Source organism: Hippopotamus amphibius, chromosome 12, assembly GCF_030028045.1.
Source record: "Hippopotamus amphibius kiboko isolate mHipAmp2 chromosome 12, mHipAmp2.hap2, whole genome shotgun sequence".
Classification (NCBI taxonomy): Eukaryota; Metazoa; Chordata; class Mammalia; order Artiodactyla; family Hippopotamidae; genus Hippopotamus; species Hippopotamus amphibius.
In genome coordinates, this window is record NC_080197.1 from 16,162,243 (window position 1) to 16,450,600 (window position 288,358).

Sequence of the window (288,358 nt, forward strand, 5' to 3'; positions counted from 1 at the left end):
CCCCATCACTCTCATTACTGCCTGAACCATCGCTCACTACCACCTGAACCATCCCCCCACCCCCACCCTGTCTGTGGAAAAATGGTCTTCTATAAAACTGGTCCCTGGTGCCAAAAAGTTTGGGGATTGCTGATGTAGAGAATATTGGAGCCCTCCTGCTCCATCCAATCCCCTTCCTTTGGATGGCTGGTTCAACTATAGGCCAGAAGCTGGGACCAGAACACAGAATGGAGAGGAGGGTGCAGAGCAGTGGGAATGAGATGCTTTAGAGAGCTTTCGTGTCTTGACTTCTAAGCATACACATACCCTTCCTATAATGAGGGAGTATCCCACCAGGTCAGTCTTGTGAGTGGGAGGCTGAGGCCACATCCCCCGCAGAAGTTGGAAAGTCCACATGCCTGCTCGCTCCCCCTGCTGTCTCTGCAGCCACCACGTGTGCGGGAGTGCTTGTTCTAAGAACGCAGGCACAAACACCATCATGGATGTGAAGACTGGTGATTGTAAGAAACAGACACAGAGAAAGGAAGGAATGAGGACTTCTTCCAGCAGCCAATGGCTGCAGCATCTCACTTCCAGGGAGAGAAGTGGAAGGGGTGTCCAAGGCTTTGGCAGTGTTGGCTGGACAAGATGTGACATCATTCTGCCTGGAGGCAGTGGTGGGGCGCTCTAGTGCGATTCAGAAGCAAGCAACTCTGGGACAAGTATTATTGAAGAGTTAGTGTCTTAGTGGCTAAAAACACTCAGCTACAGACTAGGGAAGACCAAGTACCATCTAGTGTGGAAAAGCTGGGAGGATAACCTGGGATTAAAATAGGGGTAGAAAAATGATTCAGGTACATTAAAAGTGACCTTGTGAAAGAAACTACTGCTAATAGAGGAACTGATAGAAGAGGTGTCTTGCTGTCTAGTCTGATAAGAGAAGGCACTTTCCCAGGGACATTTCCGTGGTGACTAGGGAGTGTGGCCTTCTGTTTCAGCAGTGGCAACATTTGTGCTGTTCTCCTTGTAACTGCCGATGTGAAAAGTCTCTGGAGTTTCATGGAGAGTGTGTGGGGGGTATTTGGCATTTGTTGACTGCCCACTACATTTTGGTACCTCTCTTTTGAGTTCATATTTGAGTCTTGATGGACATTCTGGCTTCCCATTGCAGAAACTGAACAAATCAAAGGGTCACTTTCTTTCACTCTAATACCTAGGGCTGCGCTAAGATGCTTGGCATGTGATGTGATGCTCCCACCTGACACTTAGATCTCCACTGAGTGACCCAAAGCAGCAAAGACCAAGGGGCAGCCTTTCCCAGGGCAATGCAGTATTGTCATCCACCGCAGCACCCAATCAGGGACATTGGTGGGCATGGTGAGTGTCCAGGACCACGGCATATGTGTCCACATCACGCAGTTGTTGAGCTGTTGTTGGCTGTGATCACGCTGCCTGGACACTCATTCTCACAATGCCCTGAGCCTGAATCCTCATAATTCCATGAGCCCCGTTTTGCAGACTGCATTCTCAGAGGAGCAGGAGCTGAGACAGAGTTAGGAGCACAAGTGTCATGGCAAAGTAACACCTGTGAAAGGGAAGGAGCAGAGAAGCAGAACTAAGTACCAGGAGCATCACTGTGTTCACCTGACCTCATCCCTGCCAGCCCATTGGAGAAGCTCTGGAGCAAGGATTTTCCATTAGAGGGGTCCCCCTTAGGCAGAAAAGGAGAGACCTTTGAGCCACAACCTTACTCCGTCCCTGGCCAGGGGTCCCCTGGGTATAGTGTGATCTCAGCTCAAGTACCAGGTAGTGTCTGAGAAACACTTGCTGTCCGTGATCAGCTAACACACTCCTCGCAGCTGGTTGGCGAGTTGCTTCTTAAAGGGGGTCTGAGCTGCACATCTCCTTCTGCTGTGGGGATTCACATCTCCATACACATCCAGAAGCAGCTCTGGTGGGCTCTCTTCCTGCAGGAAATTATAGAGGATGAAGGTCAGTGGGGCAAACTACAGCCCCAGCCCCTGCAATTGGTGTCAGGATTATAGCTGCTCGTCACCATCACCCTCCTTGTCACCCTGCTCTAGTCTCCTCATCCTTAGCTACCACCAATGCTACTCTCTGTGGCTTACCTGGTGGTGTGACCCAAACCCTCACACCCTTCTCAGGCCACGATGGTGGCACTTGTGCATTGATGGTCACATAGGGAAGGTGCTACCAAGGTACTGTGCTTTTCCTCTGTGAGTCTTCTCTGTTCTCCTCTAGTTCTGCCTGTCCTGTCCTCTCTGAGATGCAGTTCAAGTTTAGGAAAAATTATTTCTGACTGGTTTGGTAGATCAGCTACTTACAGGGTCTGTACTCTAAATCTCATGAAGTTTGTTTGCAGCTCTACTTAGTGAGACTGAAACATTATTCACCATGAGCCTTGAAAATAACATCTCGATTGTATCTCAGGGAAGATCGAAAGTCACCCAAACAGCAACCATGTGGATGTTACCCAGCCACCTCATCTCTCTCTCAGCCTCTTTGTCCTCAGGACCTTGGGGCCAGGACAGCAAGCAAAAGGGTGAGAAAAGAAGCTGATCTGCAAAGTAGCCTCAAGATCTTTCTTTTTCTCATGCCATGGTGATTTCCACCATTACATTTTCTTATATTTAGTTCTGCTTCCTTCCTTTTTTATCTAGGTTAAGTGGCTTATGGTTTCACTATTTTGTAATTTTCTTAAATAGGATTTTGATGTATTAATTAGATCTACTGTTTTCCTATTCTTGATTTTAGAAATTTTGTGATTTTTCTCTTTATCATTATTTTCCTTTAGTTGTCCTTTGGTTTACCCTGTTCTTTTTCAGTTCTTTATGTTAAATTCCAGATTTTTTTCAATATTTCATTTTTATTATTCATATATATGAATGTTATTCAGCCATACAAAAAAATAAGAAATCTTGCCATTTGTGACAATAGATGGATCTTGAGGACACTATGCTTTGAAATAAGTCAGAGAAAGACAAATACTATATGCACTCCCACGTTTATTGCAGCATTTGTCACAATAGCCAAGGTATGGAAACAACCAAAGTGCCCATAACAGATGAATGGATAAAGAAGATGTGTATATGTAAATACATGTATATAATGGAATATTATCCAGCCATGAAAAAGAAGGAAAGCCTGCCCTTTACAACAACATGGATGGACCTTGAACACATTATGCTAAGTGAGAAAAGTCAGACAGAGAAAGATGGGAATTGTATGATATCACTTATGTATGGAATCTAAACTCATATAAACAGAGAGCAAAATGGTTACTAGAGTATGGGTGGGATAAGAGAGACGCTATTTAAGGGTACAAACTTGTAAAGAGTAGTAAAAAAGTCCTAAAGATCTAATGTACAATAGAGTGAATATATCCAAAAATATTGGATTATAATCATGAAACTTGCTAAGAGACTAGAACTTAATTATTCCATCCACTAAAAAAATAATATAATTATGTAACATGATGGAGGTGCTAATTATCACTACAATGGCAATCATATTTCAATATGTGTATATCAAGTTAATGTGACACACCTTAAATTCACACAATGTTGTAGGTCAAGTATATTTCAATTTTGCAAATTAAAACTACAATGAGGTACCACCTCACACCAGTCAAAATGGCCACCATTAAAAATTCTGCAAATAATAAATGTTGGAGAGGGTGTGGAGAAAAGGTAATCCTCTTACACTGTTGGTGGGAATGTAAATTGGTGCAGCCACTGTGGAAAACAGTATGGGGGTTCTAAAAATAGAGCTGCCATATGATCCAGCAATCCCAGTCCTGGCATATACCCAGGCAAAAGTGTAATTTGAAAAGATACATGCACCCCTATGTTCATAGCAGCACTATTTACAATAGCCAAGACATGGAAACACCTAAATGTCCATCGACAGATCAATGAACAAAAGAAGATGTGGTATATATATGCACAGTGGAATACTACTCAGCCATAAAAAAGAATGAAAAATGCCATTTGCAGCAACATGGACGGAGATTATTGTACTAAGCAAAGGAAGTCAAAAAGAGAAAGAAAAATACCATATGGTATCACTTGTATGTGGGATCTAAAATATGACACAAACGAACATATCTATGAAACAGAAACAGACTCAGACATAGAGAACAGACTTGTGGTTGCCAAGGGGGAAGGAGGTGAGGGAGAGATGGATTGGGAGCTTGGGATTAGCAGATGCAAGCTATTATATATAGGATGGATAAAAAACAAGGTCCTATTGTATAGCACAGGGAATTATATTCAATATCCTGTGACAAACCATAATGGAGAAGAATATGAAAAAGAATATACAGATGTATAACTGAGTCACTTTGCTGTACAGCAGAAATTAACACAATATTGTAAATCATCTATACTTCAATAATTTTTTAAATAGATAAATGATATTTCAGTTTAAAATAAATAAAATAAATTTAAAAGGAAGAGCTGTGACAAAGCAATTAAACTAATCAAAACAGCCCAATAGAAAAGGGACAAGTGCATGAAAAGGCAGTACACAGAGGGAAAAAAAGTAACACCTGAATCGACATGAAAGGTGTAGCATCTCATTGATCATAAAACACCAGTTCAAAAAGCATTCTGTTTCCATTGTATTTTACTGAAACATATTCAGTTCGCTAAAAACTTTGGATAATTCATTCCCTTCTCTGGGCCTCAGTTCTATCAACTATAAACTGAGGGGGCTGGAGAGATTGTCTCCAAGGGCTCCATCAGTCCTTTCCACAATGAAAGTGGCTGAAAGATTCTACCAGAGACATTTTTCTGAATATTGAGGGATAAAAGAAAACACAGGGAGTTGAGACCATTGAAAAGGAAGAATAAGTGAATGCTGAAGACCCCATTAGAATAATTACCTTGACATTGAGAATAGCTACCTTGACAGATTTGTAGAGGATCAACTCGGTCAAATTGCTTCCATCTGCACCATCTTCCCCAATTAAGTGCACTTTTCCATTGACACATTTCTTTGCACTATTCCATTGCTCAAGAATATTGATCTCCTCTTAGGGACCACCCTTCAAGATCTAAATAGTATGAAACCATCAATGTGACCTTAACAAGAAGTTAGCTCTACATCTTGGTTTTGGACCCAGCATTGCTGGGGAGCGCTCTGTGACTTTGGGAAGCCCTTCATCTTCCTCTCTGGTCCTGGGCTTTTTCATGTTTAATGTAAAGAAGTGGTTCATAATAATCTCAGAGTATACTGTCCATTCTAATTAGATGGAAGGCTGTGTGATCAGGGAACTTGCCAAGAGCTGATAAACAGTGGGTGCACGTTTTTGCCTCCTGGGACTGGCAGCCCTGAGAAGGAAGACACATATGCCCAATGGGAAGAGAGTGTCCTTGTTCCTGTTCTAGTTAGGGCATAAGAAGTACTTAGAGTTTTCTGTAACCTTTGCAGCGACTGCTCAGTTGTTCTGCTCCCGGGACTGACCACGAAAACTCAGAGACGGGCAGAGGGCTCCCAACCTCAGAGGGAGCTCAGTGGATGCTGTATCCGGCAGGTGGAAGTAGGGAGAAGGAATATGAATCCTCCCACTGGCCCTGAAAGTTTGATGTCTTTTCTTCTCACCAAGCTACTGTGAGTAGCTCAAAGGGCTCTCTGTGTGTGTGTGTCTGTGTGTGTGACCTTAATAGTGCCTGGAAGTCACAAATTGACTTTCTTACCCCAACTTCCTCCCCAGAGTTACTCACATGGTCAGATATGCCTGTATTAGGTTCTAGGTCCTTTGGAGTTTTAGTGCAAATAGCTCAAAAACCTCCACGTGCTCTGGCCTTCTCTTTTACAGATGGTGTTAGTGGGGTTCAGAGAGTGTGTGGAACTTCTCTGAGTCTAAGTGGATCAGAACAGAGTTCTGGGTGATGACACAGTATTGCCTACTTCTGAAATCCAGAAGGGAATCAGAGAATAGCAGGTACCTGGAAGGAATGTGAGGCTGGATGTCTGAATGGGGTTGAAAAGACTCTCTTTCCTGCCCAAGTACAGCCTCCCAGGTGGGCAGAACCTGGTCCAAATGGGGACATAGACCAATGGATACTTGGTCCAAAGTCATGTCTCCCAAAGTGGGCTCCTTATCATGCTGTGAACCCCTTATTTCTTTGAATTAATAACTCCCCTTGACACTATAAATAATTTAAAAATACTAGTGGGCTCCAGGTACCAGGATACAAATGTTCAGGCATCAGTTGGAATCAGAGAAATTTACATTTGCAACAATTTGATCAAATCAGCCAGTTCCATAGGAAGGTAATGAACACTGGTCTAGGAGACAGGGAACCAGATCTTGGTGGCCCTGATTTGCTGAGTGAAATTGTAAAAGGCATTTCTTCCTAAATTTCTCCCTATACAATTGATATAAAACAAAAGCAGAAAGTACATCCACCCACAGACTTTTCGTTGTCCCTAATCCCTTACTCAGATTGTTTTGTTAATCTGGTGCCAGAATCACCAAAGGAGGCTGTGCAGCAGCAAAACTATTGTATCCTTGAAAGTTGCTACAAAAGTAGAGATTTAATGTTCTCATCACAACAACAGCAAAAACAAAATGGTAACTACGTGAGGTGAAGGGTTTGTTAACTATTCTTATTGTGATAAATATTTTGCAGTATGTACGTGTATCAAATCACCACATTGTACACCTTAAACTTACACAATGTTATATGTCAATTTTATCTCAATAAATCTAGGGGGATAAAAAGACAAAATCAAGGAGTAAATATTGCTGTCTTCACCATACAGAATCTTTACATTCTGGAGCACATTAATTGTTTATTCAAGACTTTTTTATGTGCTACGTGAACACTTGTTTAGATTTTATTTCTTTTTTAAAGTTCTGCCTGTCTCTTGTTACATTTATTTATCGAGTAATTTAATTGTGTTGATATTACAAGTGGGAATTTTTTCCATTCCATTTTCTGATTATTACTAGCTTACAATAAAAAAGAAGATCTATCTATACCCCTATATTCATAGCAGCACTATTTACAATAGCCAACACATGAAAACAACCTAAATCTCCACTGACGGATGAATGGATAAAGAAGATGCGGTACATATACACAATGGAATACCACTCAGCCATAAAAAAGAATGAAATAATGCCATTTGCAGCAACACAGATGCAACTAGAGATTATCATACTAAGTGAAGTAAGTCAGAAAGGGAAAGACAAATACTGTATAATATCACTTATATGTGGAATCTAAAATATGACACAAATGAACTTATCTATGAAATAGAAACAGACTCACAGACATAGAGAACAGACTGGTGGTTGTCAAGGGGAGGTGGGGGAGGGATGCACTGGGAGTTTGGGATTGGCAGATGCAAACTATTATGTATAGAATGGATAACAACAAGGTCCTGCTGTGTAGCACAGGGAACTATATTCAATATCCTGTGATAAACCATGATGGAAAAGAATATGAAAGAGAATGTATGTATATGTATAACTGAGTCACTTTGCTATACAACAGAAATGAACACAACACTGCAAATCAACTATATTACATTAAAATAAATTAAAAAAAATAGGACTTATCATCACTTACTGTGTGTCTTTGGGTGATTAAGTGAAGCTTTCATGGCTTCAAACTTTTAACAAAATTAAAGACGTGTAGACTACCCACCTGAGAGAGTTCTAATGAGAAATAAGTGATGATACATATAACACACTTAGTACAGGATCTGGAACAGAGAAAACACCAAAACACAGAAACTATTCTCAACACCAATGGTGTAGTATGTGTTTGTCAGGCCAGAAATTTAGGCACTGCTCTCGCCTGTGCACCAAGATGCATCCATCCAGTCCATCCTCTGGGGAATGAGAGAGAAACCTTGGCTTGTAGGCTCCTGGGAGGGGCCAAGGGACACCTGGCTCTCTGTTCTCTCACCCCCAACAAAGCCTCTGCCCCCCACCTCCACTCTAGCAGGGGAGCAGTGTTTCAGGGCCAGAATGTCAGGGCTGAACTATTTGTTATTATATTTCCAGAACAATTTCATCCAACTCCTCTTAGATTGAGCAGACAACTGCGGCTCCAAGAGGGAAAGAGATTTGTCTGAGGTCATCCAACAAGTGGGCAGGAGGCTGGCGCTAGAACTCAGGTCTCCTGACTCCCAAGTCTCTGCTCTGCCCACCTCACTCCAATGCTCCTCCCCCTGTGGCTTTGACCTTCCCAGAGAACTTCATTGCACAAGGACAATGGGGCAGGTGAGCCAACAGCAGACCCACAAGACCATCCAAGCTTGCCCAACATACGCCCTTCTGCTGTTTTCACTCCTTGAGTCTGCTCTACCCCAGCTTGTATATCTCCAGAGAACATTATTCAGCAGTCACAAGAAAGAATCAAGCACTTGATGTGTCTTGCCTCCTCATTCACATCTTAAAGTAGAAAGCTGGGAGAGGATATTGCTTAACCCAAAGGAATTATGTGTTATTGGAAGCATCTCAGGCATGAACAAGTGAAATGCATCATGAGCAGGGATTTCCCAGCATCTATCTGTCTTTCCATGTCTTCTTGGGAGGATATAGATCCCTGGGAAAAATGAAAGGAAAGGAAGGAGGGGGATATAGATATAGCCGCAAGAGTTGGTCACACTGGCAAGGCTGATCATAGCCAAGTCAGAAGTGGGGGTCAGTTGGGAAGGTTTGAGGTTTTATTTCCCTCATCCAAGACCAAAGGCAAAACGTCTAGCTTTCAATTTCCCAGTGAAATGGAGGCTGCAGTTCTTGACTTGGTTATTGGATTTCTACAGTGAACCCTAGGAATGGGCCTTTTGTACCTGTCCCCACTCTCCTTCACACACCAGTAACACCTGCCATGGGTCCCTCTCCACTTGCCACTAGGGACAGGAAGTCCCAACTCCACACCCATCCACCCATCTCTCCAGAGCTTCCAGGAGCCCAGAAGTCATAGGAGCCAGAAACAAGTGGAGCTGAAAGTGGTGTTTTATTGGAAAGTCCATGAGAGAGGCAGCCCAGCTTTGGGCATTCTGGATGAGAGGAAGAATGGGCAGTGTGGGAGAGGGAAGTGCTACAGGCAGCGGGGTCATCATCCCTGGGGACCTCACAGGTGCAGCAAGAACAGACTCCACCTGGTAAGAGAAAAGAGAATCAGAGATGTGATTCAGCAGGTCAAAGACTCAGAGGCAGTGGGAGGCAGGACCAAGTCCATGTGTCATCCCTCTCAGGACAAGACCCCTCAGTCTCTCCCTCACCTCCCCATGTCCTCTCCCTCATCAGCCTAGGCTTGCTCTCCACCACTTGGCCTTTCTGTGCCTTCACGGGTCACCTCTCCCTCCACCCAATTCTCACCTCATGGGAATTTCAAACAGATCTTCCCGCAAGAGGCCGGACAGCAATTCTTGTTCCTTGGGCACTGAGCATCTCTCAAACACCGTTTTGGGGGATTTAATGTGGAGCACTCAATCCAAATCTTGGGGCAGGCACCTTCCGCAGCAAGGAATGGGACTTTGACTGGATCTTGTCCTTTGACTGGATCTTGACCTTTGACTGGATATTGTCCTTTGACTGGATCTTGACCTTTGACTGGATCTTGTCCTTTGACTGGATCTTGACCTTTGACTGGATCTTGACCTTTGACTGGATCTTGTCCTTTGACTGGATCTTGACCTTTGACTGGATCTTGTCCTTTGACTGGATCTTGTCCTTTGACTGGATCTTGACCTTTGACTGGATCTTGTCCTTTGACTGGATATTGTCCTTTGACTGGATCTTGACCTTTGACTGGATCTTGTCCTTTGAACAGAACATTGCCCTTTTTAGTGCCTTGACCTTTAGGATGAGGAAGAAATATCCCCACATTTAGACTGGTGTGTGTGCTTCAACTATCTAGTCTTTCCTCCAGGTCCAGCCACTGTTCACTGCAGTGTCCCTCAAACTGTGACTTGAGATAGGGGAGGGTCACCAGGGCTAGCTGGGGTCTGTGCTCTTGGAAGGCTGGGACCAGGGTTCCCTCCAGTGTGCATTTCTTCCCCTCACCCTCCATTCCACGTCCTAGGGCCCTCATGAGCATATGCCAGACTGGAGTGACTTTCAGAGGTGATAAGATCACCTTGGCATCTTCGAGGAAACTCAAAGGAAGGGAAAGGAGCTGTGAGTCACATGCCAGGGGACCCAAGCTCCATTCTGGCTCTGGAGGTTGTCTTGACAACCCCTCACCCCTCCCTAGGTCTCAATGTCCTCCTTTGTACAATAGGGGTCTTCACTCTACATGATTTCTGAGGCCCTGTTTGTCCTTAACCTCCTCTTCAAGGACTGATGACTCAGGTGCTTTTACGGGGCAAACAGACAGGGGATAGACCCCACACCCAGGACCTAGATTCCTGGGTCTCCTCACTTCATTGCACATTCTGTCCAAGTATCAACACTTGAGGCCAACAACACTCCTTCCACAAACAACAGTGATCTCACTCCTGAGGTGGAAAGCATGTGGAGTCTAGTAGGCAACTTCCTACTTCTCTGGATACACTGGAAACATACTGTCCAGGCTGAAGAGTGGGCTCCAGCCCTGCCTGCTGCTCTGGAAGTGCCCCCTGTCAGGACCCAGGCTGCCCCCAACATCCTCTCCTCAACCCAACCCAGCCCCAACCAGGCCACTTGTCCGCTCACCTCTTACAACAGTTGCCTGTGCCACCAGCGTCCCAAGGACGAGAAGTACCACCACCGGGATCAAGAAGCTTTTGGACTTCATGTTGTCAGGAAGGTGAATGGCTAAGAGCTGAGGCCAAGCCTAGTTTTATGCAGCTCCGGCTTGGCCTGGCACCAAGGGTGAGTCTGTGGTTTCACAAGGGACAAGACCTAAACTGTCTTATTCTACCGGGAAATATCCACCCACATTCTGGGAGGGACCTTGGGCCTCTCCCCAAGGATTATTCACAGGGAGAAATGGCAGTTGCTGTTACATTATCTCTAATAGTTACCTCACTTTCTTACAAAGAAGCAGGGCTGGATGGCCCTTGGGCACCATCACAACCAAATTCTTCATACTTAGAATAGAAAGAAGAGAGAGGAACCACCCATGGTCACTTAACAAGTCAATGGTAGGTCTGGTGTTCAGTTTTCATAGCCAAGGTGTTCCCCAATTACTCCCTTTTCTTGCAAGCCCCACCTAGACTCATCCTAACAGTTTACCCCTCCCAACATCAAGCTGGGCTTTTCTTTCATTCTCCCCTGACCCCAAGAAAAACTCTCAAAGGCAAGTTTGCCTTGAACGTCTAATGACTAATCAGTATACTTTTCCATTTCACAAGTAGTCTCTGAACTGCCCCAAGAAAGTAATAGGGAAGGTGGAATTCGACATCTGAAATGGCATGATGCCCTTGAAATCACAATCAGAAGAGAGAAAACACCTATAAAATAAAAGAAAATAGAAATCATCTATAAGGTGGACACCCACTGTGCATACATCTAACATGGCTTTTTCCTTCTTAGAACAGCACCCTGTTTCCTCTGAAGAACACTTGTTTCTTTATACCATCAACCTAGGAATCTAATGGGGACTGTTGATCATGAAAGCTTGACACCAGTCACAGGAGGGGTGTGTGTGTGTGTGTGTGTGTGTGTATCTCAGGTCTATTCATATTTTATTTGAATGGACACTAAGGGGAAGGGGGAAGTCCCTCCTTTTGGTAAAGGTGGTAGAGATGAGCCTGGGAACTCCAGAAGCTATGGTTCCAGTCTGGAAGGAGGTTAACTGTTGGAGAAAAATGAACCTAGTTCACTTAGAAAAGCAGAGAAATCATGGTGAGAGAGGATTCAGAAGGCACCAGCCAGCTCTTCATTCCTTTTTATCTTGAGAGCAGCTCTTCCGACACCCTTCCCGTAGTTTGGTTATGACCCAATAAGTTGGCTTTCTGCCTAAGCTAGTCTGAGAAGGTATTTTGTCATTGTTACCAAAGTTCAGAGGAATAAAAATGAATCCCAGAAGTTCGGTGTTGTCAGGTACAGAATCTGAAGTATGGAAACAACAGTTGAGTTCTGGGTGAGATAGGGATGAAAGCAAACATTATATTATAGTCAACCAGTTGTTTAAACCATCACCCTTTGCCTCTTTGGGCTCAGACCACATGCCCACCAATGCTGAAACACTCAGGAGATATAAACAAACGTCAGAATGTTGGAGTCTGCAGGCTACTTAAAAAAAAAAAAGCTCATTGCAAAATAAACTATACAAACAAAAAATGTGTGTAGAACATACCTATATTCTTTAAAGAATTAAAGCATTAAAATTGCAGCCTGTACTCACCTGCTAGGTATAAAAGGAGACTATTTCCTGTATGTATACCCTACTGACCTTTACTCCTCTCCAATTTCTTCTCTCTCCATTCTCTACAGAGGTAACCACTTCCCTGGATTTTCTAATTTTCTGTTAATTCAAGCATCTTGCCCATTTCTAATTGGGTTGTCTTTTTTCTTGTTGATTTGTAGAGAAAAGAAACTCCCACACATTACTAATGAGAGTATAAACTCATGCAACCTATTTGAAAATAAATTTGGCATCAGCTAGTAAAATTGAACATGAGCAAACTCTTTTAGATTTTTATCAATCTGATGGGGGAGAAGTGATACATTGCTGAAGTTTTTAGTTAGCATTTCTCTATCATGAATTACTTCAAGCATTTTTTTAATATTTTAAAAGCCACATATTTCTTTTTTAAAATTTATTTATTTATTTATTTATTTATTTATTTATTGGCTGTGTTGGGTCTTCATTGCTGCACACCGGCCCCCTCTAGTTGCAGTGAGCAGGGGATACTCTTCGCTGTGGTGCTCAGGCTTCTCATTGCAGTGGCTTCTCCTGCTGCAGAGCACAGGCTCTAGGCTCATGGGCTTCAATAGTTATGGCATGTGGGCTCAATAGTTGTGGCTCGTGGGCTCCAGAGCACAAGCTCAGTAGTTGTGGCACACAGGCTTAGTTGCTCCGAGGCATGTGGGATCTTCCTGGCCTAGGGATTGAACCCGTGTCCCCTGCATTGGCAGGTGGACCCTCAACCAGGGTCCCCACCAGGGAAGTCCCCACTTATATTTCTTATCTGAAAACTTGATTTCTTTTGCTCATTTTCCTATATATTCATTAGCCTTTTTCTGCTCAATTTCTAAGCACTCTTTATGTATTATAGAGAAAGGTCCCTTGTCTGCGATACAGTTTGTAAATAAAAATTTTAACTCATTCTTAGACCCGCTTAAAACAGCTCAGAGTGGCACCCTTTCCTCCTCTCATTTAGATATTGCATCCTGTTGTTTGGCTATTTCTGCTCTGGACCTCTGCATTCCTGCTTCATAATATCTTTAAACTGGTGAAATTGGTTCATTAATTTTTTTTCAATTCATGTGCCAAAAAAATCTAAATGATACAAAAAAGATCAGAGAAAAAAATAACATTCTAAACTGAAACTGATACACAAAAAAGTAGAAAATCTGAATAATACTGTAACCATCCTAGAGATGGAAACAACAGTTAACAATTATTTGACCAAAAAAAAGCATTAGGATCAGATTTCTTCATAAGCATATTTTATAAGGCAATCAAAGAGCAACTAATTCTAGTATGACATAAATAGAAAATAAGAAACAATTTCAAGCACATTTTATGAAGTAAACATAATCTTGATACCAGAACTTAACAAGAATTTATGTCAATTATATCTCAGTAAAGCTGTTTAAAAATAAAAATAAAATTATCAACAAAGATTCTATGAAAAAGGAAGATTCTAACCCAATCTCACTCACAGAACATAGATTCATGAACATGAAAATCCTAAATGTCACTTACCAACTGAATGTGGTAATATGCAAAAAGGACAATACTCTGTGACTAATTTTAATTTACCTGAGCTATCAAAGGTGGTTTAATGCTGGAAACTCAATTTACGTAATTCACCACACCAACAGATTAAAAAAAATATAAGCTTAGATACACAGCAGCATACAATAAATTTTGAAACACAGTTGCAATATAGAAATAGCAAATTAGGAAATGAAGAATGATTCTTTTAAAGTGATAAAAACTACCCCATAGCAAACATCATACATAAATGTGAAAAGTTTCAACCTCTCCTTATAAAATCAGGAACTATCCCCAATTCTGCTCAATATTATTCTGGATACTCTATTCTATAATGTCAGACAAGTAGAAGAAATAAAAGGTGCAAGTATTGGAAAGAAAAAACAAGACTGTCATTATTCAAAGATGATGCAATTGTGTTCATAAAACTCCAAACAAATCTACAGATAAATTGTTGGAATCAATGAGAGTTTATCATGACAGATACATACATACAAAGGAAATATACAAAAAAATCAATGGTACTCTATATATCAACAACACAAATCAGTATATGAAATTCTAATGATTTATATAATCATATAAAATATGAAGAGCTTATAAATACATGTAATAAATTTTGTGCAGAGAAAATTATAAAACTTTAGTGAGAGACATTTTTTAGTACCCCAAATCAGAAAGGTATACCATGTTCATGGATTGGAAGACTCAATATGATAAGCATGTAAATTTTCTTCAAACTGATTCTTAGTTTCAATGCAATCAAACCCCCAGAAAGGTTTTTGTAAAAGTAAACCAAAAAAAAAAAAAAATTGGCAATATAATTCTAAAATGCATACAAAAAATGCAAAAGGCAAGATAGCCAAGATACTCTTGAAGAAGAATTATGTAATAAGACTTGATATAGAAGATATCAAGGTTTACTTTAAAGCTGTAATAATTATGACAAAGCGGTATTACAACAATGATAGATAGATATGCAATGAAACAGAATAGAGAGTCCCAAAACATATGATTGCACATAATGAGAGTATGTTTTAACTTGGCTATAGAAACAACTGTTGCTATGGTTATATCAAGAAGGCTGCACATCATAATATTAACATACGTTCCCTGAGTGGTTGATCGGAGGATACAGATTGAGAAGGTAGGATAGAAGAAAGGAGAAGGCAAATAAAAATAAATAAATATTGCTTTACAAAAAAACTCATCATGTCTATTACATTTATAAATCACTGGGTCTCTGTTTACTGACTTCTAGTGATGTGCATGAAATCTTATCAACAGCAAAAAAAGTTGGAGAGTAATATATGTGTTTTGAAAATATTTCAGTGGAATATAGAACTCCTGTGTATGACAATATTCATGTATGAAAAAGGAAAAGGATTTGAAGGTATACACACTGCTGTGAACATCGTTTACACGTTGATGATGGGAGCGGAAAGAGGATAAGCATGAGTAGCTTTTCCTTTATGCATACTAGTTTCTAATTTCTTTACTTGTCACAACTGTCAACAAAAGTTCAGTTAACAATCAAGTGAAGAAGAAAAAAGGGAATTTTATTTGAGCCAAACTGAGGATTGTAATCAGGAAGAAAGACTCTCAGAAAGTTCTGAGAAACTGTTTCACCAGGTGGAGGCTGAAGACACAGTCATATACATTTTTGAGACAAAGGATCATACCTCAAAATGACACACTGACACTTTACACAAAGTTCACCAAGGATACACAGTCCAGATAAGCATGTACAAAGAGAGCAGCAAGTCCATGACCCCCCTCAGAGTTGGGAAAGAATGCTATTCTTTTAAGAAATTAGTTTGCTAGTGTCCGAAGAAAGGGGAAAAATTATCTTTATGGTCAAGCAGACACTTCCATCTTTGAGGAGGTCTGGTTAATGTGTAATATAGATACACACTGCACATTAGGGAGGGAGGGAACAGGCCCAAACGGATACAGAGAGAGAACTCTATGTTTAATTTTTTCTTGTCCTTCCTGAAAATATGAATTTTATTTTATCACAGCAAAAATCACTACTATTATGACTTGAACATATCAAATAAAGAAAATTAAAATTCATAATAAATTAGAATAAAGAACTCAAGTAATCATGTGAGTGGAGAAAGGGTAATTAAGAGTTGTATCTAAAGAAATTATTATATACATGTAATCAGGTTTGTTTTTTTTTCTAGTTTATTTTATTTATCTATTTTGGCTGCTACCGGACTTTGTTGTGGCACACAGGATCTTCACTGTGCATGCGGGCTTCTTAGTTGCGGCATGTGGACTCAGTTGCAGCATGTGGACTCTTACTTACAGCATGTGTAATCTAGTTCCCATACCAGGGGTCGAACCTGGGCCCCCTGCATTGGGAGTGCAGAGTCCTACCTACTGGACCACCAGGGAAGTCCCTATATACATGTAATCATTAATGCAAGTGTTAAGAAGAGATGCTTAAAATATGTGTCATAATGCAAAAATATAATAGTGTGTGATTCAGATGCAGTCAAAAGAAATCACTCTAGATAATTCAAGCAGAAAAAGATTTTCAGCTATTGTGTGAGCACATTTCACTGTAAGAACCCGAATCACACGTGAAATCCTGGATATGAAAGAGTCTGGGAAAAGATAGGCATTTGATTTACAACCCCTGCAGGAAGGCATTCTGGGAGCAGTTGAAATGTTTGCTGATGAAGACACTGCACGGTACCTGCCATATCCCTACCAGTATTCACCTCCCAGAAGGCAAAGTGCCCATCTTAAGCAGGAGTTGAAGTGAGCAGGTCTGAGAACAAGAAAGGTAGGACACAATTGCTGGGCGATATAAAAAAAACAGAAAATGCATCGGGGAAAAGAATATGGAGTATTTATGAGAGAGGTTATTACCGTGAAATGTTGGAGTAATGTCTCTTCATGGCCATGGCTGAGGGCGGAAGCCCTCCTATTACAAACTTAAGAATCAAAGAAGAGTACTTAAGAATCAAAAAGTCCATACGTGTGTTAAGGAAACTGCCCATTATTGTAGCAACAGAGGAGGGAGCCCTTGAGCTAAGAAACTAAGGAAACTATTATAACCTCCAACCCTTCCCACTCCAGTAAGATACTCCTTTCAATAGCTGGTCCATGAAAATCTACTGATTTTAAAATAAGAAAGAAATCTGGAAATCACATAGACCATACAAAAATACTCCTTTTTAAAAAAAACAGAAATGAGTAGCAAAGCTTAAAAGCATTTAAAGCAGGATTTTTTTAAAATCCTCAACACAATGTCACCACAAGGTGAGAAGAATTGATATTCTAAAATAAATGTTTAAAATTAGTAAAGCAAATTAAAGGTATGAGGAACCATCATAAAGGAGAAATACAGAAACTCAAAGAAGAGATGGTAAGATGACAGGGAGATGTGAAATGGAATCTGACAGAGAGTAGAGAAATTGAAGAAAAGGACACAAACATTTCATAAATAAGGGCTAAGTAAAGTAAGGGAGAAAAGGGAAAACATAATAAAAGTAAAGAACATGAAATAAAAATAAACAAGTAGCTTAAAAATACAGAGAGAGTCTTAAAAATTAAAAACTCAGTGGTGTGCACCACAACTACTGAAACTGCGCTCTAGAGCCCCTGAGCCACAACTACTGAGCCTGTGTGCTGCAACTACTGAAGCCCAGGCACCTAGAACCTGTGCTCCACAACAAGAGAAGCCACCGCAATGAAAAGCCCACTCACTGCAATGAAGAGTTGCCCCTGCTCGCCACAAATAGAGAAAGCCTGCACAATGAATACCCAACACAGCTAAAAAAAAAAAAAGTTAGTGGCGATCCACGAAGAAGAAAACCAAAACAACAAAATAGAAAAATTATTTAAAGCTGTAATTGAGGAAGATATTTCTGAAATAAAAGATTTGAGTCTACATATTGAAAGTTTACATTGTGGTAAACATAAGATGAATGCAAGTAAAATTTTTGGACTTTCAAGATAAAAATAGAAGGCTTCAGGAAACCACCGCCCCCCAAAAAAATCTAAGAAAATCAGATTGCACGACAGCAATACCCAATGCCAGAGAACTGGGAAGCAAACTTAGATACTCAAGGAAAGAAAGGGCACGCTGAGGATTTTTGTACAACTAATTTGTCCTGGACGTAGAAGGCTACGAGAATATATTTCTAAAAGTGCAAGAACTTAAGGACTGTTGTTTCTAAGAGCTTTCCTGAAGAGTTTGTAAGGGACAAGGTTTATCCAATCAAGAAACACTTGCGAGAATTAGTAACATGATTGCTGTTGTGTACTGAACATTTAACAGTGGAACTAAGCCTAAAATGAAGGAATAACTAGTAAATAGTATGTAAATATTATCTTCTGTGAAAATGTAGAAATAGGAATACTTCCACTAAATAGGAGGATGAGGGTGAGTGAAAGTGGATCAAAGAGTAAGTTGGCTGATTGCTTTAGATATAATGGCTTCAAGTCAAAGAATATTTAAAACACACAAGCTTCAACAAAATTAAAAACTTTTGTGCATCAAAGGACACTATCAGGATAGTGAGATCACCTGCAGAGAGAGAGAAAATATTTGCAAATCAGGTATCTGATAAGGGCCTAGGATCCAGACTATATAAAGAACTCTTCCGATTCAACATTAAAAAGATGAACAACCCCAATTTAAAAATGGGCAAAGAACTTGAATAGTTGTTTCTCTGAAGAAGATATACAAGAGGCCAGTGAGCACAGGAAAAGATGTTCAACATCATTAGTCATCAGGGAGATGCAAATCAAAATCCCAACAAGATACCACTTCATACCCAATAGTGTGACTATAATTTAAAAAACTTAATGAAAAGTGACAAGTGTTGACAAGGAGGTGAAGAAATTGGAACCCTTATACGTTGCTGGTGAGAAGGTAAAATGGTGCAGCCTCTGTGGAAAACAGCTTGACAGTTCCTCCAAGAGGTCAGGCTAGAATTACCAGAAGACTCAGCGATTCCACTCCCAGATACACACCTAAAAAATTGAAAACAGGAAGTTCTGGTCCACGACTGAGACATAGGAGGCTCCTGAACTCAACTCCACCCATGGTTACACAAAGCCTAGAGCATCACACAAAGAAATTCTCCTGAAAGAAATCCAGAAATGAGCTGAGCCAATGCTACATATTGGGCAAGCAAGAAGATACCCCCATTGAAAAGTGTCTTGGCACACCCTCAAGCCACTAAGAGCAAAGAAGGCAACCTGGACGACTGCAAAGTTTCAGGAGAGAACCAAGAGCTTGGGAGGGTGGGACGGCAAGCTTCCTCTCCTACACAAGGCCACGCCGCCAAGACTGGGAGATACGGCTGTTTTATCCGATGCTCAGAAACCAGTACAGATAGCTGAGGAAAATGAAGTCTCCACACTGGGTCTCTCACATCTGGAAATCCCTTCCCCACATCCGCAGGCAGCTCCCTACCGGGCACACCCACTTTCACCACAATCTCCAGCTCTGACCACCAACCCTCAGCTCTGCTTGTCCTGCCATCTCACCAGGACTCCTAGTGCCTAATTATGTTCCAGAAATATCAGGAAGTTTTGCTGCAGCAGTTTACTGGGAGGTCCCTGCATCTCCTCTGTTTGAGTCTGAGATCCAGTCTCCACTGGCAGGCACTGTGTCCCCCTACATGACACAGTAACCTCTTCTTGTGGTCTCTTTTGAGAAATAAATGATGAGGCAATATACCCTGAGTCTCTGACATGTTAGAATAATTTAGTGGCATGAATAGTCTCCTCTAGACATTTGCAGTAGGGCAGACTTGGAGGGGTGGCAGGAACCTACAGTGGAAAAGGGAGTTTCCTAGACAGACCCCAGTGACCCCATGGCTCTGCTGTCCATGCACTGGTCTCGCTGCCCTGTTCCAAGGGAGCACCAAGGAAGTCCAAGGGCCCAGGAGTAGACACTTTGAGTGACTTCCAGAACACTGGCTTGGAAGTCAGTCTCAGCTTTGCCCCCAACTTGCTGGGTGACCTCAGGAAAATAGCTCTCCCTCTCTGAGCTTCCGTTTTGGGTTTTGATTTTTATTGAACTTGAGGGGCTCAAATGCAAAGGGCCATACTAGCCCTGACATTATGGGGTTCTGAATACATCAACTCTCCTACCAAGAATAAAATTAACTCCTCTTGAAAAAAATTCGTAAAAAGAAATTATACCTGAATAAAGTTGACTTTTTAAAATTTAACTTTTGGGGGGATTGAATCAAATACAGTATGCGCATTATCTCATTTAACCCTATTAACAACCCTGAAGATGGCATTTACTATTTTCCCAGCTCTGCAAACATATCGTTGAAACTTACAGAGGTTAATAATTACCAAATTTCTCTTAGTAAATAAGTAAGGGTAATTCATATGGTTAAATACTAGCAATAACTAGTTAGAAAATATAAGAGTAGAAAAAGTTCCTAGTGAGCCTTATCAAAATACATAAAATACCTACAAATAAATGCATCTAGAAATGTACAGAAATTTTCTGAAAAAACCTACAAAACTTTATTAAATGACATTTAAAAAGGTATGGATAAATAGATTGTTTGAAATTTTCCATAATGAAAAAAAAAAGATTCTAAAAAGATATGCTCTTCCCCAAACGGGAAGCCTCGACAAGGTCAAGAGGTCCATTTTGGCCAACATCATTTATACCTTAAACATAATCAAAATCAAAACCCAGTGAGTTTTCCAACCTCTAATGAAGTAATTGATCATCCATGGCTTCTAAAATCATTTGGTGAAAGTTTGACTGGGACTGGATATTCACAGGGTCCAAGCCTTCACCCCACAGTTTATTTGCAGTTTGTAAGTAGGAAAGCACCATTTTACAAAGGGAGTATGAGGGGACATCACCCAAAACGCATTAATCTATCTTCATTGCACTAAAAATGTTCCTCCTGAGATGCTGCAATACAAACACACAGCGTCACTGTGATGTGTTCTTGTCAAAATATTGAACTTGAACCTCAACAAACCTCATCTACGGGAAATACGAAGGATAGAGAAGTAAGCTGAAAGATATCACAGGGAAGTAACGTGGAATACTCTAAAGAACAATTCATCTGTTTTGTTCAACAAATAAATAGCATGGAGTAGGAGGAGGAGGACGGGAAGGAAGAGAAATATGAGTTGGAAGGAATGTTCCAGATTAAAAGAAACAAGAGACATACAACCAACTCGACGTGTGCGACTTGTTTGGATTCCATTCGAACAAACCAAGTGTACCAAGTCCTTTTTGAGATGGTGAGAAAAATAGATTAGTAGATGATGTTGAGAAAATACTGTTAATTGTGTTACATATGACAACCGTATTGTGATTATGTGAGAAAATGTCCTTATTTCTTTGAGATGTTAACTGAAGTATTGAAGGGTAAAATGGGAGATGCAGTGGAATTACTTTAAAATACTTCAGCCAGAAAAGGGATGGGCTACACATGAAGGAAGTGTTGTCAAATGCTAATTAATTGCTGAGACTTATGAGATGAATAGGTTCCAGGAATGTAATGTACAACGTGATGACTAGCTGTCAATACTGTATTGTACACCATATGATATCACTTACATGTGGAATCTAAAATATGACACAAACGAACATATCTACGAAATAGAAACAGACCCACAGACATAGAGAACAGATTTGTGGTTGCTAAGGGGGGGGAGGGGGAGGGAGGGAAGGATTGGGAGTTTGGGGTTAGCAGATGCAAACTATTACATACAGGATGGATAAACAAGGTCCTACTGTATAGCACAGGGAACTATATTCAATATCCTGTGATAAACCATAATGGAAAAGAAGATGAAAAAGAATTTATATACATGTATAACTGAGTCACTTTGCTGTACAGCAGAAATGAACACAACATTGTAAATCAACTATACTTCAATAAAATTTTTTAAAATACTGTATTGTATACTTCAAGGTTGCTAAGAGAGTAGAGCTTTTTTTTCTTCTTGCTAGATTATGTTCACTGTTTTTTTTCTTCTGGTTCTATTGAGATAATTGACACACAGCACCTTCTGTAAGTTCAAGAGGTGTACAGCCTAATGATTTGACTAACATAATCATGAAATGATTACCAAAATAAGTTCAGTTAACATTCATCATCCCAGATACAAAAAAAAAAAAAAAGGAAAAACATTTAATGTTCTCCCATAACAATAACAACCACAGATGGTAGTTGTGTGAGTTGCAGACTGTGTTAACTGTTGGTGGGAATGTATAATAAATTGGTGCAGCCACTATGGAAAGCAGCATGGAGGATCCTCAAAAAACTAAAAATAGAGTTGCCATATGATCTAAAAATCCCACTCCAGATAAAACTCTAATTTGAAAAGATACATGCACCCCTATGTTCATAGCAGCACTATTCACAATAGCCAAGACATGGAAGCAACCTAAATGTTTATCAACAGATGAATAAAGAAGATGTGGTACATACAAGGGTGAGTCAGAAATTATGCTCACTCTGGCTGTAGAATTTATTTTAATTAACTTTTAGAAAAGACAAATACATAATTTTTTGACCTAATCTCTTTGCTTTTCAATACACTTTGTCCATCTGTCAACAAACTTTCGTATTCCCTCATTAAAAAATGTTTTAGGTTGAGCTGCGAACCACAAATGCACCACTGTCTTTACTTCTTCATCAGAAGTGAATCTGGTTCCTTCTTGATGGCTAACACTTGTGCAACCTTCCTTGAACTTCTCTATCCATTCACACACGCTTCTTCGCGACAAAACACTTTCTCCATACTGCGCACAAAGTTCAATAAATCATGGCACCAGGTACACCCTCAGACCACAAAAAACAAAGCATTGCACGCCGCTCTTCTTTTGTGCAATCACAAGAGCATCCATTTTTGCTCTCACTGAAGTTACAAATGAACTGATGTAACACATTCACACCTGCACAGCAGTGACTGGGAAGACAGTGAACTTGAATGGAAAGCGCTGATAAGACAGTGTGGCCAACAGAAGTTTGAATATAACCAGAGTGCAGATAATTTTTGACACTTCCATATGTACAATAGAATACTACTCAGCCATGAAAACAATGAAATAATGCCATTTGCAGCAACATGGATGGCCCTAGAGACTATCTAAATCAGACAAAGACAAATACCATATGATATCACTTATATGTGGAATCTAAAATGACACAAATGAAGTTATCTATGAAACAGATTCACAGACATAGAGAACAGACTTGTGGTTGTCAAGGAGGGGGTGGGGGAGGGATGGATTGGGAGTTTGGGATTAGCAGATGCAAACTATTATATTGATATATAGGATGGATAAACAACAAGGTCCTACTACATAGCACAGGGAACTATATTCAATATCTTGTGATAAATCATAATGGACAAGAATATGAAAAAGAATGTATACTTATGTATAAATCGAATCACTGCTGTACAGCAGAAACACAACATCGTAAATCAACTATACTTGAATAAAATAATTTCTTTAAAAAAGAATGTGTTACTAACCTTATTACAGTGGTATGTAATATATATGTATACCACATCATCACATTGTGTACCTTAAACTTATACAATATTATATGTCAATTAATATCTCAGCAAAGCTGGGGAAAATGTTGATTGTTGAATCTGGCTGATGGGTATACAGGGGCTCAGAAAAGTATCTACTTTGTATGTGTGTGTGTGTGTGTGTGTTTAAAAATTTTTATGATAAAATGTTTAACAAAAAACAATGAATTTATTTTTGAAAAGTAAAAGAGTGATTGTTAGGTCCATTTGGAAGAACGAAAAACTTGTGACATGGACAATTGAAAATGTAGATTTTTGTTTAAATTTATTTATTGATTGATTGATTGATTGGCTGCATTGGGCCTATATTGCTGCACGTGGGCTTTGTTTAGTGGCAAGAGCAGGCTGCAGTGCTTGGGCTTCTCAGTGCAGTAGCTTCTCTTGTTGCAGAACATGGGCTCTACGTGTGTGGGTTTCAGTAGTCGTGGCTCATGGGCTCAGTAGTTGTGGTTCCCAGGCTCTAGAGTGCAGACTCAGTAGTTGTGGCACATGGGCCTAATTGCTCTGCGGCATGTGGGATATTCCTGGACTAGGGATCAAACCCGTGTCCCCTGCATTGGCAGGCGGATTCTTAACCGCACTGCGCTACAAGAGAAGTCTGAAAATGTTGATTAATGAAGGGTAATGGGCACCACCGGTCACTAAAATGTATTGTGAAGCTACAGTTACCAAAGCAATGATGGCACAAGAATAAACAGTCAATGAAGAAGAACAGAAACCCCAGACACAGCCCATGTTACATATAAAACTTGAGTTTTTATAAAGTTCTGATTTCCAATCAATGGCAAAAGTCTGAATTAGTCACTAAATGATACTAGGACAATTGATTAATAACTTAGAAAAAAAGGTATTTCCCTATCTCATATCGATGCCAAAATAGATTTCAGATGAATTAAAGAATTAACATGTTTTTCAAAATCCACAGAAGAAATGTAAGTAAATATAGTAAACATGCATCTGACATCAGAGTCAAAAAGACTCTTTTCAGCATAAAAACCTTTGTTCTTCTCTCTTTGGAGAAAACACAAATGAAAAGACTGATCTGACTACCCCCAAATTTAAAACTTTGGTACAAAGCAAAAAACAAGAAAACAAATAATTGCGGGATAGGATTAAAATAAGCATTTATCAAGCTCATCTCATTCAATCCTCAGAACCGTCCTATAAAATGCATATTATTATCTCTATTTCATAGAAGAGTAAACTGAGGTTTAAAACAGTTAAGTAACGTGTCCAAAGTCACATGGCTAGCACCTGGTGGCACTAGGATTCAAAAGTGGGTCTGCCTGAGAAGCAGACTCACCGACATAAAGAACAAATTAGTGGTTACCAGTGGGCTGGGGGTACAAACTACTGGGTGTAAGACAGGCTACAAGGATGTGTTGTACAACATGGGGAATACAGTCAATATTTTGTAATAACTGTAAATGGACTATAATCTTTAAAAATAGTATAAAGATGTTTAAAGACACTAAAAATAAATAAATTTAAAAAGTAGGTCTGCCTGACTCCAGTTTACATCCACTAACCACTTTACCATACTGCCTCTTATGTATTGACAAGCTAGTAGTATCCTTAATATAGAAACAGTTCTTAAAACTCAATAATAAAATAAAAGTACCCCCAATAAAAATGGGCAAAATACAAAATCAGGTAATTCACACAAGAGGAAATGCAACCGGTCAGTGTGAACATATAAAGAAATGCTCTTTGTCACCAATATTCAGAGAAAGGGGAATTAAAATGAGACACCGTTTCCCATAGGCAGAGATTTTATTTACTTTTTAAATAGCCTGTATTTGGTGAGTATGTCTGTTAAGGATCTTTGGTTGAGAGCAACAGCAACTGAATTTTAGACTGCTCTCTTTGGAGCACTGCCTTCTCTATTCAGGATTTGAGTGGAGGCGTGGGCAGGTTAGAGGTCATGGAAGAGTCCAGGGCCTCTAACCTGGGTCAAATGCCCTCATCTGGGATAGGGAAATTACCTGGTTGATTGGCAGCCAACCAGAATTATAGGAGTTGGGGGGCAACGACTCCACCAAAGGAAGGGATGTGGGCAAACAAAAACAAGAGACATCTACTGCAGAGTGGGTGCAGGCTCTCCTACACGCATTTCCTCCCTTTCTGAAATATAATCTGACCGTATATTCAGAGACGGAAAGCAAACATGCCCTTTGACCTAGCATTTCTTTTTTTGTTGTTTTTTGTCGTTGTTGTTTTTATTGAAGTATAATTGACATAAAACATATTACTTTCCGGTGTACCACATAATGATTCAATATTTGTATATGTTGTGAGATTGATCACCACCAAAAGTCCCGTTAACATCTGTTACCATACACAGTTACAAAATTTTTTTCTTGTGATAAGATCTTTTAAAATCTGCTCTCTTAGTAGCCTTCAAATATGCAAATACAGTATTATTAATAGTCACCATGCTGTGTACATTACATTCCCAGTTACATTTATTTTATAACTGGTCATTTGTACTTTGACAAATTTACCGTAAGAAAATAGTCAGAGATGTGACTCAAAATTGTATATACAAAGACTGTTTCACAGCTTTATTTATGAAAGTTAAAAAATGGAAACCTATGTGTTTCACAATAGGGAACTAATTATATATGTTTTGGCATATCAATCTTACAAAATACCATATAACCATTAGAAACGATGATATTGGAGGACACTTCATGACACAGGAAAATATCTACAAAATAATCTTAATTGAAAAAGTATTTCTTCAATATACATGTATATTTTGTAATCAGGAAGGAAAATTAGCCTCATAAAATTCTCCTAAATAAAGCTGCCATTCCAAAAGTCACATCAGATCATGGACTACAGGGCCTCTCTTTTCCTGAGAGCTTGGAAGACAGCATGAGGGATTCAGCTTAAACCCCAGGAAGAACTTCCTGACTGTGAGGGTTGTCCTGGACCGGAATATGCTCTTCCTTTCTTAGGGTCAGATGAGGTGCTGCCTCACTTCTGAGGAACAGGATGGGGATCACAGAGAGGCGATGACAGATGACCCAGCCTAGTTAGCAATTAACTTTGTGTCCTGAGCCAGTCCTCTCCCATCTACAGCCTACAGTTTCCTCATCTTTCAAATGGGAGGGTGTGGGGGATGATCTTGATCTCCTCCAGTCCTGGTAAGTTACCAAGGTTCAGTGGGGTTTCTGCTTGGGGCCCCTTAGGACTCTGAGCCCTACTTGTCTCTCTTCTACCAAATGCAGGAGCCAGATGATGTGAAATCTAAGGTGGGGGCCTTGGCCGAGATGATTTTTTGCTCAGGATCCCTTAGGGCCAGGAAAGGGGTCCCAGAGGCCACCTCCAATTGCTGTGACCAGCGACTGCAGCCAAACCTAAACACTTGCTCCATCCACCCCCGACAGCTCAGCCAGCCCCAGACAGAGGGCAGTTCTACCAGATGCCACTGGAGGTGACCTTACCAAAGGTGGGGGGTTCTCTCTCTCTCCCACCCACAGGAGCCCAAGAGGAGAGGCCAGGACTGGCCTCACTCACGGTGCCAGCCTGGGCCAGCCTTCTCCAGTAGAGGGCGCTGACCCTAACTCAAATGCTTCCTAGGCACCTGGAACGCTGTAAACCCCTCCTGGTCATTCAAAGCTGACTTCTATCCTCTGCCTAAGCCACGGCTGGTGCTTCAACGTCTTAGAGAACCAGGAAAGGGAGCATCTGACTCAACAACCCTCACCCACTATACAGATGAGGTCCAAATAGGAACAACACTTATCCAAATCAAAGCCCAAGTCGGTGATACAGGCAAGACCGGGTTCTAGCCCCTGACTCCCAGGGTCTGTTCCCAGCCGTCATCAGTTCTTGCACAAGCACCCTTGCACAGAGGCTCTTGGGCAGGGGGTGGGGCCAGGATGAGGCAGACACATGCCACTCCATCCACCCCCTCTCCTTCCTCCCCTGACTCAGTGGCTCTAGCCTCCCTGAGGCTGCAAGTGTTAATTTAGGGGCCTCCTGGTTCCACCTTATTAGGTATTGGCAACAGGAACATGAGGGCCCAGAGCTGCCTCCTCCTGGTGGCCCTCCTGGCTTTTGGGAGCCAGCTGCCTGCTGCCTTGGGCAGGAGGAAGGGAGGTGAGTATGGGTAGGTTCCTCTGCTCCAGGGACAGAGGTGGTTTCTACCCCTTGGGGAGAATAAGGGTTTGGGGGGAAGGCAAGCAATGCAGTGTGTGTGTGTGTGTGTGTGTGTGTGTGTGTGTGTGTGTGTGTGTGTGTGTGTGTGTGTGTGCCTGCTTCTTAGTGCTTCTGGCAGCTTGCCTTTTGTCTGTACATCTTCATGCCTGTGAGCCTTCCTGCATATGTAGCTGTAAATGTTTTCCTGCCAGTTTCCCTGTGGTTATCCATGCGTCTACACAGCTGAGTGTAGGATTGTGTTTACACACATGTGTCTGTCTCTATGCACATGTGTAGCTTTGTGCCTGCTTATCTGTGTGATCAGCCTCTGCACATGTATACTTAGGAATGACTGCATGCATGTGTGTCTGAGCCTGTGTGCCTGTCCACATGCGAACATGTGTCTGCCTGTGGCTCTGGGGAGGTGAGGAAACATACTGTCGGTTCCTGCTCTTTGGTTGTCTCCATGGAGATGTCTGGACCTGTGGGTTCACAAGACAGAGAGATGACCCTTTCTGTCACCTTCTGCGGCCAGGATGGCCTGGTCTGCTCCCTGCCCATCTTGCTTCTGTCCTTCTCCAGCCTCCTCTGTCCCCTAGCCTAATCTGTGGAAGGGACTGCCGAGCTGAGTAGGGGCGTAGTCTCTGGGATTTGGGATCTGTCGGGAGGAAGCTCTACCCCTACCTCTCTTCTCCTCCACCTCCTCCAAAAGGCTGGGTCTGACCTGTTAACAGGTGTGGGAGGCAGGGGCGGCTTGGGTCGTTAGTTAGGTGCCTCCCCACCCGGGTGATGCCTCCACCTCCAACCCTTCTGGGGCTGTAACACTCTGACCTACATACACCTGAGCAGCCCTGGCCCTGCCTTGGGGAGAGGAGAGAGTAATGGGGACAGGTCCCCTCCTCCACAAGGGCCCTGGGGAGCAGTTCTCTGCATCCTCTCTGCCCTTCGAGTCTAACTTTTGCCTTCCTCAGAGCTGTGAGCTGGTTTGGGGAGGAGGTGCTCAGAGCCCCCCAGGCTGATACGGGAAGGATGCTGGCAGGTTCCAAGGCCAGACCCATGCTGGCTATGATTCATGTGCCATCACCACATTCCTCCTCATTGCTATGTTGTGAGGTTGAGACTATTTTTATCCCCATTTTGCAGATAAAGAAACTGAGGTTCAGTGGGAAACCACTTGCCCAAGCCCAAGGACATGACTCTGAGTTAGTGTCACAGGTGGCGCTTGGGTGCAGGTCTTTGGAATCAGGCAGATTCACCATCCCAACTTAATCTTTGGAAAGTGAGGTCACGTGCCTCTCTCCCACAAGTAAACAATGTCTTGAGGAATAAGGTCCTGGCTTCCAGTAAGTGCAGCCTAAGTGAACACTTCAGGAGAGCTTCTGAGGGCACTGGGAGAGGACAGGATACCCAGCTCAGCTGCACAGAGACGAGAGCTGGTGCCCACAAAACCTGAGCCCAAGCAGAAGCTGTGTCACGGCCAAGTGGGATACACTGGTCTCCCCCTAATTCACACATCCCCATTCTCCCCTGATTCTCTCCCACGAGACATCTGCCTGGAACTCAGTAGAATTTCAGACAATGGAGAGAGACATGGTGTTGTCTGGGAAAGCCCAGACACTGCTGTTTAAAACACATCTCCCCCTGCCCTCCCACCCCCACCCCCTCTAACATCTGGGCGTCTCTGACGTAAAGAGCCTGCATGGTGCCTGGTAAATAGTAAGTGCCCGACAAATGTTTTCAGTGGTTACATGAACAGATCTGTGTCTGTGTAGCTCTGGGCATATGATCATATGTCTATGACTGGGTATGCACGTATATGTCTCTCTGTTCACAACCACACATATGCTATATACTCATATAAATATGACTGTGCATGTCCTAGTGTATGTATGTGTATATTTATGTGTGTAGACATGTGTTCATAATCTCTTATTTGACTATGTGTATATGTTCCAGGTTTTATGTCCCAGTTCATTATATACATATGCAACTGTTAACTATTTTGTGATGGTCTGGATATATATATATGTATACATACATATGTATGTGTATAGGTCAAACCATATGAAATTGCTGCTTCTGTAGATCAAAAAAGCTGAATATCAGCAATTTCATATGGTTAAGCCCACAGCTAATTGTGTGTGTGACCATCTAAGAGGGTTTGCATACTTGACCGTGTATGTGTATCTATGTCTGTGTGCACAGGTATCTATGTAACTGTGTCTGGCTATGAGTCTTTCATTCTCTGAGTCTTCATGTTCATGAGACATCCCTGTACTATATGGCTGTCAGTGCGTGTATATGACTGTGTCTCTATGCATACACCTGTGAGTGGGGAGCCTGGATTTGGAAGGAAGGTTAGGAAAGGCAGATGAAGACTTGAGTGTGATGTACCAGGCCAAAACAGGCCCTGCAAAGAGAAGTGACTTGGAGTTGATTAGGAGCTGCCAAGTGGAAAGAGTGTAGACGATGAGACCAGAGAGATGCACTGGGGCCAGACCAGGCAGGGCCTTGTTGGCCCAGGTAGAGATTTTGAACCTTTTTTTTTCTTCTGTCTTTTATGTCATCTGAGTCTCAAACCAGCCCTGGGAGGGAGTCCAGCTTCCCATTTCACAGACAGAAAACTGAGGCTTGGCGTAAAAGAAAAAAAGAAAAAAAAAAACCCAAGCAATTTGCCAGCCATTTACAACAACATGGTTGGACCTTGAGGGCATTGTATTAAGTGAAATGAGTCAGACAGAGAAAGACAAATACTGTATGATTTCATCTAAAAAACAAAACGAGGGACTTCCCTGGAGGTCCAGTGGTTAAGACCACACTTCCACTGCAGGGGGTGCGGATTCCATCCCTGGTCAGGAACTAGGATCCCGCATGCCACGCGGTGCAGCCAAAAAGAAAAAAAAAAAAAAAAAAAAAAGCAAAACAAAACAAATCAAGCTCATAGATACAGAAAACAGCCGGTGGTTGCCAACGGTGGAGTGTGGCGGTAGGAGTGAAATGGGTGAAGGGGGTCAAAAGGTACAAACTTCCAGATGCAAAATAAATAAGTCACAAAGATATAATGTACGGCATGGTGGCCATAGTTAATAATGCTATACTGCATATCTGAAAGTTGCTAAAAGAGTTGATCTTAAAAGTGCTCATCACAAGAGGAAAAATTGTAACTATATATGGTGACTGACGTTAATGAGACACTGCGGTGATCATTTCACAGTATATACAATTATTAAATCATTATGTTGTGCACCTGAAACTAATATAATGTTACATGTCAATTAGACCTCAATAGAAACATTAAATAAAAAAATCAATACAAGCAAGTTCATTCAAAAAAAAAATATTGCCAATGGACAGGCAAGAAGTAAGGAGTGGAGAATTTAGATTGTGTGATTCCTCAGGAGAGCACTTAGACCTAATTCTGAACTGCTTCCGGCTGCAACATTTGGGGGGTTCTCTTACAGAGAAATCTGGGGCCTGCCCACCAGATGACAGGCCCTGCCTATCAGTGCCTGACCAGTGTACGGATGACAGCCAGTGTCCCTTAATGAAAAAGTGCTGCCCCCAAGCTTGCTTCCGCCAGTGCGTCCGTAAGGTCGCAGGTAAGAGACCCTCTCTACTTCGCTGACCGCCAAGCCCCAAGCCCCAGGGCCAGGGTACAGGCAGGACTCACCCAGCCCCTGTGTTGCAGTTAAGATGGGCAGCTGCCCCAAGGACCCATTGCGCTGCCGTAGCCCTGTACAGCACCTGTGCTCCAAGGACTCAGACTGCTGGGGCCGCAAACGGTGCTGCCTCGGTGCCTGCGGCCGGGACTGCAGAAACCCTGTCTGAGGTATGGCTGTGTGTGCCCAGGGTGAGTCCTTTCCCTCTCTGAGCCCCAGTCCTAAGAGATCGCCCAGTTCAACAAGCTTAACAGGAGCCTTCCCAGAAGGTTGGGCTTCCTGTGGCCAGAACTGGGGAAGCGGATGGGGTGGGAGGGGTCCTGCTAGGATTATGGATGAACTGGGCATCCTTGTTCTCTTACTGAACTTGCTGCATCACCTGGGCCACAACCCTAAATGCTCTGAGCTTCCGATTGCCCTTGGGAAGGAGGATGCGGAGTCCTGCCTCAGTGGCTGGGCTGATGGGGTCTGAATGGCAGATCAAGTCCAGAACCCAGAGCTTTATTAAGGGAAGGGGTTAACCCTTTCCTTCTCTCTCCTCAGGCTAATTCTGGTTTCAGATCCATAGCTCTGAACCTCAGGATGGGATTCCCTGCAGGAAGATACAATGATGGGCGTCCTGGGACCCAGCCACCCAGACAGCACTCTCTGCCAGTGGCAATTCCAACCTTCTGATAAACACTGTTCTAGGAGAATTTTCCAAACATCAATCTATTCACATACCCGTTTCACAGTGTTCGCCACACCTGCAGAATAGCATCATGATATTTTGTGTATTGCCTGTACTCATTTACCTAATGTTTTTCTTTTAATGGACTCACTTTTGTATAAAAATAAACTTATTTCAAAAGAAAGGCTGGACATCACCACTCTAAATGGGATAAGCAGGATCATTTGTCGCAAAGAATGTACTTGTGAAAGCAGATGCAATGCAAACAGCCAGGTTCCATTAAAGTAAATCATGTCAGCTTAAAAGACGTTAAATAATAGTATTAAATTCTGGCTAGATATTGCCACCTGCCAGGAGTGTGAGCCTGAAGCCTGCTCTCTGCCTCTGTTGTGATAAAGGAAGATTAACGAGGGTTAATGAGATGTTAAAGACACAGGTCTGTAATCTGAGACTTTCTTCCTGCTGTAATTGGAAAGATTGAAAAGAACTTTCTCAATCCAAAAGTCAGTGTTGTATGATGTTGCATCCAGGCACACCCTAAGATCACTTCTAATTGCTCCACATTTTGGGAAATGTGGCCTGAACAGTTGGGATGTCATTATTTATGGGTGGGTCTGTCTCCATTACTGGAGGATACCTCACTGGCCTCTATTTCTTGAGGGCCTGGTCCGTAATCAGCACTTAATGAATGGGTGTGTCGATGAGAGAATCACAGCCATCCCAAGGAAAATCGTGGACCCAGATAGCTGGATTCCTGACTCTCTCTCTCTTCCCCAGGACTCACCTTGGGGTGGGGAAGGAGGCAGGCAGATTCCTCCCTGCTTTAACTGCTGGGTCTCCATTTGTGTCCTGATAGAATCTGGGGCTGGCAGTCAACCGTGGGGGGTGAAGTTGGGGATCCTGGGTCTTCTTTCCTTGTTCCCTTGACCTTGCAGTGTGGTCACAGGTAAGTCACTGCTCTGGGCTTTGGCTGACCCTGTCGGAAGATGCAAGAATTCTATTTCCTCACGGCCATGGTCCTTCTCACAGGATTCAAAATGGCGGAACTGTTGACTCAAAAGCCTCAAATGCTGATTATATGGGTACAAGGTGAGGCCCGGGAATGGAGGGCATGGAGGACAATCAGGGAGTCACTGATGGCCTGTGAGCTTGGGTATTTCCCTTCCTCTTTCTGAGCCTCAGTTTCCCCATCTATAATCTCAGGTGGTTAACACAGAGAATGTGGTACATTGTATTGTTTGCCCGCAATCTCCCCATTCCCTCCCCAACCTGACCCTGGCTTTTGTGGAGGAAAGTATACATCCCCGGCCCAGTGATTTGACACTTGGTCCTGGAACTTGCTTTGGCGAATGGGAGATGGGTACAAGTGACACTGTGCCAGTTTTGAGGTGAGGCATCAGGCTTCTTGGTATTTCCACCCTTTGCCATGAGAAGAGCTTGCCCAGAAGCCACTGGTCTCAGGATGAAGGATACCTGGGGTGCGTGGGGAAGGCTAGGCGTGAATTTGAGGTGTCCCAGCCAATCCTCAAACTTGTGAGAGGGAAATAAGTATTTGTGATAGGAAGTCAGTGAGATTTGGGGGTTGTTCCTCACAGATTTATTGCACTAAAAGCTTGCTTAATTCAGATAATGATTATTATTCTGTAGTGAACGCCTACTCTGTGCTTCGCACTTTAAAACATCATATCATCCATCCTATAACCCCAAGAAAGGTAGGCACTGTTATTCCCATTTGGCAATGAAGGAGCAGAGGCTTTGAGCTAAGGGGCAAAACAGCCAGAATTAAACCATATCATGTTCCTCCTTAGATACTGAAAAAATCAACCACAGTTAAAATCACGGCGCACTTACTCACTACCAGATGTCATTTTAATTACTTTACCTGTATAATCTCATTAAATCCTCACAGCTTTACTATGTAGGTGTTATCATTTTTGCCCATTTCATGTATGAGGAAACTGAGGCACAAAGAGGTTAATTTGGCCAAGTCTGTACAGCTTAAAATTAATAGAGCTGGGATTCAACCCCAAGAAGTCTGACGCCAAAGTTTACAACCTTACTGACCACAATAATTACATTCTGTCTTCGAAAATTCCTTCCAGCTCTAAACACTCAGTTTCCACATCTGAAAAATGGGAATTACAAAACCCAAGACCCAAGAAGGGTGAGTGACCAGTCATTCTAGGCGCTTGGAGCCTGAGTCTGATGGTGTGCAGCTCATTGCCCGGGGTTCCTCTCTTGAAAGGCATCAGGAGGAAGAGACTTCCACACGAGCCAGTTAGGATCTGGCTGCCAAGGGCCCCATGTCCTGAGGCTCTGTGTTCTGAGCTAGTTTCCTGGAACAACTGCAGGTGGCAGGTCACAGGTCATGGCTTCTCTGGCTACAGGTGACAGCAACTACACAGACCATTGTAGTGTCACCTGTGCAGCTTCCTGGCTAACTGACTACTGTTCCATAAGTTCTGTGCTTTGGTCTCTGTGGTGTCAGCTCTGTCCTCAGTTACCAAATCAAGCTCATCCAGCTCCATCTCTATTGCCTGTCTCTAGTGCCCTTCTGGAAAGTCTGGTGGGAGGCTGGCACCTGTATCCAAGAGTCTGGGCCTTCAGTCTCCAATTTTGTTTTCCTCTCTCCCTCCTCCACTAAATTCTGAGCCCTTAATACAGGCTCTAGGCTGTGCCTTCACAGAGCTCCACAATGGAGGATGAGGCAGAGCCCTAGCTAGAGAGTTTATGTTATGCATCGGACTGGAGGAACCCAGGAGACCATAGGAGGCCAGGAGGGGCGTAACTCAGCCTTGAGATCAGAGAAGACTTCCTGAAGGAGGTGGGAGCCAAGCCAAGACCTTGAGTTTTAGTAGGAATTCACCAAGTATGACACCAACAGCAATGTCCCCAGTTAGATACATCTGCCCACCCGCAGGTTACCAGGGTGCTGGTGACAGTCTATATTTTGACCTGGATGGCTGTCACACAGATGCATAGATTTGTAAAGAAATCATTCAGCTGTAACATAAGACTTATGCACTTTACTCTAAGAACATTATACATCAATTTACTAAAGTAAATTAAAATTTTAAAAATTTGTTTCCTCCCTAGGAGGTCTCTGTTTCCTCATTGGTAAAATGAGGGAATCAGACAAGAGCATCTTCCTGATCTAACTTCTTATTTTGAGGGAAGATCTGAAGTGGCATAGCCCAAAGATCCATTGTCCAGTATGGTAGCCATCAGCCACATGTGGCTACTACACATGTGAAATGTGATTAATCCAAATGAGGATTTACTGTAGGTGGATATAGTAGGCAGAATCCCAAGATGATTCCCAGTGACCTCACCCCTATATCATCTCCTCTTTGAGTGTAGGTAAAAGGGAGATTATCCTGGGTGGGCCCAGCCTAAGCAGGTGAGTCCTTTAAAAGCAGAACATCTTCTCTGGCTACTCACACAGCACTTTGGTTTGCCTGGAAGAATGCAAACATCCATGTTGGGATTGCCTGTGGGGCCATGTGGCAAGGGACCACAGGCAGCCTTTAGGAGCTGAGAGTCATCCCAGCAGACAGCAAGCAGGAAAAGAGGGACATGAGTCCTACCATCACAAGGAAATGAATTCCACCAGCTGTGAGCTGGAAGAGAATCCCAAACCTCAGAGGAGAACCACAACCCTGGCTGACACCTTAACTTCAACCTAGTAAGACCCTGAGTAGAGAATATAGCTATGCCATGTCCAGACCTCTGACTCACAGAAACTATGAGATGATAAATTTTGTATTGCTTTAAGTTGCTACATTTGTGGTAATTTGTTACACAGCAATAAAAAACAAATTCCCTGGATTTTGAAGACTTAGCACAAAAATGAAAATGTAAAATATCTCGTTAACAATTTTTATTGATTCCATGTTGAAATTATAACATTTTGGTTAAATAAAATACATTATTAAGACTGTCACCCATTTCTTTCTTCTGTTTTTAAATGTTGCTATAAGAAATTTTTAAATTCTTATATGTGGCTTACATTACATCTACTGGACAGTGATAGCCTAGAGGACTAAGAAGTTGACCATATGACCTTGAGCAAGCCACCTTACCTCTCAAAGCCTTACATTTCTTAACTGTGAGATTGGAAGAATAACAACAATAGCACCTACGCCACAGATATATTTGCAGTTTAAGAGATGAGGTCTATAGAACACTGGGCCCAAGTTAAGAGCTCAATAAATAAATCATTATTATTAATAACAATTAATATTTGTAAAGTAGGAATCCTTTCCTACATCCAGGTTCTAATCTTCAGGACCCTCTCCCCAAACAGGCACACAGTAGGTGTTTAATAAGTGCTTGTGGGTTACACAACCTTGACAAAGCTCTTTGGCACGGTTCTCTCTTATCCTCACCACCACCAATCAGGAGTCTGTGGGCAGGTGACGACATCGAACTTCAGGAACAAAATGATCTGTTTCAGGCTTGGTCTATTTCAAGATTTCCCTGCGGAAATCTTGGAAGATGTGAGTTCCAGTCCCAGGTCCGCAACTCCTAGCTAAGTGCCCTGAGTGAGTGACCGGGCCTCATCTGTGAAATGGGGAACAGAAGACCCTGTCTCTGTTTGAGTCAGAAATAACTTAGATAAGTCACCTGAAGCCTAGTGCCTGGCCCATATTAAGGACTCTATTAAGGTAACTATTATTATTGTTGCTGTTCCCTTGTCAGAGAAGCTCCTGCCAAAATCCCTCTCTAGAGGGACACCTGCCCCCTAAATTACCTCTCATCCCCTGGCCCCTGATCTGGGGGGATGCCCTGGCTTGGCCCAGTCTCCAGACAGCCCGCTCTCCCCAACCGAGTTAGGAATAGAAACCACCGCCGCCGGCGGCCCGCGGCCTCCCTCCCTCCCCAGGCAGCGATCGATGCGGCCTCAGCCACCCCGGACGGAGGAGGACGAGGAGAGATGGGGCAGCGGGGCCTCCGGCAGCAGAGGCTCAGCGGGACCGCCGGGCTGACACATCCCGGGCTCGGCCAGCGGCTCCCCCGCCTGGACGCTTTCGGAGACCATGCAGCTGTCGAGCGCCCAGAAGGGGCCGCGACAGGTAAGCGACTTCCCTGGGAGGTTGGCTCGGTCCGGGAAGGGGCGGGGGCTGCGAGAATGGGAGGCCAGGCTGTCCCAGGTTCCCGTGTCCTTGTCCCCACTATGAGACCCCCCTCCCCCCACCAAGTAGGGAGCAGTGTAGGGTTGGCCACCCTTTGGGTTGTCCTGTTTGCACATTTGTACAGTGGGGTTCGAAAACCTCCCTGTCAGGGTAGGTGGAGGGGTTAAGCCCAGCAAAGCGTATCTGCAGCCCAGGGAAGTGACCACACATAGTAGGTGCTCAAAATAACTGTGTGGAGAGAGTCTTGAATCAAAAAGCCTAGTTTCCAAGCTCAGCTGTGCCTGTGGGCTAGCTGGGTCATTTGGAGCAAATCACTTAATCTTTCTTACTGATACTCGGATTCTAGGTGGGGAAGGTTTGTTAATCATTCCATTTCCTAGAGCAGGGAGGTGAGTTCCAGAAAAAAGAGAAAGGGATTTTACCCACAATCCTGCACCTAATGTGTGATGGAACTAGATTAGAAATTCCATCCTTTGACGCCAAGTCCAGGTTGCGGGGCAGGTGTGGCGCTGCATCACATAGGTATTTATTGTGCACAAATTATGTGCCAGAGACTGTGCTGCCAATGAACAGTTTACCTCCTTTAATCCTCAAAACTTCTCATGGAAAGTATGATGTTCCCCAGTTTACAGATGAGGAATCCGAAGCTCAGAGGGGCATGATTCTGCTCCAGGTCAACAGTTATTAAGCGGCAGACTCAGAATTTGAACCCAAGTCTGATGAGGGAAGTGCAAGGGGTTGACATTTATCGAGCACCTACTGTGTTCTGGGGCTTTGCACACAGACTCACAATAACCCTTCCCCGGAAGTGCTGTTATCCCCATTCTATAGATGAGGGAGCTAAAACCCAGAGCTGGAGGAGACTGGCCAGAGGTCACACAAGTGACAGAGCTAAGGATGAAATCCTGACCCCCCTTAAACACCAAGCCCAGGGTAAGTGAAGGGCACCCTGCCTGCTCCCTGCCAGGCACTGAGCCAGCTGCTTGATACACACTCAGTGCCCTGTCCACCCTGGGAAGCTGGCATTACTGAACCTACAGTGCAGATGAGATTTCTGTGGGTCAGGAGGTGAGTCGCTGGCCCTCAATTCCAGCAGAGCTTGGAGACAGTAAGCAGTGGAAAGATCTAACATTTCCTGAGCATCCACTAAGGCCGAGACTTCCATAACCTACCTTAATCCTCCAGCCTTGCTTGGGAGCAGGGGCTATTGTCTGCGTTGTGAATTGTGCATCGTGCCAGAAACTGAGACCTGGAGAAAAGCATCTTCCTCAAGGCTCCAGATGCATGAAGGGTGGCGATGAACCCAGGTTTGCCTGCCTCCAGGAGACAGTAAAGCAGGTGGATGATTTACTATACCTCTTCTGGGAGCCAGGCCTTCTAAAGGCATTAGGTCATTTAATCTTTTTAACCACACTTGGAGATGGATATTTTTATCTCCATTTGACAGAAGCTCAGAGAGGTGACATGCGTTTCTGTGGGCACACAAGAGTGCCAAAATTCAACCTGACTTGACTCTACAAATGCTTTAAATAGTCTAAGCCAATGGCTCTCAATCTTGAACGTGCATCAGAATTGCCCTCCAAGCTTGTTGAAACACAGACTGCTGGACCCCATCCCCTGAGTTTCGGATTCAGGAAATCCAGAGCAGGCTGAGAATACCCTCTATTTCTGACAAATTCCCAGGTGATGGTCAAGCTGCTAGTCCAGGGAACACACCTTAGGACTTCTGGTCTAAACTGATTCTCCCAACGACTCTAGATACTAAGCATTAGTGTAAAGGGGGAAACTGAGGTTCAAGGGGCTGGCTTGTTCGGGATCCCACAGGAAGCCTCTGGTATGCGGAAATCCAAGTTTGGGCAAGGAGACGTCCTGTGTGAGCAACCACCGGGTACCAGGACATCCTGCCATTCAGTAGCTTTCATAATCCTCCAAGGTACATCTCTGCATTCACTTTATGTAACTGAAGCAGGGGCGGGGCCGGGAGTTCTCAGTGTTTTGGCTAAGGACCCCCCAGTCGAGGAGTGAGGGATATTCAAACCCAAGCCTGACTCTTGAGACCAGAGGGCACTTGACCCTGTGCGACGACGGCATACCAGACATACCAGACGCTTCACTTAGAGCTTCCAACACCCCCGGCTGGTGGATGGAGAAGGGAGGGGGGTTACACCTGGTCCTCGTGGAACAGAGGTCCGGGGACACCCCCTTTAGCGTGCCCCTCCCATGTCCGCAGGTCTATGCGCCGAAGCCATGGTGAGCGAGTCCCCGGGGCCCAGCGCCGGGGTCTCCTGGCGGCGAAGGGACGAGGCGCTGTGCGTGAACGTGGGCGGCGTGAGGCGGCGGCTGAGCGCGCGCGCCGTGGCGCGTTTCCCAGGCACCCGGCTGGGCCGCCTGCAGGCCGCGGCGTCGGAGGAGCAGGCGAGGCGCCTGTGTGACGACTACGACGCAGCAGCACGCGAGTTCTACTTCGATCGGCACCCGGGCTTCTTCCTGAGCCTGCTGCACTTCTACCGCACCGGCCGCCTGCACGTGCTCGACGAGCTGTGCGTCTTCGCCTTCGGCCAGGAGGCGGACTACTGGGGCCTGGGCGAGAGCGCACTGGCCACGTGCTGCCGCGCGCGATACCTGGAGCGGCGCGTGGCGCGGCCGCGCGCCTGGGACGAGGACAGCGACACGCCGAGCAGCGTGGACCCGTGCCCCGACGAGATCTCCGACGTGCAGCGCGAGCTGGCGCGCTACGGAGCGGCTCGGTGCGGCCGCCTGCGCCGCCGCCTCTGGCTCACCATGGAGAACCCGGGCTACTCGCTGCCCAGCAAGCTCTTTAGCTGCGTCTCCATCGGCGTGGTGCTCGCCTCCATCGCTGCCATGTGCATCCACAGCCTGCCCGAGTACCAGGCCCGCGAGGCGGCGGCCGCCGTGGCAGCGGTGGCTGCGGGCCGCAGCGCGGAAGGCATGCGCGACGACCCTGTGCTGCGACGCCTCGAGTACTTCTGCATCGCCTGGTTTAGCTTCGAGGTGTCGTCGCGCCTCTTGCTAGCGCCCAGCACGCGCAACTTCTTCTGCCACCCGCTCAACCTCATCGACATCGTGTCGGTGCTGCCCTTCTATCTCACGCTGCTGGCCGGTGCGGCACTCCGAGACCAGGGCGGAGCGAGTGGCGAGGATCTGGGTGACCTGGGCAAGGTGGTGCAGGTGTTCCGTCTCATGCGCATCTTCCGTGTGCTCAAGTTGGCGCGCCACTCCACTGGTCTGCGCTCGCTGGGTGCAACGCTCAAGGTAGGGTTATGGGTTTCGGGGAGGCGGATGTAACCATGGGACAGGTTAGCAGGGGAACTTCCAATCGTACCTTCCCAATTTCCACGTAAGAAAGGTTGTTCTGTTATCTGTTTCCCAGGTGAGAAATGGAAAAGCGAGGCAGAGCTTTGCTTGTCTTCCTTTCCCAAACCAACCACAACAAAAACAACAACAAACAAAACAAAAGCAAACAAAAAACCCACACCAAACAACAACAAAAACAAGACAAAGGTTACTTTGGATCTGTCAAACATCAAAAAAATTTGCAAAGCAGGATGCTAACTGGCTTCTCTGCTGAGCCTTCTTGCTGGCATTATCAGGTAGCACGGGTGTCATAGATCACCCTTCATAGGCTCAGTCTAGCAATAGCCCCAGAGCTAACACTTACTGAATGCTAACTCTGTGCCAATTTCATATCCATTATCGATTTCATCCCCAGGACAGCTTCCTCAGGAAGATGCTATTATTTATTCCCTTCCCATAGATGAAGAAGCTGAGGTCGGAGGGTTGACTTTTTAAAGCCTGATTGCAACGTATTGAGCACCTGCCCTGTGTCAGGCCCTGCGCTGGGGGTGAATCACTGCCCTGGAAAGCTTACCCTCAAGGGGGTGAAATTAGCCTGATTTGGGGAGGGAGGAAATGTGAACAGCTTGGAGGAAGGCCTGGAGAGGGAAAAGGATGATGCTGGGAGGGGGACATGGAGGGAAGGGCATGCCCACTAAGGAGGTTGGAGAGGCGAGCGGGGCAGGGTACTGAAGGGCCATGAACTGTTGGCCTGTGATTTTGGACTTTATCCCGTGGGAACAGGGGATCCTGGGAGAGGTTTAAGCAGAGGCAAGTATTTTTGTGATTGATTCACAGATGTGGAAAACTGAGACTGCACGAGGTGGCAGGACTTGTCAGAGGTTCCTCAGCGAGTAAGTGGTACAGCCCAGAGAAGAACGCAGCTGGTTCTGACCCTAGCACCTCTTTCTCCTGAAGCTCAGTGCAGCCCTGTTAAGAATCCCTAAAAGGAAAAAAGCCAAAAAAAAAAAAAAAAAGAATCCCTAAAAGGTGCTGAAACATCCCTTCCACCCATGGCGTAGGAAAGCCTTTTTCTTGCCCTCACAGCTGGGTAGCCAGGATGCTGGGGGCAGGCAGGATGACCTGGGCAGAATGCTAGGCAGGTACAGGGAATTCCATTAGCCGGACCCCCTGAACTCAGCATCTCTCCAGGGAAGATCTGCCCCAGAACTCTGCCTTGCCTCCACCGTGCAGAGAGGCAGAGCCTGATGCTGCTAGCTTTTTCTGCAAGGAAGGAGAAGAGTATTGATCGAAGCTGCCGGAACCAAGACATGGTGTAAGACTCCGTATGAGAGTCTTGCTGCTCAAAGCCAGGCCCCTGGCCAGCAGCAGCTTACTTTTTTTTTTTCTTTTAATATTTATTTATTTATTTGGTTGCGCTGGGTCTTAGTCGCAGCCTGCCAGCTCCTTAGTTGCGGCATGCCAATTCTTAGTTGCAGCACGCCTGTGGGAATGTTCCCTGACCAGGGATCGAACCCAGGCCCCCTGCTTTGGGAGTGCTGAGTCTTAACCACCGCGCCACCAGGGAAGTCAGCAGCAGCTTTCTTATCATCTGGGCATTTGCAAAATCTCTGGCCCTACCCCAGACCTACTAGGTTGGTTCCCCCTAGATGATTTCCCTGCACCTTACAGTTTGGCAGGCCCTGTTCCAGACTAGGGGTTCGCAGCTTCGGCACTGTTGACACTTGGGGCCAGATAATTCCCTGTTGGGTTGGTGGCTGCTGTCCTGTGCATGGTAGGGTGATTAGCAGCATTCCTGGCCTTTACCCACGAGATGCCAGTAGCACGCCTCTCCCAGTTGTGACGACCAAAAATGTCTCCAGACATTGCCACATGTCCCTTGGGGGGCAGAACTACCCTATTTGAAAATCAGTGTCATAAGGGTTGGCCTCAGGGGCAGAACAAATATATGTACCCATAGGCAAGTGCATTCAGTGCGTGGTCCAGGGAACGTGTATATCCTCTCAGCTTCCTTCAGAGGCAGAAAATATTTTTGTGCTTATTAGAGATGGGAGAGACCATGAAACCAACTCTGCATTATGGAATATAAACTGTGGTTCTCTCTTGGCTCTGCAATCATGTAAAAGTCACCAGCTTTCCATTAACTGGCTGGTGCCACCAGTGGCCCCTGCATTAGAAGAAACAGCCATGGTTTAGCAGGCAGGCATTTGGACAACAGAAATCAGGCCTGTGTCCAATCTCAGGGAGATTTGCTGGCTAATGTAGTTGAAAGATCTTAGTGTGCAGGCAGAGCACCTGGGTGTTGGCAGCAGCTCCACCTTGCTGTGTGACTTTGGACCTGCCCCTTATACTCTCTGGGCCTCAGTTTCCCCATATGCCCAATACCGGGTCTAGAAGCTGAGCCCGTTGTGACTTGGCTTCCTGTATTCTCTTCCAGCACAGTTACCGTGAGGTGGGCATCTTGCTGCTGTATCTGGCTGTGGGGGTGTCCGTGTTCTCCGGCGTGGCCTACACAGCTGAGAAGGAGGAGGACGTGGGCTTTGACACCATCCCCGCCTGCTGGTGGTGGGGCACGGTGAGCATGACCACCGTGGGCTACGGGGACGTGGTGCCGGTGACAGTGGCTGGCAAGCTGGCAGCATCGGGCTGCATCCTCGGGGGCATCCTGGTGGTGGCACTCCCCATCACCATCATCTTCAACAAATTCTCCCACTTCTACCAACGCCAGAGGGCTCTGGAGGCTGCCGTGCGCAACAGCGACCACTGGGAGTTTGAGGACTTGCTGAGCAGCGTAGATGGGGTTTCGGAGGCATCTCTGGAGACCTCCCAAGAGACCTCCCAGGAGGGAAGGTCTGAAGACCTGGAGGCCCAGGCCTCTGATGGGCCTCCAGACTCTCAGGGTTATTAAAACCAGGGCTCCATGCCCCGCTTCCCACACCCCTTCAGTGAGCTGAAACAGAGCAGAGATTCCTTCCCTCCTTAAATTCTTCCTGGTGGCATGACCTCTCAGGATCACTCACTGTGGCTTCAGAAATGACACCCACCTGGAGGCTGGGTCCTTTCCTCCAAAGACACAGGGCAGCATAGTGTTACCCTAGATTCTGTGAGCCTGGGGAGCAACCCCAGAGACCTTTATAAACAAACCTCCCAGCCACCCATGACACAGGCATGAGCCAAAGAGGGAAAGTCAGGAGGATGCTAACAATTCCTGAGTACCTCCTATCTGTTAGCCATGTCACACTGGCCCTATGTTGGAGGATGAGAATCATCCCCATTTCACAGATGAGGAAAATGAGGCTCAGAGAGGCACAATGACTTGCCCAAATGTCGCACAGCTAGAAGTGATGGAGCCAAGGTTGAAATCCTGGCTCGTTGGTCTGCCAAGGCCAATGTTCCTTCCGCTGATTTTTCTTCTACGCTCACAAAGTTTGCATGTGGTTGTAGGGGGTTCATGGAACCCCCAGAGTTGGTTCATAGGGTTAGAGCCTTCTGTTAGAGCTAAGGAAAGGACCAGAAAGGGGATGCAGATGTAGGATCCCTGGACCTCATCTGTGGTTCTTTTCCAGGAACTTTCAACAGAATCAGCTCTCAAAGATGAGGTCTGGGAGGAAGGAGTAGGGGGCTGCCTCCTTAGTCGATGGGAAAGACTTGCTAAGCAATAGTCCTGAGCTTCCTCCCAGGGCTGGCTTAAGATGCAGAAAACCTGAAGGGGCCCTGGCCTGAGGCCTGAGGTCTAGACCCAGCTATGCTAGGACCTACTCCATCTCCACATTTCAGCCCATCTCTCAGATAGTCACGATCTGTACCCCAGAGGGAGATGAAGGCCTAACGGAGCAGGGGTGATATTGATTTAAAGCCAGCTCAGCTCTGAAGTGTTGGTGGCAAGGAGCTGCCATGCATGGATACCTGTCCCCGCTTCCCTGTATTCACCACCCCCCCTTCCCGGACTTGACTTTGGCAGTTCCCTTCTGCCCATGACACAGTGACCATCTGGGCAAATGCTTGAGCCTCCTGTCCCTTTTGGCCACGTCCAGCCCTCTCATCCTTGCTGGGGCCACATCTCTTATACTCACCTGCTGAATCATCTCTCTACTTGCTGAGGAAGTTGAGAGGGAAGGGTTCCCACAGCCCTTCCCACATACTGCGGCTGGGACACCCATCACAATACCGTCATTGCCGGACTGTGGCTCTGCCTGTCCCACCACACTGAGCTCCAAGATGGAAGGCGCTGTCCGGTTGAACCTGGCTTGGTGCAGAGCAGGTATTTAGTAAATGTTGACTGGATCAACCAATTCACACAGTCTGCTGTGTGCCGAGTGCTGGGAAGAAAGAGGAGATAGAGGGCTTGTCTTCAAGAGGGTGGAGGCAAAACCAAAAAGGAGGTCCTTTGAGTTTTGCCTCCCTCCTCCTTGCTTTTTGAGGATTTAAAAATGATTTCCAAAAAAAAAAAAAAAGATTTCCTTGTAGATTCTTTACTCATTCATTCAACAAATATCTTTTAGAAGAGGCATAAGCTGGGGCTTCACGTGTGGCCTGCAGATGTGTTTTGTTTGGCTGAACAGTATTTTTAGTGTATTTTTTTAAATTCGAATGCCTTTGGGCAAGGCACAGGCTCTCCAGATCCCCATAGCATTCCGCCCCCATCACCCACCTCCTCATACACACAGACACCACTGTGTTAGCTCCGCCACTTCTCAGATTTCCTTTACCCACCTGGCCTCAAATTTATTAACAGCTTACTAGGTTCCAGAGATACAGTTGGGGAACGAAATATACCTATACTCGTGAAGCATACAGACTAGTGGCAGAGATGGATTTTAATCCAATAATCACATAAATATGTAATAGCTTTATGAAGTAAAGGAAACTATAAGCATATAATGGAGCAGGGACCATTAACCAAGAAGGTCAGAGAAGACTTTCCTGAGCAGGTGACGGTCCCATCACAGGGATAAATACCTAATTAGGCAATGAGGATGCCTGGAAGCCGTGTTTCAAGCAGAGGGAACAGCATGTGCAAAGGCCTTGTGTCATACACAGGGCCTGGTACAAAGTAGGCCCCCACATGCAGATGGACTCTGAGTCTCCAGATTGGAGCAGAGACTGGAGCCAAGCCAAGGGGCTGCCTATGAATTCACCACACACACACTGCACCTCCCACACACTCACCTCATGATGTCTAGGCCCAGCTCTGCCCAGGTCAGGGCACAGAGACCAGAAGGGCTGCATGCACCACCCTTGTGGTCTTGCTGGGCATACCAAGGAGCCAGATAGTTTTCAGACTTTGAGTCCCTAGAGGTGGTCTGGGGAAAGCTCAGGGGAGAATTATCTGACCTACATCCATCATGAGGTGTGCGGACCTGGCAGGAAAACAACTCCCTCCCACTCCCATGTATCAGTGAAAACCATTATGCAAATAAAGAGGCTGGGCCCAGGGACCTGTTTCTGCCTGTGTGAAGCTGGCTGCCTGGCGTGCTTTCTGGGTGATTGGGGATAGTGGGTGACACGTGGAGTGACTTCAAATCTGCATTCTCTGGTGCTAGCCTTGGATTAGGCACGAGTTGTAAGTGATAGGAATGCAGCTGGTTACTAACTTGATCAAAAAGGGTAATTCATTTGAATAAGTAATTGACATGATGAACAAATATTACAATTAGGATTCTTTGTTTGCAAGCAACAGAAACTCACTTCCTTAAGAAAACCTATTGGAAGGTGTATTAGTTTCCTGTGGCTGCTGTCGCAAATTACCACAAACTTGATAAAACGAACTTGAAACAACAGAGATTTATTCTATCACAGTTCTGGGGGCTGAAAATCCGAAGTCAGGGCTTCCCTGGTGGCGCAGTGGTTAAGAATCCGCCTGCCAATGCAGGGGACATGGGTTCCATCCCCGGTCCAGGAAGATCTCACATGCCACGGAGCAACTAGGCCTGTGTGTCACAGCTACTGAGCCTGAGCTCTAGAGCCTGAGAGCCACAACTGTTGAGCCTACATGTCACAATTACTGAAGCCCGCGTGCCTAGAGCCCATGCTCCACAACAAGAGAAGCCACTGCACTGAGAAGCCTGTGCACTGCAACAATGAGTAGCCCCCACTCTCTGCAACTAGAGAAAACCCATGCGCAGCAATGAAGACCCAACACAGCCAATAATAATTTAAAAAATCCAAAATCAAAGTGTGAGCAGGGCCACATTCCCTCCAGAGGCTCCAGGTAGAATCCTCTCCTTGCCTCTTCTAGCTTCCAGTGGCTGCCAGCATTCCTGGGCGTGTGGCTGCATCACTCCCGTCTCTGCCTTTGTCATCACATTGCCTTCTCCTCTGTGTGTGTCAAATCTCCCAGTGCCTCTTTCTTATAAGGAGACTTGTGATGGCATTTAAGGCCCACTGGGATAATCCAGGATGATCTCATCTCAAGAGCCAAATAAGGTAACATTTATGGGTTCCAGAGATTAGGATGTGGACATATCTTTGGGACCACCATTCATCCCACAACAGAAAGGTATTGGTGAAGTTCACCCAATCAAAGGAAAAGTTGACCTGTCAGGCCTCAGGAAATAAGGAATGAGGGGAGCTCTAGGACCTCAGTAGCAGGACCCATAAACCTTCTGTTGAGGATACTGCCATTCAAATGATCCCTCTCCAATCACTTTCCTTCCCTATATCATCCTGCTCACAGCCCCAATCCCAGGAGAGAGGTTGATTTGCCTAGCTTGAGTCATATGCCTCTCACTTGATGGGGATGGAAGGCAGGGTACCTGGGTAAACATCTACAATAAACCACTTGGGATGGAAGAAAGGTAGTTACCCAAAGAAAAGGCCATGTGATGTCACCAAAATAAAGGGGAAGGATGATAATAGGCTAAAATAGCAGGTGCCAATTACATTCCAACCCCTGGCTGCCCAGCACACTGTATGCTCACACCTTCCTCCCATGCACACAATTTTATAAATGTTTCTAACATAAGGAAACTGTCTTGTATATAATCAAAAATACACGTTTTGCTCTTCAGACCCTATTAGTGTGATTTAATCAGCATAGTGGATCAGTTTGATGTTGTATAGAACAGGGACAATCAGGGAATCAAAGTCTTTCTGCTACAGAGCTGGAGAACTGAGGGATCCCTGAGTTGGATAGGAAAGGAAAACTGTTATTCCTTCCAGCTAATAGCAAAATGCTTCCAGTGGTTTCTGTTTCTTGGAATAGAGAATGAAACCAGTAGATGCACATTAGCTCCAGGGACTGCAGTTAGGAGCAGGTATCTAACACAGCAGCTGAAATGGGAATTGCCGCCTTAAAATAATCCACTGTTATTTTCTAAGACCCATCTAATTTTGCACCAGCCAAATTAGGGAAACTCATGGTGTTTTTGTTTTGTTGTTTTTAATCTTTATTTATTTATTGGCTTCATCAAGTATACTAGTTGTGGCATGCAGGATCTTTTGTTGCCGTGAGAGGGCTTCTCTCTAGTTGTGGCGCACGGGCTTAGTTGCCCCACAGCATGTGGGATCTTAGTTCCCCAACTAGGGCTCGGACAGGCGTCCCCTGCATTGCTAGATGCATTCCTAACCACTGGACCACCAGGGAAGTCCCACTCATGGCGTTTTGATGGGAGTCATCACCCTGTGGGAGCTTTGGTGAAAATACTAATCTCTGCAGCCTCCCCAAAGATGTGGTATCTCTGTTGAGTTGTCTATTTTGAAACAGTCACTCAACTGAATTCTATTGGCCTTTTCTATTATAATGGGCTCCATGGGTCAGGGAGCCAATGTAGGGATCTTTTCCAGCTGTCACTCAGAAACTGAAGATATAGGATAGATTTGGGATCTCACTAGACTTCCAGTGACAATGGACCAAGGTCAAAACACGATTTTTCCATGGTTGGTGGACCTACAGTGGTCCTCCAGGACCCAAGAAATTGGTATTAGCTCAAAGTCTTCATCACAGGTTCCCTGAAAGGTTTGAGTATTTCCCTTTCTTCAGCACCCAGTTACCCTGGTAAAAGGCCACAAGTCCTTTTGTAAGAGAAATGTACACTTTCCAACTATGCAGTAGTATGACAGAGTCTTTCCTCCAGACAAGTAGTGTATCCTTCATTCAAAGGAATTTAGATCAATAAAAGAACACAAGCCCGGGTGTTAGGTGGTGATCTGTAACTATCATGGTGACTTGTCAGGGCTTTTTTTTCTTTTCTTTCTTTTTCTTTTCTTTTTTTTTTTTGCATAGGCTGGAGAATCTCTTTTGTTTCTGTTTTGCTCTATTTTGTTTCTTATGCTTTGTTGGTTATGCAAATCAAGTAAGACTTTAGTGGTCACCTTCGATGTCACTTTTCAGGGCCCTCCGGCAGGAGATCTTGCCTCATTCAGAGCCTACCAAATATGATGATGACCGTTCCCAGTTAATTTCTGACAGTTAAATGCCAACACCTGGCCTCCCACACCTCTGCATTCTTTCTTCTTTCTGAGATCAGAAACCTCATTTCAAATTGCAGCTCCTCCACCCAGCGCTCCTGGTCCACACTTTCCTCAAGCAAGGGTAAAGAGTTCTCAGTTTACCAAGGGCCATAGAGGTATTTATGGGAAGCAGTAGATCCAATCCAGCATCCCTACCTTCAGAAATCTTTGAATCCTTTCCTCTACATGATGTGAAGGGACTTGGGATCTTTAAATTCCATTTCACGTGGGCCAGCCTTTGGTCCAAGTTTGCATCAGCCCATCCTTCATTAGAACCCAGCCGGCTCCTGGAATTAACACAGAGGATACTGAATCCCTGGTATGCGCATCCATGTCAAGGAGATCAGCGTGGTCCAGAACTGCATTCCCCTTCCTTCATCGACCACTGCAAAAATCCATTCCTACAAGTATGCCTCAAATTTCTGATGGCATCAATTAACAAATTTCTGCAGTTCTCTATGGATCCAAGATTCTCGTCTACTCAGAGTCTCTTTTTCACCCTCTAGGCCAAAACTGATCCTCACCTTCCAGCTAAGCAGCCTCGAAGGGTGGGGCAGGCAGGAAATTGGGAGATTTCTCCAGTAAGGAAGGGTGGGGGCTGCCTCTACACCCCCCCGCCCCCGGCCCCAGTCTTGTAGATTGCCTTGGATTTCTCTCAAATAGCCATTCCACTGCTCATAATCCCGCTCTTCCCATCAGTGCCTAACTTCATAAATGTGCAGCAGGGCTGTGAATTCCGCAACCTGCAGAATCAACGGCCAATTTTGGTTTTTGGAGATCTCAGCCCGACTGCAAGTTGGAAGAGGTTCTTTCACTGTGGCCATAGAAATGCTCTACATGTCATTCTGTGCCCCTCCCCACCATTATGTTTGGACTTGCTTTGTTGACTTTCCCTTTACATTATTCTGTACGGTTAGAAATAAAGCATTTTACCCCACAGCCTGGGCATTCCTCGCCTCCTTAACATTGAAGTGTGACAAATAATAAATTGGTAAGGATGTGGAGAAAAGGGAACTTCATACACTGTCAGTGGGAATGTAAATTGGTGCAGCCGCTATGGAAAACAGTATGGAGGTTCCTTAAAAAACTAAAAATAGAGTTAACATATGATCCTTCCATCCCACTCCTGGGCATATATCCAGAGAAAAGTATAATTCAAATACGTACATGCACCCCAATGTTCACAGCAACACTACAATAGCTAAGATATGGAAACAAGCAAAATGTCCATTGACAGATGAGTGAAAAAAGAAGATGTGGTATATTTACACAATGGAATACTACTCAGCCATAAAAAAAAAAAGAATGAAATAATGTCATTTGTAGCACCATGGATGGACCTAGATAGAGATTATCCCGGCGGGAGTGGGGGGATAGACAATATAGGGGTAGGGGATTAAGAGGTACAAACTATTAGGTATAAAATAAGCTACAAAAATATATTGTACACCACAGGGAACATAGCCAAAATTTTCTAATAACTATAAATAGAGCATAACTTTTAAAAACTGTGAATCACTATATTGTACACCTGTCACATATAATATTGTACAGCCACTATACTTCAATAAAAACAAACCAAAAAAAAAAAAAAAAAACCCAACAGCATCAACAAAAACAGGAAAAACAATTGAAGTGTGACAGAAGCTACCCCTTCTCTGAAAGCCAGATCCTCGGTGGTCAAACAACAACAAATAACACAGGAAATCGCCCTTTAGTGTTGCGTCCCATAGTCTGCTGGTGTCCCAGGCTGGAACACAAGCAGCCACCTCGTTGTGTTTTGCCCTATGACAGCCCAATGGTGGAGGTATGTTGCTGTAACTCCACCCTAATTCCAACTTCTGTATCAGTTAGGAGTCTTTGGTTGCAAACAATAGAATCAAACTTTAGAAAACATAAGGAAAAAATGATTGCATCTGATAGGTAGTGGATAGGATCAAAGTAAAATTAAACCACCAGGCTCTGAGAATGATAGGAATGAGGGCCAGACAGGGATCAAGGTCATTAGAACCCATGAATTGCGTCTTCAGGGCACTGCATTTAAAATGACTTAGTGACACCTGTTTCTGTTTTATGTGTCACTCTGCTCAAGCTAAAATTCACTGATGATTGAATAAAACTGTACTGATTTGGGTCACATGCTGATCACATGGCTGGGGATGAAGGAACCACCACTGACGGTCTCTCAGCACACAGATGATGGAGTCGTAGTTCCCTGAAGAAAAGGTAGGGTGTTTTCATTAAAACGAGGGAAAGGGATCCAGGGTGAGCAAAACCCAACAAATATCTATTACAATCTCACTCATCACTGGTGAGTGATGGTAGCTAGGTGACTCAGCTTCAACAATAACAGAATCTAGGGACGAGAGGGAGAGAGACCCAGAGACAGAGAGCGAGACTGATTTCTGCATCCTGGGGCAGACAACAGAGTTACCACCATCTCCCAATTAATTCCACCTCTTGTAGCACCCCCATCAGAGAACTCCTTTCAAAAGTTCCAGTTTGAAAAATGTGTTAGAAGAACTCTGATTGGCCCAGGTACAGGTGACATAACTGGATCACTCAACTGCTGCAAAGAGTTGGGTCTGTGAGGATGGGGCAGCCACCATGTGACCCCTGGGCTGGTGTGGGAGTCGGGCATTTTCCAGAAGGGAAGGGAGTGCTGGACAGATCCCCTGGGTATCACTTGCTGTTGTGCTCTCTGGGGCTTCAGTTCCATTTTCTGTAAAATGGAGAGATGATGTTCTGAGATGCTCAGGAATAACTGCAAAGTACTCGGGACAGCTCCGTGGCCAGGGCTCTGGGATGGGACGTCTGTGATGCTACCTCCTTGTTTGCAGTGACCTGGGTGGGGGGGACTTCCCGAGTAAGTGAGACATAATGTTCCTAAGGGATAATCAGATTCAAGCTCTGCCCCGTGCCCAGCCCTATATTACAGATCAGAAAACAAAGACCCAGAGAGTTCCACGGTCACATCTGAGTTCATTTGTGTGCAGAAGAGCTTTTTAGCTCAAATAAGGGCAAAGCAGGATGTCCGTACTGGAAAAGGGAGGTGGAAGGGAAGTTGGTTGACTCGTAAGGTACTTTTTGAGGCTCCCAAGAGTGAAGATGACCTATCAACTAATAATAACCACCCTTCACACGTCTGTGGCACACTATAGTTTACAGAGTGATTTCACATCTCTTATCGCATCTGTTTTTCACAACAACCCTGCAAGACGACAGCAACAATAATAACATAGTACAATCATTACTGAACAGATTCAGGAAAATGTAGCTCATAGTCAGTCAAAACGTAGTGATTAAAAACAAAAAGCCATGAATCAAGGATTCAAACTCGAACTTCCTAATACTGGACTGTTCTCACTTGGTATCACACCCCACTGTCATCACTTTGTCTGGCAAACAACTCCCCGACACCACTGAACGAAGTGACTTTGAAATATGGGTTCTGTTATTAATTTCTTCCTTCCTCGGGCTCTGGACATGGCCCTTAGGTACTGGCTGGGACAGTCCTTGATGACTACCAGTCCTATTTTAGGCCAGCCAGGACCTATGCCTGAGTATGAAAAGAATTCCCCAGAAAGTTTAGTAAGTTGAGAAGCTAACCTCATATGGCAGGAGCCTTTGAGTTGAAAGGGACAGTGTCTTTCAGAATCATGGCTGCTAGAAACGAGGAGAAGGAAAAGGGCAGATGTTCACTGGCGCTTGACTTTGTTCCAGAGGACTGGGTTCAGAACTCTCAGGAAACCCATGCATTCAGGAGGAGGGGCTGTGCACACCTTACTCTTGGAGAGAGACCTGGGTTCAGCTATTGGCCCTGCCACTTACCAGTTGCATGACCTTGAATGGGACCTGTTGATTGCCAAGAAGCCCATCTCAGGGCCAACCTCCAACCTCCAAACTCCAACGGGCTGGTACCCAAAGCCCTTGCCCACCTTCTCCTCCCTTCTTGGATTTATAAGGAAACTTTCAGTTGAAGTGACAGAAACCCAACAAGGTGGCTTAAGTACAGGGCAATCCGATGGTTCAGCTGAGGTTACCAGCTCTTCTCTCTCTGGTCTGCTTTTCTGTGTTGACATCATTCTCAGGTGGGGAGGTGTGAAAATTATTTGAATATGATGGGAGACTATGAGTGTTACCATGTGATGCAGGAGAAGGAATACGGCCTCTGAGGCCAGAAAGACTTGGACTCAAATCTCTGTTAGTAGGAGCAGTGTGATCTTGGTTGGATTTCTTTGCCTCTCTGAGGCTGTTTCTTCACTTGCCTTCATCTCAGTGTTAATATCATGTACAAGTGAGATAATATATGTGAAAATGCCTGGTACAATAAATGTTATATATTAACCCCCCAAAAATGCATAGAGAGGAAGGAGAGGTTGGCAGGCCCCATCAAATTCTTGTTCTCTGTGGTAAAGCAACTCTGAGCAGAGGTGTTGGGAAAGGCAGTAGTTTGCACGTCCAGAGATCACAAACCAGACTCGCTCTTATACGTGGGGCCCCAGCTGGGGTCTCAGAATGAACAGTGGGGTCGAGAAACCCAAATTTGAGTCCAGACTCAATATGGCAAAATCTGGGGCCTCAGTTGCAACATTCGTCAAAGCAGGATGCTGGCTGAGACAGATGCTGAGGGCTAAGAGTAGCTACATCATACACTTGCATGGGGCTGGGTAGTGTCCTTCTGATGGCCCTCCATCTCATCAGAATTAACACCCAAACCCTATCCCACAGACCACATGGCCCTGCATGCTCTTGTCTCACCTCTCTGACCTCACCACCACCTACTCTCTCCCTCATACACCCTGTTCCAGGCATGGTGGCCATCCTTCCAGCAAGTCAAACTTTCATTCTTGCCTCAGGGCTTTGTTCTTGCAGCTCCCTTAGCTTGGAATGTGTATTGTCCATGTCTTCTGCCCGGCTGGCTCCTTCTTGTCATTCGTTTTAAAGGTCATCTTTTCAGAGGTCTGCCTAGATCTCTAGCTCTGTATAGAGCTGCCTCTCTCTATGCTGCGTCCACACACACACACACACATACACAGCTCTCAACCTTATTACTCTGCTTTATCTTCCTTATGGCATTTCATCATTCTTTGAAATCATCATGTTTGTTTACATGGTACAGCAGCAAGTCTAAACGGATCTTGGTGTGTTGTCCTGAACTAGTGACTCAAGTATTTCTGCTGCTGCTGATGTAATTTTCTGAAATGAAGACTAACTCTTGGTAAATTTAAAAAAAAAAAAAAAGAATTTGCAAGTGTCTGTCCATTCTACATTGCTTATTCTGGGAAAATGAATAGTAAAAGCTTGTATGAAGTACTTTGTATTCAGATATAAATAAGGTTTGGCTTAGCACCAGGGGTTTATAAATGAGTTTCTCACCAACATACATGTCCAGTGGGACATTTTGCACGTGGTGCTGAATGCAGGACAGTTTTTTGTTGTGCAGGACTGTCCTGGAACACCTGGCAGGACCTCTAGCATCCCTGCCTCTGGCCATGAAATGCTGATAGGTCCCTGTTATCTTTTTTTTTCCTTTTTTAAAATTAATTAATTAATTTAATTGGCTGTGTTGGGTCTTCGTTTCTGCACACGGGCTTTCTCTAGTCGCTGCGAGCGGGGTCTGCTCTTCATTGTGGTGCACAGGCTCTGCATTGCGGTGCCCTCTCTTGTTGTGGAGCACGGGCCCTAGGTGTGTGGGCTTCAATAGTTGCGGCACATGGGCTCAATAGTTGTGGCTCATGGGCTCTAGAGCACAGGCTCAATAGTTGTGGCGCACGGGCTTAGCTGCTCCGTGGCATGTGGCATCTTCCCAGGGCAGGGCTCGAACCTGTGTCCCCTGCATTGGCAGGTGGATTCTTTACCACTGCACCACCTAGGAAGTCCCCTTGTTTTCTTTGTTACAACAAAACACTCTCACACATTTCAAAATGCTTCCTGGTGGGCAGTACTGCACACTGTGAGAATCTCCCATCTAGAGGAAGGGTTTAGTACTATATACCTCAGGGTCTGTGAGAAAAAAGTGAAATAACCTAAAATGCTCTGTATTGTGTCTGGCATATATAAGTGCTTAGTAGACATGAGTTTACTTCCTCTCTCCTTCCCTTATTCTGGCCATACGTTCTCAGTCTGACCAAGAGGGATCATCTACCATCAACCCTGGCAACAGGAAGGAAGGTATGCTGAAAATTTCAGGGAGCGAGTGAGTAAATTAGGCAACAAGAAACAGACATCACCCCCACTCCCAGAAAAGCTGGCAGAATAGCATGACAATTATTTATACACACAGACTGTGGAACTATTATGTGAAATACTGTAGTGCAATTTGACTCAAGAGACCTATACTTAGTTTTCAGTGTAACTCTTCTCCCTCCCAGCTGTGCAGTAAACTTTTAAGCCTAAGAGAACCAGGCTCAGCTAGGGAATTGTTTCTGGACAAGGATGGGCGGGACCCAGATGATCCCCTCTGAATGCTGGGCGGTGCCTGGCTTGGCTTCCTCAATGACAGGCAGGGATGAAGGATGCCAAGGTGATCCTGAGTCCAGACTCCCACACCACACCCTTTGTATAGGCTGGTCCCTCTGCCCAGGATGCCTCCTCTCCCTCACTTCCCACCCCTTCTCTCCCTGATCATCTCTTCCTCATTTTTAAAGTTCAGGATGTATTACCTCCTCCAGAAAAGCTTCCTCCCTCCTGTGTCCACAGGCTGTGTACTTCCTTCTACCATAGTATTTCCAATGTTGTGTGCTTGTGGGTTGGACCGACACTCCGAGTGGCCTGCAAGAGCTGTGTCTGGTTCATCTTTAAATCCCTGACAACTAGCTCAGTACCTGGCACACAAAAGTTCACTGCCTATGCCACCTACCTCTGTCCTGGCTTTGGATTCCAGAATAAACACACCACAGAGTCGATGTCATGAAGGTTCACAATACCATCATCCAGGCTATAGATGGAGGATCTTGTTTTTAAAAAGAGGACAGTCTCTGGTCCAAATGACAGTTTATTTAAAACAAAGGTGACAAGGTAGAGGGAGGAGGAAGGAGGGAGAACAACAATTCTAACATAAAAGCACATAGGAAGCAACTCAATTTTTTTTTAAAAAAGGCAATGGAGGAAGCTATGTCTCATACATATACAAACTGCTGACCTCGACTGATTATTTACACCCAAACTTCATAAAATAGCATTTCAAGTCAGCACTTAAGCCAGTGTTATTAGTTTTTGTTACAAAAAAGTTAAAGCTACAAACTTCACATTTTTAAGTTGTACGTCTGCAACAGCATTTAAGCTTTTTTTTTTTTTTGCCCAAGTTGGTCTGAGTGCAAGCTGGTGGAAGAGATTTTTTTTTTCAAACACAAAAAGAACATAGGTTCCAAATACAATGACTATAATCCTGATGAAAAAACAGACATAGTGCTTAAGAAAGGATGGGGTGAGAGGATGTGGACTGGGCAGGAACGATTTTCCAGTAAAAAAGGAGCTGCAATCTTTAGAGGCAACATGGTATGCTAGATAGGGCACTGGAATAAGGATCAGAAGACCTGGATTTCAATTCTGGCTCTGCCGTATTCTAGCTACATGACCTTGAGCAACAGACTTTACCTCTCTGAGCCTCAGTTTCCTTATGTGTAAAATGAGGACAATAATATCTATATCTCCCAGAGCCATTACATTTTCACAGATAAAGGGCTATTCAGATTATCTACTTCTTCTTGAGTGAGCTATGGTATTTTATATCTTTCAAGAAATTTGTCCATTTTATTTGAGTCACTGAATTTATTAGCATAAAGTTGTTCATTAAAACTGCCTTTTAATATCTGTAGGATCTGTAAGGATGTCACCTCTCTCATTCCTGATATTGGTAAGCACGACTGAATTTTAAACAGTATAATACATTTCTGGCAGCAAGTGCTAAATGAATTTTTCCTGGATCAGAATCTATAGTCTCAAGGAGTCAAGGCTATAGTTCTTAAGTTGCTTCAGAGTACAGGGTCTGTCTGTGTGTCCATCTATCTATCTATTTATCCATCCATCCATCCATCAAGCCAAACATTCATCCACCAATCCATCTGTCCATCCAATTGGTGGTTGAGAGAAGGGACAAGGAAAAAGAAAAATAGAAATTTGCTTCAAAATTACTGATAAGGAAGCAAAAAAGATACCCCTGGAGAATCTGAGATTTTTAAAAGACACAGTTAGGTCTGGGTCATTGTTTCTTAGGAGAGAACAAGTGAGAGGCCCAGAGTCCCCTGGAACCTTAAACACAAACGCTCAAGCAATGACTGACACTCAGGGCTCAACAGAAGCTAGCTGACCTATCTTGAATTTAGTATTCAAGGAAAAAAATGACTAGGATTTGCTTCTCTGCCTTCCTGTCACAGGAAAACAAACACACCTTGTCAGGAAATCTATCTCATCCAAAATAAATTGACTTTTGGCCAAAGGGCTCTGTCTAGCTAGACTGGAGAGCAATGTACTTTGTTGGACCAGCATGCTGGATGCACACATGCTTGAAACAAAATAAACCTCCGATCAAGATTCATCACCCAAGAATATTTATGGGGAAAAAAAACGAATCTTCTTTTACTTGGCTCTAGCTTAGGAAGGGAGAAAATGGGCATTCCTCTCCTGTCTGGCCAAGTGCAAAATCCTTTCAAAAAAAAAAAAAGAGAGAGAGAGAGAAAGGAGACAGAGGCAGGACTATTAATTAGCACAGCAGATGGTGTAGGGAAATTCATGCTCTATACTTTGGTTTTTAAAACTCACTTGACTGTTAGACTTGACTACTAATTCAGTGCTTTCCCAACCTAAGAATACCAGCTAAAGTTTTTCAGTCTGTGCGAGAAAAGTGGTCATTTCATTTTTAAGAAGACTTGTTGGATAAACAAGGTACTACTATATTCAATATCCTGCGATAAACCATAATGGAAAAGAGGATGAAAAAGAACAGATGTATATGTATAAGTGAATCACTTTGCTGTACAGCAGAAATTAACAGAACATTGTAAATCAACTATACTTGAATAAAAAAAAAAGATGACTTGTGACTTTCCTTTTCCCTGTAAATACTGGTCCCACACGGTGATGCCTATGAATCCTGATTCTACCACTTACTAGCTGTACCACCTTGGGAAAGAACTTTTTTCTCTCTAAACCTGTTTCTTCATCTATGAAATGGAGATAAAGTCCTTAATTCACAGAGTTATTGGGAAGTTTGGAACTGACATAAAGAGCCTGCCTACCCAAATCCCCCTTCTCTGCCTTGTCATCCCACCAGAGAGCTTCCAGGGCTGCGGGCAGATCCACTGGCCTCAAAGGTTCCAGGAATCATCTGGGTTCTAGAGTGGCCACGAGCCCTAGGAATCTGCATTTAAAGTTTCCAGGGCTTCCCTGGTGGCACAGTGGTTAAGAATCTGCCTGCCAATGCAAGGAACATGGGTTTGAGCCCTGGTCCAGGAAGATCCCACATGCTGCGGAGCTACTAAGCCCGTGTGCCACAACTATTGAGCCTGCTCTCTAGAGCCCAAGAGCCACAACTACTGAGCCCGAGTGCCACAACTACTGAAGCCCATGCGCCTAGAGCCCGTGCCCTGCAGCAAGAGAAGCCATTGCAATGAGAAGTCCATGCACTGCAATGACGAGTAGCCCCCCAAATCAACTGATTTGCAAGGCAGAAATATAGACAGAGATGTAGAGAACAAACATATGGACATCAAATGGGAAAAGCAAGGAGGGCTGGGGGGGGGGGGGAATGAATTGGGAAATTGGGATACCAAATTGTACACTCTAAATATATGCAGTTAATTGTAAAAAATAAAAAAATAAAAGGTAAAAAAAAAAAAAAAGAGGCTGCCTACTTAGCTCAGTGCCTGGCATATAATAAGTGGTCATGATTGCCAGCTGCCATTTATTATTGCAGCAGATCCTCAAGTTGTCCTCTGTTCTCTGTATCTGCCCCAAAGCTGCTTAATTGGCCAAGCCTTGCAGACCAAAAACAGCCTCTTGCATTTTAAAAAACTTGCTGTAATTGCAAAGAAGAGAATCCAGCCACAGAAGAGGAACACTGCCTGACTCTCCACTGATTCCCAGGATGGGGCAGTAAAAGCAATTACGGAATCAAATTACAGTATCCTTAGGTGCAACCCAGTCATAGCTCCCCTATCCGAGGGGAAGAGGTACTAGAAAATAAAAAGACAGTTGCCTTTCCCAACTGTCTGCTCTTGGCTGTGTGACTAAGTGACATGTGGCCTTGAGCCAACACTGCAGAGGGATGGCTCGGTGCTGTCTGCTGCAAAGCCCTCTGATCTGCTTTAGGCCCTACATCTGCCTGCGTGATGCTTGTCTGCTAACTGGGAGATGCCTCGGAGCTCACGGAATGGCTGAAACTGAACGCTCTGGCTCCCCTTGGGGAACTTTTCACAGCTAGTCATCTACTGAAGTGACAACGCAAGACCAAGTTTCCATTAGCAGGATTCCCTGAAACAACTTCACCAAAACTGACACAAGTGTCTTCCCTCTGAGAAGGGGCTGCTCAGTTCAGTGAAGCAGGAGTGAGGAGCCGCAAGGTCCAATCCCAGCCCTTTCTTTAATTTGCTTTGTGATTTGGGCCATGTCACTTCTCGTCTCTAAGCCTCTGTCAGACCAGATGGTGTCTATGGTCCCTTCCAGCTCTGGCATTCTATGAGTCTGGGTTGAGTCTCCTGGAGAACAAATCTTAGTCTGCTATTCATTTACCCTTTCCAGAGCCCATAGCAGTAAAATGAAAAAGAAAACAGTCACATGTTTGAATGTGGATCTCCAAAGCAATGCCCTCTACCCCTGTCTGTAAGGAATGTGGAGCAAATTGCCATATGTGTAATCTTCACATGGACAACGAGAACTTGGAAAACCTTTTCCCTTTTGCGGACTAAACACAGCCCCACTTTGCTAGGTGTTCCTGGCAGGCCTGTCCCCTCGCTGGATCGCATCTCCTCTTAAGGCACTGGGCAGTGTCTGTGCTGTGACTTCTAGGCAGTTGGGAGAGTGGAGATGGATGAAAGGCGTTGAAACCGCAAAGGCCAATCTTGCAAGGAGGGCACCAGGCTTCTCCTGGGACCCAGAAAGTAAACACAAACGCTCAAGGCTTTCCCTTAGACATCCCCAATAGCTCCAGAAGCCAGGGATGGCCTGCACAAGGCTGAAAGCGTGGTGAAGGCATTGGCCCCAACCTCATCTGTCGACGCAGCCCTGCAAAAGGGTGGGGTTGGCTCCAGGGGGTGGAGTGCCCCCAGCAGCCTCCTGGTGTCCTCTGCCCTTGTGTCCCACAGTACCATAATCTTACATAAAAGAGGCAACTGTTTAAAACTGTACCTGTACAGAGATGCCACCACACCACGTGGGGTATCTAGTTATAATTTATATATATATGCATATTTATATATTTTTAAAAAGTCTTCCAGAAAGAACCACTGAAAGCTACTGGGAGAAGAAAAACAAAAGACAATGGGACACATTCCCAGCTCTCACTCAGCTAGGAGTCTCTGTTTCTGGGGTTGAAAACTCTGAGTTTCAAAGTGCCCACATGAATCCTGTGAAATGATATACCTGCCCAGTTTAAATACACACAGCAGGGCGGCCCGCTGACCGGCACGGCAGCCCTGGCCACTGGCGCATGTTCCTGAGTTCACAGAGGGGCTCTGGAGAGGTGATGGAGGCGAGCTGCAGGGGCGAGCAAGCCAGAGTTCACCACCAGCCTGGGGCCGAGGGGGGCCCCCCCGGCTGGGCCTCCCTCAGAAGTTTTGCTGCCTCCGCTTCTTGGCCTCAATGGCATCCAGGATGGGCTGCCGCTTCGACTGGTACTTCTGCCGGATCTCTTCAATCTCCTGCTCCATCATGGGGTCCAGGGCCAAGAGCCTCTTCTGAAGGTCCTCCACTGTCCAACTCTTCAGCTACAAGAGAGGTGGAAAGTATAGTCACAACAACGCCCGGATCAGTGGCTTTTTGAGACAACATACCTCGGGAAGAGTTCTTTTCATGTTTTTCGGCCGCGCCACGTGGCTTGTGGGATCTTAGTTCCCTGACCAGGGATTGAACCCGCGCCCCTGGCAGTGAACGTGTGGGGTTCTAACCACTGGACCACCAGGGAATTCCCCTGGGAAGAGTTCTAAGTGCTAAGCTCTTTGATTTATTGTTTCTTAACCAGGAACTTAATGAATAAGACGTTCATCTCCCCTCTTCTAAATTAATGACATTGGATTCACTGTTAGGGCACTAAAATAACAACTTCATATATGCAGTATAATGGTTCCTTCCTAGTTCTCATCCTACCCGTGAGATGGGCATCTGCGTGGTGGCCACGTCTCCCCTGGGACACTACACCAGGGAGGACGGATGCTCACCAAGGATCAGATGCTCTCCCCCCACCCGTCTCCCCACATCCCAATGTCTCGGCAACTGTCATCCTAGTCACTGCCAGCACTTATTGGCGGCACCACTCTAAGTAAGCACTTCCTATGGATCATCTACATAAGCGTCTTGGGAATACAGACACAACCCTCTGTGTGGGCTGGGGGGATGGGGGTGGCTGGAGAAGCCCTGAAACTTCTAAGATGAAGTTTCCATCATGCAGAGAGAAAAAAGAGGACCTGATAGCTGAATTAATAATAAAGGCGAGCACTTACACGGTGCTTTCCACACATCAGACACCAAGTGCCTGACATACATCATACATTGATTCATGTAATCCTCACGACAGTCCTGCGATTTGAGAATATCATCATCCTTATGTTACAGATGAACAAGCCAAGGAAGAGGGTGACTCAGTGACTTGCCTCATGTCTCGCAGCTAAGAAGTGGCAGAGTCAAGATTCAGACCCAGGGACTTCCCTGGCAGTCTAGTGGTTGGGACTCCGCGCTTCCACTCTAGGGGGTGCAGGTTCGATCCCTGGTTGGGGAACTAAGATCCCACATGCCTCACAGTGCAGGGTGGGTGGGGGTGGGGACTTCGAGCCCAGAGTCCCTGCTCTTAACCAGTGTTGAAGGCAGGCGGACTCGCAAAGGCATGGGTTTGGGAACCAACTCACCCTGTGTTGGAAACATGGTTCTGCCTCTGTGGATTCTGTGAGACTCAGGCCAGTGACCGATCTCTCCAGGGCTTCCTCGTCTACGGAAGTGGGACCACAGGGCCTCATGGTGTTTATTATAAGAATTAAATGAGGCCGTGGCTTCAGGTTGTTGGCACAGCGCACGGTGCCCTGTGTGCTTCAAGGTGGCAATGTGTGTGACAGCCTCTCTCTCGGCTACAGCCCAGGGGGGCACCGTCCTCCACCTGTGTCTGCAGCTGTCGGGCAAGTGGCCTCGGGGCCCTTGCCTTATGTGTGGAGTGTTCACTGCATCCGAGTGAGGCCAGGCCAGGCAGGCAGGGGTGGGAATGAATACCGGCATTCTCTACAGCAGGTGGTGAGAAATCCTGTGAGCTCACGGCCAGTGTAACAGGCACAGTGTTTCAGGAACTCAAAAGGCTCACTCAAGTATCACAGGAGATTTACAGAATCATCAGCTCCCTCAGCCCCTTCCCGAGGCCTCACCAGGGAAGGGGTGTCGAAAGGCGGGTGAAGGAACCTCTTTCTGTTCCCTCACTTTAGAAGGCGGGGTGTGAAGCGCTGCAATGGCCTCCCCAGAAATGGCTTAGTGACCTGTCACCACAGGAATGTCCCTTGGCCCGCTTCAGGGAGGTGGTCTGAGAAGTGAGAAAAGCCTCACATTTCAAGACGAAAGGTTCTTTGTAACGTGAGGATGGAAAGACTTGAGAGGGTGGGGAAACGCTGGAAAGTCGGGCTGAAAAAATCCATCTTGCCTTCCAGCCTGTGTGGTTTTACACCATCTTGGAGGCTGGTGTTCTTGGCCCAGGGACACCCCAGAGGGTGACGCTTGCCTAGTCTTTAGCTTTTTCGATTCCTCACCAAAGAGAGAACACCCCAAACTTAATACGGAATGTTACTGGTAGTTAAGGACAGATCCTAACTCTGTGCTGGCTGTGTAACCTTAGACAAATAACTTGACTTCTTTGAGCCTCACTTTTCTCCTCTAGAAAACAGATAATACCAGTCCCTCCACCCTCGGGCTGAAATGAGAATTAGACGAGTTCATAACAGGTGTGGTGCTCGTGGTGCAGGACTTCATGTCGCATGTATCTGGTGAATAGTAAGCACATGCCAGAAATGGTAGCCATCACTGCTGCTATTAATAACTGTTGTTGCTGCTATTAATGTTATTATTAATGTTAATATTATTGGGAAGTCTCTAATTAATCTCCCATCAACAAGCTGTTCCTGTAACCTCTGATCCAAACCAGAGTCAAACGAGTGAAAAAGAAAATATTCTACTGTATTTTGGGTTAACAACGCCTACGGGCTGGCACTTTCCCACAATGCCCGTTAATGTCTTTATAGTTTAACAAAATAGTTTTCACCCATCCATTTATCAAATAGTCACTGAATACCTACTATGGGCCAGGCACTGTCCAAGGCACAAAGGATCCTTCAGTGAAAAGAAAAACAAAAGAATTCCCCAAATCATTGCCCTTACAAAGCTTACATTTTAGTGAGGTAAGACAGACATATGACAATTAACACAGTAAATCAGTAAATGACTCTCAGAAGGTGCTATGAGGGACTTCCCTAGTGGCTCAAGTGGTTAAGAATCTGCCTGCCAATGCAGGGGACACGGGTTCGATCTCTGGTCCAGGAAGATCCCACATGCTGTGGAGCAACGAAGCCCATGCGCCCTAGAGCCCACATGCCACAACTACCGAGCCCATGCACTGCAACTACTGAAGCCCACACACTCTAGGGCCTGTGCTCTGCAACTAGAGAAGCCACTGCACTGAGAAGCCTGTGCACCACAACGAAGAACAGCCCTGGCTCACCGCAACTAGAGAAAGCCTACAAGCAGCAAAGAAGACCCAACACATTAAAAAATAATTTTTTAAAAAAATTTAAAAAATTAAAAAAAAAAGGTGATATGAAAAAGAAAAGAAAAAAATACAATGAAGGAAGGCGAGCTGGGAATTGGGACGGGAGGCTTGCTTCTGATCCATTCATTCAGATAAAGACATGAAAGTTGGTGGAACTGCACTGGCGTGCCAACTTGTCCTGCCACTTCAGGCAGGCCCCTCCTCCCCCCAGGCCTCAGTTTCCCCACTCGTAAGAGAGGGCTGCCTTGATGGTCTCAAAGGTCTCTTGAAACTCAGTGGTTCTCAAAGTATGCGCCATGGGTCACCTGCATCAGAATCACTTGTTGAAAATACAGACTCCTGAGCCCCCAGCCAGAGCTACTTGATCAGCCTCCCTGGGGAGGGAGGTGCAGGACTTCAGATGCCAAAGAAGCTATTCAGGTGTTTCTTATAAGCCCTCAATTTGATAGGTGTGGTCTTACATCTTCCTTCTTGTTTTCCTGGTAGTGAAATTCTCACAAAGTAATTGCTGCCTGTCTCTGGTCAAGGCTTCTTCTAGGTCTCCAATTTCTATGCAGCTCTTTTGCCCTTGATTCTAATCTGGGGGCAACAACAAGCACCCTGGCTTTATCTCAGCCACCTTCAGACTAATTTACTTGCCCCAAGGCCCTTGGGGCTTAAGTTACACCTGACCTATTAGAACACAGCCAGCCAGTCACACCATCCAGATATGGATTTTTCTGAAAACAAGCTCAGAGAATGGTTTTGTGGCGCCGAGTGTAGCATTTCACCTTCCTGGTCCTTGGTGGCATAAATAAATTTCAAATGGATATTCTGCAGTAAAATAGCTGTGGTTCTACAGTTTTGCTGCAGCCAGCAGCCTGATGGAGTAAATGCTCACACCGGACACATAGGTAGTTGAGCGGTTTTCACTAGCTAAAAGGAATATCACCATTTAGTATCTCATCTAAACCCTAGGCTTTAACCATCCTCTCTACACTGTGACTCCCACAATTCTATCTCTAGACCAGAATTCTCCTCTTAACTCCAGACTCACACACCCTGATCAGATCCTACTGGCTATCTCAGTCTCTTAACACATCCAACCTAAAACTCTTGAGTCGCACCCTCCTTCATCCCCAAACCTCTTCTCCTTACCCCCCCGCTTCCCCATCTCAGGAATGGTACCCCCATCCTCCCAGGTGCTCAAAATCATCCCAGATCCTCCCCTTTCTGTCACCACTCGCTTGCCCACATCCACACCTTCGATCTAATCACTGAAATACTGGTATAATTCAAATCCAACCACTTTTTTCATCTCTGCCTGCAACCCCTCAATTCAGGCCCAGCATCAAACAATTAAAAATACCGAGATGAGCCACCCTTATGTTACCTACCGCACTTAGAATAAAATCCGACAACTCACCAGGGGCTACAATGGCCCTTCATCTCTGGCCCATCGTCCTCTCCAACTTCATTACCTACCATTGCTCAGGACCCTCCAGAAGCTTTATTTCAGATCATCAGACTGGCCACACTTTTCTGGCCTTAAGGGCTATGTAGTCAACGATCCTTCTGCCTTGACTCCACCTCTTCCTTATCCTTTAGGCCTTAGCTCAGATGTGAACTCCTCAGAGAACCTGAGTGAGCCCTCTCTTACTGTCTTACCTAGAAAGGCAGCTGGAGGAGCGGCTGGGTTTAGGGGGAGAGAAGTGGTTCTGGGTCAGATTGCCCTGGTTCCCCGGGAGCCTTGCCCTTGGGAGCTGGATGGTCCCAGGCAAGTCTGTAACACGTGCCTCACTTGCCTACTTTTTCAGTGGAGGACAACAGTATTTCCCCTACAAGGGAAGCTGTGAGGCTCAGAGGTGTTGGTAAAGTATAGACCATTGTGTTTGGTGCGCAGAAAGAAACTGCGTAAGTGGAAGCTGCCACCTTAAATCCTTCTTTGGAAAACGGAGGAAATATGTGAGTAATACAAATAGTAGCTGCTGTTGCTCTAAGAACTGAGCTTGATGAGCTCACAGTGTGGTGCAGGACACACATCCCACTCACGGAGGCGTCTCTAGTGAACTCTGTGTGAGAAACCCCGAATCCGATAGACCTGGCTTTTCTTCTGGGCCAGGCGACAGCAAAGTCCTCAGATTCCCGGCATTAGGACGGATCCAGAAGGCTGACGGGAAGTGAGTTCTTCTCAAATGGCCTTAGCAACCCTGAGATTCTGAATGACAACGTGGTGTCAACGTCAGTTGCACAAGTGGCCTAGAGAACAACCAAGAAGAACCTGCTGGTGTTTCATCACAAGTGACAAGTCACAGAATTACACTGACAATGAGCCCGTCTTGAATCAGCAGAGTCAGGCAAAACACATCAGAATGTACAGCGGAGTTTCATCCTGCCTTGGCAACGAGGCCCATGGTGAACCAACAATCCAAGGGACAGGATTTAGACCTATTTCAAAGTCTTGCTCCGCTGCTGCTAGAAACTCTCACCTCAGAAGTCTACCGTGAGAATGGTGTCATGATATGTCCCCTAAAATAATTTCAAACACATCATCCCTTCGGGACAGGTAAGTCAGGCTGATGCCCTGTCACAGGTGATGTATTACCGCAGCCAAGAACGAGGAAAGAACACACCTTTGGAATTTAGCAAGATGATTAGGAAGCTTGATCAAAGCTAAAAGTCAGATGAAGCTACCAGCGTGCTGCCCCATACCTTTCACACCCACCACTAGAAGGTTAGCAAAACTGCAACACAGAAAACATATAAAGGTCAGGCTAAAGGCATCTAAGACACTGATTGAGTTCCACCAAAGATATGTTCCCTTTCTTCATGTGACCTTGTCTCTTCCTACGGGTGGATTCAAGACTGGGGAGAGGTGACTCCAGTAAGATAAGATTCTCAGGTGATGCAGTCACCTTTCAGCAGATGAATGAGAAGATAGCCAAGCAGAAAAGCAAGGGCGCTGACATCCAAATCACAGCTGGTGTGGATTAAGTAAGCACTAGACCATTCGATTTCAAAAGATCTTGCTCCTTAAGCAAGCCTTGTGAGAATTTTAATGAGAGATTTCCTCTGATTCAAATCATGGTTCATGCCCAACCATACTTCCATCAGTCCCTTAAAAAATCTTCTTCATGATTCTCCCATAAGGAAGAAAAGTGGCAAAACTGTTATCAGTGAATTATTACTCCAATCCCACTCTGAGTTTATGATGACTTCAAATCAATACACGTTAACGGTTACCAGAATTCCAACCAAAGAAAACATGACTGCACGTGTATAAAATATTTACCAAGATGACTGGAATGAAATGCAGACTTTAAGCCTGGGTAAAAACAAACGCATCTGGCTCCAAGCAGGGATGGTGATATATTGACAAGAGCTCCTACGGGAGTCACAAGATTGGCCTCAGACAACCTGAGGGCTGCATCCAGAGTGCCCCCCACCCAAAGAGGGCTCAGTAAGAATCGTGTGTGTGTGTGTGTGTTTGTGTGTGTGTGTGTGTGTGTGTGTGTGAAGGATGTAATTTGATAAATGGTAGAAACAAAAAGACAAAAAGCAAAATGTTTTGTTTACATAATGGGGTTTTACTATAATATAAAGTATAGGGAATTCCCTGGAGGTCCAGTAGTTAGGACTCCGAGCTTTTACTGCCAAGGGTGCAGGTGGAAGGGAGGGGGAAGGAAGGAAGGAAGGAAGGAAGGAAGGAAGGAAGGAAGGAAGCATGGAAGGAAGGAAGGAAGGAAGGAAGGAAGGAAAGGATAGTACTTGCATTCTCTTAGGTATTTGTGATTTACTGAAAGTCATCCTTAAATTTCCATGACAAAATGAGTTTTTGAAGCAGTATTTTTACGTGCTTAGAATTTATTCCAGCTCTTTTCTGGCATGAACTTTCACAACTTACTCTGAAAATCACAGTGCACCTGCTTTTTGTTGTTGTTTTGGTTTGGTTTGGTTCTGTGAATTTTATAATAGCTATTGGCCAAAGGTAGTCAAGCTTTGACCAAACCCAGATTTTTCCCAACCATCATGATTCTGGCTTTCCACAGCAAGAACCCAAAAAGAAATTTCATACCTCCGATACAAAAGAAAAGTGGATCTCAAGAGGGACTGCACTGCTAGTATTTAAACATTATATCTTTACTTATAAAGATGCAGTGAGTAGTGGCTCTGTGTCAAACACTTGTGCTTGGCCTGGACTGCGCAGGGGTACAGATGATAGAGGGGGGTGGCCCAGTAAGGGTGTGTATGGGACAAAAAGTGTATGGCAGGGTCCCTTCACGTGAGAAGTACAAATAAACGAGGTAGATGAGTCATGACACCAAGCTACAATCTGAGGCATTACTAAGTGCCCAATGATTGCTAATTAGAGCTACTTTTTATTGAGTGCTGTATACTAGGCATTGTGCTCAGCACTTTACATGCATCATCTTATGCAATCCTCGGAATAGTCCACAAAATAAGTAGTAGTATCCATTTTACAGGGGTGGAAGCTGAGACTAAGAGGGATACAGGAATTTTTCCCCTGACCCCAGAGCCAGTAAATGCAAGTGGTCAGGTTAGGATACAAGCCCTTGCATGTCTGAGTGCAAAGCCAAGCCAACTCTGTGTCAAGGCAACATGTACTACAGTTGAGAGAAGGAAGAATCCCTGTGGTCAGAGTCTCTGAGAGAAAGATCTTGCCTTTTTATACACTTACAGTGCAAAGAAGGGGCACTCATTCTAATTTAGGGAAAAGTCTGAATTACAGAATTTTCAAAAATGAAATGCAAATCTTGTTATTTCAAGTAACTACCACATCTGAGGTACAGGGAGCTAATAAAATTAGGCTAAGTAATTTTAACCTAAATCCTTAAGTAAATGAAAGGATTTATGAGTTCATTTATCAATATCACTAACAGCTACTCAAAATTCCTTTGGGTACCATAGGTTTTCACATCTCCATGCTTCTGCAGAACAGAATTCTCTCTGTCTTCGGTTTAGGAAATGCCCATTCGACCCTGCGGCCCAGCTCAAGCTCCAGCTCCTCTCTCTCCCCGACTCCCTTTTCCTTTTCCTAAAGTGGGAGGTATTTAAGAGCAGGAACATCTAATATGTTTTCAGAGACTTGGGACAGCAGAAAAGAGTTCTCAATGAATATTTAATAAAGAAATAGATCCTTCAATCTTGAAGCCTTTGCTTGAAAATGATACTGACTTTTTATTGGGTTCCTTCAATTACTACTAAGACACTGAGCTTTTCGGAAGCTATGAAAATATGTAATCAATAAATATGCCTAAGAGTATAATACAAGTGCGTTAAATAAGGTTATGTCAATTACTCCAAACTGACTCATGCATGCCAATATCAAAATGACCAGCTCATCCAGTGTAATGACTGCAATAAGGTTACAAGGGACAATGGACAGAAAAATTCTCCTGATGACTGCTCTTTAAGAAAAATTCTACTTTAAGAGTGCTATGGTGAGGGGGGAGTGGGATGAATTGGGAGATTGGGATTGACATATATACACTAATATGTATAAAATAGATAAGTAATAAGAAAAAAATACCAAACTGTACACTTTAAATATATGTCAATTCTATCTCAATAAAACTCTTTGAAGTTTAAAAAAAAAATCCAAGAGTGGCTCTAAATTGGTTTATAGATTTCACACTTGAGGAAGCCAAACTATGAGAGGAAGACTTTCAGGAAGTTAGCAAACACACAGCCTCCTAGAATAATTAAATGTCCTACAATAATCATCAATGTCTAAAGGAGGCAGAATATGGGAACAGAGCTGAATATGTCACTGCTGATATCTGAAAGCACTAAAGGGAGACAAGAACAGGATTGTCACTCTTGCGGGGATATTAATCTTTCAGAGGATATGAAAACCTAAAACACCAACTGCACCAAGCTGCTGTTTTAATGCAGCTGAATAATTTAGGAAAAGAGCTAGCTAATCACACAAGAATCCCTATAAGTTGTGCCTTTGGACACTTTCTTGGGCTGGAAATTTCCAAGATGACAAAAAGTCCAGGCTATTTTCTCTCTTAACCAAATAAAAGGAGCCCAAAGAATCCCAAGCAAAATCTGAAGGCTGAAATACAAATTAATCTCACTTTATTTAATAAAGGTAGTCTTAAAAGGTATCTTCAGACATAAATAGGAAATAATCCAAATACTCTAAAAGAACAAAATGTTTACATGAAAACTAGTCAAGAAGGAAAGTGAAAGCTCTCCGAGTAAGCCACTAGCGGGCCTGATTTTTTTTTTTTTTTTACAATTTGGGCTTTCTTAAAGTGGGAAAAGTTGTAAGTGAACAGCACTCAATTTCTGGAAAGCATATAAAACCTCTATAAGCCTTACTGCTGGGCACTCCCATGTAATGAAGGGTCAGAGATTTATAACCTAAATACCCCAAAAGAAATACCCTCTCAGTATCCTTTGAGAAAAAAAGAATTCTGCAGTACCTGCAAGTAAGTTCTATCTGCAAGGCATGTCAGCATCTTTCTGCAATGGCCATCAAGTTTTGGGACCTAAATTCCTTGCAGTGTCAAAAAGAAAAAATTAGGTCTAGATAGAAAGGGGGTGTGTGTGTGTAAGAGAGAGAGACTTATTCTGCCCAAACCACCAATCTGCTAAATAGGGATTTTTACCATTTTTATTTTCTTTTCCTGATTTAAGACGTCTTTAAAAAGTCATCTTTTTAGAGAAAACAAATCAGAAAAATAAAAGCATTAATATGTATGTGTCCTAGATACTTTGAGACAGTCCTTTATTCTTTTCAACCAACGTTTAATCAGTATGGATAATCAAATGTGATTTAATTTATGCCATGGTAATACTTTACAAATGTGTATAAATTCACAAACCAGAAACCATTCTTTGTAAAGACCATGTGTCCTAGTTTTTTGGTTCAGAAACAATGATCACCATATTCCTAGCCGTAAGCTCGTCCAAGCTCTAAGTTAAAAACCCTTAGCTTCTCTGGCATGAAACTGTTCTTTAAAATCTGTATCCTAAATGTTTTCTATAGTGAGCAGCATCATAAAGAAACAAACTGTCTTTAACCTGGTGTCTGGCATAAAATTTGGAATCTATAATGACAGGGAGAGGGGAAAACGGTGATAATACCATGATGTATACGGTAATATAAGAAGGTGTATTTCATGACTGAGATGATGTTTATATGTGTTGATAAATATATTCTTTAAGTTCTAGCTTTCTTAAACCTTTTCCCCTGTGAAATGTCTGGCTGTTCATAGCACAAGTATATCTGAGTGTTAATAGCACAAGTATATGGGTAGTACTACTTTTGACTTGAGAGTATTTCTTTTAAAAAAGAACAGGGAGAGAGTATCAGTTACCAATGTACTGCCTCTCAGCTCCGAATGCATCTTTCTCTGCGATAAACAAATGCTTTCTCCTTTGAAGTGTGTGTGATGTCAAGCTTCCTCAGGAGAGGCTGGAGGGACAGTGCAGGGAGAAAGCGGCTTCCCTGAATGTCCAGCACTGGCGCCAACAGTGGGGATGTGAGGACAGTTGGTAGAGTAGGGCCCAGCCACAGCCCAGAACCTGGTTCCTGTGTGACCTTGCAGCCTCAGCCTGGCCATAATCTTTCAGCAGCCCTGTCAATGTGGATACTAGAGTTCCTACACAGCTTGCGGCACAGGTCTCCCGACCCACTGGCACCCAGACCCCCCAGTGCACGTCCATGGCACTGGCTGCCGCTCTCCTGCTCCCTGTCTGCCCTCCGGAGGGCCGTTGATGGTCTGCCCAGAGCCTCTGGGCCAGCCCGGGTCTGTCTGGCCAAACTAGCAAACTCCTCTGCTAGACCATGGGCTGAACCCCACCTTCTCTACTGAGGTCTGAACCCCTTCCTAGGGACACTTCCTTAGCCCTAGGGAACCACAGAGTTTCTCTATATCTTACAGTTCCTCTTTTATCATAGGTAACAACTCCTGGTATTAAACCTCCTCTGTTTAACCTACTATGTGGCTTCTATCTCCTGACTGGACCCAGACTACTACAGGGAGGCAGGGCGCCTCCTTTAGCCATACAATCTAAGCTACTCAGCGGTCAAAAGAACAGCTCTGGGTGCGTGCCACAACACGGATGGATAGCAAACTGGGACACTAAATGAAAGGCTCCACATCAGAGGACTATACAGTGAATGACTCCATCCACAAGCACCACAGAAAAGACAAAACTATCAGAACACAAAACAGGACATGAGGGAACTCTTGGGGGCAATGGAAATGTTCTAGAACCTGATTACGGTTGTGTTTACACAGCTGTACACATCTGTCACAACTCAGCAAACTACACACTAATTTAATAAGCCAATTTTATGGTATATAAATTTAACCTCAATAAACTTGACTTTATAAAGCAAAAAACTACCTATAAAAAATTGTGGAAGGTAGTTTAAGTAATATTTAAAGGAATTTTATAGACTTACATGCACAGATTAGAAAAGAGAAGGGATTTAAAATTAAGTTTACCCAATTAGAGAAGAAAAAAATCCAGAATACACCCAAAGAAAGCAGATAAAGGGAATATAAATTTATGAATTCAAAAGCTAATGCTCAATGGCTAGGATCAATGAAACCAAAAGCTGAAAATCTTTCAAATGACTAAAAACAAACAAACAAACAAACAAACCAGAAAACTTCTGATATGTTTGATCAAGAAAAAAAAGATGGGCTTCCTAGGTGGCGCAGTGCTTAAGAATCCGCCTGCCAATGCAGGGGACACGGGTTCGATCCCTGCCCCAGGGAGATCCCACATGCTGTGGAGCAACTAAGCCCGTGTGCCACAACTATTGAGCCTGTGCTCTAGAGCCCGTAAGCCACAACTATTGAGCCTGTGTGCTGCAGCTACTGAAGCCCACGCGCCTAGAGCCCGTGCTCCAAAGCAAGAGAAGCCACGGCAATGAGGGGCCTGCGCACCACAACGAAGAGTAGCCCCCCACTCACCGCAACTAAAGAAAGCCTGCGCACAGCAACAAAGACCCAACACAGCCAATAAAATAAGTTAATTAATTAATTAATTTAAAAAAAGAAAAGAAAAAAAAAGAAGAAACAAACCACTAGGAATGAAAACCAAGCTGGAACTACAGATTCTAAAAATTTTTAAATCCAAAACTTGATGCCAAAAAAATTTAAAAACTTATATGTAATCAAGATTTCTAGGGGGAAAAAACCCTAGATTTACTTGGAAGAAAACCCAAAAGACTATGGACTAAGAAATCTGGACCACCAGGATAAAGGAAAAAAGTGTATACCTAAATAAGAGAGCCACAGAGGATGAAGCAATCTTTGAAAATAGAGACACAACCATGACATTCCTGAGCCGAGCTGCTTCCCCAATAAGCAGGGGAAAAAAAGAGTTAACCCAACTACCAGTCCTCCCAACAAGGCAGGCTACTGATATAACTCCTGAAACTTCTTCCTGTGGAAGAAGGGAAATCTCCAGGGGCCAGAACCATTGTTATAATACTAATTCTACCTTCTTATAATACTAAAATTGCTATTCCTGGTAAATCAAGAAAGCATACAGAAAGATAGGACAGAACGATAAGCAGAAGCCCTCCTGCAGTTGCCTCTGTGAGAGGGTAGGATTCAAGGAACTTGTAAGCATAACGATTATAGTAATAATTACAATAATATGTCAGCATTTTAAAAACATTTATTAACCATTACTAGCTGGTCACTACATCAAGTACTTTTTGTGTATTATTTCATTTGATCTTCATTAACTCTTACAGCTATAACTGTTAACCTGATTCTATAGATGGAGATTTGAGGTCTGCAGAATGACATACTCTGCCTGAGGTTACACAGTCAGCAAGGTGCAGAGACCAAAACTGACTGGCTTTCTCCATCTGTAAAATGGAAAAGCCAGATAAACCCAACTAACCTTCTGGAAAGTTTCTGTGAGGAATAATCAAAAGAAACATGAGGACAGAAGTTCCCTGAGGACAACTTTTGGCTGAAATCAAAAAGCACAGTATCTTCAGGCAGACCTTTTAAAGCAACAGTATATATATTATTTCCCCCCCCTTCTCAGAAATGACCAGAAGTAGTCAAGAAAATGCTGGATGATGCCTCTTTTTGGAGACATAGCAGGACTGAAACACACACCCTTTAAGGCCCCTGTCCATTCTGAAAGCCCAGCACTCTCTGACTGACACAGTGTCAGGCAAGCTTACTGAGAGAGACAATGACTTCTAGGAACTCAAGACATGGGCCATTTGTCACCTGTGCCTCCAGTGAAGCCAGGTGGAAGTGATCTTGGGGATAGCCCTTCCTAGGGCCTGAGATGTCAAGATACTGTTCGCAGGTCTTAGGATCTGTTTCTGCCCTTCTGTTCTTTTTTTTTTTTTTTTTTTTTGAATGTTTATTTATCTATTTGGCTGTGCCAGGTCTTAGTTGCGGCATGCGAGATCTTTAGTTGCAGCATGTGGTATCTAGTTCCCTGACCAGGGATCAAACCCAGGCCCCCTGCATTGGGAGCAGGGAGTCTTAATCACTGGACAACCAGGGGAGTCCCTCTGCTCTTCTGTTCTAAGCCATCTAGATCTAAATTATTTCTTACTCCTATTCACCTGGCTGCTACCCAAATTCATGAAACCCATGGTCTGGACTCCGCTCTTTGGTTCACCACGTGGTTGAGATAAAAACCATCCTACACTGTAACAGCAGAGAACAACCAGCCATGAACAATGAACTTGAAAACAGGAGGCTGCCAAGCAGCCACGGATCCGGCCGTCTCAGAACCAAACAAACGCAATGAAAACCAGCGTCAAACTCACAAAGGCTGGTATCTTTCTAAGTAGCCTTCTGGGGTCACGAGCTGCGGCACTGAAGCCTTGCTCTTGGTGCTGTTTCAATAACCGAGTTAAAAACCAAGCTTCCCTCAGCTGCACGATTCCCCAGCAGAATGAGGCTGCTGTGGCTTGAGACAAAGACGACATTCATTTGCTGTGTGGTTTCTCAGAAAGCGTACCTAAACAGCAGGCTGCCCTGGCAATTTTGGATACATATTTCTTTTTCCAACTGCTGTTCTTGGCTGGTTTTCTGACAGTAAAAAGTACAAGATCTCGTTATATTCCCAAGTACAAATGAATTCAGCCTTAACATACTTTAAGCCCGACTTTATAGGAAAAATAAGAAATCTGAAACAAGAATAGTATACCTTGTCAGGAGCAATTTAGGACAGTCTTCTCACCAGGAACTGCTCGGCGTGGTTACCCCAGTAAAGACCATTAATGTGCAACTGGTGTTTATCCTGGCTGGCTCCTGGGCACCTACGAGGCACTGTAGGGTCGGAGACCAGAGTACTTACTAATCATGGTCTCCATTCACCTTTCTTCCAGTACAGGATTATGAAAAGAAACTTATCAAAGAAAGGTTAACAAGCAAATAAGCATGGATTTAGTCCAGGACAGAAAGATGGTGGCCAGAGACAGAGAGAGTAGCATCTGAGATTTAAGACCCTGGGTTCATTCACACGCGCCACAGACAAAACACCACCAGCAACAGCAAACATGAGGCCTTAACTCCTAAACCTCTCACTGACAAGAAGAAAAAGCCTGACTTAATAAGTTCAAATGATCTCAAAGCAACCTAACTCCAACCAAAAAAAGCTCCCAATACTAAATAAAAGGAGAATGAGGAAGTCAATCAAAATAACATGATGTGATGGACTATTACATAACCATCAGAATAATTTTACAAGTGTTTCTAATGATATGAGAAAATATGTTAAGTGAAAAAAATCAAGATGCCATATTATATACACAGAATGATCTCAGCTATGTACAACAGTATGTAAGTATAAGAAATCTGGAAACAAATACATTAAAATGTGAACTGTGATTATTGCTGGGGGTGGTGGAACCACAGAAGAAATTTTCTTCTCTAAGCTTTTCAACTTCTGAAATTTTATACAATAGGCATGTATTCTTTTTACAACTAAAAGGCGAGAAAATAGCATAGCAGCATCCTAGAAGAACAAACCAACACTAAAAAAGAAGACAAGAAATAACATTTATTAAGTGCTTGCTACAGGCCAGGCACCGCCCTTAGTGCTTTGTGTGCATTAGCACATTTGGTTTTCACAACAGCCCTGTGAGATGGGTGTGACTTTTATCCATATTTGATAGATAAGGAAATTGAAGGTTAGCCAGGTAGCCAGGTAGAGAAGATGGGACATGAAGCCTTACAAGATGGTGGTTTTAACCAAGACCTATGCTGCCTCTGACCACAGCAGCAGAATCTGCCTTTCTGCGGGCAAGCTGGACTTAAAAACAAGCATCAATGATAAAATCTTTAAAAGACACTACCATAATTTTAGGAAAATATGACTACAAAAGAGGAAACTGCCAACAACCTAAGATACTCAAGTAAGTTTGCAGATTAGAAGAATTAAAAGCATTTCTAATTAAAGCTTTAAAGAGAACCGATGTGAAAGAATGAATCATCATTGCAGGTGAAAATATACCTTTACTCAAATTCAACCCACAGCTAAATTCTACAATACAAGAGAAAGCTGGGAATCACTGCCAAAGAAAGACCTCAGATATCTATTCATCAAACTTCCAAGAAAAAAATGAAAGCATTTTAAAGTTACAATTACTAGGACTTAGAGAGGGTCTGAATTTGCCCCTCAAATATAAAGTCCCAAAGCGCTGACCATTGGAGGCTAGAGCATAGAAACTTAGGAGAAAAAGAAAAAGCTTTGTATTTGATGCCAAATTATATAACCTGCAACCAGCCTAAGAGGACCCCCTGACTCCTTTTTCAGTCCAGCACTAAAGGCCTTCTGGTCAGAAATAATCAATTTTGCTTGGCAAAAAAGGCATCAAGACATAGAAGTGCTTTGGATCAAATTCTATGGAATCAGCCTATTTGAGATGCATTAAAGTTAATGCCAAAACCAATATGATGCTCTGTTCACAGCTCCTTTCTAGAGGTTTTAAAAGCAGAAAAATATTTAAACTCAGAGTTTGAAGTGGAAACTTGCTATCTATAAAAACAAGCCACTTTAAAATATTAGAAGCCATCAAGATTTGATAATTCCAAATTCACCATGTATATTAAAAATCATTGGTTGGAAGTAAAATTGGCTAGCTGTTTAATGCTGGAATCCAAAAAACTTCTAAACACAGCATTAAATTCCAGAAACCACAAAAGATTTTGCTAAGTCAAATACATAAAATTAAAAATACCTTAACAGTTAGACATCTTATATAAAGTTTTTAAAAACTAGGAAATATCTTTATCATATATGTCTAAAGGTTCATAATCTCATTTGATATAGGAAGAACTCTTTGAAGTCAATAAGGAAAATAAGAATTCCACTGACAATTAGATAAATAACACAAACTGACAATTCAGACACCAAAACAATAGGGGAATTTGACCATCCGTATCACAATCTCAAGCTTATAAAGTTTGACCCAAGCGTTCTACTTGCAGGAATTAACTCTAAGGACATACGTATCGTGCAAAGATGTTCATTAAAACAATGTTTAATATTAAAAAGCCAGAAGCCACCTAAAGGTCCATGATTTGGGGACTGCTAAATCAGAGGTCATAAACACAGCTGTTTTTAGGGGCTGGCACAGGCAAGGAAAATGAGCTCAATGGGCTGGTTTTAATACAGGGAAACAGCGAGTGGTGTGATCCGTGGTGAACTGGAGAGCTCAGACCCTTTACAGGAATTCAGATTGTAAAAATTATGTGTGCCACGGCCAAACTGGTTCTCTCTCCCCCAGTCCCCACGGCTCCTCAGGGTAGATGTATAATCTTTTTAAATGAATTTTTAAAACATTTTAATAAAAATTTTAAAGGTTCTACTCCATTTACAGTTACACAGGGTGTGTACTGCAGCCTGGTCTCTCTGTGACCCACCTAGGAGGATCCCCTCACTGTGAACATGGGATGCTCACCTATCCTGTCACACTGGAGGAGCTACAAGAGTTCAGTGATACAGAATCACTGGCTCCCAGGTTCGGACAAACTCTTAAAGGTCATCTAGGCTACAGTCATTCCACCTTGTTGAATAGGCCCAGGTACAGAGAAGGGGAAGGCAGGAATGGGTGGAAGGTCAGTAGTCAGGGAATAAGGCTCTCCTGTGGGATTTTCATTTTCCATAAGAACAAAACTGAGATGGGAGGAGAGGTCGTGCGAATGAAAAAAGGTGAAATCCTCCAAATCACATACCTTCTATGTAACTGTACATAAAACTCCACATACTGACCCAATACCAGGAACTCAAGCACGATTTCTGAAAATTCTCGAATACTGTGCAGAGTTCACAGTACCACTGTTAAACGTTCCTTCAGCAATAAACCTCTGGACAGCTGTTGCCCTCATTACCCAAGCTGGCACAGAGAAGGGTTGCCACAGATAATGTGACAGATGATATATGGTATTTCTATCACGAGATCTTAATTCATGCCAGGGACTGGTTTAAATTCATCCCAGAATGGTTGTAGTTTATAATTACAGTCTCAGCAGCATGTCAAAAGCAGAAAATGTCCACCTGGATCTGGAACGGAACATTTCTTCCCAGTGAAAATAACTTTACGCTTGGTCCTGCCATATCTGGGAATAAGAATACTTCGGAGAGAACAGCCAGTTCCTTGATAGACTTCATTTAAAAAAAAATAAATTTATTTATTTATTGGCTGTGTGGGGTCTTCATTGCTGTGCTCGGGCTTTTTTCCTCTAGTTGTGGTGAGCAGGGGCCACTCTTTGTTGCAGTGCATGGGCTTCTCAGTGTGATGGCTTCTCTTGTTTCTCTAGGTGCATGGGCTTCAGTAGTTGTGGCACATGAGCTCAGCAGTTGTGGCTTGCAGGCTCTAGGGCACAGGCTCAGTACTTGTGGCGCATGGGCTTAGTTGCTCTGTGGCTTGTGGGATCTTCCCGGACCACGGATTGAACCCGTGTCCTCTACATTGGCAGGCGGATTCTTAACCACTGTGCCACCAGGGACGTCCGATTTATTTTATTTTAAACACTGCTCCCTCAAGATTTTTTAAACTCCCAAATATACACATCAAATGGAGAACAGATTAGTGGTTGCCACGTGTTAGGAAATAGGGTGAGGAGGGTGCACCTATAAAAGCCAACAAGAGGGACCCTTGTGGTGACGGAACTGCTCTTTCATCCCAATGGATGATCGTCTCTCATGTGGATGGATGAATGTTGATATCCTGGTTGTGAAACTGCTGTGATTTTCCAAGATGTTACTACTGGGGCAACTGGGTATAGAGTACACAGGATGTCTCTGTATTATTTCTTACAACTACATGTGAGTCCACAGTTATCTCAAAACAAAAAGTCTAGTTTTTAAAAAAGAAATATAAATAAGGCTTTTAAAGGGATACATCCATGTCTGAAATCCCAGAATAGTCTACTATGATTCTGATAAATAAAAGGCAAACGGAAGTGATTGGTGGGTCTATAAAGTAGATCTGAGTTGGCTCTTCCTGCAGCAGCTGGCCACCTTCTGATCCGGTGTGTGCAACTCAAACTCAGCCATACAAGCAGGTGTACTCGACAGGTGATGGCTCCCAGATACGGTTTTCTGTTGGTCTGTCTGGGTCTCTATCTCACTTTCTCTCTTTCTCTTTCTCTCTCCCCCAGCCCTCTCTCTCCCATCCAGATTAAAACTGTTTTGAAAAAGAACACAGATGTGAGAACTTTCCAGGTCCCACAGCTTCCAAGCAGGCACAGAAGGGAAGCAACTCATCAAAGAAAACACACAAGGTCTGTAGGAGTCACAAAGTTTGATATTTAAGCCCCAAGGACAAGAAAGTCTCAACAAAATTAAGCTCATTTCAGGTGTAAATAAACACTTCAAAGCAAACACCATTTACCCAGGAGGCGGGAACCGCAGCAGCAGGGCCCTGGGCAGAGCTGTGAAATGAGTCGGGGGCGTGCCTCCTGCCTCTGGTCTGGGGCAACCCGCCTTGTTATCCTTAACCCTTTTCCTCCGGTAGTTCATCTCTCCCGCCTCAGTCTTACACACGAATATAAAGTTTGCTGAAGCCTACTATGCGCCAGGCACTCTGTGAAACACTTTAAAAGCCTTTCCTTATTTAATCTTCTCAACAGCCCCGAGGTAAATATGATTAGTATCTTCCTTCTAGGTTACGGGACTTGCCTAGAGTTACAGATCTCATCCACAGTGAAGCCAGGACTGAATTCAGGTGTGTCTGGCTCTCGGTCAGTATGTTATCCCAACTCTCGTGTTCATTTTGGTCTCTGGGGTGTCCAGGGCGCCTCCCCGCATTGTAAAAGGACGGGGGGAAAAACCTTCCATATACTGAGCATCTTTTATGTGCTTTACACAGGGCTCTTTCTTTCTGGCTCAAATAACGCTTTGACAGGTACACGTTATCTCCATTTTAAAGATTAGCGAACAAAGGCTGAGAGAATCTGAGGGCTCTTGAAGACTTTTTCATCTCATTTTTACGTAGCAGATGAAGAAACGAGAGCCCCAGAAAGATCAGCTGGCTTGTTACTGTCAGAGCCGAGACCTGATTGCCAGCCCGCTGCTCTCTTTAATGGTATCTAAGCTCTCGCTCTGAAAGGAACCAACATATTAATAATAGAGGGGAAATGCCAGGCACTTTGCTAGATGCTTTACATTCTTCATCCAACTCTGATCTAGGGGATCCCCAACACTGCTGTTCTAATCGATGTTTCCTGCTGACATGTACCACAGAAGGGGAACAAAACTTAAACTTCACATCTATCAATTTTACAAGGTGATTAACACACTCCTATACACACAGATGAATGGATATTAAAGAAAGAAAATATGGAAAGATTTGGAAAGTTTGTCACAGAAGGCACAATGGGTTCAAACAACGTAATCAAAGGACACATTCTGAGCACCTGTGTGCCACTGCGATTGACCAAGTGCCGGGCAACTCAGAGAAAGACAGTTCAGCCCCTGAATCAGATGATCGCTCACCATCAGCATGTGTGTGACACTTCTCACCACAGAGGCATATTATTCAGAGAAAAACAATGGTCTTGACATCAGAAAAACGGAACGCCTAACTTCATCACCCACGAATCATGTGTGGGGGGCGGGAGGGGGTGTGGAGTGGACACACACAAGGCGGAGTCTCTGAGCCTCTCTGTCAATGAGTGGCAACAGCTAGCGTCTTCTGCACCAGGAGGCTGGGAGAGGTGAATGGGACAAGATTTCTGCAGGGACCCAGCACACAATTAGCACCCGGTAACTGCTATTTTCATTAGTTCTTCTCAAATTCTACAACTTGAAGAGAGCAAGTGTCCCTGCCAGTAAAATTTAAAGTAAGACAAATGGGGAAACAGGGAGGTATTAGTCAGAGGGTACCGAGTTGAGGTATACAAGGTAAGTCTTAGAGATCTACCATGCCGCATGATGCCCACGGCAAACAATCCTGTGTCGTATATGCTTAAAACTTTGCCAACTTTGCCAAGAGGGTAGGTCTTACGTTGTGTTCTTATCACACACAAAAAGTAATAGTAATAAAATAAATACAGAAGGTGGGAGGGGAAAAAAAAGACAAGATAACGAGCAACCAATACGAAGATTACTGGAGTGGGAGGTACAAACTATTGGGTGTAAGACAGGCTACAAGGATGTACTTACTGTATGCAACAGGGAATACAGCCAATATTTTCTAATAACTGCAAATGGAGTAGAACCTTTAAAAATTGTATAAAAATTTTTTAATTAATTTAAAAATATTACTAAAAATATTCAATGTCTACCACTAAGGTAAGAAAAGTAAACTTACAGGAAAGCTAATACTGAATAAATAACAGGGTATGAGGGAGGAAAATTTCAGGAATAAGTGCCTGAATGAGACTGATATGCACTTCGTGACAGAGATATCACCAGAGGGCATATCAAGTGTTTGCTGCAGCCATAAAGATTCCTCTACAATTGATACCTTTGTCTTCACAGAGGTTATATTTAGTTGAAACTTAAAAGTGTTCTTAAAATAACAATGCCTCTTTATATTGAGCATACTTCCTGAACAACAGCACAATTACTGTAAAACCCACAAAATAAATAATAAAGAACACCGAAAGAAGGTAAAAATTACATTTTTCCAACAAGGGGAATTAGTTATGTAAATAATTGATGAAATGCAAAGCCTGTCAATCTATATTGTGTTCGGAATAAGCACGAAAAAGATCATTCAGGTCAATAATAAATACTCTTCTAATATTACAAAACTCCCTGAAATTCCCAATAAACCTGAAACCGTTCTTTCTGGTCACTAGAACCCCCATCATGTATTATTTGAACAAGGATTCTTTCACCTGCTTTGTAAAGTTAAATAAGTACCTAGTATGTCACTAGAGCTCACAATCAGCTTGTTTTGTTTTTTCCTATGAGAAAATACCCAAGAGTTAACACAGTCAGGAAGCAACCTGGGGATCTGAGTTCTAGACTGGATGCTGGCAGTAAGTAGGAAGGTTGCCGTTAGCGTCTGGATTTCAGATCCTCAAACTATAAAAGGGATGAAAAACTTTGTCTTGCCCCCCTCACAGGTACCAAGTTAAAAAGGAAAATATGAATGTACCTTTAACTATATTAAATGTTGTATTAACCAAATGTGATGATAATATTACTGTCATCAGCAAATAGATGGATTCCAGAAGTCTGGACCTAACTGCTCCTTTGGCCTTGCCTCTGGATTATCTGCTCTTGTTCAAAGATCTAATTTTTTTTACAAAGGTAAAATAAAAAGTAAAATAATAATAAAGTAAGCAATAATACTAATACACAATGAACCAAAAGCGAACATAAACAGCCTTACAATTCTCTGCTAACAGAATTTGAGCACAGTTCTGAAAATAGACTTGGTTCAAATAACTCCAACCGATGTTTCATTTGATCCTGCCTCTAACCCTGGTGGAAAAGCAGGACAGGTGGAATTACACTTGATTTTTACAGACTGCAAACCTGAAACACAAACTTGAAAAAGGAAAGTCACTCATCCCAGCTCCCAGCTAAAGCCAAGGCCGCCCTTCAACCCTCTTCTGATATAATTTGATGTTCATTTTACTGGTCTATGTTACAAGATACCCCTATTTTCAAGGAAACTCACTTCACACAATGTCCAAGTTCCAGGCTGATAAAGTAAGGTTATCATTAATTTTACACAACTGGCAACCTCTCTGTATCACAAGATCATTTCACCCAGGAGGCTGGGCATACAAGAAGTGAGAGAGTGGCATCTAATGGTGAAAAGTATGTGCTGCAGTGGAAGTAGTCTGAGGGCTTTAAGATTTGAAAACTATCAGTAATGTTAACAGTTTACGAAATGAGGGGTGGGTACAAAGAAAAACCAGATGGAACAGAGAAGTAAGGGAAAGCAAACAAGCATTGAGAAGTTCTAAAAATGTTCCCCATGATCACTCTGGGTAATCAGTTTCCAGCTGGTAATAGTTCTGATTCCTTTCTTTTACAGCAGTTTTAAATCAATCTCTCTGGGAGTAGGTTTTCTTTGGAAATGTATCTCTGGTTTTATAATGAAAGTCAGTGGCAAATCACTGGGGAAAGGTTACTGAAATGTACTTCAAGAACGAGGTGTCAAGAAAGGAAGGGAGAAGGGAGGGAAGGAGAAGGAAGTTAACATTTAAAAGAAATGCCTATTATCTTAGAAGAGAGGGGGTGGGACGAGGAAAGAAACAGGTGAGGGAAATTAAGAGGTACAAACTTCCACGTGCAAGATAAATGAGTCACAGGTATGAAATGCAGAGTGTGGGGAATTAATCAATTCCTATATGATATCTTTGTATGGTGACATATCATAACTAGACTTACGGTGGAGAGCATTTTGAAACGTACAGAAATGCCAAATCTCTATGTAACAGGAACTGAGTATTGCAGGTCAATTATACTTCAAAAACAAACACACAAATTCATAGAAAAAGAGATCAGATATGTGGTGGGATGGGGGAATGGATGAAGGCAGTCAAAAGATACAAACTTCCAGTTATAAGAAAAATAAGCACTGGGGATGTAATGTACAACATGATAAATATAATTAACACAGCTGTACGTTATATATGAAAGTGGTTAAGAGAGTAAATCCTGAGAGTTTAACACAAAGAAATTTTTGCTATTTATTTGTGTATCTATTTGAGATAACGGATGTTCACCAAACTTACTGTGATAATAATCTCATGATGTATGTAAGTCAAATCATTATACTGCACACCTTGAATTTACAGTGCTAAGTCAATTATATCTCAATAAAACTAGGGAGAGAAAGAAAAAAAAATAAAAGAAATGCCTATTATCTTGAAGGCACTTTATATGCATTACCACACTTGATTCCCACTCACACACAAAATCTATCCGATAGGTAGTAGTATTATCTCCACCTTACAGCGAGGAAACTGAGACATAGAAGAAACTGGCCCCAAACTACTCAGTAAATGGTAAAGTTAGGATTAGAAACCTGAAAGTCTGTAGTGATCTAAACCACCCAGGCATACATACCACCTCAAGCAAAATAGTAGTCACCTAATACACATAGGCATAATCTATTTTCTTAGAAATAAACCCAATTGCAACCTTATAAGACCCTTTAAATGCATGTGAAATCTAACATTTTCCTGTCCCAAAACTTGGACGTAGAGAACAATCAATACACACAATGGGTTGTGTCTTTACGATACGATAAATTACCATCGACCAGTCTTCTCCTTGCTGAGTCATCTTCTCAATACCTCCTCTTCCTTACAATGTCAGCTCAAAAAGCTCAGAAACATCAGCATCGAACTCCAATAGTGAGATGAAGAAAAAAAAAAGAGACACGCCTGCCATTCAGGATTATTGGTACTTGGAGTGAACATGTCGTCAAACACAGAAGATGCTCAATTCTGTTGTGTTTCGCTTGAGTGATGAGCATTGGGATTTTTAAGTAAATGTGGCCACATTTGGGGAAGGAAATGGTATAAGTACTGCATCTTGGGGAATGAGAAAAGTCCTCCATCATCTTTTTTCTTTCAAAGGTACTAGGCTACAAAAGCAAATACTACGTTCAAAATTCTAATAGAGATTCTGTCTTTGGATGGGGGTGAGAAAACTGGCATAAATCTTTTCCCTGTCTTCTCAACATTTCATGTCCCAGGAATACAGATACTGGCCTGTGGAGAGTCCATGTGAGAAAAAAAACGGGAGGGGAAGCAAAGAAGAAAGACTGAAGAAAGGCTCTGACAGCTCAAAGGAAGAAGAGGGAAAAAAGATAGGTCTAGGTAAGTGAGACTACAATTCAATGTCATGGCTGTGGATTCAGAAGTGAGGAAAATAATGTACACTCTCCTCAACTGAAAATGGAAAAACTCTGCTTTCTAGATTAATAACTAATTTACATTTTTAAATATTGGGAAGCTTCTGGCTGATGAAGAGTAAATAATACTAAACCTAAAGTTGTTTTTATTTCTTCTCTGACTTAAAATTTAGCAAAATTAAAGTAACTGACTCAAATCTGGCTTCATTTTTAACTAGATTCAAACTTAAGAAATTTCAGGTTCTGATTACAGCTATTAGGAATCCCAGCCCTCCAGGGATTCCTTTGGTTCTTAATGCCAACCTGGCAACATTCTGATGCCTGGAGCATCTAACAATGTTTGCCGGGACATTGATTACACACTCTCCTGTGACACAGGTGTTATGACTAAATTAGAGCCTAATTAGTTTAAATAACCAGCACCAGACTGTAGCAGAGATAGCACTGAACCAATCTACTCATTGCTAATAAAACAAAAGACAACATACCTACAAAAAAAAAAAGCAAAAAAAAAAGCTATAGAGACAAAGTATGTAACTTGCTTCTCAAAACTGAAAGGTTAAATTAAAGCTACCTTAAAAAACAGAGGTAGCGATCACAAAATGTTTGATCTCTGTTTATGAATAGGTTTATGACGTGATCAACTTTATTTTTTTATTATTTTTAAAAAATTTTTATTTATTTTTGGCTGTGTTGGGTCTTCGTTGCTGCACAGGCTTTCTCTAGTTGCAGTGAGTAGCGGCTACTCCTTGTTGCGGCGCAAGGGCTTCTCATTTTGGTGGCTTCTCTTGTTGCGGAGCACAGGCTCTAGGCACGCAAGCTTCAGTAGTTGCAGCATGTGGGCTCAGTAGTTGCGGCTCTCAGGCTCTAGAGCGTGCGGGCTTCAGTAGTTGTGGCACATGGGCTTAGATGCTCCACAGCATGTGGGATCTTCCTAGACCAGGGATCGAACCCGTGTCCCCTGCACTGACAGGCTGATTCTTAACCACTGTGCCACTAGGGAATTCCACGATCAACTTTAAAACCACTACCAACAACCTAAATGTCTATCAACAGAGGACTGGCTGAATAAACTATGGTACATCTTCACAATACTAAGCAACAGGGAAAAAGAAATGAGGACTATCCCTATATACTGCTGTGGAGTGATTCCTACGACACACAGTTAAGTGAAAACAGAAATGCAGATTAAAGTATGTACAGCACACTTCTTATCTAAGAATGGGAGTACAAAAATACACGTATTTGTATAGAGTTGGCCCTCCATGGATCATCCACAGTTGGCTGAATCCACGGATCCGGAAGTCATAGGTACAGAGGGCTGACTATGGGACTTCAGCATCCTTGGATTTTGCCATGTGTAGTAGCTCCTGAAACTAATCCCCCACAGATGCTGAGGGATGACTGTATGTATATAACCAAAATGAAACAACAACAAAAAAAGAGGAAATAAAGTAGAGAGGATAGGGACAGAAGCCAAATCTGTTTTGTAGTTTGACTTCAGAACCAATTCGTTTGTATAATTATAAAGTGGAACAACAAAAAGCAATATCTAAAATCAAAAAGCAAATGAGAAAATAGCATGAGATGATTGGGGAAAACAATACTGACAAGGTATTTTATGGCATTAAAGAATTATTATTAATTTTTAAAGGTATGATGATGGTATTATGGTTATGTTTTTTTAAAGGGATCTTTACTCTTTTATAGATATGCATGGAAATATTTAGAAATAAAATATGCCTGGGATTTGCTTCAGAATAACCATGCAGTAGGGGTGGTGAACAGTAGAAGAGGAGCATTAGATAAAATAAGAATAGCCATGAGTTGATGATTGTTATAGCTGAGTGATGGGAAATTCATTAGATTCTATCTTACTAATGGAGGCAGGGATATTAGAGGGTATGCACTTTTTTAAAACTCATCTTGAAACAAATGAACACTAAATTCAAAGACAATATTTGGAGTTTCTTTTGTTTCTATAAAATGGCAGGTAAAGTTCAAATTAAGATGCTTCCTTAAGAGTATTAACTTAAACATGAGTAAATAAAACATTTCTGCCACCATATTAATCATGAGTTTAAATTATAAATAAGGTAGCAATAATTCTAATCTCCCACCAAATGTCTGATTTCTAAAGTGTATAGCCAAAAGCAAAAAGTGCAATCCAATGAAAAACAAATGAGTAATTGACTATGTCCTGACAATTCAGTAAAGCTTCTTTATAAAAATCCAAAGAAATCTCTACTTAACAATCCTATCTGGAGCCCTGATCTAGGAAAGAATGGTTACGATAAAGTCTCATAAAATCATAGGCTGTTTTCACCTTCCAGGGAAAAACTCACGGCTAAAATGTATCCTTCCCTACCGCAAAAAGCCATCTGAAGGGTTTATAACTATGCATGCAATCCAAACAATCAATCTTGTTCAGGTTCTGTTACTTTTATCAAATTAATTTTGAATTAACAGTTTGATGGTTTTATGTCCTGACAGACCCATCATCACACAATTTCAGAAGGATGTTAGCTCAGTTCTTTGTGCTGCATTAGGATTCCATTTTTAATTTTTCTGATACATCAAGAAAAAATCTAAAAGGGTACTAAATGTTTCCAGAAAAAAATAAGGGCACACTGGGCACTAATTTACTTCACCTGAAGGGCTCACTGTCGCTCCCCCAGCCCTTTCCTCACATACCCACATCCCCTATGTTCCAAACACAATTACTTAGGACTTCCTGGCTGTTCCAAACCCCTTCAAGCCTCCACACACACACTTCTCTGGCTCTGTGTCTACAATATCCTTTCCCTCCTTCTCTAACTCGAGAATTCCTATTCAGCTTTCAAAATACACTTCAAATGAGACTTCTTGATGCCTTCCCTGGGGTTTTTTTTCCCTAAAGTTCTTGCTGCCTCTTCTGGGTTCCTACTGCAGGTTTTTATATGTACTTTATGGACAGAATTTACCAGAAGAGCCTAGAGAGGGGCCATAAAGTGTAGGTGGTTAAGAGGCTAGGCTCTGGAGCCAAATCCCTGCTGTGCCACGTACTATCTGTGTAACTTTACTCACTTACTCCCTTTAAACCTCAGTGTTCTCATCCATAAAACTGCAATAATATTGCCTACCTCCTGGGATGGCTATGAGGACTGAGCTAATATACCTCAAGGACCTTAGACCAATGCCTGGCACACAGTAAGTTCTCAATAAATGTAAGCTATTATTAGCACAAGGTATCAAAACTGATTATCTTTTCTGCTACACTATGTATTGATACCTTCTTAGCGTAGTGACTATATTTGTTGAATTAATTCAGAGACTGCGTCTGAATTTAATTGAAAAGTAGGTACTTGGGAATTCCCTGGTGGTCCAACAGTTAGGTCTTGGCACTTTCACTGCCAGGGCCTGGGTTCGATCCCTAGTTGGGGAACTAAGATCCTGTAGGTCATAAGGCATGGCCAAATAAAAATAAATAAATAAAATGTTAAAAAAAAAAAGTACGTACTAACTATAAGCTAGGAAATTGCTAGGTGTTAGGAATATGAGCAAAAATCGCAGCCAAAGATCTTACGGTCTTGGCTATTTACACATAGAGAACTTCAATGAATAGAGACTGAATTAATAAATGGGGGCAACGGACTTCCCTGGCAGTCCAGGGGTTAAGACTCTGCACTTTCACTGCAGGGGATGCGGGTTCAATCCCTGCTCGGGGATCGAAAATCCCGTATGCCTCCTGGTCCCGCATGCAGTCAAAAAAAAAAAAAAAAAAAAGTGGGGGCCAGCTACTACCAACGCTTTTCAAAGAATAAGTCATAAGAAATCTCAAAACAACTTCATTTGAATAAACAGGAAACTTACTCCAAAACCTTATATACCAAGAGCTGATAATCAAACAATCCTTGCGCAGGTAATAAGACTGAAGAGCACTGTGGTTCACCTAGGTCTGCAGAAGCTCTGGCTAATTCCATTTAGAGTAAAACCAGTAAAACCCAAGTAGAATTTTAAAACACATATCTCACTCTTCTTTTAAATTTAAATAATATGTTAATATAGTAATACATTCTCACTATAAAAACAGTTAAAACTGAAGTTCTTCTCCTCAAAGGTAGTGACTCTCATCAAGTAGTTTTACATCCTATCTTTATCTCTGCAGTTGCATGTGTGCATAACAGAAACACGTAGCATGGTTTGTGGTTTTTAAAAAATTTACACAAATGGTATCACACTGTTTGCATTATTCTGCACTTTATCATTATTATATAATAAATTCTTATATATATATACAGGTATGTTTCTCAGCTCTATCCCTCTGTACCACGAACCTATGTTTTCTGCTGGCAATATTGCAATGCTTTCATTGTTGTGGTTCTGTACACATAAATCCAACCTCATTGCCTTCTTTTTCAAAAGTATCTTGAATATTTTTAAGCAATTACATTTCCATGTAGAAAGTAACTATGGTATAATGTTTAAATAACTAGTTATCTAGGTTTTTAAATATAATGATATGAAATTATAAACAATAATATTGTCTTCCCATTCTTACGTTCTTCTCTCCGTAGTAACATTCTCTCCCCTTTCCTTTACTACAGTTTTTGGTATCTTGTTCCTTTTTAATTTGATCAAATCTGCCAAATGTCAGTTCCTTTCAAAGAACCAACTTTTGGCTTTACCAACCCAACTTTTTTGTTTGTTTTCTACGTCATTAAATTGAGCTTTTATCTTTATTTTGTCTAATTTACAATCTTTCTGCATTCTAAAAAGAAAGTACACTTAAGGCTATAAATCTTCCTCTGAGCACCATTTTTGCTTCACTCCACAGGTTTACATGACAGTGATCTAGATTTTGTAGGGTTCTTATAATTCATTTCTCAACAGTTTATAATTTGTTTTGATTTTATCTTTAAAGCAAGAATTATTTAGAGATATACTTTTACATTTCCAAGTGGAATAAAGTGGCTTCGACTACTTTATTCTTGTTAATTTCCAATTTTATTGTATTATAGTCAGTGAATGTGGCCTGGATGATCTCTGTACTGAGATTTTTTTGAACACTTTAAAACATAGTCAAATTTTGTGAATATTCCACATGTGTTTTAAAAGTTTCTTGAATATTTGAAAAGTGTTCCTATTTTCTGTTTTATCAACCTTGTTAAATGTGTTAGTCTTGGTTTCTTGTCTAACTGAAATCTCAAATTTTGAGAGCAGAACATGTAAGCCATCAACTATGACTGCAGTTTTCTCATTGCTCCTGGTATTTCTATCAGTTTTGGATAAATATATATGCCTTGTGTAGGTTCATGACTTTCGTCCTCTGGATCAAGCACACCTTTTAGCAATTTAAAATATACCCCTTTCCTGGGTAATATTCCTTTGCCTTGGAGTCTATCTTATCTGATATTAATATTGTTTCACCTACTTTCTTTTAGGAGTATTTGCCTAGAGTATCTTTTTCCATTCCTTTGTTTTAAACTTTTCAGTGATATTTGATTTTAGCTATATCTCTTATAAACAGTATTTAGCTGAATTTTGACTGTTATTATCGTCTCCATCATTCAACAGGTGATTTTAATGCACTCACGTGTATTGTGATTACTGGTGTGTTTACGATGGACTGCTACCCTGCCATTCTGCTCCTTACACAGACTCACCTTGCTCTGCTTCAGACGTTGTAATTCTTCCCTCCACCTTCCTGTGCCTGGCTTCCCCTCTTTGTTCAGGTCTTGCTGAATGTCCTCTGCAAGGCCTTCTCTCACACTATCTCTTACTGTGCCTTTTTTTTCATAGCCACGATTACCTTAACTGGTATGTTACCTGACAATGTCTGTTTCCCTCACCACAGTCAACTCCAGGAGAGCCTAGGTCTTGTCTGGCTTGTTCACTCTCTTGGTACTAAGCTTTCTTAGACAAAAATATTACAGTATGAAAAAAAAAAAAAAAAAAAAATATTACAGTATGTTTTTGGAAGATCCAAGAGCCAAACTGGGTTTAAGTTGACAGCTTTTTGTGGCTTTACGATGGCAAAATGTGAGGGTTTGAATTCTCATAAAAGCAACATTCACTTCCAAAAATGCATCTGTTTATAGACTATGAAATACTAATATTAGAGAATATTGCATTTTCAAGCATTTTAACTTACACTTTAACTACTACATGTCTCAGAAATTAAAGGAAATCTTTGTTGCTTTTTCAACTTGGCAAATAAGGCAATTCAATTTTAGAAATGCAACAAGATGAAAATATGAAGTTTTTTGTCAGTATCAAGTTCTGCCACTGTTGATTGATTTAATTACTTCTCATTTGCCATTTTGGGCAAAAAATTTCATTTCAAAATAGCAATTGCCTTCACAGGAAGAAAGAGAATATCTTCTTTATAACCAAATACTGCCTGCTGGGAAATCAGAAAATCTTTCTCTAAGAGACCGTTGCGGGGAACCGGGCAGCTAGTCTGACACACATCCTTCTTTAAGCTTAATGAGGTTACTCAGAACACTTTCTTTACTCAACAGATAGCTCTTTCTTTGCCAGATGTCATTTTCAAATGTACATTTTCCTGATTTTAGGTACTGCTTTGGTACCTCCAATAAGACTATAGGAGACTCAAAAGGGGAGTAAAAAGGAAATTTTAAAGTCATGCAATGTTAATAAAATATGAATACATGTGGTTTCTGAATTTCTATAGTACTTAAGAGGAAAGAAAGAAGAAATTTACATGAATTTAGCAGGTTAGGATCATGCACAAGGTAGGTTAAAACACAGATTACTGGGCACTGTCACCAGAGATTCTGATTTAGTGTGTCTTGGATGGGGCCTGAGAAGCTGCATTCCCAACAGGTTTCCAGGTGATGCTGTCACCTCTGGCCTGGGAACCACACTTTGGGAAACACTATCTGAGACTGTTCTTTTAAATGCTTGATTTGGGATGAAGGTGATACAGCAAGAATATCAAGACATTAAAAAACAGTTTTCCTCTGTTCTTTGGAACTTCTGGGGATAGTAGCTCATGTGTACTCCACCTGACTTCTTTCATTGCTTAGTTTGAAATTCTCTTAAAAGAGAATTTTAAAATAAATTCTCTCAAAATTTTGAAGGTAAAATTAGAACAAAATTTTATACGTCAGGATGGGTTGGTTCAGGCACAATGTGGACATATACAAATCCAAATGATTTATTTAATTAATTTATTTTTTAAGCTCTTTATTGGAGTATAATTGCTTTACACTCTTGTACCAGTTTTTGAAGTACACCAAAGTGAATCAGCTGTATTTATACATATATCCCCATATCCCCTCCCTCCCACAACTCCCTGCCACCCTCCCTGTCCTGGCCCTCTAAGGCGTCACCCATCATCGAGTTGATCTCCCTTTGTTATACTGCAACTTCCTACTAGCTATTTATTTTACAGTTGGTAGTGTATATATGTCTATGCTACTCTCTCATTTCGTCCCAGCTTCCCCTTCGATGCCCCCTCAACCTGTGTCCTCCAGTCCATTCTCTGCATCTGCATCCTTATTCTTGCCCTGTTACTGGGTTCATCAGTACCATTTTTTAGATTCCGAGTATATGAGTTAGCATACGGTATTTGTTTTTCTCTTTCTGGCTTACTTCGCTCTGTATGACAGTCTCTAGGTCTATCCACCTCATTACATATAGCTCAATTTCATTCCTTTTTATGGCTGAGTAATGCAGAATTGATTTATAAACATTTAAAGGAGACTATCCCTCTCTCTCCCTCTCCTTTTCTCCTTCCCTTCCCCACCAATCTCCCCTTCCTGCTCCACGCTTTCTGCAACACTTACCACTATCTGACACACTAAATATTTTACTTCCTTATTTTCCTTCTCCTAAAATGAAACCTCCATGAGGAATGAGTTTTTGACTGTTCTGTTCACTAATATATCCCTAGAAAAGTGTCAAGCACATACTGGCATTCAAAGAGCTAATAAATAAATGAGTGAACAAATAGATGATAATAGAAGATGACAAATAAGTAAGTGAATAAACAAACAGATGATAAAACAAATGAACCTGGGTCCTAACATGGGTTCAGGGACCAACTGGTTAAATAACCTCAGGTGAGTTATTCTGGTCCTCGAAAGATCTCTATCATTAGCTTGTATAAACCATGACATTCCTGCTACCTTACAAAAGCAGAAACTATGTTGTGGGAGAATGACATCATTTCCTCTAGGCCAGTCAGTAGGATAGGAGAAAGCCAGGACTAGAAAGTCTCCCCAAACCTAAACATAATGCCCAAACTAAACTCTTATAAACAACAACAGAATTATGACAGAATTTAAGAATGTAAAAATTAAATATTCCTAAAGAGAAAATTCTTTTCTAGAAAAGGAATGCAGACTCCTTAGCTTATTTTTTTTCCACATTTTTTTACTGCCTCTACTCATTAAATCTCGGTGAACATTAACAAGCGTCTGTGGTTGAGAGAAAATGTTCCACAGCAGAAAAAGGAAATACACACCCAGTTTTTTATATGAAACTTTGGAAGGATTTAATATTTATCCTCAGACAAAATTATGAATAATCCTCTCAGAGAGTATGAAATTAGGATAATGGTTAGCTAAACAACAGACACTACAAAAGAGCACTAACTGCCCTCCGGTCTAATTCTTAAATATAAAATCACAATCCAGATAAACTATGAAAGACAGTGCATCTTCACTGGATGACTAAATATTTCTTTTACCATTAACAATTTCAAACTCGACAAAAGTAAAAATGGCAAGTGAATAAATAATTATTAAAGCAAAAAAGATACCACTAATTGGGGGCCCTCAGAACAGCTCAAATGTCATAGTCAAAAGGTTGTCTCAGACTCCTGAGGCCCTCAAGCCCAGGAGCTGCCACCAGGGGCATTTAGAGGAGGTGTGAGCTGTACAAGAAAATGCTCAAGCACTTTGCACTTTCAGGGAAATGACAAAATTGGATGTGTGATATTTCAAACAACTTTCCCTGGCAGACATGACCATCTGCTTCCAAGTCTACTTACGAACTCGTAGTCTCCATCCTGTGGAACTTTCCAATCTGAAGAGTTCTGCAGTGGGCCAGGGACACTCTTGCCAAAGCTGTTGATATTCTCCTTTTCTTTTTGTTCAAAGTATTCAAGGAAAGATGGTCTTGCAGGCTGCATGGTCTCATCCCTTCCTGAAAACCAAGAAAAATAAAAGGTGAAATACAGCATCTCAGGTTTCAGATAAGTTTGGTAAATGGATCTGTCTCCAGAGGGGCTGCTGTCACGGAATCAGTGGCTTTTTATTAGATAAGGAGTCCTTCAAGATTCCAGTGAAACCTATAGGAAAATGCACAGATACTCATGGAAAATACTCTTCATAGAATTTCAGAGGATTCATCTCCCCCACCCAGGGCCCCTTTTTCTAAATGGGAAGACTTGGTGATGCAATGACTCAGAGTCAGCTGCAACTAATACTTTTTGGATCTCCTATAGCAAAGAGTTCCTATAATATCTAGACTGAAAGCAGAGAAGCAAGCCAAAATATTCATTAATCATCTACATATATAATATGCCCCACAGGCACTAGAGTCAGGAAGGGAGGATGATACCATAGTGATTGATTTTCCATGGCAATCTCATGATCTAATTTGACTAACAAGAAAAATAGGCATGAAAAGAAAATCTAAGTAAATCACAATCCACTCCATGAAATACTACATAATTTTCAAAACACTATTTACAAATGGTTTATGATAAAGTTAAGGAGAAAAAATAAGATACAATATTACATATATGGTACAATCTCAATTCTGTAAAATCATATACACAGGAGAGAAAAAAAAAAGATTAGAACTGATTGTGAGAGTTACATGTGCCCAGGAGAGAAGAGAAATCCACCCAGTAAGATGGGTGGTCAGGGAAAATTGTTAGAAGGGCTTAGGTTAGCAGTCACATAGCAGGGCAGCTACACAGCAGAGCAGAATCAGTAGTTATGTAACAGCAGCTGCCATATGAGAGCAGAATACAGCGCTTACTAGATAGAACTAATAACAATCGCAGGAAGAATAACTTAACCTGGCATGACTTAAAAATCTAGTTAGCTGAATTTACCTATTTCATAATAGTCTAATACTGGAAGTACAGAATTTTCAGTACTTTGCATGAACATGTGAATTTATACTGCCTTTCCCCCAAGTAACCAGAAAAAAACCCCAGAAGGTTCAGAGCCTTAAGAAGTGAACGGGTAGGGGTTCAGAAGATAAAGAACAGCAAGCGTTTCTCTCCAAGCATCCTTGTTCCACACAATCTTGTCTCCTGACATCTGCCTAGTCCCAGTTTCGAGCCAGCACCCTGACTGCCTCCCAGATGTTTTTTATCTTACGCACCATCACCACTGCCAAGTTCAACAGCAGCCAATCCCACATTTGCCCACTTCCAGATGCTGCCAATAGCTTACTTCACTGTTGCTCCCTCATTTATTAGGGATTAAACACAATATTGGCTAGGACCCGTCAACGATTATGTGCTGAATGTCTGTTTTGTTTTGTCTGTTCTAGGTACGATGTAAAGTGCTTTTCATGCTTATTTTGTTTACTTTGAAGTTAAATTTAAGTTATTTCCTGATACAGTTCTGAAGGAACTGCAACAAAATAAAACTTGTAAAAATGGGGTTGTTTGGATTTCCTGACAAGTTCAGATGTGAAGTCCTTTTGATCAGTGCCTTCCTCTGGGACCACCAGAGGAGAAGGTTGGCTCAGAGACAACTCCGCAGTAAGCCTACCCATAAGTCTACACATAAAAAGAGGTGTTTAGAGGGCCTCCTTGAGCCAAGCAACTGTGACAGTGCTATGGATGGCTGAAATATGCAGTATGCAGTGTACTTTTATACAAAATATCCTGGGACTTCCCTGGCAGTCCAGTGGTTAAGACTCCGTGCTCCCAATGCAGGGGGCGCGGGTTTGATTGCTGGTTGGGGAACTAAGACCCCAGGGACCTAAGATACCGTATGGCACGGCCAAAAATAAATAAATAAACAAATAAAATTTAAATTTAAAAAAATCCTGACTAGATACTAGATTCAGACCAGCTGAAGAGAGAAGACAGTCTAGAAACTAAGTAGAAAGCCCAAATGGATACCCAAACAACTGGACAGCTGTTTAGAAAAAGATTAAACTGTATCCACACCTCATACCTTCAACCAGGAAAACACCAAATGGATAAGAGCTCTAATTGTAAAAATGGAAACCATAAGTACTAGAAGAAAACATGTGTGAATGCAATGCATTTAAAACCTGAATGAGGAAAAAGACTTTTTAATACATCGTGACAAAAACCCAGATGCAAAAAAAAAAAAAAAAAAAGTTTTCTTTGTTTGAAAAAAATATCACAAATTTCAAAAAATTAATAAGCACACATACACTATAAGCCAAGATGAAAGACCAATGATGAACTGGAAGAAAATATTTGCAACAAATAACCATAAAGGTTTCAAAAGAATTTTCTTTTTTAAACAAATTTTAGAGTTCTTTATATCTGAGGAAGACAAGTTCCCAAATATATAAAGAATTCTGAAAACCAAGGAAGAGAAGACCCTTAAAAAGGTAGAAAAATTGGCTAAAGATAGCATACATAAAGATATCCAATTAGTCCTTAAACATGAAAAAAATGCGTAGGTTCACTCATAAGAGAAATTCAAATCAAAATTACTTAGAGATGCAATTTCTTACATTTGAGATTGGCAAAAGCCAAAAGCTTGACAATACCCTATCTCCTGGTAAGGCTGTGGCAACACGGGCACTCTCTTACGCTGCTGAGTTGGGATGCAAAGTGGTACAAGCCCTACGAAGGGGATCTGGCAATATTTAAATATCAAAATATGAAACTGAAGAAGGTATAAAAAATGCTAGTGTGCTGTATTTAAACCGAGGTATTAACATGAACTCATGATTTATTAAAAAAAATTTTTGCTGAGCTTTTTTCATTAAAAGGTCTTGAAGCAATGGCCACCCCATTAGCAATGAGCACATCTAGCACTCAGATATTGGTTTCCCCACTACAAGGAACTAAGACTTCTTAAGAGAAATAGCTGATTACAGGTCTAGGACTGGAAACGTACAAAGTGAGTCTGGAACATCTTTATCTGTCAAAAAAAAAAAAAGTACAAAAACTGATATAGACATGTCAACAGGACATAGACACCACCTTGAGGGGCTTCCACTGGTAAATTCTGGGACACTTTGAGTATCAAAAAAAAAAAAAAAGGCATTGAATAAAAAGAATCCATGAGCTCAGAGTAATAATCTAAAAGTGAAGGGGGTTATGAGAGAAGGGAACAGCCCTTCTTTAGAAAAATCACCACCTGACAACTGTATTGTGGTAACAAAAGAGGCCACAGCTGACTCTCTGCATCTGCAGGTTATGCATCTGTGGGATTCAACCAACCTGGATTCGAAAATATTAAACAACAAAAAAAAATCCACAAAGTTCTAAAAAGCAGAACTGGAATTTGCTCCAAGCCAGCAACTATTTACATATTATTTACATTATATTTACAACTATTTACATAACATTTACATTGTATTAGGTATTATAAGTAATCTAGAGGTGATTTAAAGTATACAGGAAGATATGCGAAGGTTACATGCAAATACTAGGCTGCTTTATATAAGGGGCTTGAGCATCTGCAAACATCTGCAGATTTTGGTACCTGTGAGGCGTCTGGAAACAATCCCCTGCCTATATACCAAGGCACAGCTGTATCCTCTTTCTTAGGAAATACACACAAAACAAAATATCTCCTTTCTTAGAAAATACACACAATATTTGAAGGTAAGTCGCATATACCATGCACCTATCTCGCCTCATTACTTCTGTTATGTCAAATCTGTTTACCCAGCCTTCCTACATGCACACAGAAATGACTGAAATGAGTTCATCAATAAAAATGGGAAATCCTAGAGAGAAATAACAGGTAATTTAAATATGTTCTGTTGTGGAACTGTTACAAAAGCCATAAAGACATAATTTCAAAAAATCATATCCAATAATAAACATTGTATAATTGGTACAATATACATCTATGATGCCTCAGTAATTCCTTTCAGTTGCAATACAGGGGGATTTTAGAAACTCAAGTCTTTCAACCAGAGATGAAACACCAATGATAACATTTCTATAGTCTAATTCTAAACTATGTCATAAAGATCAAAGAAACATCTCTTAAGCTAGAGCAGAATTGTGTATCTAATTTCTATCATTGTTCAGATGAGAAAATGAGAACATATGCTTTCTACATATTTGAATTTTTCTATTTGATGACAATAGCCCTTTGCAACTCACTTAAAGATCTCTAATATTGTTGGAGTTAAAATACTAAATATTATTCTTTGACCCTTTCAGCAACTAAGGGTCACAAATAAGAAACTCTAAACGCTAACATGCCTTTCCTTTCATCTTCTGATATCAATATCAGGGACCTGATCATACCTAACATTTATTAGAAATCAAGGTTCCCAAAACTACAGTGAATTTTGTAATAAGAGAAGTTTTAATCTAATCACAGGGACTTCCCTGGTGGTCCAGTGATTAAGAATCCACCTTCCAACGCAAGGGTGGCTGTTCGATCCTTGGTCGGGGAACTAAGATCCCACATGTGGTGGGGCAACTAAGCCCATGTGTGCAACTACTGAGCCCGCATGCTCTGGAGCCCACATGCCACAACTAGAGAAGCCTGCAGTGCCACAACAAAGAGCCCGTGCACCACAACTAAGACCTGACACAGCCAAATAAATAAATATTCTTTTTAAAAATCTAATCACGTATTCAGGTATAAGCCAGGAGTAAAATGGACACACATATAGGAAACTTAATTACAGTGAAATGATTAAACAGTTACACGTACAGGATTACAAAATAGCTAAAGTGGATTCTGGAGACAGCACAATACACTACAAAAATCCCTATCCTGGGGTTCAAAGATCTAGATTCTGGTCCTGACTATATGATCTTGATTAAATCATAAGTTCCAATCTGAAAAAGAAGCCAGGGACCATATTATTTCTAGTGTCCCATTGCAGCTGTGAATGTTTCATAATACTATCACTTGCCAGTGACTTATGACAACATATTTCTGCCTAGTTACTAATAACCATTCAAAAGGAGTTCTTAGTCCAGAGGGATGATGACACTTGATCACTTCTAATCTAAAATATGCCACAAATTAGATGTGTGTGTGGACATAAACCAAAGACGAAACTGAAAAATAGTTAGGGCTCAACAAATATTTGTGACAAGACTGTCTCTGATTCTTTGAGTTTCATTTTGTTGTTGTTAGTGGTGTTTTGGGAGCTTTTTAAAAATAGATGGGAAAGGTGACTAAATTCTTCTTGGCCCAAACTGTCATAAAAATATCATCAAGAGATGCAGGTTACAAAAACCTTTTATGTAACTATAGCTGAAGAAATCAATGAATCTACTGGTAGGGAAAGACACCTCAACTGGCAAGAAATAATATGCATTCAAAAATAGGTGTATTTTTGATCCCTGTATTTAGTGATTCCAGAAATTAACTGCCTACATCACAATGATTCTTTCCTTGTATGTGAGGGTGCTTCACTAATGTACTTAGTTTATATGGAGGAAAGAGCACATCCATTGTGACCAACATTTTCTTAATAACACTGTAATTAAATCTGAGCACCTGTTTTCAGTTTGACTTTACAGACTGATGTTAATTCTCAGCAAACAGACCTGCATTACTATCATAATTAGCAACTAAGATAGCATGTTTGCAAAAATGGCCTCTATAATTCCCTCCTAGTAGCCTCGGTATCCTCTCCCTTTACTAGTGTCCTCCCACAATGACTAGGCCTGGCTGTGTGACTTGCTGTGGCCACTGCAATAGCAAATGTATTGCAAGCAGGGACCTGAAAAGTGCTTGCACATCCTACTACCGTGTAAATAAACCTAGTGAGCCTGCTAGATGGGCGGAAATACTATGGGGAGGGAGGCTTGGACCAGGTGGTCTTAGCTGAAGCCTTCAGAAGTAAGCCAGACCCAGAAGACCACTAAGTTTTGGTGTGGTTTGTTACACAGCAAAAACTAACTGATACAGTATCTGAGATCCATCTCAATCTCTCTCCATCACACCCACAGACATACCAATCTATATTTACAAAAAGAGTTCTAGTCTTTAGGAACTCAGGTTTCAAAATCAACTAACATTGACTGAATACTTTCTAAGCTTCAAGCTTTTTACTAGATGCTTCCACAGGATGTTGCCATCCAAACTTCATGAACACCATGTAAATAAAGTAGGAGGGAGGAGGATTTGCACTTGTTGGCACCTACCAAGTGTCACACAATGTGTCGTTCCGTTTCATCCTCCCATCTTTTGAGGTATGTACTACCACTTCCACTTTCTAGTTGAAAAATCTGCCTAAGGTTATACAAGGATAGGATCTGAACCCTGATCATCAGGCTTTAAGGCTGGCGAGCTGCCTTATGTATTGCAAATTCTCTAAAATCGAAATGAAAATTCTTGACATATCTGAAATGCCATTAGGTTGAACATAGACAGAAAGGGGGGAATGGGATTTTCCCAGTAACCTGATCTCTGAACTCTTCTTTTAGCACTCCTGAGCAAGTCCATCAAGCGGTTCTGAAAAGCGTGAAAGAATCATTCTCAGCTGACTAAAGGCAATGCTGTCCCCAGGGCTTCTGCTGGTGGGCTTTTTGTTTCAGTGCGAGCCAGGGGATTTTTTTCAGAGGTATCCCAGGAAATGAAGGCATTCCATTGAATGATAATACTAGAAACCCAAAGCCACTGGGAGAATGAACTCAGCAGAAAAGTCAAACTTTGAAAACAGCCATGTCTTGCTCTGATTCTTTTATCTGATGCAGGGAATGCATGAATTCCTATACTATGACTGGCCCATTCTTCTTTGTAAGCAGCATCTGACAAGCTAAATGGACAATTTGTCAAAGTCCACAAAGGGGCGAATTCCTAAGCAATGATATCTTATATTTATTTTTCTTTGAAAAATGCTATGTAAAAGCTGAAGGACCCAACAGTTCAAAATTCATCAACTGATGGATAAATAAATGTGGTATATCTATGCAGTGGAATGTTATTTGGCAATAAAAAGGAAAGAAATACTGATACACGGTACAACATAGATGAACCTTGAAAACAGAATGCTGAATGAAAGGAGCCAGTCACAAAGACCACATATTGGGACTTCCCTGGTGGTCCAGTGGTTGAGACTTTGCCTTCCAATGCAGGGCGTGTGGATTCGATCCCTGGTAGGGGAGCTAAGATCCCACATGCCTCGTAGCCAAAAAACCAAAACATAAAAAACAGAAGCAATATGGTAACAAATTCAATAAAGGACTTTAAAAAAAAGATTAAAAGAAAAAGACCACATATTCTATGACTCTATTTATGTGAAATGTTCAGAATCGGGAAATCTATAGAGACAAAAAGTAGATTAGTGGTTGCCTAGGGCTGGGGGGCGGTGAGTGACTACTAATGGATAGAGTTTCTTTTGAGGGTGATCAAAAATGTTCTAGGGATTTCCCTGGTGGTCCAGCAGTTAAGACTCCATGCTCCCAATGCAGGGGGCCCAGGTTCAATTCCTGGTCAGGGAACCAGATCCCACATGCAGCAACTAAAGATCCCGTGTGCCGCAACTAAGACCCAGCACAGCCAAATAAATAAATAAATAAATATTTAATTTTAAAAAAATGTTCTAAAACTAGATTGTAAACAAAATTGGATATATCCATACAATGGAATATTATTCAGCCATAAAAAGAAATGAAGTACTGTGATTATGCAGGATGTCAGGGCATGAACTGTGTGAACAAATCTTCACACCTGCTTCTCAACCCTTAGCTCTTTTTCACTGTATCTGTCCAGTTATTATTTTAGTGGCTTCTAATTCAATTTATTTACCTTTTAGACCTACCATAAATTATTTCTGAACTGCATCAATACCAAATTAAATCAACAAAGCATAAGAGAAATAATAAGATTGATTCCATAAAAGTGCCCTGGGTAGTTCTTCCAGAGTTGGTTCCATGGACTAGAGATATACCATGTCCTTGGATTAAAAGAATCAATATTGTCAAGATGACTATACTACCCAAAGCAATCTGCAGATTCAAGGCAATTCCTATCAAATTACCAATGGCATTTTTCAGAGAATAAGAACAAAATAAGTTACAATTTGTATGGAAACACAAAATACTCTGAATAGCAAAAGCAATCTTGAGAAAGTAAAACAGAGCTGGAGGAATCAGGCTCCCTGACTTCAGACTACACTACAAAGCTACAATAATCAAAACAGTTTGGTACTGGCACAAAAACAGAAATATAGATCAATGGAACATGATAGAAAGCCCAGAGATAAACCCATGCACCTATGGTCACCTCATCTATGATAAAGGAGCCAAGAATGTACAGTGGAGAAGACACAGTCTCTTCAATAAGTGGTGCTGAGAAAACAGGACAGCTACATGTAAGAAAATGAAATTAGAACATTCTCTAACACCATACACAAAAATAAACTCAAAATGGATTAAAGACCTAAATGTAAGGCTGGATACTATAAAACTCTTAGAGGAAAACATAGGCAGAACACTCTCTGACATAAATCACAGCAATATCCTTTTGGATCCACCTCCTAGAGTAATGAAAATGAAAAAAAATTTTAAATGGAACCTAATTAAACTTAAAAGCTTTTGCACAGCAAAAGAAACCATAAACAAAATGAAAAGAAAACCCATAGAATGGGAGAAAATATTTGCAAATGAAGTGATTGACAAGGGATTAAATATACAAACAGCTCATGCAGCTCTATATCAAAAAAACAAAAACAAAAAACAAAAAACCAAGCAACCTAATCAAAAAATGGGCAGAAGACTTAAATAGGCATTTCTCCAGAGAAGACATACAAACTGCTAAAAAGCACATGAAAAGATGCTCAACATCACTAATTATTAGAGAAATGCAAATCAAAACTACAATGAGGTATCAACTAGTCAGAATGGCCATCATCAAAAAATCTAGAAACAATAAATGTTGGAGAGGGTATGGAGAAAAGGGAACCCTCCTACACTGTTTGTGGGACTGTTAATTGGTACAGCCATTATGCAGAACAGTATGGAGGTTCCTTAAAAAACTAAACATAGAACTACCCTATGATCCAGCAATCCCTCTCTTGGGCATATATCTGGAGAAAACCATACTTCAAAAAGATACATGCACCCCAATGTTCATTGCAGCACTATTTACAATAGCCAAGACATGGAAGCAATCTAAATGTCCATCAACAGAGAAGTAGATAAAGAAGATGTAGTACATATATGCAATGGTATACTACTCAGTCATAAAAAAAGAATGAAATAATGCCATTTGCAGCAACATGGATGGACCTAAAGATTGTTATACTGAGTGAAGTAAGTCAGACAGAGAAAGACAAATATATATCACTTCTATCTGGAATCTAAAAAAACTGCACAAATGAACTTATTTACAAAACAGAAATAGAGTCACATATGTAGAAAACAAACTTATGGTTACCAAGGGAGAAAGGGGAAGGAGGGATAAATTGGGAGACTGGGACGGACATATACATACTACTATATATAAAACAGATAACTAATAAGGACCTACTGTATAGCACAGGGAACTCTACTCAATACTTTGTAATGACTTATATGGAAAAGAATCTAAAAAAAGTGGATATATGTATATGTATAACTGATTCACTTTGCTGTACACCTGAAGCTAATACAATATTGTAAATCAACTGTACTCCAATAAAAATTTTTAAAAAAGAAAACCAAAAAAAAAAAAAAGAAAAGAAAAGAAATGAAGTACTGATATATGCTACAACACTGCTGAACCGTGAAAACATTAAACTAAGTGAAAGAAGCCAGATACAAAGGCCACATTTTATATGATTCCATTTATATAAAATGTTCAGAATAGGTAAATCCTTAGAGACAGAAAACAGACTAATGGTTGCCTGGGGAGAGAGGGAAAGGGTAACAAGAAGTGACTGCTAACAGGATTGTGGTTTCTTTTGGGGATGATGAAAATGTCTGGAATTCGATAGTGGTTATGATTGCACAACCCTGCTAATATATTTTTAAAAACCAGAGAACTATATCCTTAAAATGGTGAATTTTATATGTGAATTACATCTCAATTAAAAAATTATAAATTAAAAAAATTAGACTGTGGTGATGGTTGTATAACTCTGTAAATATACTAAAAACTACTGAATTGTACACTTTAAGTGAATGAATTATATATCAATAACTCAATTTTAAAAAAACAGAAGGACCCCTTTTCTCCATTATTTACTTTCATTTCTGGATTCACATGAACTATAACACAATGCTGAGGTAGTCATAATTGGGAAGGAGCTTGACCAAAGACTGAGGCCCATCTTTTCCTTTGGAATGACCATCTACTAGACATTAAACTTTAGGCCCTTTCATTTTAAATGTTCATTTTCAAGACTGTCCTAGTAAACCACAATGGCTAACCTACTCTTTCCTTAATTCCTACAATAACTCTTTTCTACCTCTTTAAACTAGAAAACTAGGAAAAGCCTACATTTTCTTCTCTGTTTCATGCATGAATAGTTGCAAGAAAACAACTCAAGTAATCTCTCAAATGCTTTCTTCTGGCTTGGAATAATATGCCTTATCATAGGGTTGTTTGTGTTGTTTTTTAATCTAACATTTATTATGCGTGTGGTTTTTGCTTTTGGTTTTGTGACTGGGCACCTAAGTGCTTTACATGTATTAACTCATTTAATTACACAAGTTATTATCTAAGTTTCTGTACATAGCCATAAATACTTTTCTGAATGCTCTTTGAAACCACTAAGAATTGCTGGGATCGTAAGTTATAAGGTTGCCCAGAGTCCAACTCAAATAACTCTTCCAGGAACCAGTTTTGGTAACTGCCTCTGTGTAAGCTGACTTGACTTCTGGGCACTGATGCTCTGGTTCTTTAAGTCTAATGTGCTACCATATATCTATTCGAAGAAAACTAAATCCAAACTTCAAGGGGTTACTAACTAGAGCAATAGGGGCAGCACATAAAAAAAGATACAGACAAAAGGTTCACCTGTGAGAATGACCCACACCTTGGTTATTGCAACAATTTCCTAACTGGTCTCACTGTTTCCAGTCTTTTCAAACTCCATATCCTCCAACTGACTCTCCTAAAAAAATCACTTTGTTATATCACTTTTCTGATCAAAATGTCTTTATACTACCCTATTACCGACAAAGTCAAGTTCAAACTTCTTACTTTGGCATTCAAGGTCCTCCAATACCTGGTCAACACCCAATTTAACCAAACCAAATGTTCAATATATATCCCCTCCTTTCTGACTCTGCACTTGCCTGGAATATCCTCCCCCAACCTTTCTGTATATCTAAGTTCTCACAAACCCTATAACACTTTTCTGAACCACTTACCCCAGCATCTGGCTTAATATTATATTACTGCCTTCATATGCAGAGGTTCTATCTCCTCAGCTAAGTTATGTCAACATCAAATACCCTATCTGAAGCACTCAGAGTAATGCTCCAGATGTATAAGGAATTAGAAAGAATGGTAACAGCACAGCAGGCACTCCATACGTATTAGATAATGATAACGAGAAAAGTCTTCTTCCCCTTTTAACTTACAAATTCCTGCTCAGCAGCAAACATCTCATTTGGTTTTTCTACATTACACAGTAACGACACATAGTGACTACCTGATAAATACTGCTTGGTGGGTATTAAATATTTATTTTTAATAAATACTGGTTCTAAGCTGATATTTTTAGAGCATAAACACTTAAGAGAATCATCTGCTTTTTCTTTGGAATCCATGTAAATTCACCAAAATGCATCTCCAATTTTCTTGCTGAAAAAAATTAAGCAGGTCAGAACAGCTTAGAGCACCAGAAAAATACATTCCCCTAACTGATTAAAACGGATTTATCTGCTTCTTAGGCATAAGAGCCAAAGTATATCTTTGGCACTTTTTCCTCTTCTTCACTACTACCATGCTACTGCCCTCTTCTGGAAAATAGATTTCCCCCATGGCTACTCCTGGCTCTCCTTTTACCAATTTAACTCTAATGGAGCAGCACCTTATCTTCCCCCAAATATAGGCCTTGAGCCCTTCAGCCACGTCACACTGAGATCCAGTACTTTCATATCCTAATATGTGGTCTGGCAGGGGGTTTTGAACGAATTTTCAGGCACCACGTGTCTGTGCTTTTTGGCTCATCCTGAAAGAATCAAGAATGTTAATAGTTTCCAAAGATAAAAGTGAGCCCAACATCTGGACATAATTAGAAAAACTGCACAAACAATTAGGATTTAGTCCCCACTCCGGCAGGATAACCTTGAATTATCTGTGCAACTGTGAGAAAAGCCTAAGGACCAAGATCTCTGCTCTTCTGTTGTAAATCCCACCCTACAGGGAGCTTCTGATGAATGCACAGTGAACCCCAATGATTATTTTTTCAGGGATGGAAAAAAAAAATCCAGTCAGCAATAAACTCCACAGTTTTAAGATAACAGTTTGAAACTTCACAAAGGAAGGTTCACACAGGTCCAAAGTATAGCCTTCTTTAAAATCTACCATCTTATATTTAGAGCTACTGCTTTACAGATTCTCAAAACATGTTATCCTGTGGTCAAGAATTCAAATCTCTCTCTCTCCTCCGCACATTTTAAAAACATTACTGAAACTGACAAGTGGCCTTTCTCTAGATCAACCATCTTCATGCCAGTGCTGAGACACAGAAGTGGCACTTACAAAACACCATTAATACCAAGAGTAAAAACTAAAAAAACATAAAAAGCATGATTAACAAGAGAAAAGGAATTAGGATGCAGAAAAGCAGCCCTGGTTGAAGGAATTTTTAGGTCCAATGAAAAAAACCTCTGTTGTACCTATGCTAAAAGACCCACATACTTATTATACTACTTATCATTTTTAAGCATTTCTATGCTAAGCATTTTACATATCTATCTCCTGTTATCTTAACAACACAATAAAACAGGAACTCTTATGCCTCACTTTTTCAGACTAGGAAACTGAGGCTCAAAAAAGGAAATAACTTGCCAAAGCTGACAAGGTTTTATAAGATTCTGAGCCAAGTTTCAAACCAAAACTGGATTCTGGTTCCAAAAATTAATGTTCTTTCCACTACTCCTTTTTCTTTCCCCTACCCTTATTGAGAGATACGTTTTGAACCAAACTACATATTTTGAGTTTTAGCTTTGGTATGTATAAGCACACTAATGCTATCTGAAATTCTCATATGATGCTGACGGTGAGTGGCAAAGATACATGGACACAATATTCTCTGATGATAATTTTAAACATCCCGAGGGGATCTGAAATCAGACAGTAAGGTTATTGTAGTAAAAGAAGAGTTAAAATACCTGTAGTACTTTATGTCTTAGTAAATGTCCTTGCAAATGTCATAATCTGAGTCAGAGACAGAGAACACACAAGGGAGTCACTGTTATAACAATCCCCTTCAAAAAGCTGCAGGTGAAAAGAAAATAGGCTGTGAGTCAAGAATTTCCATCTTACGCAGCTCTGAAATTAGCATCTGATGGATGGTGTTGAAATAAAATCATTTTAACAAGATTCTGGACTTTGGTTTTAACATGAGAAAACTCACAGCAATAACAGGTGCCTTCATGAGACCTTGGACTTACTGCGAAATTATAAATACACAAAGTTTTTACCATGAAATACCATCACAGCAAATACCCAAAACACGGTTGTGAGTTGCTCTAACTTAATTATGCCATGATGCTTTAAAATTCTATTTCAAAGAGATTCATTAGAATACAATTAGAAATTTAAGTTTGAAATAGAAATCATCCACTCACTCCCTTTAGTTCACTGAGTCTAATTTAAAAGACTTGAGTCAGTGGAAACAATCTTTCAATTCAGTGGTCCAAGTTCTGCCTTGCGGTGGCCTAAGAAGCCTGGAGATAAGGAGGGGGAACTGGCTGCCATGTATCTCTTGGGAATGCAGTGAGGACAAGAAAACCATATTACAGCCAATGAGCCTTGGAAGGGAGAACCGTTATGTGTCAAATCTTTAGTAGATGAGATACATATTTTAAGTAGCCATTCTTTGGTCTGTCATTTCCTCCTTTGGAACAAAAGCATTTAACTGCCAAACTACAAATTTATATAAATCAGGCTCAGCTGCTCCAAGATTTTTTTTGTTACCTCTGCCTCTGAAAAAACATCTTTTTTTTGGTTGTTTTCAAAGATACTTTATATTTAAAGTATTGTTAAAGTATAATAATATAGTTTATTTGACAAACTACTTTTAACACGTTTTGAAAGCTTGGACACTCTCTACTTCTAGTATAGAACTAGAAGGTTCTCATTTGAGCTCCTAAATATAATATTCTATTTGATAATGATCACGTAAAACAGGAGAAATTCTCTTCCTTTAAAAAAAGATGCAAGATTTCCTAGGTTGCACAGTGGTTAGGAATTCACCTGCCAATGCAGGGGACACAGGTTCGATCCCTGCCCCAGGAAGATACCACATGCCTCGGAGCAACTAAGCCTGTGCGCCACAGTTATTGAGCCTGCACTCTAGAGCCCGTGAGCCACAACTATTGAGCCCATGTGCCGCAACTACTGAAGTCCTCGCACCTAGAGCCCATGCTCCGCAACAAGAGAGGCCACCACAATGAGGAGCCCACACCCCACAATGAAGAGTAGGCCCCTGCTCACTGCAACTAGAGAAAGCCCGTGTGCAGCAACAAAGACCCAACACAGCCAATAAAATAAATAAGTAAATAAATAAATTTATATAAAAAAAGATGCTTGCTTGAAAATGAAATGGTGAAACCATTTTTCTGCATATTAAGACACACCAAAAAAAAAACCCCACATATAATTTAATATAAAATACACAGATGGCAATATGTACAAAATTTCATTATTTTCACAGCACTACTAATGGTATTCAGTGCCCAATATATTATTTTGAATGACATATTAATAATTAATATAACTGAATCATTTTGCTGTATACTTGAAACTAACACAACAATGTAAAATACCTCCACCTCAATCTAAAAAGTGGACACAATATAATTTTTTTCAATAAAAGGAGTTAACTTAAAAAATTAACATTTTCCTAAACCTGTGTGATATGCTTGATTTTCTGAAACACCTATTTCTGTCAATATTAATGACACATGTAATAGCTGAATCAATAAAAACAATCTCAAGATACTGTTTTATTAGTAAACTCTTAAGTGAAACACTTGCAAATTTAAGAACTATCCCAAATTAGCCTCTTGAGGTTTATTTCTAAAAACTAAAAATTATGAATTAAAAATCATGTACTGTTTTATGCTGATGTATCATATGTACAAAACCTTCCAATGTTACAAAGACTATCTATCCAGACACCCTTCACCCAAGTTCCTCAAAGGTTAACATTTTACTCCATTCACATTATCATCCTTCAATCAGACTGATTGAAGCTATAAAACTATAAAAGATAGATTAATTGAAGCTATAAAAGCTAGCTATAAAACCTTGTCTGTTTATTGTCACAGTTGTGAGTCTTGATAATCAAAAACACCAACATTGGGCTTCCTAGGTGGCGCAGTGGTTAAGAATCTGCCTGCCAATGCAGGGGACACAGGTTCGATCCCTGCTCCAGGAAGATCCCACATGCCACGGAGCAACTAAGCCCGTGTGCCAAAAAAAAAAAAAAAAAAAAAAACAAAAACAAAACACCAACATCACAAAAGCCTTAGGTTTGAAGACCCTAGAAATAGGTGCCAAAAGACAAGAAAGGCAGGCTTTTCACAATATTTAACAAGAAGCCCTGTACCACAGTACCAACGAGGACTAGAAGTCAAAGGCTTGCAATCTAGGGTTACTTTAGACAAGATGCTGAACTTTTAACTTGAAATCCCTCATCCTGTATGGCAGGAAGCTCGTAACTAATGAACCCATATCTCAGGGAAGCTACGAAAGTCACATATAAAAGGAACAATTCCCCGGAAGAGTTAACAATTCTAAATCTATATGCATCAGACAATGGGGCCTCAAAATATAAAAGTCCTCCCCTGCAAAAATACAAATCTCAAAATTAACAAAAATAGACAAATCGCAACCACAGAATAACAATTTTAACATATCTCCCTCAGAAACCAAAAGATTCAATATCAAAAATTAGCGGGGAATAGCCATATTTGAAGACAATTAACAAGCTAAGTCTACTGGATATATACAGATTTCTACAAACGATTAAAAAACGTAGATTCTTTCTAAGGCATACAAACAACACTTAATAAAAATAAGTGACATATTAGGCCACAAATGTCTCAAGAAAATATCAAAAAACTGATATCACACAGACTGTGTTCTTTAGCCACATTCCTGAAATTGAAAATTAAAAATAAGCAGTTTAAAAAATTCATACAATTTGGTTTTCAAAAAGCACTTCTGAATAATTCATGGGTTAAAAAAGAAACACGGGGACTTCCCTGGTGGTATGGTGGTTAAAGAATCCATCTGCTAATGCAGGGGACATGGGTTTGATCCCTGGGCCAGGAAGATCCCACACGCAAATAAGCCCATGCACCACAACTCCTGAGCCTATGCTCTAGAGCCCACAAACCACAACTACTGAGTCCATGTGCCACAACTACTGAAGCCTGCACACTCTAGGACCTGCGTGCAACAACTACTGAGCAACCATGCTGCAACTACTGAAGTCCACGGGCCTAGAGCCCGCACTCCACAACAAGAGAAGCCACCGCACTCAGAAGCCCACAAACCACAACAAAGAGTAGCCCCCACTCACCACAACTAGAGAAAAGCCTGTGTGCAGCAGTGAAGACCCAATGCAGCCAAAATTATTAATATAAATAAATAAATAATCTTTAAAAAAAAAAAGAAATACGTAATAAGCACAAAGCACCACAAGCTGGGAAAAAATATTTACAATGTGCCACATATGAAACGTATGGGATGCAGTGAAAATTGAACTTAGAGGGAAAATTACAACGTTAGCTGAATACACTGGTAAGCAATAAAATTAAGCAGCTAAGTGTTCAACTCAAAAAACAAACAACAGGACCTCCCTGGCAGTCCAGTGGTTAATACCCCGTGCTTCTACTGCAGGGGTGAGGGTTTGATATCTGGTCGGGAACTAAGATCCCACATGCCCCATGGCACGGCCAAAAAGGAAAAACAAAAAAACAAAACAAAACAAAAACACGAACAATAAAATTTAACATCAATTTTGATTAAAAAAGTAATCTCTTAAACTATAAATAGACAAGAGCCTCTTTAGCCGGATAATGGGTACCTACACCAAACTGGCTACTAACTCACACCTGATTGTAAATTATTAGAAAAATTTTCTTTAAGATAAGGAATGAGCCAAGAATGCCCACTACCACCTCTATTATTGGAGGTATTAGTAAGACAGGAAAGTATATAAGCATAAAGATCAAAAGCAAAAACTAAAATTGCAATTCACAGACAGATTGTCTTCATTTTAAAAAATCTCCAAAAAATAAATAAAATAAATAAAACAATCCATAAAATTACTTTAACAAAAAGACCTAAAACATCTTTATGGACATAATTATAAAGTTATCTAAGAGTAGAAGATATAAGCCAAACAGATGGAAAGATAAACCACGTTCATGGATAGAAAGAATTAACATCATAAAGATGACAATTCTGCCTAAGTAACCTGTGTATTCAGTGCAATTCAGTCAAAATCCCAGTACTATTTTACAAAATGTGATACCCTGATGCTAAAATTTACATGGGAGAATAATGACATAAAGTTCAAGAGTAATCTGTACTGAAAGAAAAATAAGAAGGGGAAGGGGAACTTATTATTTTTATTTTTGGGTTTTTTTTTGTCTTTTCACCATCTTTTTTCTTATTAATTTTTACTGGGCTGTCGCTGCTTTACAATGGGCAATTTATTTATGATAGATGGTCAAGGAAGGCCTGAGAAGGACCAAAGATCTGAATGGAGGGAGAAAGCAAGTCTTTCAGATGGAAAAAATAAATTTAGGTGACTATAGCTCATATTGTAATTTTTTTTTACTTCCTGATATATTAAAGTTCTACACGTAAACAGCAAAACTTTATAAAACCTTTAGAAAAACAGGAGACTGTTTTTAAGACATTTGGGCAGCAAAGAATTTCTTTTTTTAATTGAAATATTTTTGACATACAAAATTATGTTAGTTTCAAGTGTATTACACAATGGTTTGACATTTGCATACGTTATGAAATGATCACCATGATAAGTCTAGTAAACATCTATCACCATACAAAGTTATTACAATATTACTAAGAATTTCTTGGTTACCAAAGTGGCAAATTAGAGGGGAGGGTTAAATTAGGAGTTTGGGATTAACATATACACACTACTATATATAAAACAGATAATCAATAAGGACCTACTGTATAGCACTGGGAACTCTACTCAATATTCTATAATAACCTACATGGGAAAAGAATTTGAAAAAGATATCTGTATATGTATAACTGAATCACTTTGCTGTATACCTGAAACTAACATAACACTGTAAATCAACTATACTTTGATATAAAATAAAAGTTTTTAAAAATATATTAAGAATTTCTTAAAGAAGGCACAAAAAGACATACAGTATAAGAAAATTCAGACAAATGTGACTTCGTGAAAATGAAAGTTGCTTTCTAAGAAAAGATCCTGAAAAATTAAAAGTACAAGCCACAAGCTGGGAGAAAATATTTACAATGCACACAACTGACAAAAAAATTAGTATCCAACAGTATAAAGAACCACTGAAAACCAGTAACAGAAAAAGAAAGAAAAAGAAAAGAAAAAGGGCAAAGGCTACTCCCAAAGAAAGCATCAGACTTGTGTAGTCAACATGGAAATAAATTAGATGAAAACGAAAGAGGCTATATGAGAAAAACTATAAACTGTCATCATTAATGTTTATTTTGATACATAAAATAACTTTTCCCAAGTCAGTTTGCAGATGAATTTTAAGTTTTATTTTTTTTTAAATGTATTCAATTACTTTTGTTAGGGCCATTTTAGTTGATGATAGTTTCAAAACTATATGCCTGGTACCATGCTGCTGAAAGAAAACATCACTTCTGGTTAAGGTCTACCAAGAAATCTGGGAAAAGAAAGGAAAAGTTGAAACTATTTTGAGAAGTTTTGACCAACTTCTTATTTGAACTTTGCCAAGTATGAGGTATCCAATCCCCTACCTAAATAAAATAAAGACATTGCCCTAGTGTTGCTGTGGTTACTTAAAATAGATGTTAAAATAAATAAATAACGGTCTCGATCTAGAATGAAGCCTTTCACAGAAAGGGGATTTGTGGACACAAATGGAACACCATTTAAACTCATAACCTATTACAGAGCTCCCTCTGCTGGCCCAGAGAAAGTACAATGACCCTGACACAGAACCTCTCAAGTCACTTCAGGAATGTGCCCTTCAAATCGTGAGGGCAAAATTCTTCTACGGTCCTTATGTACAAAAACTCACTGATACAGACAAATAGAAGAAGCCTTCCCAAATCCCCAAACTGATATTTTACCCAGTCACGGGTTTTCAAAGTAGTGTGGACCATGGTTTACCTCTATGGTTCTAACAGGCGTTCTTGGGGTCTCTCATAAAGCAATCAAGTCTCACCCCACTCTAACCTCGTCCCTCCAACCGCAATCTGATTCTTTATGGTAGATTCAGATACACACAACCAAAGCATACTCCCTCTGGTGTAACAAAACCATCAGAGGCAGGTCCCCTCTGAAAACCTTGTGCCCTTTGCGTGTGGACATCCTGGGGAAACATGTGGAGAAGCTAGGTACCCAAACAGCCAGCAAGGGTCACTGAAAGCTGAGACTTGCCATCAGACGTCCTTAACATGAGCCTTGGCCCTGTCCCTTAACAACACCATAAAGGGGCTCTGCTGAGGAGCAGGAAATATAATGGTTAAGAGCACGAGCTTTGAAATCAAACGTATTTGGCTTCAGGTCTTGGCTCTTCTGTTATTCACTATGTAATCTCAAGCAAGTTATTTAATCTCTTTGCAATTCACTTTCTGCTGCTGTAAAGGCTGGGCAGTATAGCTGTAATGATTAAGATATATGAAATGCTTATAAAGGATTAAACACTGCACCTGGTAGGTATTAAGTTCCTAATCATTAATGATTATTATTAACAGTTATAATGTTTATCCTCTTGGGTATAATAAATAATTTATATATAAAAAACAATTGTTTCTTTAAAAAAAAACTAAGTATCTCTGGAATCCCCCTCAGAGCCAGCACCAGTCTTACCGTGAATTTTGATGGGTTTTATAGTATGGATCTAATGTTAACATAAGGGTAGGCTTCCAGAATAAACCAGAAGTTCACTAGAATGAAAAAAGCATAGACTTTGGAGTTCTTTCAGTTGCCAGCTCCAGCGTTTACTAGCCATATGACCATAAGCAAATGTGAGCCACTGGAAAAAAACCACAATGTCTGAGTTAAACAGTTGATGAGACATGGCTCAAAAAAAAAAAATTACAGAATTAGAAGATAAATCCAGGGAAATCGCCCAGAAAGTGGCACAGAGAGTTTTAAAAAATGGGAAATATAAAGGGGAAATGGCTGTAAAGGAAGAAACTAAGTCTACTGATAGCTGCTCTTAATCCTTGTGGAATGTAAACTGGTACAAACCTTCTAGAGGACAATACGGCAACACATGCACATTAAACTGTTCAAACACTTGTGGAAATCTTTCATAGGAAACACTGAAAGGAAGGCAAAAGTTATACGTAGGATGTTCCCTGCACAGTTATTTATATTAGTGAAAAACTGGAAACAACCAAAACACCCAGCAATTGGTAAATGACCAAAAAGCACTGCTAAGTGTGATAAATATAAAAAGGACTATGGAACAATGTGAAAACATATATGATTATTCAATAGCAAATAATTAGAAAATAGAATATCTAGGCAAATTATTACCATATAGGAACTATACAGGCATATGGTCAAGAACAGGAGTTCTTTGGTGGAGTGAGAGGACTTAGGGGTGAACTACTTTCTTTTGTAACAGTGCATTAATATTGTTACAACTGTTAGTATAAATAATTTTTTAATACAATAAATGAGAATACAGGCAATTGAAATATCTAACTTTTCGAAGGTACTAGGTGAAAGCCTATTTATTTTCACAAATTTTAACCTGTAAAAAGTTCAGTTCTACATTAGTCATGAGTTATATAATTTTTATAAACATGTGGACAATTAGAGCTATAAGGGACAAGGAAAATAAATAAGATTAATAACTTTAATTTTATTGATTAGGGCATGAGGTCCATACAAGGAAAGAGAATTGTCCAGTGTAACATAGGTAGTTATTATCTGAGTCAAGCTTGCTCAGATAGTCTCCTTTAAATGTTTAAAAATCAATTCTGTATTACTCAGCCATACAAAAGAATGAAATTGAGTTATTTGTAATGAGGTGGATAGACCTAGAGTCTGTCATACAGAGTGAAGTAAGCCAGAAAGAGAAAAGCAAATACCATATGCTAACTCATATATATGGAATCTAAAAAAAAAAAAAATGGTACTGATGAACCCAGTAACAGGGCAAGAATAAAGATGTAGATGTAGAGAACGGACTTGAGGACACAAGGTTGGGGTGAGGGGCAATGGGGAAGCTGGGATGAAGTGAGAGAGTAACTTTGACATATATACACCACCAAATGTAAAATAGATAGCTCATGGGAAGTTCCCACATGTCATAAGGAGACAAACTCGATGATGGGTGATGACTTAGCGGGCCAGGATAGGGAGGGTGGGAGGGAGTCGAGGGAGGGTGGGGATATGTGTATAAATACAGCTGATTCATTTTGGTGTACCTCAAAAATTGGCACAGCAGTGTAAAGCAATTATATTCCAATAAAGAGCTTAAATTAAAAAAAAAAAAAAACAATTCTGAAGTGCTCTAATGTCTGAGATCTGCTTTATTATTTTTTTATATTTATTTTATTTTATTTATTTGGTTGTACCAGGTCTTAGATGCAGCAGGCGGGCTCCTTAGTTGTGGCATACATGTGGGATCTAGTTCCCTGACCAGGGATCGAACGGGGGCCCCCTGCATTGTAAGCACGGAGTCTTAACCACTATGCCACCAGGAAAGTCCCTGAGATTTGGTTTAAATTAATTCAGTTTGTTATTTTCTTTGACAGAAGGCTGAAATATGATGGGCATTGAGTTATTTTTGAAACCGATTATTTGTCCATAGGGGTCATGCTATTATTCTGTGTAACTGTATATATTTTAATTCCCCATAATGAAAAGTTTCAATAACTCCTAAAATAATGAGTAAAGAGCTCAAAATAAGTGGCAAATCTATCTAACTTGTGACTCAAAAAATGAATTACAAGACCTGCAACAGATTGTGAGCTAAATATATTTAACGTCATTTAACTGTGTCTGTTGAGGTTTTTAAATGGGCTTTTCCCTCATGACTATAGTAAAAGATGCATGTTTCTCATTAGACATGCTAAAACTATCCAAGTCCAGAAACTGAACAAACAACCCACTGACTTAATGAGCACTTAAAATATGAAAATCACATTTGGAACAAAATTAATTGCTTAAATTTAAAAAAGGTAGATTTCCCATAACGTGCATGCACAACACACAGCAATGGGTCAGCCTAGTTACATCACACAGGGATTACACTCATCTGTATAACTAAAGCCCTTATCACAAGTAGAAGATACAGCATTCCGAGTCAACAAAAAGAAGCCAGCAACTCATTGCTACAAGACAAACCTTCCTAACAAATCACATGGGCGAGCTACTTAAAAGAGCAAAAGGAAAACTAAATTTAGTTAATTTATGGAACACCAAATCTTGAGTCCAGGGGATGAAACATACGCTAAGAACACTAACTTACAGGATACACCATGATATCAGCAGTAATTTTTTCTCTGATAATAACTCTAGAAAATGATTTGGAAAATAAATAAAATTTAAAATACCTATAATCCCATTACCTACTTTTAATATTTGGTGTCTCTTTAGCTTTTTGATTGTTTTTTTCAGTCCTTTTTCTATGCACATATTCATTTATCTTTTTACTTTCCTGGAGTCATGCTCTAATTTTGATTCCTTCTTTTTTCATTCAACAACAATAAGTACTTCCTCAACTCACTAAATATTCCTCAAAAACAGGATTTGTAATGTTTTTGTGTGGTATAGTATTCCATAAATCATAATGTATTTGATCAATCATCTGCTACTAAACATTTAGGTTCATCCAGATTTTTTTGTACACTTACAATTTAGAGAATTCTTAAATATAATTTGTCTATTTGAATATAATTTGTCTTCAATTATTTTCATGGGCCAAATTCCTGGAAGTGGAATTTACTGTGTCAAAGGTTTGAATTTTTTAAACTCTTGATATGCACTACATTCCAGTAAAGTTAGACCAATTTACACATCCATCAGCAGGATTACTGCTCTTTCACCATCTGTATAATTCTGACCTGAAGCCAAACACAGATGATGAGCCTTGGCCCCAAAAGAGAAAAAAGAAAACAAGAAAACCTTCTCCCTTCAAAAACAAAGGGTTGATTATAAATACCCAGACCTGGAAGGTGAAAATTCGAGGGGGCTGTCTGAAGACCAAAGCCCTGGAACGGTCTGTTCCTGCCGCAATAAACCAGCTGCAGGTCCCCTGAACTCACAGCCTCTTGGACTTTGTGGACATGGCTCCCTCTGCTGGAACATCTCCACCCACCCTACTCACTGCCAACCTTCCTGCCTTTTTCCTCCAGGAATTTGTCAGTAATCCCCAGCCTAAACTAAATACTCTTCCACTCTGCTGTGCCAACACCCTCAGATTACCTCTGTGTTAAAGCCCATTTCATACGCCGAAGTGTAATCAATGGTCAGTCCCCCAGACTAGACAATGACTTCCTTCAGGGAAAGGACTGTTTCTTCATTCCCTGCTGTATCCTCAGCATCTAGCAAAGCACCTGGGATACAGCAGGCACTGAAGAGAAATTTACTGAATGAATTAATCCAATCAGTCACAAAGCAGTGGTCTAAAGCCGTGGTTAGAGAACCTCCTCTGTCTGTAAAGGATCAGACAACAAACATTTCAGGCTCTGGGGGCCATATGGTCTCAGTCATAACTGCTCAGCTCTGCCTTTGCAGTGCAAAAGCAGTCATGGATAATAAGCAAATGAATGGACATGGCTATGTTCCAATAAAACTTTATTGCCAAAACTGGGTAGCAGGACAGATTTGGCCTGTGGACCATAGTTTTCCAATCAATCCCTGGTTTGGTGGAAGAAACTCTAAATTTTAAGAAAGGAAGGAAAGTATCGCTTATATGTGGAATCTAAAAAAATGGTACAAATGAACTTACTTACAAAGTAGAAATAGAGTCACAGGTGTAGAAAACAAACTTATGGTTACCAAGGGGGAAAAGAGGCAGAGGGATAAACTGGGAGATTGCGACTGACCTATACACACTACTATATATAAAATAGATAATAAGGACCTACTGTACAGCCCAGGGAACTCTACTCAATACTCTGCAATGACTTATAAGGGAAAAGAATCTAAAAAGGAGTGGATATGTGTATATGTATAACAGATTCACTTTGCTGTACAGCAGAAACTAACACATTGTAAGTCAACTATACTCTAATAAAAATTAATTAAAATAAAAAAGGAAAGAAAAAAAAGATGATGAAAAGATCACAGAGACTTAACGCTTTAAACTTATGCAAAGTTCAGACTAAATTGTACGTTTAGAACTCGACTCAATTATTATTACCACTTTGTACTCCCAAATTCCTTTCTCTGTGACTTGGTCTGTAATGTACAGAGTAAGCGGAAAGGAAATAACTGAAGGGAGAGGAGAGGATGGCCCCCGTCGATGGGAACTGAGCACAGATGTTAGGCCTCAGTCACAGGCCAAATAAAAAGGATCAGCAGGATAAGAAAAACAGCAGAGATGGGTTTACATAGGAAGGGGTTGGACAGGACTCTTCAATTTGTACATTCATCCTTTACAGACTGAGAATTGGTAAACCTGGTTTAGACACACAGAGTATCATGAAAACTGAAGATAGTATGTATGGTAAATAGCTCAGAATTTCATTACACTTTGAATTAGACATCAAAACAATGTATGTGCTATGTAGAAAATGTATGATAACAAGAGCACAAGGGAGAGGAGGGAGAAGCAAAATAAGATATGCAAATGAACAAAAAATACATGAAAATCTGCTCAAAAGCGTTAGTCATTAGGGAAATGTAAATTAAAACCACTATGAAATACCACTACACACCTGCTAGATTATCTACATTTACAAAGACTGCCCATACCAAGTACTGGCCCAGATGTAGAACCATTGGAACCATCACACATTGATTTGGGCAATATAAATTAAACAGTCATGGACCTCCCTGGTGGCACAGTGGTTAAGAATCTGCCTGCCAATGCAGACACGGGTTCAAGGCCTGGTCCAGGAAGATCCCACATGCCGCAGAGCAACTAAGTCCATGTGCCACAACTACTGAGCCTACACTCTACAGCCTGTGAGCCACAACTACTGAACCCACGGGCTGCAACTACTGAAGCCTGCACTCTATAGCCCATGCTCTGCAACAAGAGAAGCCACCGCACTGAGAAGCCTGAGCACTGCAATGAAGAGTAGCTCCCAGTAGTACAGACATATATATACTACCAACTGTAAAATAGTCAGTGGGAAGTTGTTGTATAACAAAGGGAGTCCAACACGAGGATGGAAGATGCCTTAGAGGACTGGGGCAGGGAGGGTGGGGGGGAATCGAGGGGGGGGCGTCAAGGAAGGGAGGGAATATGGGGATATGTGTATAAAAACAGTTGATTGAACCTGGTGTACCCCCCAAAAAAATAAAATAAAAAAAAAAAATAATAAAAAGAGTAGCTCCCGCTAGCCACAACTAGAAAAGACCTGCACTCAGCAATGAAGACCGAGACACAGCCAAAAAATAATAACAATAATAAATAAAATGTTTTAAAAATTAAGTAATCACTTAAATTAATCACTTACACCAATAACAATCACTGTAAATTAAACAAAAATAAAATAAACAATCACTTTGGGGGAAAAAATATGTATGTGCTCACCTCCACAGATCAAGGAAAATAAGGAAAAACTGACGACATTCAATGAGAGAGAGGCAGTTCAGGTTCGAAAGTCAATCCCTTCTTGTTGCTGATGCTTTCCTGCCTCTGGCTCCACATGCCAGCTCCCTCCCTCCCCGAACCCTCCACTGCTGCCCCGACCCTCCAATGCCCTTACTTCTTTGGCTTTGGCAACAGAAGGGAGCTTCAGCCTGAGCCCACGGGGACTATGAGAACCTGCTCTCTCTGGAAACGTGCATGGTCCGCCTGCAAAGCTAGCCTATCTAATCAGGGCCTTACTTTTCATAGTGCCTTCCTCTTCCTCCTCCTCCCCTGCGTTGATCACCATGGTGCCCAGCTGGGATGGCAACGTGTCGTTGTCATCGTGCTCGATCATGGTGTTGGCCCCGTCACTCATGGTGCTGGCTACTCGGACGGTGCCCATCTCGTCCCCTGCTGCCCGGACCATCGTGCCAGAATCCATTTCATCCTCCTCCTGGAAAAGGACGAAATCTCAGATGAAGGCTAATCTGATCAAAAGATTGAGTTTTCTGAATTACTCTTACCCATTTTGGTGCAGATATTTCTGGATTTGACGCTAACCTGGGTTCTAAACCCACCTTGTAGAACTGAGAGCACTCTGTTTTTTACATTGAACTATAGTTGACGTATTATACATGTTGCAGGTGTACAATATATTGATTCATAATTTTTAAAGGTTATACTCCACTGAGAGTACTCATTCAACCAAAGAATATTCATTTATCCATGTGAGAGCCGCATACCTAACTCTAAAGGAACTTCTGCCTCTCCCCTTCCTCTCTCTTTCTTAATAGAATTTTTGTAACATTGCTCTAAGGAGCTAAGGTGCACACCTTTGGAGTCTCAGGGCTGTGAGGGCATCTATAAGTGCAGAGTCTATGTATTTAGTATGGATCCTAGATTCCCCAAAAGGGCACAGAAGAACCCAGTCTCAGACCTGAGCATTCTCTTTCCCGAATAAAAAGTTAAACTGAAGAAAAGATATGGAAGCAAAAGAATAAGATGTGGAAGCGTCTCAGGAAGCACCGTGAAAAGAACAGGCACAGACCCCACAAGCCTCTAGGAAGCCCTGGTCCAGGACAGGATATGGTTGTGCAAGAAGAGTCTCCAGCTCCAGGCGGATCCCACACCTCCGACTCGTCTTACCTGGCTGGCAATCATGAAATAACAAGCACTAAGGCCCAAGGCGCACTGCAACGCCTGCCACTCACTGAGTTCTCTTCATCCTCCTGGTCCACCTCCCGCTGCTGGGCTTCCTGGCGTTTCAGCTTCACGTCCATGGCTTCGTTAATTAAGTCCCGCAGAATGGACACTCCTTTGGCGCTCTTGACAAACGGGTGCTTCAACAAGAAAGTTGAAGATGATTTATACGGCACCAGGGCCAAAACAACTGCCTGGCACATGGCAGGAACTTGATCGTCTTTGTTGGATCAATCAGTGAATCTAATCTTTCTCTTTATGCTTGGACAACAGCTAACCCACATTCGCTTTATAACTGAGCAGGTGCATTCAGGCTTTGCCCATCTCTTTTGGCTTGGCTGGAATGTTTTCCTCCATTTCTACCAACTCTGGAAATTCTCGACAGGCTGGCATCGCCCCCTAGAGGAAGTTCTGTAAACATCTTGGGAGCTTGTTTGAATGTTTGGAGAACACAAACTATGTGGGACACTTGGCAGGGGGCAGGCACACAAACAATCCTGTAAAGTGTGGAACAGTCCTATGTAACAACAAACTGTAGCACATTCTCCATGTTTAAAGTGTCTCACAGTACAGATACATGTACATTATTTGATAAATAATGCTGACAAATCTTTTCAAGAGATAAGCAAAAAGTCTAGTAATTTGGGAGGTGATTTTGCAGAAAGGGCTTAAGTGGAATAAAGACATTGTTCGAAAATCACTGAATAGTTTACTCCTCCTGCTTATTCTTTCTATCAATGTTCTATAGCATCTCCAACTATGTATTTAGGTAAAAAGGATTTTAGTGCCAAAGTGTAATTACTGCAGAAATATTAAAAGTGGTCACAAACGTAACAGATGCAGGCCCCAGTATTATTCAATCTGCAAGGACACTTGAAATACAGGGATATTGCTGACTTTCCCTTACAGAAAGGGCTTAAAGTTTTTAATGTTAATACTATCTTACATTTGTGTTGTTTGCCCTTGTAACACAGTAAGAAATCTAGAAAGTTACATGTGGAAACTTTTGGGGGGCGGTGCGGGGTAGGGAGCAATCCCTGTTGTTTTCCAAACTTATTCTGACATTGTCCTCAGTGTTTATCTGCAATCCATTCTCTGTTCCCCAGCACCCGTCAGAGGATACAGGCCCCAAGGTCTTTGTAAGGGCTCTAGAGGAGATACCTTGTCCATAAAACTGCATCACTACCCCATTCAGGCGAGAAAAGAATTTGCCACTACTCTTAGAAAAAAAGACCCAGCTTGTTTGCATGAATATCATATTTCCTTGTTCTCTCTACTGGGCAAGTCTATACGATCATTTCCCTCCTCTTATCATATGCAAATGAATCTGCCCTGTTATTACTTAACATTAGATTTCTGTTAGTGTCCATCCACTCATTTTCCCGTGTTTCCTGAATGGACTGGTTTCTGTTCTTCTTACTGCTCTTAAGTTTAAACTCATACATGATGCTATTAGGTACAGGTGTCTAATTACTGTACTTCATTATGTCTCTAAGTTGAAAAGCTGGAGCATTTCTATATTGACACATATATTATTTTACTATAAATTATTATCCTTATATTTCTCCACCATATAACAGACATTACACTGATTCTTCTTAAATTATGGGCAAAAATAGATTTTACCATGTACGAGTTTCATTCCAGAAGGATAATAAGCTCTAAAAAAAAAAATATGTATTGGTTATAAAAAAAAAAGGGGCACTGGATCTGACATGATTGAAAACCATTGGCCTAGCTCAATAATAATAGCAGATATTTATCAAATCCATAAAACACTATCTTTAATATGCATAAAGCGTCGTTCAAAGTCACGCATATTAACATCACTGATGAAGACAGATGCAAAAATCCTCAACAAAATACTAGCTAACAGACTCCAACAGCACATTAAAAAAAATCATACACCATGATCAAGTGGGGTTTATCCCTGGGATGCAAGGATTCTTCAATATACGCAAATCAATCAACGTGATACATCATAACAACAAAGTGAAGGATAAAAACCATACGATAATCTCAGTAGATGCAGAAAAAGCTTTTGACAAAGTTCAACATCCATTTATGATAAAAGCTTTCCAGAAAATGGACATAGAAGGAAATTACCTCAACATAATAAAAGCCATATAGGAGAAAACAAGAGCCAACATTGTTCTAAATGGGGAAAAACTGAAAGAATTCCCTCTTAGAACAGGAACAAGACAAGGGTGTCCACTCTCACCACTATTATTCAACATAGTTTTGGAAGTTTTAGCCACAGCAATCAGAGAAGAAAAAGAAATAAAAGGAATCCAAATTGGAAAAGAAGTAAAATTGTCACTCTCTGCAGATGACATGATATTACACATAGAAAACCCTAAAGATTCTACCAGAAAACTGCTAGCACTAATTGATGAATTTAGTAAAGTAGCAGGATACAAAATTAATGCACAGAAATCTCTTGCATTCCTATACACTAACAACGGAAGAGCAAAAAGAAATTAAGGAAACTCTCCCATTTACCACTGCAACAAAAAGAATAAAATACCTAGGAATAAACCTGCCTAAGGAGGCAAAAGATCTGTATGCAGAAAACTTTCAGACACTGATGAAAGAAATCAAAGACAACAAGAACAGATGGAGGGACATACCATGTTCCTGGACTGGAAGAATCAACATCGTGAAAATGACTGTACTACCCAAAGCAATTTACAGATTCAATGCAATCCCTATCAAATTACCAATGGCATTTTTCACAGAACTAGAGCAAGAAATCTTACAATTTGTACGGAAATGCAAAAGACCCCGAATAGCCAAAGCAATCTTGAGAAGGAAAAATGGAGTTGGTGGAATCAGGCTTCCTGACTTCAAACTATACTACAAGGCCATAGTGATCAACACAGTATGGTACTGGCACAAAAATAGAAAGGAAGACCAATGGAATAGAATAGAGAACTCAGAAGTAAGCCCAAACACATATGGGCACTTTATCTTTGACAAAGGAGGCAAGAATACACAATGCAAAAAAGACAGCCTCTTCAATAAGTGGTGCTGGGAAAATTGGACAGCAACATGTAAAAGAATGAAATTAGAACACTTCCTAACACCATACACAAAAATAAACTCCAAATGGATTAAAGACCTACATGTAAGGCTAGACACTATAAAACTCCTAGAGGAAAACATAGGCAGAACACTCTATGACATACATCAAAGCAAGATCCTTTTTGACCCACCTCCTAGAATCATGGAAATAAAATCAAGAATTAACAAATGGGACCTCATGAAACTTAAAAGCTTTTGCACAGTGAAAGAAACCATAAACAAGACAAGAAGGCAACCCTCAGAATGGGAAAAAATAGTTGCCAATGAAACAACGGACAAAGGATTAACCTCCAAAATATACAAGCAGCTCATGCAGCTTCATACCAAAAAAGCAAATAACCCAATCCACAAATGGGCAGAAGACCTAAATAGACATTTCTCCAAAGACATACAGACGACCAACAAACACATGAAAAGATGTTCAACATCACTAATCATCAGAGAAATGCAAGTCAAAGCCACAATGAGGTATCACCTCACACCAATCAGAATGGCCATCATCACAAAGTCTGGAAACCACAAATGTTGGAGAGGTTGTGGAGAAAAGGGAACTCTCCTGCACTGTTGGTGGGAATGTAAGTTGGTACAGCCACTATGGAAAACAGTTTGGAGGTTCCTTCAAAAACTAAAAATAGAACTACCATATGATCCAATAATCACTACTGGGCATATACCCAGAGAAAACCATAATCCCAAAAGAAACATGTACCATAATGTTTACTGCAGCACTATTTACAATAGCCAGGACATGGAAGCAACCTAAATGCCCAACAACAAATGAATGGATACAGAAGATGTGGCATATATATACAATGGAATATTACTCAGCTATAAAAAGGGATGAGATGGAGCTATATGTAATGAGGTGGATAGACCTAGAGCCTGTCATACAGAGTGAAGTAAGTCAGAAAGAGAAAGACAAATATTGTATGCTAACTCATATATACGGAATCTAAAAATGGTACTGATGAACTCAGTGACAAGACAAGAATAAGGACGCAGATGCAGAGAATGGACGGGAGAACTCAAGGTTTGGGGGGGTGGGGGGTGAAGGGGAAGCTGAGACGAAGTGAGAGAGTAGCATAGACATATATATACTACCAAGTATAAAATAGATAGTCAGTGGGAAGTTGCTGTATAACAAACGGAGTTCAACTCGATGATGGATGATGTCTTAGAGGACTGGGACAGGGAGGGTGGGGGGGAGTCGAGGGAGGGAGGGAATATGGAGATATGTGTATAAAAACAGATGACTGACCTTGGTGTACCTCAAAAACTGGTACAAGAGTGTAATGCAATTATATTCCAATAAAAAAATTTAAAAAATATAAATAATTTAAAAAAAAAAGTCACACATATTATATGACTTAATCTTCACAGCCAACATATGGGGCAGGTACTTGACCTCCATTGTGTAGATAAGAAAACTAACGTAACAGAGAGGTTATGTTACTTGCCCAAAGTCATAGAGCTAGCAAACAGGGAGCCAGGATTCAAACCTGGGCAGTCAGGCTCCAGAATCCAAGCTCCTAAATATTAAGCATACTGCCCACCAAATCCCACCCATCCTTCAAGGCCCAAGCACAGAGGTTACCTCCTCCAGGAAAGCAGTCCTGCTCTTACCAGTCCAAAGTGGCCTCTTTCCACCCTGTACTACAATAGCACCTACCATTAATTTCAGTTCTTTGTCAGAATTGGGTATCTTTCATGGCACTCCTGGTTTAGAATAAAAAAGACTTAGGTCCTAATCCTTGCTTTGCTGTTTCCTAGCTGAGTGGCTCTAAATGAGTTAACCTCTCTAAATCTCCATTTTCTCACCTATAAAATTAAAATAACACCCCTCTCTCACAGGGTGTATGTGATGATTAAATGGCATAACATGCAAAGTATCTAGCACACAGTAGGTGCTCAATAAATGTCAATTCCTGTTCTCTAATGCCATAGAGCCCTGTATTTTCTTGCATTATTGTCTAGTTCAATGATTTAACATTATTTCCTAAGAGGTTATATTCAAACCTCCCTAGAGATAGGGAATACCTCATACCTCTTTACCATCTCCACGTGGGTGGGTTAACAGCATCTTTTGGTCAGCCTGTGAGTGAAACAGAGAGAGGCAGCATTCCAGGGTGATTCATACCTGTAGGAGTTGAGTGGCCGTGGCTCTCTGATCAGGGCTTTTTACAAGACACTGCTTCACAAAATCCATGAAGCTATCTGACCACAGTTCTGGCTTTCGGAATGTGGGAGGTGGGTTGGTAGGAATCATGAAGATTGCCTAGTTGAAAAAAAAATTTGGCAAAATAAAAGTGATGCTTCAATAAAAATATGACTGGAAATACATCTGGAGTGTGATAAAATGATTTTTCTCTTCTCCACTATAAGCCCAACCAAATTACAACAAAAATCTAGCTATTTCAAACTAGATCATGGTAACAAATATAATAATAGTGAAAAAGTTTGAAACATTGCGAGAATTACCAAAATGTGACACAGAGACATGAAGTGAGCAAATGCTGTTGGAAAAATGGCGCTGATAGATGTTCTTTACACAGGGCTGCCACAAACCTTCAATTTGTCAAAAACTCAATAAAGTGAGGCACAATAAAATGAGGTATGTCTGTATTATTTATTGAGTATCCAATAAAAGAGGTACAGTTTTTTAAAAAAATAACACTGTTTGCAATAAGCAGCTTAAATTACATTCTTTAAATCTAAAAATATAACGAGCAAATCTCCCCACCCTTCTCAACTTCTGCCCCCTCAAAAAGAAGGGAGCTTATCTTTGGGCACATGAATACTTTTTTAAAAACTTTTAACAGAAGGCCTACTTAATCAGAGGAGAGGAGGAGCTGAGTTGGGCGGTATGGAGAGGACTACAGAGCCCCTGAGGAAGGTAGGGTTGAGGTCTTATAACAGTGCTATTATGAGGGGTTCTGGGGGTGGGGAAAGCTTGGAAACTGCTTATCTTAGCAACACTAAAGGAGTTTCAATGGAGACTGAACCCATGGGCCCTTCATACTCTGAAAGTGGATGGAAGTTGGAGAGTACAGAGTACAGAACTTACATATGTAAATACCTACAAGGGCCAGGCAGGAAAAAGACAACAAATGAATCAAACGCAGGGACATGTGTTTAAAAAAATAGTCTACTTTCCTCTTGATACTACTCTTAAGTCTACTTTCCTCTTAAAACATTAGAGCAAACACTGCAATAAGTGACAACTGCAATAAGTGATACTTGGTGAAAAGGGAGTCGTGGAGACTGACACAGTGGAAAGCCCATGCCCTGTCCAGAGGAAAGAACCACTGCTCAGCTCCACTTAATGTTGTTATGTTAAAATGTGAGCACCTGAACTATTAAAAACATACACCCTGTGCAAGTCAGCCAGGCATTTCCTGGCCCATGTCCTGCCAGAGGGCTATCGATACACAACCTCTGGAGTGGAGAGGGGTGGATTACACTTGACTTAATTAGTGACTACAACTAGTGGAAATGTATCACCTGCAGTCTAGACTGGCACTTATCAATTATTTACAATCAATTCATTTCTTGCTTGGTACCTAACCAAGTAAGACATTTAACTAAGTTTCTAATGGTCACCAGTAACTAACCATGCCACTCGTTTTCTGTCCATTTCCTTACCCTCATTGGATGGATATCAGCATACGGAGGCTTTCCTTCAGCCATCTCTATGGCCGTTATTCCCAGCGACCAGATGTCTGCCACACAATTGTACCCAATTTCTTGGATCACTTCTGGAGCCATCCAAAAGGGTGTTCCTATCACTGTATTTCGCTTGGCCATGGTATCCTAAAATAGAAAGGAGAGAGAGTGACACTAAGCATTAAAACTATTGAGAAAAAGAGTCCTTTCCAACAATAAGAAATGTCTTGGACTTGAAATACACACACAAACCACACTCAAGCAGGGTTGATCACGTAAGTCACAAAAGAAATTCACATGATGTAGAAACACAAAAGATCTTCAATTATTAAAACACAAAACATAACAATCAATGAAACACTAAAATGAGATTGACTATTAATAACTATTGCTGCTAATAGCATAGAAAATCAGGCACTAAAATCCAATGTTACAGGAGCATAAACTGGTACAATGTTTTAGTAGGCAATTTGGCATTATTTATTAACTTTAAATATCCATATTCTTTGATTCATATCTATTTCTAGAAACGTGTCCCATGTGTAATTACCCCAAGATATATGCACAAGTACTGTAGAAATATTTGTAATAGATGGGGGGTGGGGAGAAAAAGGAAACAACACAAATGACCAACCATAGGAAGTAAGTTAAATACAATAAATATCCATACAATGAAACACCATGTTAAAAAAAAAAAAAGGACCTAGATACACTTTTCTGACACAGGAAAAATGTACGAGACACACTGAGAAGGAAAAAGTGTAGGTTCAAAACTATATATGATATAGCCTTGTCTTTATAAAAGAAAAATAATGATCAGAACAGCAATAGAACAACAACCAATAATAATAATGTTGTTATACGGATAGCAAAAAAAATCTCCAAGCAATATATACCAAACTATTAACAACAGTCACATAGAGAAGACAGAATCACAAAGGACTTTTACTTTCCACCCCGTACACTTTTGTAACACTCGGTTGCATCATGTGAGTGTGTATTACATCTGCAATCAGGAAATTTAAAAAACAGACGATCATATATATGTGTGTACACATATATACATATGTAATTTTATTTTTTATAATATATACATATATTTTATGTAGTATTATGTATATAGAGTCCTACTTTGGGGCTTAAAGAATATATGAATATACTACACATGGGAAAATAACTACTTGCATACTTCCCCAGAATGGCATGGCCCTAATGAGAGAGAACTTTTCTAGAATTCCTGTGCTTTAGGAAGAGAAAGATTTTAAACAGAACTAAATATACAACAGGACTTCCCATCAGCATCACCCATGTTCCTTCTAAAATGTCTATGGCTTAAGTTAGGTTATGCCAGCCAGGAGCAAATGACAGGTAATATTTTTAAATTTTAAATTGTCAGTCCTATGTAAGAAATTAACATAGGAACTAACTTACTGCTTAAGTCACTTCCTTTGCTCTGAAACTTCAAATCTGCACCAGTCAAGTGGTGATAGTCGAAGCTGTTTTCAAGGATTATTTCTAATTCGAAATGGATATTTGGATAACTAAACAATTTTTGAACATTGACAGTAACGAGTAGATACTAACCTAACTAGATCTGTATTACAAAGTTACATTGGTACAGTAGCATAGCAACAGAAAAGATTAAGTCCAGAAACAGATTATGACACCCACACACACACACACACCCTTATATGTATGTATACGTATAATTTAAAGATATGATTAAAATGTCATTTTTTTTTTGCTATTGTTTTTTCTTCAGATCTGTATTGGAGTATAATTGCTTTACACTGTTGTGCCAGTTTCTGCTGTACAGCAAAGTGAATCAGATGTATTTATACATATATTCCCATATCTCCTCCCTCTTGAGCCTCCCTCCTACCTTCCCTACCTCACCCCTCTAGGTCATCACCAATCATCGAGTTGATCTCCCTGTATTATGCACCAGCTTCCCACTAGCTATCTGTTTTACATTTGGTAGTGTATATATGTCAATGCTACTCTCTTACTTTGTCCCAGCTTCCCCTTCTCCCCCACCCCCCATGTTCTCAAGTCCGTTCTCTCCATCTGCATCTTAATTCTTGCCCTGCCACTGGGTTCATCAGTACCATTTTTTTAAGATTCCATACATATGCGTTAGTACACAGTATTTGTTTTTCTCTTTCTGGCTTACTTCACTTTGTATGACAGACTCTAGGTCCATCCACCTCACTACAAATAACTCAATTTCACTCCTTTTTATGGCTGAGTAATATTCCATGGTACATTAAAATGTCATTTTTAATCAGCAAGCAAAGGATAGACTATGGGGAGGGGAGGCACTAGGCATCTGTCTATTCATTTGTAAAACTCTATACTTAAATTCCTACCTTATGCTTTCACTAAAATAAGTTCAAATTGGTTGAAAATTTAAATACAAAGAACAAAATCCAAAAAGTACTAAAGGAAAGCATAGATGAATAGCTATATAATGTTGGAGCAGAAAAGGACTTTTAAAGCATGACATCACAAAGATGGCAATATTTTCCAAATTGATTTATGATTCAACACCACCTCAACACAATTCAATTCAGTCCCAACCAAAATCTCAATGACATCTCACTGTTTATTTTTGTTTTTGTTGCTTATGCTTTTAGTATCATGTCCAAAAAACCACTGCCAAGACCAATGTCAAGGAGCTTTCTCCCTATGTTTTTATCTAGGAGTTTTTGGGTTTCAAGCCTTGTATTTACGTTTTCAATCCATTTTGAGTTAATTTTTGTGAGTGGTATAAGAAAGGGGTCCAGTTTAATTCTTTTGCGTATAAATATCTAGTTTTCACAAGATCGTTTATTGGAGAGATCATCTTTTCCCCACTGAGTATACTTGGTTCCCCTGTCAAATATGAGCTGACCATATAAGCATGAGTTTATTTCTGGGCTCTTGATTCTGTTCCATTGGTCTATGTATCTATTTTTATGCCAATATCATACTGTTTTGATTACTTTAGCTTTGTAATATAGTTTAAAATCAAGAAGTGTGAAACCTCCAGCTTTGTGCCTGTTTCTCAGAACTGCTTTGGCTATTTGGGGCCTTTTGTGGTTCCACATGAATTTTAAGATTGCTATTTTCTATTTCTGTGAGAAAATGTCAATTACTAAATGCAATTGATATTTTAAATTATAGTATCTTTTATATAGCACCAGGAGATTTTTTTTCAATTTGGTTTCCTTATTAAGATTGTGATTTAGATAATATTGTTTAGTACTGTTTACTTATGTGTTAACAAGAAAATCTTTGGAAGAAAGAGCCCACACATCACAGTATGGAATAAGTTCTTGAGGTTTTTTTTTTAACATCAAAGCAATTGTTTGTGCTGTTGCAATACCTATGAAACTCCCTAACATGTTCCAGGCACATTTAAATTTTTTTTTAAATAAAACCTGTACATAATACCAGCTCTAAACAAACAAACAAACACACTACATATGTATATATTTTTCTACTACCCAAGAAAACTGATACATGAAACTGTTGCAAATTTTAGTATATATTTGTCTAGAATTCTTTCTATTTTTCTACACACATTTCACACATACTTATGTATCTTACAAAATCAGATAATTTTAGACTTCCTGTTTTGAAAACATGTTTTTTTTTCATTGCTATGCACTACTGAGGTAGGAGGAAAATCAAGAGAGTGTATTTTGGAGCCAAATGAGGAAAATGTTTTCACTAAAGCAACTGCCAACTGCTACCTGGAGGTTGAATGAGATGATGTCTTATTCAAGGAAAGCCATTTAGATTTCATTTTTATTCCTTTTATAAATATGATGATGTAGCCAAACAGAATTTAAACTTCTACTCTATCATTTCTTGTTCTAGTTTTTATTTTTATCAAAGCCAAACATTTAAACTATGGGACCTGAACTCCAGGAAAGAATCTAAATTAACCTACCAGCTCTTTTGTTAACCTATTGGTACATTTTGTTTAACTTTTTTTACTAATACAATTAAATCAAACATTACATTTTTTTAATAAATAAATAAAAGGAATTCCTTCTCAAGACAGAGATGACAGTTACCAATACAAGTAACATTTTTACTTACTGTAAGTTGACCTGCTACCCCAAAATCTGCAAGTTTTGCATGTCCTTCTGTATTTAGCAAAATATTTCCTGCCTTGATATCTCGGTGTATTTTTCTCATAAAATGAAGGTATTCCAGTCCCTTAAGTGTTGACTGTAATATTGTAGCTATTTCATCTTCTGTTAACTGAAAAAAGAATGAGAAGTTAAAATTCTATTCATTTACATCAGCACATTTGAAAAAGGAAAAAATAAACTGGATCCAAACCCTTTTCCTAGAATATATATATAATATCTCATTCAATGTGTGAACAGCATTTGACAGCTTACAATACCATCGCTATGCTGATCACTCCCAAAGTTATATTTCCAGCCCAGATCGCTCCCCAAAGATCAGATTCATGTATTTGCCCACACAACACCTCCAACTGAATGCCTAACCAGCATCATAAGCATAACATGTCAAAATCAAATTCTTTATTTTTACCACCACCCTGTCTCTTTACCACCCACCCACCGACTCTACTCTTTCCACAGTCTTCTCTCTCTCAGTAAAAGGCAATTTCATTCTTCCAGTTGCTCTGGTCAAAAACCTTGAGGTCATCCTTGGCTCTTCCCTGTCTTCAAAATACATGCAACTACATCCTCTGTGATCACCCAGATCCAAGCCACCACCATGCCCTGCCTGAACTATTCTAATAATCTCCTAACTGGTCTCGTTGCTTCTCCCCTTGACCTTCTACAATGTATTTTCCACACAGAAGACATAACGAACCTTTTCAAATGTAAGCTGTATCTGCTCAAAATCGTCCAAGGGCTAGCCCTCACCAAAGTCTCACCTTATCTGGCTCCCAGCTACCTGCATCTTCTACCACTGTCTATCTGCTCATCCTGTTTCAACCACATAGGCTTCCCTGGTATTCCTCAAACACTCTGAACACACTCCCACTTCTGGGCTTTTTTATTTGTTCTTCTCTCTGCCTGCAGTGCCCTTCAACCAGATTTCTGGAAGAGTTGGTCCCTTCACTGTCTCTGCAGAAGCGTCTCATCAGAAAATTACAGAGGCTTTCGCTAGCTCCCTCCATTCCTAGATCATTCTCTATCCTCTTATCCTACTTATTGGTCAGTGCAGCATTATCACCATCTGACATACTGTACATTATCTGTATACCTATTTATGTGATGTCTTCCCTATTAGAAACATAAGCTCTGTTTTAAAATGTCTTTGATTTGCTTACTATTGAATCCCTAGCACCAAGAAAGCCGCCTGGCACACACTAGGACCTGAAAAAATATTTGGTAACTATGATGATGAATATGTAAGCAAGAATGGCAGGAGACTGACACAGAATATCTGACCGGTCCAAGGCTGACTTTGAGCTGATCCAACCCCAGTCCTAAACAAACTCAACCAACAGACTCTCAATCAGTCCCCCTTACGACAAACGACTCGTATTTGGAAGGGAATACGCTGTAGTGCAAAAAAGATGCAATTTGGGATTACAAAGACCTAGTTTTTACTCTTGGCTCTACTTTCTAGCTGTGTGACTTGAGCAAGTTACCTAATGTCTCTTACTCTCAGTTTCTCAATCTAAAATAGGCAAATCACCTTTCTTTAAGATCATCATGAAAATCAAATGATACTGTAAGGCATGTAAGAATTCATGTGGTTTAATAACTATTACATTATCAATCAATCAGCAAATATTTAATAAGCATCTATTATGAGCCAGACACTATGCTAGTAATACTTAAAATGACTAACAAATATTAAACATCTAATCTATGCTACACACTATTTTTACAGTCTCATTTAATCCTTATAAAAACCAAATAAGGTAGGTACTGCTGTTATCATCACCGTTTTATAGATAATGAAGCTGAAGCACAGACAAGCAATTTACGCCAAAGGTCACAGCGCTAATAAATGATACAGCTTTCACTAAAATTCAAGCAAACACTATTGGCACAGTGGCAAGTGAGAGTCTGAGGTAACTTCTGTGGCCAAAGAACAAAGTTCATGACTTACTGACTCCTTATTCTAACCAGCTGAGCTAATATTAAAGTAGCCCTGCTCAATATTAACATGAGCCACAAACATAACTTTTAATTTTCCAGTAGCCACATTTTAAAAAGAAAATGAAGCAAGCAAAAGTAATTTTGACTGTGTATTTTACTTAACCATATTAATCCAAAAATATTATCATTCCAATATACCAAAAAGTTAAAGACTGTCCACATTTAATAATTCTTCAAAATCAGGTATTTTATACTTCTAGCACATTCCAACGCAGACAAACCACATTTCAAGTCCTTCAATAACCAGAGGGGCTAGCTGACTATCAGGCTGGACAGTGCAGAGTTAAAGAAAATTCCCAAAATAATATGTAATAAAGATTAGAACTTAATAGTTAAAGATTACACAAATGTAATAAACTAATATTAAAACATCAAAAAACATCAAAAGCATCATCAAAATTAATTTTGGATTGTTTTAAAATACCTGAAGCAAGATAACACTGCATATAAGTAGCCCTGGAACCCAATTTTTATTCAATTAATTAATTATTGAAGCTTTGGGACTTCTTAAAATATATCTCATGTTAGGATATTATTCCTAGCTAAAGAACTTGTTATTTAATTAGACAAACATGCTAACTCTGAATAATGTAAACTGAGAAAAGGATATAGTAGCATGGATAATCCAAGTTATGGCTGAGGTTTTTTTAAAAATATTTATTTATTTATTTATTTATTTGGCCGCACTTGATCTTTAGTTGCAGCATGTGGGATCTTTATTTGCGGCATGTGGGATCTAGTACCCTGACCAAGGATCAAACCTGGGCCCCCTGCACGGGGAGCTCAGATTCTTAGCCACAGACCACCAGGGAAGTCCCTGTTTTTTAAACTGAATTTTGAAATACTCCCACATTATAATTTACATAGCACCTCACAATTTACAAAGTATTTTCACAAAATTAATTTTCAAAATTCTGCATATACCTAATTAGGTACTATTATTCCCATTTTTCTTATTAAAACAAAACAAAAAACTAAAGGCTAAGGTATCTCCTGTTGCTACTCTTATCCATTCACAGTCCACATAGAAGCTACCTTTTTTTAATCTATATTTTTATTTTATTTTAAAATTTATTTTATTGAAGCATAGTTGATTTACTGTGTTGTGTTAGTTCCTGCACTTTGTTATATAGCAAAATGATTCAGTTATACATATGTATACATTCTTCATATTGTTTTCCATTATGGTTTATCACGGCATATTGAATATAATTCCCTGTGCTATACAGTAGGACCTGCTGTTTACAGAAGTTATCTTTTTAAAACATTTATCGGATGGCTCACTCACTTGCTGAGAACCCAGCAATGGTTTCCTATTGTACTTGTAATAAAATTCAAACTCAGGACTTTCCCTGGTGGTGCAACTGTTAAGAATCCGCCTGCCATTGCCTATGAAACAACGGACAAAGGATTAACCTCCAAAATATACAAGCAGCTCATGAAGCTTAATACCAAAAAAGCAAATAACCCAATCCACAAATGGGCAGAAGACCTAAATAGACATTTCTCCAAAGAAGACATACAGATGGCCAACAAACACATGAAAAGATGCTCAACATCACTAATCATCAGAGAAATGCAAGTCAAAGCCACAATGAGGTATCACCTCACACCAATCAGAATGGCCATCATCACAAAGTCTGGAAACCACAAATGTTGGAGAGGGTGTGGAGAAAAGGGAACTCTCCTGCACTGTTGGTGGGACTGTAAGTTGGTACAGCCACTATGGAAAACAATTTGGAGGTTCCTTAAAAAACTACAAATAGAACTACCATATGATCCAGTCATCCCACTCCTGGGCATATACCCAAAGAAAACCATAATCCCAAAAGAAACTTGTACCATCATGTTTATTGCAGCACTATTTACAATAGCCAGGACATGGAAGCAACCGAAATGCCCATCAACAAATGAATGGATACAGAAGATGTGGCATATATATACAATGGAATATTACTCAGCTATAAAAAGGGATGAGATGGAGCTATATGTAATGAGGTGGATAGAACTACAATCTGTCATACATAGTGAAGTAAGTCAGAAAGAGAAAGACAAATATTGTATGCTAACTCACATATACGGAATCTAAAAATGGTACTGATGAACTCAGTGACAAGAACAAGGATGCAGATACAGAGAATGGACTGGAGAACTCGAGGTATGGGAGGGGGCGGGGAGTGAAGGGGAAACTGAGACGAAGGGAGAGAGTAGCACAGACATATATATACTACCAGCTGTAAAATAGTCAGTGGGAAGTTGTTGTATAACAAAGGGAGTCCAACTCGAGAATGGAAGATGCCTTAGAGGACTGGGGCGGGGAGGGTGGGGGGGACTCTAGGAGGGGGCAGTCAAGGAAGGGAGGGAATACGGGGATATGTGTAAAAATAAAAATAAAAAAATTATTAGAAAATGGAAAAAAAAAAAAAAAAAAGAATCCGCCTGCCAACACAGGGTTCAATTCTCAGTCTGGGAAGATTCTACTTGCTGCAGAGCAACTAAGCCTGTGTGCCACAACTACTGAGCCCCAGTGCTACAACTACTGAAGCCCCTGCGCCTAGAGCCCATGCTCTGGAATAAAGAGTAGCCCCCACTCTCAGCAACTAGAGAAAGCCTGCATGTAGGAACAAAGACTCAACGCAGCCAAAAAATAATAAAGTTCTCTAAAAAAATTTAAAAAATAAAAAATAAAAATTCAAACATTATCACAGCTGACAATATCCAACATAACCTAGCCCTGCCCACCTGCCTCACCTCATTTCCTACAGCTTCCCCCTTACCTGCTCCCCTCTAGTCAGAGTGGCCTTCTCTCCAGCACTCAGACATGCCAAATTCATTCTACCTAGAATGTTCTTTTAGAACTCATGGCTCCTTCTCGTCATTACATTTTACATTAAACGTCACCTCCCTGAGTGACCTTTCTCGACCATTTCCTCACAAGTAGCCCACCAAGCACTACTCGCTATCACTTCTCCTCAATCCTTGTCTTCACGGCAGTTATCTCTGCCTGGTATTTATGTTCTGGTTACCATTAATTTGCTTTTTGTTGCCCCACTAGAAAATGCACTACCATGAGAGCAGGGTGGCTGTCTTATTTACTGCTGGATCCTGAAGGCCTAGACCAGTGTTCTAGAAATACTTACTGAACGAATAAACAAAGAGTTTAAGCAACTGAACCCAAACTAGAACCCATGACTCCTAGCTTTTCTCCCAGCAATCACAGTCACAGCAAATCATCTTTGACAGAGAATATTCTCTGATTAGGAGGACTTAGGACTTAGGAAGTTAATCTATGAACACGCCAGGTAGAAGGAGAAAACCAAACCAAATTTAAACACTCAGAACTCATTGCTTAACCGAAATTTGATAGTCATTTTTTTTCTCCAGTAAGAAATAAGCAAAGCACTTCACTGGATTGGGTTGGTTGGTATCAAAACTGCCACATTTAGGAGTCATCAAAGAACAGAGGGGGAAAGGACCAGGGAAAGGGGGAAGTGTGACAGTCATCTCTCTAGATACAATAGTAGGAGAGTGACTATACAGCAGAGAAAAAGAAGATGTGTAAGAGACCAGCTCAGCTGCACTATTCCAGAAGGTAAACTTACCGTTTTATTTCTCAATCGAATGATATCAGACACAGAACCAGCCCCACAGTACTCCATCACGATCCACAAGTCTGTGTTCTTAAAATAGCTGCCATAATATTTGACTACGTGAGGGCTAGAGAGAGAGAGGCAATACAAATTAATGGAACAGCCTTCAAACATCCCAATTAATTCATGCTGTTAAATACATGAAAATTAATTTCTCAGCTCAAAAGATCAGTTATTCATATTTAAGGTTAAAATGGGAACCCTCTTGATGAGATTGTAAAATAGTACTGACTTCTGAAGGGCAACAAATAACAATAGTGCAAAAATTGTGTGGGTCCCTTAACCCAGCAAATAACAATAGTGCAAAAATTGTGTGGGTCCCTTAACCCAGCATTTCTGTCTGCATTTCATCCTAAGAAAAGAATTACAGATATTCAAAAAGAAACGGTTAACATCACAGCACTGTTTATAAAAGTGAGAATTTAGATACCATCTAAATGTCCGACATTAGGGAGTTTATTTAAGAAATAGTGATATAGCCATATAATGGAATAGCCATAAGTCCATGGAAAATGTTATAGAAGAGTACTTGATAATACGAGAAGATACTCCATTTACCAAAAAACAAACAAAAAATGCAGGGTACGTAATAGCAAGCATAGTGAAACTCCAAAAAGTGATATGGAAGGCCATGTATACCAAGTAGTATTTAATAATGATTATCTCTCTGAAGGGAAAAGGGATTTTCCTTTCTTTTTTCATTTATAATTTTCCAAGAAGTCACAGATACTTTGTAAAAAGGAAAAAAATAAAATCACACTACAATCTATTGTAAAGGAAAAATATTCACGATCAGACCTGAAATTCTGAATCTTGAAGACAGATTTCAGAAAAAAAAAGTCAAAATCCCTTTAAAATGAAATAATTTGTCCTCTGAAGCTACCAGCCTTAACTAGCTAGATTGTTATCAGGGCTAAATAATACTGCATAATACAGTAATAGAAGATGCTAAAACCAACTCAGCTGCATTAACTCTCAAAACTTCAAATGCTCCTTCGTCCTTGGGAAACATGTCAGTGACAATGAAGGACAGCAGGAAAACACACACACACACAAAATGATTATTAATGAAGGAATGGAGGAATAAATATCTTAAGATACAGATCGCCACATCTGCTCTCCCTTCCCTGAATTTCTATAGTATTTAATGCCTCAACAAGGCAATTACTGTCAGGTACTTACTTCTGGAATATATTCTATAGAATCTTGTATTGTCAACTAGATTTTCCTGTACATATATAAGCCTGGCCTGTCCAATTAAGGTCTATAAGCAATAAGAGGACCAGCACTCTGCCCTGTATTTCTTTGTATTCCTTACAGTGCTTAGCAAAGAGTAGGCTCTTCAAAACCTCTTGTCTTTAATTAGATACATTTGCACACCCTGTTTGGAACAGCTCTTGCCCAGCCTATCAAAAGTGGCAAAGTTCCAATTTGCCCACTGGAAAGAGCTTCCATAATGTATCTTATGCAGGAGGCAAAGAAAAACGGCTATCTCGCTCTGGTCCCACCAATCAAGAAATAGGAGGCTTTTATCCAGTAGAGAGTAACCACAAAAGTATAAAGAAAAAAAGAAAGGGAGGGACGGAGAAGAGAAGTGATTGCATTCACAAGTCTACAAGACTTAAGGGCTCCTGGGCAAAATGCCTAGCAGGTAGCCCCACCTGCCTTAAGGTAGAAGCTTTACAAATAGGAGGTACTCAGTTGATCTGCTGACCAGAAGAGCTTCAGAAGGATGAAGGCAGCCTCAAGCTGCAAGACTTTCTCATTTTCCTTTCACCTCCCTAGAGCTGCCGCTGCCCCTCAGGGTGTGTTTCTCGCCAATCTAAACTGAGGAAGCCTGCTCCATCGCAGTGACCCCGCGTGTTGTCACGGAACTTCAGGGCAAACCACGTGCTTTTCTGCGGTTGCCTGCTGGCCCGACTTCCTGCTTGCAGCATTTGACAAATCTTAGTTCCTCAAAAAATAAATACTTAACTACTCTCAGCTGGGATAATTTCTTAAAATCGTGAAGGAAGGAACAGAACAGTAATACATAAATACATATTCTCTTTTTATAGGTCCATTTGCTATTCTAAGGTTTCTGGAGCAAAAAAACATTTGAATTATCTCTTCTTAGCTGTCTCTGTAGAGGTGTTTTCTCAATAGGAAGTAAGAGAGATCATTATCAAAAAAAAAAAAAAAAGGCTAGCCAGCACCACCTTCTGCCTCTTTGCCTCTTCTTCCTAGTTTTGAAAAGGGCTGAACTGAAACAAAACAAAACAACGCAAAAATAGAAACTCTGAAAGTTTAGCTGCTGAAACACACAAATTTTTTCATCACTTTTTTTTCTGAAAAGAACATGTGTAGTGATTCCACTAAACTCTTCCTTTTTGCAAAATATCTAAGTAAATGTAATCCTAGGCATCAAACTCTAATCATAGCAAATTCAAACTTTATCTCCAAAGTAACACCAGATGCCTTTACCTGTCACATTGCTGCATTATAGAGATTTCTTTGATTATCTCCTGCAGGTCTGACTCCACGGGAACTTGCTTAATAGCAACAATCTGACCGGTCTCTTTATGAATAGCTTTGTACACACTGCCATAGGACCTATAATTGGGGGAAGGAGAACATTTACAAAGTCAAAGCAACCCAAGAGATAAAAAGTGGTGAAACACAAGCAACTCACCATTCTAATTTATATCCTTAGGTGCCCAAGACATATATACTTAGCTACACCTGCAAAATTGACATAGCTAAAGTACTTCTGGGAAAAACTGTCCTTAAGAGAAATGCCACAAAATGGCATCTTAAAAACTTCACATTTAAATTTTACTGAATGTTATCGGTATAAAATAACAGTAACAATTGTAGTAGCTACCATGTCAGATGCCTGCTGGAAATCACATCATCTGAGGTTCATCCTTACAAAAAAGGCAATGAAGGGGTCACTAACCCTAGTTTTCAGGCAAATGTGAAAAGGCTCAGAGAGGTTACATGACTTGCCCCAGGTCACATAAGTGATAAATAAGTGGTCAGTCCAGGATATGCATCCAGGTGTGGTCAGAATAAAAAGCCTGTATTCTCTCCACATCCGTATTGGGGCATAAAAATGGGGGTGCACTCACTCTAGTACCACGAGGTCTTTTAGTTCTTCCTCCTCTTACCTGCAATAACACTTAAAACATTAAGGAAACTAACTAAAAATGTAAGTCTCTAATGCTAGTATCAGGTGAATAGAGCACATACAAATTCTTTTTGCCTTCTGCTCCATCTTCCCTTATGAGTTTATTATCAGGATAAATAAAAGACTACGTTGCCATTCAATTTGGGGGCTAAAAGAGCAGTACATTTAGAATCTAAAGACCCAGGACTGGAGTCCTACCACCACTACATATTAGCTCTCACTTAGAGACATATTAACATATGTGCCTCGTATATCATTATTCACCGTGCCTCAATTTTCTCACCTGTAAAATGACAATACTACTTTATAAGACAATTGTGACGGCTGAATGAGATATCATCATCATCTTGCATAGACTGTATTTTTCCTGAAATCCTGGATGGCTATCAGCGAAATAATGAGTAAATTGTCGTTCATATTTCCCAAACACACCTGTTTCTTCATACTGTCTTCGGGAAAAAAAATGCTCAAAATAACAGTGCCACCTAATACATCAAAGTAGCTGAGTGCTCTAGCTAACAAAATGATGCTCAAGGATTGTTTCAATGTGAAAGTCACAGAAAACTTTTTTTAAAAGTCTATGCAGAGCACACACACACACACAAAATTCCATCTCATCAGAATCCCTTATATTGGCAAAACTAGTATGCTTAAATGTTGCCTAAAACTTTTTCTCTTTGCTAGAGAAAGGCAACTGGAGACCATGTGTAGAAGATCCAATCACTGACCCTTCTTCCTTAATATGATAACCCCCTGATTTGTGAGGGTGGTAAATGCTTGGTCCCAGGGGATAAAGCACAGAGGTCCAAGCCAGTCGCAGGATTCCTATCCCCTTCTGCCAGTGACTGAACTAGTAGTAAGCATGTGACATAGTTCTGGCCAATGAAATTTGAGTTGAATTCTTCTGAAGGGTCTCCGGGAAAGACTTTCTTCCCTGATAAGAGAGAAGCAAACAAGGTGGCCCATTTTCACCTGCCACTTCCTTTCCTGCTTTGGTTACTGTCACGTGAGGCATGATGCTTGAAAGTAATATGGCCATCTTGAGACCATGAGAATTACACACATGCTAAACCATTATCAAGCCAGTTAGCCATTCTGGAATCTTTCACCCCCAGATTTCTTGTTACTTAGTTATTAAATGGCCTTATTGGTTAGCCACTGTTAGTCAGGTATTCTGTAACTTTCATCCAAAGTCATTCCTGATACTCTAGCGCCCATATGTGTGAAAAGGTCTTTATTTCATCTCCACTCTGGAATGAGTTTTGCTGGATATAGGATTCTTGACAATAGCTTTCCCTCAGCACTTTTACTGTAGTTTTTCAGCTTCTATTGTTGTAGAGAAGTCAGTTGTCATCAGGTTATCATTTTTCATGGGTAATTGTTTCTGTAACTTTAAAGATTTCCTCTTTGTCCTTAATATTCTGTAATTTTACTATAATAAAACTAGAAGTCGATTTATTAGGCACATCACAAGCTTCTTCAATCCGAAGGTACATGTCTTTATTCAAGTCTGGAAAATTCTTAGTATTATCTCTTTATTGTCTATCACTTCTAATCTCCTTCTAGAGTTCCTATTAGACCTATATTGGACCTCCTCAATCCATGTTATCTTCCTAGTTTCCAACTCTATATTTTTGTCCTGCATTTTGTGATCAGTCGCACTTCAGAGAATTCACAAATTCTCTCTTCACCTTGTCTAGCTGACTGTTTATCCAATTTATTGGGCTTTAGAACTTCAGTTATTGTAGTTTTCATTGACAAGATTCCCGACTTTTTCTTTTTCATGGGGCTAACTGTTCATGTTAATAATCTTGTGTTCTTCTTTTAAAGATGTTATTCCCTTCTTTTATTTTTTTTGAAAATCATAAACAAATGTTAAATCCTGTTTCAGATTGCGCCATTATTTCTCTTTCCTCGGGTGGTAATTCTCCCACTTATTAGATATGTTGATTAATCTCGCAGCACTGGATTTTACTGTGAATGACTCTCCTCTACACAGTGCTCACTTCATGAGCATTTCATGATGTCAGGATGGTTTCATGGTTCCCTTAGCTCAGTCATCTAGGCTGTACAATTTAAACCAGGTCTTGCACTAGGATTTAGGGTTTTCACCCCTCAAGACACCATACCTGAATACAGTCCAGGCCCAGTTCCTATAGTCAGACCATTCCCTCTGCTTTTTCCCCAGGCCACAGGCAAATGATACCACAGCTTCATGTAGGAAGCCCATCTACAATCTCCCAACAAGGACAAAGCATGCTTTACCCTCCTCTTACTATGACAGCTATCTTTTCTATCCCTGGTCTATAGCTGGCTATGTATCCTTATATTTAAAAAACTAATTTTCATTCATTATTCTTATATATCTGAAATGGAAAGGAGAGGTTCCTACATGCACTTACTTAGCAATCTTGACACCCTCTACGCCTCCCTATGCTATCTTAACAGCCAAGAAAACTCCAAGAGCTCACATGAACAATTAAGATTCATAATTCCACAGACTGTACTTACAGTACAGAGGATTTAGAAGGCTTCAGCAGTCAAGCTCCCTTATAGGCAAGTCCCTTAAGACCTAATTCCCTACGACAAAAACTACAGTAACTCAATGAATTTTAACTGTCAAAGAACAAAGATGGTGGGGGAGGAGGTGCTTCACACATGCTATGCAAGGCAAGGGTCAACGTAGAAAAATAGAAACTATACAGTATTCAAGGCCAAATTAATCAGGCATAACTCTTAACAATACCACTCACTAGCTATGAAACCATGGGCAAGATGTTTTGTTATTATCCTAAGATTAAAAACTTAAATGAGTCAACGTGTAAAACTTGAAGTGTAAAAGAAAAAAAAACGGCACTAGGCTCTAATTCAGAACATCTTCCGAGTGCTGCCCACCCATCCTGGTCTGGAGCTTTGGCTCTGCTCTGCCACGGATCTACATCCTCAAAACGCAGAATGGCTGCAGCCTCGGGAACCCGATACAATCTTTTAGCCAGAGCTCATTTCACAAGGCCCAAGCAGTGAGAGTTCACAATCCAGTCATCTTCCAGGACCATTTACGGATGGCACGGCCGTTTGTGTTTAGGAAGGAAGCGCAGTTCGGGTCTTCCTCTGGGATTTTGCTCATTAAATGAAACTTGTTTGGGCTCATTCAGTCAGGATGACAGAAATCCAAGCACTTGTAGTATCATTTAAAAAAACAATATGATGATAACATGGGAAGATCTGAAGCTTTATTTGTTTTCTCTCTGGTGATCTCTTTATAGGGAAATTTCCCAGGTCCTTAATGAAGACAGCCACAGACCTAAAACATAATTTAAAATAATCATAATTAGCTGAATATCTCCTTATTTTATATTCCTGATCACTGTCTGTAGTTTTCTTTTGACATTCCCCAAACCCAAACAACCCAAACAGAGCTCCCTTCAAGAACACCTAAAAATACTTTAAGATTTAAGACTTAACTTTGATTTGACATGATAAGATCTGAAAAATGCTTCAATTGATATATTTAAAAATAAAATAATAATAATTGCCACTTACCAAGACCTTATTAGGTGACAAACACTGTACAAAGTACTTTACTCCCATTATCTCATGAAACACTCAACATATCCCTAAGAGGGAGATGCTAATATCCCCACTTTAGAGCTGAGATTTGTGAAGCTTCAAAATATTCAGCAATTTGCTCAAGCTCACTTGTTTATTATGACTAATAAGCAGTAGAGCGACTTTTAACCCAGGTCTGTCTGACTTCAGAGTCTATGTTATTACTACTGTAACCCACTTTCATTAAAAAAATGAAAGAAACAGTAGGTTACATACATAATCAGTTATGCCTACCACTCTTTATCTTATTCAAAGTATAACCTGTGAGCATAGTTAGATTAAGGGCCTTGGGCTCATTGCCTTGAGGAAAATACCAAGGATATCAAGCTAGAGCTGAAAATGGCAGGCAAGAGACAGAGGGACTTTCTTTCCCCCCATACCTTTAATGATGCCAAGTCAACTTGTGGTTTCAGATTCATCCTGTACTTGTCTTTTAGCAGCACAGCTGGTGTCATCTTTTCCTTCCCTTCTCTGCTTGATTTCTTGCTTGATTCCAAAGAGTATTTTTCCAACTTACAAAAAGGTGATGACTAATGTTTTTCACAAGGAGGCAATCCATAAAAACCTATTCCGTGTAATCCAGGATGGGGTTTAACACTGTGTATCTATATTAGGCATAAATAACACTAAACTGCAAAATAATCTAATGACATAAAAGCTGATTTTAAAGAACAGATATTAGTTAGACATTTTTGTTAATTAGACATTTTTATAAGTTAACATTTCAGGTCTTCTCTTCAACCAGAAGTACTCGCAAGAGATTTTATAAAATACACATACACCCATGTTTATTTGCTTATATATGCATAAACTTCCCCTGAAGAACACATAAAAAAATGCTATACTGGTTGCTTTGGGGTAGCTGAGAGATAGAGACAGGAGGCAGATTTTTTTCACTGTAACACTTTGACCCTTTCTGAATTTGAATCATGTGACTTGATTACCTATTCAAAAATGAACAACAAAAATTTAAGAAAGGGTGTCTAATATTTTAATGTCTTGGTCATTACAGAAAAAGAAATAAACGTACAAAGAAAAGATTAAATTAAAAGTATATGTAAAAGTATAAAAACTTATAATGTAACCTTTACTGTATTAGGAAAGCCAATGATGGCTACGTCTATTATCAAATATCATTTCATCGGTATTTTATAAACTCATTCACAAATCTGTGTTTCAAGAAGTCCTCTGGTTCCCAACCTGGGACTCCGGATCTCTTAGGAAGCTGTAAAGGTATTGACAGTCCTCGATTTATTTACTGTATTTCCCAAAGCTGTACTAACTAAAATGCTGAATTCCATTTTTTTTTTTTTTGCCCCACTGTGTGGCATGCAGGATCTTAGTTCTCTGACCAGAGATGGAACCCACACACCACTTGCAGAGGAAGCGCACAGCCTTAGCCAGTGGACTACCAGGGAAGTCCCTCCATTGTTTTTTTTAATGAAACAAGTTATTGCATATCTCTCAGAAGCTATGAACTGAAAATTAAAATGTCTGATTAATAAAAAAATTTTAAATGAAGTATAAACTAATTGGTGTCATCTGTTAAATAGATAAAATCATGCAAACCACAGATTTTACAAGAGAGAAAACAACAGATGTCCATGGTGTTGAAAAGACCAGGTATCACTAAATCTGTCTATAGTAGTGATCGGGGGAAGAGAGAAAGGGCATTTCAAGCTGTAAATTTACCTCCCACCCTACCCAGAGCAGTGCTGATAGGCAACATTCCCCTTTCTTTTCCTTAGTTTTGCAAATTATTGCCATGAGAAAGGTTCACATCCTTCTGGTGTTAGGGCAGAAAAAAGATTGGGACCTACTAGTCCACCTACATTTTCTATGCACTCACCCTTCTCCGAGTTTCTCTAAGACATCAAACACTTCTTCTGGTTGTTTAGTTAAACTATCTTCATCCAATTTTTTCAGCTGCCTGTGGATGAGGAAATTGAAACATAAAATACATTTTACTTGCTAGCAACTAGAACACAAGATGCATTATTTATTTTACAATTAGCATCTTAGGAATTTCTCTACAAAGTCTTCACTGGTAAATGACAATAAAGGCAAGCTCAGAGGGAAGCTGAGGGGCTGCTCTATGGAAGTGTTACACATGTCCTCGGTCACCCTAATGAGAAGAATCAGGACCAGAGGGTAAAGAGCTACCAAGAGGCTGACTTCAGTTCCATAGGTGTAAGAATTTTCTAACAATAAAAGATGTTCTGAAATGGTTCAGACTGCCTTAAGAAGTCCCTAGATTCCCACCACTGGAGCATCTAAACAGAAAATGAGTCCTCATGTGGCTGAAATGCTGTAGAGTGGATTTATTTATTTTTGCTTGTTTGTTTTTTTGGCACACGGGCTTAGTTGCTCCGTGGCATGTGGGATCTTCCTGGAGCAGGGATCGAACCTGTGTCCCCTGCATTGGCAGGCAGATTCTTAACCACTGCGCCACCTAGGAAGCCCAGTGGATTTAAGTATTAGCTATAACCTTCAGAATCCATTTAAATCTTGAGATTCCATGAATTAAGATGGTATAACTCTCTGTTCAGAAAAGACGTTTAATGCAAGCTTAGCTATGAACTGAAACGTGGTCTTAGACTGGAGTCCAAGTAAGACACAGAAGAGTCTTGCTCTCTAATAGCAAGATTTTGGTACTTTTGTCGAAACACGTGGATTCTGTAGGTATCACAGATATGGAGAGTATACGCTCAGACATGATCAAAAGTAAAAAAATAACCAGGCAGGTGGGAGTTTCAAATACTCTCAGCAAGATTCTCCAATGGGCAGTCGTGTACCTGACTATTTCCCAAAATCAAATATAGATGCTGCTTACAACTTTCAGGTAATTTGGATTTTTCTGACTATGACAAACATGGGAGGTTATCAATTAAGAATAGGGTTTTAAAAAAAAACTCTGAGACCTCTAAAAATTACCAACAGGCTTAAAGGAGGAGTTTGCTAAGGAATATGTGTGTGTGCATGCGTGTGTGTGTGTGTGTGTGTGTGTGTGTGTGTGTTCTACACAATGGTTTCCTGAAACTACAAAGGACAACAAAGAAAGGAGAGCTCAGGAAGTGGTGAAATATGCAAGTAGTGCACTGGAAATTTCTTTGTAAAGAAAAAAGTTTAAACTAGCTGGACAATACCAATTTTTACAAGAAAACACTTGAACTAAAAAAAAATACACACACACACACACAAATGTGTACATTCCTAGAAAAAAGGGGAAAACCATAAAAGAAGCCAAAAAAGAAAACACACCTGAACACATCAAGTGTATCTACCAACAAACACTGATCTCCAAAAGACAATCTTAGGATTTTATAAATATCAAAGACTAGAGAAATGGAGAACTGCCCCAAGTCAGTAATTGCCATAACTTGAAAATTAACCAAAAAAATGACCACACCGACCTTTGGAAATCAAAAGGTCCTAAAAATTAAATTCCAATGACATCACAAAAACTCCCAACTTCAAAACAAAAAGGGCTGAAATGAAACTCCTCTTCAATGTCAGAAGTGAAATTTCCACGAACTCAGAAATTAGAATGAACATCTCATAACACGGGGCAGGGGGTGGGGGTGGTTTGGGCGAAGCACTGAATTTATATCTGTTTGAACAATGGACAATACCTCATCTCTCAAGTATAATTAAAGTTTTATAAACAGCTTATATAAAGGAAGATCAAATGTGTTCCTTTGAAGTGGTGACTTCGTGGTTTACAACAAGCAAAATTCACTACTTCAACTATTACAGAGACCACAGCATAACAAAGGAAACGGCCACTGCCATGAGAGACAGCTGCAGGCCTCTGATAATACTTTGACAGACAAATTTTATACAAGCGCTCAGATACTTCTTTAAAACAATCTAAGTGGGGTTTCATTTGCTTTCGGTCTGGGCTTAAGGGATCTTTTTATCTCTGGTGCCTGAATCCAGAGGTGGTCAATAAGAACATTTGTTAAATGGATTAATGAATGCAATGATGAGAATCAACCTTTCTCAGCAATCTTCGTGAGGTTTCAAAACGAAAAAGAATTTCACCCCGAAAAAGTATTACTATGGAAAATCTTTTGATAAGGGACTTAATGCTATTTTCTACATGCATCTTCATGGAAGAAGCACTGTAACCAAACAGCCCAACTCTGATGACTCAGCGCTCTCGGCTGTACTTCCCCAGGTCCTAGGTAGTTTCACTGCTCGCTCATAACTCAACGGGCCTGGCCAACACAGTCACCATGGACCAAACACAGGTGGATGCTCTTCTCCTAAGTCAGATGGCCACGTGGATGGCCAGCATCCCGGAAATGGACTCTACACACTCCACCACACCTTTAGTATCTAACGGCAACTCACTTTTTAAAATCATAAACTCCTACGTAAACCATCAACTTTAATCTATCGCCATTCACTTAGTCACACACAAATGTCAAACTCAGGGACATAAAGAGCATTTCCTGCATTGGGACTGCTTTCCTTTATTGGAAACACATGCCATCTGAATCTCTGAAAAGACACCTGTATCTTTGCAAACACAAATAAGAGTGTTTATGAAGTGGTTAATCTCTGGTTTGGCTAACTCCCAAACCTCTTTCTCCCATCTTACAACTCTTGTAAGGTCCATTTTATTTACATATACCTATCCCTCTTTCCATGCAGAATTTGTTAAGAGTTACAACAAATATATAAAATAAATGGATGAAGTTTTTTACTGAAATTAAAAGTAATGTGAGTAATGTGTTTCCCTCCCCCAAACCCCTCAAATTCATGTTAAAGTCCCAACCCCCAGTACCTCAGAATGTGATTGTATTTAGAGACAGGGCCTTTAATTAAGATAAAAATGAGGTCACATGGGTGGGCCTTAATCCAACATGACTGGTGTCCTTATAAGAGGAGATGAGGACACAGACAGGTACAGCGGGAAGACCATGTGAAGGCACAGGAAGGAGGCAGCCATCTACAAGCCAAGGAGAGAGGCCTCGACAGAAACAACCCTGCTTGATGCCTTGATCTCAGAATTCTAGCCTCCAGAACTGTGAGATAATAAACTGCTATTGTTTAAGTCACCCCATCTGTGAAACTGAGATGGCAGTCCTAACAAACAGACACAAATGATAATAAAGTTAATTGGCTGCAAGTAGGACAGTTTACTAGTTATGATGAGCAGGAAGGCACCAGTCATTCAAGAATTCAGCCCTGCAACGCTTTTCTCTTTATTTTTAAATTTTTAAAAATTCTCTAAATTTTCAAAATCCAAAAGGCCCAGGAATGAGTGTGCCAAAAACCAAAAACGTTTACTTTTTTGCCTAAGATTATACAGCACAAGGCAAAGGCAGAAACAAAACTCAGATTCCTAATCCTCTTTTCAATTAAACCAGGGCCTTGGGGAAAGTATGAACATATTTCAGAAGGAAATATAACCAGTGTCCATTTATAATTGGATCTATGGTGCTACAGCATATATCTGCTAACATACACAAGGTCCTGTGAAACAGGGGTACTTCCAGAGAAGCACCAGAGTAAGGTAGCCAAGAGCATGGATTTTGGACCAGACTACTTGGATTAAAATCCCAGCTCTGTCACTTAGTAACTGTGGGACTTCTGGCCAATCACTAACCTCTCTGGGCCTCAGTCTCATCATCTGTAAACTAGAGATACAGGTGATAGGACTGTTGTGAGGGTCAAATGAGTCAATGATAAGTTGAACCACGTGAAACTACTATTTTTGTAGATCAAAAATGGTCAAATATCAGCAAATGCATATGGCTCAACAACAGACATGGAAAGCACTGAGAATAGTGTCTGGCACCCAGTAAGTGCTAGGTGAGTGCAATAATCATTTTATTTCAAACTCAGCATACTACAGTAGGGTGAGTTGAGTCTGTCCCAACTAGCTATTTGCCTTCTGCAGTGTTTGTGCACTTCAAACAAAGCCAAGGGCACAGCCCAGGCTGTCGATCCCTTCCCTCCACCTCTCCACTGCCCCGCACTCCCACACACTGAACACTTCCTACTTTAGAGCTCAATCTGCTGCAGGAAGTCAGAGGTCTCTGTGAAATTGAAGCAAACTGCACTGGCACCTCAATCTCTACTCTTGATTTTTCTCCATATGTGGCAGAGGGAGAGAAGACCCTGGTGTCCACACAGCAAATCACTAATACAACTGCAACCAACTCAGGGGATCTGAGTTTCTAGGATCAGCCCTCCCCAACCCCCCAGACCTTGACTTAAAACAATTTCCAGGGAGCGATATGATTTGGAGCTGATACAAAACAATAGAGACCTGAAAAGGGCATGGTCTGGCCAGATTCAGTGACCCAGATCTAGAGCAAAGCAGGAAACACACAGGAATGTGTCTTAATTCTTCTGGGCCTCAATTTGCCCATCCTGAAAATAGACTCTTATTTCCCTATCTACCTCCCAATGTTGGATGTGAGGAAAATTAGGAGGAACCTGGTTATCAGGGATGAAAGGTGTCATCATCTAGAGTGGGGACACTACCAACAACATCTTCAATGCTGTCCTCCACGAAGCCTCCTTTGGTAGACGGTCCACCTTTCTCGGCACATCTTCAAGCCTCAGGCACAAAGCTTTTCCCCTCCACAGATCCTCCCCACCGCACCCCTCGAGTGGGACTCCCTCCCTTAGAAAGTCTACTCAGCTCTCCTCTCTACTAGTCCCCGACCCATCCCTTAGCCAGAACCCTCATAGGTTCTCATCCTGCTTCAGCATCCTCCCTACCTCAGTGAGTCCCATCCAGGATAGTCTTTTCCCAGTGGCCCCCGCCCTCAGCAGGTGCTCTCCCTAACTTGTCCCCACGTTCCCCAGCAGCTGCTCCCCCCACTTGTCCCCCCCTTCCGCCAGGATGTCCCCCCACAGCAAGCGATCTCTCTAACCAGCTCCACGTTTACCCCCCTCGGCCGGACCCCTCAACCGGCCAGAGGTCCCTCATTCAGCAGGTGCTCTAATCAGCCGGATCTCGCCCTGCAGGTCCTTCCCCTCCGGGGGCTCGCACACCCGTGTCTCCCCTCCTCCAGTTCCCGCCTTTCCCTCCCCCCACCCCCTTCCTCTTGGCCAGTGGCCCCTCACCGGCGCGGCGGGTTCCTGAGCTGCACCGTCTCCATGGCGCTGCCGGCAGCCGCCCAAACCCACTCACTGCTCCATCCTCCCCCGAGACCTCCTCGACCCCGCCCCGCAGACCCTCCCACACTTCCGCTTTCCGCCCCTACCGGAAGCGGTGCGCGGGGGGAGCGGGGCCGCGAGGGCCGGACCTGGATCACGTGGTGTGGGCCCGAGTCACGTGGCGCGCCGAGGCGAGGACCCGGAACCGCGGAGCAGTAGAGGCTCTTCCCGGGGGGACTCCTCCTCAGTCACGGTCGAGACGGCGTCCTTGTCTCTTGCAATACTGTTCGCCGAAGACACTCTGGCCCGAGACCAAGAATCCATCTGTGCCTCGGTCCTGGCCCCTCATTTCTCAGACGGAGATATTGAGGCTTCTCGCGAAGCACAGTCTTGATAAGAAGTGTCGATTCTTAACCAGCCAATTTCTACGCGATTCCTGGGAAGCGCTGCTGCAGGGACCCCTGGAGATATTTGTGGGTTTCTACAGTTCTTACCTGGTTGAATTCTTGTTCCAGGTGGAGGCTGGAACGTGCATAACTTCTTCTTGGGAGTCACAGACCATAAGCGTGCAAATTGCCCCACCCTCTTAAGAGCCTTACATTTGAGTGAGTTTGTGGACATAAAAATAGCTAATATTTTTTAAGCGCTTACCATGTACTTGCTTTCATACATTATCTCATTTAATCCTTATATCAAACCTGCAACGTTATCCCCAATCTTATCTATTAATTATTTGACACTGTTTATCACGTTCTCGGCACTCTACTACTGTGAACTTATTTAATATTCTTAGCAACCCTCTAAGGTAGGTACTATTTTTACCCTCATAGGGCTAGAGAGGTGAAGCTCACATAGTTAAAAGTATAGGTTTGGGGATTTAAATCCAGGTGGATCTGATCCCAGAGCCTGCACCACCGAACTGGACAATCCCTTGGACCCTCTGGTTAGGCATGAGAGCCAGAGCTTCCTCTCCACTCGGAGCTCCAGTTCCAGCTAGGGAAATTCTTAAACCCTTAGTTGCCACCACCATCAGTGAGGATTAAGAAAATGGAAGATCCCAGTTTACCCATAGGGAAAGTTACCCAAAGCAGCCTCTTACTGTTTTTAATTGTCCAGCTTTTCTCAAAAGTATGGCATCTACAAGACTTAACACCTGAGCAGCCACCTTTCAGGGTCCCCCAGATATGGGACCCCATATGTTAAAAGCAGAGTAATGGAGCCATTCTCCTGATAAAAGAGGAAAACATTTACTGAGAATCTACTGTGTGCCGGGCACAATTCTAAACTATCACTTAATCCTCAAAATCCTATGAAGTAAGAATTATTCCCGTAATTCCACTGCTCCATGGTGTCAGTCAGCATTTGGACAAATCCCTGCCCAAAATGGCTCACTCACGTGGCTGACAAGTTGGTCTCGGCTGTTGGCTGGGAGTCCACTTGGTGACTGGGCTGGGTGGGGGGGGGGCCTGCATTTTTCTTGAGCCTCCTCACAGAATAAAGGCTGGGTTCTAAAGTATATTTCTGGGAAGAGCCAGGAGGAGGCTGTAATGCCTTTTAATGGCACAGCTTTGGAAAGTACATAACGTCATTTCCACTGTTGAATGGGCCCCCAAAGACACACCCCGTTTAAGGAAAGTGGACATAAGATTCCATCTCTCCATAGGAGAGTGGCAAGGTTCTGGAAGAGCATGGCCAAGGGGCTATACTGCTTCAGCCATTTGGGGAAAATACAACTTGCCTCAGGTATACTTGTCTGGTGTACCGCTTAGAATATATTCAGTTTTAAGCAACCGAAAAAGAAAAAAATCTAAATGGTGGCTTAAGGCACCATGACATTGGTTGGGCTGAACCCCACAGGGCTGTGCTTGCCCAGCTTCAACACTGAAGAAAGAGCCTGGAATCAGCAACAGAGACATCAAGTTTAATGGAAGGAGAATCTTGCAAGCAAGGTCCTGGAGTGACACCCCACCATGTGCAGCTCATGGCAGGCAGGACATGGTGGCAGTGTTTGCTAGAGAAGGGGGTGGGCAGGGCAGGGCAGGGGGATTACAAGTTACAGGGGAATTGATGGCGGGTAGGCTCATTAGTTACCAGGGAAACCAGCAGATGGGCCGCCCCTCACCACCCCTTTGATAAGCTATCTTTAGCTGGGGCCTGGGACAAGTATGTAGGAACATCAATCATGTGAGTAAGGTGTAGGTGAAGCAGGCACTCTTGAGTGGCCTGACCATACAGCATACTGCCACCATGTCCTGCCTGTTATGAGCCGCACGTGGTGGAGTGTCACATACAGCATTTCTTGTTTATTACTAAGAAGTCCAGAAGTCAGCAGTTCTAGGGTTGATTCAGTGGTGGCACTACCATGTCGATTTTGTTTTTCCCCTCTGGCTTGATTCAGCATGTTGGTTTTTTGTCTTTTGTTTTCTGGCTGTGTTGGGTCTTTGTTGCTGCGCACGGCTTTTCTCTAGTTGTGGCGAGCAGGGGCTACTGTTCGTTGTGGTGCGCGGGCTTCTCAGTGCAGTGGCTTCTCTTGTTGCAGAACACAGGCTCTAGGTGCGCAGGCTTCATTAGTTGTGGCACAGGGGCAAAGTAGTTGTGGCTTACGGGCTCTAGAACACAGGCTCAGTAGCTGTAGCACACGGGCTTAGCTGTTCTGCAGCATGTGGGATCCTCCTGGACCAGGGATTGAACCCATGTCCCCTGTATTGGCAGGCAGACTCTTAACCACTGCACCACCAGGGAACTCCAGCCTGTTGGCTTTTTGTACTTGTGCTTATTGACTCGCAGTTGCAAAATGGCTGCCACGCTCCAGGTATCATGTCCTTAACCCAACAGAAAAAGAGAAAAAAGGCTGTTTTGAAGTCCTGTATCTCTCTCCTATCAGGGAAGGAAAACTTTCCCATAAGCACCCAGCACACATCCTTCTATCTCATTGGCTAGATCAGGGTCACATGCTCACCCCTTCCAGTCACTGGCAAAAGCATGATATTATTGTGATTGGTTTAGAGAAATCTTGATTCATTTTCTGGGCCAAAAGAATCTCAGGCAAAATTCAGACTTCTGGAAGTAAAGATGGAGGTTGTTGAGTAGATAACCTGTGTGTGTGTGTGTGTGTGTGTGTGTGTAGGGGGGTGGGTCTGGTTTCCCCACCATACTAAGTGCTCCTTCAATGCTCTTGTATGGGGCCTACGCTGGGCTGAGGGAATTCAGATGGAACAGCCACCCAACCCTCAGAAAGTTTAAGGTCTGTTTGGGTTATGAGTTTATACAGTTGACCCTTGCACAACATGGGTTCAAGCTGCATGGGTCCATGCAGATTTTTTAAAATAAATATGTACTACAGTATTACACACCATGAGGTTGATTGAACCCAAGGATGCAGAACCTCAGATAAGGAGGGCCAACTAACGTTACACACAGATTTCCAATTGTGCAGGAGTTGGTGTCCCTAACTCCTTCCTTGTTCAAGGGTCAACTATATAACTAAATACCTGATGGCAGAGACAAGGTTTTTGTCAACAAACCTTTATAAAGTGCATGTTGGGTGCCAGATGCTATTAGGTCTGGGGAGAGAAAATAAATACCCAATTTCCACCTTTAAGACCTCACAGTTTACAGAAAAACTGTAAACTGATGTGAAATAAAATTCATATTTTATAGCAACACAAGAAAAATATGAACATAAAAGTTTTTCTCTGTCCTTTGGCCTCCTCTCTCCCCTCTTCTGTGCACTGTGTAGCTGCATCAATGCATCAATCAAGCCTCCCCATCGGCAGAAATACCTGCTCAACCATAAACAGCAACATTCTCCTAGCATCAAGAAAACTCCTTAGAAGATAACATTCCTTCTTGATCTTATAAGGGGTCACGATGACACGCCCTCTGTCTCAAAAAACTTATATAATTGTGCCTTGACCTCTAACGCGTGGAACACTTCTAGGAGCTGAGATGCCATTCCCAGGTTACGATCTTCAAACTCGGCTCAAATAAAATTTTCCATTTCTTTCATAGATTATTGATTAATTTTCATCGACACTGACAATCACAGGATAAGAGATAAATTAGGAATAAAATCTGGGAGCAATAGGAGCAGAGGAGGGAGATTATGGAGGAGATAGTGTTTGAGTTGATTACTGGTTGTCAGGATTAGGCAAGAGAAAAAAGTGTTTGGAAAAGAATTCCAGGAAGAGGAGAGGTTAGGAAGCAAGAGAAACAGCTTAATCTGCACAGGTAGCAACAAGCAGCTTAAAAAAAAAATTGTAGTAAGTGGGACATAGAGTGAAGTCAGATGAGTATGAAGATAAGCTGATTTCCCTCAGCGAAAGACTTATATCAATCAGTGCATTCATCTATAAAATCAATATCTACAGATAACTAGGTGCCAGTTTCCAGCCTAAGTGCCTTTGCACTTGCTAACCCTCTGTCTGAGACAGTAAGCCCTAAATATTCTCAGGTCTCAGCTCAATTATCAATCTCTCCGAAACTCCTTCCCCATCCCTCTTACTTAAAAAGTCTCCACGTGGTCATCTTCTATGGTATTACTGCTTTGCTTTTCTAACAGCACTAAACACATTATGAGACTATCGACTTCATTTGCTCATGAGGTAACTGCATGTCAGCCCCCCCCCCCCCCCAAAAAAAATGTAAACTCCAGAGCAGGGACCTGTTCACGGTTTCATCCGCAGGGTTCTAGCGCGCCAAAGTGCCTAGAGCAGCTCCAGGACCCCCGCCCCGCAGCTCGCTAGTTCCGGACTGAGCATGCGCAGAGGGCGGGGGCACTGGGAGCCTCCGGTCCGCACAGGCCCCGCCCCTGCCCTGCCCCGCCCCGCTCCATTCCGCCCCCTCCCCGCCAGGGTAGCGGTCGGACCCACGCGCTCGCAGCGCGCCTTCCGACCCGACGCTGTTCCGCACGCCTCGGCGCCGGGAACGGAGGCGGCCCCCAATTTACCGGCCCGGCGCCAGGATGGCCCCCAAACTTCCAGACTGTGTGGAGGAGCTCCGCGCCGCCGGCAACCAGAGCTTCCGCAACGGCCAGTTCGCCGAGGCCGCCACACTCTACAGCCGCGCGCTGCGGATGCTGCAGGCGCAAGGTGCGACCCCGGCCCCCCATTTCTCCGCCAGGCCCGCTTCTCCCCCTCCCCCGACCCCGGCTACCCAGACCTCGCTCTGGCTCTGTGTGCCTGGGGCTTCCTTACCTCGCGGCCCCACTGGCCCCCCAGGCCCTCCCACCACCCGCTCATTCCTCCCCCCTCCCCCACCTTGGGCGTCCTACGAGAAACTTCCTTGGCCTGCCTTTCGGGTTTTTTATTATTATGATTATTATTGTAACAAGGTTTTATGACTGATTCTTTTGTACTTAATGACATAACAGGAACATATTTCCATATTAATGTTTTATTTTTAATAGTAGTAAAACAAAGCAGCATTAAATTTACCATCTTAAGCATTTGTAAGTGTAGAGTTAAGTATATTTACATTGTTGTGCAACAGACCCCTGGAACTTTCTCATCTTGCAGCACTGAAACTCAGTACCACTAAACACTAATCCCCCCTCTCCCCCCAGCCCAGTATCCAGGTTTCTACTTTCCCTGTCAATGATTTTTGACTACTTTAGGTACTTCAGATGAGTGGAATAATACAGTATTTGTCTTTTGTGACGGAACATCTGACATTATAGTCTATGTTGTAGCGGGTGACAGGTTTACCTTTTTTAAAGCTGCATAATATTCCATTGTGTGGCTTTACGGCATTGTCTTTATCCATTCATCCATTAATGGACGTTTGAATTGCTTCCACCTCTTGGCTGTGATGAACATGAATGTGCAGATATCTCCACGATCCTGCTTTGAATTCTTTTGAATATATAGCCAGAAGTAGGATTGCTGGATCAAATAGTAATTGTATTTTTAATTTGGGGGGGAGACCTCCATACAGTTTTCTATAACAGCTGTACCGTTTTACATTCCCACCAACAGCGCACAATGATCCCAACTTCAGCATCCTTACCAACACATTTTATTTTCTGTTCTCTTGATGGTGCCTATCCTTATAGGTGCGTGAACTACCTGCTTTTTAACTGTCCTGTTGGACCCCATTCTAATACTCAGGCCTCGTTCTGATCCCTGGAGCAACTCTCATTCTCCTCAACCCGTCGGTCTTTAATTAAGTTAGCATTTGTTCAGCACTTGTATGTAATGACTGTATAATAAGACAGAGACAGCCCTTTCAAGGGTCATACATTCTTGTTGGCGAGGTGGCTACAGGTGTGGATCTTAAGCTAGGAAATAGCAGACAAGAACTGTGCGGTAATGATCAGGGCTATTGAAGAAGGCAGATGTGATGATGTGATAGGATTGACTGGGGAGTTCCTTTATGAAGGATGGGAGGTCAAGGAGAACTCCTTTGAAGAAGTGGCATTTGAGGTGATACCCGAGTGGTGAGAAGAAGCCACGTGCACAGAGTTTTGGGTGCTGGGCATTCCAGGTGGAGGGAACCGTAATTACAAAGGCCCCAGACAGAATCAGCATGGTGTGTTCCAGGAGCCGAAGCATAGGGAGCCGGTGGAGGGAGGAGTAAGACTCGGCCAGTTACAGAGACAGAACCTTATCGTGTAGGCATCTTACACAGTAGTTTGTGGTAAGGAGTTTGGAGTTCATTCCCTGACGGGAAGGTACTGGGGAGTTTTCAACAGAGGAGTAAGGTGTTGTTACCAGTTCTCCCATCTTCCAGCTCATTTCAGCCAACAACAGCCCTCTGCCCGAAGCCGCTCCGAAGTGTCTTATCCCAGAGCCTCACTGGAACCCCTTTCAACCCCTCATTGGTACCTGTGTCCCTTTGCCTCCCTTCTCTTTCCCATGTCCTTGGCTAGCATTTGTTGAGTACTTGCTAGACATTATAAACATTATCCCTTTTTATCTTCATGCTAACTTATGGGTAGGACACTTTCTAGATGAGGAGTCCAGAAGAGTTAAATTGCCTCTTCCAGGTGGCACAGCAGAGACATGTCAGAGGCAGAATTTGAATATGAGGCTCTCTGATGCCCAAGTCCAAGTTTTTAATCATTTTGCTCGACTTCTTCCCGAATCCTTTCCAAATTCCACTCTTTTTTGTTTGCATTTTTGCAGTTTCAAGCCACTCTTTTGCACACACACATCCCACCCCCGTCTTTTTTTCTAGAACACTTCTCTGTAGGCTCATCTCAACTTGATAAAGTTACTGAGGAATCTGGGGTATTGATATTTCTGGCTTTCTCTTTCATCCTACCCCAGCTGGCCTGGAAAAACTTGTCCTTTTTGTATGGATTTGTTCTGGGGTCAGAGAAGAGTGGGCCTGACGTCTCGATTTAGCAGGGGACCAGAATGTGGTTCTGATCCTGCTACGGATTTTCTAGGTAATTTATAGGCAAGTCCCTTGATTTTGCTGATCCATTTCCCTGATCTTGAAAGAGCAGGGAGCAACCTAATACAACAAACCCTTCCAGCAAGTCTGAATTGATACCTTCATCTGATAAGTGAGCACATGTGATCCAGGGGATTGAATGACTTGTGCAGGATCGCAGGCGGGACTGTAGGTTCTGATGCCCTTTCCACCACACCACTGCTGTTTTCTGAGCAACCATGCCCTGGTGACTTGAGACTGATTACAAGTTTTGAATACTTGTGCTCTCTTCTTAAGGGCAAGGATGTATTTTACTTATCTCTGTACTTTGCTATTTCACTCAGGGCCTGGGAAAATAAGAGGAAAAAAAAGATAATTGTATTATGTTTAATATTGAATGAAAGGGATCATGCATCAGTATGGTAACATGATACGTAGTGAAAAAGGCAAGCTGCAGAAGGAGAGGCAATATGATGCCACTTTGGAAAAGCTTTAAAAGCAAGTGGACTTCCCTGGCGGTCCAGTGGTTAAGACTCTGCGCTTCCAATGCAGGGGATGCAGGTTTGATCCCTGGTTGGGAAACTAAGATCCCACATGCTGCGTGGCATGGCCAAAAAAAAAAAAAAGTGCTATTGTGTCTTGCCTGTGAATACCTATGTAACAAAGATAGACATACCTGAGAATGTGACATGCCAACTTCAGGATTGTGCCAACCTCTGGGGGCCTGGGGAGGGGACAAAGGGAAAAGGGTGGGGATGAGTGGAGCTTTAGTCATATCAAAAACGAAAAGGTGGAAACAAACAGATTGTATGCGGAGTGTAGTGATGAATATCAAGTCTCTGTTATACTGGTTTCTGTGTTTCACAATTTTCAAAGAAGAGCTTGTTTTCTGTTCTTCTGGGTATATGCCTGGGAATGGAATCACTGGCTCAACATTCGGTAGTTATCACTTTTTGTTTTCATCATGGCCCATCTAGTGGGTATGAAGTGGTTGAAAAATTATTTTTACAAATGAAAATCATTTTGGCTTCAACGAAGGACTTGAGCTTCTGAGATTCCTGAGGATAAGGACTGCCTTTAGGGAAATGTTCGTGGTGATTCTCCTCCCCATGGGATAGCTTGAGCCCTTCCCCTGATTAAGTTCTCCGTAGTCCTGCCAGACACAGAGGACTCTGCAAAGTCCTCTCTGACCAGGTAGAATTAGTCTGTTTTTTTGTGTGTGTCCCCATAACACTTGTTCAGTCCGTTTATCATAGCATTTATCATATTTTCGTCTCTTTTTTCTTTATTTGATTTACATGCTTCTTGTAACACACACACGTACACGCACATACCCCAGATAGTTACAACATGGATTTCTTTGAGCTATTTCATTTTGCCCTTTGGCCTGGTACCAAGTTCAGTGTTGCACTGAGTGAATGAGCAGATGCTTGGTTCCCTGTGAATGGCAGGAAGCTTGGTGTTCTCACTCCCTTGACAGACTTGTCAGCCCATCAGACCAACAAGCCTGATCAGGCTACAGTCATCTCTGCTGCCTTCACTGAAGCCCAGAGAGCTCAGGGTGTGGAGTGCACCCCTGATGTCCTCAGGCGTCCATTTCCCAGCCTGTTAATCGTGCACTTTCTGCTTCCACCTGGGCAGGTTCTTCGGACCCAGAAAAAGAAAGCGTTCTCTACTCCAACCGAGCGGCGTGCCACTTGAAGGACGGGAACTGCATAGACTGCATCAAGGACTGCACTTCGTGAGCGGGCAGGGTTGACCTCGGGGTGCTGAGGGCTTGGGAGAGGAAGCTGGGCTTCTCTGGTCCCACCAGGTTACCTCTGCAACAGATATTAGGAAGTGTCACTAAGTGTTAGCCAGTCACTGAGACTAGGAAGCTCTCCTTGGTCCTTGTGGCCCCTGACTTGTGTCTTTGGAGCCTCAGCTCTGCTGCTGAGAGGAGCAGGGTGGGCAGTTAGAGGCAGGCCTTTAAGTGTTTGTGAGATCTGGGACCTGGGAACGAGGTAGAGTTGCAGACTAGTGGCTGGCTCGCCCAGGTTTTTTCTTGGGTGGATGTGGGTGAGATAGGGAGGGAGAGAAAAAGAGGGATAGAGGGTAATAAATAACCTCGAAAGAAGCAAGGAGAAGATGGTATGCATCAGTGACCAGGTGTAGAGGACATTAAACAGTTTTTCATACTTCTGTCCTCTTCAAGCCAATCTGAGATTGCTTTCATGGTCTTCGCCAAACTAGCACATGTACCTTAGTGTGTTCTCAGACCTGATATTCTGTGACATTGCCTTAGATCTGTGCCTTGATAGGTGGGAGAGAAGGAGAGAGGTGAGCACACTCGTGGAGCCTGTGCTCAGTAGATTTGTACCAGGCCCTGTGCTAGGTTTCCTTCCTGGGGCGCTCATGAGCGTTCTGTGGGTAAGTTTGCCATCCTTCCGGGGCTAGAACTGGGTTGTGGAGAATTGAAGCGGTAAAGTGATTTGCCTGGGGTCACGTGGTTAGAGGCAGAGGTGGAATTCAAACACCGCTCCATCTGACTCCAAGGCCTGTTTGTTATTCTCACTCGGCCACACTCTAGGGAAACATGGGTGTATGAAAACTACAAGGCACTTATCCTTGATCTCGGGGGATTGCAACTGTGAGAATCGATGCATGCACACACAAAGTAGCAGCGGTTCTCTGCCCTCTTGCCCTTCTCCACTTCAGTCTAAGCTGGAAAATCCCTCTTCTAAGACTTCACAGTCTTAATAGCGTCTCTCTCCAGAAATGACCCACCATGTACTGAATGCTGCAGATGACCCTGCCTGGAAGGAGCTGCAGGGGGCACCTGGTGACTCAGCAGCCCAGTGACATTTCTGCCTCCTGTCCTAGAGCGCTGGCCTTGGTTCCCTTTGGCATGAAGCCCCTGCTGCGGCGAGCATCAGCCTACGAGGCTCTGGAGAAGTATCCCCTGGCCTATGTGGACTATGTGACTGTGCTCCAGATTGATGATGCTGTGACATCAGCCTTGGAAGGCAGCAGCAGGTGAGCCTGAGTTACTGCAGTCAGTCTCTGAGACGTCCTGCCCTCCCTGATTGGCTTGGAACCATTGCTTTGGTCATCCTCTGGGGGAATCCCTTCGGGCTAGGCTTCGAAACTCTTAATGAGCATGTGCAGAAAGTGTGGCAGGACAGTCTGCTGTCGTATTTTAGCAGGTTTTTAAGGTGTCAGAATTATTGAATTGTGGGGTTTTTTGGTGGTTGTTGTTGGTTTTTGGTTTTTGGTTTTGTTTTTTTGCCTAGATGCTCAGATGCATTCACAGAGTAATACTTAATCGAGCTCTGTTTAAGCCAGGTTCAATGGGGAATACTGAAATAAAAAAGAGCTACAGACCCCACCTGCTTCAAAGAGCTAACTAGAGTGCGGAAAGTAAGACACAGCACAAGCAGCTGTGACCCCAGGCTGTAGGGCTGTTGGTTGTGGATATGGTTCAGTATATTGTACTGTGATCCCTTCACAAGGCCCTTCACGTGACATTTCTTTCTGGTCTTCTGAGCAGTTGTTTTTCGTCTCAGGATGCCCTCATTTGGGTACCTGATCATGCTTCCCCTCTTTGTGTGGTCTGCTGGAAAGCCACACACCACACTATAGACACCCTGAATAGGACTCCATGGTATCTGTTTAGTGTGTCATTTCTGGCTTGACTTGTTTTCTCTCTGCTTCCTTTTAGTCTCTGTCATTCAACAAAATCTGCCACTTATGTGCCAGACCTTGCCCTAGGGCCTGGGCTGATGACTGAGACATGCCTCTTCCTGCCCTAGCAGAGCTCCTGGTCTCCAGGAGGACAGCAGTCAGTCACAGGCAAACACCTGAGTGTGATAATGCTGTGGTGGGGGGCACCTAACAGCCGGGGTGGGGGGAGGCCAGAGAGGGCTCTTCAGAGAAGGTGAGCTGAGTCAGAGAGATGAATAGCACTCTGGGCCAGGGGCCAGCAAGGAGCACGGGCAGCAAGTGCAGGGTGAGTGCGTAGGAGGTGTTGGAGGGACTGTGAGAAGTCCACTAATCGTGGTGCTGCAGGCGAGGGGCTCAGCTCGGGACGGGCGGCGAGGCCAGATCACACAGGGCCTGGTGTCCAGGAGCTTGGACTTAATCCGAACACAGTGAGGCATTGTGAAAGGGTATTTAGTAGGGGGGCAACACGAGCAGATTTGAGAGAAAAGCTGAGTGGCTGCCTGCTGTGTTGATCATGAAGGAGCACAGACTAGGAGAGGTGGGCAGAAATCAGAAGAGATGGTGGAGATGAGGGAGGAACAGTGGGACCAATTCAGGGGACATTCAGGTAGTATTTCAACCAGTTTTGGTGGTTGGAGGGCGGGGAGAAGGGAAGAAGAGAAGTGGCATGCAGGTGGTTGACACGCTGCGTTGGGGATGACTGAGGGGCCGGAGACTAGAGAAGCATGGAAGGCGGCTGGGCATTTGGAGCAAAGGAGAAAAATATGGGCCGCACATAGAGATCTAAACGTCATCAGCATAGAGGTGGCTTGAGGTTGTGGGAATAGAATAGAGCACCACAGCAGGTGTGTGGGGGGAAGAGGATGGAGTGTGAGGAATTCCAGCATCTGAGGGATGCACGGGGGGACAGCAGCCGGAGCAGTAGGAGGAGACTAAAGCCTTCAGTGTCGCGAAGGCAGGAGTGTTTCCAGGAGGATGGAGACGTCCTTCGTATCAGGTGTCTCAGTGAGCTTAAGGGGACTCAGGATTTAGGCATGAAGTCACTGCCATTCTAATGAAGCAGTTCAGTGGGATCAGGAGCCAAATGGCAGTGGGTTTAAAGGAGTCTGGCTGGGAAGGGGCAGAGGAGTGTGGCTGCCACGGCAGGGGGCTGTCTGGGAGGGAGGCGTTAGCTGCTGATGGTTGGAGTCTGTGGAGAGAAAGATGCACATGTGGGAGAGGGAGGCAGGGAGAGGTGGAGCCTGAGTGAAGGTGGAGGGATCTCTCCTCTTGTGATAGGAGAGAAATAGGAAGCATTGTGCGCCCATGCAGGTAGGTTTGTATTTAGGTTATGAGAAAGTCTGAGGAGGAGGGTTAGGGAGCAGGGTAGAGGTGGGTAAAGGTTCAAGGTAGCTGGCGGATCAGAAAAACAGCTTTGAGGGCTTTGTCAGAGACACTGAGTTTGTCGTGGTAACAGTCTGTGAGCTCCTCATGCTAGTAACACAGGAACATGGTTGCAGGAGCGGAGGGAGTTGCAGCTGGCTTCATGTACTCATTCAGCCCATACTTAATGGGCCCTAGTGGGTGCCAGGTAATGCGCCTGGTGCTGGAGATCAGCTAACAAAACCAGCGTGGTCACGGAGCCTAGAAGGTGGGAGTGGGCAGTGGGAAGTGGGGGAGATTGTCCCGGGGCGAGGGGAAAGCATGGGCAAAGGCTTGAACATGAGGGTCGAGAGGCAGTGTGGCACCTGATGAAAATGGAGGGATGGGAGGGGACCCAGTCTCAGTGAAGTGGGAACCACTGAAAGATTTTAAAATTTGAATGACATAAGATTTGCATTAAAAAAAAATCTCTGAGCATTAATCAAATGGCAGGTGTTTGCATGGTCTTGTAATAGATTCATTAAAAAAATATAAAACATGGTTTTTTCTTGGGGCAGGCGTGGTCCCTCAGGGGTAAAGTCTAATTACCTTAACAAGCACCAGATCACCTCTTTGAAGTTAACATAGTGTGACCAGGCGAGGGCCAGGCAGGGAGGGAGTGTGGTGGTGGCCGACCTAAGAAGATGTTTACGGTGGCAGGCTCCTGTTCCTTTCCTGTTGTGAGTCAGAAGGGTACAAAGAGGTGGTTCAAGCCAAGGGAAGATACTTACCGGCTCTCGTACACCTCCTTTGGGCTTATGAGAGGAGGAATATCTTCCTGACCCAGCTGGAAACCTCCCTGTAATCCTGTCTGCCTTTCCAGAATGACCAAAGCTCTCATGGACTCATTTGGGCCCGAGTGGCGCCAGAAGCTGCCCTCTATCCCCTTGGTGCCTGTTTCAGCTCAGAAGAGGTGGGAGTGTTTGCCTTTGGAAAACCACAAAGAGACTGCTAAAAGCAAATCCAAAGAAACCACAGCTGCGAAGAGCAGAGGTAAGTCGTGACTTCCTGACCAGTTGCCTTCTCCCCAGAGCCACTTTCTTTACAATCCTGTAAAAATTGGCCTTGTTTAAAATGAGTTATTTTAAAAATCCTATAAACGAGGTAAAAAACAAAACAAAAAAGCCTTAACCTCTTAGAGACTGACTCCTCAGCTCTGCAGCGAGCTGTGAGAGAGCCTGCCCCACAGGCGTAGGAATGAGGTGACATGCGGCACGTTGAAAGCCCAGCTGCCACACAGGTATCCAGTGTTAGTTTCCTTCTCATTCCTCTGGCAGCGTTTGGGGTGTATCATTTAGGGTGTTTTTGGTTGCAAGAACAGAAAACTCCATGTGGTAAAAATAATAAAAGAGAATTTATTGGCCCATATAAGGTCCGGGGTTCAGGTTCAGGCAAGGCTTGCTCCAGCAGCTCACTACATCATCAGACTGACTCAATTTCCCTGTACCACTCTCAGTGCTCTTCTCTAGTGTGTGTCAGCTTTGTCTTCAGGCAGTCTTCCCTCCTACGTGGTACAATAGCTGTAGCAGTTCCTTGACTCACATCCATGTGCCATGTCTCATGACCCAGAGGGAGAGAAAGTGTTTTTTTTCTGATAGCTACCTAAGAAAGAGATGGTTTCTTTCCCCCCAAATCCCTAGCTCATCTTTTCTTAATTTATTTTGGCCTGTATGGTCACTGTCCGTTCCCTACACTGGTCATGGTGACCAGGGCCTGAGATTTTTGTGATGAGCTCAGCTCTGTGCCATCTGCTCCACCTCCATAGCTAGAGGAGCATGCTGTATGAGTCCCTGAAAGAGAATGAATAAGAGATGGGGCCAGGAGCCCCATACAGGAGACTGTCCGCCTCAGCTCCGTAAAACAAAGAGGCCCTTCTCCAGGCAGGGGTGACTGGAAACTCTTACAGTGCCCCAGGGGAGTTCTCCCAGCCTAGCAAGCGAGGTATTGAGGATGGGAGGTGCAGAGTGGGTGGAGCTGGAGCCTTGCTTCGGGTGTACTGGAGGGCAGGAGTCGTTCCCTTCCCAGGAGGAAACCTATCCAGCCATGGGGCGCGTTCCCTCCCTAGAATGAGAATGTGGGGCGCTAATGAACTCGATGGCTTCAGTGCACCTACCATTTATTTCATTCTTTTGGAGTTATAGCCAGGTGTGTGCCAGGCCCTGTGCTGAGCAGTGTGGCCCAGAGAGGGCCTCAGGAAGCTGTCGGCCCAGTGAGAGACGGAGACATATAAACAGAGCAATTTAAAATACAAGAGGAAGAACAGGTGCTTTAGAGTCTCTGATGTTTGAGGAATTCAGATTGGGAACTGACATCATTGTGCTTGGGGGAGTTGGGGAAGGGCTCCTGGGGGTGACAGGTTGAGCTGGACCTGAAAGAGTGAGTTTTTCAGGAAGGAAGGGAAGGGGGCTTTCAACAGAGACAGTGGAAAGAGAGAATGAAGTGGAGGGGTATCGCTGGTGGCCAGCGGGGACGGGCGTGGGGCAGCGTGGGGTGTGTTGCAGAGCCGAGGTGAAGCTGAGGGTGTGTGCGCATTGCAGTCCACTGGCTCTGCTTCTAGAAAAACTCGTGCACGTGCACACAAGGAGACGTGTACAGGGATGTTCAGAGCAGAAAGTTGGTACGAGCAAAAAGCAAAATGACCCAATCTCCATAAGCAGGAGAATGGAGAGATGGGTTGCGTTGCAGCAGTGAGAATAAATGAAGGAGCTACGGGTGTGTCCATCCACACAGACGAATCTCAGGAATATAATTTTGAGGGGAAAAGAATACCAGGTCATGGTAGAATACATGGAATTATCTATTCCTTTATTTGAAGTTCTAAAACAAAGTAAACAATAAATAGTTTATACATACTATCGTATACATAGTTATACTAACCCAAAAAGGGGTTGGGGGTGCGGCACACAGAATTGAGGCTAATGGTTTCCTCCGGGGGTGGACTGATTGGGGGAGAGACTCATAGGACTTCGAAGGTCTTAGTAAATGTTCTCTTTCTTAAGGTGAGGGATGAGTTCAAGGGTATTAGTTTTATTCCTAAAACCTTACCCTTGTCGTAAATATTCAGTATTTTATAAAGGTAGTTTTTAAAAATTGAAAAAGCAGGTGATATGGGAGCTGGGGCTGGAATAATTAATCGGGGCTGTGCAGTGAAGGGCCCGAGGCCAGGTGGAACAGCTTGGATTTCACCTTGTTCACTCTCTCTCCTCAAGGCTGGGGCAGGGCCGCAGGTGTTGGGTTGGGGAGAACACTCACAGGCTCAGACCAAAACAGCTGAAGAGCAGGGGACTCCTGCCCTTTTCTGGAAGCCCAGGAGCTACACCCTTTTATTTTTTTTTTTACCAGATGCTTGTTTATTTCAATACTTCCTCACTTATTCTCCTGCTTTAAGTTTACAGGGTGCTCTGCACTTTCCCCTGTTTTCTTACATTTCATCCTGACAGTAGCCCTGTGTGGAATAGGTATTGCCCCCAACATACTGGTGAGCAAATTGAGGTCCAGAAGCGTTAGGTTGGTCACACAAGACTTCCAGCTACTGAGTGGCAGTGCCAAGGCCAGAACCTGGATTCCTTTTTATTGTGTATGTATAAGTATGTTTATATCAGGGGTCCTGAACCTCTTCTGAATAAAAAACTGTGTTTAATTTCCCAGAAACCATTGATCAGGGGAATCATTACTCAGGAAGGATGCTTTTCGCAGTTCAGGAGATCTCTGGGGACAGAGGGTTGTAGATGGCTTAGAAGAGACTTTGCTGCCCAAGAGGTCTCCTTGAGCTCAGCTGGGCACCAGCTCCATGGTTTTTTCCTCTTCTGAATTTGTATCCAGTGCCTTCTGCTGGGGATGTGGAGAGAGCCAGAGTTCTGAAGGAGGAAGGCAATGAGCTTGTAAAGAAGGGGAACCATAAGCAGGCGATTGAGAAGTACAATGAGAGCCTCTGGTGTAGTAACTTGGAATCCGCCACATACAGCAACAGGTACCTTCCACATGGCTGGCCTGGGGGATTTCAGGACACCGGACATTCTTCTGCAGTCTTCTCTTACACTTTGGTGGGCTCTGTATCCCAGCATTTAGTCAGTACATGCATACCTTGGAGATAATCACAGGGTCAGTTCCAGACCACCACAGTAAAGCGAATTTCGCAATAAAGTGAGTCACACGAGTTTTGGGTTTCCCAGGTGCACGTAAAAGTTATATTTACATTATACTGTGGTCTGTTAAATGTGCAATAGCATTACGTCTAAAAAAACAATGTACAAACTTTAATTTAAAAATATTTTATTGCTAAAAATTGCCAGCCATCATGTGAGCTGCAAGTCGTAGTAGTAACACCAAAGATCACTGATCACAGATCACCGTAACAAGTATGACAGTAATGAAAAAATTTGAAATATTGTGAGAATTGCCAAAATGTGAAACAGAGATACAAAGTGAGCAAATGCTGCTGGAAAAATGGTGCCAGTAGACTTGCTCGATGCAGGGTTGCCACAAATCTTCAATTTTGATATTGTCAAAGTATCTGTGAAGCACAGTAAAATGAGGTATGCCTGTATGTTACAGCTCAAAACGTGCATTCATGCTCTCTTTGGTCACTGTGAGATAGGCATTGCTGGTGGCATTCCCTCTCTTAAAGGGCTAGAAACTGAGCAGTGCCCAAGGGGAGCCTGGGCTTTGTTAGCCCCATCCCCACCCCCCAAATTTTCATTAATCAGATAAGCATAGGATGTAACTAAAAGCTGTGAGCTTGCTATGCAAACAGAACCCCAACACAAGTTTCAAAGCCTCTGTACCTTCCCCAATTCTGACCCCATGGCTTCTCCAAGACCCTCTGGTTAGAAATTTCAGCACTTTCTGTCTGCGGGCACCAGGGCAGAACCCAGGCTGTGGATTAACGATTGCCCGGCCTGAGCAAGAGAGAAGGGTCCAGTCTAGCATGAGGGGTTAGACTTGTGGGGCTATAGGAGGGCCTGCGTCCTGAGCTGCTGCCAGTGGTCAGTGATTCTTTCCACCAACAGTGAGGGCCTGGAAGCCAGGGTGCTGTCTCTTTATTGTGTAGGTGTCCCTGCTCTGCAGTGGCCCTCAAAGGTATTGATAGTAGATACTCTTCCTGTTTTAATGTCAAGAAAACCAAGGCTCAGAGCAGGAAGGGCTTTGCCTCAGCTCACCCAGCCAGTAAATGGCAGAGACAGAATTGGAATCTGGCTCCAGTGAAGTCTGTTAGTTTTACTGTCAGAAGCTTGAAACATTCAGCAAGGGACCATCTGATCCAAACATTCCTTATAAAACATTAATAAATCTTGTGAGTCTGTTTGTCCTTCCCAACATTACTGTTTAGTTCACAAATCTGGGATCTCCTATAGGCTTACTGTTCCTTATCCAAAACGCTTGGGATAAAATGTGTTTCAGATTTTAGGAAGGTATGGTAGTGCAGATGCTGAGTGACATAACACTCCAGCAGGGTCCAGCAGTAAAACATACGGAAATTCCACAATCACATGGAATGGTGTAAAGAAAGATGAAGCAGCCTCATGTAAGTTCAAGTCAGGTTTTGCTGCCAAATGAGTTGAAAAGGGAACTTTTAGTTGTAAAGCATGGATTTTGGCATTTTGGACCTGTGGTCTTACTGGCTGATGGGCCCCAGGTGCCTCAGTTAGCCAGGCTAACTTGGGGAAAAGGGCTGCACCCTCTTTGGTCATGTTTGTGCACCATCATCTTCTAACTCCTCTTTCTGTGGGCTCTCTGGCCTTGCTTATCTCATGTTGCTGGAGGCGACTGTTAACCCATTTTCCTGGATTTTTACCACATTCAGGACAATGTTTTGTTTAAATATTGGTTTTCATGTAAATGTATCTGTGCCACACTGTTTTAGTTACTATTGCTTTGTAATATATCTTGTAGGGCTGGTCTTTTCCTTATTCTTCTTAATCAGAGCATCCCTGGCTATTTTCCCAGCTTTGATCTTCTAGCTAAACCTTAGGCTCACTGTGATAAATTCTAAACAATATCTTGTTGGGCTTTTGGTTGTAATTACATCGATTCTATAAATTTAATTTAGAAGAAAACTTTATACAGAACAATTTTCTATCCACTGTGGCTGAATGTTCCACATCCTGGATGCCATTTTAATGCTTCACCTCGTGCATATGCATCTGTATGGACCAGTGGGTCATCTTAGGCTTCGGTTGTCTCTGTGCAGTTGATACCTGCAGAGTGGATATCACCATCAGGTACCTGGCACCTACAGTTTGCCAGGCCCTGAATAGAGCTCCAGAAGAGTCTCATTTAGTACTCACAGCAGTTCTTCAGGTTAGGTCATGGTCCCATTTTATCTAAGAGAAAACGGGTTCAGAAAGATGAATTAATGATCATAAAGTTAAACAAGTTATACATGGTGGAGCTGGGTTTTTGGGGTTTTTTTTTTATTTTTTGTTTTTTTTGGAGCTGGGGTTTAAGTCAGGTGTCTGTACTCCAAAGCATGGGTTTCTTTTCACTCAGTCACATTGTCTCCTTTGTAATGAAAACCCTTCTGACTGGATACAAAATCATTCTGTTTACCAAAAGCCAAGGGTGTGTATTTTATAGGCCAAAGTTATGCATTTTTAACATCTTAAGTATAATCTTTGGAGTTCACATATAATCATTTTCATTACAACATTTATATTTGGAAGTCACCAAATAGTACCTAATGCTTATGCTGTGGTTCCTCTACTTCCCAGAAACTTGGCTGATTCTTTAAGTTATCAGAGTGCATTGGGAGAACACTTCAGTTTCCTTAGAATTCTTTTATGTTCAAGTTTAGATCAGGGACTACTATTCTAAAGCTTCGTGGCTTACAACAGCCACTTGATTTTGCTCATGGTTTGTGCACCAGGAACTCGGAAAGGGCAGCTCTTACTCAGGGTCTTGCATTCAGGATCCACAGGCGGTGGCTGGGACTGGAGTCATCCAAAGGCTTCTGCGTACCTGGCGCCGGGGCTGGGCCGACGGAGGTGGCTGGGGAGTGGAACTGATAGAGCAAGCTGGAGCCTTGTTTCTTCTCTCCTGGCAGCCTTTTCACATGTGCTGGCTTGAGCTTCCTCACAGCATGGTGGCCTCAGGGTGGTTGGCTTCTCACATAGCAGCTAAAGGCTCCAAGGACAAGTGTTCCCAGAGAGTGGGCTGATCGGGGTGGTTGGCTTCTCACATAGCAGCTAAAGGCTCCAAGGACAAGTGTTCCCAGAGAGTGGGCTGATCGGGGTGGTTGGCTTCTCACATAGCAGCTAAAGGCTCCAAGGACAAGTGTTCCCAGAGAGCGGGCTGAAGCTATAAAACCTCTGTGGCCTCGTGTTGGGACTCATACCATATCCTTTCCTCTGTGCTCTGCTAGTCAGATCAGAGCAGTTACAGAAACTGCCTAAACTCAAGAGGAAAGAACATAGGACCCCTTCAATGGGAAGAATGCCACAGAATTTGTGCCTGCTTTTTTTTTTCTTTTAAAGATGTATTTATTTTTGGCTGCGTTGGGTCTTCATTGCTGTGCTTGGGCTTTCTCTAGTTGTAGAGAGCGGGGGCTACTCTTCGTTGTGGTGCGTGGACTTATTGCAGTGGTTTCTTTTGTTGAGGAGCACAGGCTGTAGGCACGGGGGCTTCAGTAGTTGTGGCACATGGACTCAATAGTTGTGGCTCTCAGGCTCCAGAGCTCAGGCTCAGTAGTTGTGGCACACGGGCTTAGTTGCTCCGAGGCATGTGGGATCCTCCTGGACCAGGGCTCGAACTCGTGTCCCCTGCATTGGCAGGTGGATTCCCAACCACTGTGCCACCAGGGAAGTCCCTGTGCCTGCTTTTAAACTGATTCAAGGAGGAGTTTTTTCTAAGTTGATTTATAAGTTCCATGCAATCTCAGTGAAAATACTAGAGTTTTTTTTTTTTACATTCTTGTTGGGGAAAAAAAATAACAGCATAAGAGAATTTAGTATATGATAAAGTGTGGGAAAAAGAGGAATTATCCAATAAATGGTGCTGGGTTGGCTGGAAAGAGTTAAAAAGAAACCTGAATCCCTACCCGCACTCCTTACTTAAAAATAAATTCTAAGTGGATCATAGTTTAAAATGTAAAAAGTAAAACCATTAAGTTCTAGAACAATGTGTGGGTTAATTTAATTATCTTGCAGTGGGGAAGGGATTATATGGCGGTGGTGGTGGAGGGGGACCCATGGAAGTCATTAAAGAAGTTGGATAAATTTTATTTCATAAAATTTAAAAATCTTATGTAAAGATACTCAGCTTTAGCTATACTTAAAGCAACTACATTAAAACAGACGCAGTTTTCTTCCATATTGGCAGAAGTTAAAGGCTGAGACGCAGGGTTCGTACAGTTGCAGGAAAATAGTCTCTGCTAGTAATTGTTCTTAAGTACACTTGACCCTTGAACAAGGCAGCTGTTGGGAGCGCTGACCCTCCTTGCAGTCAAAACATCTCTGTAATTTACAGTTGGCCTCTCCTGTCTGCGGTTCTGCCGTACCCATGGAGTTAACCAAGTGCGGATGGTGTGAAACTGTAGAATTTGTTATTTGAAAAAAAATCTGCATGTAAGTGGACCCATGTTGCTCAAGGGTCAACTACTTTTTAGGAGAGCATTTTGTTAATAATCAAAAATTTAAATGCATATTCCTTTTGACGCAGCAGTCCCTCCTAATCGGCATCTAAGATTTATGCGCAAGGATGTTCATGGTAGCATCATTTATTTATAAACTGGAAACAGTGAAAAATACCTACTGATAAGGAATTAATAAAATATGGTGTATACAAGTGAATACTCTGTGCCCATTGAAAACAGTGAGGTGGAATGGAGGTCAGTTTCATTTTTAGCGACTATCTTTGGGTAAAGGACTAAAATTGAATGAGAAAGATACACACAAATACATACTTTTCCCCCATGGATGCAGAGTGTGAAATTTTTCAAAATACAGATTGAAAGAATTATATATCGAACACCCATATACTTCCCAGTTAAATTCATAAACATTGTTATAAAATCAGTTATACCTCAAGTAAAAAGCACAACGTTATATTTGCCATCTATTGCTCCACCTTATCGTCTTTGATGCCCAAGTTGTAGACATCTTTACATTTCACCCCTAACATGTCAACATGCATATAATTAATTAGAACTTGTTATTTATGTGTTTTTTTCCTTAAGGTAAAGGTTTCGGGAAGCCTTTTTTTTTTTTTTTTTGCTTGAAAGAGTACAGTGTGGGAGTGTGAGGTGGATGGAACGAGTTGTTGGAGCCCAGGTTGAGGCCCGGGTCTGCCCCATGGTAGGGGTGGAAGCCTGGCGGGTCCCTTCACCCCTCTGAGCTGCGTCTCGTCTATAAAAGGGGGCTGGATGGCTGTGAGGACTGAGGAAGGTGTGAAGCATCCCACACAGTGTTCGGGGAAGCGCAGGGCGCTCCTCAGACTGCTGAGTGGCTGGGCCGGCGGCCCCTGCTGTCCTTTCCCCTCAGGGCGCTCTGCCATCTGGTGCTGAAGCAGTACAAGGAGGCCGTGAAGGACTGCACGGAAGCCCTCAGGCTGGACGGAAAGAACGTGAAGGCGTTTTACAGACGGGCTCAAGCCTACAAGGCACTCAAGGTAAAGAGATTTTGGCCAGAGGCACCAACAGAGCCACAGCCAGTTGTGCCTGTGGTGCCACTTCCAGAGCACAGTCAAGGCGAAGGGGGTACCTGCCACATCCCTTCTCGTCCAGGGGCCCCAGGTGCTCCAGGCAGGCCTCCAGGCTGGAGAGTGGAAACCCTCTGCGGGCTCAGCAGCGGTCCCCAGCCTTGTCTGATCTCCCTGGGCCAGGGCTCCATCCCCGCACCCTCTCTTTCCTCTCAGGACTATAAATCCAGCTTTGCTGACATCAACAGCCTCCTGCAGATTGAGCCCAGGAACGGCCCTGCACAGAAGTTGCGGCAGGAGGTTAATCGGAGCTTAAACTAAAAACCCAAGAGGGCAGCAGGACACCTCTGCCTGACCACCTTCCTCCGTGCCTGCTCCCAGGACCCGGAGTGTCCCAGAGCAAGCTCTGAAGCACCCTCCTCTGCCCCTCAGAGACGTGTTGGCTTCCCACCCCTCAAGAGGCTTTGCCTGTTCAAATTAATAACCTCAGTGTAGTCAAAAATGAGACATTTTGTTGGAAAGGTCTCTCCCTGTCCCGCACTCTCCTGTGCTGCGGACAGCGAGCAGGTCACACAGACAGGTCCTCGTCAGTAGAGCACTCGGCTCTGTCTCTGCCCAGCATGCTCCAAACCGGGTGCTGCCCTTCCAGGGTCACCAGGCCCCCTTGCCGTGGTCCATGTGAGCACGGGGGGGGAGGGGATGCTGGAAGACCCTAGCCCTCCTACACCCAAAGCAGCCTGTTGAGCTGGTTCTCCGGTGCTGCCGTCCCTGCCTTGTCCCAGTGCTCTGTGTTCTGAGCCCCAGTGCCTTTTGGCCAAGCCTTCCTTTGGTGGGGGTGCAGGACCTGACCCTCGGCTTTGTGGCTCTGTGTTGCCGCCTCCTGCGTGGAGGCGCCTAAGCTGTTTCAAGAGCCCAGGGGAGTGGCTGCTACTCCTGAAGGTGAGATGGGGAGAGAGCCCTCCCTGAAGTCAGTGTCCTTCCGTTCCCGGCAGGGACTTGCCTTTTGACCCCCACAGTGGCCCCTCTAGGCTTCTCAGTTCTTTGTAATATGGTGAAGTTAATTTGAACTGAACTGACTGATTTTGTTGAGCTGCGTGTTTAAGCTACTGCATTAATGTCTTCTGCATAAATGTCTGTTGTATTTTCATTTATGCTTTTTCAGCTTTGGTTCATTTTGGAACTTTGCAATAATAAAAAAAAAATGCTTATGGAGCATTCGTCCATTCTTTGATCACATTTCCTGGAATGTCTGCATGGGCCAGGCCCTACGTATAGTGCTGGGGAAACAGCAGTGAATAAACAGACACTGTCCCTGCTCTCAGAGGGCTGATGGTCCCGTGGGACACAAGAAGTTAATCACATAAGAGTGAAACTGCTGCTGGCTTAAGTGTTGTGAAGGAGTGGTCACACCTCCCCAACGAGGGAGGTTTGACCCGTGGAGGAAAAGGGGTCCCTGAGGGGGTCAGGTTTGAATTAAGTTCTAATGCGGGGGTCACAGCAGGTAAAGAGGGAGGGAAGAGCAGTCCAAGCAGACAGAACAGCGCCGGGGAAGGCCTCTGCTGGGGGGACGGGGCCAGGAAGCGCCACTCAGCCTCACAAAACATGGTACGGGTGAGGCTGGGGGGTGCCTGAGGATCCCACCAGCACGGAGGGCTGCCTCCCCTTCCTGGGCTGTGTCTTAGGTTAAATTGTTTTCATCTTAATGGAGAAGTTTGACTCCATAAAGCTGAGGAGCAGACAGGGCGCTTTTTGTCCCTGTGCTCCCCCATCACAGTCAGTTCCAGGCAACATCCAGCTGTTAGCAAGTTGCTTTCGCCCTCTCTGAGGGCTGAGTCTCAGAGCAACCAGACCTCCGGGCTGAAGCGGATTTTAGAGGCACAGAAACTCCACAGGCCTGGCCCAGGGACCATTTCAAAGTGAGCAGCTGCACCCCCTTTTCTTGCTGCCTCTTAAGCAGGTTTAGAGTCACAACTGACTGGCTTTCTCTCCTCATTGTCCATAAGGGAAGTATCTTGATTTATTCTTGAAAACATATGAGGTAGACCTGCATCACCTGGAAATCACGACCCAGGACGGTAACCCCATCCATCCACCTAAAGCCTTTCTACAGGAGTGAAGCTATGACACAACTCCTTAGCCAGTCCAGAACAAAGAAGCAGTTCCTGCTTCCAGAGTGTTCTGCCCTGCAGGCTGCTCAAGCCAGGCATCTAGAACCCCCATGCATGTCACATGTGGGCACCTGGAGCTTCGGTGCTGGTGACGACCAGTTAGTCCCCCGCTGCACTGTTGGTGGGTGGCAGCTGCTCCTCTGGGGCTCTTACACAGTCCTGCTCACTTCCTGGCCGCTCCGCTCTGTCAGGTGCACGGTTTACACGCCCGCTATGTATGTTAGCACACATTTGGGTTTCTGTTCCTGTTTCTTACAGCCAAAGCCCCAACCCAGTCAAGGCTACCCTTTGCTCTGCCCACCTCCCTTCAACACAATAAGGCCCCCTGGGAGGCACGACAGAGTTTGCAGCACTTTTAATGCACAAAGCAACAGGTAAGAGGCTGCCCGGGTGACCAGCCTTCATTCCACAAAAAGCTCAAGTACAGATACAGCCCAATTGGGAAGTTACGGTTCACAAGGCCTTAGAGCCAAGAGCAGGAAACGCTGTTCTCTTGTCAGCCAAGGGAGTGAGAGTTCCATTTTCTGGGGATGAAAAAATAAATGTTTCTAAAGCATGGCAGACACCCAGTCTTCAAGTAAGGACACAGACTAGCCCAAGTCAGGCCTTCAGGCAGGCAGCGTGGGGCCAGGCGGTGCCCAGGGGAAGGCCGGGCTGTTCTGAGCAAAGCTGCCAGGGCAGGCAGCCAGCAAAAGAACATCCCCTCTGCTCTGCCCCAGAATCCACGCCAATTCACATCATCACACAGATTTTCCTCCTCGCCTTTGATCGTCACAGCTTCCCCGGAACGCCTCCTTGGTGCCTCCGAGATGAGCCAACGACACCAAGGGGTTCTCTGGGAGTCTGTGAATGTCCCTTCCCAGTTCTTTAAGCTTCTGGGCTTGGCTGCTCCATCACCCTTCCCCCAACCGCCACCCACCCACCTGGTCTCAGCACAGGTTCCCTCGCATCTGCTCCGTGGCCTGGTGGGCCTGCAACACCGCCAGAGCCTCTTCGACCTGTGGGACACACGTGGGAAGGGCTGGTGCAGCTGCCCCAGCAGTGGGGGCTCAGGAGGGCCTCGCCTCCCCCTACCTCAGCCTGCAGGATGTGAGAATCCACCCCCCCCCCCCCCCCGCTGCCCAACTGTGCTCAGCGGCTCACTGTGTGACAGAAACCCACGGCCACCTTCTACACGGCCGGACAGCTGGGGAAATCCTAGCCCTTATGCTGGGTCAGCACATGGCTCCCTGCAACACAGCCTTGCCTGTGGAGCTGCAGGGAATCTGGAGGGGCTGAAGTCACCAGCCCTCTCCCACCCCTACATTCAGCAGGTATTAGCTGGTTTTAGCAAGAAGATAAACTCCACCTGTCCAAGCAGCTCATCTAGGACACACCTTTATCCACAGCCCTCCTCCACCCTCAGGCCTCCCGGCTCCTCGCAGGCTCTAGCCCACCTTGGCATTGAGGGACTCCGGGGACTCCAGCATGAGCAGCAGCTCCGAGTTGTCAATCTCCAGCAGCATGCCCGTGATCTTGCCAGCCAGCTGGGTGTGGACATTGTAGATAAGGGGGTAGAGACGCTCACCTGTACAGAAGAGCCTCTGAGGCTTATGCACACACCTGGCGGACAGCCCGGCATCCCAGGGAGGGGAGAGGGGATTGTGGAACGCAGCAGAGAGGTGTCCGGGTTTTTGTTCCGGAACTGCCCCCTCCAGGTGTGTCACTAACCTCGGGGGCCTCTTCCCCAAGTGAGCATAGCCAACCCCGCCTCGGAGGCTAGTTTGAAGAATCAAATTGCACATTATATGTAAAGTACACTGCATAGACTCTGACACAAGGTTGGCTGCTGTTTTAAATGACTCTTGTTCATTTAGCAAGCAATCATTTGAAGGGTCACATGGGAATTCTAGACAGGATACGCTAATGCTGAACTTGACTTTTTGGAGGGATGGGGAGCCAAGAACACAAGATAAACTCACCCTCCACCACTGGGCACTTCGAGTGGCGGGGCCTCATGGTGGTGGTCAGCCCATCTGGGCAATGTGTAGAGGGTGCCGCCAGGGTGGGGTGCTGGGTGCCTTCAGTGGGGGTGGGAGGGGTTTTCCCACGAGGAGAGTGAAGATGTTTCCAGGGCACTGCTTTCAGAGCCTCCTACCTCCATTAAAGCCCATTTAGAATTTTTCTTTGAGGGGTGGGTAGTCAAGTGACAAAACCTCAGCTGAGCTGAGCAAACAATGAGGTGGTGGCAATAGGGGCCTTCAGAGAAGAGCCTGGGAACCATGGCAAGCTTGTTCATTCATTCAACAAGTAGCGGCCTCCTTTAGCGGGGCCTGCAATAGACACTGGGATGGAAATGGATAGCTCGGGGGTTCAGGGGCCGGGAGGTGGAGGAACAATGCTTATCTCCCCAGTGCACGGTTATCTTCTTCCTCCCTGCGGTGGGCACTGGGAGACTGATGAAATGCGGTGACAGCCTCTTCCCATCATGAGAGGTGTAAGGAATCACAGCACCCATCTGTGGGCCATTTCCTGGCAGAAACCCAAGACCCTAGCTTTTCACTCCTCCTGGCCCCTCATCTCCCCACATCTGGGGTCTCTCCCTGCCTGAGTCAAAGTCACAGAACAGAGGAGCTGGAAGAAATCTTGGACCACCTGGTCAGACCAGTGTTTTAAGACAAGATGAACAGGGACCTAGGAAGTAAAGGCGCTTTGGGCAAGGTCACCGGCAGGTGGGTCAGTGCGAGGCTGGGGACCTAGTCCCCACACCTGACCTCCACGCAGGGCGGTTCCCACCAGGCGAGCCAGCTGGTGGCGCCCCCTTCCCGCCCCAGGGTAGCGGAACCAGCCACTCACCGATCATCTGCTTCTGCTTGTGCAGCGGTGCTGCGGCCAGCATGGACACGGTCAGGGGCTCCTGTCCGGGGACACGCACGGCAGGCTCCTGGACCTGCACAGGGGGCGGGGACACATCCCTTAACCACACGGACGGGCAAGGCCTCAAAACACTTACCCTGTCAGGTGAGCACAGGCCTCCAGGGAGGCTCTGGAAGAGGGGGAGCAGGGGGCAAGGTACGGACGATCGGGTGGGACAGAATCCCTAACAAGGGCACGGTGGACTAGACGACAAAGTGATATGCTAATGCGGACGTGTTCCGTGATGCTAGGAACCCAATGCATGTTGCCAAGTGAAAGCCACACATCGCTGACCACCTGGTGCCAAAGAAAGCGCTTTTTAATCAGGTAGCTTTATGGCCTCATCCCCAGCATGACTTCTGACCCTTTCGCACCTTGGTAACTTTAAAACCATTTTGCTCTCTAAAGCCTATTCTTGTTTGTTTTGCAAGAAATAGTTTGGGGACTTCCTAGGTGGCGCAGTGGCTAAGAATCTGCCTGCCAATGCAGGGGACACAGGTTCGAGTCCTGGTCCAGGAAGATCCCACATGCCACGGAGCAACTAAGCCCATGGGCCACAACTACTGAGCCGGCAGTCTAGAGCCCATGAGCCACAACTATTGAGCCTGTGTGCCGCAACTACTGAAACCCATGCACCTAGAGCCTGTACTCCACAACAAGAGAAGCCACCTCTATGAAGAGCCCATGCACCCCAATGAAGAGTAGGCCCCTGCTCACCACAACTAAAGAAAGACCGTGTGCAGCAACAAAAACCCAACGCAGCCAATAAATTAATTAAAAATAATAATAAAAAAATAACTCCTTTAAAAAAAAAAGAAATAGTTTGAAGTATACACATAGAAATTCTAGATAGGATCTGAAAATGCTGAGTTGGAGACTTTTTTAGGGGGCAGGGAGATAAATACACAGCCTTTTAATTACAGAAGATATTTCCAGTTCTGTTCTGCAGACTGATCACAGCCTCGCTGCTCACCACATACATACTAAAGAAACCCAAGTTGATTTTGGTGATAACCCAGGCAAAGCAAATCGTGATGGACAAACAAAACGTGATCCTGGTCTTTTTCCCCTCTTCTGTTAGTGGGGACAGGAAAGGGGGGTAAATACCTCTTCTGATGCTACACGTTAATAAATGAAACTTTACAAGCCAAGAAAAGAAAGAAAACCAAGGCCCAGAGAGGGCCAATGTCTTAGACAAGATTCTGAGCCAAGCATCCCCGGAGCCCAAACTCAGGGGGCAGCTGGGCCAGCCTTACCCTGTGGGTGTTGTGTGCTGCCAAGGAACATCTGTGTGTCAGGAGAGGCCCGCTTGGTGAAGAGCATCCCGCCATACCGGGGCCTGTGGTCTGGGTACCGATGTTGGCTGTAAGAGATAAGTGGGGACGGTAAAGGCCTGGCAGCAACGCAAGGGTATAACACCTCGAGACCAGCATTCACGTAGAATCCCCAGAGCCGAGTAAAGGTCAGCACACAGATGAGCAAACATCTGCCACATGAAGGAACAGATGCTTGCCTTGTAGCCAAAGCCTACACCCCTGCTCACCCCGCCGCAGTACCTAGGTTCAAGTCTGGGGCTGAGCCCCTGTACGTATGATCACTTTCACCCAGATAACACAACAGGAACACTGTTTTCACCCAGATTTTGTGTTTTTTTGGGCTGCGCTGTGCCTCATGTGGGATCTTAGTTCCCCGACCAGGGATCAAACCCACAGTGGAAGCTGTGGGTTCCCCCTGCAGTGGAAGCTCAGAGTCCTGACCACTGGACCACCAGGAACTCCCTCACCCAGATTTTAGACAAGAGGATACCAGGTACAGTAGGTAGCAAGACCACAGAGTGGGTCAGTCCCGGAACTGGGTCTGTAGGACCCTAGAGTCCACGGTGACTACTACACAGCACAGCCTCTAACGCTGGCACGGCTCTCCGGTCACCGTGGAGGCCGGTTCTGACACTTCCAGCATCAACCCCAGCAGCAAGCCCCTGCCCCCCACCCCCACCCACCCTCCATTCCGTTCCTCTCAGCCCTGCCCACACTCACCCACTCCCTGGCTGTGAGGCACCAGGCGTGGCACATGCGCGGAGAGCGGCCTGGCACTGCCGACGGGAGCCGAGGGGCGCCGGGACACGGCTGCTGGCCGGACCACCGAGCCAGCCGGCAGGTAGGCAGCTTGTGGCACAGAGAACATGGAGAAAGTGTGGGTGGAGGGGGACAATCAGACGGGCACACTGCACCCTGATGGTTCTGGAGTGAGGAAGGGGATGCGGAGGGGAACCGGAACATTCTACAGCAGAAAGAGGAGTGAACTCATTGGCAGACCCAGAACTCCAGGGGAGGGGGTTGGAAATCTGCAATTACAAAACCAACTTCCGTCTACCCAGGACCCCGAGAGGCATAGGTACCAGAACCACACGGCCTGGTACCCCAGCGCAGCTTCAGGTCAGGGTGAACTTCACTCTTAGCCAAGGCCCATTCATCACCAGTATGGCCAAAGAAGTTTCATTTTTTCAGCTTTGCAGGAATTTTCACCATCACAAATCAGGAGAGCCTTTGGTACTCACTGAAGATAACAGCTGCGTGTCTTTAATGGGCTCAGCCCTGTCCTTGGTGCTTTACAGACATCTCACTCGGGTCCATGTTCACAAGAGGAAGCCGAGGCTCAGAGAAGTGACGCTACCCACCCAAATTAACACCCTGGGAAGCTGCAGAGCCAGGCTTGACCCCCAGGCTCATGTCCTTAACCCACCGTAAGGGCCCACGTTGCGGGGGGGGGGGGGGGCTGGGTCACTCACACGAGGGTCTGGGTGGCTGGGCCGTCCACCTGGGGGCAGGCTGGACAGGTGCGCCAGAGCCATAGTACGGGGCCTGGGCCGGAGGCTGCGTGGGAGAGAAAGACCTAGAGTGAAGACGGGGTGGCAGCAGGGGAGGCAAGAACCTGCATCCCCTCGGGGACACCACTACGGGAACCCCACGGTCCTCCCCCCAGGGGGCTGGTCAGTATAGACCCACAACGCTGGGGTGAAGGCTCCTGCCTGCCACCCTCAGGAGGCCCATTAGCCCTGAGCCCCTCAGAGCAAGATCTCAGGCTCCATCCTTGCCCCTGATGATCAGCACTACTAGCCCAGTGACCTGGATAAAAGGGCGGCAATGCCAGGAACTTGTGCCAGCTTAAGTAATTGCTAACGGGGAGGAATGCTCCCATCCTCGCAGCCGTTCATCTTTCTACAGACATCTTCCCACTCCCTCCAGGTCACACAAGCTCCTTCCCCAAACCAGGCCCCTTAGAACATTACCATCCAGGAGAGATGTTAGCAGACATCCCACAAAAATGATCATCTAAGTTGGGGGAATGCTACATGCTCTGCCAATTTGGGAAAGTCATGGTGCCTACTGGCATATCAGGATAGAAGAAGGTACATAGTAAAGAAATCTAGGCTTCTTTGGCTTAATGCAATATTTCCCCAACGTATGTGACCACAGAGAATCTTTTTCAGCATAACATTCATGAATCTCTCCCAGATCGGGGAAGCACTGTTTGACAGCATCACTATTACCCCTTTTAGAGATGGGGTGACAACGGCCACCTGCCGAGTGAGTTTCCAGCAGAATCACGCTGGGAATCTCCGTCTGCCTGTGAAGCTCGGACCTTCCTGCTCTACCTGGCTGTCAGGGAAGGGATGCGGGCAGGCAGTCACCTGGGGCACAGCAGGCAGGAAGTAGCTGGCAGGCTGCTGGAAGGAGCCCAGGAGGGGGCCGCCCAGGGCCCTCACGGTGGATAGGCGTTGCATGTACTGGTTGGTCAGGATGGCCTTCCGCTCTTCCTTGCGCTGGGCCAGTGCCACGTACAGTGGCTTGGTGCCCACGATGCGCCCATTCATCTCTGTCACGGCCTTCGTCGCCTCTTCTGGAGAGGAAAAACACACAAAGCCAAACCCTTTGCTGTGGCTACCCTGTGTCATCACCTAAAAGCAAGACAAGACAAGGGCTGCTGGGGGTGGAGAAGGAAGATTCTGGGGAACAAGTTCCCCGCCCTCCTGGGGGTCCCAGCCCGGTGCTGAGGGCACCCAGGAGAAACTGCGATCAAGGTGGTCCTCTCGCTCCCACATTTACTGAAGCCCACTGCATGCCAGATGTTTGACACTCCTTCTCACTTGACAGGCACGGCCACTCCCACTTTACAGGTAATGGAAGTAAGGCTCAGAGTGACTTGTCTGAGACCAGTCCACTTGCTAATGAGGGCTGCTCATCGTTCACTAGACCATTCCCCAGAGTTAGTGAGAACAGCTGCATTTTGCAGTTAATTTTGATCTCTAAATTCTGAAAAGATTTTCCTAAGCAGTGATGGAAAGCTGGCTTAAATTGTCAGTGTGGCTAAAATAAAGCGGGATGGTAGTTTGGGACAGGTTAAAATCTAGGAGACGTTTCTTCAAACAGGCTACAATCTTAAACCTTTCGGGGCGGGGGGGTCACTATGATGAAAAAATCTGCATTTCAACTACTCCTTGGGTTTTATTAAACTACCCATACAGCTCTTTAGTTCATTTGTGAATTACGGACAAACTAAGATGCTCTTACGAGCTGTACTTCCTAGAGACTCCATGAAAGAGATTTGTATGGAATAGGAAAATAATTTGAATTTGTATTTTTTGGTGCTTTATTGTGTTAATTTTCTTTGTGATAGAAACAAAAGTCCTAACTACTATACAAAAAAAAAAAAAAAAAAAAGAATGACTTGTCCAGGTCACCCAGCCAGTATGTCATACATTAGCCACAACTCAAAGCTTATGCAGTGCTGGTAAACCATTGCCTCAGCAAGGCACGGAGCCAAGTTCTTTAGGAATCTGGGGAAGAGGTTGTTAGTCTTTTTTTTTTTTTTTAATTAAAATAACCTTTCTATTGTGGAATGAATTTCGATGTATAGAAAAGTTACAAAAATAGTACAGAGTTGCTGTATATCTTTCACCTAGCTTGACAAATGTACCATGTTAAAAGCAGGACAAAACTACAATATCAACTGATTGGTACAATACTATTAATTATTATCTACAAGACTATTAACTAAACTGCGGATTTCATTTGGATTTCACTGGTCTTTCTAGCATTTTTCTCTTCAAGGATCTAATCAGTATCGCACTTATGATTCTTGATCTTTTTTTAGGGTCAAGACACTGGCCTGACTCCATGAGGACTTGAGCTGAGAACATTTTAAATCTGCTCTATTAGAGCCCATGCTCCAACATCAATGATATTCAACTGCATTTTGCTACCCATTCATACAGGAGCCTTGACCTGGGTGCTCACAGATCCCCTCGGGGAGGTCAATGGATAGAGTTCTGGGGGTCTGTGAACTCAGATGGTGGGAAAATGACATCTTTATTTTCACATTAGCATTTCCTTCTATTTTGAATATAGGCAAAGAAAAAATACAGTAGCACTAGCCGTGCTTGTGACTTTGTCAAGAAGAATATTTTCATATCATGTTTTTATTGCTGATCTCAAGATTTTTTAGGCTCATTGCTACTTCACTAGATCTTATAGTTTGTTTTTCTAACTTTTTTTTTTTTTGGCCACACTGCATGGCTTATGGGATCCTAGTTCCCTGACCAGCAACTGAAACCGGGCCCTCGGCAGTGAGAGCGCGGAGTCTTAACCACTGGACCGCCAGGGAATTCCCCTAGATCTTATCATTTGATGCATTAATAAAGCAGCACATACTGCTGTCACCTTAGTATTTTAACAAATATATTTCAACCCAATTGTTTTTTGTAATCCTAGGAGTTGCCTTTTATGCATTTAAAAATATCCTCAGAATGGGTCCATAGGCTTTATCAGACAGGCAAACTTTCTTGGCACAAAAATATTGTCTTAACAAGTCAATAAAAACTTCTGTTAGGTAGTTTTTTTTGTAAAAAAAGGTAAAATTAGTACAACTAATACTTACGCAGGACTTCCCTGGCGCCGCAGTGGTTAAGAATCCACCTGCCAATGCAGGGGACATGGGTTTGTATCCCTGGTCTGGGAAGATTTCACATGCCAAGGAGCAACTAAGCCCATGTGCCACAACTACTGAGCCTGCCCTCAAGCCACAACTACTGAAGTCCGAGTGCCTAGAGCCCGTGCTCTGCAACAAGAGAAGCCCACACACTGCAAAGAGTAATCCCTGCTCTCCACAACTAGAGAAAGCCCGCGCACAGCAACGAAGACCCAACACAGCCAATAAATAAATTTATAAAAAAAAAACTTATGCAAAGCTTACTATGGACTAAATCTATATGAAGTGCTTACAACACTACCATTTCATTTTCAATCACTATTTTATAAAATAGAAAATATATAAGCATATATAAATTTATATAAAATTCCCATTTTATAACAAGATAGTCACCCAGTGTACCTCATCTCTAAGCAATCCAGATTTTTTACAATTCAAGGGGTCCTCAAGGAGGTCAGTGAATCTGAAATTATACGCAGGGTATGTGAACAACTAGATCATTATTTCACTACTTATCGTGGGCAGGTGCTCTACTTGCAGGCCTTTTAGTTCTCAGGACACCTTGAGAAGTAGGTCATGTTGCTCCCATTTTACAGATGGGTAAACAGGGTCCAAATGGCAATGTCACTTCCTTCAGACTGTACAGCTAGTTAATGGTAGGACAGGGATTCAGACCTAGTTCTGATTAACTTCAAAATCCCAGCTTCCAAACACAATACTAGCGTGTCAGGATGGCCGAGTGGTCTAAGGTGCCAGACTCAAGCTTCAGCTTCCCAAACACAGTACTACACCAAGTATACACTTGCCAGGAAAGAGGGCCCAGGGCTTTTTATAAGTCAAATTTATCAATTTACCGATTGATAAATTTAATCACATTTACTGATGCTTAATTTACATGTCCCACAGCTTTCTGTCACTTTTTTTGGGAAAAGGTCCTTAACTCAAAAATTGTTAGGGGACTTCCCTTGTGGCGCAGTGGTTAAGAATCCGCCTGCCAATGAAGGAGACACAGGTTCAATCCCTGGTCTGGGAAGATCCCACATGCTGTGGAGCAACTGAGCCCATGCACCACAACTACTGAAGCCCATGCACCAAGAACCCGTGTTCCGCAGCAAGAGAAGCCACCACAGTAAGAAGCCCAAACACCACAACGAAGAGTAGCCCCCACTCACTGCAACTAGAGAAAGCCCACACGCAGCAACAAAGACCCACTACAGCGAATAAATAAATAAATTTATTAAAAAAAAAATTGTTAGAACCTCTTCCCCAAACACCAGGCTCCCTGAAGGACACTTAAAACTGGATTCAACAAGCAAAAGAACTTCTTGACCACGTCCTGAGAACCCAACCATCACACCACATGTGCAGGTTCCCAGTCCCTCACCCACACTGATCTCTTTGGAAAGTTCTTCATTCCCACCTTCAGCTCCCTACCTTCTCACAGCCAAGTCAAACACTGCTGCCACTGCCACTTCTTACAGGAAGTCCTCCTTCCTATTCCGCTGAGCTACTGCTGCTCTGCCTCCTATACTTACCCTACTATACACACATTATAGTAGCCCTGAGTTAGTGATGCATCTGACTTCCCCACTAGACTGTAAGTTACTCAAGGGCAAGGACCGTGTCTGACTTATTCCTGTGTGCTTTCCACAGGGCCTGGCAAAACATCAGGTGCTCAAGTATGGAATGAACAAACACTAGGTTTTCTTAAAATAATCTGGGGAGCCTTTAAAATTAAGATGCCCAGAGCTCTACATTCAGTTTGTCTGACTCGGGTGCCTATTTAAGAGCTCTCCAGGGGATTTTAATGAGAAGCCAGGGTTCAGAACCATCCAGGGAGCCCACCGCCCTCATCTTATAGATGAGGCTCAGAAGACGTCTGCTCAAGGTCACAGAGTCAACATCACATTTCTGGTTCCAAGAGGGCTGAGAACACGGTAGATGCTCAATACATGGGAAAGAATGAGTGAAGAATGATGCAGCCCAACCCTCTCATTTTCCAGATGGGGAAACTGAGGCCTGGAAAGGGGTTATGTCACTGGGCAAGGCCAGACAACAAAAGTCAATGGAAATTCTGAGACAGAAATTTCTGGAATCTGGCATACAGTAGGCACTCAATAAATGCTTGTTGATTGAACCTCAGTTATAGTGAGCCCCAATAAGTCCAGCTGTGTGACTGGGGCTGTATTTCTACCCTCTTCCCCTCCAGCCCAGCCAAGGATGCAGACGGATGCCAAGCTCCAGTGGGGTCAGACACAGCCCCCAACTCCAGAAGGAGCTGCACAGCACCGACTCCCTGGAAGCCGCGGGGTGGGGGTGTGCATGGGCAGTGAGGATGGGAGGGGAAGGCTACAGTCCCCTGTGGGTGCCCCCGGCCCTCACCTTGGCACTGGTGATCACTCCATAGGGAGAGAACTCTTTCCTCAGTTTCTCATCATCAATGGAGTCATCCAGGTTCTTCACATACAGGTTCACGCCCTAGAAGGAAAGGACACCACTAGATGTGTCCCTTCCCCTCCAAGCCTCAGAATGTCTTGGAGTGGAGGGAAGGGCTTTTGGGGCCAAGGGGGCACTGGCAGCCCCACCTAGCAAGCCTCCAGTCTCCTGCAGCACCCCTGCAGCTCATCCATCACAGCTTGCCCATCAGCTGGAAGCTGCAGCCCCTCCCCACCCCCCACCCCCGCCCATCTCTAAAGCCAAGTTCCTGGAAGTGGGATTGCTGGAGAAGGGAGTCACATTCAGGGCTGCCCACACACAGACACTTTCACATCAAAGCAGCTGCCCCCAGGAAGCCTGACCCTCACCTGGTAACGTGTTAGCCGGTCCTGCTTCATCTGCTCAAACCTGCGCTTCAACTCATTCTGCCGTTCCACCCGCTTCTGGGCCCGGCCCACATAGAGCAGCCTCCCACTCACCTCCCTCCCGTTCATGTCCGTCACGGCCTGTGCAGAGAAGAGGCAGCCAGAGTGCTTGGTGAGCACCCCCACGAGGCCTTGGCCTTAGCCCCGACCTCCAGTCCCATCTTCTGGGCCCAGATGGGGCCACCTGCAACCCAGGACAGCCTTGTTAGCTAAGAATAATTAGTACCAGGATCAAGGCCATTTAAAGTGAACCCAGGGACTTTCCTGGTGGCACAGTGGTTAAGACAGTGCACTCCCAATGTAGCAGGCTGGGGTTCGATCCCAGGTCAAGGAACTAGATCCCACATGCATCCCCAACTAAGAGTTCGCATGCCACAACTAAGGGAGCATGCCTGCTGCAACTAAGACCCAGTGCAATCAAAAAAACAAAAACCAAAAACCAGCTAGTTAGTCCAGCTCTGAATGCAACTTTAAAAAAAATAAAGTGAATCCACTTTTAAAAAACATGGGTCAAAATTTCAGAGTAAACTGTAGATTTTTTAAAAATTGATTTGGGCTCTACTTTAAAAAATGAAACTGAAATTTGCAGTATTTCCCATTATTTAACATTTAGGTTCTAACTATAACTACACAGTGATGATTAGAACAAAGCAATGAGCATAAATCTTTCAAAAGGGCATGACAGCATCAGGCACATCCTTCACACTGATTTCACAGCAAAGAGAATCCTTCCTGCTATGAGGACTTTAGAAACATTTGCTTTTTAACCCTTAATTTCTCTTTTCTTCAGTTAACTGGCCTAAGCCTGCCAGATCCCAAACTGTCAGCAGCTTTGATTGCAAGAATTCCTACATCTTCTGCAAGACATGCATTGTCTCCCTGCAATGCATTTATAATAAACTGAATTTGTATCAACTTATCTGCAAAAATTAGCCAAAGGCAGACCCACATGTGTACTGACTCAAAGGTTTGGATCAGACACTGGCGTTAGGGAGGATAACTGAAGGGGAACTGACTTTTTAAGGGGTCAGTTCATTAGCAAATATTTTCATATAATGACTTGCTTCCCTAGCTAGATTTGCAAATATATATAAATATATGTAAAATACTCTTGGGCCCCAAGAACTGCCTGATCTATAGTAGTCTTAAAGTTCATTACCAAAGTCTCTAAGACCTTGGGGTCTATGGTTTCCTCTGCCAGTTTCACTGATCTACTTCAACTTATTTTATAGTTTGGGCAACGAAAGTCTATAGAGAGGGCGGGACTTGTCCAAGGACACACAAGACGTTACCTTTCAAAGGAGCCCTTTACTTAAGAACAAAACTTCAGAGTCTGAAAGAGTTGGTTCTAATCCCAGTGACCTCTCCTCCTAGCTACAACCTGGTGGAACATCATAGCTGCAGTAGAGACCATATTGGTGGGAGGAGACGGACAGTGTATGCAAAAATCAGGCAGCACCTGGCCCATGGTAAGTGCTCAGTGAGAAGTGGCTGCTATCAAGATGGCCCCAGGATCCAGGTCTCCAGCCAGAATCCACCATGAGCTGAGCTCTTCCATGACCAGTGATCTTAATGGGGCAGCAGCTACAGAAAGAGCTTCATGGTGGGAGGCAAAATAGGACATTATCCCTGCTTTGTTTCTCATGCTGTAACCTTATAGCATTCCCTTGCACGGAGATACGAATCTCGTACCTCCTGACAGTGAAAGACTAGAGATTTAACAGTGACACGAGACCCAGCCCCTGCCCTCAGTTCTATCCATGGAGATCTGGGCTAAAGATGGAGACAGACAGGAGGGGCACCTGATTAGAAGCATGTGAGAACAGGAAGAGGTGGCTTCCTGAAGGAGGGAAAAGTATAAGCTGAGACCCATCAATAATCTACAGCAAAAAAAAATTAAATAAATGAACAAATAAATTTATTTAAAAAAAAAATACAGGGACTTCCTAGGTGGCGCAGTGGTTAAGAATCTGCTTGCCAATGCAGGGGACCAGGTTCGAGCCCTGCCCCAGGAAGATCCCACATGCCACGGAGCAACTAAACCCATGCACCACAATCATTGAGCCTGAGCTCTAGAGCCTGTGAGCCACAAATATGGAGCCCATGTGCCACAACTACTGAAGCCCACGTGCCTAGAGCCTGTGCTCTGCAACAAGAGAAGCCACCTCAATGAGCAGCCCACATATCACAATGAAGAGCAGCCCCTGCTCACCACACTAGAGAAAGCCTCTGTGCAGCAACGAAGACCCAATGTAGCCAATAAACAAATTAAATAAATAAATAAATTTATAAAAAAAAAAAAAATACAGGCTTCCCCTGTGGCGCAGTGGTTAAGAATCCGCCTGCCAATGCAAGGGACATGGGTTCGAGTCCTGGTCTGGGATGATCCCACACGCCACAGAACAACTAAGCCCATGTGCCACAGCTACTAAAGCCTGCATGCCTAGAGCCTGTGTTCTGCAACCAGAGAAGCCTCCACAATGAGAAGCCTGTGCACCACAACAACGAGTAGCCCCTGCTCGCCGCAACTAGAGAAAGCCCAAGCGCAGCAACAAAGACCCAATGTAGCCATAAATAAATAAATAAATAAATAACGTTTATTTAAAAAAAAATAATAATTTACAGCTATACTGTCCAGTATGGCAGTCACTTGTCACATGCAGCTTCTGAATACTTGAAATATGGCTAGTCTGAGCTGACATGTGCTAGAGGTACCAGATTTCAAAGAATTAGTACAAAAAAGGGACTGTAAAAAGCTCAATTTTTATCAATGTAAATATTACATCACAACTGATTATATCAATATCATATCACATTGAAGTGATAATCTGAATAAGTAAAATAAAATATTAAAATGATAGGGGTTTTTTTTACCCTTTTTAATGTGGTTAGTGGACAATTTTGAACTGCACATGTGGCTCATGTTATATTTCTATTGGACAGCACCGATCTACAGAGTAGGGAAGAGGAAGTGTTTTGAGAAAACGATATTTGCAAAGGCTTGGAAGCAAGAAATAACATGGCACTTCCTCTCCCTGGCTTCAATCCCACCATCAATTCAAAAAGAGGGTAACGGCTGTCTCAAAGGCCCCTACTGCTCCCGTGGAGCAAGATTCTACAAAAAGCCAGCCAGCCTCAGGGTATGGAAGCAACTGGAGGAGGCTGAAGGCACCTCCTGCCTTCACTGCAGGCAGGAGAGGCCCTGGCTCATATGGACCCCAGCTAGAGAGGAAATTTTTCCTTCATGGGCAGTTGGAGCCCTCCACTCCTGATCTCCCTTCTTCCTTGTCCTGGCTCTGCACCTCCTCCAAGAAAAAGGGCCACGGGGAGGCTCCTACCTTCTGGGCTTCCTCATGCGTCTCAAAGTTGACAAAGCCAAAACCGCGGGAGTGGCCGCTGTCATCCCTCATCACCTTGACACTCAGCATCTTCCCTGAGAAGGGCAACCTAGCTCAAAGGGGAGTCAAGGGAGCCCTGAGATATCCCCCTCCCTTCTCCCAAGTCTTCAGGAAGCCCCAGGGGTGCCCCCGTCCCGGCCAGAGCTGGGAGTAGAAGAGAAGTGATCCCCAACTCCCTTGAGGAACATGCCCACCAAACTGGGAGAAGAGGTCCTGCAGGCACTGCTCGTCCACATCCACGTGGAGGTTCTTCACATAGATGTTGGTGAACTCCATGGCCCGAGCTCCCAGCTCTGCCTCCCGCTCCCGTCGGGACTTGAAGTGGCCAACGAAGCTGTGGACACACTGACAGGGTAGGCAGCCGCCTACAGCTGCCACCAGCCACCCCCCTCCCAGCCCTGGCCCACCCAGCAACCCTGGGTCACTGGGTCAATTGCCACCAGCCTCCAGGCCTCTGTACCCCTCATCAGGGGACTGGGCAGGGCAATGCCCTTAGACGGCATACATCCGAGGTCTGACCACCTCCAACAGTCCAGATTCTCTGTTCCAGAATAAGGTTAAGATAACTTCACTCTTGTGGCAAATGCACAGGGATCTCCTACCACACACCCCGCAGCTGAGTGCCCAGGAGATACGAGCACGAACTTGGGAGTCACACAGACAAGGGCTCGAATCCTCACTCTGCAGTTGCCAAGCTGTGTGACCCTGGGCAAGTTACTTAACCTCTCTAAGCCACCGTGTTCATTCCTGTAAAACTCAGGATCAAACTCGCATCACAAGGATTTACTTATTCATTTAACATGTACTAGGTGCACTGGGGAAGTGGTTGTGAGAGAACCAGAGGCGGTTTATGCCAGCATTGCTGGGGTGGTGGAGGGCGGTGGCGCGGGGTACTGAAATCATTTACCTACAATATGAATTTTAAAAATTGTAATTTCCAAGCCCACACTGACACTGCTAGGAAAGTATCCTAGATTAAGAAAAACAGAGCAAGCATAACGACTTCCCTGGTGGAGCAGTGGTTAAGAATCCGCCTTCCAATGCAGGGGACATGGGTTTGATCCCTGGTCCAGGAAGATCCCACATGCCATGGACCAACTAAGCCCACGCACCACAAGTACTGAGCCTACACACTGCAACTACTGAAGCCTACGCACCTAGAGCTCACGCTCCACAACAAGAGAAGCCACCAAACTGAGAAGCTTGCGCACCGAAACGAAGAGTAGCCCCTGCTCGTCGCAACTAGAGAAAGCCTGAGTGCAGCAACAAAGACCCAACTCAGCTAAAAATTTTTTTAAAAAGTAAAAATAAAAAAAAAATTAACAAGCATAAGAAAATTTGATAGTATCTATAAGACACTTCGTACAAATGAGTTATAACTGGCATCAAAAATTGAAGGAGACTGAGTAACAGAGGAAAGCGGGCAAACTAAAGCTGACAAAGATAGAAACATGCTTTTGGAGATTTGGGAAAAGCCCTCCAAAGTTCAAGTTCTCTGATGGAAGCATCCCCTGAGAAATTCTGGACAAAATGACTCTTGGTGCATCTCCCAGCTCAAAGCGTCCTCCACTGCTCAGCCTCGGGCACAGGGCCGGGCCATCTGATAGGCAGAACCAGAAATGGCGAAGGGAACCACCAGAGCAGATTCTCTCCAGCATCTGTGTCTCAATTTTCCCATCTGTGAAGTGGGGATAACACCAAACTTAAAGGCATGAAAATGGCAGGCTAAGGGTATGTCAACCTTCCTTCTTGTCCCCAAATTCAGGAAACAAAAGGTTTAATAAAATTCACAGCCATTCTGAGAAGGCTGGAAAACAGACAAAAATCACTGAGTCCCTTGATGATCTGGCCATTAACTGTTCCTGCTAGAATTTCTAAAGCATCACCTCATTCACTACTCAGAACCACCCTCTAACGCGTATCAGCAGGCCCGTGTTTTACTTGAGGAAAGGGAGTCCCCGGGGAGATTGAGCGACTCCTCTGAGGTCACACTGCCAGCAAGAATACCAGCAGCTGCTCAGTGCCTGGCACCCATTAGTCAGTGGCAGTCATACGGGTCCAAAGTTGGTGGTACCATGACTCTGTTCCTTTAGCCCGGGCCCCACCCCCACACCCCACCACTCACACTTTGCGGTCATTCAGCAGCATCCCGTTCATGGTGCTGATGGCGTTCTGCGCAGCCTCATGGGTCTCAAAATGCACAAAGCCGAAGCCTCGGGAGCCATGATCATCACACACCACCTGGGCCACCGGGAAACAGGACACGGAGAGCATCCAACAGAGCGTTCACACAGAAAAGAATGGCAACGCCAACAGTGACTAACATCTAAGGGCTTGCTCTGTGCCTGTGAAGACAATCCTATGCCACACAACAGCCCTATTTTAGAGATGGGAAACAAAAGCTCAGAGAGGTCAACCTATCTGCTTAAGATCATACAGTAAGGAGGGATAGAGTCCTCAAATTGAACCCAGATCGCATCTATACCATAGACCAGCTTTTAATGATCTTCCTAAGGCGATGGATAAAAGGATTAGATTCAAACCACTTCCCCCCTTTCCTGCATCTTTGTTTCTAACAGCAAATTAGAAACAACCCAAGGATCCAGCAAGAGGAGGCTGGTTAAGGGGCTTCCCTGGTGGCACAGTGGTTAAGAATCCGCCTGCCAGTGCAGGGGACACGGGTTTGATCCCTGGTCTGGGAAGATCCCACATGCCTCGGAGCCACTAAGCCCGTGCACCACAACTACTGAGCCTGTGCTCTAGAGCCCACAAGCCACAACTACTGAAGCCTGTGTGCCCTAGAGCCCGTGCTCTGCAACAAGAGAAGCCACCACAATGGGAAGCCCAGGCACTGCAACGAAGATTAGTCCCTGCTTGCTGTAACTAGAGAAATCCCAAGCGCAGCAACAAAGACTCAAAGTAGTTTATGTAAATAATAAAAATAAATTTAAAAAAATAAAAATATATATAAAAAAAGAGGAGACTGGTTAAGTAAATTACAGTACATTCATCTTGGTCTGCTGTATGCCCATAGTTGAAAAGAATGTGGTAGATTTCACTGCTGGCAGAGTTACCTGCAAGGTATATTGTTATGTGGGGGAAAAAAAATATCAAGCCCATTTGGGTTCAAGTGGGCATCTATACTGTTGAGAAACTTTTTGGCATTTTTTGGTAACATTCAATTATGTTTCCGCTAACTACAAGAAATGCACATTTAGTGGAAACTTGGAAAGTGAGTGCAAGAGAGAGAAAGAGATAAAGATTGAGAAAGTGAGGAAGAGGGGGGAAGAAAGAAGGAAGGAAAGTAGGAAGAGAGAAAGTATGGGATGGTTATTTTTAAAAATTTTTATACAGTTTTTTAAAGGTTACTCTCCATTTACAGTGATTACAAGATATGGGCTATATTCCCTGTGTTGTACAATACATCCTTGAGTCTATCTTACACCCAATAGTTGGTACCTTCCACTCCCCCACCCCTATATTACTCCTCCTCCCCCTCCCCACTGGTAACCACTAGTTTGTTCTCTGTATCTGTGAGTCTGATTCTTTTTTATTATATTCACTTGTCTGCTGTATTATTTATTCACATGTAAGTGATATCATATAGTATTTGTCTTTCTCTAACTTATTTCACTTAGCATAATGCCCTCCAAGTCCATCCACATTGCTGCAAATGGCAAAATTTCACTCTTTTTCACAGCTGAGTAGTATTCCATTGCATATGTAAACCACGTCATCTTCATCTATTCATCTGTTGATGGACACTTAGCTTGCTTCCATACCTTGGCAGGGAAATTTTTAAAACAGACACACACAAAACTGTTAATAATTATTTCCAGGAACTAGAGTTGAACATGATGGAAACTTTTTTACTTTACTCCTTTCCAGGTTGTTTAAACTTTACCAATTAATTCATTATTTCAACATCAAACTTGTTTCAAATTTTGAAAAGACCCACAAACATCTTACCCCCATTCTGTGAGGCTCCTGACTCAAGTTATTAGGACAGACCTCACGAACGGGAAAGATCTTCGGTTCACAGAGTTCCTGTCCCTTTGGCTGAACTTGTACTAAGACCCCAATGACCATTTCCTGGGATCCCTGGCTCCACTCATCCCTGCAGCCACTGCACCAGCTCAGTTAAGTGACATTTTCTGCCTCGACCATGGCCCCAGCCTCCCAACCCGGCTTCCAGGCTGACCACTGGGGTGCTTTTTCTAAAATGTAACTGTGACCATGTCCCTCCAGGAAATAACTTCCAGTAGCTCCCACAATCCACAGAACTAGACCAACTTGGCATGTGAGACTCTCCAATTGGCTCTTCACAAGTCCTGCTTCCAAATCCACACCCAACACACACCCCCTCCAGCCCCAAGCAGGGTCCTTCCACTTTCAACTCAAGCCCAGCTCTGTCATTCAGATTTAATCACATTGACTGGGCTCCACTCTGAGCCAAGCACTTGCTAAGGGCATCACATACTTGTCATTACATATTTGTCATCAGAACCCTTCCAGGCAATTCTTAACCTCTGAGCCCCAGCTGCCAGCTTGGGGAAAATGAGATTAAATGACTTGTCCGAGGTTGGCCAGCCAGCAGAAGTAACTATTTGATTCTTGTAGCTGCTTAATGGGATGCCCGCTACTCTTTCAAGGGCTGTCAGTGTTGCAAAGATTACTTGAGTTAATATACATTCACAACTACCCTAAGAGGTAGGTTCTACCACTGCCCACTTTTATAGAGGAAACTGAGGTATGGAGAGGTTAAACAACCAGCCCAAGGCGACACTGCCAGGAAGTGGAAGGGACAGAATTTGAACTCAGGACACTTGGCCCCAAAGTCCAAGATCTGGCTGACTATGTCATGCTGCCTCTCTGCTCGGTAGGCTCGGCTGGCCTTTGCACTTGGGTGGCATGACCCCAAGCCTGGTGGAGTTCCACGGTGCCTCAGAAACCTTTCCTCAGCCCCACGGCACTCTCCTTCTTGGGCCTTTGACTGCCTGGATCCCTGTGCATTTCTCTCAGAGCCCAACCTTCGGCTGTTACTAAAAAGATCCACCATCTCCAACCAGCATGAGAGCACTTAGTAGCCCGTGAGGAAGAGTTCCAACACAGAGGGTGAAATCACTCCCAACCTCTTCCCCTATCCCCCAGCTGATCCTCAAAGACAGAAAACATCCCTTTCTGTCTATCATGGAGAGCCTTTAGCAGCTACTGCACCTCCTCCAGTCTGTGTGCCACTCTGAGTCACAGAGATAACCCCTCACTCATAGGGAGGTGGTGAGGCCTCACTTGAGAACTTCAGGACTGTGCCTGGCACACAGTAGGAGTCAAGGGAGAGTTCTAACACAGAAGGTGCCATCACTCCCTGTCCCCCCCACCCCCCCGCCACCACCCACTGCCTTCCCAGAAGGCTGGACATGCCAAAGGCTGCAGGGTAACTGACCAGCCATCCTCATAAACTCTAAGGGGCAAAACACCCAGGGTTAAGCCCAGTCAGAACAGACTGACCTGCTGCATGGCCCCCAATCCTCAACTACAAAGTCAGAGAAACGACCACCACCCTTCCCAAATGATAATACAGCCATTAGCTCAACAAATATTTATTAAGCACCTACTATGCTTTCACCTCTCATTTAGGTACTGGGATACAGTGGTGAATAAGAACAAGATCCCTACTCTTAGGAAACTTCCATTCTATTATAAGAGAAATGTCAGAAACAAGGTCTGGTTCATTGCCATCACAGCCCCAATCAATGGGCTTCCTGTATCTACTTGCTTTGTCCTATAATTTCTACTGCCCTCTCATTCTGAATCTGGGCTGTTCTCATGACCTACTTCAGTCAGTAGAATGCAATGAAACGAGTGTACTAGTTCTGAGCTGAGGTCTCAAGGGGCCTGGCGAGCTTTCACTCTTTGTCTCCTGGGACCCTGCTATTACCGTGAGAATAGCCTGGGCTAGCCTGCTGGAGGATGAAAGCCCATAGGCAGGAAAACCGAGACAGTCCAGCTGACAACCACCCACTTCCTAGAAGCAGGGCCATCCAGCTCTCAGTGGGCATCTGAAGGAGCCCAGCCAAGAACAGAAGAACTACACAGCTGAACTCAGCCCCAAGCACCAACAGCACAATTTTGAGCAAAATAAATGGTTGTTGACAGCCACTAACTCAGGAGGTGGCTACACAGCAAGAGCTAGTTGATACATAGGTGACCACTAATAGTTGTATGAAGATCAAACAGAGAAAAACTATCATTCAGGTGCTGGCTGAACCTGGAGCCTTACTGACAAGACCTTGTCAACTGTAAAGCGAGGTGCTACTTGGTATCCCTCTACCACCACACAAGTGTCTAACACAGAACCCCCCCAGAGGCACACCCACCTTGCAAGAGAGGATGTTCCCAAAGGTGGAGAAGGTGTCGTACAAGGCCTTGTTGTCAATGGAGTCCTCCAGGTTCTTGATGAAGATGTTGCCCACACCCGATTTGCGAAGTCCTGGGTCTCTCTGGGACCACATGATGCGGATGGGCTGGCCTTTGATCACCTCGAAGTTCATTGTGTCCAGTGCCCTCTCCGCTAGACAAGAGGAGAGAAAGGAGCTAGTTCAGGGGATTTTCTTTCCCTGAGCCCCAAAGAGCTTAACTGGGAGGTGAGTCAAAAAAAAAAAAAAGAGCCACTGTCTGCATCTCACTTGAGATAAGAGCTTGAAGGCTCTGGAAGAATAAACAGAAAGAATTCATGTGTATGGTGCTCCTCCCACCTTCCAGGTAGGATCTCCTTCAACTGTTCAGCATAGTGACATGAGAAGGAATTCCTATCCCCATTTTACAGAAGGGCAAACTGAGGCACAGAAAGGAGAAAGATCAGGAGGGTCCCTATGACAAGGGTGGCAGCAGTTTGAGGAAACTGAAGCTCAGAGGTGCTGAGCGGCAGAGTTGAGATTTGATCCCAAGGAAGTATGGCTTCCGGGGAAGTGAACATCACCTCTCTGAGCCCATTGCTACCCCTGTAAAGAGGGGATGATGATAACATGAGGGTGAATTAAAAATTATCCACACGCTGGCTGTAGAAGCCAGCGTGCGGATAATTTTTGACTCATCTTCATATTACCCACCTTTCTACATCTAACAAAGGGAGAGAATACCACCTGCCTCCAGGTCATTAGACAGACAAACTTAAAGTGTGCCAGGTGCCTTGTACTCTGTGCCTGGCACAAAATAGGCGTCTGGTAAACAGTAGTATGTCTAAAGACAACAGCCTATGCCCATCCTCCTGCCAGGTGGTATGCTGTCCCCTGTTTCAGGGACACCTCTGGTTTCAGAGGGCATGGAGAGGAACTGTGGAATACTCAGTGGGCAAGCTTCGAGAATCCTGGGTTTTCCATCTAGTCCTGCCATAAACACCCAGGAGTAAAATCCTTCTCCTGTCTGGAGCTCAGTTTCCCCATTTAGGAAGCCTGGCAAAAAAGGCAGGTTGTACAGGGCTTGGAGGAAGATGGCAAGAGGCAGTGTGTGGGTAAAGCAGAGCAGAGGGGAAGGCCCCCTGGAATCCAGCTCGGCCACCTGCTGGGAAACCCCTGCAGAACCACCCCAGCAAACTCCCAGATCAGGGAACCTCCCCATCCTCCCAGGAGACTCAGAGTAAAGGCGCCCCCTTTTTGACTTGGCTGGGGCAGGCTTTTTTTTTGGTTATGTTTCTGGAGTCTTATAGCTACAGTCGCTATGATTTTTCTTAGGTTGGCACTTACCCACGGCTCACAATGTACCATGTGATACTGGAGCTACTTCACAGACACAGCCCTCCATTCCTTCCAGGCTGCTGGGGAATAAACCTTAGCCCCACTTTACAGATGAAGAGGTGGGATTGGGAAATACTGCTCAAGCTCGCAGCCCAGTGGCAGAGCTCCAACCAAACCCTGCACTCTTCATCTTTCTCCTCGCCACTCCCAACAGAAGTGAGGACACACCCAGCTGACACGCTCTGAAAGATCCTATCAGCTCTGAGAAACGGGTCGTGGCGCCTGGAGCGAAGGCTGCTTTTCTCGGTTCGCGAAGGTGGAAGCGCCTGACGCAGACCTCGGGTCCCGCTTCCGGGAAAGGCCGCAGCTCGAGGCCGAGCTCTCCCGGCTGCCCCGCTCATCACCCGTGTCTTCTCGGGCATTTTCCTCACCAGGTGCTTTGAGCTGCTCATCCTCCCAATCACTCTCTGATCAGGTACCACCCTCATTTTGCAGACAAGCAACGGAAGCTCAGAATGAGTCATCTGCTCAAAGCCCCACAGCTGCCGGCTTTCTAATCCCAGGTCTGGCTGACCCCCAAGCCCTTGGCTGTTTTCACTCAGCCTTAACACTTCTCTTCCGGAAAACGGAGCACCAGTAAAACACAGTAGGAGCACACTCATTGCTAGTTCCTGTCTCAGTGGCCTCTCAGAGTCCCTTCTAAGGCCTTGTATCTCTAGACCTCAGTTTCCCTGACTGTCAAAGTGGAAGATGCAGGAGTGGCCAGAGATGAAAGCGCGCGGGTGGCTGGGATGCTCTCTGCCTGTCTGCCGGTCGGTCGGTCCGTAAGCCCACCCCCCCTGCCCCAGGGGGCTCACCGTCTGCAGGCTGCTGGAAGTTGATGTAGGCGTAGCCCAGCGAGCGGCGGGTGGCCACGTCGCGGCACACGCGGATGGACAGGATGGGGCCGGCGGGCGAGAACTTCTCATAGAGCATGGCCTCGGTCACGTCGGGGTGCAGGTCGCCCACGTAGAGCGAGGCAAGCGGGTAGCCCGGGCCGCTGGCGTTCATGGTGGGCGCGCGGCCCCGCGCTCGGCGCCCACGTGCGCTCACCCCTGCGGGAGCCTCGGCAGCGGGGGCGCGCGGGCCGGCGGGTTCTTCCCACCCACGTTCGCCCCCCCGCCCACCCCCGGCCTTTACCGCCCCCGCCGCCCGGCTAGCCAATCGCGGGCGCGCTCGAGCCCCGCCCCGCACCTGGGACCCCTCAGCCTTCTAGAAGCCCCAGGTGGAGGGCATCTCTGCCCCCGCGACGGGAGGCGGGGAGAGCCCTCACCTGGCCCCGGCTAGGGCTGCGGGGACGTGGGAGGAGCTCCGAGCCGGCGCCGGCAGCGCAGAGGGGAGGGATACCACGGGGAGACCTGGGTTCTAAATGCCATTGTCGTTGTCCTCCTGCGCCTGTTTCCCTTCTCCGTGAAGTTAGGAGGATGTCCTTTACACAAGGATTGAAGGCGAGCGTGTTGCAAAGCATGTCTACCTACCCTCCTGAGAGGCTTTCTCTCATCCAGACAGTCCGGATCTAGTCCCAGCCTTCTGGAACCGGCTCGGTGATTTGGGACTGAAGGCTCCGTGTGAAAATTCAGACCCCTAAGGCCTTCCTTGACCCTGGTTCTTTTATTGCCAAGACCTTTTCGTGGGGACATATCCTGAGCACCTCTTTCTCAAAGAACCCATTCTACCTGCACTCCAGTACAGAGGCCCACCAAGTTCTTTGCGACCCAGCCTCTGAAAACAGTAGGGCCTAAAAGAACAAGATAGGGTAAGTGGCCCAAAATTAAGCACCAAGACTCTTCTGTCAGTCTTAGTTTGCAGCCCCAATCTGTGGTGTAGGGTCATTTTTGAAAAAAGTTGGTCCAATCCACTGTGGACTGACACTTCACTAGGCCTCTTCTGGTTTCCTGCTTCACTAAAACAGGTAAGTTCCCATTGACCTTTGGTTGGGCGTGACAGGTGGAGCAGCTTGGGAACCAGGGGCAGGAGTAGGTCTGGCTGCCCAGCCTATACTAGCAAGAAAGTATCAACCAATTCTAATCTTGGGCTTAAATACCTCCCCTTCTTGACCCCACCCCCCACCCCCCGTCCTTGTAGGAATGTGGGTTTTTTTTTTTGTCTAGCAGGATCTCGAAGGATTGAACCTGGACCCAGTGAGTGAAAGCACCAAGTCCTAACCACTGGGTAACCAGGGAATTCCCAATGTGGATGTCTTTAGATGGGGGCAAATCCCATAAGGAAACTCAGTGTTGTAGGCTATCTTAGTGTTAACACAAGTGACAGAGACTGGTATAACCTTGGAGATAACAAGTCCTTATGCTACCATCTCTCACTGGCTTGGTTACATCTCAGGGTTTTAAAACAAAGGGGGTGGTGGTGTGCAATTGGGATGCAAAACAAGTCCATACCGAGTCTTAGAAGCCACAGGTGAGGACCCTGTGGAAGGTGGACAGGTTCTGTGTTAATTCATGGCAATTTCTTCCCAACACCTGGACTTCTGGTTCTAAAGCATTACATGCAGCTGCTGCCTCCCTTTAAAGAGAAGAGCCCCAAATAAGTGTGATCAGAACAGTTAGCTAGTTCTGGTGGTGATACGGGTGGCGCCACACATCCATGCACAGGCCAACTGATAAAACTTTTTATTTCACTTCTGAGTTTTTACACTTTTCCTGATTATTCTGTGTAAGGTGGAAACTAGAACTGTTTAAAAGACATACACAAATCTAGTACATCAATAACCGGGGTTTTTTTCTTTTTTGCTATGCTATTTTCACAACCAAGGGTGTGCTTGCTAGGCAATATAACCATCACAGAAGCAAACGTGAGGCAGAATACTGGTGAGGAAAAACAAAGCGAGAGAGAGCTACCAGATATACAGACAGGCTCGTTCCACATTCACTACTGCGTTTTCAAGCGCCAAGTATCAACTGCACATTTTTGTTCAGCTAGAAAGGAGAGAGGGATTTTTTTTTTCTTTTGGTTTCTTTGAAATCAGTGCATGAATGTTTCTTTCCTCATTTCAGCAGACGGACAAACAGATGGACACTACGGCTACGTGGAATGCTCAGGGGAGAGGGGGGGATACTGTGAGACTGGTAGGCCTGGCTATTCCTGACTCTCCCCATCGCAGTGTTCATGCAGCTTCCCTGTATTATACAGGGTCTTGTTGAAACGTGTCTGTGAACTTGACGGGATGGGTACACTTGGGAGAGCTGGTGAGAGATGCTAACAAGCATTATCAGGGCTGGTGGCAACAGAAGGAGAAACCATGAATATCTGAGAAGTACTTTTTTGAGTCAGATCTTGGTGTGACTGAAGAGCAACCATCATGCTGAGAACTGGAGGAAGACAGAGCTGAGAGGCAGGAAGCTCTTTTCAACTCTCTAAGCAAGGCCGGCTCACCCAAGTGCTTGCCGACATCCCTCACCCCCTCCAGGCCCCCTGTCCCTGCCCATCTAGTACTAAACCTTCAACAAAAGGCAAAGAGAGAGAGAACACAAAGAAAAAAGTGTAAGGAAGCAGAAGGACAGAAATTTGGAGAGAGAAGAGAAAAGCAAAGTCAACGGTCAAAAAGGACAGTGGGAAAGGTTTAGATATCAACATTTTAAAGCCCCGAGCTAGGAAGAACCCAGACTGAGTACTTACTCCTCAAGTGAAAGGCAGTCTCTGCAGAACAGTTTTCTTAAAGGTATTACCCAGGATAAGGCCATTCATAAGATACACGGCTTTTTTTTTTTTTCTTCTTGAGCTCGTGGTTACAGGGAAAACAGATTCCACTATGAAAGCACACGTTGCCAATCAGTAACATGCTGCTGTAGGAAAGGGGTTGGAGTCACGTGTGGTCTATGAGCACTGGACCTTTGCATGGTGTTGTAACCCAGTTATCTGCCACCAAGAATGTTAATTTCTGGCTTCGAGTTTCCTCAGAGGAAGACACTGTGGCCATCGGCAGTCATGAACTTTTAAGCGGCAACAGCCTGAATGGGTCAAGTGTCTACAAGCCCTGAATGGAACTGGCAGAATCACTGTGAATTGCCGTGAAACTCGAATGCCAAACGAGAGGTATCTCACTCCAAGTCCCAGTGTCACAATATAATCTCTATAACTTTCTGTACAACTTTACAATGGAACTGTATTTCAGTGACTGTTTTGAATCGAATTAAACTTTCCAAAAAGTAACACGTAATTCAGATCTATTTTTTTTCTACCAGTAAGTGTTCTGCTAAATTACAAAACCCCATAATCACAGTGTTCAGTTTTTTTTAAATTAAACACACAGTAACCCTGTCAATGGTAATCAAAATCAAAACTTCAGAATGCCGTGGCATTTATGTGACCAATCTGAGTTTTAGATACAAATACCAGCTGCTTATCCCATGGACCATTTTTGCTAGGCTGAGGCTGTGAAAAATTGAAAGTCGACGTACGATTCCTTTTTTTTTTTTTATCGCACAAAGGGATATATGTGGAGGGTACAGAGTGACACTGAAGAGATCATGAAGCACGATAGACATTAGTTCTCTCCCTCCCCGGCATCTCCTTCGTCTCCCTGGTTTTCCGACGTCCACAGCTGCAAGAGAAAAACAGAATTATAAACAAAGTAGGGCTATTAAACTTTCCTCAGGGAGGTGGCCCAGTCTGTATCATCTCATCTCACTCAACTCTAAAATTCTTCCTATATTACTGCAGACACTGATGGCAAAGGTCAAAACTTCAGTAGGCATTTATAAGGTAAATTTAAAATTTTACAAATTTAACAATACTTACGGGATACAAATCCCCTCGAGTCTCAGGCAAGAGTGAATTACGAGGTAGAGGAATAGGAGCAAGCCATAAGCCCTCCAGAAGCACTCACGGAACCGGCAATACTTACAGTGAGATTGTCTCTAAGCAACTGCATGATCAGGGTGCTGTCTTTGTAAGACTCTTCATTCAGTGTGTCCAATTCAGCAATCGCTTCATCAAAGGCCTAAAACAAAGAGCCTTTAGCAAAGAAGTCACAGATCCCTTGGAACTAGTTTAGCCCAATTTTTTTCTGCTAAAAAGTGATATCATTTCTCTTTCTGCATGGCACTTTGGGGGAACTTAGGCCATTGTTACCTTGTTTGCTAGTTTATCAAGCATCAACCAACAATAACAAAAATTCCTAGGTCACAACTTTACTGTACCTATTAAGTCAACGGGTATTACCGTTAACCCAGCACACTCATTCTAAGTGAGCTCACGTGATTTTTTTTAATTACCAAAGATGTTTCTAGTAATCCCCCCTTTTCTCTTTAAGCTGAAACTCAAAAGGTCTGGATACAAGGGATAAACAGAGAACGGAAGCTCAACTAACTAGTGGAACTTTGAGCATTCATTTCACACAGTTTTTACCAATTACAAATTTTTAAAAGAGCGTGCATATTGAAAGACTACAAAAATATGTAGAAAAAGCCGCTGGGTTACCAAAAGAAGACAGGAGGTAATTCAGTACATAAGGAAAACAAGATCTGATTTCCTTCCTTTACACAGCCATAACCTCTAATCTTGGTACAAGGATAACAACGTACAGCGGAGGCCTATAGTCCAAAGCGTGACAAGAACTACACACTGCCTTCTCCCTGGATTGTCTACAACCACCCCTCACTCCCCAAAGAGTAATCAAACAACACAAACAAAAATCAGCAGGAGGCACTGAGAAGTCAACAAGGAATAGGTCTGTATTTATTCCATAAAAGATATACTCCTACCCCCAGAAAAATCTTCACAAAAGTCTAAGACAATGAGTTATGTTCAGGTAATTTTTAAAAAAAAGTACTAGAAAGCACAAGCAGTTTTACTATGATCAGAAACCACAGAGGGTCTTTCTCACCGTTTTTGCCAGGCTGCAAGCCTTTTCAGGAGAGTTTAGAATCTCATAGTAAAAGACGGAGAAGTTAAGTGCCAGGCCCAGTCGAATTGGGTGTGTGGGCTGCATTTCTTTCTTACTAATTTCAAATGCTTCCTGGTAAGCCTGCTGGGAGTTCGACACAGTGGCTATAAGAAAGATAAAAATATGAAAGGTTGGGTCTTTCATAGGTTGCATCGTATGCTGGATCCACTATCAAATTATTTTACCCAACTGGGCTGCAGCAAATGTGCTATCAAAGGAGGGTCAGTGTCTCTACCATTCGATGAATAGTCAATCCTTTGTTAGATATATACTCTAACCCAAGTACTATATTAAATGCTTTGAGGGAAAACAAAGACTATGATGACAAAGTCTACAAAAGCAGTCAGGAAACACAGAAATAACCCTGAACAAGATAGAACATGGAAAACAATGTGCTCTAATGGAAAGATCATGGACTTCAGAGTCAGACTCAAAACTGGAATTCCCAACTCTTATTAAGTGTATGGTTTGGGCTACGTGAAAACTTCTGTGAGCCTTGGTTTCCTTATCAGAAAAAAAGGACAGCCTCCCACCTACACTCCTAGCATTGCGTAAGGAATGAGACACACAGGAGGCACTTAATAAAGCATAGCTATAATTATTACCATTACACTAATGCATGTCAATGACAAAAGAAATGCATCTCTATTTATTATGGTGGTTTCATTCTAGCAAACATTTTAAAGTTTCATATCAAAAAAGATAACTGCCAAATAATCCTTACAGATCTCTTTAACTGCACCTCTGCACCAGACTTTTAATGCCCTCCATATTTGCCCCTTAGATATTCTGTCCACCCCCATGACCCTGTTTATCACTGGTCAGCACAACGCTGTGTGGTCCTTTAATTTTAAGTTCTGATTACAGACAAAGCAAAAACTTCAATTATTATGAAGACTGGCTCCACTACTGGTCAAATTTCTTAAAAAAAAAAAAAAAAAAAGTTACTTACTTTGTTTATTGTCTCCAGATGCCACCTCAGAAAGATATCTAAAATAATCGCCTTTCATTTTCAAGTAGAACACCTTACTTTCTGGTTGTGTAGCATTGGGAATAAGGTATTTATCCAACAGCTCCTAAAAAATGATTTACATTCTGCTAAGAATCTGGAAGTATTACTTACAAGATGTTAAAACTATGTTTGAGATTCAAGATACATACTATTACTTCTAAATAATTTTTTTTGAAGGTTGAAAAAAACATAATTTTCATCCAAAGGTTTTCAACAGCTTTTAGCCCAGGTCATTACAGATGCCAGTATTTGTCTATTAAAAATCACTTTGACCATCCATAACGGATTAACTCAAGTATAGCCATACAATGGAATGCTACACAGGCATTAAAAATGATAATATGCAGTTTACTGTGTGCCAATTATATCTCAATAAAAGTCCTTTAAAAAAAAAATGACAATGCAGCACTACTCTGACAACGTGGAAAGGTTCTCCAAAAGAAGTCTGAGTGGGGGGAAAAAAGCAGATAATAAATACCATATGAATCCTATTTTCATATTAAAATAGGTATGTGTACATGCACACAAATACCTACGGGAAAAGTCTAGAGGGATATTTATCAAGATGTTAATAATGGTTCTCTAGCTGGTAGGATTAGAAGTGATTTTTTATTTTCTTATCTATACTCTTCTGCCCTGTGCTTTTTTTTTTTTTTTAAACATGAACTTGTATTAATTCTGTAATCAGAGAAAAAAAAAAAAAAACTCTTTCCATTTTGGGAGAAAAAAGGTGGCAATAGGGCAAAACTGCCAAGAACTAGGTTTAGAATTGATCAGACCTGGGTAGAAATCCCTCCTCTGCCGCATACTATCTGTATGACCCTGGACAAATGACCTAGTCGCCCTGAGCCTCAGTTTCCTCAGCTACACACGGGGAATCGGAACAGCCACCTCCTAGCATATGAGGATAAATGAGCCAACGTTCACCAAGTGCTTAACACGGTGCCTGGCACGTAGGCAGCACTCCAAAAGTAGCTAATACTATTATTAATAATAAATTCCTTTAAACATTTATGCTTACAACAAAAGCAGTTCTGAAGGAGTCCAAGCTTCGTATACAGAGCAATATTTTCGAAGAGTTGTTTTAGAATGTGGCATCCTGAAAAACTGGTTAAGAGGCAGTAAGTACCATGCTTTTCTTCACATTCTTTCAGATGCTCGTAAAAGCTGGTCTACAGTTCAGGAATTAGGGAACTTTCTTGCCTTTGGGATGCATGCCATACTTCATCTGAATACCAGATGTACCTAACATTCGGGAATTAGTGCACCATTAACAAACCCCCAAATTACCAACAGGCAACAAATTTAGCCATGACACTCTTATACCACAAGTCTAACAAAAAGAGCAGCTCAATGCAAAAGCTTAGTTGTAAGGGGATTTAATCAAAGTGAGAAGATGCAGGGGCAGTAGTCGTTTTAATATTCTTGGCAGGCAGACAGGGTGTAACTCCTTGTGGGTTAGGGATGAGGAGTACTGCCTGGTGGCTGACAAGCTTTGTACTGGTTTTCAAAAGAAAGGTGTCAAGGGCAGTAACTCGGAGAGGCAGCCAGCAGGGGAGGAGGTAGATCCACAAGTGTGAATTCCTTTTCCCTTCAAAGCAGCCCTCACCGTTCATTTTTACCTGATTTCACCTGGAAGAAAAAGAAAGTTCCCAGTGGGCTCAGGATGTGAGGGAAAGACAATCTGATCATGATTTGCTCTGGGATATGCACCCCTCCCATCCAACCCCAGACTGTGGCTCGAGGGAAAGCAGTTAGGAATCAGTCGTCCGACTAACGCTTATATAAAACACTGGAGAGGAAAATCCCCAAACCACTTTAGATTTGCCTTCAGAATGCAGGCCTGAACTGATGGACACGGCTAACTTGCAGAAAAAAACAGGACTCAACACTGTGCACGGACTGGGGAGAGGCTGAAAGGCAGGTCAGCTTTCTGCTCCTCTCTCCCCTGCTGGAGGCAGCACCGCCATCGAACTAATACAGAGAATAGCCTCTCTGTGGCTGCATCTATCGAAAATCCTGCCTCTCCGGCCTCAACTTCTAAAGAAAAGATGGAGGGATGTTGACCACAGGTTCCCGTTTTTCAGCGGTCTTTGGAAGGGAGAGGAAAACATCCCGTAAGTGACGAGCAACCTCCGATCAGGTAAGAGGTAAGAAAAAATATCACATCATATGCTTAAAACTTAGTTGCAAATGGTTTTCAACTTCCCAATATATCCAGACACCTTTCTCTCGTGAGCTGTTTGAGAGTTCGCATTTGTACGTGAAATGAATACTATTAGAAATCGTGGTTTAGAACAGGAACACTGGCCTCTTACCAGAACATCATTGCAGATGTCCTGCAGCTCCGCCTCGATCTTCTCACGGTACTCTTTGCCCATCTGCTGCTTCTTCTCGTTCCTCTCTGTTTTCTGTTCAATGCTGGAGATGACACGCCAGGAAGAACGGCGGGCACCAACCACGTTCTTGTAGGCGACGGACAGCAGGTTTCTCTCCTCATTGGAGAGCTCGTGCCCCTGCTCTGTGACTGCCTTCATGGCTGCAGCCATGTCATCGTAGCGCTCGGCCTGCTCGGCAAGTTTGGCTTTCTGTACCAGCTCACTTTTATCCATGGTCATTCCCTAGAACAAGAGCGAGAGAGAACGAGGGAGGGAGAGAGGGAGAGACAGAGAGAGAGAGAGAGAGAGAAAGAGAACGTCAGGTTTTGGGGCCCAGGAAATGCACGTGTGAATCTTCTTCCAACCCATCTGGAAGGAAACATACCTGAATGGGAAGCATCTACTTCCAAATGCCCTCAGTAATACCGAGCATGAGCGCCTACAGGGTTAGGCACTTTGCTATGGGTCTTTTTACTCTTTTGGTCAATTTTCCCAAGAGTCCTACAGGGCAGATATGTTCCCAACAATCCCTTCCCCCTCCGTGAGGTGAAGAAACAGAGGTTCAGAGCAGACGAGTGGTGTGCCCAATGCTAGGAGGTGGTAGAGAGCAAGAACTCAAACTCCAGTCTCTGCCTCTCAAGTGATTTTCCTGCACTTTCCTAATCTGCCCCAATGCACAGAGACGGCTTAATTCTTTAGAAGCTTATGTTAAATATGTCCTTTTCTTCTTTCAAGCATTATCTGGTTTTGACCAAATCAGTTTTTCCCCATAGTATGCAGAAAAATACCTTTAAGTGGAACGACTGTTTCAATCAATCTTAAAGCAAAAGATATGACTTTCAGTGTTCTATTTGGCAGTGCCCATGAAGCAGTAGGTACCTAAAAAATAGGAGCCATTTTTATCACATCTTTTGCAACACACTAACTTTGTTACAAGGACACACTGTCTATGAGAGCAAAGACCTAGGGCAGGCAGATTTGGCTCTACCTAGCACCAACTCTGCTACTTACAAGTGGCATGACCTTTGCCAATTCACTCAGCCTCTGAGAGCTTCCATTTCCTAACCGGAGAATAAAAATATTTCCAACTCTCCTGGGGCCGCTGTGAGGCGCAAATGACCGCATCTACGTGAAGGCACTGTAAAATGTCTAGGCATTATATACCAATATCAGGCACTAATTCTGTACGTGGTACAGGTTGCAAGAGATATGGGTGTATTCACCAAGATGCACAGCAAGAGAACTGCAAATCATAATTAAGTTTAAGTTTTCCTGAAATAGACAAAAATCTTAGTGATTTCCATTTATCATTTTATCAAACCCTCTATACACCAGTGAATACTTCTTAAACGATTCACCTCACCTTAGTCAATTCCCCACTACAATAATCACCATTAATAGAGAGTGCAATAATTTTTGGATAACATGTAGCCAAAAAATTAGTTATTAACCAATAAGAATTAGTTTTATGTACTGTTGGTTTAAATTTCAATTGTATATCCACTTGTGCCACACTGTAAAAATATATTAATATCTTAAAGTGTAAAAAGATAAAAATACTACTTTAAACAGTAGTGGGAATGGCAATATTTTTAAAAGAAATTCTTTCATTACTTTTTACATTGTATCACAATTTAAGACTCTGGTTTTGCCTCAAAAGTCATTTCTGTATTTTCAAGGGAGAAATTCTACAGATAGGACCCTACCACAAAAAAAGTTTTATTAGATGGAGGACAATTTTAAGATATACCCTAAATCTAGACAAAGCAGAAAGAGTTGGTTTTGTAGTTTAGAACTATGAGTTTTCTTCCCATCACTTATTATCTAAATCATATTCAGAGCTGTGTCCTACATGAGGCTCACTGACTCTAGCCTTACACTCTGAAGCAGGTCTCACCTTGATCCATCTGACTGCACCCACGTCACTAGAATGAAACAATAGCAGCGATAATAATCCATCTGCTCGCCTACATTTCCCAGCAACCCCTCTGCACTTAGGACGGGTCATACAGTTAATTCTGTCCAGTGAAACATAAGTATAAATGATGCTATTCCCAGATACTGAAACTGCAAAAAGCTACGTGAGGCTCTCTTCTCTCACAGCAGCCATATGATCTAGATGATGCTGTCACAAAATAGCAGTTTCTGTAGCCTGAGTCCCTGAGTGATCGTGTAGTACAGAGACTTCTGCAGGCCCATGCTGGACATGCAATGTGAAAAGGAAATAAACCCTTGCTGGGTGAAGCCACTGAGATGTTGGCGCGGTTTGTATCATGTGCAACACAACCTAGTCTACTCTCATACAAGTACATCACAAATACACTATTCATCCTCTTAAAATTATACACTTTCTCCATATGTCTAACTTTCTTGATCATAAGGTCTTTCTGATCAGGATACTATCTCCATCCATCATTAAACAACCCCACTTCACAGTCCCTAAAAGTGAGAGGCAGAGGGAAGCCAACTTTCAACGAACTTTAGAAATTTTCCAGTCTGAAGACTAATTCAGAGTTAGAAGTCACTTAGTGGCCCACTCCAAAGTACATAAATAGCACCTGTGCAGCTCTACCCAGCAAAGATTGCAATTAATCAAAGTCCTGGTCAAAGCCAATTCAAAGCTAAGCCATCCCGTGCGGTACTACAAAAGAGTAATAGAGAAATACAATTAGCACTGCCTAAAGGATGCCATGAAACTCTCTGGCCCTACCAAGCCCCTCAATTAAGGTCCCCTCACCCCAACTTCTCCTCTTCCCAATCACATCGCTCCGAAGAATCCTGACTACTCCTTGGGACCTACCGAAGGTACACACCCTATTTCTCAAAATAAAATGTGGCCTTTCTGGTTTGGGGCCAACTATTTCTGGCTTCTTTGGGATCACTGCAGAGCTCTTGGAAATTGAGAACCATGATGATATGGTAAAACTGAATGCATATCTTAAAGAATGTATCCATCCATCAAAACATTTTTAACCACACCCCCCCCCCCAAAACCCAACAACTTACAACAAACAAAATCCATAGCTAAATGTCCTGATGCCTACTGCTTACATAACTTTTGACTTATATAACATGGATTTTGAAGCAGCTAGCCCAATATCAACAGGAAACGGGTTACACAACACCCAACAGTCTGGAGGAAGGCAGCAAGACAATAGAGAAATGAAACTGTTCCTATTTCTACATCCCTAATAAACCTCCCATCCATCATTTTTCCCTAGTCTCACTGCTTTCAGCCTCTCATTAGCTTTAACCTCCTCCATATCTGCTATTAGACCCATTTTAAAGCTCTGCTCAAGTCACTTCCTGCCCCAAATCCTTTAAAGTTCCCTACTACTGATTAGTAGAATCAGATTTCCTCCCCTGTCAGTGAAGGTTTTCCAAGATATCTTCCCAGACTTTTCTCAAACATGCCTTCCCCACAGCAGGTGCTTCTGCCAAAATGGTTTTCTTCCACATGCTTTTCTGTGTCTGTATTTCTGCTCACCAAGCCATTCCCTCTACCTGGAATGCCCTTTCCCATTTATACTGCATATAAAATTCTTCAGCGCACGGCTCAAGTGGCATCCCCTCTATGAAACCTGTCTAATAAGACAGCCACTGGCCACATGTTAAAACTGTAATGTTTTGGATACATGGAGTTAATTTTTTTTTTTTTTTTTTTGGCCATGCCGCATAGCTTGCAGTATTCTAGTTCCCCAACCAGTAATCAAACCTGGGCCCATGGCAGTGAAAACAGTCCTAACCACTGGACCACCAGGGATATCCCTGGAGTTAAATTTTTAAAAATCACTAAAACTAATTTCATCCTGTTCCCTCATTTTTAAAATGTAGCTACCAGATAATTTTAAATTACATGGGACTCACGTTCTATGTCTATTGGACAGCACTATTCTAAGCTGAAAATAGTCTCACAAAGCATTTCATCTATACTTCTCTTACTGTCTTAGCACATTTTGTCAGTACTACAATTATCTGTCTATATCCCTCAAGTCCCTTCCCACACTATAAACTCCTTTAGGGCACATCCCCCACAGCACCGTGCACAGAATCGGCAGGAACAATTTTTCGCTGAATGAACGAGCAGTTCCTAAAAAAAACTGCAAATTTGGTAGAGCTCTGTCTCTTCTCAAATAATTCACAGCACCTATTCTTCACAAGCACATTAGATCCTCATTACATCTGTACCTCACTCCATGTACCTCTGCACTTGATTTTCAAAATTACCCTTAGTCACACCCCGACTCTTACTCAGTAACTTTGGATAACTCTCTTTTCACTACTCCATCCAATCTAAACTCTCATCAGGCTTGCAAAGTCCCTCATAATTTGGCTCCTCTGTACCTGTTAGGCTTTCTCATCCACTGTTCTCCAACATGTACCTTTCTCCCAGGCTGGACATCACCAAATACCCTTAAACATCATGCTTAAACAGGTCTGAAATTACTTCTGTAATTCCCTTCATCTAGAAAAGTCCTCCCACTCACTGCCTATGCAAACTCTATCCATCCATTTAGGGCTAGAAATACTTCCCTGACTACCCCCACCCCCACTGACCTACCCAGCCCACGAATCCAAACACACTTGTAGCCTCTTACACAGTTTACACAGTCTAGGCTTCTCTAGCCCTCCATTCTATACGTTCTATGGTCCAGGTGATAAGTGGTGTACCATTTACAAACAGTGGCACGTGTGTATGTGCTCAAAGGGAAGCTTCACATTTGTTTCTCATCTAATGCCTAAAACTTTGCCAAGTACAAAACTAATACTCAAGTAAGTATCTGAATTTTTTCAGCAAGTCATTACTGGGAGGCTACCTGTGTGTGGTGTGGCAAGAGGCCTGTGTGTAAGGGCAGAGGCTGCTACTACGCCACCTTGTGAGCTCGGTCAATCTCAGTCTTCCAGTGTCTAAACTGGAGGTAATAGCAGATACCTCAGGAGAGGTGCTGTGAAGATGAGAGGCAGGGAACTAAAGAATAATAAATGTGGAAATCTTTTTTTAAAAAAGTGCACAGTGCACAACAAATTGGAAGTACTGTTATTCCTCTCACAGTACGTACACATCACTGTTTTAGCCCACAAATGTGAACTTGGAATTAAAAAAAAAAAAAAGATAACCCATGAGAAGGAAAAACAAGTCTAATTAATCTTGTACAGGAAGTGAATATGTTACAATGTTAACATCCCTGGTAAGACTCCACCCCTCAATGGCCTAAAAAATGGACACCTTGTTAACTGTAACACTTTCATTCATTAGCTCCTAATTTCATTAGGAGGTGCCAAATAGTAATGGTTCATAATGAGAGCTTACTTTTCTCCTGAGACTTTTGAACTGAGGTCCCACCAAAAAAAAAAAGGCAAGAGAGCTTTCATTTGCCCCTAAAAAGCCTTAAAAGACTAAAGTCTCCTCATCAGGCTTGGCACTAACAGCACAGAGTCAAGGTACCACAGAGGACAAAAGTATGAGAAGCCACAAGGTCTAACCCTGTAGCAGACCAAGAGATTTCCCAGATCAGGAAGATGCTGACATGCTCTCAAGCACAGGCATCCAATCTCTTCTCAGCCACTGCAGAGGCTGGGGAGCACCTGCTAATTAAACCAGCAACTACTTAGTGAAGAATGGGAAACCTCTAAATATCCAACAAGGGAGTGGCTGAAAAAGACACAGCTGGCACAAGATTACATGGCCATCAAAAGAAGGAATTTAGTATCATAGAAAGATTTGTTAAAGAGGTATAGGGGGGTGGGCTGTACAGCAGTCTTCCATTTTTGTAAAATATACCCTAAAGAATATTATGAGGAATAATTCTAAAGGTGCCCATGAAATAATAGGATTTCCACCAAATAAATGAAACCCTAAATCAGACAGTAAATGCTGAAACAAAAGTATATATGAACCAACCTAACCCCTGTATCTCAATTCTTTGCCTAAGGGGCATTTTTCTAGCCCAAGTCAGAATCCTGAGAGGTCATTTCCCAGTGGCCAGAAGGACACATCCAAGGATAAGAAGGGGAAAAAATTAAAATGACTATCCAATGCTAATCTATTAAAAAAAAAAAAGCAAAAAGCACTGCAAAGGACCCCATGAAATGCAGCCTTGAGAAGTAATAACTTTCAGCTATATTTTTTTCCCAAGGAAAAGAACATGCTCAATTCTAAAATACTGAGCTTTGAGTTTAATAATTTGCTAGAGATTTAAAATCAGGATTCCATTATCTATCAGGTGTCAGGATTACTGAAGCTCTAACATGAAACCCATGAGTGGGACCTGTTTTTAGAAAAGCCCTACATACAACAAATCTGGGCTTCTAAAGTGAAACTAAGTAATTTTATTTTTTGTTTTTTTTTCTTATTTGGAATTGACCTTTATTTAATTTTGTTCCTATTTATTTTTTTAGCTCTTTATTGGAATATAATTGCTTTACACTCTTGTACCAGTTTTTGAGGTACACCAAAGTCAATCAGCTAGGTAATTTTTTTTATTTTTATTTATTTATTTATTATTTTGGGGGGTGGGGCAGCTAGGTAATTTTTAAAGTAATGTCTCTGAATCTCAGTTTCCTCAAATGTTAAAAGGAAACATTAACAGCTATCAAATAAGATGATGTACAGAAAATGCCTAGACAGTGCTGGTCAAAGTAAAAGCTCAATAAATAGGCATATATTCTTACTCTTGAGCTATGTCCCAAAAATAATGTATACAACTTAATGTGCGTAACTGTAAGTGAAAAAACTACCAGTATTTCCAAGAACTCTTTTTTGGAGTTGGGAATAGTATGGTCCTCCCCTCAGAGAGCTGAAACTCCCAGGACAGGAACACGAGAAGGGAGGACATATTTAAGGGTTATAAAGCTTCTCCTTGAAGAAGCAACCAGGTAGAATTCGAAGGGGGAGATTTACTTTCAAAGGGGCCAAGTCCTGACTGGTTTCACGGACTGGAGGGATTCTGTGTAGGAGAGAAAAGGGGGGCTTGAGGAAGGGCCAAGAAACACAGATGTATGAATAAAGCACATGGATGTTTCTCTAGATGAAAAAGAAGTCATAGGCCAAAGCAGATGAGGAAATGAAAGTTAAGAATCTGGAGAGAGGAAAATGACAGGAGCATCTTAAAAATCCAAGCGAAAAAGTTCCATGGGGTAAGGAACTGACAGTAAATTCTCAGTAGCATTCACTGATGTACCATCTCACCCACAGCACCATCAAGTCAAAGTCACAGTTCTGGAGTCACTCTGCTGAAGGAAAAACACATGCCAAGCTACTGTGGGAGGGACTGAGAGAGTCAGTGGAACCAGGTGTTTAGTGGGTGTTACCCAGAAAAAATGAAGTATTCCTGGCTCTTAAAGAATTTTAACTACTCACTGAAAAACACCTGCTCTAAACAGGGGTCTGTGTGCCATTCTACACACAAAATTCAGAGTCCTGTAATAAATTTAATTCCATTCACACACTTGTAGGCTCTTTGTTAGAAAATGAAACACAGCATGTCTAAAATACAATGGCAATAGCTCTGATATCCGGCCAACACTGAACAGTAGAGAGAAACATCACTTCTGTTTCAAAATCCCTTCCCTCTTTCACATCAGTTGTTGAATATCATTAACTATGTCCAATTAGCCAGAAGTAAACCTGAAACAATGGAGGTGTTAAGTAGCTATCCCCAAGGTCATACAATGTGAATCAGTAGCAGACATGACAAAAAAATGATCTCTTGGCTTGAAGTGATCAATAAAATAGAATAAAATTTTAAAATATGCTAATTCTGATCCATAAAGATAATCCACATCGTGAATAAGGCCCACCAACATAATGGAAGAACCCAGTCCAATTTACCAGTACTACACACCAACTCAGAGCTTACCTGACCTCTGAGTCTCAGTTCTCTCATGCATAAAATAGGCACATCTACCTAAAAGGGTTCTTCTAAGGAGTAAATTAGTTCATGATGCAAAACATTTACCACAGTCTCTGCACACTGTAAGCACTAAAATGGCAGCCACAATATATTCCACACAGAAGTCTACAAACAAATGGTCAGCCAGTGAAGGGACACTTACTACACACCTCATTTCTTTTCAATTCAGATGGCCTTCTTTAAGATTTTTAAAAGGAAGGCACATGATAACTTACCTATGCCTATTTCTTAAGTAGCAGTTATCAGAATTTAGTGTAAATGTCTTTGCTGGCTCCCACAATGGATTGTGAGCTTAAGGTAGGAACCCAGACTTCTATCTTTGGGCACCTAACATGTAGCACGATGCCTGCCACATTGAATGCGAAACTACCTGATCAACCGATGCAGTTTTTTAAAGAAGAGAACAGGCTGCTACTTCCTATGTGGATAGAGGTAAGCAGACCACATCTGACCTATAAAATACAGACGGTATTTATACTCTGTCTTAGACTACTCTTTGAAAAGAGCCATCTCAGCTCCAATCAGGAGACAACACTACACTTTCTGACCAATCGTTTCTCAGGTACCCATTGTTATATTTCTAGGTTCAAACTGAGTTTCAAAACTCTCTTGGACTCCTCTATTCAAAAGTCCAACCAACTAGCTGTACAAAAAGCCACACAAGCTTATTGGTTTAGTAAATAACCACAAAATACCCATCACTTACGGTCTGCCTAATATACAAAGTTATCACAGTGAGGTTTGAGAATTGGCCTTAATTCATCTAGCTTTAAAACTCAAAATCAAATTAGCAGTTAAAAACTGCATATACCAGTTTATTGTATGTCAATTATATCTCAGTAAAAGTCCTTAAAAAAAAAAAAAAACCAACATATGCCAAAAACCCATCGGATTGTCAAACAAGCTTTAAGGTGAGGTTTGTGGGCTAACACTAACAATAACCAGGGCTTATGACTACTTTATTGTCTCCTCCAATCTCTGCTCTGGTCAAGGCCATTCAGAAATAACTTTTATTGTTGGGTCTCTTAGGGAACACAATGAAATAAACTAACCAGTACAGGAAAAAACTTACATAATAGAGGGCTGGCCAGATTATTTTAAAAAGTCACCTTACTAACCTACAGTCTGCTGGAAATGCTTGATCTCTAGGCCATCGATCAATTTCATCTCACTGTAAGTATCAAAAACATGTAATTATGCTTATGTTAGAAGATCTTTCGGCAGAGAAAGCAGAGAGATGACTGGCTTTTAGCATACACATGACAAAACAGAAAGTACTTTCATCCATTTTTCCTCCCTAAGTAGTTCCTTTAGAAAAATTCCCTCAGAATCCAGCTGTTAGTCTCTCCATCATGACACAGAGAAGGCTAGGATCTATTCATGTAGAGACCAAGATGGTTTTAAAGCTTAAGAATTGCTATTATACAACTAATTTCTTGCTTCCAAACGAGTGTGAATTGTGGTCACCTGTCCCTAGAAAAATGTAGGAACCTAGGAACTTAAATTCCCTTTACAAGTAACTTTTAGTTCATTCCCTAAGGTGCCCTCTTTTAAAGGAAAACTGCCTAGTGTGATGCCACTGAAAGAGTAGGCAGCGTAACAGGACATTAGAATTCTTTCTCTGCTTATGTAGATATAGACACTTGGTCCTGACCAAATTCTATTAGAACAACCTAAGATTGGCTAAATCAGTGTGCCACAAAGTAACTGATGAATTTTCTCCCTAGTATGAGGCAAGCACTAGAAAAACTGGGTTTTTCACAAGATTGCTTCCTAATGCACACCCAGCAGTATCTTCCCTGCATGCCAGAATGAATATACTCCCTCCCCCCAATAAATGACATGATATCTATTTCCAAAAATAGCTAAAGCTCCTGTCCAAACACATTTACTTCAATAAGATACATGTAAAGAAAAATTAACTACTAAATGGTGTTCACATGAAAGATATAACATGTGTCATTCTTCCACAAGCAGAAATCCATCACTAGAGCCGGACTGCCTGGGTTTGATTCCCGGCGCCAGCACTTACCCCATGCTATGTGTGTGTGCCCCCAGGAAAATTATTTAACTTCTCTGTGCCTCAGTTTCAACTGGAAACCAGCAGTACTTACCTATCATTGGTTGTTAGGAAGGCTTAGTTAATACGTGTAAAGTGCTTAGAACAAAGCTTGGCACACATGAATGGTAGCTGTTATTATTACAGCTTGATGCTGCCTCAGCTAGGTGATAAATCATATGGATGGACTCCATATGTGCCTATGCTCTATAGCACATATGCATGTCTTATCTATATATGTGTATATTCATGAATATAGTCAAATAACAGTTATTAAACATTTGGTATACCTCACACCCTGATTTTAATTATTGAGTTTGTCACAATAATACATCAAAGACTATTGCCATTTGCACTGATCAGATGAAAAAATGGGCTCAGAAAGACGGCATATGTAATAATGTATCATTTTTTGAAAGCAACATGTATACAAAGTAGGACTGGGTCTCATCAGAATGCAAGGGGGGGCCTTAATAGTGAACTCTGTGATTAAAACACAAAACCAGGGCTTCCTAGGTGGCGCAGTGGTTAAGAATCTGCCTGCCAATGCAGGGGACACAGGTTCGATCCCTGCTCCAGGAAGATCCCACATGCCACGGAGCAACTAAGCCCGTGTGCCAAAAAAAAAAAAAAACAAACAAAAACACAAAACCAAAAGCTTCTGTTTAACAATTTACAGTTTGCAAAAAGGTCTCCTGACAGCTCTGGAGACAGAGAAACCAGGAACCTGAGATTAAGCAGCACACCAAAGATCACACAGCTAGAAAATGCTGCAGGCAACAACGGAATCAAATTTATCTGACTCCAAGTCCAGTGCTCTTTCGGGTTCTGTATTCACAGCCAAATGGGTAAAATGCACTTTTTGCAGTGGCCCAAATCTCTGGAGACTGCCTGGAGAACTAGCATTATGGAAATGTGCTCAGCCTGGTTTTGTGGAGGCTGCCTCCCTGATCTACAAGAGCTCCAATTCTAAAATGGCTCCAACGTGACACAAGCACTGCATGATGGGAAATGTACAGAAGATTACAGGGTAGGAGCTATACTGCAGGGGCTGACAGGCCATAAATATTTGCTAGTGATGAATGAGGATATTCAACCTGGAAACTAGGTGTGTGGTCTAGGCCAAATCATCTCACTTCTCACAAGGACTTCATCTATAAGGTGGGTGAATGATTTCTTATCTCACTGAAAGGAGAGGCTTGGGAAATAATTCAGCAGTTGCTACTGGATTATAAACCTTCCACTGTGAAGATCACCTGTAAAATTCTAACTTGGGTCCAGTAAAACTGACAGCTTTTTCCCTCAACATATGTGCTAAGGACACAGGTCCTAGAAAAATGAGGGCTCAGGTAACTGATATATTCCTAAATAAGAAATGGGGTGCCCTGGAAGAAGTCTGGAAGGAAATGACCAACAATCATTAACACTTTTTAACACATATATATTTCTAACACAAAAAGGCAAAAAGCTGGGTACGCACGTGCCTAGTTCTCTAAACTGCGTATGTGTGTGGTTTCATATGAACAATTGAGACTGAATGAGAGATGCAGAGAATTTTTTCATATTCTTCCAAGTGCTTCATCCTTCTGTTTTGGCTCCTGTGGCCGCCTGATTTTATATGTTCATGACATCATCTTGCCAAATTCTGTCTCCCACACAGGGCAAGTAACATCAGAACCTGATGCTATTTTGCCTTACCAAGGGAAAAGCAGTGATGGCAAAGACAAGAGACGTGGATTTTTACAGAAAGGTTGGCAAACTGTCTTACCAATACTGTCACCTTCGAAAACCCCATTACACGTGAGTTCCCCATTTGCAACAGACAAAGACGTACTCATCTTGTGCAGAAAAGGGGCCTAATCACTCCCACCCCTTTGCCACCACCAGGGAGGCCACCAGGCAAATTTCAGTCCTAAGAACGTGCTAACACAGTATGGGGGAATTTGGGGCGAGGACACAAAAGGTTCCACATTAAATAACGGTAAATACCGTGGGAAAATATTCCGATTCTCAGCCTCTGACATTTTTTTTTTCCTGGGGAACCGACCTGACTCAGAAACCGGTTCCAACAAATGCATTTTCTTGATTCAAACCTCAACCCTGTGCCTCCCAGGGAATCTCGGATCTTACCAGGCTCGCAAACCAGTGAACGATGATGAAATGGCTTTACTGCAAAGTGGGAGGGGGTTTTCCCTCTGCTCTCTCCCAAGGTTAAACCCCTTGCCCACCCAGAGGGAGTCGAGCAGGGGCATTGGAGCTCGAAAGCTCGCCCGCCTTTGGTTACATTTTCATTTTTGGAAACCGGAAAGCGAGGAGCAGGGGTGACAGAGCTGAAAGGGTCGGTTCTGGCTGCTCGAGGTGCAGGGAAGGGTCGCGCGGGGATCGAAGCTAGAGAATAAGGGAGGGTTGGGAGGGGGTCCGTGGCTCGATGTCCCTTCCGGCCGGGTACGGAGCCGCACCCCGCCCGCCGGGCAGGGCCGCAGGCGGCGAGGGCGGCCCGGGCCTCTCCCAGAACGAAGGGCCCGGCCCCGGAAACAGGGAGGGGCCGCGGCGAGGCCGAGCCCGCGCCGCAGGCGGCAGCACGGGGCCGAGGAGGCCGCGCGCCGCCGCCCCCGAGGGCCACCCGCGGGGTCGCCCTCGTCGCCGCCGCCACCCCCGGTGGCGGGGGGAGTTCTGGGCTCGGGCCCCCGGGGGCCCGGGGCGGACCCCCCGCCGCACTCACCGTGGGAAGACTGCAAGAGGCAAAGACGCTTGCGAGCGGAGCTCCGGGCGCGGTGACCGCTTCCTTCCCAAGCCCGCTCCTCTGGCGGCGGCGGCGGCGACGGCGGCAGCTACCCCGGCTCCGGAATCGGCGGCGGCGGCGGCGGTGGCGGCGGCTCCACTTCCGCTCCGGTCACCACTTCCGCTCTCGCCCGAGCCCCGCCCCTGCGCCGTCTCCTCATTGGGCGAGCGGGGCACGGGGTTGCCCCGGCCGTCCGAGAGGGGCGCCGACCGAGGGAGGGGGACGGAGAGCAGAGGGTCGGGATGCTGCGGCCGGGGGAGGGCGGGGGTCCGGACCTGGAGCGAGGAGGAGCCGGGCGCAGGGGGACGGAAATGGGGGCGGGGAGCGGAAAGAGGAGGTGGAAGGAGTGGAGGCGGAGCTGAGCGGAGAGCTAGACAGGGGACGTGGGGGAACAAGGGGGACTGGGCGAGGTTTGGGGTTGGGCGGGCCTGAGGCTTAGGCTTGGAGCTCGCCCGGGCCAAGCCCAGAGTCTCCGAGGTCATCGGTTCCCACCCCACCCAAAAGCAATCATCACGGGGTCGGAGGTTAAAGTCGGTCCTTTTTTGCTGTGTGCTTTAGGAATACTGGATTTAGGGAAGGACAGAAATTGCTCGTTCCTAAATTTTCTCTTAGTTCTCCCTTCAGTCCTTCAAGGTACTGATCGTTTCCTCCTTTTGCGGACTGAGGAGGTCGGGAATCGGACCGGCTAAGGCCTTTTTTTTAGAAGCCTGTGTCTATGATCTCTTAATTGATACCCCTTCCCCAAGATCTTAGAGGCAGATTAAGGAAAGGAACCAGGCCTTTACGCGCCTCCCACCCCCCCACCCCGGACTGCTCTCATCATTTATCAACATTCTTCACAAGGCTGTTGACGATTAAACGCAGTTCTTCCAAATGCCTCACCTCTATTCCTGCCTTTCATTCATTCTTTAAGCAAATATTTATTAAACAGGCTTTATGTTTAGTGCTGGAGACAGCAAGAACAAGACAGACGGGTCCCTGCTGTCTTGGAGTTTACAGTCTGATAGGAGATGATAGAACAAATAGGCTTTGGTCGTTTCTCCTTTGCCTTTGCTTAGCTTAATGATTGACTTCTAACTCATTACCCTACCCTCCACCCTGCTCCCATCAACTGCCAAAGTGATCTTTTAAAAACTTTATTCTAATTGTGTCCTTCTTCTTTCTTAAATCCTTCGGTGATTACTCAGACCTAGAAGACAGTTGATAAACTCCTTGAGTGCGACAATCAAGGTTCTCCAGAAGCTGCCCTATCCTTAAGCTTCTCCCTGATATTTCTTCCCCATCCCGAAACCCCAGCTCAATTGGATGATTCCTCATCCTCCCAGTATGCCAGCTTCAGTCTTTCTAAACCTTTTGTATTAGTTTCAACATTAAAATCTGCATCTCTGCCTTGTCTGGCAACACTGTGTCCACATTTCTTTGTGGCAACAGTTGGCTGAAATCAAGGGATGGCTGCCCACTCTAGATCAGGCATGGACTTGTCAAAGTGCCCTACCCCCACCCCTGCCCTCCCAACACCTGAGTCTGCTTTCCTCATTTAGGTTATCTGTCATATATAGGCATCTGTGCCAGTGACCCCTTACTACACCACCTTTTAACCCCTTACTACACCACCTTTTAACCTTTTAACTTGAGCAACATTGAAAGAGGGTGTTGTGTAATATAAACAGCATGGATTTGACATCAAAACCACAGGATTTGGACCCTGGAAAGGTTTCACAAGTGCAAAAACTTCCTCATGGGAATCCATTTTGGCAAACCAAAGATCTGTAATCCAGAGACTGCTCAGATTGAAATAAACCTTAATGTGATGTGACCTTAGGCCCCCATCCAGTAAATATCCTAGAGGGTTGGAGGGCTCATGATAATTGTACCACGAATTATGTCATCAGTGCATAGAGGGAACAGAAGTGCCCTATGCCAGGCATCCCTGGGTGCCTGCTAATGGGTTGCACAGATTAGGTGCTTTCATCACTTCTGCATTCTCAGCCAGAGGTGGGCAAACCACAGCTATTAACTAAAAGAGACACAGATATTAAAATACAATGTGGCATATGCAGCCATGGAATGTATATGCCCAGGGTATTATGGGAGCATGAAGGAAGGGCACCTAACCCATCTTGAGAGTATGGTGAGAGAGTAGGAAAGATTTCCTTGAAGAGGTGATACTGAAGCCTTAGATTCCATAGTGAATTTATTTTAGTTAATAGGCTTTATTTTTTTAGATTGGCTTTAGGTTTACAGAAAAATTAACCGGATAGTACAGAGAGTTCCCATATACCCAATTTCTCCCCACCCACAGTGTCCCCTGTTATTAACACCTTACATCAGTATGGTACATTACTTACAATTGATGAACCAATAATGACACATTTTTAACCAAAGTCCATAGTTTCCATCCAGGTTCATTCTTTTTATTGTACAGGTCCAAGGATTTTGACAAATGGGTATCAGGTATCTACCATGACAATATCATACAGAACAGTTTCACTGTCCTAAAAATCCCCTGTGCTTCACCTGTTCAACTCTCACCCTCTCCTCTCACCTCAACCCTTGGCAATCACTTTTTTAGTTTTGCGTTTTCCAAATGTCGTATAGTTAGAATGATACAGTATGTAGCCTTCACTGACTGGATTCTTTCATGAAGCACTACGATTTAAGATTCCTCTATGTCTTCTTATGGCTTGATAGCTCATTTCTTTTTATTGCTAATAATATTCTGTTGCATGAAGGTATCACCGTTTGCCCATTCATCTACTGTTATGGGTTGGCTCGAGTCCTTCAAAAAGATATGTTGAAGTCCTAATCTCTGGTACCTGTGAATGTAACCTTATTTGGAAAAAAGCCTTTGCAGATGTAATTCAGTTACAGTGAGGTCATTAGGGTGGGCCCTAATCCAACATATTTGATGTCTTTATAAAAAGAGGAAGAGGTCATATAGACACACACAGTGAGGGGGGGGGATACCATTTGATGAGAGAGGCAGGGATTGAAGTGATGCAGCTACAAGCCAAGGAGTGCTAAGGACCTATAACCACCACCAGAAACTAGGAAGAGGCAAGAAAGGATTCTGCCCAGAGTCTCAGAGGGAGCACGGCCCTGCTGATACCTTGATTTCGTACTTCTAGCCTCCAGAACAGTGAGAGAATAAATTTGGTTGTTTAAGCCCTCAGACTGTGGTACTTTGTTACAGCAGCCCTGTGAAACTGACACGCCTCCTGAGAGACATCTCGATTCAGCTCTTGACAATTATGCGTAAATCTGCCATCCGTATCCCTGTGCAGGTTTTTGTGTGGACACGAGTTTTCAACTCATCTGGAAAAACACCTGGGAGCGTGATTGCTAGATCATGTGTTAAGATTATGTTTAGCTTTGTAAGAAATTGCCAAGCTGTCTTCCAAAGTGGCTGCACCGTTTTGCATTTGCACCGTTTTGCATTTCCACCGTCAATGAAAGAGAGTTCCTGATGTTCCATATTCGTGCCAGCATTGGGTATTGTCAAGTTTGGATGGTTTTTATTATTATTTTTTAATTTCATCCATTCTTACATAAATGTGTAGTGTAAGACCCTGGTTTGTCTCCCCCAAAGTTTCTTTTTCTTCCTAATATTCTGAAATTTCATGATTAATGGCCTTGAGTCACTCAATGGTTTTCCTTTCTTCTTTCCTTCCATTTTTTCTTCCTTTTTTCCTCCTTACTTCCATCCCTCCCTTCCTTTCCTTCTTCTTTTTCTTTCTCCCTCCCTCTTTTGTTTCTTCTTTTTCTTTCTCCCTCCCTCTTTTGTTTCTCTTTCTTTCACTTTTTATTATAATTTTCAAACAAATACAACAGTAGAGAGAATAGTACAGTAAGCTCCATGTACTCATCACCCAGCTTTATTTTATTGTAATACTGTCCCACATACTGTTTTTAGCAGCACTATCTTGCAGCAAATCCCCGACATTATATCATTGCATTTGTAAACATATTAGTATGCAGCTCTAACAGTAAGAACTTAAAAAAAACAAAAACAAAAAATATAAGCATAATTCCATGATCACACTTAAGGAAATTAACAATAATTTCTTACTATTTTATAAGGCAGTCCAGGTCCAATTTTCCCTAATTGTCTCAAAAGTGACTTTTCATATTTGTTTACCTAAATCAGGATCCAAACAAGGTCTATGCAATGAATTTAGCTGCTAAATTTCTTGTCTCTTTTAATCTTTAATAGTTACTCCTGCTCCTCCTTTTTTTTTTTTTTTTTGGGGGGGTACACCAGGTTCAATCATCTGTTTTTATACACATATACCCATATTCCCTCCCTTCCTTGACTCCCCCCCCTCGAGTCCCCCCCACCCTCCCTGCCCCAGTCCTCTAAGGCATCTTCCATCCTTGAGTTGGGCTCCCTTTGTTATACAACTTCCCACTGACTATTTTACAGTTGGTAGTATATATATGTCTGTGCTACTCTCTCGCTTCGTCTCAGTTTCCCCCTTCACCCCCCACCCCCTCCCATACCTCGAGTTCTCCAGTCCATTCTCTGTATCTGCATCCTTGTTCTTGTCACTGAGATCATCAGTACCATTTTTAGATTCCGTATATGTGAGTTAGCATACAATATTTGTCCTTCTCTTTCTGACTTACTTCACTATGTATGACAGATTGTAGTTCTATCCACCTCATTACATATAGCTCCATCTCATCCCTTTTTATAGCTGAGTAATATTCCATTGTATATATATGCCACATCTTCTGTATCCATTCATTTGTTGATGGGCATTTAGGTTGCTTCCATGTCCTGGCTATTGTAAAGAGTGCTGCAATAAACATTATGGTACAAGTTTCTTTTGGGATTATGGTTTTCTTTGGGTATATGCCCAGGAGTGGGATTACTGGATCATATGGTAGTTCTATTTGTAGTTTTTGAAGGAACCTCCAAATTGTTTTCCATAGTGGCTGTACCAACTTACAGTCCCACTAACAGTGCAGGAGAGTTCCCTTTTCTCCACACCCTCTCCAACATTTGTTGTTTCCAGACTTTGTGATGCTGGCCATTCTGATTGGTGTGAGGTGATACCTCATTGTGGCTTTGACTTGCATTTCTCTGATGATGAGTGATGTTGAGCATCTTTTCATGTGTTTGTTGGCCATCTGTATGTCTTCTTTGGAGAAATGTCTATTTAGGTCTTCTGCCCATTTGTGGATTGGGTTATTTGCTTTTTTGGTATGAAGCTGCATGAGCTGCTTGTATATTTTGGAGGTTAATCCTTTGTCCGTTGTTTCATTGGCAACTATTTTTTCCCATTCTGAGGGTTGCCTTTTAGTCTTGTTTATGGTTTCTTTTGCTGTGCAAAAGCTTTTAAGTTTCATGAGGTCCCATTCGTTTATTCTTGATTTTATTTCCATGATTCTAGGAGGTGGGTCAAAAAGGATCTTGCTTTGATGTATGTCAAAGAGTGTTCTGCCTATGTTTTCCTCTAGGAGTTTGATAGTGTCTGGCCTTACATGTAGGTCTTTAATCCATTTGGAGTTTATTTTTGTGTATGGTGTTAGGAAGTGTTCTAATTTCATTCTTTTACATGTTGCTGTCCAGTTTTCCCAGCACCACTTATTGAAGAGGCTGTCTTTTTTCCATTGTATACTCATGCCTCCTTTGTCAAAGATAAGGTGCCCATATGTGTTTGGGCTTACTTCTGAGTTCTTTATTCTATTCCATTGATCTTCCTTTCTATTTTTGTGCCAGTACCATACTGTCTTGATCACTATGGCCTTGTAGTATAGTTTGAAGTCAGGAAGCCTGATTCCACCAACTCCATTTTTCCTTCTCAAGATTGCTTTGGCTATTCGGGGTCTTTTGCGTTTCCATACAAATCGTAAGATTTCTTGCTCTAGTTCTGTGAAAAATGCCATTGGTAATTTGATTGGGATTGCATTGAATCTGTAAATTGCTTTGGGTAGTACAGTCATTTTCACGATGTTGATTCTTCCAATCCAGGAACATGGTATGTCCCTCCATCTGTTTGTGTCATCTTTGATTTCTTTCATCAATGTCTTAAAGTTTTCTGCATACAGATCTTTTGCCTCCTTAGGCAGGTTTATTCCTAGGTATTTGATTCTTTTGGTTGCAATGGTGAATGGGAGAGTTTCCTTAATTTCTCTTTCTGCTCTTCCGTTGTTAGTGTATAGGAATGCAAGAGATTTCTGTGCATTAATTTTGTATCCTGCTACTTGACTAAACTCATCAATGAGTGCTAGCAGTTTTCTGGTAGAGTCTTTAGGGTTTTCTATATATAATATCATGTCATCTGCAAAGAGTGACAATTTTACTTCTTCTTTTCCAATTTGGATTCCTTTAATTTCTTTTTCTTCTCTGACTGCTGTGGCTAACACTTCCAAAACTATGTTGAATAACAGTGGTGAGAGTGGACACCCTTGTCTTGTTCCTGTTCTTAGAGGGAATTCTTCCAGTTTTTCTCCATTGAGAACAATGTTGGCTTTTGGTTTGTCATATATGGCTTTTATTATGTTGAGGTAATTTCCTTCTATGCCCATTTTCTGGAGAGCTTTTATCATAAATGGATGTTGAACTTTGTCAAAAGCTTTTTCTGCATCTATTGAAATGATCATATGGTTTTTATCCTTCAATTTGTTGATATGATGTATCACGTTGATTGATTTGCGTATATTGAAGAATCCTTGCATCCCAGGGATAAACCCCACTTGATCATGGTGTATGATTTTTTTCATGTGCTGTTGGAGTCTGTTAGCTAGTATTTTGTTGAGGATTTTTGCATCTATATTCATCAGTGATATTGGTCTGTAGTTTTCTTTTTTTGTGACATCTTTGCCTGGTTTTGGTATCAGGGTGATGGTAGCCTCGTAGAATGAGTTTGGGAGTGCTCCACCTTCTACAATATTTTGGAAGAGTTTGAGAAGGATAGGTGTTAACTCTTCTCGAAACGTTTGATACAATTCGCCTGTGAATCCATCTGGTCCTGGGCTTTTGTGTGTTGGGAGATTTTTAATCACTGCCTCAATTTCTGTACTTGTGATTGGTCTGTTCATGGTTTCTATTTCTTCCTGGTTCAGTCTTGGAAGATTGTATTTTTCTAAGAATGTATCCATTTCTTCCAGGTTATCCAATTGATTGGCATATAGTTGCTTGTAGTAGTCTCTCATGATGTTTTGTATTTCTGAGGTGTCCGTTGTGACTTCTCCTTTTTCATTTCTAATTCTGTTGATTTGCATCTTCTCCCTTTTTTTCTTGATGAGTCTGGCTAATGGTTTATCAATTTTGTTAATCTTCTCAAAGAACCAGCTTTTAGTTTTATTTATTTTTCTTATGGTTTCTTTCCTTTCTTTTTCATTTATTTCTGCTCTGATCTTTAGGATTTCTTTCCTTCTGCTCCCTTTGGGGTTTCTTTGTTCTTCTTTCTCTAGTTGTTTGAGGTGTAAGGTTAGGCTGTTTACTCGATCCTTTTCTTGTTTCTTAAGGTAGGACTGTATTGCTATAAACTTCCCTCTTAGAACTGCTTTTGCTGCATCCTATAGGTTTTGGGTTGTTGTGTTTTCGTTGTCATTTGTTTCTAGATATTTTTTGATTTCCTCTTTGATTTCTGTGGTGATTCCTTGGTTGTTTAAGAGTGAATTGTTTAGCCTCCATGTGTTTGTATTTTTTGCAGTTTTTTTCCTGTAATTGATATCTAGTCTCATGGCGTTGTGGTCTGAGAAGATGCTTGATATGATTTCAATTTTCTTGAATTTGCTGAGGTTTGATTTGTGACCCAAGATGTGATCTATCCTGGAAAATGTTCCATGTGCACTTGAGAAGAAAGTGTAGTCTGTCGTTTTTGGATGGAATGTCCTATAAATATCAATTAAGTCGAGATGGTCTAATGTGTCATTTAAAGCTTGTGTGTCTTTATTTATTTTCTGTTTGGATGATCTGTCCATTGATGTAAGTGGGGTGTTCAAGTCTCCCACTATTATTGTGTTCCTGTCGATGTCCCCTTTTATAGCTGTTAGCATTTGCCTTATGTATTGAGGTGCTCCTATATTGGGGGCATAGATATTTACCATTGTGATATGTTCTTCTTGGATGGATCCCTTGATCATTATGTAGTGCCCCTCCTTGTCTCTTTTAATAGTCTTTACTTTCAAGTCTAATTTGTCTGATATGAGTATTGCTACTCCAGCTTTCTTTTGACTTCCATTTGCATGGAATATCTTTTTCCATCCCTTCACTTTCAGTCTATATGTATCCCTTGGTCTGAAGTGGGTTTCTTGTAGGCAGCATATAGAAGGGTCTTGTTTTTGGATCCATTCAGCCAGTCTGTGTCTTTTGGTTGGAGCATTTAATCCATTTACATTTAAAGTGATTCTTGACGTGTGTGTTCCAATTACCATTTTCTGAATAGTTTTGGGTTTGTATTTGTAGGTGTTTTCCTTTTCTTGTGTTTCCTACTTAGAGAAGTTCCTTTAGCACTTGTTGTAAGGCTGGTTTGGTGGTGCTGAATTCTCTTAACTTTTGCTTGTCTGGAAAGCTTTTGATTTCTCCCTCAAATCTGAATGAGATTCTTGCTGGGTAGAGTATTCTTGGTTGTAGGTTTCTCTCTTTCAGGACTTTCAGGATATCCTGCCATTCCCTTCTGGCCTGCAGAGTTTCTGTAGAAAGGTCAGCTGTTATCCTGATGGGTTTTCCCTTATATGTTGTTTGTTGCTTTTCTCTTGCTGCTTTTAATATTTTTTCTTTGTGTTGAATTGTCGTTAGTTTGATTAACATGTGTCTTGGTGTATTTCTCCTTGGGTTTATTCTGTATGGGACTCTCTGTGCTTCTTGGACTTGGTGAATTATTTCCTTTCCCATGTTGGGGAAGTTTTCCACTAGAACCTCTTCAAATATTTTCTCAGACCCTTTCTTGTTTTCTTCTTCTTCTGGGATGCCTATAATTCGAATGTTGGTACGTTTAAGGTTATCACTGAGGTCTCTGAGGCTGTCTTCTAGTCTTTTTACTTTTTTTTCTTTTTCCTGCTCTGTGGCGTTTATTTCCCCCATTCTGTCTTCCAACTCACTTATTCGTTCTTCTGCCTCAGTCATTCTGCTGGTTATAGCATCTAGAGTATTTTTAATTTCAGTTATTTTGTTATCCATTGCTGTTTGTTTTTCTGAGTTCTTATGAACTGTTTCTTGTACTTTATTTTGTTATCGAGATTTTGTATCATTTTTACTATCATTACTCTAAATTCTTTTTCAGGCATTTTTCCTATTTCCTCCTCATTTATTTGGTCTTGTGGGTTTTTTTCCTGCTCCTTTGCCTGCATGGTGTTTCTTTGTTTCCTCATGCTTGTCCAAGCTTTTGGGGTTGCTTGTCCTGGTGATAGAGGTGTTTATAGAAGACTGTCCAAGCCTCAGACTAATGTCCAAGTATTGGATTAAACGAATATTCAGTCTAGGAAACACATACATGTATAAGACACACAATTACTGAATCCGTTAGGACATAAGGCTCTAGAAAGACCTGACAGAACCCCAGTGTGCTATCAGATATTCAAAGAGAAACCCAGCAGAAATTGACAACTGAAACAGAACAAACCAGAGACAAAAGCAAAAGCAAACAAACAACAAATAACACCCTACACATACAAACATCAATCCAGGGAGATTTTGTAAGCTAGGATCAAATATAGAAATGAGCTGGAGTACCACCAGAGAGAATGGAGATTCTCAGAATGTAATTAGACAACTGTATTAAGAACTAAGATAAAGACAAAAATACACTTAAAATGGCTGGAAGAAAGGGGAACAGAAGAGCGTAATGTGGTTGGAAATATGCAAAGAAAAAGAAAGGAATAGAAGTGTATAAAAGAAAGGGATGAAAGGAAAGTATGAGAGATATTTTGTCCGTACTACCAAAAACTTAGCTAGATATAGAAGTATATAAAAAGGCAAAAAAAAAAAAAAAAAAAAAGGAATAAAAAATCTCCTTAAAAAATTATGTTGTAAAAAACTTGTAGATCCCTTCGGGCTAAGATCGTATTTAATAAATCAAAAAAAAAAAAAAAAAAAAGAGAGAGAGAGAGAAAGAAAAAAAAAAAAATTCCAGAACTGATCCCAGAATGGACCAGTTCGATAGGTATTGATACTACTATTTCTGTGTCCTTAGCGTCTCAGCTGTAAGTGTCCTTCTCCTTGCCTTGGGTTTTTTTTTTTTGCGTTATTCTGTGACCAGCAGAGGTTCCTTTATTGTTCGTCTGTAAGCCTTGGTGTGTGGGGAGGGAGAAGGTACAATAGTGGCTCCTTCTCCTGGGAGTGAGTGAGCAGTGGCGCACTGTTGTTTCAGTCAGGCTTGGAGGTGCCTGTTGCAGAGGGCGCCGGTGGCTCAGACGTACACAGAAAGTCTTAGAGTTGGGCCTCTCTCGGGGTTTTTTCTTTTTGATGCTGGTTTTTTTTTTTTTTTCTCTCGGCAGCCTCCCTGCTGCTGGCGTTGCAAGGAGTTTTAATCTAGCCCCGCCCAAGTGCCTGAGGGTGCTTGTTATCCCTGAGTGCCTCAGGTGGCCCACAGGGCGTCTCTCCACTGCCTGTTGCAGAGGCACCGAAAGAGAGGGAGAGGCTATGCGCGCGGCTCCTCCCCCCCCCCCGCCCGGGAGCCTGCAGCCTCCAGCCGCCATCATGGCCGGGCAGTTCTCAGGGACCGGCACTCCTCTCCGCGGACATCCTCCCTCCTGTCCTCTCGGTCCGTCACCCTACCGGCAACAATGTTTCTCACCCTGAACCAGCTCTCCGGTTCCCACGCTCCCGCTCCTGGACCCTCCGTTCCGCCGCGGATCGATGTCTCGGTCCGGGAACGCTGAGCTGCGCTGCGGACCCTCCGTATGTTTCTCACTCCCTCCCGTCTGCCACAGCTCCGCCGCTTCACCCTCTTTGAGCCGTTGTAGATGCCTCCCTACCGGCTATGTCGGGCTCCCCGCAGCCCTTTCTGGTGTCCGAGGCCGTCTGCTGGTGTTCAGCTGGCTCTCCGTGGGAATGACTGCGTCCTTCCGTGCATTCCCAACGCATCTGTGGAGAGGGATGCACTCCACGTCTCTCTACTTCGCCGCCATCTTTTTCTCCTGCATGATTGGCAGGATTTTTTCAGAGGCCTCTTACTCTCCTCTTGGGGGCTTCACGGCACTTCCCAATTCTTTACTTTTATCAATTTCACTTTCCGTGAACCTTCGTCACTCAAGCCTTTCGTGCACCACGTTGGGCGCCACTTGCCGAGACCAGCTCGGCGACTCGAGGTGAGTGACGGGTGCCGCAAGCTTGAAGAAGACACAGACACAGACTCTCCTCCTTTTTTAAAATGAAGATTTCCTTCCTTCATCTCCCTGTTTTCTACATCTTTACCTTCTTGAACTCAATTATTTGGATATCTGAGCTCCTGGAATGATTTTCTAATTTTATTGTTTTTTCTCCCTCTCTCTTATTTTTTTACCCCTTTGTGTTTGGGTCTGCTTTCTGAATAGTATCTTCCAATCTGTATTTAGTTAGAGTTCTATGCAGAAGACAGGATCAGAAACCACTCTAGGTATTTTAAGCAGAAAGGGATTTAATACAGGGTGCTTGCAAACTCGTTGGAAGAGCTGGGATTGCTGAAGTCAGAGGGGCTTTTACTTCAAAGTCACCATAGCTGTGGTTGAGGTCACATCTTCTACCCTTACTGCTGCCACCGTAACTTCCTTACCACGTGAAGCTGGGGACTGGGCACTGGATCAGGGAGTCTGGTCACTGACATTTGACTCAAAAATAAAGTTCAAAGACAACAGGGCTGTTGTTTGGCTTGAATAAGAAGTTGAAATTGTGGGGTTGTCTATGACATGTCAACTTGCATGAGAGCTCTGATAGTCACCCAACCAATTTTGGCCTTTCATTTTAATGGAACAGAAGCTGAACTCCTGACTCAGAGAGTTCTATAGGTGTAATCAGAAACAGAGCTCCACTAGCTTCACTAACTTTGCCAGACAAGAGTAGGCTGTGTCAAGGAGGCCAGAGTTCTCCAAACTCACTGGATTGAATTGTGGTCACATATTCACCTTGGCTTTCATGTAAATGAAGTCAATGGAAAGATAGGCATCACTAATGAAAACAAATATGAATCTGTATTTCAATCTCATGACAGCTGAACCACAAATAAATTTCACAGTGTGTCTAGGCTTTGCAAGTTTCTACCTGCCGAGGAAGTGGCAAGGCATCGTCACGCTCCAGTACTTCTGCTAGCCTTGGAAAGTTCACAGAACTATCCGCCTCCAGTCTCTTTCTTCCCAGTGCCAGCTGGGCAAAAAGAACCATTAATTTATGGGGTGTTTGTGTGTGTATTTTAAGAATGATATTTTGTAGCATTTAATTTTAAGTAAGAAAACACGTGCTGTATTCATTTTAAATCATGTATTTTTATTACCTGGTGATGCATGAATATATTTTTCACTGTAAGAAAACAAAAATATTAAAGCTAAAATCTAAAGTCTCCTATGATCACCACCCCCAAATACCATTTCTCCTCCCCAGAAAGTAACCAAGTATCAATTATACAACAGCATGCATTAGTCAAGGGAGGTTAGGTTTTGCTGCAATAACAAACATCTTCAAAATCTCAGTGCCTTACAACAACAAAGGTTTATTTCTTGATCCTTACATGTTTGTCATGGGTTGGCTTCAGCTGTATCTCTGGACACAGGTTGAAGAAGCAGGTAGGTTATGCTGACCTTAAGGCAGAGGGAAAAGAAACCGTGGTGGAACATCTTAAAGCTTCTGCTTGGAAGTCTTATGTCACTTTCACCTACATTTCCTTGCTCAAAGCAAATTATATAGCCAAGCTTACTTCAGTGGGGGTGTAAAATCCTTCCATAGAGAGGGGTAGTGAAAAATTTCCTATAGTTTTACACAATATATAAAACTATAGAAATGGGTATCATTTTAATATAATTTATTACAATACTGAACTTTACTTTCTTCATGCAATAATATGTCTTAGAAATCGTTCCATGTTATACAAATAGATCCATCTCCTTTTAAACAGCTGCATTCATATGCCGTAATATGGATATACTGTGGTCTATTTAGCTATTTCCCTGTTTGAAGACATTTAAATTATTTCTAATTTGTTGTTATTGCAAACAAAAGTATAGCAAATATCCTTGTACTTGCCCTTTGTGCATATGTGCAAGTTTTCTCTGGGGTGAGTACAAAGAAGTGGAACTGCTCATGAATAGCTCATGAATAGTTCCAAAGGAATGGCCAATTTTCTCTCTGTATCCTAACATGGCACACTCATTAGGAGCATTTCAAAGTGTTTAATAAAAGGACTATTTACAAAGAATACTGTAGTATCCCAGGACTGATAACAGTGAGGCTAGCCCTGAAGGAGCAAGAGGAGAGAGCAGTTAGTAGAGTCATGTGGAAAGGAATGGGTGAAGCCAGTCCAGTATGGCCCCATAGGGAAGAAGTCAAGGAAATAAATGCCTCAACTCGCTGCCGTTCTCCCTCTGGTCTCCTATTGTGCTGACCTCAACCTGATGACAGCCAGCTAGGGAGCCTGTTTATCTTACCCATCCTGGCCTGCCTCCTGGAACACAGAAGAGGTGGTAAAGATAGAAAGCCAATCTGAAGGAGCAGATAGAAGATATCCACCGCATTCTCTTACCCACAGAACAGGAAATGACTTAACCGTTTGCCAATATTATAAGCAAAAAAAAAAAGGTACTTAAAAATACACTTTTAATTTGCATTGCCCTAATTAGTAGTGAGGACTTCTGCTGATAATGCAGGGACCCAGACTGTCTTTTCCAGCACAGGTTAGGTTTAAATAACCTAACCCTAACTGATACAGCATCCAACTATTGACAATTGATAGTCCTCACATTTAATTAGAAGGAAAGAGAACTTATTGTTACTGTTTGTAGAAACAGTGTGGTTGGTTTGGTGCTTTGTGCCATCAAGTCTTCCGGGACTTGGGCTCCTTTAGTTTTGTTGCTTTATTCTACATTTATTGCTCCTTTGGACCAAGCTCACCTCATGGGTCCAAAATGTCTGCTCCCACTCCACCCATTATATCTGCATCCAAACCAGAAGGAAAAAAGAAGAGACAGGGAGGGGGGAGGTGGAGGTATTGGGTGCAACCCAGCTGTCTCTTAATGAAGGTTCTAGAATGTGGCTGTGTGATTATCTGATTTACATCCTGCTGGACAAAACTCAGTTATGGCCATACATGGCTATAAGGAAGGTTGGGAAGATTTTAATTTTATTTGGGGGACTACGTGCCTAGGCACAACAGAGATGACTTATAAATACTATTTTTATTTTTTATTTTTTTAATAAAAGTATTTATTTATTTATTTATTTATTTATTTATGGCTGTGTTGGGTGTTGTTGCTGTGCACAGGCTTTCTCTAGTTGTGGTGAGCAGGGGCTACCCTTCATTGTGGTGCACGGGCTTCTCATTGCAGTGGCCTCTCTTGTTGCAGAGCATGGGCTCTAGGCATGCGGGCTTCAGTAGTTGTCACCTGCGGGCTCTAGAGCACAGGCTCAGTATTTGTGGCGCGTGGGCTTAGTTGCTCTGTGGCATGTGGGATCTTCCCAGGCCAGGGATTGAACCCGTGTCCCCTGCATTGGCAGGTGGATTTTTAACCACTAGCACCACCAGGGAAGTCCAATACTATTTTTAAAATTCCAAGAATTGGACAGACATCCTTCTCTGGCAGGTGAGTTGGTCCTGCTTTCTAGGAGGAGTGTACCTTTCATCTGACCTCCACGATCCCTGGTTCTTCCTTGTCCAGAATCCTCATGGTCAAATTTAATAGATACTAGTGTCACCTTTTTGGGACTGCACAAATATTATAGCCCTGTTTCCTGATAGTTTGAGGACCCTGGAGTTTCTCATTTCTTTGTATGAGAAATAAATATAGAGACCTTCATTTGGCGACATTTAGTGGTTTCTGCCACAGATGCTCAGAATAATGTCTGGCCCATTTTTTTCCATGTTTAAGCACAGGAGTCATATCCTATTTGGATACTAAGGTCTAAAGACAGTTCTTAAAGAAAAATCACACACAGTTAAAACTCTTATTGGTACATCCATGTGTGTTAATCCTCTACAACTTTGTAAATGTGTATCAATTGGCTAAGGCTGCATAACAAGCCACTTCAAAACTCAGTGATATAAGGAATTCCCTGGCGATCCAGTGGTTAAAATTCTGCACTTTCACTGCCGTGGGCCTAGGTTCAATCCCTGGTCAGGGAACTAAGATCCCACAAGCCGCACAGCCAAAGGAAAAACAGAACAAAACACAACCCCACCCCTAAAAAATAACCTCGGTGATATAAAACAACAATCATTTACTTCCATGAGTACTTCTGCAGTCTGGCTGATCTAGCAGCCAGGGCATGTTCTCTGGCATGGCAGAAGCACAAGAGGGCAAGGCCAACCACACAAGCACATTTCACATTTCTGCTTGTGTCAATAACAGCTAACATCCCATTGGGAAAAGCAAGTCACATGGCCATGTCTAAGGTCAGTGAGTGGGGAAGTATATACATACACGACCCAGGCCAACATTCCCCAACATCAAAATTTCACTCCTCCTATGGAGGTGGTGTGGGAGAGGGAACTGAATGTTTTAAGATAATTTAATTTGCCACAAAATGATTTTTAAATCAATTGCTCTAATGCATTGGTCAATTCGTGGCCCTCAGTTCTTCCATTTCTTTCTTTCTTTTTTTTAAAATATTCATTTATTTGGTTGTGCTGGGTCTCAGTTGTGGCACGTGGGATTTTTTTTTTTTGGGGGGGTACACCAGGTTCAGTCATCTGTTTTTATACACATATCCCCGTATTCCCTTCCTTCCTTGACTCCCCCCACCTCGAGTCTCCCCCACCCTCCCCGCCCCAGTCCTCTAAGGCATCTTCCATCCTCGAGTTGGGCTCCCTTTGTTATACAACAACTTCCCACTGACTATTTTACAGTTGGTAGTATATATATGTCTGTGCTACTCTCTCGCTTCGTCTCAGTTTCCCCTTCACCCCCCGCCCCCTCCCATACCTCGAGTTCTCCAATCCATTCTCTGTATCTGCATCCTTGTTCTTGTCACTGAGTTCATCAGTACCATTTTTAGATTCCGTATATGTGAGTTAGCATACAATATTTGTCTTTCTCTTTCTGACTTACTTCAGTATGTATGACAGATTGTAGTTCTATCCACCTCATTACATATAGCTCCATCTCATCCCTTTTTATAGCTGAGTAATATTCCATTGTATATATATGCCACATCTTCTGTATCCATTCATTTGTTGATGGGCATTTCGGTTGCTTCCATCTCCTGGCTATTGTGAATAGTGCTGCAATAAACATGATGGTACAAGTTTCTTTTGGGATTATGGTTTTCTTTGGGTATATGCCCAGGAGTGGGATTACTGGATCATATGGTAGTTCTATTTGTAGTTTTTGAAGGAACCTCCAAGTTGTTTTCCATAGTGGCTGTACCAATTTACAGTCCCACCAACAGTGCAGGAGAGTTCCCTTTTCTCCACACCCTCTCCAACATTTGTTGTTTCCAGATTTTGTGATGCTGGCCATTCTGATTGGTGTGAGGTGATACCTCATTGTGGCTTTGACTTGCATTTCTCTGATGATGAGTGATGTTGAGCATCTTTTCATGTGTTTGTTGGCCATCTGTATGTCTTCTTTGGAGAAATGTCTATTTAGGTCTTCTGCCCATTTGTGGATTGGGTTATTTGCTTTTTTGGTATTAAGCTTCATGAGCTGTTTGTATATTTTGGAGATTAATCCTTTGTCCGTTGTTTCATAGGCAATTATTTTTTCCCATTCTGAGGGTTGCCTTTTAGTCTTGTTTATGGTTTCTTTTGCTGTGCAAAAGCTTTTAAGTTTCATGAGGTCCCATTCGTTTATTCTTGATTTTATTTCCATGATTCTAGGAGGTGGGTCAAAAAGGATGTTGCTTTGATGTATGTCATAGAGTGTTCTGCCTATATTTTCCTCTAGGAGTTTTATAGTGTCTGGCCTTACATGTAGGTCTTTAATCCATTTGGAGTTTATTTTTGTGTATGGTGTTAGGAAGTGTTCTAATTTCATTCTTTTACATGTTGCTGTCCAGTTTTCCCAGCACCACTTATTGAAGAGGCTGTCTTTTTTCCATTGTATACTCATGCCTCCTTTGTCAAAGATAAGGTGCCCATATGTGTTTGGGCTTACTTCTGAGTTCTCTATTCTATTCCATTGATCTTCCTTTCTATTTTTGTGCCAGTACCATACTGTCTTGATCACTATGGCCTTGTAGTATAGTTTGAAGTCAGGAAGCCTGATTCCACCAACTCCATTTTTCCTTCTCAAGATTGCTTTGGCTATTCAGGGTCTTTTGCGTTTCCATACAAATCGTAAGATTTCTTGCTCTAGTTCTGTGAAAAATGCCATTGGTAATTTGATTGGGATTGCATTGAATCTGTAAATTGCTTTGGGTAGTACAGTCATTTTCACGATGTTGATTCTTCCAATCCAGGAACATGGTATGTCCCTCTATCTGTTTGTGTCGTCTTTGATTTCTTTCATCAATGTCTTAAAGTTTTCTGCATACAGATCTTTTGCCTCCTTAGGCAGGTTTATTCCTAGGTATTTGATTCTTTTGGTTGCAATGGTGAATGGGAGAGTTTCCTTAATTTCTCTTTCTGCTCTTCCGTTGTTAGTGTATAGGAATGCAAGAGATTTCTGTGCATTAATTTTGTATCCTGCTACTTGACTAAACTCATCAATGAGTGCTAGCAGTTTTCTGGTAGAGTCTTTAGGGTTTTCTATATATAATATCATGTCATCTGCAAAGAGTGACAATTTTACTTCTTCTTTTCCAATTTGGATTCCTTTAATTTCTTTTTCTTCTCTGATTGCTGTGGCTAAAACTTCCAAAACTATGTTGAATAATAGTGGTGAGAGTGGACACCCTTGTCTTGTTCCTGTTCTTAGAGGGAATTCTTCCAGTTTTTCCCCATTGAGAATGATGTTGGCTTTTGGTTTTGCATATATGGCTTTTATGATGTTGAGGTAATTTCCTTCTATGCCCATTTTCTGGAGAGCTTTTATCATAAATGGATGTTGAACTTTGTCAAAAGCTTTTTCCGCATCTATTGAAATGATCATATGGTTTTTATCCTTCAATTTGTTGATATGATGTATCACGTTGATTGATTTGCGTATATTGAAGAATCCTTGCATCCCAGGGATAAACCCCACTTGATCATGGTGTATGATTTTTTTAATGTGCTGTTGGAGTCTGTTAGCTAGTATTTTGTTGAGGGTTTTTGCATCTATATTCATCAGTGATATTGGTCTGTAGTTTTCTTTTTTTGTGACATCTTTGCCTGGTTTTGGTATCAGGGTGATGGTAGCCTCATAGAATGAGTTTGGGAGTGCTCCGCCTTCTGCAATATTTTGGAAGAGTTTGAGAAGGATAGGTGTTAACTCTTCTCGAAATGTTTGATAGAATTCGCCCGTGAACCCATCTGGTCCTGGGCTTTTGTGTGTTGGGAGATTTTTAATCACTGCCTCAATTTCTGTACTTGTGATTGGTCTGTTCATAGTTTCTATTTCTTCCTGGTTCAGTCTTGGAAGATTGTATTTTTCTAAGAATGTATCCATTTCTTCCAGGTTATCCAATTGATTGGCATATAGTTGCTTGTAGTAGTCTCTCATGATGTTTTGTATTTCTGAGGTGTCCATTGTTAATTCTCCTTTTTCATTTCTAATTCTGTTGATTTGCATCTTCTCCCTTTTTTTCTTGATGAGTCTGGCTAATGGTTTATCAATTTTGTTAATCTTCTCAAAGAACCAGCTTTTAGTTTTATTTATTTTTCTTATGGTTTCTTTCCTTTCTTTTTCATTTATTTCTGCTCTGATCTTTGTGATTTCTTTCCTTCTGCTCCCTTTGGGGTTTCTTTGTTCTTCTTTCTCTAGTTGTTTGAGGTGTAAGGTTAGGTTGTTTATTCGATCATTTTCTTGTTTCTTAAGGTAGGACTGTATTGCTATAAACTTCCCTCTTAGAACTGCTTTTGCTGCATCCCATAGGTTTTGGGTTGTTGTGTTTTCGTTGTCATTTGTTTCTAGATATTTTTTGATTTCCTCTTTGATTTCTGTAGTGATTCCTTGGTTGTTTAAGAGTGAATTGTTTAGCCTCCATGTGTTTGTATTTTTTGCAGTTTTTTTCCTGTAATTGATATCTAGTCTCATGGCGTTGTGGTCTGAGAAGATGCTTGATATGATTTCAATTTTCTTGAATTCGCCGAGGTTTGATTTGTGACCCAAGATGTGATCTATCCTGGAAAATGTTCCATGTGCACTTGAGAAGAACGTGTAGTCTGTCGTTTTTGGATGGAATGTCCTATAAATATCAATTAAGTCGAGATGGTCTAATGTGTCATTTAGAACTTGTGTGTCTTTATTTATTTTCTGTTTGGATGATCTGTCCATTGATGTAAGTGGGGTGTTCAAGTCTCCCACTATTATTGTGTTACCGTTGATGTCCCCTTTTATAGCTGTTAGCATTTGCCTTATGTATTGAGGTGCTCCTATATTGGGGGCATAGATATTTACCATTGTGATATGTTCTTCTTGGATGGATCCCTTGATCATTATGTAGTGTCCTTCCTTGTCTCTTTTAATAGTCTTTACTTTCAAGTCTAATTTGTCTGATATGAGTATTGCTACTCCAGCTTTCTTTTGACTTCCATGTGCATGGAATATCTTTTTCCATCCCTTTACTTTCAGTCTATATGTATCCCTGGGTCTGAAGTGGGTTTCTTGTAGGCAGCATATAGAAGGGTCTTGTTTTTGTATCCATTCAGCCAGTCTGTGTCTTTTGGTTGGAGCATTTAATCCATTTACATTTAAAGTGATTATTGGAGGAAAAGATGGCGGCGAAGTAGAGAGATGTGGAGTGCATCCCTCCCCACAGATGCATTGGGAATGCACGGAAGGACGCAGTAATTCTCACAGAGAACCAGCTGAACACCAGCAGACGGCCTCGGACACCGGATGGGACTGCGGGGAGCCCGACATAGCCGGTAGGGAGGCATCTACGAGGGCTCAAAGACGGTGAAGCGGCGGAGCTGTGGCAGACGGGAGGGAGTGAGAAACATTCGGAGGGTCCGCAGCGCAGCTCAGCGTTCCCGGACCAAGACATCGATCCGCGGCTGAACGGAGGGTCCAGGAGCGGGAGTGTGGGAGCAGGAGAGCTGGTTCAGTGTGGGAAACATTGTTGCCGGTAGGGTGACGGACCGAGAGGACAGGAGGGAGGAGGCCCGCGGAGAGGAGTGCCTGTTCCTGAGAGCTGCCCGGCCATGATGGCGGCTGGAGGCTGCAGGCTCACTGGCGGCTGGGAGGAGCCATGCGCATAGCCTCTCTCTCTCTTTCCGCGCCTCTGCAACAGGCAGTGGAGAGACACCCTGCAGGCCACCTAAGGCGCTCAGGGATAACAAGTACCCTCAGGCACTCGGGTGGGGCTAGATTAAAACCCCTTGCAACGCCAGCAGCAGGGAGGCTGCCTGAGAGAAAAAAAAAAAAAAAAAAAAGAAAAGAAAAAAACCCCCGAGAGATGCCCAACTCTAAGACTTTCTGTTTACGCCTGAGCCACCGGCGCCCTCTGCAACAGGCACCTCCAAGCCTGACTGAGACATCAGTGCGCCACTGCTCACTCCCTCCCAGGAGAAGGAGCCACTGTTGTACCCTCTCCCTCCCCACACACCGACGCTTACAGACGAACAATAAAGGAACCTCTGCTGGTCACAGAATAACGCAAAAAAACCCAAGGACAAGCAACCCCAAAAGTTTGGACAACCATGAGGAAACAAAGAAACACCATGCAGGCAAAGGAGCAAGAAAAAAACCCACAAGACCAAATAAATGAGGAGGAAATAGGAAAAATGCCTGAAAAGGAATTTAGAGTAATGCTAGTAAAAATGATACAAAATCTCGATAACAAAATAGAGAAAGTACAAGAAACAGTTCATAAGAACTCAGAAAAACAAACAGCAATGGATAACAAAATAACTGAAATTAAAAATACTCTAGATGCTATAACCAGCAGAATGACTGAGGTAGAAGAATGAATAAGTGAGTTGGAAGATAGAATGGGGGAAATAACTGCCACAGAGCAGGAAAAAGAAAAAATAATAAAAAGATTAGAAGACAGTCTCAGAGACCTCACTGATAACATTAAGTGTACCAACATTCGAATTATAGGCATCCCAGAAGAAGAAGAAAACAAGAAAGGGTCTGAGAAAATATTTGAAGAGGTTCTAGTGGAAAACTTCCCCAACATGGGAAAGGAAATAATTCACCAAGTCCAAGAAGCACAGAGAGTCCCATACAGAATAAACCCAAGGAGAAATACACCAAGACACATATTAATCAAACTAACGACAACTAAACACAAAGAAAAAATATTAAAAGCAGCAAGAGAAAAGCAACAAACAACATATAAGGGAAAACCCATCAGGATAACAGCTGACCTTTCCACAGAAACTCTGCAGGCCAGAAGGGAATGGCAGGATATCCTGAAAGTCCTGAAAGAGAGAAACCTACAGCCAAGAATACTCTACCCAGCAAGAATCTCATTCCGATTTGAGGGAGAAATCAAAAGCTTTCCAGACAAGCAAAAGTTAAGAGAATTCAGCACCACCAAACCAGCCTTACAACAAGTGCTAAAGGAACTTCTCTAAGTAGGACACACAAGAAAAGGAAAACACCTACAAATACAAACTCAAAACAATTAAGAAAATGGTAATTGGAACACACATGTCAATAATCACCTTAAATGTCAATGGATTAAATGCTCCAACCAAAAGACACAGACTGGCTGAATGGAAACAAAAACAAGACCCTTCTATATGCTGCCTACAAGAAACCCACTTCAGACCAAGGGATACATATAGACTGAAAGTAAAGGGATGGAAAAAGATATTCCATGCACATGGAAGTCAAAAGAAAGCTGGAGTAGCAATACTCATATCAGACAAATTAGACTTGAAAGTAAAGACTATTAAAAGAGACAAGGAAGGACACTACATAATGATCAAGGGATCCATCCAAGAAGAACATATCACAATGGTAAATATCTATGCCCCCAATATAGGAGCACCTCAATACATAAGGCAAATGCTAACAGCTATAAAAGGGGACATCGACAGGAACACAATAATAGTGGGAGACTTGAACACCCCACTTACATCAATGGACAGATCATCCAAACAGAAAATAAATAAAGACACACAAGCTTTAAATGACACATTAGACCATCTCGACTTAATTGATATTTATAGGACATTCCATCCAAAAACGACAGAATACACGTTCTTCTCAAGTGCACACGGAACATTTTCCAGGATAGATCACATCTTGGGTCACAAATCAAACCTCAGCAAATTCAAGAAAATTGAAATCATATCAAGCATCTTCTCAGACCACAACGCCATGAGACTAGATATCAATTACAGGAAAAAAACTGCAAAAAATACAAACACATGGAGGCTAAACAATTCACTCTTAAACAACCAAGGAATCACTACAGAAATCAAAGAGGAAATCAAAAAATATCTAGAAACAAATGACAACGAAAACACAACAACCCAAAACCTATGGGATGCAGCAAAAGCAGTTCTAAGGGGGAAGTTTATAGCAATACAGTCCTACCTTAAGAAACAAGAAAATGATCGAATAAACAACCTAACCTTACACCTAAAACAACTAGAGAAAGAAGAACAAAGAAACCCTAAAATGAGCAGAAGAAAAGAAATCATAAAGATCAGAGCAGAAATAAATGAAAAAGAAAGGAAAGAAACCATAAGAAAAATAAATAAAACTAAAAGCTGGTTCTTTGAGAAGATTAACAAAATTGATAAACCATTAGCCAGACTCATCAAGAAAAAAAGGGAGAAGATGCAAATCAACAGAATTAGAAATGAAAAAGGAGAAGTAACAACAGACACCTCAGAAATACAAAAGATCATGAGAGACTACTACAAGCAACTATATGCCAATCAATTGGATAACCTGGAAGAAATGGATACATTCTTAGAAAAATACAATCTTCCAAGACTGAACCAGGAAGAAATAGAAACCATGAACAGACCAATCACAAGTACGGAAATTGAGGCAGTGATTAAAAATCTCCCAACACACAAAAGCCCAGGACCAGATGGGTTCACAGGCGAATTCTATCAAACATTTCGAGAAGAGTTAACACCTATCCTTCTCAAACTCTTCCAAAATATTGCAGAAGGCGGAGCACTCCCAAACTCATTCTACGAGGCTACCATCACCCTGATACCAAAACCAGGCAAAGATGTCACAAAAAAAGAAAACTACAGACCAATATCACTGATGAATATAGATGCAAAAACCCTCAACAAAATACTAGCTAACAGACTCCAACAGCGCATTAAAAAAATCATACACCATGATCAAGTGGGGTTTATCCCTGGGATGCAAGGATTCTTCAATATACGCAAATCAATCAATGTGATACATCATATCAACAAATTGAAGGATAAAAACCATATGATCATTTCAATAGATGCAGAAAAAGCTTTTGACAAAGTTCAACATCCATTTATGATAAAAGCTCTCCAGAAAATGGGCATAGAAGGAAATTACCTCAACATAATAAAAGCCATATATGCAAAACCAAAAGCCAACATTGTTCTCAATGGAGAAAAACTGGAAGAATTCCCCCTAAAAACAGGAACAAGACAAGGGTGTCCACTCTCACCACTATTATTCAACATAGTTTTGGAAGTTTTAGCCACAGCAATCAGAGAAGAAAAAGAAATTAAAGGAATCCAAATTGGAAAAGAAGAAGTAAAATTGTCACTCTTTGCAGATGACATGATATTATATATAGAAAACCCTAAAGACTCTACCAGAAAACTGCTAGCACTCATTGATGAGTTTAGTCAAGTAGCAGGATACAAAATTAATGCACAGAAATCTCTTGCATTCCTATACACTAACAACGGAAGAGCAGAAAGAGAAATTAAGGAAACTCTCCCATTCACCATTGCAACCAAAAGAATCAAATACCTAGGAATAAACCTGCCTAAGGAGGCAAAAGATCTGTATGCAGAAAACTTAAGACATTGATGAAAGAAATCAAAGACGACACAAACAGATGGAGGGACATACCATGTTCCTGGATTGGAAGAATCAACATCATGAAAATGTCTGTACTACCCAAAGCAATTTACAGATTCAATGCAATCCCGATCAAATTACCAATGGCATTTTTCACAGAACTAGAGCAAGAAATCTTATGATTTCTATGGAAACGCAAAAGACCCCGAATAGCCAAAGCAATCTTGAGAAGGAAAAATGGAGTTGGTGGAATCAGGCTTCCTGACTTCAAACTATACTACAAGGCCATAGTGATCAAGACAGTATGGTACTGGCACAAAAATAGAAAGGAAGATCAATGGAATAGAATAGAGAACTCAGAAGTAAGCCCAAACACATATGGGCACCTTATCTTTGACAAAAGAGGCAAGAATATACAATGGAAAAAAGACAGCCTCTTCAATAAGTGGTGCTGGGAGAACTGGGCAGCAACATGCAAAAGAATGAAATTAGAACACTTCCTAACACCATACACAAAAGTAAACTCCAAATGGATTAAAGACCTACATGTAAGGCCAGACACTATCAAACTCCTAGAGGAAAACATAGACAGAACACTATATGACATCTATCAAAGCGCCATCCTTTTTGACCCACCTCCTAGAATCATGGAAATAAAATCAAGAATAAACGAATGGGACCTCATGAAACTTAAAAGCTTTTGCACAGCAAAAGAAACCATAAACAAGACTAAAAGGCAACCCTCAGAGTGGGAAAAAATAATTGCCTATGAAACAACGGACAAAGGATTAACCTCCAAAATATACAAGCAGCTCATGAAGCTTAATACCAAAAAAGCAAATAACCCAATCCACAAATGGGCAGAAGACCTAAATAGACATTTCTCCAAAGAAGACATACAGATGGCCAACAAACACATGAAAAGATGCTCCACATTACTAATCACCAGAGAAATGCAAGTCAAAGCCACAATGAGGTATCACCTCACACCAGTCAGAATGGCCATCATCACAAAGTCTGGAAACAACAACTGTTGGAGAGGGTGTGGAGAAAAAGGAACTCTCCTGCACTGTTGGTGGGACTGTAAATTGGTACAGCCACTATGGAAAACAATTTGGAGGTTCCTTAAAAAACTACAAATAGAACTACCATATGATCCAGTAATCCCACTCCTGGGCATATACCCAAAGAAAACCATAATCCCAAAAGAAACTTGTACCATCATGTTTATTGCAGCACTATTCACAATAGCCAGGAGATGGAAGCAACCGAAATGCCCATCAACAAATGAATGGATACAGAAGATGTGGCATATATATACAATGGAATATTACTCAGCTATAAAAAGGGATGAGATGGAGCTATATGTAATGAGGTGGATAGAACTACAATCTGTCATACAGAGTGAAGTAAGTCAAAAAGAGAGGGACAAATATTGTATGCTAACTCACATATACGGAATCTAAAAATGGTACTGTTGGAGTCAGTGACCAGAACAAGGATGCAGATACAGAGAATGGACTGGAGAACTCGAGGTATGGGAGGGGGCAGGGGGTGAAGGGGAAACTGAGATGAAGCGAGAGAGTAACACAGACATATATATACTACCAACTGTAAAATAGTCAGTGGGAAGTTGTTGTATAACAAAGGGAGTCCAACTCGAGGATGGAAGATGCCTTTGAGGACTGGGGCGGGGACGGTGGGGGGGGCTGGGGGGGGCGTCAAGGAAGGGAGGGAAGATGGGGATATGTGTATAAAAACGGATGATTGAACCTGGTGTACCCCCCCCAAAAATAAAAAAAATAAAAAAATAAAAAAAATAAAGTGATTATTGACATGTGTGTTCCAATGACCATTTTCTTAATTGTTTTGGGTTTGTATTTGTAGGTGTTTTCCTTTTCTTGTGTTTCCTACTTAGAGAAGTTCCTTTAGCACTTGTTGTAAGGCTGGTTTGGTGGTGCTGAATTCTCTTAACTTTTGCTTGTCTGGAAAGCTTTTGATTTCTCCCTCAAATCGGAATGAGATTCTTGCTGGGTAGAGTATTCTTGGCTGTAGGTTTCTCTCTTTCAGGACTTTCAGGATATCCTGCCATTCCCTTCTGGCCTGCAGAGTTTCTGTAGATAGGTCGGCTGTTATCCTGATGGGTTTTCCCTTATATGTTGTTTGTTGCTTTTCTCTTGCTGCTTTTAATATTTTTTCTTTGTGTTTAGTTGTCGTTAGTGTGATTAATATGTGTCTTGGTGTATTTCTCCTTGGGTTTATTCTGTATGGGACTCTCTGTGCTTCTTGGACTTGGTTAATTATTTCCTTTCCCATGTTGGGGAAGTTTTCCACTATAACCTCTTCAAATATTTTCTCAGACCCTTTCTTGTTTTCTTCTTCTTCTGGGATGCCTGTAATTCGAATGTTGGTACGTTTAAGGTTATCACTGAGGTCTCTGAGACTGTCTTCTATTCTTTTTATTCTTTTTTCTTTTTCCTGCTCTATGGCGTTTATTTCCCCCATTCTATCTTCCAACTCACTTATTCGTTCTTCTGCCTCAGTCATTCTGCTGGTTAGAGCATCTAGAGTATTTTTAATTTCAGTTATTTTGTTATCCATTGCTGTTTGTTTTTCTGAGTTCTTATGAACTGTTTCTTGTACTTTATTTTGTTATCGAGATTTTGTATCATTTTTACTATCATTACTCTAAATTCTTTTTCAGGCATTTTTCCTATTTCCTCCTCATTTATTTGGTTTTGTGGGTTTTTTTCCTGCTCCTTTGCCTGCATGGTGTTTCTTTGTTTCCTCATGGTTGTCCAAACTTTTGGGGTTGCTTGTCCTGGCAATAGAGGTGTTTATAGAAGACTGTCCAAGCCTCAGACTAATGTCCAAGTACTGGATTAAACAAATACTAAGTCTAGGAAACACATACATGTATACAACACACAATTACTGAATCCGTTAGGACATAAGGCTCTAGAAAGACCTGACAGAACCCCAGTGTGCTATCAGATATTCAAAGAGAAACCCAACAGAAATTGACAACTGAAACAGAACAAATCAGAGACAAAAGCAAAAGCAAACAAACAAACAAAGAAATAACACCCTACACATACAAACATCAATCCAGGGAGATTTTGTAAGCTAGGATCAAATATAGAAAAGAGCTAGAGTACCACCAGAGAGAATGGAGATTCTCAGAATGTAATTAGACAACTGTACTAAGAACTAAGATAAAGACAAAAGCCTAATATTAAATATCAAGGTGGTGCGTCATCTGGAGAATAGAGCAAGGGGTCTGAGCAGACCGATAGTGTTGCTTATAAGTATGTTAAGATAAAATAAACTTAAAATGGCTGGAAGAAAGGGGAACAGAGGAGCATAATGTGGTTGGAAATATGGAAATAAAAAGAAAGGAATAGAAATGTATAAAAGATAGGGATGAAAGGAAAGTATGAGAGATATATTGTCCGTACTACCAAAAACTTAGGTAGATATAGAAGTATATAAAAAGGCAAAAAAAAAAAAAAAGAATAAAAAATATCATTAAAAAATTATGTTATAAAACTTGTAGATCCCTTAGGGCTAAGATCGTATTTAATAAAGAAAAAAAAAATGGAGAGAGAGAAAGAAAAAAAAAAAATCCAGAACTGATCCCAGAATGGACCAGTTCAATAGGTATTGATACTACTATTTCTGTTTCCTTAGCGTCTCAGCTATAAGTGTCCTTCTCCTTGCCTTGGGTTTTTTTGCGTTATTCTGTGACCAGCAGAGGTTCTTTTATTGTTCGTCTGTAAGCATTGGTGTGTGGGGAGGGAGAGGGTACAATAGTGGCTCCTTCTCCTGGGAGTGAGTGAGCAGTGGCGCACTGTTGTTTCAGTCAGGCTTGGAGGTGCCTGTTGCAGAGGGCGCTGGTGGCTCAGGTGTAAACAGAAAGTCTTAGAGTTGGGCTTCTCTCGGGGTTTTTTTCTTTTTGATGCTGTTGTTTTTTTTTTTTTTTTTTTTTCTCTCGGCAGCCTCCCTGCTGCTGGCGTTGCAAGGGGTTTTAATCTAGCCCCGCCCAAGTGCCTGAGGGTGCTTGTTATCCCTGAGCGCCTTAGGTGGCCCGCAGGGCTTCTCTCCACTGCCTGTTGCAGAGGCACCGAAAGAGAGAGAGAAAGGCTACGCATGCGGCTCCTCCCCCCCGCCCGTGAGCCTGCAGCCTCCAGCCGCCATCATGGCCGGGCAGCTCTCAGGGACGGGCACTCCTCTCTGCGGACCTCCTCCCTCCTGTCCTCTCGGTCCGTCACCCTACCTGCAACAATGTTTCTCACCCTGAACCAGCTCTCCGTTTCCCACGCTCCCGCTCCTGGACCCTCCGTTCCGCCGCGGATCGATGTCTCGGTCCGGGAACGCTGAGCTGCGCTGCGGACCCTCCGTATGTTTCTCACTCCCTCCCGTCTGCCACAGCTCCGCCGCTTCACCGTCTTTGAGCCGTCGTAGATGCCTCCCTACCGGCTATGTCGGGCTCCCCGCAGCCCTTTCTGGTTTCCGACGCCATCTGATAGTGTTCAGCTGGCTCTCTGTGGGAATTACTGCGTCCTTCCGTGCATTCCCAATGCATCTGTGGAGAGGGATGCACTCCACATCTCTCTACTTCGCTGCCATCTTTTTTCTCCGGCACGTGGGATTTTTAGTTGCGGCATGCAAACTTAGTTGCAGCATGCAAACTCTTAGTTTCGGCATGTGGGATCTAGCTCCCTAACCAGGGATCGAACCCAGGCCCTCTTCCTTTTGGAATGTGGAGTCTTAGCCACTGGACCACCAGCGAAGTCCCAGTTCTTCCATTTCTTATTTGAAGATGTCAAGGAATCCATCACCAACCATTTGCCCAGTTAGTTGAACGTTGCATTTTCCTTCTTTGTTAATGGCTTGAAACCCATAAAACAATCTATATGTTATTTCTGTATGAATTGGTCAAAATACATTGGTTATTGCAACTGCCTGGTGGACATGGCCTGGGTCACAGGTGCACTGAGTGGATGGTGGGCAGAAGCATTTTCACTCTTTAAATCTCCCCCTCCCACTACCCATGACATTGACATTGGCTCCCTACCAGCTGTTCCCCCTATTTGAGAAGCAGTGCAGATGGGACAAGTACATGTGTTCTGTAGTGGATGCTGTGGCATGCTGCCCAGATGCCCCACTCCAGGACTGAGGCACTTATATTCCCGCAGCTGCTGGAAGCATAGGCTGCTGACAGCTCTCAATCGAGTCCCTCTTGAGGATTTGCCCTTGGCTGAAGAAAGCAACCTAGTCCAAGTTCTACATCCAATGATTGGATGAAGTGGGAGTCCCAAGGTCGAGCTTCCTTGGCATCCCCAGCTCCATACTTCCCCCTTGGCATCAGCTGAGACCTCTTGCTGAGGCTGCATGCAGTTTGATTTTTTTTCTGCCCACCTATGATCTTGAAAGCACTTATTAATAATCTTCCTGCATGCATATCTCCACATTGGAGTTTGATTCCTGGGGAACCTAACCCATAACAGACTCTGAAGTCAGCTGGAACTGGGTTTTGAGTCTCATCCCGAATACCCATTAGGTATGTGGCTTTAGACATTGTACACCCACTATAAACCTCAAAAAGTCTCAGATTTTTAACCTCTAACGATGAAAACAGTAGCATATGCCTCATAGTTACAGTGAGGTGAAGATTTAATGCATGTAAATCACAGGGTATCTGGTACATGTTAGATTTTGCTGAAATGTATTCCCCTTTTACTCAGCTCTTTACCTGTATTTCCAGCAGCCAGTGTCCTCATGCCTCACTGAAGCGGAAATGGCCCTGTTGTGCTAACTCATTTCCAGCAGATGGCGCCAGTGGATAAACCCTATCCAGTTTAGTTACAACTCTATTCACAGATTACATATCAGTTTCACATGCATTATCTCATTTGGTTCTCCATCAACCATTTACCAAGCGCTATCTCATCATTTATTCTTTCATCCCTTCCTCAACACTTGCTTACTGAGCCCTTACTCCAGCCAAAGTACAGCTTTAAATCTCTTCTAAAACATCATGGTGACTAAGAAACAAACCAAAAAAAAAAAAATTCCAAGCCCTTGCTGGAAAGCTGGATTTTGAGAAATAAAAAGGCAAGTTTTAGCCACTGATTTTGTTCTGGTCCTGATTTGGTGCCAATTCATGTTCTTGAAGGATATTGCTTTAATAAAGCAATAAAATGGAAGAAGCTTGATTTGAGTGAAACTGAGTCAGGAAGGAAATGATTCCCCTGCGGGAGCAGCTGTGGTGCTGCCCCAGGGACCATCCGCAGTCCTTCCCAAGGGCTATTGATCTGAGGGCACAGCAATTGGTTCTTGGACTTGTTAGAATTGTTGAGTAGGAGAAAAAAAAAATCCATAAAGGAGGTGTTGAGGGCTTGCGGGGAGGAGTTAGCTGGCCTGGATTCAGGAGCTCCCTGTAGAATTGACTTGGCAGTTCCTTCAGCTTTGCAGCCGACCGGTGAGCGCTCCTGGAAGTCATGAGACCAGGGCCCAGCTGAGATCCTAGTGGGACAGAACTTGTATATAAGTAGGGGTATGTGTGTGTGTGTGTGTGTGTGTTTATGTGTGTGAGAGAGAGAGAGAGAGAGATTATACTGACATGGAGAAAAGTCTATAAATGTGCACATCGTTTGTTAACATGGGTTCTCTTGAGCCAGAAGGTGTGGAGCAAGTTAGAAAGATTAATGGAGGGTAGGAAAAGAGAAGGAAAGAAATAGGTAAGAAAAAATCACATTAAAAAAGCTGTCCATGATTAAAAGAATTATGATGATGATGTTACATCACAACCAATATGACTTTACTCCAGGAGTATAAAGTTGGTTTAACATTAGAAAATTAACTCATACAATTTACCACTTTAACGGAGTAAGAAATGTCATACAACCATGTCAGCAGATGCAAAGAAAGCACTTGATAATATTCAACGCAAGTTTATGATTAAAAAAAAAACTTAAGAAATTAGGAGTAAAAGAGAGTTTCCTTAATATGATAAAGATTTTCTACAAAGAACATATAGCATTTTAATAGGAAAATATTGAAAGCATTTCCATTGAGATCAAGAAAGAAACAGATTCCCAGTATGTCCATTTCTATTTAGCACTGTGTTTGAGATCCTAGCCAGTGCAAAAATAAAAGATTTGAAAGGAATAAATCTACAAACATGGTTACATATGAGGAAAAAAAACCACCCCCAAATCTACCTATAAGCTATTAGAACTAAAAGTAAATTTAGCAATGTCACCATATACTAAGTCAGTATACAAAAGTCAATTGTATTTTTATTTACCATAAAAATTAAACATAAAGCTTTGTTTAATAACATCAAAAAGAAAAAAAACACCGTTTACTTTGTATTGCAAAACCCAAATAGCTAGAAGTAAATCTAAAGAAATATGTCCAAGACCTGTAAATTGAAAAAACTTAAAATATCACTGGAACAAATGAAAGCTCTAAATAAATAGATATTTCTAGTTCACGGGTCAGAAGACTCAATATTGTAAAGATGTTGATTCCCTCGAAATGGGTCTATAGATTCGGTGCAATTTTTGTCTTTGAAAAGGTAAGGAATATTTATTATTTGTTTTAATTTCTATAAAAGGTTACCTCTGTTGCCCATGTGTGTAAAGACATGCATGAAAGACGCCCGCTGAAATATTAACAGTAGCCATATACCATGAAGAGATTTCAGGGATTTTACTTTCTTCCTTATAATTTTATATATTTAAAAAATTTATAGAGAGTATTTAAATTAGGAAAGCAGATAAAAAACAAAACCAAGAAAACTATTGCAAGCCAAAAGAGAAAAGCAATGACAAAAGCTGAGACTTTAATGTCAGACAGGATTTAAATTCCAACTCCTCCATTCCCTAGCTGTGTGACTCAGAGCAAATTGCTTTACCTCTCTGCACCTCAGTTTCTTTCTCTTTAAAAGCAGGGGTTGAGTGGACAGCTCTTTTTTTTTTGGCTGTCCAGCATCTTTCCCCTTGCTCTCCCTTTGGGAATCATCTCACCTAACTCACACACAATCCATTTGATTTGTGCAAGAGTGGCGAGTCCAGGTACACACAGGATCTAGTCTGGTGATGTAAATGAGGGAAGTGGGCCAGGTGTGAGGAAGGAACGTGGGTAAAAATATTTTACTTTATTCTTTAATCCACTATTAAAAAAATATTGCAAGATTTATGGCAAATGGCTCTGATATGAGACTTTAATGCTGAGACAATAGGGCACGGTGGGGACTGTGAAGAAATGGAGAAACCATGCTGTATCCAAAGGGGACACCCATCACAAGGGTGAATAAGTGCACCCATGTTGCTGGATTTCCAATTTGTTAAGAGAAGCTAGAAGTCTGGATTTTTATGTAAATTCTCGATGTTTAATTTTTGGCAATGAATGCAAAAAAAATTTTTAAATGTCACATGGGCCCAAATGGTGCAGGCCAAATAAAGCGTGATTCTGTCTGAGTGCCAGATCTGAGCCTGAAGGTCCATTGTATGAGCTCCAGCCCAAAGGGAGAGACAGAAGTGTGTATGGACAGTTTTGACACAGCTTAGTAAGTGTAAAGACAGAAAGACATGATGTAATGGGGCAGAGATGAGAAGCTGAGGTGCGGGAGGGGGTCTTTCAAGAGGAGAGGGCACTCGATCTGAGTCCTACAGGAGGGCTCAGCTGACCAAGAAACTGGGATCAGGCAGTCCAGGCAGAGGTAACAGTCCAGGGGAGTTCCGTGCTCAGGAAGCCAGTAAGGTTGGCAAAACTCAGGTGTCAGATAGGGGTGGGGAGCAGGTGGAGACAAGGTTGGGGAGGTGGGCGGGCCCGATGGAGAGTGGCCTTGACCACATCATATGTCTGTTCGACCATTTCTTAATTTTCCCACGTTGTAATTTCTGCTGTTTTTGATAGAAATTCAGAGGTTGTTTCCATGCCCCCCAAACAACCATTTCCTGTGATAAAAAGAAGACTTTTCAGATTTCAAAGTTGGCAAAACTCCTCTTTCTCCTCCCCCTCTCCTCCCCCACCCCACCTCTCTGGCTCACCCTCATGTGTGTTTCACTCTCACCTCTGGAGTATCCAAGAAAATAAATACTTTTGACCTTTCTCAGAACACCTTGGACTTGCCAGCATAAAAAGAAACCATTTGCACAGGAGGAAATGTTTCAATTCCTCCCAAATGGCTCCCTTTTCTCTTATGTCCAGAGCCAAATGCAATTATGATTCTGAGACCCCCAGGGTGGTCTGCAGGGCTCTCGGCTGGAGGTCATGAGGCTGTTCTCATCCTGGTCCCATGGTCTGACTCCTCCAATAAGACCAGGCCATACATGCCCAACTGTAGCATAAGCAGGTATGTTGGATGGTCTGCTAGAACCTTCTCCACCAGGACTCAGGGCCCAAATCTCTTGCACACAGAGCCAGTGTGGACCTGAGGTCAGTGATGGTGTCGCCCATCTAGCCAGCATGTGCTGTGCCAAGCTCTTGCCGTTCATGAGCTCATATAATCCCTTAAAATTCTCATCCCACTTTATAGGAAAGGAAGCTGAGGTCCAGGGAAGCTAAGTGAGGACAACTTACCCAGTGCAGTGAAGCTTGTACATCTGACCTCAAAGCCTATGCTGTCTGAAACAAAATGTAGTACATTGTGATTTGTTCTCTGTGTCAACTTGACTAGGCTAAGAGATGCCCAGATAGCTGGCAAAACAGGATTTCTGGGTGTGTCTGTGAGGGTGTCTTGGAAGAGATTAGCATTTGAATCAATAGACTGAGTAAAGATGGCCCTCCCCAGCGTGTGTGGGCATCTTCCAATCCAATGAGAGCCCGATTAGAATAAAACGGTGGAGCAAGGGCGAATTTGCTCTCTCCCCTGAGCTGGGACCTGCATCTCCTCCTGCCCCTGGACACTGATGCTCTCAGGTCTTTAGACTCAGACTAGAACTTAGATCTTTACACATCTATGCATATCTCTATATCTATTGTCGGAGGGATCGGTAGAGGTAGGCAGGACACCGAGGCTTGTAATACAGGAAGCAATGTTTATTGTACCGGTGCAGGCCCAGTGGATTCACATCCAAAGACTGAGCCCCGAAACAAAGAAAAGTTTTCCCTTTTATAAACCAGTTCCCGCGCTTTTTTTGGGAGCCTATAGCTATGCTTATCTAGGCAGGGGCAAGGTACAGAGGCCAGAGTGCAGATGTTAGGTTTTCCCTTATCTCTTTGACTCAGATGTCTGGGCTGTTTATGGCAGGATCTTTGTGAAAGAGGCCATAAGTTACTTATTCCCTGAGGCTTGCATTCTCTTCTGTTTGCCTCTTCCTTCCCTGCTTTTGTTATTAACCTGCCTCACTATATCTACATGTATGATTATATCTATATCTACATCTACAACTATATCTATATTTACACCTACATCTATATCTACATCTACATCTACAATTATATCTACATCTACATCTACAACTATATCTATATCTACAACTATATCTATATCTATGTCTATATCTATCAATACACATATATCTCCTGCTGGTTCTGTTTCTCTAGACTGCCCTAATACATTCATATACATGATAACATATTAAACAGCACAGGAAAGTCTACCATGAAAAGCAAACTCTCACCCCCATTTCCCAACTCCCTTGAGGCAACATCTTTTAATCATTTTAATTTTCCAGTGATTGTCCCCCCAATTATAAACAATAGTCTGACAATATTTACTGTCTGTAAATTGTGCCTATAATCCCTGCTTTCTCCATCTCCAACTGCTTGATATTTATATAGTTATTTTTCGTTCTCATTTCTCTTCAATAATTCAATAAACAGAACCTCTATCTTCTCATTTCATCTCATGGACTATATCTTTTGACACTCCACTTTTTAAGATGAGAGTATAAGCAGTGTTTCTTTTCTCTCACTGCTTCTATTTTCTACATTTTGTCAGCCTCACTTTTATTTTTAAAGTGTCACTGAATGTTGTAGAGACTTCCAGAGTGCCTCTCTATCTGGGTCTCTCCTTCCAGACACACAGAGGATTATGTTTCCCCACCCCTTTGAGTTGGTGTAACCATGTGACTAATTCTGGCCAATGGTTTGGGGGAGGAAGTGACCTTTGTTACTTCTGGGCTTGGCTCATTTAATGTCTGGTGTGAGCTCCTCTGCCCCACCCCCCAGATGCAGGTACACATGTTCTCCCCTCTGCTGCCACCCCTCCCCCCTGCTGCCACCCCTGGCAACATTCCACATGGAAGAGCCTCTGTCCACAACCCTCAAGCCCTGCCATATACAATCAACACGTAATATGAGGGAGACATAAATCTTTGTTGTTCTAAGCCTCTGAGTGTTTGGGGGTTATTTGTAACTGCAGCTTAACCACACACATGCTAACTGATGTAGTTAACATTATATTCTGTCCTACAACTATTACAATCAAGACTTCAGTGTTTTGTCCATACTTTAAATGAACAGATGACAAAAAAGACATTATTTCTGTCCTGGCAAGTCTGAAAATGTGTTTATTTGCCCTCACACTTGATTATGTTTGCCTGGGAATAAAATTCTAGGTTTAAAATCTCTTTTAGAACTTTCAAGATACTGCACTATTGGAATCTGGTTTTTGAATTCTGGTGAGAAATCTGATACTGGTCTGAGTCTTTTTCCATCATAGAAATTATTATTATTATTATTATTATTATTATTATTTTGGACCATGACACACAGCTTGTGGGATCTCAGTTCCCCTACCAGGGATTGAACTCGAGCCACGACAGTGAAAGCGCTGAATCCTAACCACTAGACCACCAGGGAACTCCCTAGATGAATATTTTTTAAATCCAGGGAAAACTTAGAATCTTTAAACTGTATTGCATCTGACACAGTCTCTTAATTTTTTTCTCGTATTTTCTCTCTTTTGGTCTTTTCCATCTCTGTCTTTTTGTTCTATGCTGGGAGGACTTTCTTCAGCCATTTATTAAAATTTACATTTTAGGAATAGTGTATGTTTGAGAAATTTTAATATTTATATCAGTATAACAGAAAAAAAATCATGAACTATAAGTTTACAAATGCATGAATTATCACAAAGTGAACACACCCAGATAAGGACACCCAAGTCAAGAAATCAATTATTACCAGCAAGTAATTGTCCCCTTGTGCTCCTTCCCAGTCACAACCCACCCCTTCTCCCCAAAGGTTACCCATGCTTCTGTTCTAACCTTGTCAATTCATTCCTCCTGTTTTTTGAAACTTAAATAAATGGAATCAAACAACAAGTCACTTATTCTCTTGAAGCTCCAGTTTCCTCAGCTGTAAATTGGGAGTAAAAATATAACTAAAAGAACATGGCAGATTATAGGTGCTTAGGACATGTTTGTCTAATCTGTGTAGCTCATTGTGCCTTAAAGCACTTGCACAAGTGGTGGATTTCTGGCATAAAATGAGGTCCTACAGGGCTCCCTGCCAATGCAGGGGACACAGGTATGCTAACTCACATATACGGAATTTAAAACTGGTACTGATGAACTCAGTGACAAGAACAAGGACGCAGATGCAGAGAATGGACTGGAGAACTCGAGGTTTGGGGGGAGCGGGGGGTGAGGGGGAAGCTGAGATGAAGCGAGAGAGTAGCACAGACATATATATACTACCACCTGTAAAATAGTCAGTGGGAAGTTGTTGTATAACAAAGGGAGTTCAACTTGAGGATGGACGATGCCTTAGAGGACTGGGACGGGGAGGGTGGGGGGGACTCAAGGGAGGGAGGGAATACGGGGATATGTGTATAAAAACAGATGATTGAAATTGGTGTACCACCCAAAATTAATAAGAAAGAAAGAAAGAAAAAGAAAGAAAGAAAGAAAGAAAGAAAGAAAGAAAGAAGGAAGGAAGGAAGGAAGGAAGGAAGGAAAGAAAGAAAGAAAGAAAGAAAGAAAGAAAGAAAGAAAGAAAGAAAGAAAGAAAGAAAGAAAGAAAGAAAGAAAGAAAGAAAAAGAAAGAAGGAAAAAAGAAAGCCCGCGCACAGCAAAAAAAAAAAAAAGAGGTCCTATAATCCATGATCCAGAAAACCTATAGTCCTAGGATCTGATATAAGCAGAGTGGGAGGTGGAAAGCCACTATGTAGGAAAGGAACATTTTCTTTTGACAATGAACGAGAATCCCTCTTGATCCTCATCCTTACCAGCACGAGGTGTTGTCTGTGTTTTGGACTTTGGCTCTTCTAATAGGTGTGTAGTTGTAATTTGCATTTCCCTGATGGCGAGTGATATGGAACATATTTTTCCGTGTGTGTATACCATCTATTTGTCTTCTTTGGTGAGGTGTCTGTTAAGATCTTTGATTAACTTTTTAATCAGATTGTTTGTGTTCTTATTGTTTAGTTTTTAGAGTTTTTGTATATTTTGGGTAAGTCCTTTTTCAGATGTGTCGTTTGCAAATATTTTCTCCCAGTCTGTAGCTTGTCTTTTCATTACTCTCACATTGTCTTCTGCAGAGTAGAAGTTTTTAATTTTTAATAAAGTCCAGTTTATTGATTATTTCTTTCATAGATTGTGCCTTCGCTGTTATATCTAAAAAGTTATTACCATACCCAAGGTTTGCTCCTATTCTCTAGCTTGTAGGAGTTTGGTGCATGCATGGTTTTAGTCTAATCTGTGGCTTTTGCCCTCATCCAACTGGTTTCGAACAATGCCCTTGGCTCGTTGTCTTTAAACAAAAAAAATTATTTATTTGGCTGTGCCAGGTCTTAGTTGTGGCACATGGGATCTTTAGCTGTGGCATGGAAACGCTTAGTTGCAGCATGTGGGATCTAGTTCCCTGACCAGGGATCAAACCCAGGCCCCATGCATTGGGCCCGTGTAGTCTTAGCCACAGGGCCACCGGGTAAGTCCCTCATTGTCTTCTTACAGTCATGGCAATGGTAACATTTTATAACCTTCTCTTCCTTATCTTCCTAAGAAGGCAATTTCAGCCCAGCATTTAAAATCTCCAAGTACTTGTGTTCACCAGATTACTTCCCCTCTATTTACAAGTCTTCTTATCAGATTCAATTGAGACTTACACTTCCATAACCAAGATTTGTTTGATTCTACAGAGGCTTAGGAGCTGATATCTTCTCTCAGAGGTGGAATTACATTTACCAAGCTCATGGGGACTGATGTGGAAAATCAGAATGTCAATGTATTCGCTGATAACAAGAAATTGAATTGTTAGGCAGATGGCAATTTTCTCATCAGCCTGACCAGCACATTCTTTCCTGAAGGCAGATCTAAGTGAAAAGTAAAATTACTTAAAAGAAAAGAAGATGACTTGGTGAGCATTTGACCATGCAGCCCTATTGACTAAGAGTCTGTTACATGTCAAACGTCATGCTGGGCACAAGGCTGGATCCCAGGTGGAGAACAGCCACTGAGAGAGATGGGGCTCTGTGTTCACAGATCCCAGGCTACACAGAGAAGATAATGAGACTTCTAGGTAAAAACAAAACAAAACAAATTGCACAATGTAGCCTCTGCTTCCTCTCTGAAACTTCTAAAATAACACTATAGGTTTTTTTTTTTTTTTAAAATACAATGCTGTGGGTGTGTGGGGGGGAATAAATTGGGAGGTTGGAATTGACATACACACACTACTATATATAAAACAGATAACTAATAAGGACATACTGTATGGCACAGGGAATTCTACTCAATACTCTCTAATGACCTACATGGGAACAGAATCTAAAAAAGAGTGGCTATATGTATAACTGATTCACTATGCTGTAGGGCAGAAACTAACACAATATTGTAAATCAACTATACTCTGATAAAAATTAATTGAAAAAATTACGATGCCCTAAGACAGAGGGCAGCCAGCTATAGTCCATGGACCAAATCTAGCCTGGTCTCTGTTTATGTACAGCCTGTAAGTGAAGAATAGTTTTACATTCTTAAATGCTTGGGAAAAAAATCAAAAGCAGAATAATATTTTATGACATGAAAATGTTAGGAAATTCAGATTCCAGTGTTCATCAATAAAGTTTTGTTGGAACTTAGCCATGTATTCCAATCCATGTTCCACATGTTGTTAATGGCTGCTTTAAAGCTACAATGACATAGTTGAATAGATGCAATGGAGACCATATGACATGCAGAAGCCAAAAATACTTACTATCCGGCCCTTTACAGAAAAGATTTGCCAACCCTTGCTCTAGGGCAGCTCTATTCCATAGAACTTTCTGCAGTGACAAGGAATGTCCAATACAGTTGCCAGCCACTAGCACCATGTGACTATTGAGTGTGTGAAATGTGGTTAGTGCAATTAAGGAATTGAAAGTTTATTTTATTTTAATTAATGTAGATTTAAATAGCTGCAGGAGACCAGAGGCTGCTGTGTTGGATAGTGCAGCTGTAGAGAGTAATAGAAGGGGATCTGGACTGGGAAACACCAGGCACAGTGGAAGATGGGGCATCATTCTGAAAGCAGAGGGATGCGATGAAAGTTTACATATGGAAGATTAAGATGCTCTGCCCAACCTCCTTCCTTCTGGCTTTCTTCCCAACCTAGATTCCAGAATGCTGGCACGGAGAATTACCCTTTTCTAAAGAGATGCCGTAAGAGTCTTCTCTGGAGAATTTGACCAGCTCAGGAGAAAAATGCTAAAGATACTGACAATGGGAGCTCCCTAAAGGACTCACACACATGGGTCACATTAACTTATGGTTAAGATCTAGGCATCCTCAGGTGCATCCAGTGTCCAATTAATTTCACTTAGTTTCCACCCCTCAATGTGAGCAGGCAGCCAAGGGTCATTACACATTGGAGGAAGGAGGCAAAGAAGAAAGAGATCAGACAGACTTAAGCAAAGACCTCTGGGAGAACATAATTTATTAAATTTGGAGATCCATGAAGTTGGGTGAGAAAAAGTCTTTATCTTTACTAAGTTCAACTTAAATGCAGCATTTCCTTCACTTACGAACATAAGCAACCAACCAGAGTAGTATTAGCAATTCCTGTGACTTCATCACCAATAGAAAGCAGATGTTTTCCTGTCACAATGGTCTTGCTAAAGGTATCTCAGAATATCATTTCTGCTCATCGTGACTTTGAAATTATGCTAGTTATTAGACACACTGCTAAATCTAATATAGAAGCGCATATGTTACTATATGACAGATGTGTTTTTAAAATATTTTAATAACTGCATTTTGATATAAATAATTTCCTCTGTAATCCTCTGTATGGCAGTTTATTCATTGAAAAATATTAGACTGAGATGAGGTCCATGGGCTTCACCAGACTGCAAAGGGGTCTATGGCACAAGAAGGGTTAAGAATCTCTGTATTCATGTTCTCTTCAGAACTACAAGTGGATGGGGAATGGAGGTGGTAACCATCAATACTGCGTGTCACATTTTAATCCTCATAATTCTAAGAGTAAGTATTATTATTTTGATACTGCTCAATAGTACTTGGAAATGCTCATGTTGTCATTTCAAAGGCATGTTTCAAGGGAGGAGAGATGAATAGATATGTTTAATCAGTCCTCTTGACCCAAACGTTCAGTTTTTTTTTTTTTTTTTTTTTTGTAAAAATAGTACATGGAGGGGGACTTCCCTGGTGATCCAGTGGTTAAGACTCTCAGCTGCCAATGCAGGGGGCATGGGATTGATCCCTGACCGGGGAACTAAGAGCGGCAAGCCCAGGAAATAAAATAAAATAAAAAACAGTCCATGCACAACAAAAACAAGCTGGAGAAGTACAAAGAGGACAGCAAAAATCACCTCCAACTTCATCACTGTTTGATGAACATTGATTTAGACAGCACGGCAAGCAGATATACATAAATATACATACACACCCACACAAACTTACGTAAAGATAAATATATGTATTGATATAAAGATATATACATAGTTTTAAACAAAACAGGATCAAACTACACATTTATTATTATTTTATTTTTATTCTTTTACTAAGTAATACATAGCATTTATCTTCCACAGCAATAATAAGAATTGAGGCAGGTAATCATCTTCACCATACAGGTAAGGAAACTGAGACTTGGATAATCAAAGCCTTGTCCATGATCACACCTGGTGAGAGAGGAAAACATCTCTTGGTCACCCAGAACTACTTACTCTTCAAGGACCTCACGTCTGTGAGGGGGTAAACCCTGGAGTTCAGCTGAACTGGGAAGACTTCATCCTCTCAGCTGCATCTACCTAAAAGCTTGTAACTTATGTAACGGGAAATCTTAGCAATTTCAGCGGATGCTAGCTCGGGCGCAGATGACCCATATGCTGAATCCCAACAGAGATCTGTTGCTGAAAAACTTCAACTCAACTGTCACACTTCGGAGGCAGGAAACTGGCGCATCCTGGGCTCCTTTATTTTGGTTCTGATTCTTCGGTGAAGCAAATGGGAGCCATGAGCCAGTTCATCTCCTTACCACCCAGAGCATCAACTTCACCACTAGGTGTCTCCAAGGCACCGTGTGCTGTAGTCCGTGGATGGAGAGCCATTGCCCACAAAGGTTGATGACTTTACCTTGTCTGGCTCCCAGGAAGGGGAGGAAGACGAGAGAAGCTAGACTTCCCAAGGTTTATTTAATCTTCAGGATCCCAAAGCTCAGAATGGCTACATCAGAATCACCTAAGGAGCTTGCTGAAAGCAGTGATGTCAGGGTTTTGCTCCCAGAGTAGTGGATGTCAACCTTGGCTACATATTAGCGTCACCAGGGAAGCTTTTAAAAAACAAAATGTTGGGAAAAAAAAAATGTCGAAGCATGTTATGGACTGAGTGTTTGTATTCTCTCCAAATTCATATGTTGAAACCTTACTCCTCTCCCCCAACGTGTGATGGTATTAGGAGGTGAGATCTTTGGGAGGTAATGAGGATTAGATGCCATCATGCGGGTGGAGCCTTCCTCAGTGGGATTAGTGCCCTAATGAGTCACTGGAGAGAGCTTGCTTCCTCTTTCTGCTCTCTGCCATGTGAACATGCAATGAGAAGCTGGCAGTCTGCATCCCGGAAGTGGACTTTCACCAGAACCACACTGGCACCCTGATCCTGGACTTCCAGCATTGAGAACTGTGAGGAATAAATTTCTGTTGTTTATAAGCCACCCAGTCTATAGTATTTCTGTTATTAGCAGCCTGAACTGCTAAGACAAAGCGCTCCAAGCTCCTCCATAGAAACATTGAAAAAAACAAGCAGAAACCATCAGAACTAACTTCGTAAGAACGTTGGAAAACCATCGAGGTTTACAGTAACCAAGTGAATTGCTGAATCAAGGGGAAGAAAGCAACTTAAAGATGGCTCAGTGCAAGCAGGGAGTACGGTCTAAGGCAGAGCCGCAAACAGCCTGGCTGAGGGTGAAGGAGCACCACAGCACAGAGCCCATCTGCAAAGCCTGAGAGGTATATTTTGTTTTGTTTGTTTTGTTTTAGGTTCCTGGTGTGCCGGGACCTCTCTGTCAGGATACTAGTTGGACATGAACTGAAGGAACAGACTTCAGTGACTACATATGATGTGATATACAGCCTTTGTAAAATAGTTTGGGGAAATCACTAAGCAAAATGGATGACTGCAGCCTTCATCAGTCAAGGTCAGCAACACCTGGGGGAAGAGGGAGACTGATTTCCAGTTACGATAGTTATAATGTTCAAATGTCCAACCTCAGAATACAAAGAAACAGGAAAGTATGGTCCTGTGGAAGGAACAAAATTAATTGGCAGAAACTATCCCTGAGGAAGTCCTGACCTTGGACTGATTAGTCAAAGACATTAAACCAACTGTCTTAAAAATGCCCAAAGGACTGAAAGAGACCACGGACAAAGAACTAAAAACACTCAGAAAAACAATTTAGGAACAAAATGTGAATATCAATATTCTATCAAAAGAGATAGATATGATGAAAAGGAACTAAATAGAAATTCTGGAGCTTAGAAGTACTAATATAATAACTGAAACAAAGACTCTGATGCCCAGGCCTCACCCTGGTCCGTTACATCAAAATCTCTGGGGTTGGGGCCCCAACGACTGTGCTTTCCAAAACTGCCAAGGTTGAGAACGGCTGTTGCAGAATTCTGTTTTAGGAGGTCCAGGGTTGGGAATCTCAACCGTGGCAGTATGTTAGCATCACCTGAAGAGCTGTAAAAAATACTGATGGCTAGCCTACTCCCCAGAAACACTGAGGGTAGGCACTGGGGATTGGCACTTTGAACAAACTTCGCTTACAACTCTGATGACCGCTCAGGGGTAGAAACCATGGAGAATCCCGCAGTGCCCAAACTTCATCCCTGTGAAAGCCTTTTGTTCAACTAAAATATCGAGTCCCAATGTCTAAAACGAAAGTTAATAACATTTGTTTATTCTAAAGTCCATTGATGAGGCTATGGAGATTGGTGTCATTCATTCATGCATTCATTTATATTAATAAAAAATGTATTGAGGGCCGCACCATGTGACAAGAAGGACGGCAGCACACAAAACAGACAGCCCCTGCTGTCAGCAAACATTCATTCTAGCGTGGAAGCCATGAATAAACAAAAAGGTATATGTGTGTCAAGCAATAAGAGAATTAAAGTGAGGCAAGAGGATAGAGGGGGATAAGAGCAGCTATTTTGGATAGAGTGATCATGGTGACATTTGAGAAGCGGTCTGGAAGAAATGAGGGAGGGAGCTTGGTGCTGGGGAATGTCTGGAGAAGAGCTGTCAGTTGAACAGAAATCTTTGAAATCTTGGTTTAAGGATGATAGTCACAACCTCCCATCAGCCAGTTTCTTTCTTTTGGGTGCATCTCTTAGCTGAGTCTGACTAACCTGGCTCCTCTGCTTTCCACCAGCCGTGTGGGTTTCAGGCAAGCCACACTGTTCCTAAGAGTCCTAAGGTCTTCGTCTGTAAAATACACATCATAATCATAATCATACTCACCTCACTGTAGGGTTGCCAAGAAGGGAAGACCAGATAGGGAAGCACAGTGCAGTGGTTAAAGTGTGGGTGCTGGAGCCAGGCAGTCCACGTTTGGAGTCTGGCTCTGCCATTTTCTAGCCATGTAATCACGGGCAAATTACTGAGCCTCTCCGGGCCTTTGGTTTGTGTGGAGGACACTTTAATCGCTCCTCCCAACATATCAACATCCTAATTCCAAATGGGTGAATATGCCAGGTTTTATGGTAAAAGGGAATTTAGGTTGCAGATGGAAATTCAGGTTGCTAATCAGTTGACCTTAAGATGGTGAGAATAGTCTGTGTTTTCCAGGTAAGCGTAGTATAATCACAAGGACCCTTAAAAGTAGAAGAAGGAGGCAGAAGAGGAGATTCAGAAGAATGGTGAGAATAATGTGATGTGAGGACTTGGCTCATTGATGCTGGCTTTGTAGATGAAGGAGGCCACAAGCCAGGGAATGCAGGGGATCACTAGAAGCTAGAAAAATCAAGGAAATGGGTTCCCCCTAGACCAACAGAGAGGAATGCAACCCTGCTGATACGTTGCCTTTTTTTTTTTAACTTTATTTTGGCCATGCCATGCAGCATGTGGCATCTTAGTTCCTTGACCAGGGATGGAACCTGCGCCCCCTGCATTGGCAGTGCAGAGTCTTAACCACTAGACCGCCAGGGAAGTCCCTGATACCTTGATTTTTAGTGAGGCCTGTGTAGCACTTCTAACCTTCAGAACTGTAAGATAATACATTTGTATTGTTTAAGCCACTACGTTTGAGCAATAGGAAACAAATACACCTTGTCATCTGAAAATCAAAAAAATAATAATGTCTGTCTCATTGGTTTGTTGGGAGAGTTACATGAATTCACAGCAGTGCCAGGAACATCATAAATTCTTGAAGTAGCCGGAATAGTGGCCCACCGAAGATGTCTGCATTCTGATTCCCAGAACCTGTGAATGTTACCTTACATGGCAAAAGGGATTTCGCACATGTGAGTAACTTAAAGATCTTGAGATGGGGAGATTAGTCGGGATTATCCAGGTGGGCTCAATATAAGCACAAAGTGCTTGTATGTGAAAGAGGGAGGGGAGAGGGCTACCGTCTGAAAAGGAGATGTGATAATGCAGAGGTCAGAGAGACAGAGAGAGAGATTTGAAGATGCTGTGCTACTGGGTTTGAAGATGGAGGAAGGGGCCATGAGCCAAGGAGTAGGGGCATCCTTTAGAAGCTGGGAGAGGCAAGGAAATGGATTCTCCCCTGGATTCTCCAAAAGGAGCACATATCAGGACTTCTAACCGCAGGACCTTAAGAGAATACATTTATATTGTTTCAAGTGCTAAGTTTGTGTTAGCAGCGATAGGAAACTGACACAGTTCTCAATAAATGTTAGCTCTTGCCCTTAGGTATGGCCTTTGGCATTCTGTCAGACACTTAATGTGCTCAGCAAATTATTACAAACCACAGTAATAATACAAAGACTGGAATTCACAAGAAGGGGTACGCCAGGACGCTTCTCTCTCTTCTGCTTAACTTTTGGCATCCTGGGCATCTGAAAGCACTTTGTTCACGGTTAAAAAAAAATTAAACTCGGAACCAGCTACTTTGTTCCACTGCTTAGGCCCAATTTCACACTTAGGTGAAAATTAATAATTTTTTAATAGGAAGAGGCAGTGGTGAAATGGCACACACTCCAGGTTGGATCTCAGAAAAGCTGGGTCCTGGTCCCAGCTGTCTCTGTCTGGCTGTGTGACTTAAGTTACTTTGCTCCCCCTCTCTGGGCTTCATTTTCACTGTTTAGAAAATGAGAGAATTAAATTAAAAAATAATCATCATCTGTTGGATACCTACAATGGACAATTTATACGCATAGTCTTATTTGAGCCACACGAGATGTCATCCCCATTTTCTATAGTTGAGAAAAAAAAGATTTTTCAGTTTTTTTTTTTATTTCTACAAATTCATTAGTTGTTTTTATTTTTTCTTTCTTTCTTTTTCTTTTTTTTTGGCATGCGGAACTTCCCTGACCAGGGATCGAAACTGTGCCCCCTGCAATGGAAGCACAGAGTCTTAACAGCTGGACCACCAGGGAAGCCCCTATAGTTGAGAAAATTGAGAGGCCCAGAGAGGCTAAGTGAATTGCTCAAAGTCACAGAGTGTGTATTTAGCAGAGCTGGGATTTAGAAACCTTTCACACATTTTAGAGGTCAAGGCCATCTTTAAAGGACATATTTACGCTGCTCCTGGTTTTCTCTGTAGGTCGCAGTGCGGATGATGGAGGGGCTATGAGCAGCCCTCAGGCCATCCTCCAGCCCTCTCTAACTTTCCACATCAGGGCTGTCTTGCATTTCTGAGAACCTCTGACTCAGCCCCTCAGAAGCTTCTCCATGGTGATCCATTCCCCATTTCACCTTCTGTGACAAACACTACTAATTGCTTAATCAATATCTATTCTTCCCTTCTTACTTAGTAACAGAATCCCAAATTTGTTTGGGTAAAATGTGCCCAGTTAAAAATTGCTCCCTAGACTCCCTTGCAGCTAGGAGTGGTCTTCTCACCCTGGTCTGACTGATAAGATATAAGTAGAAATTCGGGTGGAACTTCCTGGGAATCTATTGTCTTCCTCACGTGAAGGGGTGGGGAAAATTAGTGGGCACATACTTTTTCCTCCTTGCATTTGCTTTCATTTCTGCCAGGTATGTAGGTGAGATTTCTGGAATTGAAGCAGCAATCTTATGACTATGAGGATGTGAGCCACCTGCTAAGGATAACAGAGCAGGAAGACAGAAGGAGCCTTGGTCCTTAATGGTTTCTTTGAGCCTCTGTACCAGCCTGGAGTGCCTACCTCTAGCCTTCTTGTTATGTGAGAAAAAGAAAGCTTTATTTGGGCAGACTTCTGTTACATGCAACTCCGTACAATCCTAACTAAGTTCTCCAAGAGAAGTCTCTCCTCTACCCTGTAGCCCTTATGTGTAGCCTTAATAAGCATCTGTGGTCACCCAAAAATAGACCTGGTGGGGGGGATTGATTGGCCATGGATGTGATTCTGAACTTGCTGAGTCATCACCTGTTCATCCATGTTCTGGAGAAGAATGCTGTTAATTATATTCTACCTGGCCAGCCAAGCACAGGAGGCTGCCTCTGTGTGTTCTCAGGGAAACTCAAATATAGCTCAGGCTTCTCCACTGCTTTTGCTGAGTGTGCAGCATCTTCACATCTGGCAGCCCCAGTGAACAAAGGGGACACTTCTCCCAGGAGGTTAGGGTCTGAAAAGCCACTGAAACCAGGGATATTGCAAGACTTGGCTCAAGGAAACAAGATCTCTATTCCTACTGCCTCTTGCAAGGTGGGTGTTATACTTTCTAGTTAGCAGACAACAAAACTTGCTTGAGGTCCAGAGAGTGGCATGTGTTACATTATTTGGTTGCATGCAACCAAGTGGACTCTATAATAGCAGAAAAAAATAATTTGGGGATATGAGATGGCTCACAGAATTGCAGGCAAGGACGAAAAACCAACGGACACAAAGGCAAACAGGGTTCCAGGGGCTCTGGGTGGCAGAAACAAGCACTGGGGTGACAGCTTAGGTCATGAGCCCATTCCGTGGTTAAAGGAGGACTGGACACCTTGACCGACAAATCTTTCTAAATGGTATTGAGAAGAGTGGTTTTTAAAAAAATTTGTTGAAGTATAGCTGATTTACAATGCTGTGCTAATTTCTGTACAGCAAAGTGATTCAGTTATGTATATACTTTCTTTTCCATATTCCTTTCCATTATGGTTTATCACAGGCTATTGAATATAGTTCTCTGTGCTACACAGTAGGACCTTGTTGTTCAAGTCAGTTAACCTCTTTAAGCATCAATTTCCTCATCTATGCATGATGGGAGTGAGACATGTTTAAACACAGCAGGATATAAGCTCTTTTTTTTTTTTTTTTAATTATTTTATTTTATTTTTTTGGGGGTACACCAGGTTCAATCAACTGTTTTTATACACATATCCCCATATTCCCTCCCTTCCTTGACGCCCCCCCTTCGAGTCCCCCCCACCCTCCCTGCCCCAGTCCTCTAAGGCATCTTCCATCCTCGAGTTGGACTCCCTTTGTTATACAACAACTTCCCACTGACTATTTTACAGTTGGTAGTATATATATGTCTGTGCTACTCTCTCGCTTCGTCTCAGTTTCCCCTTCACCCCCCGCCCCCTCCCATACCTCGAGTTCTCCAGTCCATTCTCTGTATCTGCTTCCTTGTTCTTGTCACTGAGTTCATCAGTACCATTTTTAGATTCCGTATATGTGAGTTAGCATACAATATTTGTCCTTCTCTTTCTGACTTACTTCACTATGTATGACAGATTGTAGTTCTATCCACCTCATTACATAGAGCTCCATCTCATCCCTTTTTATAGCTGAGTAATATTCCATTGTATATATATGCCACATCTTCTGTATCCATTCATTTGTTGATGGGCATTTCGGTTGCTTCCATGTCCTGGCTATTGTAAAGAGTGCTGCAATAAACATGATGGTACAAGTTTCTTTTGGGATGATGGTTTTCTTTGGGTATATGCCCAGGAGTGGGATTACTGGATCATATGGTAGTTCTATTTGTAGTTTTTGAAGGAACCTCCAAGTTGTTTTCCATAGTGGCTGTACCAACTTACAGTCCCACTAACAGTGCAGGAGAGTTCCCTTTTCTCCACACCCTCTCCAACATTTGTTGTTTCCAGACTTTGTGATGATGGCCATTCTGATTGGTGTGAGGTGATACCTCATTGTGGCTTTGACTTGCATTTCTCTGATGATGAGTGATGTGGAGCATCTTTTCATGTGTTTGTTGGCCATCTGTAATATGTCTTCTTTGGAGAAATGTCTATTTAGGTCTTCTGCCCATTTGTGGATTGGGTTATTTGCTTTTTTGGTATGAAGCTGCATGAGCTGCTTGTATATTTTGGAGGTTAATCCTTTGTCCGTTGTTTCATAGGCAATTATTTTTTCCCATTCTGAGGGTTGCCTTTTAGTCTTGTTTATGGTTTCTTTTGCTGTGCAAAAGCTTTTAAGTTTCATGAGGTCCCATTCATTTATTCTTGATTTTATTTCCATGATTCTAGGAGGTGGGTCAAAAAGGATGTTGCTTTGATGTATGTCATAGAGTGTTCTGCCTATGTTTTCCTCTAGGAGTTTTATAGTGTCTGGCCTTACATGTAGGTCTTTAATCCATTTGGAGTTTATTTTTGTGTATGGTGTTAGGAAGTGTTCTAATTTCATTCTTTTACATGTTGCTGTCCAATTTTCCCAGCACCACTTATTGAAGAGGCTGTCTTTTTTCCATTGTATACTCGTGCCTCCTTTGTCAAAGATAAGGTGCCCATATGTGTTTGGGCTTACTTCTGAGTTCTCTATTCTATTCCATTGATCTTCCTTTCTATTTTTGTGCCAGTACCATACTGTCTTGATCACTATGGCCTTGTAGTATAGTTTGAAGTCAGGAAGCCTGATTCCACCAACTCCATTTTTCCTTCTCAAGATTGCTTAGGCTATTCGGGGTCTTTTGCGTTTCCATACAAATCGTAAGATTTCTTGCTCTAGTTCTGTGAAAAATGCCATTGGTAATTTGATCGGGATTGCATTAAATCTGTAAATTGCTTTGGGTAGTACAGACATTTTCACGATGTTGATTCTTCCAATCCAGGAACATGGTATGTCCCTCCATCTGTTTGTGTCATCTTTGATTTCTTTCATCAATGTCTTAAAGTTTTCTGCATACAGATCTTTTGCCTCCTTAGGCAGGTTTATTCCTAGGTATTTGATTCTTTTGGTTGCAATGGTGAATGGGAGAGTTTCCTTAATTTCTCTTTCTGCTCTTCCGTTGTTAGTGTATAGGAATGCAAGAGATTTCTGTGCATTAATTTTGTATCCTGCTACTTGACTAAACTCATCAATGAGTGCTAGCAGTTTTCTGGTAGAGTCTTTAGGGTTTTCTATATATAATATCATGTCATCTGCAAAGAGTGACAATTTTACTTCTTCTTTTCCAATTTGGATTCCTTTTATTTCTTTTTCTTCTCTGATTGCTGTGGCTAACACTTCCAAAACTATGTTGAATAACAGTGGTGAGAGTGGACACCCTTGTCTTGTTCCTGTTCTTAGAGGGAATTCTTCCAGTTTTTCTCCATTGAGAACAATGTTGGCTTTTGGTTTGTCATATATGGCTTTTATGATGTTGAGGTAATATCCTTCTATGCCCATTTTCTGGAGAGCTTTTATCATAAATGGATGTTGAACTTTGTCAAAAGCTTTTTCTGCATCTATTGAAATGATCATATGGTTTTTATCCTTCAAGTTGTTGATATGATGTATCACGTTGATTGATTTGCATATATTGAAGAATCCTTGCATCCCAGGGATAAACCCCACTTGATCGTGGTGTATGATTTTTTTAATGTGCTGTTGCAGTCTGTTAGCTAGTATTTTGTTGAGGATTTTTGCATCTATATTCATCAGTGATATTGGTCTGTAGTTTTCTTTTTTTGTGACATCTTTGCCTGGTTTTGGTATCAGGGTGATGGTAGCCTCATAGAATGAGTTCGGGAGTGCTCCGCCTTCTGCAATATTTTGGAAGAGTTTGAGAAGGATAGGTGTTAACTCTTCTCGAAATGTTTGATAGAATTCGCCTGTGAATCCATCTGGTCCTGGGCTTTTGTGTGTTGGGAGATTTTTAATCACTGCCTCAATTTCCGTACTTGTGATTGGTCTGTTCATGGTTTCTATTTCTTCCTGGTTCAGTCTTGGAAGATTGTATTTTTCTAAGAATGTATCCATTTCTTCCAGGTTATCCAATTGATTGGCATATAGTTGCTTGTAGTAGTCTCTCATGATGTTTTGTATTTCTGAGGTGTCCGTTGTGACTTCTCCTTTTTCATTTCTAATTCTGTTGATTTGCATCTTCTCCCTTTTTTTCTTGATGAGTCTGGCTAATGGTTTATCAATTTTGTTAATCTTCTCAAAGAACCAGCTTTTAGTTTTATTTATTTTTCTTATGGTTTCTTTCCTTTCTTTTTCATTTATTTCTGCTCTGATCTTTGTGATTTCTTTCCTTCTGCTCCCTTTGGGGTTTCTTTGTTCTTCTTTCTCTAGTTGTTTTAGGTGTAAGGTTAGGTTGTTTATTCGATCATTTTCTTGTTTCTTAAGGTAGGACTGTATTGCTATAAACTTCCCTCTTAGAACTGCTTTTGCTGCGTCCCATAGGTTTTGGGTTGTTGTGTTTTCGTTGTCATTTGTTTCTAGATATTTTTTGATTTCCTCTTTGATTTCTGTAGTGATTCCTTGGTTGTTTAAGAGTGAATTGTTTAGCCTCCATGTGTTTGTCTTTTTTGCAGTTTTTTTCCTGTAATTGATATCTAGTCTCATGGCGTTGTGGTCTGAGAAGATGCTTGATATGATTTCAATTTTCTTGAATTTGCTGAGGTTTGATTTGTGACCCAAGATGTGATCTATCCTGGAAAATGTTCCGTGTGCACTTGAGAAGAAAGTGTAGTCTGTCGTTTTTGGATGGACTGTCCTATAAATATCAATTAAGTCGAGATGGTCTAATGTGTCATTTAAAGCTTGTGTGTCTTTATTTATTTTCTGTTTGGATGATCTGTCCATTGATGTAAGTGGGGTGTTCAAGTCTCCCACTATAATTGTGTTACTGTCGATGTCCCCTTTTATAGCTGTTAGCATTTGCCTTATGTATTGAGGTGCTCCTATATTGGGGGCATAGATATTTACCATTGTGATATGTTCTTCTTGGATGGATCCCTTGATCATTATGTAGTGCCCTTCCTTGTCTCTTTTAATAGTCTTTACTTTCAAGTCTAATTTGTCTGATATGAGTATTGCTACTCCAGCTTTCTTTTGACTTCCATTTGCATGGAATATCTTTTTCCATCCCTTCACTTTCAGTCTATATGTATCCCTTGGTCTGAAGTGGGTTTCTTGTAGGCAGCATATAGAAGGGTCTTGTTTTTGTATCCATTCAGCCAGTCTGTGTCTTTTGGTTGGAGCATTTAATCCATTTACATTTAAAGTGATTATTGACATGTGTGTTCCAATTACCATTTTCTGAATTGTTTTAGGTTTGTATTTGTAGGTGTTTTCCTTTTCTTGTGTTTCCTACTTAGAGAAGTTCCTTTAGCACTTGTTGTAAGGCTGGTTTGGTGGTGCTGAATTCTCTTAACTTTTGCTTGTCTGGAAAGCTTTTGATTTCTCCCTCAAATCTGAATGAGATTCTTGCTGGGTAGAGTATTCTTGGCTGTAGGTTTCTCTCTTTCAGGACTTTCAGTATATCCTGCCATTCCCTTCTGGCCTGCAGAGTTTCTGTAGAAAGGTCAGCTGTTATCCTGATGGGTTTTCCCTTATATGTTGTTTGTTGCTTTTCTCTTGCTGCTTTTAATATTTTTTCTTTGTGTTTAATTGTCGTTAGTTTTATTAATATGTGTCTTGGTGTATTTCTCCTTGGGTTTATTCTGTATGGGACTCTCTGTGCTTCTTGGACTTGGTGAATTATTTCCTTTCCCATGTTGGGGAAGTTTTCCACTAGAACCTCTTCAAATATTTTCTCAGATCCTTTCTTGTTTTCTTCTTCTTCTGGGATGCCTGTAATTCGAATGTTGGTACGTTTAAGGTTATCACTGAGGTCTCTGAGGCTGTCTTCTAGTCTTTTTATTTTTTTTTCTTTTTCCTGCTCTGTGGCGTTTATTTCTCCCATTCTATCTTCCAACTCACTTATTCGTTCTTCTGCCTCAGTCATTCTGCTGGTTAGAGCATCTAGAGTATTTTTAATTTCAGTTATTTTGTTATCCATTGCTGTTTGTTTTTCTGAGTTCTTATGAACTGTTTCTTGTACTTTCTCTATTTTGTTATCGAGATTTTGTATCATTTTTACTATCATTACTCTAAATTCTTTTTCAGGCATTTTTCCTATTTCCTCCTCATTTATTTGGTCTTGTGGGTTTTTTTCCTGCTCCTTTGCCTGCATGGTGTTTCTTTGTTTCCTCATGGTTGTCCAAGCTTTTGGGGTTGCTTGTCCTGGTGATAGAGGTGTTTATGGAAGACTGTCCAAGCCTCAGACTAATGTCCAAGTATTGGATTAGACGAATATTCAGTCTAGGAAACACATACATGTATAAGACACACAATTATTGAATCCATTAGGACATAAGGCTCTAGAAAGACCTGACAGAACCCCAGTGTGCTATCAGATATTCAAAGAGAAACCCAGCAGAAATTGACAACTGAAACAGAACAAATCAGAGACAAAAGCAAAAGCAAACAAACAACAAATAACACCCTACACATACAAACATCAATCCAGGGAGATTTTGTAAGCTAGGATCAAATATAGAAATGAGCTGGAGTACCACCAGAGAGAATGGAGATTCTCAGAATGTAATTAGACAACTGTACTAAGAACTAAGATAAAGACAAAAGCCTAATATTAATACCAAGTCAGTGCATCATCTGGAGAATAGAGCAAGGAGTCTGAGCAGACCGATAGTGTTGCTTATAAGTATGTTAAGATGAAATACACTTAAAATGGCTGGAAGAAAGGGTAACAGAAGAGCGTAATGTGGTTGGAAATATGCAAAGAAAAAGAAAGGAATAGAAGTGTATAAAAGAAAGGCATGAAAGGAAAGTATGAAAGATATTTTGTCCGTACTACCAAAAACTTAGCTAGATATAGAAGTATATAAAAAGGCAAAAAAAAAAAAAAAAAAAAAAAAAAAAAAAGAATAAAAATATCATTAAAAAATTATGTTATAAAATTTGTAGTTCCCTTAGGGCTAAGATCATATTTAATAAATCAAAAAAAAAAAAATAAGAGAGAGAGAGAGAAAGAAGAAAAAAAAAAAAAATCCAGAACTGATCCCAGAATGGACCAGTTCAATAGGTATTGATATTACTGTTTCCTTAGCGTCTCAGCTGTAAGTGTCCTTCTCCTTGCCTTGGGTTTTTTTTTTTTTTTTTTGCGTTATTCTGTGACCAGCAGAGGTTCCTTTATTGTTCGTCTGTAAGCCTCGGTGTGTGGGGAGGGAGAGGGTACAATAGTGGCTCCTTCTCCTGGGAGTGAGTGAGCAGTGGCGCACTGATGTCTCAGTCAGGCTTGGAGGTGCCTGTTGCAGAGGGCGCCGGTGGCTCAGGCGTACACAGAAAGTCTTAGAGTTGGGCCTCTCTCGGGGTTTTTTCTTTTTGATGCTGGTTTTTTTTTTTTTTTTTTTCTCTCAGCAGCCTCCCTGCTGCTGGCGTTGCAAGGAGTTTTAATCTGGCCCCGCCCGAGTGCCTGAGGGTGCTTGTTGTCCCTGAGTGCCTTAGGTGGCCCGCAGGGCGTCTCTCCACTGCCTGTTGCAGAGGCGCGGAAAGAGAGGGAGAGGCTATGCGCGCGGCTCCTCCCCCACGCCCGGGAGCCTGCAGCCTCCAGCCGCCATCATGGCTGGGCAGCTCTCAGGGACGGGCACTGCTCTCCGCGGACCTCTTCCCTCCTGTGCTCTCGGTCCGTGACCCTACCGGCAACAATGTTTCTCCCCCTGAACCAGCTCTGTGGTTCCCACGCTCCCGCTCCTGGACCCTCCGTTCAGCCGCGGATCGATGTCTCGGTCCGGGAACGCTGAGCTGCGCTGCGGACCCTCCGTATGTTTCTCACTCCCTCCCGTCTGCCACAGCTCCGCCGCTTCACCCTCTTTGAGCCCTCGTAGATGCCTCCCTACCGGCTATGTCGGGCTCCCCGCAGTCCTTTCTGGTGTCCGAGGCCGTCTGCTGGTGTTCAGCTGGTTCTCTGCGGGAATGACTGCGTCCTTCCGTGCATTCCCAATGCATCTGTGGAGAGGGATGCACTCCACGTCTCTCTACTTCGCCGCCATCTTTTTCTCCTCAGGATATAAGCTCTTGAGAGCAGAGGTTTTTGTCTTTTTCCCCCACGCTTATATCCCCAGCACCCAGACTAGCACATGGCTTGTAGGTGATGTTCAATGCATGTTTGTTGAATAAGTGAAGGAACTTTACATTTGTCCTGGAACACCTCTTAGGTAGTGAACTATTTTGCTGGAAATATAATCCAATAGAAGGACTCAGAGTGGAAAGTGAGCATCCCCTGCTGCCTCATTGCCTCACTCTAGGGAGGGAGAGAAAGAGGGAGGGAGGAGATGGAGGCAGACACTGAGGGATAAAAAGATGTCCACTCTGTAGATGCTTCCCCTGAGACGCCCCCCACCAGCATGCTGACTTGCATTCTCCCATCACAATCACCTGCCCTCATCCTCACAAGCAAGGCTCTTCAGCTGAAAACAACAACCCCACATTGAAGGCAGAACAGATCCAGTCCAGCGATCTCTGGGGCTCCAGCATAGTGTTGGCGTGTTCAACTCAGCTCATAGGTCTGACGGATTAAGATGTCTCAAGTCACCATGCCCCTACATTTCACAGTGAACTGTGACATACAGTGGCAAATAGAATAAATTACAGCCCTGCAGAATGTGTGGCTTGTTTTAAAAAAACACACACAGCAGGACTTCCTGGTGAACTGACATCAGCTCTCTCAGTCATGTTTTCATGCATAGCTAGACGAGGTGAAATTCTAGCTATGTTGTTCTCCAGGGCCATGGCAGAAATACAAAGCATAAAAGAAAGAGGCAAACCTTGATGAAATCAGGATTTTGGTATCTTTGGTCCCCCCAATAACAGGACCTTTGCTATATTCTGCATCACCCTTAGAAGCACCACCACCATGCCCCCAATTATCACCATCATCATTTCCCACCACTGTTACTCCACCATTATTACCATTACCACCATCACCACTTCCCACCACTGTTACTCCACCATATTACCACCACCACCACCATCATCATTTCCCACCACTGTTACTCCACCATATTACCACCACCACCACCACCATCATTTCCCACCACTGTTACTCCACCATTACTACCACCACCACCACCATTTCCCACCACTGTTACTCCACCATATTACCACCACCACCATCACCACTTCCCACCACTGTTACTCTACCATTATTACCACCAACATCACCACCACCATTTCCCACCACTGTTACTCCACCATTATTACCACCAACATCACCACCACCATTTCCCACCACTGTTACTCCACCATTATTACCACCACCACCACCATGCCACAATTATCATCAACACCACCAACAACAAAAACCAAGCCCAATGCTCAGCAGCAGTAGCACCAGCACAACCATATTCACCACTTCTTGCACCTCCATCTCCATCATCTTCACTATAAAAATTATCATCAGCATTGTTATCACTACATAATAAATGATACTGGGGCCCCACCTGGATGCTCTTCACCAGGTTAGTACACTCATCCCCCAGCTGCTGGTAGAGGTGTTGCTCACAGGTCACAGCTACTCCCTTCTCTGGAGAATTCTCCTCTGCCAATGGAGCTTCCATGCCAGGAAATGCCCAGAAAGTTATATATCTGAAGGCGGCCTGCACCCTATGACTGACTAACTGGGATGTGTAAGTCCCCAACCCCCTTGCCTCAGGCGAGGACAACTCTATGGTAGCACAGATCTTCCTCAACTTACAATGGGGATACATCCCAAGAAACTCATCATAAATTGAAACTATTGTAAGTGCGTTTAGTACACTTAACCTACCGAACAGCAAAGCTTAGCCTAGGCCACCTTCAACGTGTTCAGAACACTTACTTTAACCCACAGTTGGGTAAAATCATCTAACACAAAAACCATTTTATAGTAAAAGGTTGAATGTCTTGTAATTTATTGAACACTGTACTGAAAGAGAACAGAATGGTTGTCTGGGTACAGAATGGTTGTAAGTGTATAGGTTTTTCACCCTCATAATCTCATAACTGACTGGGAGCTGAGGCTTGCTACCACTGCCCGGCATCACAAGTGTATTGTACCACATACCACTAGCCTGGGGAAAGATCAAAATTCAAAGCACAGTTTCTACTAAATGAAAATCGCTTTCATACTACCATCAAGTTGAAAAATCACAAGTCTAACCATTGTAAATCAGAACTGATTATATTTGTGCTCCAGAGCTCTCTGTGGATCTCCAGGGATCAGGCTGAGGCTAGACTTCAGATGAGCCCACGTTTTTGGCCTAGCTTTCTCCTCTGTCCTATTCTGCAGCCATCATCTCCTAATAGGGTTCACCTGAGAAGTCCCTCAATCAATCACCTGGGCAAGAATCCCCTTTCAGACTTTGCTTCAAGAAACCCAACATAAGACGCGTGACTACTGCTTTCATGCCTGCTCTAGTGGACATGTTTTGGAATGCCTTCCCTGTCTGTACCTCTCCTGGAGGGAATTCCACCTGCACAGGCAGGGCAGTGCTGGAGCTGTTCAGCTCTAGCTCATGAGAGCCAATTGCCCACATTCTTCCCAGCTCTGTGCTCAGGGACATCACACTGATAGCTTAAAATCAGCAATGGTGGGAGTACTTACACCGTGGAAACTGGCAGAAACGTTTTGTTGTTATTGTTTGTTTGCCTTGGAGTACTGGTTGTTAAATATTTACCAGCATACCACCCGGCACAGGTTGGCCATACAAATTCCAAGCCTTGGTTGGAATTCCAACCCTAAGTTGTAACTTAAGGGTCTGAGATAGACTCCTACCCCTGGAGAGACTTACCCATAAGCTACCAGTAACATATAAGTTATGTGGCCTTGTGAGAAAAAATGGCTTAGGCCAGCAGATGTCTGGTGGAATTGGGAAACCAATAAATTATGGTTAATTGGCAAGTAGAGTTGAATAAAGGTGATCATCATAGCTACTTTTTATTGCAGGCTAAGCTAAAGTCGTGGTGCACTAAACACTTTGCATGTATTATCTTGTGTAATTTTTTTTTGACCATGCCACGCGGCTTGTGGGATCTTTGTTTCCCAACCAGGGATTGAAGCTGGACCCTCGGCAGTGAAAGCGCAGAGTCCTAACCACTGGACCACCGGGGAATTCCCTGTAATTCATATAACACCCCTTGCAGGAATATTACCATCCCCTTTCATCAGATTGCACAAGTTCAAGGAGGTAAAGTCCTTGCCGAAGACCACATAGGTTAGTGGAGGAACTGGGATTCAATCCCCTGTCTTTCTGCCTCCAGAGCCTTTATCCATAACCACTCATGAAGCAGAGCTGGGGGCTTAGTCAGGCAAAAAGCACAGACACGGTGATGTTATGAGGGAGTAGAAACTAGAGTAAGTAGAATGTGCTCGTAAAGATACTTTGGTTTCAATTTGCAGAAATGAAGTCTGAATTAGATTCAATGAAAGAGTTCTTCATTGGTTCAAATCCATCCTTAAGAGGGTTATGACCGGGGCTGGCCTTAGGACTGACTCAAGGAAGAGCCTGGAATCCAAAATGAAGTGATTTCTGTCTCTTTCTGTCTCTATCTCTGTCTCTCTCTCTCTCCCTTCTCCCCAAATCTTTCTTTGTTTCTCTCTGCATACTACCTTTCTGCTTAGGAGAGGTTAAGGAAAGTCTGTCCCAGCCACCCTGGGCCCTCAGCCCCCACCTGATTGTAGACAGTAGTTGTTCAAGGCATCCAGAAGTACATGGAATCCTGAACTGGGGATTCATGCCCAGGTGATTCTCTGATCAATGAGGAGACAGAGAGATCATGAAAAGTATGAACAATGTGATGGTCAGGGACCGTCGTCAAAGTTCATCATCTTTCCCCACGGTTGGAATCCTTTCACCCACAGTTCTTCCTGGGCAGAAGGTGCTGTGAGATGGAAGAGATATAGCATAGGTTTGATGTCACAGAATCCCAGGTTCAGACAGCGGCTTTCTCTTACACACCCAACACATTGCCTGAGCTATATGTGATGGTTAACTGGCTTTGGGCAAGTCAATTCCCTTCTCTGAGTCTCAATTTCCCCATCCATAAAATGGAGGTGACCATGGTACTTAGCTAGAAGACTTGTGAAGATTCAACAAATGAGTACCTGGAACACAGATGGTGCTTAGTCAATGCTCATTTCCATACCCACTCACTTTTCCAGTGGAATCTCTCCTCTGTTCTGCCATTTCCAACTGGGCTAGTGGGGTGGCCTCCACTCTTATCCAGGGCTTTAGGGTAAAGGGGAATATATTAAAAATATGTGGATGAGGCCCTAATTCTTTGTTAGCAGTTACATAAATCCCAGAGTCATCCCCATCTTCCTCTGCCCTGGCTAGCCTCCAGAGCAATTAAACATTGATGCTGTAGCTATACTTATCTCCTCTTCCCTCTTCCAGCCTTGGACATCAATTCTCTTTATCAAATAAAAAATTTAACCCTCACATTTGTGGAGGTCTTCGGTTTATGAGTCACTTCCAGATTCACTGGTTTCACATGCTTATTATAGGAATTAAAGCAATACGGAAAAGTACAAAGAAGAAAGTTTAAAGAAGTCACGTGATCAAGGTCAACATCACCAGTGGTGAGTCATGTCGTGATCATGTACTGCTGATAGGTTGTAATGAGAAGGACATGTGACTTCTGTGGTCTTCTTCCCCAAAATCTATAACCCCAGTCTAATCATGAATAAATATTAAACAAGCCAAAATTGAGGGGTAGTCTACCAAATATTTGATGACTACACTTAGAAAGTGTCACAGTTGTGAAAGACAAGGAAAGATGGAGAAACTGTCATAGGCCAATGGAGACAAGGAGACATGGCATCTAAATGCAACGTGGTATCCTGGTTTGGAAACTGGGACAGAAAAAGGATATCAGTGGGAAAATCTGAATGAAGTCTTTAGTGTAGCTAACAGTATACCAATTACCAAGTTAATTTCTTGATTTTGATAAATGTACCATGCTAATGTAAGATGTTAACATTAAAGGAAGTTGGGTGAAGGGTAAATGGGAAAATATTTTCTGTACTATCTTTGCAACTCTGCCATAAATCTACAATCATTTCAAAATTAAAAGTTAAAAAAACCAAACAAGCCTGAAATTTTCGTAATTCAAATGAGATGAATATCACGCCAAACATCTTTCAATGCATGTATACAGATAGATCATCAGAAATAATTACATAGAAATTGTTTCACATTATAAACTCTTCTTAAATTTTGAAATATATTTTATTTACTTTACTTGGATTTAACAGTATTTTAAAGATGAAAGTGAAGATGAAAGAATTTCTGAACTTTAGCTAACTATTTTTCCACACCAAAAGAGATATTAACTCTCCAAAGACCCCTCTGGAAAACATCAAGAGGTTGCAGCCATCATCATTTTTAATGATATATTTCAATTTTAGATGTTGACTACCTGCAATGAAACATTGGCACTGTTATACTTTCCCCCATCTCTTTTCCCCAAACATCCTGTTTTATATTAGTTATGTCATTATTTTTATGTTCTTGGGCAAATCAGTTAAAGATTGCTTTCAGTAATGAAACCTGAGCAGAAAACTTGAGCAGACAGTGGCTTAAATAAACAAATAGTGAAGAGTTAGGTAGTCACTCTTACTAGTTCAGTGCCTCAAGGATGTCAGGACTAGGTTCTCTGCAGTTCTCCTGGGGTTTCCCTCATGATTGCAAAACGGCTGCTGCAGCTCTAGTCATCATGTTCTTGTTCCATTAAGGAAAGAGAAATGGACTCTATCAAGAAAGAAAAGCTTTCTGCAAATTCTTAGTCTATACCTCATTGGCCATCACTGTGTTATATGCCACCCCTAGCTACAACAGAGGCTAGGAAATATTGGATTTTTTAAAATAGGAACATTTGATGGCCCCAATAAAATTCGTATTTCTTAGTAAGGAAGAAAGGAAGAGATGATAATTCTCAGTTATTTTTCCTGTTTTATTTTTAACCATATTTAATATTTACAATATTAAATATTATAATTTTATATACCAAAGCTTCTTTATACCTAAATTCTTTACTTTGATTCACCTCTTGGTTGGCAGGATTGCATTGTCAGGGGTGATGTCAGGAAGTCCCCATGGAAACCTGCCTTGCACCACTCTAATTTCTCTACTGTCCTGTTATCAAGACTCTAAATGGAAAGAAAGAGTCACAGTGGCCCAAAGCTGGCTCCCTTATCCAGGCAGAAGCTGTCCCTTTAAAACAGAGAGGCAGCAGAGGTGGCTCACTGCTGTCAGAAAGACTTCTGATTGACAGCCAATATGCTCCCCGGAGGCCTAATGTCATCACCAGTGAGCAACAAGGCACCTGACTGGCAGTGGAACGAGTTGTTGTTGCTGTGACTGGGATGGGAGTGAGAGTGCAGTACCCACCCAGAAAGATTTTAAAGTTGGAGGAATTTGTCTTAAGGGCATTACTTCTAGTTCATCCCAGGCTCTTTGGGGCCTGTCACTCAGTTTTACCTATCAAGCAGGGCTGGGCACTGGGCTTCTCTCCTCCCTTCTCTCTGTCCTTGGAACCATAGCATCCTACCTTCAAGACCAGACTCAGGAGGGTGCCCAGGACTGGATACCCTTGAACAGCTCTGTCCACCCCTAAAGTCCTAGGTCTGGACCACAGATGGTTCCCATATGCATGTCTGTCTCCCCTACTCTCCTCCAAAAACAAACTGGGCATTATTTTTTCTGATTATAAATGTAATACAGACATTATAAAAAAAAGAAAGAAAAGAAAGAATAGTATAAAGAATAAAATGAGGGAATTCCCTGGCGGTCCAGTGGTTGCCCGGGTTCAATCCCTGGTTGGAGAACTAAGATCCCACAAGCTGATCAGCGTGCCGCCCCCACCACCCCTACCCCCCGCAAAAAAAAAAAAAAAAAAAAAAAGAATAAAAGGAAAATTATACTTAGCAACTATCGCTGCTAACATTTTTCTGTTCTTTTCCTCCAGGATTTTTTCTATGCATTTGTGCATTATTTTTTTTTCTTTTTTAGTGAGATAGGACATGTAAACTTTCATAAAGCACACATTTTAACTCTACAACTGGTTACACCAAGTTGACCACAACCCAGATCAAGATCTAGAACATTTCCAGTGTCCCAGTGTTCCCCCCAACTGATGACCCCCAGCCCAAATCCTGATCACCAGACTAATCTTTCCTATTTTTGAACTTCATAAAACTGGCATATATGCATCTTAAAAATGAAAATGGGGCATAACTGTTCTACATCCTTTTTTCATTTAGTGTACACCATGACTATTTCCCCATGTCCTCATTTTTTAACAACTTATTTTTAATGGCTATATTTTATCATATGATTCTACATGATTTATTTAAGTATCCCCCAATTCTTACACAATGACATGACTTCTGAATTTTTGCTATTTTAAGGAGTACCACACAGAGCATCATTGTAACACATAGTTTTCCAGAGGGTAGTATAGCAAGGTGGCTCAGAGGATGGTTTTTGGTATTAGAGATAAGGGTTCGAGCCCCCAGCCTGTCACTTACCAGTCCCTTGAACTTGTGCAACTTACTACACCTTTTTGAGCCTCAGTTTCCCCACCTGAAAATGGACACAATAATATTCATCGTATATTGCTGTAGAGGCTAAGCAAGTAAAATGTAAAGTTCTTAGCATACTGTCTGGCACAGAGCAAACACCCAGTAAATGCTAAGCTGCTATTATTCATCTTTATGTTCATTTCTAATTATTTCCGTAGGAAAAATTCCTAGAAGTAGAAGTGCTGGATTAAAAAGAGTGCTTGTCTGTAGGGTTTTTAATACAGTCTGCCAAATTGCCCTCCAGATAAGCTGTGCCAATTCACAGAACTAGCAGCTGTGTGTGAGAGTGCCCTTTCCCTACTCTCTCAGCAATGAGTATCATCATTAAAAAAGAAAGAGAGCAAGAAAGAACAAGAAGCAAGGAGAAGGAAAAGAAAAAAGAAACCTTACCAATCTGATAGGCAGAAAAACATCCCTTATTTTTTTTTTGCTTTCTAGTGAAGCTGAACTCTTTTTTTTTTTTTGGCCATTTGTTTTTCTTCATTTGGAAATTTTCCTAGTCGGGTCTTTTGCCATTTTTTTCTGTCAGGGAATGTGCCAGTGTTCCAATAATAGGGCCACTATTCAATTCAAGAGGTCCTGTTCCATCCTGCATGGGCTGCAGTCCCTGTAAGAGGGCTTTGGCCTTGGTCCCTGTTCTCAAGTTTCCATCTGGGTGGTCTACCCAATTTCCTGGTTCTTCTATACTTAGGCTTCTGCTTCATGCTTGCTAGGACCCTGGGATATCTGACTGTCCCTTTTCCCCACGTGTCAGCCTGCAATGTGCAGGTGCCCAGAGCACTGAATTATGTCTGTTTTTTCCTTTAAATACATGTTTGTTCAACGTTTATTTAGAAAAGAGGCTAGGTGATGAAGAAAGAGCTGAGAAGGAAGACTCCCTGTGGCAACAAGCAATTCAGCTCTGGCCCGAACTTGCATATCTGCTTAATGAAACTAGTGCCCTGCAGGTAAGCAGACCCATCTTCCTTAGAAGGCACTTTAATAGTCCAAAGCATCTCCTCTCTCCCCCAAGCCCCCAAGTAGCTTTTGAAACTATCACCTTCAAATAGGTATAGTGATACCCCTGAGAGGAATTCAAGTCAATGTAATTCTCTCCATCTCATTTCATATCTAGAGTTGTTGTAGAGTTCCAGGGATGCTTAACACCTTGTGTAGATTGACACTCTTGGCAACCGCCCATTTCACTGGTGCATTACTGATTTTGCTTGGTCCTTGCAGGGTCCTGGGTTTCTGAGATCTTTGGGGTCATCCCTTGCCAATGAAGTGATCCAGACACAGGGTCATAAAGGGAAATATATAGAAAAACTTGGCTGTCCTAAAAGAAGATGCCATTCCCATATATCAAACTGGAGAGTTTTTTAGAAAAAGAAAATGAATTACCTAGAAATTAACTTAGCCAAGAATGCAAGAGAAAACCTACTAAAGGAGATTTTTATCTTCTGGATAAATGGAGAAATATGCTGTTTGTGGAAGGAAAGGCATAGCATTGTAATGGTGTCAATTCACATAATTCTCACTAATATTTGGGGGAGAGGAATTGGATAAGTCAATGCGAAAATTTGCATGGGAGAGTAAGTTTCCACAAGTAGCTAAGACAAGTTGTCTCAAAAATAAAACTAAAGGTGGGAAACTTACCCTACCAGATATTAAAACTTTTATAAAGACTAATTTTTCAAAGCGTGCTATTAACGCTAGACCAATGGAACAGAAGAGAGGAATCCAGAAACAGACTCACATAATCGGATATTTGGTATGCAATAGGGGTGGCAACAGAAATCAGTGGGGAAAGGATGGATTATTTTAATGATATTGGGGAAAGTATATCCACTGTATGGAATAGATAAAATTATATCCTATCTCACAGCACATAAGGACAAACCTCAGATGGTTTAAGCAGCTATAAAAAATTGAAAGGCAAATCATTATGACATGGAGTGAAGAAAGCACTTCTTAAATAAAACACCATAAAGAAAATGATTGACGGATTTCTGTTCAATAAATGACATCACAGACAAAGTTACCAAGTGATTAACAGATTGGGAAAAGATATTTGCAGGATATTTGCAACAACAATCAATAAAGAATTAAAATCTAAGTTATACAAGAAACTCAGTATTAAGTCAGCAAGAAAAAAATCTAGCAACCCAAAAGAAAAATAGGCAAACTTAGTTTCTGAAGATGTCAAGTAGTGAATAAACATATGAAGAGAAACTCAACTCTGGTTATTAGTAACCAGAGAAAGAAAAATTAAAGCAACAATGACATACTGCTTTACATTCATCAGACTGGAAAAAAAAAAAGATAATTTCAAGTGCTGTGTAGGATGTAGAGAAAAAAGAACCCAATGCCTTATAAATTAGCATAGCTATTCTGAAGAGGAATTTCAAAGTATGTAAAAACAAAATACATTTTAATCTATTATTTTTCAAATTGTGAGTCATGGCCCATTAATATGTTAAATAATCTATTTAGTAAGTTGTGATCAACATTAGAAAAAGAAAGTCGACTTAGAATAAAACACATCAGAATGCTTTTCTCATGATAAGGATAAGTGTTATTTCGTGAAACTTTTGTTTTACTTGTTTATGTGGAGGGGGGCCTTACCAGATTATTATATAAAGTGTATTTCTTATCAGGGTCACAGTAGAGTAAGTTTGAAAGATACAGCCAGCCCTACCACACAGTTATCCCTCCTCGGCTTGGATACTCCAGCAAGACAGCATTGCTTATAATAGCAAAGTGATGGCAACCACATCAGTCTGAAAATGAATTTATAAAAAATGAAGACAAAAATTAAACAGTAGTTACATAAATTAGAGTTAACACAGATTGCAATAAACAGTACTGATTGAACAAAAAGGGACACTAGAATAAAATATATAACACAATAGAATTTACGTGAGGTTTTAAGAATGCCCTCCCAAAGCAATAGTATATATTGTTTATGGATACACATACAGGTAAATAAAGGTTTTGAGGGTGGATTGTCTAAGTTTATACATTTGACACATCAGAGTGGGTGGGTGTCTGGTGGTGGTGGGAGCTGTGAAATCACGGCATTGTGATGGCAAACAACAACAACAAAATCACAAAGAAGAGCTAGTTTTAGAGAATGGGGAATAGTGTATCTACTCCTGGAGCGAGTAAAGAGTGTTCCAAAATTGTGAGGGGAGATTTTTTCAATATTCATTAAAAGCCTTGAAAACATGCATTGTTTTGACCCAGCGTTCCACTTATAGCGAACCCACTACGGATGTCAGCAATTTAACTGGGAGAGTCTTTCTTCCTTTTCTTTCTCCTTCTCCTCCTCCTCTCTCTCTGCTTCTCGCTCTGTCTCTCTCTCCCCACACACACACACCGCAGCTTGGATCTTAGTTCCGTGACCGGGGATCAAAAGCAAACCCAGGCCCTTGGCAGGGAGAGCAGAGCCCTAACCACTGGACCATCAGGGAATTCCTGGGAAAGTATTTCTTTTCACTTTAACATGAGCGCAAAAAACAGTAAGGATGAGTTAAATAATATAGAATGTTATTCACTAATTTAAAGTAGTGACATAGAGGTGTATTTATTGTTCTGGGAAAATGTTTATGATAGAGAGCTAAATGGGAAAAAAACAAAACACAGGCCATGAAACTACTTAGGGTATGAGACCATTGAAATGCACTTATATTAAAAAAAAAAAGAAGAAGAAAACATATCAGGTTTAAAAGTAGCTATCTCTGGGTGGTTTAAGAAGATTTTCCATTTTTTCTTTTGTGCTTATTTTTCCCCTAAATTTCCTAACATGTGCAAAAATTATTTTGTAAGAAAATTTACTTATTTTGATTGGAAAAGTGAGCAGGCTATTCAGATAATTCTTTAAATGTAAGGAACTAGTCCAAGAAGAGAACCGGGCACAAAACTATCAAGATGGAATACCAGGAAATGGGCAAGAAGGTCAGAAGCAGGGAGGGTGAGAAGAAAGCTCTAGAGAACAGAGGGCATTGTGGTGGTGACTCATCCAGACTCTGCAGTTTCGGGGCTTGGCCAGAAAGGAGGGGTTCAAAGTGCAGAGTCTTGTCCCCGACCCCAGCCCAGTGGCTGGAATGCCACCTCCTCCAGGCAGCCTGCCAGGCTCCAGATGCCCAGTGGCTGGACCCCAACATCTCCAGGCCTTGATTTCTCATCATGCTCCTGTTTGCCAGGCAAGGAGTGGTGACCCTCCCAGTGTGGGTATTGAACCCTGTCCACCAAGTGGACCCTCAAGCACTGTCAGCCTCAGCTGGGTACAGCCAGAGGGAGGTAGGGCAGGGTTCCTTGAGGGTCAGATGCCATAGCCTCAGGTCTACAGGGTGCATACATGAGCCATGCAAATGGTCAGCACTGGGATGGAAAGAATGTCATAGTATGTTGAGTTGCTCCCCCTCATCCATGGGGGATACATTCCAAGACCCCCTGTGAATGCCTAAAACTGCTCAGGTACCAAGCCCTGTATACATATAGGCACAGTAAGAGATTAACAACAATAATTCATCATAAGATAGAACAATTATAACAGTACACTGTAATAAAAGTTATGTGAATCTCTCTCTCAAAATATCTTATTGTACAAATTTAATGTCTTTTCCATCTTAATGAAGCACTTATC

At 42.5% G+C, this 288,358-nt stretch overlaps 7 protein-coding genes across 15 annotated transcripts; 3 read left to right on the forward strand and 4 right to left on the reverse strand.

The window, feature by feature from the left end:
• Positions 1-8,962: 8,962 nt before the first annotated feature.
• On the reverse strand, positions 8,963-10,821 carry PI3 (peptidase inhibitor 3). 2 transcript variants are annotated; one of them, XM_057700805.1, is made up of 3 exons: positions 10,664-10,821; positions 9,347-9,790; positions 8,963-9,126 (listed from the first exon to the last, which is right to left on the reverse strand). In XM_057700805.1, exons 1-2 carry the CDS (start codon positions 10,743-10,745, stop codon positions 9,348-9,350), a joined length of 525 nt encoding a protein of 174 aa, XP_057556788.1. In that variant the 5' UTR covers positions 10,746-10,821; the 3' UTR covers positions 8,963-9,126; position 9,347. The 2 variants fall into 2 exon arrangements, with proteins under 2 accessions (XP_057556788.1, XP_057556787.1); XM_057700804.1 differs by having other exon boundaries at positions 9,347-9,826; positions 10,664-10,819.
• Positions 10,822-27,334: 16,513 nt separating this feature from the next.
• On the forward strand, positions 27,335-32,070 carry WFDC5 (WAP four-disulfide core domain 5). The gene is made up of 4 exons (XM_057700850.1): positions 27,335-27,512; positions 31,013-31,150; positions 31,240-31,380; positions 31,754-32,070. The coding sequence occupies exons 1-3, from the start codon at positions 27,428-27,430 to the stop codon at positions 31,377-31,379; spliced, it is 363 nt and encodes a 120-aa protein (XP_057556833.1). The 5' UTR covers positions 27,335-27,427; the 3' UTR covers position 31,380; positions 31,754-32,070.
• A 6,631-nt stretch (positions 32,071-38,701) lies between these two features.
• KCNS1 (potassium voltage-gated channel modifier subfamily S member 1) lies at positions 38,702-43,238 on the forward strand. Its single transcript, XM_057703338.1, is given in 4 exon segments — positions 38,702-38,735; positions 38,738-38,788; positions 39,246-40,288; positions 42,768-43,238. Coding segments are annotated over 4 exon segments (1,599 nt in total).
• Positions 43,239-55,767: 12,529 nt separating this feature from the next.
• STK4 (serine/threonine kinase 4) lies at positions 55,768-152,027 on the reverse strand. Of its 5 annotated transcripts, none has more exons than XM_057701628.1 (12): positions 151,900-151,955; positions 146,660-146,740; positions 141,485-141,646; positions 140,496-140,624; positions 137,985-138,099; positions 132,326-132,490; positions 128,216-128,383; positions 126,711-126,848; positions 121,501-121,629; positions 120,548-120,743; positions 94,025-94,179; positions 55,768-60,705 (listed from the first exon to the last, which is right to left on the reverse strand). In XM_057701628.1, the coding sequence occupies exons 4-12, from the start codon at positions 140,510-140,512 to the stop codon at positions 60,547-60,549; spliced, it is 1,242 nt and encodes a 413-aa protein (XP_057557611.1). In that variant the 5' UTR covers positions 140,513-140,624; positions 141,485-141,646; positions 146,660-146,740; positions 151,900-151,955; the 3' UTR covers positions 55,768-60,546. The 5 variants fall into 5 exon arrangements, with proteins under 5 accessions (XP_057557611.1, XP_057557612.1, XP_057557610.1 ...); XM_057701629.1 differs by having other exon boundaries at positions 141,485-141,584; positions 151,900-151,939; XM_057701627.1 differs by lacking the exon at positions 141,485-141,646 and having other exon boundaries at positions 151,900-152,027.
• Positions 152,028-156,780: 4,753 nt separating this feature from the next.
• TOMM34 (translocase of outer mitochondrial membrane 34) lies at positions 156,781-175,252 on the forward strand. The gene is made up of 7 exons (XM_057701632.1): positions 156,781-157,022; positions 160,951-161,050; positions 162,172-162,324; positions 165,236-165,405; positions 168,235-168,382; positions 173,889-174,015; positions 174,262-175,252. The coding sequence occupies exons 1-7, from the start codon at positions 156,896-156,898 to the stop codon at positions 174,364-174,366; spliced, it is 930 nt and encodes a 309-aa protein (XP_057557615.1). The 5' UTR covers positions 156,781-156,895; the 3' UTR covers positions 174,367-175,252.
• PABPC1L (poly(A) binding protein cytoplasmic 1 like) lies at positions 170,721-200,218 on the reverse strand. Of its 4 annotated transcripts, none has more exons than XM_057701623.1 (15): positions 199,946-200,218; positions 197,733-197,926; positions 193,481-193,596; positions 191,550-191,689; positions 191,296-191,390; positions 187,901-188,038; positions 187,479-187,574; positions 182,800-183,066; positions 181,897-181,981; positions 181,145-181,273; positions 180,365-180,471; positions 179,049-179,142; positions 177,650-177,780; positions 177,137-177,211; positions 170,721-170,735 (listed from the first exon to the last, which is right to left on the reverse strand). In XM_057701623.1, exons 1-14 carry the CDS (start codon positions 200,136-200,138, stop codon positions 177,143-177,145), a joined length of 1,854 nt encoding a protein of 617 aa, XP_057557606.1. In that variant the 5' UTR covers positions 200,139-200,218; the 3' UTR covers positions 170,721-170,735; positions 177,137-177,142. The 4 variants fall into 4 exon arrangements, with proteins under 4 accessions (XP_057557606.1, XP_057557605.1, XP_057557608.1 ...); XM_057701622.1 differs by lacking the exon at positions 170,721-170,735 and adding an exon at positions 176,606-176,737; XM_057701625.1 differs by lacking the exons at positions 170,721-170,735; positions 177,137-177,211; positions 177,650-177,780; positions 179,049-179,142; positions 180,365-180,471 and having other exon boundaries at positions 181,262-181,388.
• Positions 200,219-201,731: 1,513 nt separating this feature from the next.
• Positions 201,732-221,299, reverse strand: YWHAB (tyrosine 3-monooxygenase/tryptophan 5-monooxygenase activation protein beta). Its single transcript, XM_057701634.1, has 6 exons — positions 221,114-221,299; positions 208,360-208,662; positions 205,982-206,105; positions 204,970-205,133; positions 203,989-204,084; positions 201,732-203,685 (listed from the first exon to the last, which is right to left on the reverse strand). Exons 2-6 carry the CDS (start codon positions 208,657-208,659, stop codon positions 203,629-203,631), a joined length of 741 nt encoding a protein of 246 aa, XP_057557617.1. The 5' UTR covers positions 208,660-208,662; positions 221,114-221,299; the 3' UTR covers positions 201,732-203,628.
• Positions 221,300-288,358: the final 67,059 nt, after the last annotated feature.

What these genes read in the sequence shown, in the direction of transcription:
- WFDC5 (XM_057700850.1), top strand. Translation starts at nt 27,428, where the DNA reads ATGAGGGCCCAGAGCTGCCTCCTCCTGGTGGCCCTCCTGGCTTTTGGG. An exon ending in CTTGGGCAGGAGGAAGGGAG is followed by an intron (nt 27,513 to 31,012) that starts GTGAGTATGGGT and finishes GTTCTCTTACAG; the next exon opens with AGAAATCTGGGGCCTGCCCA. An exon ending in GTGCGTCCGTAAGGTCGCAG is followed by an intron (nt 31,151 to 31,239) that starts GTAAGAGACCCT and finishes CCTGTGTTGCAG; the next exon opens with TTAAGATGGGCAGCTGCCCC.
- TOMM34 (XM_057701632.1), top strand. Translation starts at nt 156,896, where the DNA reads ATGGCCCCCAAACTTCCAGACTGTGTGGAGGAGCTCCGCGCCGCCGGC. An exon ending in GCGGATGCTGCAGGCGCAAG is followed by an intron (nt 157,023 to 160,950) that starts GTGCGACCCCGG and finishes CCACCTGGGCAG; the next exon opens with GTTCTTCGGACCCAGAAAAA. An exon ending in TCCGCCACATACAGCAACAG is followed by an intron (nt 168,383 to 173,888) that starts GTACCTTCCACA and finishes CTTTCCCCTCAG; the next exon opens with GGCGCTCTGCCATCTGGTGC.
- STK4 (XM_057701627.1), bottom strand. Translation starts at nt 151,934, where the DNA reads ATGGAGACGGTGCAGCTCAGGAACCCGCCGCGCCG. An exon ending in ATAATGCAGCAATGTGACAG is followed by an intron (nt 138,100 to 140,495) that starts GTAAAGGCATCT and finishes CTCTCTCTCTAG; the next exon opens with CCCTCACGTAGTCAAATATT. An exon ending in TTCGATTGAGAAATAAAACG is followed by an intron (nt 132,491 to 137,984) that starts GTAAGTTTACCT and finishes TTCTTTTTTCAG; the next exon opens with TTAACAGAAGATGAAATAGC.
- YWHAB (XM_057701634.1), bottom strand. Translation starts at nt 208,659, where the DNA reads ATGACCATGGATAAAAGTGAGCTGGTACAGAAAGCCAAACTTGCCGAG. An exon ending in ATCTGGAGACAATAAACAAA is followed by an intron (nt 205,134 to 205,981) that starts GTAAGTAACTTT and finishes TCTTTCTTATAG; the next exon opens with CCACTGTGTCGAACTCCCAG. An exon ending in TGCTTAGAGACAATCTCACT is followed by an intron (nt 203,686 to 203,988) that starts GTAAGTATTGCC and finishes TTTCTCTTGCAG; the next exon opens with CTGTGGACGTCGGAAAACCA.
- PABPC1L (XM_057701623.1), bottom strand. Translation starts at nt 200,138, where the DNA reads ATGAACGCCAGCGGCCCGGGCTACCCGCTTGCCTCGCTCTACGTGGGC. An exon ending in GGACCTCTTCTCCCAGTTTG is followed by an intron (nt 191,391 to 191,549) that starts GTGGGCATGTTC and finishes TGCCCTTCTCAG; the next exon opens with GGAAGATGCTGAGTGTCAAG. An exon ending in ACCGGCTAACACGTTACCAG is followed by an intron (nt 187,575 to 187,900) that starts GTGAGGGTCAGG and finishes CTTTCCTTCTAG; the next exon opens with GGCGTGAACCTGTATGTGAA.
- PI3 (XM_057700804.1), bottom strand. Translation starts at nt 10,745, where the DNA reads ATGAAGTCCAAAAGCTTCTTGATCCCGGTGGTGGTACTTCTCGTCCTT. An exon ending in ACAGGCAACTGTTGTAAGAG is followed by an intron (nt 9,827 to 10,663) that starts GTGAGCGGACAA and finishes CTCATCCTAAAG; the next exon opens with GTCAAGGCACTAAAAAGGGC.